Source organism: Lipophrys pholis (assembly GCF_963383615.2).
Source record: "Lipophrys pholis genome assembly, chromosome: 16".
Taxonomy (NCBI): domain Eukaryota; kingdom Metazoa; phylum Chordata; class Actinopteri; order Blenniiformes; family Blenniidae; genus Lipophrys; species Lipophrys pholis.
In genome coordinates, this window is record NC_137634.1 from 8,233,085 (window position 1) to 8,521,442 (window position 288,358).

At 41.9% G+C, this 288,358-nt stretch overlaps 7 protein-coding genes and 1 long non-coding RNA gene across 20 annotated transcripts in view; 5 read left to right on the top strand and 3 right to left on the bottom strand.

The window, feature by feature from the left end:
* Positions 1-42,185: 42,185 nt before the first annotated feature.
* Positions 42,186-108,092, bottom strand: LOC308121434 (unconventional myosin-XVIIIa-like; the record flags this gene model as incomplete). The annotated part of the gene is made up of 46 exons (XM_080482665.1): positions 42,186-42,320; positions 45,385-46,825; positions 47,407-47,529; positions 51,843-51,887; positions 52,563-52,702; positions 52,800-52,985; positions 53,895-54,032; positions 57,373-57,456; positions 57,866-57,982; positions 58,918-59,031; positions 59,739-59,885; positions 60,074-60,178; positions 60,808-60,918; positions 61,081-61,281; positions 61,414-61,537; positions 63,376-63,530; positions 63,681-63,808; positions 65,027-65,141; positions 65,506-65,625; positions 65,768-65,857; positions 66,051-66,194; positions 72,258-72,386; positions 73,833-73,898; positions 75,321-75,430; positions 75,616-75,841; positions 76,449-76,635; positions 76,758-76,917; positions 80,053-80,191; positions 84,007-84,093; positions 86,939-87,131; positions 87,604-87,694; positions 88,593-88,763; positions 91,425-91,569; positions 91,679-91,742; positions 91,874-91,974; positions 92,158-92,300; positions 92,547-92,757; positions 92,839-93,015; positions 93,105-93,211; positions 93,623-93,710; positions 94,529-94,588; positions 96,375-96,446; positions 99,220-99,489; positions 99,775-100,227; positions 101,159-101,182; positions 107,157-108,092. 45 exons carry the CDS (start codon positions 108,090-108,092, stop codon positions 45,400-45,402), a joined length of 8,223 nt encoding a protein of 2,740 aa, XP_080338791.1. The 3' UTR covers positions 42,186-42,320; positions 45,385-45,399.
* A 2,858-nt stretch (positions 108,093-110,950) lies between these two features.
* On the bottom strand, positions 110,951-112,066 carry LOC308122279 (gap junction delta-2 protein; the record flags this gene model as incomplete). Its single annotated transcript, XM_080484020.1, has 1 exon — positions 110,951-112,066. One exon carries the CDS (start codon positions 112,064-112,066, stop codon positions 110,951-110,953), a length of 1,116 nt encoding a protein of 371 aa, XP_080340146.1.
* Positions 112,067-114,436: 2,370 nt separating this feature from the next.
* LOC308122140 (vascular endothelial zinc finger 1-like) lies at positions 114,437-129,737 on the top strand. Of its 4 annotated transcripts, none has more exons than XM_080483803.1 (6): positions 114,487-114,551; positions 118,102-118,143; positions 120,658-121,409; positions 125,682-125,751; positions 125,868-126,030; positions 126,994-127,383. In XM_080483803.1, exons 1-6 carry the CDS (start codon positions 114,519-114,521, stop codon positions 127,146-127,148), a joined length of 1,215 nt encoding a protein of 404 aa, XP_080339929.1. In that variant the 5' UTR covers positions 114,487-114,518; the 3' UTR covers positions 127,149-127,383. The 4 variants fall into 4 exon arrangements, with proteins under 4 accessions (XP_080339928.1, XP_080339930.1, XP_080339929.1 ...); XM_080483801.1 differs by lacking the exon at positions 126,994-127,383 and adding an exon at positions 127,852-129,737 and having other exon boundaries at positions 114,497-114,551; XM_080483802.1 differs by lacking the exons at positions 118,102-118,143; positions 126,994-127,383 and adding an exon at positions 127,852-128,262 and having other exon boundaries at positions 114,437-114,551.
* A 7,791-nt stretch (positions 129,738-137,528) lies between these two features.
* LOC308122015 (kinase suppressor of Ras 1-like) lies at positions 137,529-165,525 on the top strand. The gene is made up of 21 exons (XM_080483603.1): positions 137,529-138,143; positions 148,730-148,870; positions 153,479-153,626; positions 153,730-154,219; positions 156,133-156,314; positions 156,632-156,701; positions 156,824-156,907; positions 156,983-157,044; positions 157,128-157,237; positions 158,787-158,955; positions 159,204-159,245; positions 159,550-159,598; positions 159,709-159,769; positions 160,129-160,425; positions 160,505-160,701; positions 160,798-160,894; positions 161,149-161,282; positions 161,667-161,798; positions 161,996-162,131; positions 162,924-163,057; positions 164,369-165,525. Exons 1-21 carry the CDS (start codon positions 137,934-137,936, stop codon positions 164,373-164,375), a joined length of 2,952 nt encoding a protein of 983 aa, XP_080339729.1. The 5' UTR covers positions 137,529-137,933; the 3' UTR covers positions 164,376-165,525.
* Positions 165,526-172,436: 6,911 nt separating this feature from the next.
* LOC308122319 (uncharacterized protein) lies at positions 172,437-176,809 on the top strand. Its single transcript, XM_080484076.1, has 2 exons — positions 172,437-173,021; positions 173,923-176,809. The coding sequence occupies exon 2, from the start codon at positions 173,932-173,934 to the stop codon at positions 174,739-174,741; it is 810 nt and encodes a 269-aa protein (XP_080340202.1). The 5' UTR covers positions 172,437-173,021; positions 173,923-173,931; the 3' UTR covers positions 174,742-176,809.
* Positions 176,810-178,587: 1,778 nt separating this feature from the next.
* LOC308121840 (oligodendrocyte-myelin glycoprotein-like) lies at positions 178,588-180,900 on the top strand (the record flags this gene model as incomplete). The annotated part of the gene is made up of 3 exons (XM_080483366.1): positions 178,588-178,676; positions 178,721-179,753; positions 180,895-180,900. 3 exons carry the CDS (start codon positions 178,588-178,590, stop codon positions 180,898-180,900), a joined length of 1,128 nt encoding a protein of 375 aa, XP_080339492.1.
* Positions 180,901-192,828: 11,928 nt separating this feature from the next.
* Positions 192,829-288,358, top strand: part of LOC308121614 (RNA-binding protein Musashi homolog 2) — a 266,100-nt gene continuing 170,570 nt past the window's right edge. For all 10 annotated transcript variants that reach the window (XM_080482944.1, XM_080482946.1, XM_080482949.1 and 7 more), the window contains exons 1-6: positions 192,829-193,050; positions 193,427-193,467; positions 193,942-194,023; positions 194,588-194,672; positions 204,901-204,942; positions 279,060-279,152. In XM_080482944.1, the coding sequence (XP_080339070.1) occupies positions 192,989-193,050; positions 193,427-193,467; positions 193,942-194,023; positions 194,588-194,672; positions 204,901-204,942; positions 279,060-279,152 (405 nt within the window). In that variant the 5' untranslated portion in view covers positions 192,829-192,988. The remainder of the gene's footprint in view (positions 193,051-193,426; positions 193,468-193,941; positions 194,024-194,587; positions 194,673-204,900; positions 204,943-279,059; positions 279,153-288,358) is intronic.
* LOC308121616 lies at positions 252,119-276,877 on the bottom strand. The gene is made up of 4 exons (XR_013936110.1): positions 276,728-276,877; positions 253,884-254,018; positions 253,128-253,196; positions 252,119-252,889 (listed from the first exon to the last, which is right to left on the bottom strand). It is a non-coding gene; the product is annotated as an uncharacterized lncRNA (long non-coding RNA).

Below are 288,358 nucleotides of genomic sequence, written 5' to 3' on the forward strand. Positions count from 1 at the left end.
GGTTTAAATACACAGGGGAAGGGAGGACACAGGTGAAACTCATAACAACACAGATAGGTGCACGCAGAGGGAGAAGACAATTAGATAATTGGGAAAGCGAGGTGGACTCACAGGGGCAGAGCAGACTGAGACCAGACAACAATACACTATACACATTAACATTGTTGTTATTGTCCATCTGCTTGCGTGAGTGCAGAAGTTTACTGCAGCCGTTGTGCACATGTGCAGTAGCCGCATCTCCAGCACCTGCATGGAGCCTGAGTCGGAGTGTTTTCAAAAGGTTCCACCTAGGAGTCATTTTGAAAACGTTGCATCCAGTGGTTCTGAGCGCCATTGCCACGTAAGCAGACACCCAAAAACGCAAAAAAAAAAAATTTGTTTTCACTTGAAAACATTGTGTTAAAGGCCTTAGTCTTTCCATAAGTATTGTGCCTTCTTCTAACAATAATATTTTTACAATTTTTACAATTTACCTTCGACATGTTCCAACGGCGTTCTTCCGTCTTCATCAGAAACGTCCAAACTTTATCGGAATAGTTCAATGAAGCTCATTATGACTTTAATTTGTTCACAGTAGTTTTCCTTCTGCTCTTCGGGCAGGCGGGTTTTTACAACATGCGTAACTCTCTCCACAACAACACAAACACAGGTTGGTTCACTGAAAAGGGGCATTTATTGCTCGACTCTGTCTTTCATCCTTAGACCAGCAATAAGCCTTTGTGTCCTACGGCGTGAGAACTGTTACAACGAAGTTCAGAAATGTACAAAAGCCAGCGGAAACAGAACAATACAAGATCACACTCGGCAATAGAGATGAACATAAAACATACTTAAACAACAGGTTCTTAAGTCCATACAGTCCAGACAGTCCTTTGTATGGAATATTGTGACTTAAATATATGTTTACTACCATATCACTCTTTCACACATTCTTCATATTGAGAGGAGTTCTAAACTCCTCTCAAGTATTTTTGGTAGCTGGTGCCGACATATACAAGGTTCACTGCGCTAATGGCGGAGATTTTGGCCGAAGATCTGTTGGAGCGTCAGCCTTCCTCTCAGTCAGCTGACTTGTGTTTGCAATCCTAAATCATGAACCCCAAATGGCTCCCAATGGATTGACAGCGCTCTGCATGGCAGCAGCCTCCATTGGGGCGTGAATGTGTGTGTGAATGGGTGAATGTCATTAATGATGTAAAGCGCTTTGGGGCCGCTCACGCAGTTGAAAAGCGCAATATTAGTGAAGTCCATTTACCATTTACCGTTTAAATCAAACCTCCTGTGCAGCGTCCAAACCCTGAGTCCTCATCTTTGGCTCTTTCTCACAATATTCCACAGCTGTCCTTATGATGATAGTTTAGCAGCAATAACTTAGTGTGGTGTGTCCCGCAAAATGACACAAACTCACATGATATACAAGTTCACATTTTTTTAAATCACACATGTCCACCACATTTAGTTTCCATCGATTACATCAAGTAGCATGTCTTACAGTTAAGTAAATTATTATAATGACTATTGAAATTGAATGTTTTGAACAGTGAGATATAAATTACAACATACATTTGATATGTTTCAACAGTGTTCTCCCGTCTTCATCAGGAGCGTCTAAATATTTAGGTATTTGTTCAGAGTTTGCATGTTCTCCTCTGCGTAGGTTTTCTTCAGGGTCCTCCAACAATCCAAAAACGTACATGTGAGGTTATTTGCTAACCCCAAATCTGTGTTTGCCTTGTTATTGGCTCCACCCTCCCCCATCGCTGAACTGGATGGATGGTTGTCTCTGAATTGTCTGAATGTGAAGATGTGTGTGTGTGTGTGTGTGTGTGTGTGTGTGTGTGTGTGCGTGCGTGCGTGCGTGCGTGCGTGCGTGCGTGCGTGCGTGCGTGCGTGCGTGCGTGCGTGCGTGCGTGCGTGCGTGCGTGCGTGTGTGTGTGTGTGTGTGTGTGTATCTCCGTGTGTTTGCCCTGTGATGGATGGGCGACATGTTTAGGGTGTAAACTAAGTGCTGTGGATCAGTTGGTTCTCTTCCAATTGCAATGTTGTGGATTCAATTCCCCCGTCTTACCCCGTCCATATGTCAGCCAACAAACATGGCCATTGTGTGTGTGTGAACGTGACTAACAGTTTCTGCTGAGTGAAGTCTGTTTACCTGCTCCTCAAGCCTACAGAAAATCTAGTCCTTTCGCTGCATTTTCATTTATAGCACTTCACATTTAACATCAACTGGCTCGCCTTTTGTTTGCTTTTACCAGACATTTCTTAAATTTACTTGTAAAATAAACATACTGGGGACTGCATGGTACAGTATTGTATTGTTCAGCACTCTCCACTCACAGTACGAATCCATAGTTAAGTGGATGCATTGATTTCTTCCAGATACTCTTGTTTCCTCTAATACTTCAAAAATGTGTTTTGATTAATTGGTGCCTCAAAATTACTCATAGGTGTGAATGTGCATGTTTCTGACTCTCTGTCTCTCTGTTTGCCCCATGGATAACTGGTGACATGAAAAGGCTGGTCGGCTGGTGCAGCCGGCTGGGATTGGCCCCAGTTCCCCATGACCTTAAGATGGATAATTGGCATAGAAGATGGATGGATAGACATAAAAGCATGGCTGCCCTCGCCCAAATGGTGGCATTAAGAAAAGGGGAATTATGAGGCCCAAACACAGCGCATCACCACACTTGCTGCCACTGTTGTAAAAGTTACACCTTGGTTACAGTTAGTAGTTGCTCCATCGAATAGTAGTCAAGTTATTTTAATTATTAAATTAACATACAAGATAACTAATAACAAGTCAAGTCTGGTGCTGGTGAGCAAAATGTATTTGACTGTATGTAGTGACAATAAGAATGACATATTGGTATACTGATATACGTATGTTGTAATTTGACTGTGTATGTTAATTGAAACCAGCTACCTACAAGACGCCGTTTTACTTGTACTGAACCAATTACATCAGCAATGGCTGTTACAACATAATATAACATATAATGTTATATTATTCCAAATCAATCCACCAAAAAACAACAAAATTATTGAAAAAGGCCTCTCCTTTGCCCCCCAGGATATGAAGATCCTGTCATGGAGTCGTACACATAGCTTTAATAAAGTAGCTGAAAGTGATCAGTTAGTTGGAAACCCCATGGTGGTTCACACTGCTAACATGTTGGATGTTTGAGTTCTACTCTGTTATTTTCAAAATGTACCAGTATAAAGGAGGATCCAATAGCAAGTATGTACTTGGCGGTACATTTACGGACTGATGCAGGTAATATCTGAAACTTCTGGCGCTTCAGGTGTTTATAGTTCCAGTTAAACGTTCACAACATGAACAAACATTTTCATTTTTACCATTTTTTATGTTTTGACAAGTTTTTCTCTTGCTTGCTCTGCACTCAACCACTTCTTTTGTCACCATTTCCCTACCTGGAGTGGTATCCATCCTGAATCCCGATTGGTCAGATGTTGTTCTGTCAGTCATCACTGCTGCGGGGCCTGTGGTTTATGAAAGGTCTCCTTCCTCAACTCAACGGTCTCTCTTGGTGCTTTCCTGTGTGAGGCCATGGCAGTCCCCGCTGCATGAGTGCCATATGCAATCGTTTGCACGACCAAAAACTCTCCTGCGCAGCGCATTCACAAACGGAGAGGTGATCCTGCAGAAACAAAAGATTTCTTGGGGGGGGAACTTCCCTGATTTCACTGAATTGACTTTTCTGATTGGTAAGGAAACATTCCTATGATTTATCTATTTAATCTTTAGCCATACTGTGTCTTCCTGCTCTCAGCTGCAGAGGAACGGCTCACTTTTTAATGCATGACACAATGATGGGTGAGAAATTTATCACCTGTGATAAAGTGCAGTGTGCTGTGATACAAAATCATAGGCTTTAGGGGTGAGTGAGACGCATGTAAATGTGCAATATTGCCATAAAAAATAAAAAACAGGACAGCAGATTGAAAAAAAAAAAAAATGTTGTTCAGTTCAGAAATCACATCTTAATCCTTGGTTTGCCGGTCATGTGTTGCCTGAGCCTTTTTTCTAAAGAGAGTCTGGTAACTAGTCTTGCACTTGTGTGCCATCATCCACACCACCATATTAAATTGCATTGCTTTTCATTTGGGAATCTAATTTTAGCACACACCTTTTCTGACTGGTTTTTGTGCCCACAGGAGTCAGGACTGCAGCTGAGTGGATTTTTTTATTTATTTTTTTTTTCAGTCCAATTCACAGTAAAGCTGAGACCCCGCTGTGCATGACAAGCCCTGAGGTGAGGCGTTCCTCGGGTCCTGGAAATAACCATGCCAAGCTATGAGTCTCTCAGGTCACTTTTTTGTCCCTTTTCCAGGTTTAGTTTATGTCTCAGAGCTGCACCTATTTGCCAGTGATGTATGTCTGCCCAGTGCTTGCAGGAAACTTCTCTTTTTTAATGAATGGAGCTGGGTTTCTATATTGGGGAGTCTGAGGGTAAAACCATAACCGGTAGAAAACAGAGAGCGGCCACTGTGGCTGCAGGAGGGGAAAGTTAGGATGTAGTGAGGGATTAAATAAGTCCTTCAGGATGATCTTGGTTTACTGTCATCTCGAGGTAGAAAGTTGCTAAACAGAGGCTAAACACCAAACTCAAAACAAGCACTCCGGGCTGCAGCTGTGTGGTTGGACCTGACCTCTGACCTCGTCGCGGAGCCTGAGCAAGACGAAAGATCAATAAAGCATTACATCATTGTTCTTGTTACGGCACTAAATCACAGTGAAATAAGCCCCATAGAATCTAATTCAGTGAAGTAATCGCCGCAAACTATGCTTTCATTTGTCATTAATCTCATCGCCCAGCCCAAGTATGACAAAAGTGATTATTCAGAAATGACTGATGAGATAAGCTTGTTGAAACACATTCTCCTCTTATGACACCTAGATATTCAAAAAGTATTTTGGAGATAGCATCTGCTACGCTTATCATTTTAGCCCCTTTGGTTATGTAGGTCATATTTGCCTGTTATATTGAAAGAGGCTTAATTTAGCTGGGAAAATAATTGCTCTGTGCCCACGTTCTGTTCATCTGTTCGTCAGTAACTTCTGAGTAAGTCGTGCGTGGCAAAACAGTGGATAAAAGTCAGAATTTGTGCGTATTCTACAGAGAAAAATAAGCAGCAAGGCTCATGTTTGTGCATTGCACTCCTTCACCTGAGCAGACGGAGAGACACCAGGTTGACGTGCAATCACAGGCTGTCTCTTGTGCAAGACAAAACAATACCAAAATAAAAACAATTACAAGAGAAGAATAGAGAAGGAGTTGGGAATGGGACCAGGGAATAAAGGCACAAGAAGAAAATCTGACTTCATCAGAGGCACTAAAATAGTATATGTAAGCAGATACTATTTCAAAACGAGACCAGGGCTTCCAAAAATAAACAGTGTCCAGTGGAAGCAGCAAAACCTGCACCTGCTCTTCGAGTTTTCCACGTGCAGTTTCTCGCCACAAGCTGTGCAGGAAGCGTTGTCGTCGGTTTATTCACTTTTTCCGTCACTCACTTGTGGGACTCAACTTGCCGGAATAAACAGAGCTTTTTTTTCCCCGACCTATCACGTTTGTCATTGTCGTCACACAACACAGTGAATAAAGGACAGTACAAAATGAGCCTGTCTCTTTTTTTATGCTGACTTTTCTTTCGGGTTTTTGTTTGACTTTGTCTCGCTTTGCCTCCCTCTGTCTCCTCTATCACTGCAGCAAGCATTCTTTTCTTTCTTTTTTTTTTTTGTCCATCTAAATTTATCTCTGCCCCCCCCCCCCCCCCCCCCCCAACTCCCCCGCCCCACCCATCCCCTTTGCATCCCTCAAGCATGGGGCGCTCTCCTTGCATCACTCTCATCCTCCCCATGGCCTAACTCAGAGAAAGCTCTAATAGTGCAACTTTCCCTTTAGTGAAGCTCGATGGAGCCATAAAGCAGCCCTGAGGTGTAGTTGGCAGCCAGATGGTTGCAGCCGAGCTTTCATTCTGCTAATGGGTAGGGGGCAGAGCAGTTAATGAAAATCAGACCCTTGAAATGAAATGACCAATGTCCCAAGGTAATGAGGCACACATCGGCGGCAGGCTTTTACAAGCATTAAGGTAATTTCAGATGGCAGGATTATGTAAAAACATCTTATGATGACTGTTCATTAGATGGCTAAGGACTGACTGATTATTATACTGTGTGTTCAGCTAACAAACACACTCCTATTGACTCAGAGCTCTGTCTGTGATATTTAGATTGACTGCCCTAGCTAAGTGCCTTATCCAAGCAACACTGTGTGCCAAATGCTATCAATGAGTGTCTTCCCACGCAGCCTCACATCCTGCAAATTACAGACCATGTTACAGTCACAAACAGCTACGATATCACAGTAACAGGACTCACAAATGCATGCAGGGCTAATCACCATGCATTACATTCACAGGTTCTGAACCATGACCCCTTTCAGCCGGCAATCACAATTAATCCTGTCCTGAAATTTGCTCGCTGTTCACTATGATTTCCTGCCATTTCTCTTGCATTAGGCCGCGTCAGTCAGGCTTCAGCTGCAGGAAATGTGAGCGATTTGAGAAGTAATATCAGTCTTTGCAGTGGGAAATAATATATACCTGAATCAGCACAGTTAAAAGTAGGGTGGCTCCTTTTTCCGAGGCAGCTGGGTCCTTGAAAGATTATTCCTGACTGTTGTTCTTTGTGGTTTTTCTTTTCTTTTCTGTTCTTTTCTCTTTTTTCTTTAAGCCTTCAGTGGGTTTTGGATTGCTTCCATTTTTAGGAGTTGCAGCAAAAATGTATCATTACCACTGAAGTGCTGCAAACAGTTAATTATTTCACAATGTAAAAAAAAAACATACAAAGAAGTCTGATCACAGAGAGCAGAACAGCTGGTGTTTTTATGCATGTTCCCTACTCAAGATAGGCAAGGACAGGAATCTCTTGTATAGTATTGATTTCCTCCAAGAGTTTTTTTTTTTTAATGATCGCCAGAATGCTTATTTTGTGTTGTTTGAATCATTTCTCAACAGCAAAGTGCCATTTAGAAAAATAGATTGAAAAATAGATAGACAGTTTTCACAAAAGTAAAATCTCTTTTTGTTGTAGTTTCACATATGTGCACGTACGCACACTCAGAGATGTCTGATTCTTTTTTTTTTTTCTTTTTTTTTCAGTGTCAATATAGTTTATTCACAGCAGTCAGTGTTTTCAAAGTCTGTTTCAGGGTTTTCACTCGATATGCGTGAGAGCACAACGACTTTATTCTACAGAAGAATGCAGAGAAACTCTTTTTCTCCGCCCATAAAATAAATGGGATGAAGCCCAGCTGAAAGTGCTGTGTCTGCTCTCTGCTGAACTCAATTCTTTAATCACGCTTGGAATGTATCTTCCATCCACTGTGCTGTAGACGGACGATGCCTAATGTAATCATTTATTAACATGAAAATAATATTGTCTGTAAAAAGCGCTATTTTGATTTTAATGGCACTCCTTGATCGCAGTTTTCAAAAGTTCACCTCACTGTGTCAACAGACAAAGCAGGATAAAGAGGCAGTTCGAAGCATAAAATCCATATCCCTGATGAGGGGAGGCAAAACTAACACAAGCCAAAACAGAATCGACTTACTAGAGGGCTTCTCTCTGAGACTCCTTACCTCGACTGGAACAATATTTCAAGATCATTTTTTGTGGGGGAAGATTTAACATATGATTTTGAAGAGAATTTACATGGTTTATGAGACAAACACCCATCAATCTTGGTAATGGAGAACTAAGTAATAGAAATGACATAATGACAACTAAATCCTTCACTCACTAGTATGTGTGTCAGTTGAAAATTATTTCAAAATTTTAAAAATCAGTAACTGCTGTAGAACACACATATTTCTCTATTTTAGATGCGAAATCATCCCAAAATGGGCTTTTAACTACAAAAATACCACGTCAATAAACATCTGTATTCTAGTATTTCCTTCAATTTACAGTTGTTAATTTAATGGACTTAATAAGTAATCTACCTTTGAAATCCGATATTGAGCATTCCCACACTTTGAATTAATATCTTAATGATATCTATAAAAAAAAGTATTTTTGACACAGGCAATGTGTGCTATGTGTACTTGTATGATTTCTAATGACACGTCAGCTAAAGAATGAATTCAAGTAGAAGAAGAATTAAATTATACGCCCAGCAACGCAATCATAAAATTAAAATAGGCATCATGCAAGTATAATAACTACAAATTACTACTGTGATCTGGTCACAGAATTGCTGTTAATGCTACACACTCAGTTTTGTTTTTTTGTTTTTTTAATAAATATAATGCCACTCTTGTTATTAAATTAGTGGTAATTCTTCCCGACTGGAAAAAAAAAAATGTTTATCACTTGTAACAGGCGGTATGTTGTTTATTGGAGGGAACCCACCCACCACTGTGAAAAAAAAAAGAAATGCATTTTGTGTGTGTTTGTGTTGAATTCATTGTTTTCCTTGAACTCCTTTCAATTCTCCATAGTAGGCGTTGCTTGTGCGCTGACCCAATTTCTCCACAAATACCAAGTTTCTTCTTAACTAGCCCATGCCTGTGTAGCATAAATAGTTCAGTGTAGTTTCTTGCATTTTACCATCTCCTTCCGTCTCCCCATCCCCCTTTGTTGTGCACTCACTCCTCCAGCAGAGCCCAGTTAATTGCACATTCCTCATTACCATGTATTGAAAAAGAACTCCCTCTGAGCAAGTAAGCTGTGCAGTAAGACAGTTTTTTCGCTCTCAGTGCACATCCATTTTTCTTTCTGCAGGAGAAAGTGAAAGGAGGTATAGCTGGCTGCACCTGACCTTTGACCTCAAATTATGAATTTCACAAAGTGCTTCATGGATTCGTAACTGTTGGGTACAAGAGCAGTCGGAGACAGCCTCTCGGAGGAAGCCTTTCCACTGTCTTATTTTTGTTGTTGTTGTTGTTGTTGTTGTTGTTGTTGTTGTTGTTGCTGTTGCTGTTCCTGCAACAAAAGCGGGAGTAAGCAGTGCTGAGCGGTTGCTCTGCTCACTCTGCTCGGTCCCAACGGTGGGAATAGAGTGGATGCGACCCCAAAGACTGAGCAGCATCTGTTAACCCCCCTGATCATTGCTTCTATCTGACGGCTAGGCTGGAGCAAGCGTCTGCCCAGTCATGCGGGGCCCTGCCAATAGATTCAGCAGACTATGGTAATGAGCCTGAAAGGATTCCCAAGCTCAGTGCTGTCACTTTGATGACTCCAAAATTAACACTGCGCGAGAAATTTCCCCACACCTGCTGTAATAACATTCAAGATAGAATGAATGTGTCTTCGGTAATACAGGTACAAGAAAATTAACGTAACCCCTCTTGTCAAATGTAATTAGTGGTGCAGATATGGTGCAGTTTTTCAAAGGATGCAGCAGGAAATTGTTTGCTGCAGGGAGACACGCTATATTGCACAGAGCACGGTTTGCTTTTCGAGGACACGTGTGCAGATGTAGTTGTCTTTAGAGGAGCGTTGGGCCTATATGCCGCCACACACTCGATCATTTGTTTGCAAGGCAAGACATACACAAAGGCTGCATAAATGCAATGCGCATATCCACCTCGTAAGACATCATATGAGTTTCCATGGCAGGAACGCACGGGCGCACACACAAAGCTGAGAAAAACATTAACATTTTGTCTCACGTGTGTGCAGACAGACATTTCACAGAGGATGTGACATGCAGTCCTACACGTTCACATCCACGTCTCTGTTCACCATTTCTCCTCTTCCCCCTGCTGTTACACCCCTCCCTCTCCTTGACCTTCTCTTTTCATTAGTCAGAGTGTGTCTCATGCCTCTGAGCATGCTGATAGTGCACTGCTCCAAGGCTGCATTTATCAAGATGATAAAGCACTCTCAGACAACAGCCAAGTATCTCAAGGCTAGTGGCCGCGGTACCTGACAAGTGACAACAAGTCACACAAACAACTCCACCTCAGTCCTCCCAGTAACCCCCCCAACCCCCCCACTTCTGTCGGCCATATACTATGCCGAGTTGGTCACAGGTTGTTGCCTTATGTCACACGAGGCCCTAATGAGAAGTTAAGTGCAGATGAAGGCGGGTGACTGCACATGACAACAAACCTGCCCCTCTCCCACGCTCTCCCCTCCGCACACAGGTCCAAAGCTCTGTGTGTGTCTGCGTTCAGCCACATCCTCTTAAACCATGCAGGCCCAGAGTCACAGAAATGCAAGTCTTGCCACTTTAGCTCCGGCTTTCATCTTTGCCCACTGTTCAACCTCACTCTCTTCAATTCAATGCTTTTTTTTTTTTTTTTTTTTTTATGTGTTTTTTTTCTTTCTTCACTCTCAGTCACAAAGGTGCTCTCTGCCTCCAGAGAGCCCCAGCCAGCAATCACTGTTCAGCTCTCAGGCTCAAACTGACAACCAAGATGACGGCGAAGTTACGCTATTCTCTTGTAAAGGTATTAGCAATTGCCGTAGTGGGGAAGCAGTGGGCGAGTTTAACTTTTTTCTTTTCTCCTTTTTTTTTAATTCTAGCTATTCTTTTGTAGTCACCATAAAATTTCCCTTGAATTTCATTATATTAAGACACATGTTCGGTTGCAGTTAAAAGTATATTGTCATTTTTAATGAAAAGGCTTTAAAGGGAATTTTACTTTATTGACATAGAGTTTGATTTCCTTTGTTCCTTCTGACTTGAATATGCTTCTGGCTCTGTCTTTCTCTCGCTCACAGACTCTCTTTCACTCTGTCACATTTATTCACACACACACACACACACACACACACACACACACACACACACACACACACACCCACACACACACACACACACACGCACACACTTACATTTATCACTGATTCTGCAGTCTGACTGAACCCTGACGATACGTAGAGGAGGTTTTTATACTTTAAGTTGCAGAGCTTATCGGCGCTGTTGAACTACACGCTGACATTTGTTGCTTATTGTGCTTTTATCTACATAATCATACTTCACATCTGTAGCACTGTGAACCAGCTGTGCCACTGCTGCTTGGCTGCAATAGTTATCTGTGTGTTGAGTTTTTTTGATGTAAGTGAAACACTGTGATGCATTGTGAGATGTAGCTGGGTGTTTTGTGCTCAAAAAGAATATTTTAAATTTCAAATTTTGCACGTTCAGGATGGATGCGGAGTGGTTTGTTTTGGAAGAGATCTGATTTGTATTAAATATGCTCTGAGACAGACATGGGCAAATGGTGGCTTGTGGGCCACATGCAGCCCTTCTGTGGGCCTTCTGTGATTCTGTGAGGCCGGTTTACCAGGAGTGCAGAATTGCACGCTCACACAAATAAATAGCTTTGTCAGTGTGTGTGCATTTTGAAGGAGTGCAACAAAGAATAACAACATAAGGAACAACTGTAGCACTGAAGTGAGGGGTTCAGAAGCATTAGCCCGAGCATAAAATTAAATGTGCGAACATGGATTTTGACCCGTAAATGCTGAGATGGTTCACACCTCTTTTTCAAACGAGGTTAAGAATAGACGCAATCATGAACAATGCAAGCCTTTTCTAACGTATTGAACCATATTGCACACTGTGCATTGATCCGTCAGTAAAACCTCCTTCACATGTTATGTGAGATGTGAGCACTGGAACGCACACACTGCTATAACACACTCGTGATGACACAGCATAGATGAGCTTCTACACTCGTTTGATTCCCGGCTGCACACTCCTCTGTAGACTGTACTTCTCTTGTGTTCTCCCTGTACATGGGTTGGTTTTCTCCGGGTACCTGTTGTCAGGTGGAATCTCATTCAGCCCCAAGACGACAACGAATTGTATAAAAGATGAGTGGATGGATCGTTTGACAGCGGTTAAAGGGCAGAGATAAATTCAATTAATCATTGGTTACTCTATATTTAGTGGACCTAAACATGAAGGTAAAAGTTAAAAAATACAAAACAATTAAATGTCACTTCAAGACATATAGTTGTGTTTGTTAAATTAGTAGCCATAATTGTTATATATACTCCTGGTATGCATGTTTGATCACAATTTGCCCTTCTGGTACTGAAAATGAAACTGTTATAGCCCTCACAAGGATCAAAGTGGCCCATTTCTGCTCTGAGACCCATTGTGAGATGCTACAAATTATCTATCCACAGTAATTGCTTGGAATGGCACTTGTTGACAAAATGGTGAACGTTTCCCTCTTGTATGTCTTCTTGTACTAACACAGTGCACACAGAAGAGGGGTGTTATGATGGCTGCACACTGGTAATAGAGGACCTTGAAGTGTTTCTAAAATAACAAATGTCAAGAACGATGGATGGTCATCCTATTACATTTTTTTTTTTCTATCTTCTGTTGGAGCTGCCAATTTAACAAAGCATTTGTAAGGAAGACCGGCTCTCGGCCCCCTTGAAACCCTTTTATGACGTAATTTTTCAGGGAGGACAATTCAAGTAACCAGAGGGGTTTGTACAGTAAAGGCCGTCTACAGTCGTCTCTGGGAGGATGATTGCACACTGACAATGGATTGTTTTTCAATTTCTCCATTCAAGCTCCATTCTTTTAATCTCTACCAGTCCACGCAAAAACAAAGTGGTCTCACAATAAGATTGATAACTGCAACTTTACCAAAAACTCTAGAATATTACCAAAAGCTTGCAAAGACCTGTAATGTTTCAATGTCACACACATTAACACGAGTGAACAACACAATGCTCATGTAATATACTAAAAACAACCACAAAGGACGACGCAGAAGATTTTATTTGATCAGAAACTTAAGTTCACACTTTGCTTGGTTTAGTAAGGAAGTTTGGCTTTGATGGATTATGCAAGCATTCAGCAAGGGGATTAGAGTTTAGGAGTACTGATCATTAGATTTTTGCGATATGCAACAATCTGATGGAAAATGAGCAGAAGTCTCTGCATTGCCTATTTGCAATCATGAAGCTTTCACGAAAGGTTTTTCTCCGTCCTTCATGTGATATTTAGATTTTTTTTTTTCATTGATTGCTTTCAGCTGTGCCTCATTGTCTCCTCACTCCCATTGTGTGTACACGTGCTATCCTCTTTTTTTTTTTTTTTTTTTTTCTTTTTTCTTTTTCGTGCTATCCTCAGTCAAGTCGGTTGTCAGAGCGTCTCACTCTGTCATGTGTCTGGTACCATGTGTGCCATCTTGAATTACTCCTCGTATGTACCCTTGTCCGCTGGACTGACGCACTGTCTACTGAACCCGGCTTGTCTTTGGATGTAAATGAACTATTGAAACCTCTATCGGTCTTCTGCATTTGTGTTTGGGTCCATTGTTAAGTCATAGATTTTGAGAAAAGTGGCCACAGAATTGAGGTTTCCTCAAAGGACTGCTCGACATTTCAAATCAATTCTCCAAAATGACAACAGCACACAGCTGTAACTACGATAAAATGCCAAATTATATAATTTCCTCTCAGAGTCCACAAATACCAGATTGAGTTTTCAGTATTTTTATAGCTAAGCTCATGTGAGCCACACGGTTTCTACTCTTCCTCCATTGTGCTTACACAATCCTGCCTTTTTTTAATACCCCCCCCCCCCCCCCCCCCCACACACACACACACACACACACATACACACGCAACATTGTTTCTGCAATTCAGATCATATCTCCCCAAAGATACATATTTAACTCTCACCTCTCTGTGCTTTGCCACATGTGAACTGTCCACAGAATCAAAGACTATAAAAACCTCTCAACAACCGGGTCCACGGCAGTAGCTTCGGGTGGGTGACTTCTGTGGCGCTTGCTTTATATTTCTCAGTTTCATCATAGCTAACTCTGTATACCTCGAAATCTGACCTTCTTGAAAATGTTCTTTGTGACATCTCAGCAGAAAATGTCTCACTCCGTATGGTGGAGTTGTGTACTTGGTATTGCCAGCTGCATTCATTTGTTTCATGCTTCACTGTTTCCTTTAATGTTCCTTCACTGTGTGAGTACTCGGGTTCTTAATGGGCTCCTCATGTTCGACTCAGTGTAACAGTCAACAGAGGCCTGATCTGGACCCTTTTCCCCATGCATTAGCATTTTCTTTATCTCTCCCCTTATTCGAGGCATAAAATATTGCTCAGCTGGCCTCCATGGCTGCAATGGGCTCCTTATTTGTACTGTAATCATAACTGTGACATGCACAACAGCACCAAGGGAGCATTATTCTTGCTCCAATGTTCAAACAAATTTGGAAGCCAGAAAGACACAAAACATAAATATCAGAACATTTTGGATCGTAAAATATGAAGACAAACTGAATGAATGTTTAGTCTTTTCAACCCTGCTGTGGGGGTGTAAGCAACATGAAATAGCAAAAGAGACACATGGCAGCATATAAATCAAATTTCACATCCACCAGCCAGCAATGAGCAGATCCTACTTAATTGGCTGTACCTGTTCTTTTTTAACACGTCCTTCCCCTTCAAATACAGAAAATAAACATGTTCTGCATCATTTATTTTAATCCCTCATAAACCACATACATACACTACATTACTGTATATGCAGCTTGTTACAGTAATTGATTTATCTTTATTTTCATAAAGTTCTTCAAGGTTTTATGTCTCATTTCTGGAGCTGTGGCATTACACAGATCATTTTTAAAGTGATTACTCTCAGAAAATGATGACAGCTGTGTACACATAATAAAAGACACTTTAATATAAGTTTCAATGCCTTCCTCAACTGGTTGATGCCCTTGAGCAAACAGCTTTACACCCAGCCCCTCTAGCAAAACGATGGAAAGCACGACTGTTGTGAGAAGCTCCCAAGTGTGATTGTGTACACAATACGGCAAGTCTCTGTAAATGTTCTCTGGAAGAAGTGAAACAAAAAACAGAGAGCGAGAGAGAGAATAACTTGCTATTTTATTCAGTGTTATGCCTGTATCAAACTGGCAGTGCCTGGGCGAGGACGTCAGATTAACTTTGACCTCGCTGAATAGCCTCAGGTGTGGAACGATGATGAGTGCTATCTGGCAAGGAAAAGCTGCTTATACAAGCAACTGTTCTCTTCCTACTCGGCTTCGCTTCTGCTGGAGGAGCAACGTGCCGCCCTGACCTCACAGGACTTTGGCAAGGCTTTTAGCACTGTTTGCCTTCACCCAATCTCAAAGAGGCCAAGAGGAGACAAGAATTCCCTGATTTTGTTATTATTTTTCAGATTCTAACTATTATTTTCCAGCAGTTTTGTTAGTTAATCTGGACCGAAACAGGTCGACATTATTTAGGGGCTGTATCCAGGCTTTGATTTGCGGCAGGGCTGGGTGTAGATCCACCTCTGGTCAATGCATCCACTCACTCTTCAGCTGAATTATTCTTATCGCAGGAGAGATAAAATCTATTTCTCCCTCCACAGTGATTAAAGCTACTTCACCAGCAGACCGGACAAAACACATTAAATGAATGTATTTTTTCAATGCAGCCAAAGCAAGGCATCCAACTTCTCAGTGAAAGTCACCCTATTAACTCTAAAATCAAACATAATGCAGACTTTGTCTCGCAGTAAGTAGTGTATTTTAGTTTACAAGGAAGTTCAAATCCGAAACATTTTGTTGTGGACAGCTGTTTGTGTTCATAGTCAATAAAAAAAAAAAAAAAAGCTTTATTGGTGCCATGCTAGTTCGAAGCCTTTTCTTTAAAAGAAGAACTCATGTGTGTTGTTACTCATTTACAGGCCAGCAGTCATACTCATGACATTTATGTAGCTTATTTTAATTTTCACTCATTATATTTACATTAAGCCCTCGGCTAGCTCAGTTGGTCGAGCGTGAGACTGACAATCTCAAGGTAGTGGGTTCATGTCCCATGCCAGGCACCACCTTCCCGTGGGCTCACCACCTGCAGGAAGGTTCTTAATCAGTGCAATGTGATCTGGGTGACAGTGCTCAGACTACGACCTGGAAACGGATAAGCGGGAGAAAACAGATGGATATTTACATTAAGTCCAAATTCCACATACTTTTTCTGACCATGGTAACTGTGAACTAGTTTACAAGAAATAAACTAAGTACAGAAAAGAAACATGTTAACGTCAATCTACTGAAAATGCCTCACATACGCCATATTGCAACCTGGGTATGTTTAAAGAATACTTCATTTTGCATGTCACATTTAAGGTTGCAGTGATTAATCTGGAGTAAATTGTTAAAGTCTCCCACTGCACTGTATAAAAGTGCATATAACTGTAGCTCTAAAACAAAATAATTGAAATTAAACAGTGTTGTTGTGGAACTGTTTCACACAGAGAAATGTTGTGATTTATTGAGTTTCTTATTCTCACACTGAGGTTGGGCAAAGTGCAGAATAAAACTCATCTGGGTGACTCCACAAACGGGATTACTTCATAATATTCAGTGAAATGATCTTGGCTTGTTTTTTTGTGTTTTGCTTGAGCTCTTGGGATTTACTGATAAACCCTTTGCACTGCTCCGTTGTCCGCCGGTTTATCTTATCGGCCTTATAGTCACATCACAGTGACTTAGCTGTAAAATAACACAGAAACAGAAAAGATTAATGCCCAAATGCTTTTTATGCATTGGCAATACATATTATCACCGGGAGGGGCACATTAAAGGTTTAAAATTTGATAAGTGTGGCAAACAAGAGAAAGCCATGAAACATAAATAAACAACAAACAAAGTATATATATAATATATACATAGAGCCCTGGGCTGTTCAATATTTTCCATAAGAAGCAGCTGGTTGAGGCTCAGGTGGTGGGGAAGGTTGTTCACTAATCACAGATGTACAGGAGCTGCTCCTCATGTCGGTATACCAAAGTGACCTTGGGCAAGGCATTAACACCCAGGTGTCTGCTGGCCATTTAACCTCGCACAGCAGTTCCACCCCGTTACTGCACGGGTGCGTGTACGTGCTTATGAATGAGGGAATAAGCTATGGAATTTGCAAAGATTATGAGTATCACATCAGATAATGAGATACATTTCTGTTAAACATACCACCAATATTATCTATCTATTCATCCATGCTCATCCCAGCTATGAGCGAAAGCTGCGGTATGCTATAAACAGATCTCCAGCCCTTCCCCCCCGAGCATCCAATTCAAAAATGAGCCTCCAGTTGACCAGATAAACAAAAAAAAATAATCTAAAGAACCTGAATTAAACCTGAAACTTCTTCCCGTGAGGCAACAGTGCACAGCGCTGCTGCATTGTATTTACTATTATTGTATTTTGTTCATACTGAAATCCCAGAGAAGTATGTGTGGTGAAACATCTTTGTCAAGGACACAAAATAGAGAAAAGCCGGCAGTGGGATTCAAACATATAGCAATGGCCCCACCACCAAGCAAAAACGAGACCAGTGTGAGGGCCGTGATTTTGACCAATGCTCCAATCTGACACTGCGGCTGCAAAGAGGCATACTATATGTAGGCAATCTAGTATGCGACTCTCCACTACAACGGGGCTCCTGCAGGTTAAAACTATCACAGAGAAATTGATTAAATACAAACATAGCAATTCACATCCTGAATTCCAAATAATCTCATTTTGACCCTCTCTGAAAGCACAATGAAGCAACAAAAAAAAAGAGAGAAAGAGAGGAAGAAAAAAAAAAAAACATCAATAAGGAATGGGACAGTGGCATTTGAAGCTGTGGCTGGGAGCTGGGTGGCTCTGTAAGGTGTAGCCAGAACCTGGGAGGTGAGTGGGATGCAGCAAAAGGCAGGTGGAATAAAGTGACCTGCGCTGAGAGCAGAAGGGGGTGATAATAAGGTATCCATGTGACTGACTCAGAGTGATGGGCTTACCTGGCTATGAATATTTCAGACAGCAGTGAGGTGTGTTATTACAGCTCAGTGGGAGCGCTCACAACATGGGGCAGGACATGTGCTGTCACAAGATAGGACCGAGCACAAAGACGCACACAAACAATGCTTTTTTCTTTTTTTTTCTGCCCCTCTGTATTCAAGAGAAGAAAAAAAAAAAAAAACATTTTTCAAATTGCTCATCCAGGTTCAATGTGTAGGAAAATGTTTTCATCAACTAAGAACAGCAGCTTTCACTGACATGCACCTTTAAATCAATACAGCAACTAATCAATAAGCCGTGGAAGATTTACACGCGATCGGAAGTCTGGCTCTGTGTGGAGAGAGTAAAATAAATCCATGTGCAGCATTTTAGTTGAGTTGGAACAGTCCCTCATGCCAAGCAGACGATTAAATAAATATTCTGTTTACATGGACTCGTTGCCCAGGGGTCTGCAAACTAGTCCAGCAAAGCAGCCTCACTCAGCTAGCTAACAATCCAAAGCCTCTGGCCATTCTCATATAGTCCCTCCATTATTTCAGCAGCCGCTGCCTCTCATGTCACCAGCGCTCCTACAAAACAGTGTCTGGAGATGAGACTGTCGTAGTGTGCTATGATCAGGAGGCATGTGCTGCTTTATAAACAGTGGAGCAGCGAAATGCACGCTAGATTTTTCTGTGATGGTGGGAGTAGCATTGTATGCGGACTAGGGTTGCCTATAGCATAAATACGGTACAGCGTAGTGGAATCCTATAGATAAGGATGGTTTACAGACTAAATTCTAGTCCAGGATTTTTTTCTTGCTCAATTGGAAATCCAGGCTACAACCTTAGAGACAGTTTCTCTCAACTTTAGTGCTGCTAAGAGCAACACACTAAAAAATATGAAAAAAGAAACATCAGAATTCCACTGACTAACCGTGAAAACATGCTCGGTTATATATTTCAGGTGAAAAACATTCCTTTCAAGCCAATATCGCGTATTCACAAACTATTCCTCCTGGTGGAGACTTCTAACACATTCCAGCACAGACCTGAGACAATGACAAAGCCCCAAACAGAGAACAGTCAGTCTTATGCATTAAACATTACCCCTTAGTTATTCATCAGAAAGGACGTGTATTAACCTGTGTGCAACCCAGAGAGCAGCATTAATATTCAGCAGATAGTGATGTTTGAACAGATCCAAAAATAAACGCTGTGTCTTGTAGAAGTGTGAGCGTGGTAATTAAGACGCGTGGTCCTGCAGACACGCGTGTTCATGAAAAAGCGCCTATAATAAATCCTCCCACTGCATCAGTAGCGAGGTTTGAAACCCGTCACCAAAATGACTTCAGTCTATCATCAGTTCAGTATTTGTTTTTACATAAACACAATCAATCAAAGTGCTTCAAAGGAAAATTGATATGGCGTCAACGAGACAAAACAAGGAAGGACAAGTAAAGACAGAAGACACTAGAGAAAAGAGGCAAAAAGGTCCACTAGGAAGTTAACAGAAGTGGAACAAAACAAGAAAAGATTAAAGATCAAATATCAAAATAATAACATTTTAAATAATCTAGATTAAACAGTATATAAAGCACATAATATTCTAATCTAAAATGATATGTTCACAAAAGGAAAGTTAAAACTGATAATAAAAAAGTAACCTTTCATATATAAAACATTTTCATAATATTAAACAAATACAAAATATTAATATGACAGAGGAAAGGTAAAGCCGACATTAAAAATCCAATTTAAATCAAAATTAAGACCAAAAAAGAACAACACAAAGTTAAATACACAAATTAAAGTATTGAGGAGGGAAAAACTAATACAGTTATGAAGAGATCCCATAAATAAAGTATTTAATAAAGACTGAACTGAAAAGGTGTGTTTTAAAACCTGAGGAATGACTAATGAAGAAGCTGACAACCGATCTGTTCATTTTGATTGAAAAGGTCAAGAAGACAAAGAATTAAGTGGAGTTTAAAACTGAGTCATTTATTAAAAGACATTTTTAGTGCCAATGTGATGATGACAATTTGAAATAATTGAATACTTAAATCCCTATTGGCGAATACAATGCATTTTCTATCAATGACCACATACAGTAACTTTATGCATTTATGTATGTGGACCATGAAAATAAGTTGTTTTTTATGTTTGGGCCATAACTGAATTACAGTCAACTACCTTCAAAGCACACATGTATTTTAAGAACTGAATATGCTAATTGTTTTCTGTAATCCACACACATGAATATGAAGTATCACTCCTCACAGGATTTGTCTTTTTAGTGCAATTTGGATGTCATGGGCCTCTGCAGCTGGTGTAATGGGGGGTTAAATGCTCTGCTCGTTCTCTCTATTTGTTGAAGGATGAAGGACGGGGAGAATGTTCCTCGTCAGTCCAGGGATTCAAATTAATTATCTTTTCTCTAAAACAGCTAGTCTGTGCCCACGTTTCTTTAGCATTTAAAGCACGCTGCTCTGTAATACGTACAAATAAAGCGATACTACAGAGATGATGCATCAGCAAATAAGAAAAGTGATGTTGCTGCAGCCGCTATTTGTGTTCTCACTGATGCTACAGAAATATTTATGTCTCTCTGGAAAAGTCCAAACTCAATATTTTACCCAGCCAATTTAATTATTCACTGCATTTCAGGGAAAGTGAAATGATTGGGAGAATCCTGCCAGTGCAATAGAACTGGGGGGAAAAGTTAATGAAGGTCTCCTGTCTGGTGGAAATACAATTCTGCGGCCGACTCAGTTAGCTTTTGAATTAACACGATGAGTTTTCTGCCGTGCTGGCAGGCACAGAAGCCTTTTGGTGTGAGACCAGGGAGAGACCCTCAGAGGAAGCCGGTGTCTTTGCGGGCATCAACGGCACCTGTAAAACAGCCAAGCAGGTGTACGATCAACCGGTGTGTGAGTGCTCTCACCCAGCAAATTTTTACACCTGCCAGAAAGTAATTTTGGTGGATCAGCAGGATACCTTCCACTTCGTACACAAATAACCGCGCGGGGGTGTGTGTGTGCGTGTGTGTGTGTGCGTGTGTGTGTGTGTGTGTGTGTGTGTGTGTGTGTGTGTGTGTGTGTGTGTGTGTGTGTGTGTGTGTGTGTGTGTGTAATAATGCTGTGGGGATCCTAAATCTCTTCACGCACTTGTCCTCCCCTTGCATTTGTAGGTGAAAACAAGTTTTAAGGTTGAACAACATTTCCTCCCCAGACCACCCCGAGCTTACCTCTAAAAAAGGTTGGACACCCCAGACCCTTTATCTGATCTCTGATTCGTCAAAAACGTGACGCAATCAGTTTTTATATTTGGTCAGTTCATGGTCTTGTTATTCATATAATTGTGTTTTATTTTTCAATGAAAATCCATCCATGTTTCATTTTTCATCGATTTTGGTAATTATAGGGCTGAGGTCTGTGTTGAAGTTCATGTTTGATTTCATCTTCACATCTTTGTCCAAGTACTCCTCCTCTCCTCACCTCTCCTCTCCTCACCTCTCCTCTCCTCACCTCTCCTCTCCTCTCCTCTCCTCTCAAGTGTCTTATTGTTCCGCCCTTCATGTGTCTCACCTGATTGTTACCCTTGATTGTTTCCACCAGCACCTCATTTACTCCCCACTCCGTGCTTGGATAATGTGCTGTCCTTAGGCTTGTTCAGGTCTCAATGTCATGTGTCCTTGCACTGTGCACCAGCTTCTATTCCAGTCCTCTTAGTGAATGTATGTCTTGTGTGCTGTCAGGTTTTGCCCCTCACCTATTTATGGACCCGTCACTTGGCTTTTGACTGCCCCACTGACTAAACACATAATAAACCCTGCTTTCCTAATTAACCCTGAGTCAACTGTCCAAACCTTCTTTTCTCATCTGAGTCTGAATTTGTGTAAACTGTCCACGCTTGCTACCACTCCCACCAACGTGTAAAAGCAGGATTCTTCAACATGAAAGCAACGTGCAGTTCCCCAGATCTCCAGAGTCTGAAAGTGTCTTATGTATCCCTTTGACCTACAGTATGCAAATATAAGTTTAACAACCACACAGCAAGCAATGCTTTAGGCCCCTTTGTGATCCCCGTCGCCCCCCAAGGGTGTCCTGGACCCATTAGTAACCATTGTGAACCGATGTATCCGCAGTTAGGTAAGAGGGAGAGTTTACGGTGAGTCAGCAGGAAATAGATGTGTGACTGACTATAAGGCAATTTAATATCACAGAAACATGCTTGTGTTCACGTTTAACCATCATTGTGAAGACCTAGATCTGTTGATTCACATCATGAGGACAAAAGGTAGACTTTGTCACCTTTCTCCACATGTCATTTAGTCCCCGTTTACAAGACACCATTTCGAGTGAAAATGCGTAATTTTTGTGCTTTTGTTTCAGAAAAGTCACTGGGTCACCAGTCAGTGCTGTTGTTCATTTTTGTAATGAAACCACTCATATATGCGGGCAGGCTTCGCTACGCTTTAAACATTGACAATAATAAGTACATTATTCGTATGGACAGGGGGTCAAGTTGGATTGCTATTATGGCAACTGTCATCTATAAAACTGCCAAGTCCCAGCAGAATATGGACTTGGAGTCCCGTCACTCTGGAGGTTCCCAACATTGTTATCATTTACTATAGCCGTGGTGCACATGCACCACGCCGTCATTTCTGCTGAGAGGGAGCCTGAGCATTTTCAAAAAGTTTCATTTTTCCACATTTATTTGGAAACAAAGGTGCACCATTTTCAAAAAGTTCCACCTTGGGAGCCGTTTTCTAAAAGTTGCATTTTCAGGAGCCCCAGGAAGACCACAGTGACTCCAACCACTGTTGTCTTGTTAAAGGGCCTTATATTTTCAGTTTCTGACTCTAGCTCACAGTAACCTAACTGTGCATAAATTTAAGTAAACAGAATAAATGTAATTTTATTTGGTGAAAGGATGGCAAAAGATGCTATTTTGATTTTTAAATTTTCTGGGGTCAGGTTAATGATGGACTGACAGTTAAGCAATTAGTTAACAGTGCATGCGTGCAAGAGTGGCATTTTTGTTCATTTGTTTGTTGCATTTTATTTCGAACATAATGAATAAAACAAAATAGTAAGTACAATGAACAGTGAAGTGGAAAACTTTACAGCATCGAAAAGGAATAAGAAGTTAGGAAGAAGCATAAGCTTATTAAATTCCAACCCCCTCTCCAGTCAGTCTATTTGTGTGTGTGTGTGTGTGTGTGTGTGTGTGTGTGTGTGTGTGTGTGTGTGTGTGTGTGTGTGTGTGTGTGTGTGTGTGTGTGTGTGTGTGTGTGTGTGTGTGTGTGTGTGTTACTCACAACCGCACAAAACCACAACACAGCATTTAGCTTGTGCCAGTTTGGCTTAAGAACACATAACATTTTTTTTTTTTTTTTACATTACAGACTTATGTACTGTATTATCAAAGCAAAGCCTGTTGTTGTCATTAGAGCTTTTGTTTTAAATGTACTAAGCACATTGTAATTGGGAAGAAGGACCAAACAAGCAAGAGTAGCCCCAGGAAGAGCATAGCAACAATTTTGGAAAACCATGCGAGCGCGTTGGATTTCACTCAGCTTGAGCATTTGCACTTATTTTAGAGATTAGAGAAGCAGAGTTGAGAGGAAGATGAGAGGCTAATAACCTCCAACCATTCTCAAATTCTTAATTTATTCTCAACAATTCTCATGTGCTCAACTCTGACACTGAACTTACACCGAGGGTTCCATGTGGTAAACTTAAAACAAAATATTTCAACGTTATTATCACTAAAAAATATTCTGCTTATACTTAGATTATCATGTTTGAAACCAGCCGTGTATTCTGACTGAGTAAAGATGCTGAAGGTCATCTCTGAGTCAGGTTCCCCTTGGATGAACAGAGACCTTTGGAGACACACACACACACACACACACACACACACACACACACGCACACACACACACACACACAGAGCGAGAGAGAGAGAGAGAGAGAAGAGAGGAAGCAGAGGATCGACGCATGTTTTAGAAATGAAAAAATAATGTTGACCAACAAGTAGAAAATATTAGATTCGCTAACCTTTTTGCTCCTTGCTGTGGAGCATTGCGGGCAGGTTTTTGAAGATGAAGAAGTACTTCTGTCAAGAAAGTTGACCTTTCAGTGTAAGAGGGTAGAGAGTCATTCGACATCTGACTAGTAGTCAAAGAGGAGGAAGAGCAGCTCAGGTTTGCTGTGTTACTTTGTCTTCTTCACTTCTCTACCTGGGTCGCGGCTATCAGTTGGTTCAAATCATGATCCTGCTATCAGTACCCACAGATGTGCCAGAGGACAGCCATCACAAAGGAATCCTGTTGTCCTTCAGTCTGGATCGATATTTCACACGAGTAAAGCAGGACAGGTTGGACAGGTACTACCCACATGTCAAATACACAGATTTTTTATTTTTTTTCCTCCTCTGCTGAGGCATCACAGGTGCTGCACAGCGTTAACTGACATCATGAGACGAGAAAGCTGACCTTTACATATGAAATTGGTGGCGAACGATTAAAGAGCTGAGCTGTAGTGAAAGTGGTTGTGATAAATATTAATAATGGTACTAACTAAACATAACTTTTTTGAATGTAGCACATGGATCTACAAACTATCGGATTCTGGTTGCTTCCTATTCAGGAGCTGACACAAGTGGAGCATGGTTTAAATCAGGGATGTCAATCATAAGGCACGTGGGCCAAAATCAGCCAAAAGAGGCTCCAATCTGGCCAAAGAAATTGTAATAATTTCAAAGGGAAATTTGACTGATTTCTTAAGAGTTTTGGCCACGACACAACGCTGAGACCTGAGCTGATGCCGCTATGAAAGTTAGCAAGCTAACATTAGCATCCCGCCATGTTAGATTTTTATCACAAACTCTGGCCACAACAAACAAAAACTTTAAAGTTTAAATTTAAAGGTTATCACTGGACTATTTCACTGGTTGCGGCCCACTCAAGATGAAATTAGACTGTATGTGGCCCCTCCGGTTAGAATGGATTGTTGATAGTCTCTGAATAACAAGTGTATTTAGATGGTGAGATAAATCAGACAGATGAAATCATAATGTTTTTAGGATCTAAGGAGGCCTAAAAAGATGCTGGAAAAGATATAGAGATAACAAGCGAGAAAAATCTGGGAAATTACAAGATGTTTTAGAGTAGGTCGCATGGTCATGGTCAGGTTAGGCGTAAGTTCAGACTGGATCAGGAACAATAAATTAAAAATGTATCAATAGCTTTTATATGAACCGATAAAAACTGCATAGATTTTCTGTTATATATTCATGTATTTATATCCCAAGAGTTCTTCTATGGTCTAACATTATCTGCTTCATCATCCTAAATTATTTGAGACTCTATGAGTGCATTCTGCACTCATACGTTCACCGATGCTTTGTATATGAGATGTTCTGCTGAAGGAAAGAGGATTTAATACTCATCTCATCTTCACAGTTCAAAATAGCACTCAGAACAGGTTTTGGGAATTGGGCTTCAACATTGGACAACTAAAGGGAACATATCAGTGAGGCAGTGTTGTGGTAAATTGGCTGAAATCTCCTCCAACAAAAGGCCAGAAAAGAAAATTCTGATGAAAATAGGAGCCCTTATACAAATGTAATCTGACATACTGATGGATGTACCCTTTCATATGATCTGAGGTATTAGCTGGTCTCTATAATATGATGTATGGCTCAATATTTCTGACATTTATCATGTAATATATATATATATATATATATATATATATATATATATATATATATATATATATATATATATATATATATATATATATATATATGCCCAAATAACAAATAATCTGTGACTGTTCAGCTCATCTGTCTCAGAAGACAAAAATATCTTGTGTCATTAGATCCTGACACATTCTGTCCTGCTGTTGCACCACATGCATGTGCAGAACTGCACCAGTTTTGACATCATGGTCCTGCTGTATCTATTTTGATAAACGTCTACAAAAAACACAACTGCAGCTGTTAATATTCTGGAAAGGCCTTCCTGTGGTAACATTTAGTCTGGGTGATGAGCAGTGATTGTCAGGTACATGTGTGTCCCTTCGCTTTAGACCAACAGGCCTATGTGGTTCCAAAGACATCTGCTGTTGGATACAAGCCGGTACTAAAACATACAAATGACTTTGTCAGTGTTCTTAAATGCGCACTCCTGTGCGGTTCCGGACCAGATGCGTGATAGTAATTAAAATACCAAGCTTTTCTTCATACACCTTTGTACAATTAAGAAAAGGCATCTCAAAGATTAAGAAATTTAATCCAGTACAAACAGAGAATAAATGATAATTTGTATCTAATGAAGCCTGTTTAGTCATGCAAACAATTTAATTTCAGCAGTCAGTGTCATTAATCCCTTTGGCTTTTACAGGAACAAGTGAAGGAGGCTAAAGTCGGAAGACAGCAAATGTCAGATGACAACACATCCCTTTGTGCTTTGTCTTGACAACAGTATGCCTAATAGAGGTTGTACGAATGAATCACGGCACTGATTGATGGCAGGTGTGCCGCACAGGAAGGGCCTATTGTTAAGGAAATGTGGAATTTAAATGGAATGACGACTTGCGGTTCCTGCACGTGTTGTTCAGAGAGCACCACCTCGGTGTTAAGAGCAGCGTGTGTTGAATGACTGGGTCCTTTTCTTCACTGTTGCCAAGGGAGCCGCAATGGACATACATGAATAATCTGGAAGAGTTGTGAGCAGAGGATTTCATCCTCCAGCAGTGCCATGAGCTCTGGGCAAAGTTGGTGGTGATGCTAATGCTGCTAAAATGTACTCTATCAGAAGGGAAAAAGGCACATGCAAATTTCAGCTTTAACACCTCCACTTGCCATTATTTCTTTTATTTTTTTAATTTTTTTTCATAACTTGGCATGAAGGATGTGATAAATCAGAGAGAAGTACACATCATTTTACAAAATGTGTCCCAGATGTTATTCTTCCAAGAAATTTGTACATTTACCGTGCCAATTCACAGCCTCTCTCAACTCGAAGTGAAAACATTGCAAGTCAGAGAGGAAATTGCAATGCTCCCCTTAAATGTTTTTTTTTTTTTTTTTCTTTATACAAGTGGGCAAGATTTTTTTCCCCACTTTCCATCCATTTCTTTGTTCAAGCTATTTATTGCCTTGAAAAGATCTGAAGAGGATAAAGGAAATGGTTCAATCTGTGAAACACTTCCCATCAGCATTTGAGGTGAAATGTTTATTTTTGAGCTGGAAAAAAAAAAACCAACAACAACAACAAAAAAAAACCTTGGAGTTGCAAAGTTGCAGATTCCCGGGGGGAGAGTTGAATGACCTGCCAAATCTAATTTCTCAGTGTGTGTATTTACCAGAGTGGCTATAGCGAGGGGAAAATGTATTGTGTCAGCGCCTGGCACTTCTCTCTGTTATGGAAGTTCAGTGACCCATTATGCAGCGGTGTGGTGTGAACCGTGTGCATAGCAGCAAAAGTAAGAATCATAAAAATTGCTTGATGGCATACTTTTCATATTTGATATCCACATGTGAGAGCTGGGCGGTATTACAAAAACATTGGTGCTCGGAATGACTTTCACGCTGAGAGTTTTTAAAAGGTGTGTTTTGCTACAGATGCATCCACATCTAAATGGCAACTTTTGACAAACAAGGAGGTTGGAGCAAACCATATACATATTTTGCCCTCTTATAATGCAATTATGCCATCCTCTAAAATATTGATCAAATCCTTCATATTTTCTTCTTGGAATGTATGCAGTGCAAAGATCCTTTCATTTGTTGAGCAAACAGAGAGACTCCCAGCTCCACGGAGGACTGTGCCTCAGTGCGAATTCTGCCAGAGCAGACCTTAAAGAATCTTATTTCTGTCCTTTGTACAATGAGTCCCATCAGTCAGCATCTGCCATGTAGCACCATGGATCATATTTACACCCAGACAGCAGATTGGGGCTCCAGGGACGGGCCAGGATGCACAGGAAGCGGAGGTCACTTGACCAAACACAACCCATGCAGGCCTGTGGGAAGAAAGCAGCAGCTATACATCATGCCAGAGGCCATCCATCACCCCAACTGCTCGATTTGCCGCAGCCACCAGCCCTTAAGGGACGAACTGATGACAGAGCCTCCGACGTATACACAGTATACTCCTCCTGGGTTGGATAGTCCATATGCGGGTCAGAAAAGTCAGGTGGTTGAAATGTCGTCACACCGACATTTAACTGAAATCATTCTTTGCGGATTGTTTTATTTCATGTGTACAACTGGGTGGAGACAAAAAAAAAAAGTGTGACTGTGAAATTGAATGCAAGCTGCAAGGCCATGAAACGGTGCCATTAATCTAACATAATACATTTTCATGCAGGAAAGTGGCATTTATTATCTCTCTGGCAGATGGGAAGATATTGGTGTTTTTGGCTGAGAGGGGAAGCCACATCTTAATAGCTTCTACAGCAGTGATCCAGTGGTGCTGTATACAGTCTGAGCCCAGCCAAGCAAATTGTCTTTTCATGGTGCAATCAAGAAAAAATCTGGCAGCGCTTACAGAAGTATAGCCTGGTTCTGCAATAAATCCCCCCCCCCCCCCCTCCCCCTCCATGTTCGCTTATAAATGTACAGTAATGGAACATACCAGATATTGATTAGGACTATTCTATGTACGCATGTAGTACAGATAACATCACAAACTGTAATTCATAAACAATTTAGAGTCATTGTAAAAACCTCAAATGTATGTTGTTGGACTGTGGGAGGCAAACTGACACAATGAGAACATGCAGACTACACACAGAAAAGCTCCCGAAGCCTGGAAAGTATGTTCTCACTATGAGGCAAAGGTAGTAACCACTCTGCACCACAGAGATGTTACTCCCACTTTATTTTCTGCCTTTATCTGTGTATTGTATCACATTGCATGGCTGAATGAAGGGGAGACCCTCTCATGACTGCAGTGAGGGGAGGTCACACTTCAATCATCAGCTTGGGCTTGATTTCCAGATACAGCACAGTGCTAATTCATATTCTCTCTGAAGCAACAATATTGGGAGTCAAACTGTTTCTTTGTCCACTGCAAGCAACCTTTTGCCAAAGCTATAAAATTGTAAACACTGGTTGAGCAGCAGTCGTTTCCCTGGCATGGCTTAAACAGGGTCTGTGGAAATCCAGTCGATGCCAAATGGTGCGAAATCCTGCCGGTTTTCTCAGTGATGGCTGTTTGTTTATGTTAATTATGTCAATGTTTCAAAATGTATGCAACCTTATAATGAATAGTCAAAGACCAAATGTGAACCAAAACAGTTTAAGGGGTTCAAAATCAAAGGCATAACTACTTTTTCTAGTGATCATCCTACTCACATGATAATAATTTGCTGCATTGGTAACACATAAAAAAAATAAAAAATAAAAAATACAGCAAACACTTCTTTTGCAAAAGCCATTACCTATAGTCAGGAAAGCAAAAGAAAACTCTGACCTCATGCTGAGTGCAGATTTCATTGCTGATTAAATGCTGTTTACGTTGTTGCGCAGCGTGCTCAGTTTTTGATTTATTTTAAGTTTGAAAGCCAAAGCCAGAGCATTTAAGTCATGAATATTTTCATTCGACAGAGATGAAGGGCAATCAAATGTTTTTGTTGCGCTAATGGCAACTCATAGTGATGCCAGCCCGCCTACATCAAATGCCCTGTCCTTTCACCTTCACCTGCAACTGCCTGAACACATTAAAGACTTCCCCTTCCAGACTGTGACCCTCGGAAAAAAAAAAAAAGCCCTTAAGCGGCATTTTTCAAAATGTCTGCATTCTGTTATTTTCCTGAAAAATGCCACAAGCTATTTCCCTTCAGTTCTACTTATAGAAACGGGCAGTAAGTGCTGCCTCACATCCAACACAATTCAATAGCTTGTCCTGAGGTAGACTCATGTGAAGAGTGTGAATTACAGTGTAAATCAGCATATACATCCAGTATCTGTAAAATTACATCAGCAGCCTTTTTTTTTTTTTTTTTTTAATCCTGTGAAAGCACTGCCAAATGCTTACTCCCTGGTAAAAAAAAAAAAGAGTGTCGTTCAGCAAGAAGAGAAACGAGAGAATGACTCTAAATGACATGTCTCCGTACATGAAGAAAAGAAATAAATGCCTCTGGCCTTCTACGGTATGAGGTCTGTTGCAGGCGTTCGGCTGGTGCAGATTAATTTGTGCCACTGGAATGGGAAGGGTCCGTGCATATACTTTGGTGTAGCTTGAGCAGCGGCCTGGAAACGAGACGAGAGCGTGGAAAACACAGGAGCACCTCCGCCTGCGTGCCCTTCGATGAGTACCCGCAAAGGATGAAGGTGAGGAAATATTACACATAAATGGATGCACCCGAACTTTCCGCGATGCAGCCCATTTCCACGCTCGCAAAGGTCTCGGCTAGAATATGAGCCTTCCATGCTGATATAACTTTTCTTAACTGCATCACCTCCAGTACTGATACTGAATAATTCAGTGCCTATTAGTCTGCCATTTGTCCGGACATAAAGTCTCCTAGCAACATTGCGCTGCTTTGTGAGTCGGTGTCACAGAGGACAGTGCTTTTATTGCCACATACAATCCAAGACTACCGCTTACAGATAAAGCACACACAACATATGGGTTGTTTTTCTTTAAAGCTCTGATCGCTTTATATGAAAAATAATGGGAAAGTTTCTTCATAATATTGAAGGTTTACACGTCGCGGATTGCATGTTATGTCTCTTCTTTCATAGCCGATAAGGTTTAATTCAAAATGCCTGAGGTACAAAGACCCGGTCAAACAACGACAACAGAATGAATAAAAAAAAAAAAAAAACCTTCAGTGGAGTTCGACACTTTTCCTTGCATTCATTTAATCTCCACCTCGCCAAAGGATAGTATTCTCCAGTGACCTTGGACTGAAAAGTTATCCAGCAAAACTGTGAAAGCCAACAAGAGACCAATTGAGAGAACTCACACTATCAGCAGAACATCATGAACATGCAATAAAATCTTTATGTGTAGTCAGAAATATATGTATTTGAAAAAATCACTAATGATAACTCGGACCATCCAAAGCGATCGCATTTCGATACGGGCAAGCTTGTCCACACTTTGAGGCCGAGAGATTGTAAATGTCAGTGGCTTGTCAGTCAGACTCAGTCCCACATGGGCAGAGAGATGGAGCCCGCTAAAAGGGAAGGCCAAATGACAGGACAGACATTAGTACCCTGTCTGACTCATTCGGCTTCGGGCTGTCAATCTCTTGGTGTATTTGAGGCACTACTTTACCACTTTATGCATTTTCAAATTTCTATTCAGCCCCATGATTGTCTCCATTAAATACCTCACTATTGCATGTTGATTGCTTCCCTACCATGAATAACTGGTAAAGACCTCCACTGGTTGTGGTTTCAAATTGCCTCCACTGATTTACGGGGGTGTTAGGAGGAAATTGAATGGAAAAAAGAAGAAAAAAAAAGGTCTTGGATTCAGTCAAAATCTATTCCTTCAAATCTAAAATATCGCATTTTAATCTATGAAAATCATTATGGCAGATTTCGAACTGCCTGAGATATAAAATGCTGTTAATCTCTGTACTTGTTCTTTACAGTGTCACAGTTCTTCAGGCTCTTTGATTTTATTGATATCAGCAACATGATTCGAGTAGTCGCTTTTTATTGCATTGAAAGATCATTTCTTTGAAGAGCCGAACATCTGAGGAGATATCTGAGTGAGTTACAACTGTGGTAATTGAACTTGGACACATTGAATCAAGTGAGCATTTATCCAGAATACTCATCAAAGTCAGAAATGAATTAAACTTACTGTCACAATATAGCCTTATATTATTATTATTATTATTAGTAGTAGTAGTAGTAGTAGTAGTAGTATATACTGCTAAATTATTGAAACAGTCCCGCATATTTGTATTCATTATATTCATGAAATATTGACAAGTCACTTTCAAGTCAAGTTTCATTTCAACATTTGAATACAAATGGCTTTACAAGTGGTTTATAAGTATTAGTAGATTCATTTTATAGTATATTGTTTTTGTGCTATATTTATGTATGATAATCCATATTTTAGCCATTTGTTGTCGGGCGTATGTACTGAATGACAGTAAAGCTATATCTATCTATATATCTATCTACTTCTACTACTCGCTCTACATATGGCATTATATAAATCTAGGGGTTTATTTCCCTGTGTTGTGTTCTTTCAGTATTTATTTTGGATTACATGTGATTCACATGATTTATTTGTTCTTGAAATATTACCAGGGTTAGGGTTTTGTAATTGTTTGTGTGTAATGTCCTTGTGGTGGCCTAAATGTTAGAGAAGCACGCTGGTGTTGTGAGGTTTGCAGGTTGGAAGTCCACTGCTGATGGGTTAACTATGAATAGGATGGATTAAATGCAGAGAGGTAATTTCCCCGAGTGGATTAATAAAATATGTCTTTTTGTCTCTTCACACTTCCTTTCTTCAGCATAGCGTGGACCCACTGTCAGTGTCTTGAAGAGTTTTGTTTGTGAATTTTGTCCTTTTTGTTTTTCAATTGTATTAAAACTTGTAGCAGCAATTTCTCTGTATTTTGACAGTTTTATAAAGTCGCACACACACACACACACACACACACACACACACACACACACACACACACACACACACACACACACAGAGCGAGAGCGAGAGAGAGAGAGAGAGAGAGAGAGAGAGAGAGAGAGAGAGAGAGAGAGAGAGCACAAGAAAATCTAAAAGGCCAAAATATGCATTTTTCCATTTCAAAATAATGGAATATGAATAAATTAAAATGGCACTTTTTTCCCTTCTGGACAGCTACAAGTGATTCCAGCCGATTTTACAGCAAACCAATCTTTTCTTTGTGCTGAATTATATTATAACAGAGTTATGTATCAATAATATATCAGAGATACTTAATCCAATATGACACAAACAGCATTATTGTATATATGTCTATACTTGCTACAGGAAGTCCAAGAGATGGTGCCATAACACACAGGCCAGAGTGGAGAATATAAGAACCACAATGTGAAATATGGCGGTGGCAGCATCATGCAGTGAGGATGCATTTCAAGAGTACAATATAAGTGCCAGCAATAGTCGGCATGAGATGTCCAATGAGGGGAAATATATATCTTTTAACATGACCCAAAGATTTTGGAGGAAGCTTTCCGGGATAGAAACAGCAATGTTCTGTAGTGGGTGTTTACATACTTGCAACCTGACTGATGGTTGAATAGAATTGGTTGAACAGATGCACTAGTCACGTTGAGGCCCATCCCAATCGATTCAGTGCTGTGAATGCAGATACACGGGTGGATAAATATTCCCACATGTCTTTGTGTTCATGGCTCCTGCTGACCAGCATAGACTGCACATCCATATTATATACCTATCCTCTCCTATATTAAAGCAGCTTCCATCTCCTTGAGATTAGATCAATTGAGTTGGATTGCTGTACTTATCAATGAGTTTATTGCTGGTCTTCCATAAATGTTAGTAATAATGCTCTCTCCCATATTCTTTATTCAGTTTCGGCCTTTGTAGCCACGGTGCATTATGTTCTTTGTACCCGTCTGTTACTTATGCTGATAATCTCATTTCAACCTCTGTTGTCACTTCATTGATTGTATTATGTCGAGACCTCCTTGAAACCAAGATGAACATTAAATGATGTGTTCTCACTCTTGTCACGGCCCCGGTGTTGTGTTTTGTAATCCTGTCTCATCTTATGTCTTAGTAATTTGTTTTTTTTTAATGTTTTGTTTCCTCATGATTCCCAGACTTTTACATCCTTCCGTGTTGTTGCGGTTGTTGTTATTCTTGCTTTTGTCAACGTTTCATGTCTGAAATATATACCAGATATGTGTTTTCATGGACGGGTCGTTTCTTTGGATTGTGTTTAAGTGACCTAGTTGTGGTCTGGTCAGGCAAGCTAATGGCTTGACATGTTTTTAGCCATTTCTGTCCATTCATGTCAAGTCACTTGTTCCTTATTTCAAGCTTGCTTCCATGCCTGATGTCCATGTACAGTTTCATTTGAGGAATCATGTAAGGGTTAATATCAGGGACTGCTGGTGTCTGCTTGTTATGGTTCATGATATGCTTGATGTTATGCTCAGGTTTCATGTTTAATTAATGCTTTTGATGTTTAAGTATATGTTTGGCTTTACGTTCAATTTCTGAGGCCCCATGTACACGTCGACATCTTCAAGTGAAAACAGAGAAATGTTGTTGCTTTTTGGTTGTTTACATGACAACAAATGTTTACAAAACAAAAAATAAGTAAATAACTTTTTAAACAACCCAAAATATCTATCGTGTCAAAATAATGCCCAAATAATTCGCAGTGTATTCTCCTGGGACCTTGTTAAGAGTCATCCATAATAGAATGTATTAAAATCAACCAACAGCACCCGCTAGAGGCACTACATGAAAACTACATCCTTCTCAGCATTCCTGCCACTCCTCTGTAAACAGATTTCATTTTCTAAACGTTGCCATTTAATGCGAAACCTTTCTAAAACTAAAATGCAAAAGAAATGTGTTTTTTAATGTTGTTGTGTAAACGAGGCCCCAGTTCATGTGAACTCTCTCTCCCCTTGTCTCTTTTGTCCTGCTGCTTCATCCCCATGTTTCTTACCATTGATAATACTCCTTGATTGATTCCAGCTGTGCCTCATTATCTCCTCAATCTCCATGTCTTGTTTGTCAGTTGCTCCATTTCAGAAGTTTCTTTTCAGTTTTGCTCAGTTTAGGTCATGTTTAGTTTGCTTTGTTTCTATTTTTTTTTTGGACTTCCTGCATCACCATTAAAAGGTCGCCTTTGTTAAAATATTCATGTTTGTTGCCTCTGGTATTGTTTCCCTGATGCATACTCCCTGAAAACTTTCCCTTTGAAGACTGTTTTGTAAATTCCCGTCCAAAAAAAACTAAAATATAACATGCATAATGGGTATCACACATTCAGAGATGTGGCTTCATTCTCTTTGCAAATGAACTATTGTAATTACATCGGTTATTGTGTATATCTCAATTGTGTGGAAACTCATTTTAAACAAACAAAATCTTTTTTGTATGTCTTTATCACCAAGCAACAGTGGCACACACATGGTGTACGACATGCGTTCAGATCTGGTATCCATTCCAGTAGAGCACTGTCGTTCTCACTCCACAAATGCTCAATGACACAACACCAGCTCAGAGCCAAATGGCCACTATGTCTATGTGTTGGTTTAAATAAATTTAACTTTGAAGAGGAACATGTTTCTCTGGATATGATGGAGTGCGGTATCCGGGGGATTGAACAGTGACTCCAAACACACCAATGACTTCCATCTGCTCAGTGAATTATGCTTATAAAGTCTGTAATTAGATGCATAGTTAATTCCTGCTATCTATCAGTTTATAGCTGTGGCGCGTGCAAGTATGCTGGTAAAGACCACCGCACTGTCAAATACTGGCACCAAGTAGAGAACATTTCATCTCACCACAATGACACATGCAATTGTGTCAATTTCTGGTCAAATCACGTGTGCATTTCTTCACATGTCACTCATTGTAACAATGACCTCAGCAATCAAAAGAAAATGCAATAAAAATATGTTTGGACAACAGTAGATCTCTAAGATAATTAGTAGCAGCCGCTTGAGGTATCTCTGGGACATTCACAAACTCCTGTGCAGAATGTGATGACCATGAAGTGGAACCGGACAGCTTGGCAGCAGTTTTCTGGAAACAGCTTCCTGGCTGGAAGTGAGCTTTGGAGTTTAGGGAACATTAGAAATTGACCTCAATATGAGGCGATGTAGCTTCAGAGAGAGAGAGAGAGAGAGAGAGAGAGAGAAAAAGCAAATTAGAATTTGGTTCTTGCTGTATTACTACTTCACTTTTTTCCCATTAAGACTCTTTAACTCTGGAGAGTTAGAAGACTATTTTGTAATCTATCACTGCATTGATCAGCAGCTAGAAGAAAGCGCTGCCTCCTACACAAGTTTCCATCACCACCCTCGCCCATGGCAGCACTCCCATCTGTTTCGTCACTAATTAAAATGGACCAAGAAATTGGATGAACTTGTGTTGAATTCAGGAGGTGCAAAATATGGGTCAATCCATCTGAAAAAAATTTTTTTAATTTTTTTTCGGTTTTGTACTGGGAAAATAAATTTCACACTTTGATTCTCTCTCTTGTGGCAGTGGTTTCCATCGCTGAGCAGGTGAAAGTACAAGTTCATCGAGAGGTGGGAGGATTTTGCTATTGCGATGGGTGGGAGGGTGTAAATCTGAACCTGACAAATCAGAATAGATTACAAGACATGGATTTCATGCCACTTGGCATATCATATGAAGATATATACATTCTGTAAATCCCTGAACACACAAGCCAAGGACAGGTTTGCCTTTAAAATAAAATATAACTAAAAATTGTTTTAAACATCCGAAAACAATTTAAAATATCACAGTTAAAGACAAACAAGTGTTACAGCCATGGTGTTATGTTATGGTATTATATCCCGTATAGTGTCTTCACACATTATTTTCCCGGTGTGCTTCCCTTATGTTTTATTCACTCATTCTTGAGCAGTTTCATGTCTTAGTAAATAGGGTTTGAGTAGTTATTGTGTTTCTGATCTGTTTGTCTTTCATGTTTCTTGTCAGGTCAGAGCTGACTGTTGTATGTTAATCTCTAGGGCGAGTCATGCCAGGTTTTAGTTTTATCCATCTTGTTTGGCCATCTTGTATTGTCAAGTGCAACATCTCTTCCATTTTCTTGTGACTCCGCCCTTCATGTGTCCTGGTCCAGCATTTGCCTTTATAGTTTCCACCTGCGTCTCATTGAGCCCCACCTCCTGGTGTGTGTATAAAGCTCTCAGTCTGTTCATGTGTCTTGGTTTGTCTGTTTAGATCTACATAGTGGTCTGTGTCTTCTGCCTTGCTCCATTTAGCTCAGTGTAGCATCCTGGTTTCCTGCCTGATTACCTTTCTCATGTCCATGTTTCTGTTCAGTCCCCCGATGCACCATCTGTTGGATCCCTCTGTTACTTTGGCTTTGGTTCCGTAATTTATTTTTTTCCTGGACTCCTAACGTCACCATTAAATGTCGACTTTTGTTAACGTTCACATATGGCCTCAGCTTTTGGGTCTGCTGTCCACACACTCTGAAACCCATGGGGACCTCGAAGGCGTCTCTGTATTCTGAGGAATTGAACCAATCATATTAGGATTTTCCATCTCAAGATGGACTGCTGTGTCCTTCCTCCAACATGACAGGATGAAATAGGTCCAAATACAAGCACTATGAATGGTGAATACACCAACTGTGGAAGCTCATTGCATTGACCAATATGAAGATCAGTGTAGCATCTAGTCTACCCATTGCAAAATGGCATTACATAAATCTTATTCCACCTTTGAAGGGTCCATGTAATGTTGAAGGCTGTATTCAAATCACACGCGTGAATTCCACTCATGGTATAATGATATACATCTTATTTGGAGGTCAGACTATGTGCTGCATATATGAGGAATAATTATGACAAAGGGGGATCATTGTTATTGGGTACAATGTCCTAACACTGGGTTTGAAGGACATGTTTGTATCTTTCATCTACATCTAAGCAGACTCCTGGTGTTGCAGGACTAAAAAACGACAACATGAAAGCAGGAGGAAGTGAAAAATAACACAAATGAAAATCACATCACAGCTCGGGGAGCAGGTGCTCAAGGCGTTGGTGAAACAGGTAAAATGTTCCAACACCTTCCCACTGAGGAAGGCCACGAGGAAGCACCATTTACAGCTTCAAATCCTTTAGATGTAGTGGACTGCTGTAGAGTACATCCTAAGTCTTCATTTTCCCCTCGCCCACACACATGCACACACCAGCGACAGGGGCAGCAGCTCTCTATTGGCAGGGACAGTAAGCACTGAACAGCACTGAGCACAGCAGGTGGCTCTGGCCACCTGCATAGTGTGGAGTGGAGATAGAGAGACAAATCCAACATTGAAATTGGTGAGAGATGTGGCAAAATTTCCTTTTTTTTCTTCCACACCAGGGATTTCAGCAATTTGTTTTTGAGGTTTGCACTGTGCTTAGGTATCAGAGTGGCACAAATCTAAATAAATCACAGAAGCCCTCATTGCCGTGGGTGATAAAGTGATGGTAGGTCCCACATAGGAAGAGGAAATGCTTTATTGTTCCCCGGGCCCAGGAAAGACCTATGCAAAATGTAAACAATGTTTGAGCTTACCTTTGAGCTTTGTTACAAGGGCCCACTACTGTGCAGTGTTCATTAGAGTGGAAATGATATGTGCAAACAAAGAGAGGCGCCCAAGCAGCACACTCTGCTGCTTCTTTTCATCTTGGAATTGCAAATGAATGCAGCCTCCTCACCTGGTCCCTGCAGGCAGTGTCCCAGTGCCTCCAATCAGTGCTTTATTGACAGCAGGCATCCAGCAGGAAACTGGGAGTGCTAATAGTCGAGGATGATGCCTGATAAACACGTCCTCCCCTCTTACCGCACCCCCACATATTTTATTGCCCGGCAGGGTGGCTTCCATCCAAGGTCACAATGTGGAGATGCTTGCTGAACACAGCTGCTTATGCAAAAAACTGGCAGTCTTATTTAAGAGTCAGTTGTGACTCAGTTTGGCGGTTCTCCATCTGCTTTGTAATTTTAAAAGATGCATATTTGTCCATACTGGCATTGGATCGTGATGGAGGAAACAAGCTTTTTCCTTAAATATGTTGATGGGGGGGTGGGGGAGCAGAAATTCCAGATAAAATAGGAAATAAACAACATAATCAGATGCCGGATTCGACAAACGAATGAACCGTATAGCAATGTTAAGACTACTTTCGGTCAGGGTTGTTATATAGGGCCACCCTGTCAGCAGAGGTGTAGCATTCGGCCTTCAGAGCTGCAAACGTCTGTGGCCAAATCATTCTGTTTAAATAACAGGGAGGGTGGCACCGTAAACACAGACTTGCTTGGCTTTGTCGAGCTAATGACTTCCTGCTCCAGTGGCTTGTGAAACAGTGTTAGAGCCAAAATAAGTAAAATCGGGAGCAGAATTTAATCTGTCACTCAATGGAAAGCCTTTAAGCAGAAACATGCAGCCATCCAGAGTGTGCACGCAAGTGAAGTAGAAATTACAGCAAAAGCTCCGCCTGCACCGAGTGGAGCAGCAGAACAGGTTGTGTATAGGAATGAGGATTACAGATTGGTTGGATAAATAGGGGATCCTTTAAAGCAAAACACACAGTGTGTGAATGTCAGCCAAGGTGGTAATCTAAAACCATCAATCCCTTTGAATCTGGGTAAGCTTCACCTATGTAGAATAGAGATTGATGTGGGGAGGAAGACTATGCTTGCACTCAGATTTTTGATCTTCCTGAATTTGCCCCGAGCTCAGTTTTGAACTGCATAGCTGTGCAGCAGTCATATTAACAACTCAAATGTTGCAAGGTGGTGTGCTCAGTCTGCTTTCCCATCTACTCAGAATTAATCATTTCCATGAATCGCTTGTTTCCTCTGTCGTCTCCTGGGAACACTGGTTGGGAAAGATGAGACACTTCTCTGGGGTGGATGAGCTAAAATTAATCAAACACATCAGTGAGTTGTTTTGCTAAAACTGTCCTGCCTAACCTCCTTTTCTACAGCAGATTCTTGATAAAGGGGAATTCAAAACAAAACTGCATCCAAATTAGACTTCTACACTTCAGTAGTTCAGTAAGCCAACAGTCAAATTTATTTACGAAATAACTCAGAACCACTCATAACAATATGTTCAAAAATGAAAATAAACAAACCTTTTAAAAACATATCATGAGGTGTACAAATGTCGGAAGCGTCATGTGGTAGGCAGTTAACTCCAAGTTGGAGGCAAAGAAACATACAAGTTAGTTTTTTTTCCCCCATTTAACAAGTCTATTCTGAATCACTGACATCAAAGTTTCCTGTGCTCTGCATTAATATTCATGTCTGAAGAAAAGAAAAAAATACTGACACGAAATAAGACATGAAATGCAGATTAGCCTTTTATGAGAAGATATGCAAATTGCAAGGCAGACAAATTAAGCTTTTCTTTGCACATGAGCAGAGGAGACATATATCCGGTTCCTTATTCAAATCTACCAACATTAAAATTGAAAGAGAGTTTCAAGTTCATTACACGATTGTCCTAGGATATCATTATCTTTCTCTAAGGCCACATACATCCTGTTTCACGTGTGTCTGAATGGCAATATGCCATTAAACGATGTTTCTCTTACCACTATGCGTGTGAAATATACCAATTTTAATCATTCCAGCAGAGTGGCTTCATTTCAAAAGTAGTTTTGTTGTATTTTTTAGAATCAACAGTATGTTAGTGGAGAGGCTAAATTAGAAAAAAAAGAAAGAAAATGCTGCCAGAACCTTGGCTTCACCCTTCAGTTACACTGCTCAAGTTTTAACATTTTGACATCAGTGCTTCTCTGTAAAGCTAAGTAATTAGAAATCCAATCTGCATTATGCTTCTCATTAAAAAGCCAATCACAGTCAACATCCAAATCCTCTTAGATCAAATTGTGGGAGGAGCCCAACAAAGCTTGAACCCCCCCCCCCCCCCCCCCTCCCCCACCAGACATGCTTCATCTCAGGCCAAGTTGTGAAATTTTGGTTGAACGCTGAACTTGTAGTATTTATTCACCTTATAGGACATTATTTTTAACAGCCGATTCAAATACAGTTACAAGCAAAACACTTCTCATGCTACTCAGATGTTTATAGTCTATAACTGGCATAATGGTTATACTTAATTTGTCGTAGAGTTTATTTGTTTCAAAGGATTTTAATCCAAAACCAAAAAAAAGTGCCTGAAGAAAAAAGAATTTGTCTCACAATACTTTATTATATAAGATTCAATTAATATCACATGTGCCTTAATCAAATAATAAATAGTGTTACCTCCACCAATTTCTTTTATCATGACCCCACCTGAACATATGCATCTCCTGGACCAGTCATAGATAATTGTACTACAAATTTATTGTTTGAGGGATGCTGCTTTCTGTTAGTATTTGGCACGTTGAACTATCATGACCATCCTGTACTGAGAATATGTAATAAGTTTACCGTGTGAACCAATATGGCCATAAATCCCTGAATTCAAAGATAATCTGCACTTTATATACTTTAATAAAACATCAAAATACACTTACTGTATATTCAAATCCAAAGCATATTGAGGTGATAATTCTGCCAGATAAAAGCATCTATAGGGACGGTAGTTTGTCAGCATTTGAAAGCCCTAACCGCACTATGGAAAGCTTGTTCTCAGCAGCAAACAAATGCATTCCCTTTGAACAATAAGAAATACCGTCGACGCTTCTAGCATGCACTTCACTTGAAGATAAAACAGCAATCTGACATAAACTTTATCTTGATGAAATGCTATGCTATGTTTAGAAAAATCTTAAAACTTAAATTACACGTAAAGCCTTAACGTCCACATTTTTATTAGTCAATACATATATATTCCTTTTAAAATCTTAATTCAGACTTTAAGCATATAAAGAGGATCTGACTGCTTGGATCAAACCGAAATGTATTTTCCACTATGATTTTACTTTCATGTCCACAATCGTGACCTAGAATCGCTCTGGTCGAATGACGGATATCTCCATTTGGAACAAAAGCTACATGTAAACTTACAGTGAGATAATTAATTAAAAATGGGTTAATTCCTCCCAGGGCGCTCGTCCATGTTAATGGGGAAGAGATAAGAATAATCTTAATAGTTCGTCAGACCTTCATGAAGACGTCCAGCCAGAGCAGGCTTATCTAAATCCTCTTGGCTGAGCTATCGGAGTCAGGAAGAGTGCAGAGGAGTGCTTAAATTTGCCTGAAAAGCAGCTCTTAGAAATAAAGTAGTGGCAGAAAGTTCTTTTGATAGCGTTCAGTGTCCCTGCTCTTTGAGGCTCACTTATTGCATATGTTGAGTCAACCCAAAACTTGAAAGCAGAATTTAATTTATGGAAGCAAACTCAGAACTTGGGATGTCGACGGCTGCGTCATAAGGAAGGTATGATGAAACGTCCCGGGCTCAACTTTCTGAAAACCGTCTCTTTTTTTGTCCACCAGCTCAATCCTGTCCTTGTTGGCTGGAAAGTTGTAATAAATTTCTGGAGAGAGAGAGGTGTGCGTGTGTGTGTGTGTGTGTGTGTGTGTGTGTGTGTGTGTGTGTGTGTGTGTGTGTGTGTGTGTGTGTGTGTGTGTGTGTGTGTGTGTGTGTGTGTGTGTGGTTGTGTGTGTCCCTCCTGTGTGATTGGTGCCACCACGAGAACAAGGTTGCCGGGCTGTGGGTTACGACGAGCTCTCTGTTAATAAAGCTTCGCTGTTGCTCTGCCTCAGCGGCTGCCGGCTGGAATCTCCGTCCACCTCCTCCTCTTCATCAGATCTGCCAAGACTCGGGTGTCTCCGCTGCACAGGAGGGCTGTAGCGGTCAACAAATACACACAAACACACCATTATATCATTACCGGGCCACTTATACAGACTTCTACAACAAAAGGTTAACGGTTACAGATGAATGTCTACGCCAAGTGTGCATCGCATACATGCATATTGTGGTTTCTTAAGCTTGGGTTTTAGTTTGTATGTGGTAGCAACCTGCAACCTTGAGGATCAAAATGTCGCCTTTTATCCTGCCCCACCAAATCAAATAAGACCACACACCATATTTACACTCAAACATAAACATTTCAGAAACATTTTCCTATACGAACTAAAATTGTAGTTGATGCAATATTTTTTTCATAAAAAAATACATTTTACAGAAAAAGACCTTGCAGCAGGTGGTGAGGGGAGGACGAGAACAGACTACTCCCTCCCCTCAGAGATACGAGTACAACACAAGGCCGGCTGTATTTTAAAACCGTGTCTCCCACCCTGAAAATCACTTCATCTCTCTGCTGCCCTCTGGAAGGAGAAAACACCTCAAACATTATAAACCTATATCTACCCACAAGCCTCCAAACTCCCGTTCTCTTATTAATGTGGAACAATTCTAACTAGCACCATTTTCATATAAATACAAAAAAAACTAATAAAACAAAACAAAACAATAAAACAATAGGATTTCAAAAGGGTCATCATCTGTTCATGTGTGTGTTGCTTGCTTCTCTAGGCCGGCTTGTTGCTGACCGCAGGTATATAAGAACAGGTTTAGGTAAATATCTTCCTGCATGTTGTTACTTGAACAAGACTCACCAGAATGAACCTGCTAAAAATGTTAAAGAAATTATGTCATTCTCATAATTGCACCGTTCGTGCACAGAGTAGCACCATGGTGACAGCAGCTAACAAATTGTAGACCATAATCAGCAGTTCATGCAGTTGGATGCAAAAGGGATTAATTCAGCACTGATGAACTCAGTAACTTTTCAGCACAGCTTAAAATACTGCGCCTTTTTTTCATACCATGTTTCTGTCAGACTTTTTAAAAGGTCATCTAAAACTGGAGCTTTCTTAGAATGTTGTCATGGTAACCCATAATCACTTTCTGCATTGCTTTAATGACAACTTAATTCACTGTACAGCTTTTGTTCTTAGAAACAACCTGGCCGTGTCACTCAGTTTCCCCACGTATGTGGGAGACTTGAGCAGTTTATACATCTTACACTAACTCACATCAATGATAAGTTAGCAATCGAATAAGAATGTTTTACCTGAACACTGTGATCAAGGAATATGATAAGGATCAGTATAAAACAAATAATACAAGAACGAGTAGCAAAAGCATGTACAAATACTTCATATATACATTAATATTGAGCAGAAAACTGGGGGAAGTGAAAACTAAGACTCTTGTGAAGGCACAGGTCACAGCTCAAACCCTGTGTCAGAATTACAAAACTCAATTGCACAAAAGGAGCTTCATCTGATTTTAAACTACATAAAATGTGGAACCTGAAACCTTTTGTAACCATTAAATATTCCATTCATGTCATCCATTCCTCCTGCCATTGTTCAGGTTAATTATTGACACTTAAAATCCACAAATTTCTATTAACTACATTTATCTGATTTCTTCTTATTTGACAGTTCTCAAAAAGTGTGTTTTAATAGAAATGTATATTTGCTTAAAATGAATGCATGAATGGTTTTTAGTCATAGTACATCAGCACATATAAAATACAAACATCAAAATACTGTTCAATTTAAATGATCCAGAAAAGGAATATGCTGAAAACAGTGGCTTATTTATGCCTAAAAACCCACTTATTCCTTGTTTATAATGATTTCTTGTCAGAAATGATGAAATGACTGCCCCTACACTCATCGCCATCTCCCATATTAAGCCCGGGAAACCTTAGCTCTCTGAGTCGCATCATGTCTTGAAAATATAATCAGTGCGATGAATATGATTTGAAACATCCTAATAATTTAAAAGCATGTTTATATATAATAAAAGGTGCATTTTCTTCGAACAAAGTGTTGTCATTTTTTGAGTCAGGATTTGGCGTTAGTACTGAAATTTTGAACACAGATCCAAAATTGATTTTTAAGATGGTTTAAGAAAAAAATAAATAAAAATCTGTTGTGTTGACAGGAGGACTTCTGATCTATATTCAGCCTGCTAACCCTGCCTTAATTCTGCGAGAGCCAGTGTTCAAATTGAAAGGCGCATTCATACTCAAGGACAATCGTCCTACCCACTGAGCCACTGCCGTGCATTTTTAAAATGACACGCGAATAGGAGGCACTCGGAAAACAAGTGGGATGACTCTTAAAAATAGACAGCTTTTGAAGCCTGGGGCTAATTTTAGCATCATAAAATACGATGCAAAGTGTTCACATCAAATATTATTCACAGACATGTCACACCTCGGCTCTTGAGAAAAATCAGTGTAATTTTTTTCTTTCTTGCCTCATTGCCAGCATCTGTTTGTTCTACAGGAACATTCGCAGCCAGACTCCTCTTCTCTTAGCACTTCTGACAGCATCACACACAACATTAGGAGACAGGCTCACATTTCCAGAGATGCAATCCATCTTTACGAAACAGAAATGGAGACGTCAGACTCCTTTATAACTAAATCCGGGCATCATTTGTGGTGGGGGAAATAAAAACCCACATAAGAGCAAAAAGAGAAAAGTCATCGCTGATGAATAGCCACAATGAATTACTCCACAGCTCCTGAGCAGGAACAGTACCTGCCGCTGTCTATATTGGCATTTGGAAATAAAAGTGAAGTGACTGAAATGTGCCTCTAATACCAAATAGACGTATCACTTCGGGGTGATGCAAATGACCGGTGATATTTTTAAATGAAGACAAATGTCGGTCCGAGCAAAGGTAATGACTGCGGCCTGCTCCAACTGATCAATGTGACTTTGTCAAATCTGAACAAATAATTAGCTGAGGCATGTCTAGTCTAGATTAGTGAGCCACACATATTAATCGGAGTCAGACTGAATACAAAACACGTACAGGCAGTAAACAATGTTAGTTTTGTTTAGTCCAGGCTTCGGGGTTAAATCACGCCGATCATCACCTTCATCTGCTGCTATCAGTCACTGTCAGGCCTGTAGAGGTACTTCATCACCACGTTGTCCACCTTTTTCTGCTTCTTTTTGGTTTTCTTATTGCCAGACTTCCCATGCTCCTTCTCATCACCAGACGGCTGCCTTGGGCCTTTTTTCACGCTACTGGAGCTGCGGTAGGAGATGGTGGAACCGGACGAGGAGGAGGAGGAAGAGGAGGAAGAGGAATCCTCTGACTCGCTCAGCTTTTTCTTAGACCTCTTCTTGGACTTCTTGGCCTTTTTCCCTCTTGAGCTCTTTCTGCTGCGGCGATCATCTGAGGATGAGGAAGAGGAGGAGGAGGAGGAGGAAGTGGAGGAGGAGGAGGATGAATCAGACGATGAGACTTTAGTCTTTTTATCTTTGCGGCTGCGAGAGCTGCTGGTACTCAGGGTGCTGGAAGGCCGATTCAGAGCGGAGCTCGATGAAGAGCGGAACAGGCTCGATGTGCTGCTGCAGCCCAGCCCTTCGTCTTCTCCCTTCTTCTTACTGTCCTCGCTCCCTTGCCCCTTCTTCTCATCCTCCTCCTCACCACTCGACTCGTCAAGCTTGCTGCGCTTGAACTTGATGGGTTTGAAGCTCAGGACCTCATTAATTGCAGCCTCCAAGTCCGGGTCCAGGTAGTTTCGGTGGGTGACCGTCTTAATGTCAGATAAGTCTGGCAGGGCGCTGTCCGAGGAGCGCGGCTGAGCCGGGGTGGAGAGGCTGCGACTGAGCGAGCGGGGGCTGTAAGATGAGAGCCCCCCTTCACTAAAAGCCACACTGCGGCCATCGTTATCATCCTCATCGTCATCCATTTGCAGGCCGAATTCACTAAGACCACAGCTGCGTGCCAGGGACAAGCGACTGCTGCTGCGCTTCTCGTCTTTCCAGGATGCACTGCGGTGCAGTGATCGGGGGCTGGTGCGGCTCACGCTGCTGATAGTCGACTTGTTGTCATCATCCATGTCCAGCAGGCCCTTTCGGGTGGACATCCTGCTGGGCGCCACAGAGGACACCATGGATTCTTTGTCAAATTCTGGGCTACTGCGGGAGGTCCAGCGGGACTCCAGGCCCTTCCTGGCTCTGCTGGTGGCTTCAGAATAGGCCAGGGAGATGACGGAGCCTTTGTCGTCCAAATCCTCCAGTGACCGACTCTTCTTCCTATCGTCGGGGTGCTCTCCAGACTTTGACTTGGCTTTGCGAATGGAGGCATGGTCTGGTGTGTCAGACTGCTCTTTCAGAGTGCTGAACAGGGAGCTCTCATCACCCGTGCCCCCTATCGAGTCCTTCAGGTTGGAGCGTTTGCGGTAGCTGAGTGAACTCATGACAGACACCGATCTGTTCTGGTCTACCTCTTTCGGCTCTTTACCGTTGTCACTCATCTTCTCCTTACCGTCTTTCACTTCCTTGGCATCTGCATTTGCCGCATATCTAAAAAGGGTACATCATAAAACGGACACCACAGACAGCCAACAGGATACAGGAATTAAAATATAGATTCGAGTTTTCAACTTCATAAAAACATTCATCGCTGATGCACAGTGACAGGCATTTGCAAACAGGTTCGTTGACACTTTGTGACATCAAATTGTTACAAGATAAATCTGTGTCTCATTTTGTCCTTGGGGCAAGTTGAGAGCCATTTACAGTACCTCTGGCTGTATAGCCGTTATGCACAGTATGTACACTGTTGAAAGTCGGGGCAATCAACCAGTGAGAAGATCTATCTAACTGTGGTAGAGACGTCATTTAGCAGGCATGCCAACTGGCCACGGGCCACCTCAATAAATTTGACAGCAGCCGCTTCACCATTCCGCCTCCTGTCATTAGACTGATTACCGGGGGAGAGAGATGACACCTAATCACATGAAATACCCATCCTTCTGTTGCAAACTGCCCCAGGTAGTTGTGAGCCTTTTTAAGTCTGGCAATGAGGGCAGTTTTTATCACCCCATCACCACAGGGATGTACGTGGTCATCTGACATGATGCAAAACAAATAAAAGCGTTTACCTGGTGCTCTTCAGACTTCCCTCGTCTGACAGGGTCTTGGTGGAGCCTTTGTTCTTCGAGAGCCACGACTTTACTCCATCCACGCGATCCTCGACCTCCGAGTCTGTTTCTGTGTCGTCCCCACTGTGAAGAAACGTCATTCATCTTAACAGTTTTCCTAAATCCTCACTCGCAGATGCTCACTATAAAAATAAACTGCTTGAATCTACTTTGTATGCCAATTCAGAACCAATTCAGGCAGATTTTCAGACAAGAAATTATACTAAATGACTTGTTATGAGAGTATTTTATGCAGTGTCACATTGCAGGAATTACCCAGTAAAATGATGGTTAGTGTTCACATATCAGAGGGTTATTGTTAGTTTTACAGTTGTTATAATTCTTTTTTAACAAAAGAGGTTGGTAAGACGCAAGGCAAATCAGACAGGCTGCAGCAACATTTGTACAACATTCATTTCAACTCATGTTGACTGCGAAGCCGACAAATGCACAGTGAATGCAAGTGAAAACACAATATGCAGATGAGGCTCTTGGAGGTGTAATTAACTTGTTTGGCTGGCTTGAAGTTGTGAGCATCTGTGTGGCATGTCACCTGCCCCTGGTGATTGTTATTGGAGTCGAGCCATGAGACAGCCCCTGTGGCCATACGCTTGACACAACAATCAATATACAGAGACCTGCAGAACCTGATGAAAAAGCACATCAGATCCCACTTGGATAAGGTCAGCCCTCATTCATTTGTTTCAAATATATAGAGAATATTCTGAATATGCAGCCTGTTGTCCTATAGAAGGTTATCGTGACAGAGATAGAAGAGTGGATTGGCACCCCCTTTAAGTCAATAATGTCATCATGGTCAAAATGCATTAGAGAAAAACTATCATCTTTCGCTGGAGGACACGCTGCCTCCGACCTCGGTGCCAGATATACAGCCCTCCTTGGCGGCTGGATGTGTAAAAATAAATTTTCACGTTGGATGCGGACAGTTTTGAAATTGAGCAGAGCCCCATATGTTCTGAAGGCCTAAACTATGTTTGACATATGTTGCTGTGGGAAGGTCTGTCAGTTAAAATTACATCCTCCATGACAGAGTTCTTGGTTTTGAAGACAACATATTGTATATTAAAAAACACAGATGACAGGGTGGATGTGGAGCAGCTGCAATTTCCAGCTCATCTTGATTAATGGTCGACTTTGATATAATTTATAGTTTGACTACAGTAACTTCCAGAGAGGCATGGGTCATCAATCCAGAGTAGTTGCCTTGTATATCACTGAATTGTCGACATATTTCACTCGGTGTCTACAGGCAGCTGACTATCATTAAAAATGAGAAACAGCGATGCTGCTAACAGATCTTTCTTTGTGGACAAGCTTATCTATTTGAGCCTGTGAACATGTTGTAAAATGCTTACAAGGTGCAAACGCAATATTCCAAGAGGTATTCGATGACAGCCAGACTGCCGAGCTCCATCATTCGTCCACATACCATATGTGCATTTATGCGAGTTTCCCACTGAACAGTGGCGCTCTCTCCTCTGTCACCAAGCGACATGTGTCTCACGGTCAGTCTTTTTTATCCCCCCAGAGAACAAAGTGTTTTCACTCCTCACTTTGTTTTGTTTTTGTTGTTGTTTTAGGGTGGGGCGGTTTATCTAAAAGCTACAAGAAGGCAAGAAATATTACATTTGTGACCATTATTAAATTAGTTTATATTTTTTGTATGTAGAATTGTTTAAAGATTTGCAGGAGAGAGTACTTCTGCTCCTTTTTCTAAGTTCACCTCATTCAATATCACCATTTCTGAAAGTGCTGAGAGGCTAATGTCACAAGTGTGTGGCCACCATCATTATTAGTATATGAACACAAACCTCTATTCCTATGTTTTCTGGAAAAGTCTGGAAAAACTTTTAGATATCATAAACAGTCTAGGAGTTATGGTAATGTGAGCACTTGTGTAAAGTCATGTCAGCTGCTATAGGATATGAATATTAGGGTTGGCTTAGGGTTTATAAAAATTAACATTCTTGTTAAATTTGGACTTTGCGAGATTCTTCATGAAGCAACAAGCAAAAATTGTGAGCCCAACTATATATGAGGATATATATATATATATATATATATATATATGAGTCATCTTTTTATTTTTGCCACTCGTTCTCTCTCCTCCCCTCCGCATGCTAAACGCAGCAGACGAAAGCCCACCAACCTCCAAAAAAGAGAAGATAATAGGTTCATTATCACCAGCAAGTGATTACATGTGTTGCCCATTTGTCAGCTCTGTGATTCTCTGACTTTTTAACATGATAAATTACACAACAAAATACTGAAACCGGCCCACAGCAAAATCATTTCCCTCTACCCCAATCTCTCTAACACACACAAGGGCGCGAAATAAAAGGTGGCTTGCAATTGAGTGCTGTGCAAATGGTGTCACAAACGATTTGTCCTTGGCCCCACGCTACTAGCTAACCAGTCCTGAGGCTCGTAGATACAAACAAGCCCCAGGACTTTAGAAGTGAACATTAATCGGTTCTGACAATTGGCCTGCACTGGTTGTAAATCTTTGTCACAAATGCTTACACTCAGCATCAAATCTCGTATGGCTTCGTTCTATCAGTTTAGCACAATTGTAATCGAACTATAGCACTATATCTGTACGATATCTACTTAACATGGGCTAATTATGTAAAACAGTGTGCACTACACGGTCTCTGAAGTAATTAACCTAATACTCAATGATAATTATCACCTTGTGCTGGGGGTGATAAAATGTACCTTTTCTATTTAGTCAGTCAAGCAATTACATATGTTAGGAGGTATTGTGTGAGGTGAACCCAGGTCGAAAAACATTAATTCAACTTACACCACCTCCACATACGATCATAATAATCCTGCTGTGGTAACTTCTGTTTTGGAGCACTGACTATTGAACTTATTGAATAGTGATGTGAATCCTCTGGAAATTTCACTTCATAATTAGAAGAAGAATCACCTCCTCCATTACTGTTCATCCATGCTGCTAATGCAGCGATGTCAAAGGAGGGAAAATGCAATTAAGAAAACATAGCAAATCGTTGCTCTTTTCCTGGAGATGCACAAAAAGAAAGGGAGAGCGCTGACACACACGCGTTGTCTGATGAAAACCTGATCATACAAAGCAGCATGATAAGCAGCATGATGGCACGTCTTTTTGTAAAAGCAATCAAAGGTTAAAGCGGAATACTATGGACGGGTGTATTTGCTCCAGACCGAAGACTTAGTTTCTTTCATACGCTCTGATGAAGGTTTAAATTATTTAATGTGTCACAAAAAAAATCCCTTCATTGTATGAAAACCGAAAGAGAATGGGATCCAGCCAGTCGAAAGCACACACTTAACATTCACAAATGATGGCTGCACATTTTAAAAGCAGGACAAGGTGAACTTTCATACTTTGAGTGAAATGTTTCACGGCACTATGAAATGAGAATGGATTAACTGAGCGATTGCATGCTTAGAAATCGAGTGCTGCGCTGTGAGTCAAGACATTTGGGGCAGTGCACTGTGCAGGCTGCAGCCACGGGCATGCAGTGACAGTGAACTCGCCATTACACATACACAAGCATCACTTCCATATAGCTGCTGCAGTAAGTTACTCCCATCCTGTTGCTACACAACTGATCGTACTATCCAATTGCATAAGGCAAATATTTACTGTATATGCAAATTGTGTTAAATTCTTTGCCAAACTCCATCATCGGCTTTCACTCGTTTTAAACTGCTCAGAGACAATTGATGTATTTCCAGTATACTGACTCCGTGAGACTTGTATGTGTTTTGGCTGCAGAAAAAAAAACAACAACACTAAAAACAATTCAGTGCAGCAGCTTAATCCCTTGATCCAAACAAACAAATGTACATGATGATGCTTCAAATGTAGCTTGTTTTTTGAATGACAAAATGTAAGGACAATAATGCAGTATTTACCATGTTTGTTATATTTTGCAGTTTTTCTGTGACACTCCCAATTATGGTCTGTTTTTCACTGTAGCTTATCTCACATCTAACACTCTTGCAAAATTTCCCACGTGGCATCGTTTTTCAAAAAAAAAAAAAAAAAAAAACAACAACTTGTGTTCCTCTAAAGGAAGCAAAACAAGCCCCGAAATCTCCAATGAGGCCGACTGTGTACAGACACTTCCAGGGACTTGGCACGAAATAAAATGAAACAAAATGAAACACTGGGGCCATCCTTAAAGCACAGCTTTTATCAGAGATGTATAACACAGACACTGCTTTCCTTTCTATTTAAAATTGTTTCTCCTCAGTGTTTTTGTGAACACAAACAGGAGAGGGATAAAGAATACTGCATTATTCTCTCGTGTGGTTGAGATGGGTGAAGAAAAAAAACAATAATGACAGAAACAAAGGATGCATTTTTTTTCCATTCTCACGTTTTGTTCTTTCTTTTCTGATATTTTGTCACCATGTCTTGCAAACTGCGAGAAGTGTGGAAGACACCAAAAAGGGGGGGAACAGGGAAAAAAGGAGAAACAGAGAAGGTGAGATACACAAATAACAGTGCAAAAAGAGGCCAGGGTGACATAATAGCAAATAACCATTTCACACTTGAATATAAAACAACCATTCATTGTGCTATAAAGAAGAGACTGCAAATCAATTCCTCAAACAGAGCGAGTCGTGTGTAATTCCTTCCTTTAAACGGTCTCTATTAGAGGAGTCATTGTTTACCTCCGTGGGCTCAGTGCTAGCATAACCCTCAACCCCAATCCAAAGAGGAAAGGAGTAACCAAACAGAGAACATCACCAGAGAAGCACAAAGATCAGAAGCATCGAGCCAAATTAAACCGTTTGAGGAGTATTTGGGGAACAGACGGCATGAAGTGACACTCACGAAGTACAAAAGAAGAAAGACTGAAATTGATGTAGGAAGATGTGTGGGGCGAAAAAAAAAAAAAATCCAGGTTGTGATTGACAGGTAGCTAAAAAAAAAAGTGTCACTTTTCGTTGGGTAACTTTCTTGCTACTTACAAAAAGAACACGTTGTGATAATCAAGGCCTGTAGCTACAATGCTGTACCGAGAACACATTAAAGATGTACTAAAGCGCAGGCTATTGGATCTTCCAGAAGAGATATTAAAGCTGTGCTGTACCTGTTGACTAAGTCATCATTGTCGTCACTCTCCATCTCGTCCTCGATGGCAGCCTGCAGGTCGCCTATCCTCTTGAAGGCCAGCTTGAGGTCCACTTGTAAGCTCTGATTTGCCGCCTCTAAGCTCTCGATGTCCATTTCCTGGTGAATAATTTTGAGCACATAAGTAGCGGCGTGAGTTCCTCTGCTGTGAACGCCAGTGAATCCTATCAGGTCACCCAGCACCTAAAGGCCTTACCAGCTCATGCTTCTTGCGGCTTGCCTCAGACTCCTTTTTGGACAGCTCTGCCGTTTCTTCTTTCATGTCTCTTATCTGTCTCTGCATGCGTTTGTTCTGGTCCTTCTCCCTGTTTTCTGCAGCACCGCGTTGGTTTCTCTCCTCTGTCATCTTTTCAAGATTCTCCTTGAGGCGGCCCACCAGGCTCTGAGAAGCAGACCATGTGAATGAGTGCACATGTTCATACTGAGGTCATAATTTTCAGGCAAAATAACCTCTTTCATTCATTTCATTTATCATTAGTCTGACTGAAAATTTGGGGTGTTTACACAGCTTCTGTTTAAGGTCGTTTTAAGTTTTGGTGGAGCAGGGTGGATATGAATACAAACACCACAACGATACATATCTTAAGTGGCAATCTCAGTGGGTCTTCTGTCACATGTGGTGTGAAGCAACAGCGAAAGGAGTTTGACTTAAAACAGCTCCCACGGCCACTGAGTGGGGGTTGTTGCAGGAGCTTATCACATATAGTCAAACGCTGAATAAAATGGCATCAACTGCCGCCAAAACTGTTGAGATCACTCAGTGACATTCAGTCTAATAACTTCATGAACAATAATCTACTATGCTACCATTCATTAGAACAGAAATATATATGCTTTGGTCCGAAAACACCTCACTTAAAGGGGATTCAATCGCTCTTGGGAAGAGCGCAATATCAAAGTAAAACATTAAGTGTGCATTGCACTGCATAAGATTGAAAGCAATTGTAAAGAAAGCGTTCCCATTGTTTAATCATATGCACAAATTGCTTGGGGCACCACCGGCCGATGCTCCATGCTCAAGTCGTCATACAAAAATGACACTTGGCCAGTTCGTGTAATGTTTGGATGGGGGCAGCAAAAATAGCTGTGAATGTGAACCATTACGAACTCCAGCATCAAATTGCTGGACCCTGACAAGCTTTAAAAGGTGGGGAAAGAGCCTTATCAATAATGTTTAATCTTTTAAAACAGAAAAAAATGATTGATGTAAAAGATGCTATACCATTGCTTTATGTTATTTCTCTTCCTTCATAAAAGGAAAATGTCAGGTCTAGTAGCCAAATCATCCCACCTCCATGCGCTTGATCTGCGTCCGCTCGTACTCCAGCTTGGTCTCCAGCTCGCGGATCTTGGCCTCCTGACGGCTCACAAGAGACTTCTCCACCATGGACTGCTCCTGGAACTCCAGTTGGCTCTGCAGGGAATGCAGCTAGAAGGAGGGAGCAGACACGTACATGGCCGTAAACACACATATATAATCACTCCCCCAGGAGCAATGCTTGATGCACACCTTCCGCTTGACCTCTGCTTTCTGCTCCCTCTCTAAAGCGAGGCACATAAACTTCCACTGAAGTGCTGAGGTTGTGTGTATGCATTAAAACTCAATTAATGTACACTTTTTCACCTGATTTGAGTAAATTTAATCCATCTTGGTAAATATAAATATTGTGCATCCAGTCTGAATAATGAGCTCCTGATAAGACCTCCAATCTACCACAAATGGTCAAAAGAAGAGCTTGTGGTTCAGGCTGAGTAACAACGAGTCACAGTAATTTCACAGGCTTTGAGAAAAGGCTCCACTTCATGCAAAGCACGTTTGTTCCATCTGAATCGTTTTCTCATGACTGATAAAAGGAAGAAAGGCACGTCACAACAAAACTGGCCCAAAAGGCAGCGTGGCACCTAATGAGGGACTTTGCATCTGAGACAAGGAGGATTTGGAGTTCTCCTTTGATATTACTAAAGAAGCCAGATTTCCCTCCGACTGGGAATGAGATAACCACTTCAAGGTCAGACGCTTTAGATAGCTATCACTGCCTACTCTGGCAGATTTTAACAATGCCTCAGAGCCTGCTGCGTGTCTCTAGTGTAGCCAAAAATATTCTGATGGGTGGGCCTTGTGTGGCCCAAAGCTTTGGCACACGTATATCTTAATATAATAGAAAGAAGGGTTACCATGAGGGGAAAAGAGCATTTTTTTGGTGCTGTTACAACACACTGTAAATCCATAAAAATACAAGTTCAATCACTCTGACCTGGAGATTGTTTGATGCAAATGGAAAACCTGGCCAATATGATTTTACAAAAACAATTTGCATCAGAAAATGATATGCATTGTTTACCTTCATGGATTAATATGTGACACACATGATAGGTCTTCAACTGAGTCAACACCGTTGCATTAGAAAAAAGCACAATTATCAGTATGGTCCTATATCTGATGCATTAACCTTTTTACCACAGGAATCTTCAACCACAGTGATCAGCTGACATCTCGAGCACAGTACAGTAATTAAACCAGTCAGCTCACAACAGACTGAATCAGACAAGGACACTGTAGCTCCAGGTTTGTGACAGTTGCATAATGCGAATACAAAAGCTGTTAGTGAGCTGTGAGCCATTTGTGCAATGTGCAGTACGAAAACAAGAATGACAGTCTGCAGCCACACTAGAGGCGGCCCTATGATGTTTGTGTTTGGACACAGCCGAGTGCTTTGAGCTATATGCTAAAGTCAGCGCGTTTCTATACTCACAATGACAATAGATTGCAAATTTAATGCAGTTTGAACGCAAACAAATATAATACAATGTGAAAAATGTGTGTAAAAATGGTTGAAGTACTTGGAAAAATAAAATCAGGGGGTCACTGAATGCAGCATGCTGCATTTTGTTGAGGAAACAGTAATTTCTAACCTGGATGTTTACAGAATTAAACACCAAACATAAAAAAAAGAGCACGCCCGAATTCAGATGACTAATTATTTAATAATTGCAAGTAGTATATTAGGCTGGTGTTGTATCTTGGTCAGATTGCAAAGAGTTTGTCGCACATTGTTAGCTTTATGAATGCAGAAACAATTAACTAAAACAGTCAGCCATTGCCTTATTTGCATGCATAACTTCAGTCATTAGTTGTTTATAAAAGTTATTATTAGTCACATCTAACGTGTAAAAACACAGTATAAATTTGATAAATTGAGCTCAAAGTAATTTCATACAGCAGCCTATAAGAGCTAAGAATTAAGGGCAAATTAATACTATAAACTGCATGATGAAGTTAAAAAAAAAATCCTAAATCTAAACTTTGTATTTAAGATATTATGGAAAAACTGAAGTCACAGGTCTGGTGGCTGCAGACTGTAAGTAAAGACAAGTCTTTCAATGAAAAAGTCTCAAACTGACGGAAGAACTGGAACTTATTTCCCCTAAGACATTAGAAAGTTTGTATTTAATCAAAAAATGTCTACTTGATGTGAGAAAAAGCATTGGCACCGTGAGAGGGCTGGCTTGGAGTTTCACTGTAGATATATTGATGTTTACAGTCCTGCTTCATTTATATTTCAGAACACATTTATTTTATGTGTTTTGTCTGCTGGTGAAGTAGTTTTGTTCACTGTGGGGCAGTGGTAGATTCTGTCACCCCCTGCGATAAAAATTATTTAGATGTAGGAAGGATGCATATATGAGAGGAAGGGAAAATCTCCCCAAGCAATTTGCACCGTGCCTGTGACTAATAACTCTGGTGGGTTTTTTTTGCTCGTGTGTTATAAGTTCATTATCATTTGGAGCCAATATTGCATGATAATGAAACATCAGATTAACTGTAAGAGCAAGACAGAACAAGATCTGAATCGGTGTAAGTTTTCACTGTACACTGAACATGATCTGGGATATCTCTACTTTAATTTCACGTTTACTTGCACTTACAGGTTTTGAATGTGTGCTCAATTCCTTTTTGATTTTTTTTTTTTTTTCAGGTTGAATATATAATGAATCCATAATGTAAGTCCAAATATGCTTCAGTTTGTCATGCAGATCTATGTGGGTGCTGTGGATGTCACACATAGGGCTCAACCACATGGCACATGGGCACTGGTTTCTACAACATAGTACTTTGACATTTCAAACATGCCTCAATGACGAGCTTCTACAGTGAGGACCTTTTCATGTGTGAGAGGAAGATGAAACCTTCAGGGTTTTTTTAGCTGAACGGAATAATTATATGAATCACGCATAATATGGGGCACACATGCAAGGTTTCTGTTTTTATGTCCGGTTTTCCAATGTGATCGCATCCGATGGGGAGTCAATTAATAAACAAAGGGAGCACATTATCTGACTTATTTATAAACCTTAGAGATTTATCATTTTGAAATTGAAAAAATTGTGACCAAAAATTACTGAAATCAAATGGACTGGTCATGTTGAGCAATATTACTTTATAAAACTACAATGTTTTATGAATAAATCCAGGTCAGTGAGTTGTAGTGCTGAGTTTATGTACATCACCCTTCTGTTAAAATGAGTTCTCAGAGGCAGAACTATTCCTCTCCCTGACTCAAATATCTGCTGATTCTGACTATTTACATGTAAATTGCGTTGCAATTTTAGAGAAGAAAACCTGCTACCAAAGCGAAGGGTTTTTTTTTTTTTTTGCTCACAATAATCAGAGTCTCTATGAAAAGCTGAGGCCTAATCAGGGAGAAGTGTTGAAGCAGCGGGCAGGTTTCTGGCAGGCACCGGAACCAGCCTTTAATGCTTCCTTGTACCTTTTCTTGGATCTCCTGCTTCTCCTTTGTGGCCTCTTCCAGCTGCGCCTGCAGGTCACTGATCTGGCTCAAATCTCTGGCAGACTAGTGCACACATTAACACACAATATCGTTGCAGAATTAGGATATTTCTTTATCAGAGACAGAAGAAAATACAGGCGTCTTTATAAGTTAAGCATCTGTGCATATCATAGCTTTCAATGTATATGGTTGCTATGCAGAGCAAATCCAAGTCAAATAATTTGTCATGTGGTTTACTGACTAACAGATTGAGCCATGTGGTTCTTAAAGCACACGCAGTGTTTATTAAAGCCACTGTGCTGCTGAAAAATGCTAAATGTAGATGCTTTAAATTATTTAAGACTGAAAAATAAATGGATTACGTCCGTTTGTGGGACACTATCTTTCATAGCAGCTCATTCAAATTCTCAATCTTATAGAAAATGTCTAATCAAGTACATCGTTTTTAATTCATTCAGATAGGTAAAGCAACCTGGGCAACTGCAGCCTTGTGTTTCTTCATCAGCTCGTTCATGTCCTCCTGGTCCTCCTCCATGCGGGACTGCAGGTCATTCTTCTCCCTCTGCAGACGGCTGAGCTGCTCCTCCAACTGGGGGGCAAACATAGAAGAAATCCCACACTTTAGTGGCGAATGACAGGATTTATTCATGAGCTATTGAATATGATAAATGGTCATTAGCCGGCCAAGCCGTGGCAGTCCTGGAATCTCATCTAATGGCAATGAAGCCCAATCTGGACAAGGTTCTGGCTGGAGGATGAGACCAATTGGAGATAATCAATTGGCTCATTTAGGCATGGAAAAGTGCAGCCAGTGCAGCATACTGGTGATGTCCTATTTAGAGTTCATCTTCTATGTGTAGTGGGGGACTCGAGCCCTCAATATGCAATCTCTAATCTCAGACATTTACAAGACCTTCCTTTGCCATAAATGCAGCAATTAACAAGCGAAACGCAGGCACACGGCACTCTGTGTGGCGTCCCCAGAGACACAAACATCCTCAGTCCATGAGTCTAAAATGCAGGCGGTACTCTCATGAGGCAGCCATTAATGAGCAGATGGAGGGGAAAAAAAATTTCAACAAAGCTTATTTATCCATTAGAGCACAATGTTGAAATCAGACATATGCCAAAGGGCATTTATATTTTAATGTCTTTCCATGGCTTGATGATGTGTGCATCATAATGCTAAAGCCCTGATGCGTTTTGAGGAGGGAAAATTTGATAGGCACAGGCCCACAATTAATTATAATTGTTTGTTATTCCTGATTTTATTCCCCTCTCAAAAGGGAGAATATAGAAACATTTATGCAAATGACTCCTCACTTATCGGAACGGTGAACTGAGAGAGGGTGGGTACATTTCAATTTTTATAAAAGTGTTATGATGTATTGATTAAGTTAAAAATACAGAGCAGCGTACAAAAACAGTGTGAAACATGCAGAGCTGATTGACGTTGAAGGTTACCCATGTGAGTAATTGAAACGCAATTCATGCATGCGTTGATAAAGAGAAGTCAACACTCACCGAAATCTTCGTTTTGACCACGTCCTCCATCTGAATGTGCAAGTCCTCGATTTCAATCTCCATGCTCTTTCGGGCTTTCACAGCTGCTGCGCAGGTAAACTCTGACTCCTCCAGCTGTGAGAGGCAGAAGGAAGGACGAGCAGAAGGAAGGATGTCAGGGACAAAGATTAGTGGACTAAAATGAAGGATGTTTGCAATGTATGCCTAATAATGTGTCCCTTATTATGTATGCATATTCAATGTACACATTTCCATTGTTGTACACAGATGAGCCATAGCATTATGAAAACCTGTATTATTTTGTAGACAAGTCTGTAGATGGAAAAAGAAAAATATGAACTGTATATTCCAAAACCTTTTATTAGACGTCTGCAGCAATGTGATCTAAAGCAGCGTGTCCGTTGGATCGGACCACAAGGGCCAGGATTTGTTGTCCACATGCATCATTGAGTCTTTGCTCCCCGTGACTCTGTTGCTGGTTCACTGCTTTTAATTCCTCGGGCCATTTTTGATATATACTGACCACTGCAGACGAAACACCCCACCTGAGCTGCTGTTGTGGAGATGCTCGGACCCATTCATCTCACCATCGAAATTTTGCCTTTTTTGAACTCGGTAAAGTCCTTTCATTTAACTGTATTCCAGATTATAACATATCAACATTCAGGATTTCATTTTTTTTTTTAATATACATGCTGCTTTCCCACCAACTAGCAGGTGCCATGATAAAGAGATGACCACGGATCATCACCACAAGTGTGGGTATTATATTATGGCTAATAGGTTGCATCTCAATGCATGTGTGAGGCACAGCAACATACTTGATTTTTGAGCTGGGCGAGCTCCCTCCTGCTGGGGGCGTTGCTCTTCAGATGGTCCAGCATAATCTGAGCATCAGCCAGAAGGACTTTTGTTCTCTTTAAGTCTTTCTTCAACCTCTTCTCCGTCTCCACATCCCTCTGGCTCACCTGAGTGAGAAAAAAAACACTCCTTTATATCCAATGTTATTACACATAGCTTTGTATCATACTTCAGAGATCCGTAGCACCACTCGAGACTCGAAAGCATTTTCTTTCCAATCAGAGGAAGAGACCCTCACTAAATCACACACACTTAAGCGCAGTGACAGTGACCGCAGCCGGAGGCATGGGAGTACCTGGTCCTGGGCATTCAGCAGTTTGGACTCCAGCTCTCTTCTCTCACGCAACACTTTCTGCTTGTCTTCATACTCCTCCTCCAGCTGTACCTCCATCTGCTTCAGCTACAGGACACACAAGCAGAGCGTCAAGATGCACAAACAGATGATCAGTGATAAACAAAGTCAGACACAACACACCATCGACCATTCTGTCAGACATGGCCGCTCTCACACATCACAAGACAAATGGATCCCCCCCCCACCGCCCGCCCGAGCAGGTCCACTGATCTGTACAGTAATGAAAATAGAACGTTTGTCAGCAGGTTTCGAGCTTGCCGTTTCTAACACTTGATAATATGCAAGAGACCACTTCTGCAAGATGTAACCCAATGAAGAAAATCCTAATCATTTTCATTTTTAAGTGACTTTGGGGGGATTATTCATCCACATTTGACCCATCTTATTCATAGTTAACCTTAATTATACATGCTAGTGCAGTGCTGTGCTCAGGGAGCAGTCGAGGGTTTAAAAGCCTTGCTCAAAGGCCTACAGCGGTGGTGATGAAAGGGCAGACGAGGTATGCTTTCAAGCTTTAGATTCAAGGATTCAAACCAGCTTTCATACAGTCAATTCTATTCAAATTTAGGTGTGTGTTTCTCAGTGCTGCAGTGACCACGACTGAATAGCTGTTCATCTGGGAAAGAGAGGCTATGAGCCAGAGAAATGACTGAGTGAGAATGAGCAACACCTACCTTCTTACCGCAGGACCGCCTAATCTCATCTACTTCCTCGTCTTTACTCTCAATCTCTTTGGAGTGGGTCTGCCGCTGCCTCTCCATCTCCATCTCGAGCCGCAGCTTGGCCTGAGTATGCAACAAAAGTCCACAACGATGACGGTGCATAACAAAAAATGCAGAACCACGAAAATGTGTTAGTAACTTCTGTGCCGTTTAAAAGTTCAAAAATCTATGCAGCAGCAGGTAAGCAATTATTAGCTACAAAAATAAAATCATATACGTCTGTACCTGCTCAAGCATCTGGATGGATCCAGCCTGTTCGTCCAGCTCCTCTTCCTGGTCCTTGACCTTGGCCTCGAGTTCACGCAGCTGCTTCTTGACCTTGGCCAGCGAGGCCTCATCTTTGGACTCCTGGGAGGACAGATCCTGGAGCTCGGCCTCCAGCTGCTGCACCTTCGCATTCATGGCGCACAACTCGCTGTCCTTGTCCTGCAAGAGGGAGAGACTTGGTTAAATGCACGTGTGGACTGGCTGGGTTATGTTGTATGAGCGTGCAGACATATCGTCCCTCGGAGGGAACATGAAAGTACATTTGAGAGAATGCAATGGAAAGTGGCTTACCTGCAGCTGCTGGCGGAGGTTAAACATCTCGCCAGTCATTATGTCTTTCTCTCGAGCCAGCTTCTCCCTTTGGCTCTTTTCTCTCTGTACCTCTGCCTGAGCCTGGTTCTGCTCCAGGTCAAATCTGGACCGCACACATGGATAGACACAGTTTAGGAATATGGGGATTTTGCAAAAACTACTGACACAGAGAGGTGGAAGTAATCAATTATAAATACAACTTTTTCTGTGATTATGTATTAAATATTTTGGGGTACTTTTACTTATGAGAGTATTTTTTTCCCCCCAATTATGTGATTTTACTCATACTTAAGTGCAAATTACACTAGGCAATGCTCAAATCAGTCAATACTGAGAGAATAGAAAGTTGTACATATTATGCAAACCTTTTGATCTGCATGCAGGCCTTGTATCTATCTATTGAACACTCATTTTAATTTTAAATTAAAATTATACAGTATTTTGTTTGACTGAGAAAGGTGTCTTCAACCAAGATTTTTTACAGATACATTTAATTGATTGCAAAAAATAAAGAACAGTTTGCACTTTTAATTATATTAGAGTACAAATCTGATGCTCTTTCCACCTCTAGTATGGACTGAATATAAAACTAATGCATTCGTTTTATATAGCGCTTTTCTTGGCACTCAAAGACGCTTTACATTGTGTTATTCATTCACTCCATACTCGATGGTGGTAAACTACGTTGGTCGCCACAGCTGCCCTGCGGCAGACTGACAGAAGCGAGGATGCCATTTTGCGCCATCAGCACCTCCGACCACAATCAACCACTCTCTCACTCACTCTCACACTGTTTTGCCCAAGGAAACTTTGGCATGTGGGCAGGCAGAGATTAACCTGCAACCTTCCGATTGGGAGACAATCGCTCTACCAACCTTTGAATACTACAAAATCAAAGTAAATTTGACAATTCATAGTCACACAATTCCTTAACTAAGTTGCACTGCAATGGTGTGATACAGAATAAGGTGGCCACACCGCTACCGAGCAAATGTACATTTCATTTTAAACAATTAGAATAGCGACTTTCAATAAGATCATATCAAACAGAGGCAGGAAAAGTATTTTCATCCTTTAGTTTAGTCGAAGTACAGATAGCTGTAAAAAAAAAAAAAAAAAGAATAACTGTGTATACGTTTAAAAGTAAATGTTTAGAATGTACTCAAGTACAAAAATATGGATTGTAATTAAATATTGCACATACACGTGTTTGCAACTAGGTAACTCCAAAAAATCTCGCTAGTTTTTGGTCTTATAAGAAAATTACAACTCAGATGTGTTTGTTCAAGTGTAGGGAATGAAAGTTGGAGTAGATAAACAGAAGACTAACACTGTATTACTTCCCACTTCTGCTTAGAAAGTTATGTCCAAAAGGCTCGCTATAATGTTTGCTTTTGTGTCATATACGTTGTATTATCATATGATGTAGATGTTGAAGGTTATGATGAAACAGGCAGCAGCATCAGTTAAGTGCTAACTCTATTTTAGCCTCCATTTTTATCCCCCTCTATTAGCCATCAATTTACCACTGGGTTGTAATAATGTGCAAAATGTTTTCTTCAATTGTCTCGGGCAGAAACACTTATGGGGAGTGAACTTAACAGCTAAGTGTTTCATGCTGTCAGCTCGTTGTAATTCCCTGTTTTTCTCTCTGAAGCGCAGCTGAAAATAATTTCACCCACAGAGCATCTTCAATTAGCCACAGGGGAGAGATCACATTCTGCCACAGTGATAGCTTCTCAAGTGCTTAAAGTCTGAGTCATTTTCTCAGCTAATGCAATTCTGCAGATTACGGAACATCTCAGTCACTATTCAAATTAAAGAAAACTTTTGCGCTGCACAAGTGGCCCTATGCTGGGCAGTCCGAAGGCGAACGCAGCTACGAAAGAGAGAAGGAGGGACAGACGCGGAAGCACTGTGAGAAAGTAAGTTGAAACTGACTTCCTCTGTTTCTTCTCCAGGTCGTGGTTGCGGCTGTGGAGGCCCTCCAGGTGAAGCTTGGTGTCCTGCAGCTCCGCGGTGAGTTTCTGACACTTCTTCTTCAGCTGCTGCACGGAGCGCTGCAGATCCTCGTTATCCGTCTGCAAATCAGCCAGCTGCAGCGTGCAAACACATATTACTGTAATGCTTTAACTACAGGTCAGTGCGGTATTTATTACTTATTTTAACAGGGTTGCAACTTGGTGGCAGTCGTATATTAAAACAGCTCGGAGGTATTTCGGCTCTTATTAGAAAACCCTGCTTGCCTTTCTCTCAGTGTGTCTTTTGCTCTGCTGCTCTGTCTCCAGCTTGTCGTCAAACTCCTGCTGCAGTTTCTTTTTAGTGAAGTCCATTTCACGAATGGCTCGGTTGTACTTTATCCGCCACTCGCCTCCTGGAGGGAAGACATGCAATTCAGAAAATGTCTGGGTGACATTTCGGTGTCTCCTGCCTTTACTGCAGACCTTGTCGGGTATACAAAGGAAGAGGCTCAAAAGCTCAGAAATGATGGATGCTCCGGATTATGGATCGCACTGTACTAGCCGCGATGGTTATCACGTTCAAGGACCAAAATAATATAATCTTTCAGGAAATAAAACTTCTTTCATCAAATCCCGACCTCATGGGGTCAAAAACTTTTGGGGGGAAAAATAGAAAGCCGCCTCTGGGTTTCAACTCGAATCTTGAATAAACCTGAGGTAGGAATTCAGAGCACACCACAATAGTAGTTAGAGAAGGACATGTCTAAGTGGCACTTTCCACAGTTCTTAGCCGACCCTAATTCTGGAGCTGTCAGAGGCTATCAGAACTATAACAGCGGCCAGGCAGACATTCAGGTTCAGGTTCATTTCCAAGCCTTATCATTTTAGAGGCTGTCCATTTCTCCTTCACATACCAACACCGGCTCCTCCATCAGTGCTGCTCATTAGCATATATATAGCATAATGACAACTTGCAGGGCCACCAGCTTTGATCCCAACGATTATTTTCTCATTCATCTAAGAATTCTGATATGCTCTGTAATGGCTTGTCTGCCGAGGTGGGTTGAAGGGGGTGGGAACAGGAGAGGGGAAAAAAAAAAAAAAAAAAAAGCCTCATGGACAATATGCTCTCAGCAGGCGCCCTCTTTCTCAGCAGGGGGAGACCAATCGGCTCCAGGCATTAGCTGTATGCCTGGGAGCGAACATCTTAATCCCCTGGCGGTAAATCCCAAACTTGGAAAATATACTTAACAGCATTATACAAGATGTGACCAAGTCTGACTGCCATGTCTCCTGCTGAAACAGTCGAACAAAGCCACTCAATCCTGCAGCTGCAATTAGCATAGGGGAGATTTTTCAAACTGTGCACATAATGCTGCTATGAGCCGGTCGGTAAATTACGCATTTGACCTCGGATGACAAGCCCATTAGACAGGCTTAAGTAGGCTGCTGAAAGTGTATAAAGGTACAATTAGGATTTTTAAAACAAATGTTTGAACATAGTAATGACAAAGACCATGACATGAAATTATCAAATCACTCGTGAATGTGACGCGGTCATCGAGTACATGAGCGTATGGGACTGCTGAGTGTTTCTGGTGTGACCACTGGGTGTTTCGTCCTCCACTTACCACTATCGTCATCATCATCCATCTCCCCGTTGAGCTCGGATGTTTTCATGAGCCGTGCTTCCATCACCTCCATCTCCTGTGATTCTAGCTGCTTCTTCATGGCATCAAACTTCACCTGAGCCACACAAATTCAACTAGTGAGGATTTTTTCTTATTTTTTTTTCTAATAGTTTCTATGGAGTTACGTTTACATGTATAACCAGCAAAACATTAAGGTAAAAACATGATGCAATAGTTTGCCATTCTCATAAACTATACATTATTCATTATTATTCATTTAAATCATATGGTACAATGTCAAAAAGAGTCAAATCTTTGACGATCTACTACTAAAATATTATTGTATATATATAAAAAAAAGCCCCTATCAAACTTCATATAGAGTAATATTTTTATGTGAATATAATTAGGCTTTATGAGATTTGCAAATCACTGTATTTTTTTAATATACATTTCATATAATATATAATTATATGTGCCTGTAGATCTTTCATGTCCTTCTCCAGGCGGAGTCTCTCTGAAGTCTCCGTCTCCAGCAACTGAGATGCCGACTCGCTGGTGCTTCTCTCATCAGCGAGCTCCACCTGCAGATCTGCAATCTGAACGCAAACACAAGCAGCAGACGCACACTGGGTGTTATGCAAAACCACAAAGTATTCGCCAAAGATCCCGTGTAAGCATGTGGTCAAATCTTTAACGAAAATACTCCCCGGATGCATTGCCAAAGGCAAAGAGACTCACCCTGCTCTCCAATCGATCCGTGTTCAGCCTCAGCTCATTTCGTTCTTTCTCAACCTTCTCCAGCTTCAGCTTCTGCTGCTGTATCTCCTCCTGGAGCCCAGAGAACACAGATACGGGTTATATGTTATGTTACAAGCAAATATGTGAAACGTCGAGTGATATAGGAAATATCAAAGATTCATGACGGGAAGTGCGATAAGTGACGCGCTTTGAAAGAGCTTTAAAGGCTGACGAAATGAGAGGAATCCACATTGGGTGTTATCACACAGAAAGGTGCGCTCACGTCTTTGCTTCGCATCTGTTCCTCAGTGAGCTGGACCTTTATGAGGGGCTGGACTGTGGTGAAGAGTCTCCACCATGGCCAGTCCTTCACACCACGGTTCTTTTTGATGTTTTTCTGGAGGCACCGGATGGCGAGATCCTGAATCTAAACACACACACAGAAGAAGTCAGCATAGAGAAATATAAATCCACATGTTCTAGTAGGTATTTGTTGAGTTGACCGAGAAAACATGTAGATTATTTGGAATTGCATTGAATTGGCACCTCTCATAGCCAAGTTTGACAAATGTTTCGAAAATGTCACCGAGCAGAATTTGCCTTGGGTTCACATACAAGACATTCAACAGACTTTTGCCAGGTAAAATTGAGAGTTTTTGCCACTTGCAACAGACTTATTGTGCCACAGACATCGAGGGAAATGGAGCCGCCACCTCTGAGCGTTTTCTTCCTTTTTTGAAGTGAGTTTTTTTTCCTCTTTCCACTGTCATCCATGCTTGCTCAAGTGGAATAGTTGGGATTTTCCTCCGTAAAAGTGCCTTGAGGTGACTCTGTCATTTTTGGCACTATATAAATGAAACTGAATTGAATTGACAAAGTACCAAAGCTGCTGGATGAAGGCTGACTTCTCCTTTCTTTGGTAAAAAACAAAACAAAGTTGTTTAGATTTTTTTATTTTTAAAAAGAAATATGTTCAGTATTAAAGTGGCGCATTTGTGAGTGAGTCGTGACTCACAAGAGCAAATTGCAAACCCCTGCGAATGTTTTAAGATACTTTGGACACATTTTGTCCCAGTCCAGTGAAATAGAGACTGTCAAAAAAGAATACAGAATATAACACAAAGCTAACGTATGGAGACAAAGCCCAGAGGTTTGCTGAGCAACACCCAAAAAAAACAACAACAAAAAAACAAGCAAAATCTTAATTACTGACTGGAATTGATATTTGTTTAGAAAGCTATTCTACCGGTAACATATCACATACACTGCATTCTTCATTCTTTTGCTGGAGTGGCGATGTATGGGCAATCAGACATCCTAGGACTTGCCAGCCTCCTCCAGAGAGTTTGTGCAGAGTGTGTTCCAAGGCTGGAAGCTCATTTTTGATTAATTAAATCAAACATGTTGGCAGCTAATTCCAAGTATTACACGATTTCCATGCCGCTTATGCATGAGGCTCTCTAGCAGCAGCAGATTACGGGCAAACCCAATTAGAGCAACACAATTCTCAGCATCAGGTACATTTTGCCCTGAAGGTACTCTCTATGACCAATTAGGATTTGTCACACAGCAAAAGCCTTAACGTGGAGAAAAATGAAGCAAATCTCTGACAGAAGATTTAAACAGGTCTCACTTGTCATATTTAGTCGGAAATGAATGGGGAAACAAACAAAAGATTACGCAAAATGAGCACCGTGGATAAACATTTCTGCATTCATGTCACATTAAGAGGGGGTGACAACTGTAAGACAGTGTGATGTGAATTACAATTGTGAGCCAAGATTAGGCAACAAAAGGCACGTTTTCCTTTTCCTTCCCCAATATTTTACATAGCGTGCTGCATTTGCACTGCGTGCATAGGTATGCAGGCATCTCCGCACACATGAGCGGTGCTGGATGGGATGGTTGCATCTTCTGATATCACTTTGATCCCAGTTCTGAAGCGAAGCCTTTTATCCAACAAGAAATAATGTATTTTACAGGATGGTAGGTCGGACTACATTGCCGCATCCATCATAGGCATGATTTGTTGTGATTGGCTATTTTCTTTTCTTTTTTTTTTAAACGTCAAATGATGTTTGAATCCTGAATTTATCTGTTTCAAAGAGATTGCATTAGCATAGGGTTAGAACATGGGAACAGTATACATTTGATATATATAAAAAAATGTAAAAAATATCTTATACCAAGCACAGTTTATATACGCCTTTACAACAGCATAGTTGTGCTTCTTTGATTCAGAACCTTGGGATTGCACAGTTCAAATGAATGAGATTTCTCATTGAATCCCTTGCCTGATAAAAGGTATTTCTTTCAGCGAGCAGCTGAGGTTGAAGCTAGCGTGTGGGTGCTGCTGCGTACTGATTTAATGCAAACTTCTTCTTCTTTTTTTTAAAAATGCGTTTGTAGGGTACCTGAAGGACATAACTCCCAATATGGTAAGTGCCTGCTGAGGCAAAATAACAGACTTCCAAAATGTCAGGTTGTCCCCTTCAGGAGATAGTTGAAAGAGGAGAAGAGGGGGAAAAAGACAAGAAAAATTGTAGTTTCGCCATTTAATGTCACACGGGCTTGGCACAGCTTCACAAGGTTAACATGCCAGGGAATATCAATCAAGGGAACTTGTGACTTCCTGTCACGTTCATATACATCAACCAGCGAGTGTCTGAGAGGCTTCACTGGAAGTCATGCGCACTTCTCCAGAGGCAAATTACCAGCTCCTCCACCTGCTAATACTGGATACTTCAAACGGCGCGCGAAGCAGCGAAGCCCCATCAGTTTTCACAGAGGGGTATCAGGCTAACAGCAAGGGTGCAAGTGGATGTTATTATACAATGATTATTCTAAGATTCAGCAGCAACACTCTGTAAATCTTCTCAGTGGAAAGATGAAAATCACTTGGTAATCCACCACAGCCTCGCATCTGCTCCCATACTCTACTGTTGGCTAATTCAATCGGGCATAATAGGAACAAAAGGTATAACAATGGGGACAGAAAATTCCCTTTAGTTCATTGTTGCAAGGAGTGTATTTACCACTGAAGAAAATAACTGGATTGTATTTGACGTACTGGAATTGCTCTAGGACAATACAGCACAATGAAAAGGCAGCGAACAATAGAGAAAAGCTCCCTTTTGAACTGAAACCGGCCTCTGATTTTAATCAAGTGCACTTTTTTGACATCTCAATCACGCACTTCACTGCACACACAGAGCTAATCATATTAAAAGCTTCTCTTTTAGTATTTTATGATCGTAGAATTTTTGAAGCCAAATCCAAAAACTACAAGAATAAGACTTCCAGTTAAATTAATCCTTCAAGTGACAGTGGCATTAGAGAAGGTTGCAGAGGCATTAATTCATTGCTTGTACACGTAAAATACGTATTGGAAGCTTTTCGAAGCTCCAAATATTTATTCACTTTTATTTTTCTTTTTTCAGGAAACCACATCGATCTAGCTTCTATATCAGTTTCATTCGACTGAGAGTCAAGGGAAGATGGAGCCAATTCCAGCCAGCATTCCATGGAATTAATTAGTAGATTAAATATTTGTATTGTTCAACGTTCTCTTAACTTGTTTTGCCCTGTATATTTTCTCAATGGTCTCTCGCTCTCTCTCTCGCCCATTACCTTTTCAGTGCTAGATTCATTCCCAGTTTTGGTTGTGCTTCATACATCATCAGTCTGTTGCAGCCTTTGATTTGGATACCATTACTTGTTTGGTGTTTGGTTTACTGGACTTAACAGAATTAAATGAATATCACCTTCAGTTGATCCATCTTTGGGCCCTCCATTAATGGTCTTTCAGACTCAGTATGATTGCATTGCCCATGTCTGGGGAGTCCTGAATGTTTCAATAAATCCATGAAACGGTTCATTTCCATCATTTTAAAAGGGACTGTTAAAACTGTTTTTCCCAACTGGGCCATTTCACTGACTACTATTATACTTTCTTGTGTGTAACGTACGTTGGGGCAGCATTGCTTCTAATGTGTTGCTTTTCAGAGGAGATCATTCAAATAAAAAATCCCATTTACCACACCAGTCAGGACAGATAGGAGGCAGAGGGCAAACTGGCTCTTATGTTTTATGTTTGATGAAAGATACCGGACACATCAGAGGTAAACCATAAAAGAAAACTAAAGATTGATGTATATGGCTTTTAAGTTTGTTGAGGTAGTATCTTTGTGACGTTAGTGTTTTATTTTTAACATTATTACATTCGGGAATATATTTTAAATATTCTATTAAAGCTGGATATTTGAAAATATTTTTAAGTTTTGATGGCTCCATCCAGTAACACATAAAAAGAAAACTCTTATTTTGTTGTTGTATTAACTCCTAGTAATATTTTAAGCATCAGCCCAAGTGTTCTCTTTTTTTTTTGGGAAATCAAAATGTGGTCACCCCCATATATAAGCATAAGGCCACTGTAAGTTGCAAACACAGTTAAACACTGTAGCCTGGCCTGGTCAGTGGAGGGTTATGTGTCAGAGTATTTCTTGGTAGCCATTAAGGAGATTTTGTTACTAATGGAAAGTGGCACCTCGGCTGTTTTCCTGTTTCTAGTTTAAAGTCCTAAGATGAGATTCCGGCTGTCAGCCCCGCCATCACATTTGGAGCAAACACTTTAGCAGAAAGCCAATCACTGTACCAAATTAATGGATGGATTTTTGAGAGAAAAAAAAGTGTATGAATGTAAAATAATTTCAACACAGTTTACACAACGAGATGCAAAAGTGCAACCATGCCAAACTAATTGAGGATTTAATATTATATATGTTTATTATAATAATATATTTTCATGAGGGAAGGGGAGGAAGGGAGGGAGAAATTGTTTACTTCTTAATCAGCTTTGTAATTGAACAGTCGCACAAAGATTTTTAATGGCCACGTGCAGTGCAAGTCTACCTTATAGTGGGAATCGAACTTGACAAAGAAAGTGCGTCTAGTTTTCTATTTGAAACCAGCATTTCATGGCTCAAACAGTGATGGCAAGGGGGGAAAAAAACTAAAAGGCCTGGAAGTCTGCTAATATAAAAGGTCATATTGATTTACCTTGGAGCAAAGATGACAATTTAATAGTTTTACTGGCATTAGTACAAGTTAACAAGATATCTTCTGCCTAACAGCATGTCAGTGTGAATAGGAAGCAGTAACTTTGATTCTGTTTCTGTTGGTTCATTACAAGTCAGCTGAAGCAGCACATTCGCTTAAATAGTAATCACAGAGAGGGAGAAGCACTACAGGGCTCCATACATCACAAGAGGACATGTGTGAGGCGGAGAGAGATGGACCCGTATGCGCTGGCAGCAAAACGGAAGACGGGTGGGGCAGAAGGGGATGTGAGAGTCAGCAGCATGTTTGATAAGACCACATTTAAATGAAGTGGACTGATATAAAGTAATAGAAATGGATGTGTCTCTATCAAATGTCCCCTTGGGAAAGCTGATTGGACGGATCACGGTGGGAGGGTGGGGTTAAGGGCAATAGGTTTAAAGAACTTATTTGTAATTAGGTGAAGATTTACAGCAGAGCTGGCTCGGTCCACCTCAACAGCAGAGCAAGCAGGCACTAATATTAGCTCTAAACTCTGCTTGCATTCCTCACCTACTTGACCTACTTCACCTTATCCCACTGTGCAACAAAATGGACCTTAATAGTTATGCAAATATCACATTTATTTATTTATCTGTTTATCTATCATTAGTAACTGCGTTGAGTTTTCCCATTTTAAATGGTCATTCAATTCAAGATTTAGGAAGCACTGACGATGGATGGATGAATGAAATATGAGAGAGGTAGAATTCATTCAGTGAAACCAGATGTGCCAAAATGGATGTTAAAACCAGTAAACATTTTATGTAAACAGAAACACACAATTATAGAACTGAAGACAAAATGTAATTATAAAATAAGCTCATTCTGGATATTTCAATTGAAAACGGTTGTCGCCTATGGATCCAGACAACCATTAGAAGGTCCTTTATTTGACCAAAAATGACAACTATGCAGCATGAGAGTTTAAGGGGAATGTGAGAGGTGGCTCATCCTCGCAAACTTTGAATTATATGATGGAAATAAATATTAGTGTTGAGAACGGCACATGGTGACGAGGTGTTATTGCACTTGGGGAGGTATTGTAATAATAAATAATAAGCAGCAGGAGTGTGTATGTGAAAGCAGCAGTAATTTTGTGAGCTCTGTAATTGAAACGGTGGCTTACGTGGCTTTATAGTATTGCGATTGTTGATTATTGCTTGTGAGGTGTTTCTAAAGCCAAGGGAAATCAACAGCTTTTTTTGTGTACGAAGGCTTTTATTGACCTGTGACGCCTGCCTGAGGGCAGCAGGTCAGACAAGTGCTGACATGGATGGGACTGGTCTTTGAGGACGGCTCGGGTCCTTCAGACGGACCAGAGCAGGAAATAAACACAACTCTTCTGATTTAAATTTTGTGTGTTTTCAGGTGTACCTGACGTCTTGCCTACCTTTCTCTTCTTGAAGGCCTGTCGTGCCAGGAACCCTCTACAGGCCGCCTGGAACAGGGTCAGATTGCGCTTGGTCTGCTCATCCCTCTGCTCCTCCAGCTTCGGCAAGGTGCCAGCTCTGAAGAACAACTAGAGGATGAAACAATAACACACACCCTTATTAACCAAGGGTGAAAAATATTGACTGAGGAAATTAGATCCGGAGGTTCTCTCCTGTTAGTGTGAGGCAAAACGACAAAATTAAAACAGAAGTGAGTTAAACAGTAAATAAACGCACTGAAACAATAAATCAATAAGAAACTGTGTAATCCATGGACAAGCGAGTCTTATCTAAGTGAGAAAAACTGTGATTAAGTTATTATCTCGGACAATCAGCCTTGTCTGTTTCTAATCTGGGCCAAAGGTAAAACACAGGTAAACAGCCAATAGAAAGCGGATCACATCACAGTCCATCAACGCCTCGGAGGGCTCCGCTACTGCAAATATATTCCAGATATGATTGCGGCAGGCTATTAAACTAGATGGATGATGACAGCGAAAATGTCTCCACCCAAGGTCTTTCCTCAAGTCCCAGTGCTTTATAAATTACCAAATCCATATGTGATCTGTTAACAAAGCAGAACGTGGAAATGATCAAGCAGCTTTCGTCGAGGAAATCAGCCAGGCAGTAGGGACAAGTGATGCATTCAATGACATCACTGAGCATTACTTTTTAAAATTGCTAAGTGGGGCTTGAACAGCGCCGGTTTATCTTTTTATCATCATCAAATGCATGCAGCCCTTGAATACATGAAATGCATGCAGCCATGCTGTTTTCAGACATGTGGCTCTCCCCAACGGTGGCAGATTTTATCCTGTCAAAAGCTTTGAATCCACTACTGTAAGGTTATTTGGGGTTGGTGTAATTGGCATGCAAGTGAGACAGGTTGCTAAGATGCTACTGGAATGCTTTGTGAATGGCCAACTGTGCTCGTCTACTTCTGAGCCTATTTCACACTCCAAAGTGCGGCTCCATGTGAAGCTGCCTCCAAACCATTCTTGTGCGGTGTGCTCTGTAACGGCCCTGTACGCTGCACATATCTGCGAGCACAACTTCCACTATTTTGTAGATTATTGTTTCCTTTGATTTCCTTCTTGGCTGATGGCCACTTTCCAGCTGATAGGATTAGATCTCCGTCTCCAAGCGGTGAATTACACACAATGGCGACAGTGGAACAACAAAGAGGGCCATCAGTTTAGAGAATTTGTTTTAATGACTTGAAAAGGAGGACAGCTTTAAGGTCACACGGGCAGGCAGGGTGGAGACATGCCTCCTGGACAGCCACTGGCTAAAAGACTAGAGCAAAGGGACATGGCTGGGCAACTTTCCAGAATAGGATGGCGAACAAACATCAAAGAGGAACAGGTGTAATGAAAGAAGCACTTCCCCAGACAGCAAGTGTCATTCAAAATGAAAATGAAAAAAACAAAAGAAGGGTGGGGATAAAAAGGATAAAAGAGCTGTGTGCTGCAGCTCTGCTGTTGGAGTTTAATACGGACTGTTTATTCGTTTCAGACATGGCGGGTTTAACTCACCCGACTCAGACCCATGTGGTAACTGCTCTTCTCCAAATCCAGGGACTCCAGTAGCTCCTCCACAGCCTGGGTAAACACACACGTACGCAAACATACGCACACACTCACTTAGTCTTTCAACAACTGGATCCAGTGGGAACATCTACTGACGCCACAACGGTTCTGCAGTCCACAATTCCCCCAAGTTGTCACGTTAAATTAATGGTATAGTGCGCTTTTCCCTCGACTCTCACATCCATTCCCAACTGGATTTAGTTTTGAAACTAAGCTGGTAATCACAGGAAAAGTTTGGCTCCTCGAGACCTCCACAAACCAATTACAACTTGTCCCGCAGAATCCACCTGCTCCTGGGCTTTTTCGTTATGACCCCCTGGAGTTCTTGGACGCACTGCAGCTTCGAGCACACACATCCTATGTAGAAATACACCATCAGCCAGCCTGGAGCCTCTCCTCTCCCCGTTCATCTACCGGCCTGTGCATACTGTAGGTGTATTGTTGTCTCTGCCTCTTCTGTCTACTTGAGCCTCCAGCCTGAAAGACCACATCTAGATTACACCAGGAGAGGTTTGCTGCGAACACTGAAGGGCTTTTGTTTGCCTGTGTTTCCACAGAAACTCAGCCCCAATGCAACGGCACAGGGGAAAAAACTTCACCCTGCCTTAACCCTATTCTTTCACTCTCTCTCGCTCTCTCTCTCTCATTTCTCTCAAGAAACAAACTGGGGTTTTTTTTTTTTTTTTTCTTGAATTCAGCCAGGACTTCCCTTGCTGAGGACCAATGCCCACAACCCAGAGGCTCATAGTTGTTAAAGATCCCGTGAAATAAAAAGTACATCCCACTCAGTTTTTATGTTGGGTGAATGGCCTAACTGTGTTCATTGAACTCTGGATCTGTGTCGAATAATCTATTAAAAGAAAAAACATTTCCACACCATAAACACTCTTCTTTTTTTTTTCCAGTGACAAATGTCGTGCCTTTACAAATCAAGGTTCACTGGGCGTCTCTTGTGCACCAACAGCAGGTACATGGCTGCGGCAAGTCACTTTAAAGTAGAACACGCCTCATCTACTTCAAATGTCAGAAACACACACGCATGGACTGAATTATCCCTTTACGAGATCATTGAGAATACAACTTGCTTTCTATTAGTGTGTATTGAAAGGTACGTGCACAGTCATAGTAACTGTGGAAGCTCATCAGCCAGAGCAACAAATGATAAATACATCTCTCTGAATGGGGTTTTGTTGCTTTTGACTGTGCATGCACTTTTTTCAAGCTACTCTACAGATCTGCTTCTTTCACGGACATGATAGTGGCGAGGTTAAGTTGACTAGGTCATTACTGAAGCTCTGATGAAGGTTTATGTCTCTGTCAGCCGGCTGCTGACAAATCAGGGGCAGCTGTAATGAAGCTGCCTCTTCACAACATTAATCTTCACTGTGCATGGCCCACTGTATATTTTACTCCCTCTCCCACTAATTGACTTACTCTCTTCTCGTCCTTCACTATGTAATTCCTTCCGTGCTTCTTGGTGAGGTGCGGTGCCAGCACGTCGAAACGCCGCCGAAACTCAGAGAACACCATGTGATCGGGGTAACCTGTCAGAGTCAGCGTGGGACGACAAATATTTGTAGAGATGCAATCGTTATTCTGAGGTGAACACAGAAATGCATTTTTTTTTATCTGCTTTTGTTTGTTTTCTTTTCTCTTCGGATACAGATCTTCAAAGGAGGTCCGCGTTTCAACACCCATCCTGAGCGTGTGATTTAAACTGATGCCTCACCTTGCCGGTAGATCCGGAGAGCGTCGAGCAGCTTGGATCCGCGCATCTGTGCACGGAGCAGGGCTACATCCAGCTGCATTAAACCCGGATCTCCACTCTCCCCCTGAGCCTCACTCTCCCCGACTTTGAACAGGGATCCACTCAGAGCCTTGAGGGCATCCGCCTTGGGCAATATGCAGTGAACAAATTGAATCCTGGACCTCCGCACCATGTCAAGGAGGGCATCCTTGAGGAGACAGAGCGGGGTTAGGAAGTGTAGTTGGAGCAAGTCAGCATCATTACATACAAAACACACACACACACACACACACACACACACACACACACACACACACACACACACACACACACAAATCAAAATTCACCCATGCACCTTCCTTCCGACAACTCATTTTGCTCCTATAATTAATTCATAGTTAAAAACTTTCATACAAGTGTGCTTTAGTGTATGCACCTTCTTATTATTATGTGAACATTTCAGTTTTTCAACTGTGTTGAACTGAATCAAAAAAAATAATGACATATATTTGACAGTGAGCAAAAACTGGGGATCGATGTGTTTTTCAAGTATAAGAGTTGGAAGTAAAAGCAGCTGCTGAGCTGCCTTAATATGATTTTCTCTGGCTGCAGCCCAACCTCAGTCCTTCATCTCATCACGTTTCTTTTAAGCTGCGTTTTAAACACTTTCTGAAGACTTTCAGGCCCAAAGCAGATTCCAAAGCAAATTTTCAGCTTTTCATATCAACGTCCCCAAATACACCTTAACCTCACTGCTGTTGTTTTCCAACTTAACTGAGGAGTAGCATTCAAAGTTTTTTTTTTTTCTGTCTCACCACTTGAAGCTTTATCTGGATGCAAGATGACTTTTTCTTCATAGCAGCCACCCCTGTGGTGAAAGTCTTCCTCATGCTCGAAGCCCGGCGCAGAGACAGCTGGGAAACACCCTCAAGGCCTGCGATTGATCCAGACAGTACCGTGGCTCCTCCTGCTCGGCTCATGAACAATGAGCTGATGACCTTTCTGCAATATTTCAAAAACGCCTCAACATGGTGATTTCATGGTAACTCAAACACCATGTCGAACAGGTAATAATTTCAAGTGTACATCATCAATCTTCGTCTGCTCCTCTGTGTGCCGCTTACTTTTGGGAATCTTGCAAAAGGCTGGCAGCATTGGTCGAAGCGGGATTCTGCTTGGCGTGGTTGAGCCACCCCCGCACGTCGTACTCCACCCAGTCGGTGCCGTGACTGTGGCCCAGCAGGAAGTGGCTTTCTTTTTCACTCTTTAAGAGGAAAGTGTGACCTGATGTAAAAGTGTGATTTTGTGTTAGAATCACGAGCTGAGTACATATGCAGAGAGATGGAAAAATAAACCGTCTTCTTCGGGAGTTTAGCACGATGTTTATACAGTCTGCGGGAAGACTTTATCAGAACGAGCAGATTCAACATGTCCTGCTTACTCTGGTGCGTACCATCTGTCAAAAGCCTACAAACACTTTATTGATACAGAGAGACAGGCTGTTCCTGGTCGAACTGGTTGTTCATGGACTATATTAGCCTGCCTGTGCAGTTTAAGTGTGAAATCAGAAGATTTACCCATTCTTATACCGTCATAAATATTGTACCGGTCTGCCTCCAGCACAAGGTGGTAGGCTATCAAACGGATATGGCTGACAAAGTAAATAGAAACGCTCAAATCTTACTCATAAAAGAAGTGTGAATGAGATGCCTCCAGCCACTAAGAAGATACTTCACCCTCTAATTCTTATATATTTCGAATTTGTTTTTTTTTCCTAAACTTCACCAAGTCCAATTGGGGAACTTTAAAAAGTTGTAACCTTGGTGAGTGTTATCAGTGTAGCCAACAATATACAGACAAAGGATTGTAATGACTCATCTAATGTATAATACAAGTCAACCTGGCAGATAGGGGGGGTTTGTGCGCCATCTGTTAAACGGCTCCTATGAACTCATTCACAAGGACAAAATACAACGTGCAATGATACAACGGAATGAGAAGTAGAGGTGAAGTCAGTGCTGAAATGAATGTATTCAAGTACAACCCGTGTTACAATGCTTGTAGAAGAAAAAAATACGGTTTCAAAGTTCTGATTTTAACCTACTGAAATACTTCATAATGTTTCAGCATTCACAAGGACAAAATAGTGCGCAATATAACTAAATGGTGAAAATCAAATGCTCAACTACGACTGAAAACTATTGTTACGTTGCTTTAATTGTGCCCAATAATAGTACTCAAGTAAACTACTCAAAGTATTAGCTACAGAAGGTCCAGTTTTATTGTAGAGTCAATAATGGACATTCAAAATCCAAAAAACATATTTATATAATAGATTTTATTTTAATTTCACACAAATGTAGAGATGTAGAAAAGGGAATTTCTCCTTTAAATCAATATACTCAATAGAGGCCCGTATCTTATAACTAGCTGAATAGAATACGTAGTGTAATAAATATAACCTCGTTAAAAAAAAAATTATATGAAAACACTATATACAGTGGGGCAAAAAAGTATTTAGTCAGCCACCGATTGTGCAAGTTCTCCCACTTAAAATGATGACAGAGGTCTGTAATTTTCATCATAGGTACACTTCAACTGTGAGAAACAGAATGTGAAAAAAAAATCCAGGAATTCACATTGTAGGATTTTTAAGGAATTTATTCGTAAATTATGGTGGAAAATAAGTATTTGGTCAATAACAAAAATTCAACTCAATACTTTGTAATATAACCTTTGTTGGCAATAACAGAGGTCAAACGATTACTATAGGTCTTTACCAGGTTTGCACACACAGTAGCTGGTATTTTGGCCCATTCCTCCATGCAGATCTCCTCTAGAGCAGTGATGTTTTGGGGCTGTCGCCGAGCAACACGGACTTTCAACTCCCTCCACAGATTTTCTATGGGGTTGAGGTCTGGAGACTGGCTAGGCCACTCCAGGACTTTCAAATGCTTCTTACGGAGCCACTCCTTCGTTGCCCGGGCGGTGTGTTTGGGATCATTGTCATGCTGGAAGACCCAGCCACGTTTCATCTTCAAAGCTCTCACTGATGGAAGGAGGTTTTGGCTCAAAATCTCACGATACATGGCCCCTTTCATTCTTTCCTTAACACGGATCAGTCGTCCTGTCCCCTTAGCAGAAAAACAGCCCCAAAGCATGATGTTTCCACCGCCATGCTTCACAGTAGGTATGGTGTTCTTGGGATGCAACTCAGTATTCTTCTTCCTCCAAACACGACGAGTTGTGTTTATACCAAAAAGTTCTATTTTGGTTTCATCTGACCACATGACATTCTCCCAATCCTCTGCTGTATCATCCATGTGCTCTCTGGCAAACTTCAGACGGGCCTGGACATGCACTGGCTTAAGCAGGGGGACACGTCTGGCACTGCAGGATTTGATTCCCTGTCGGCGTAGTGTGTTACTGATGGTAACCTTTGTTACTTTGGTCCCAGCTCTCTGCAGGTCATTCACCAGGTCCCCCCGTGTGGTTCTGGGATTTTTGCTCACCGTTCTCATGATCATTTTGACCCCACGGGATGAGATCTTGCGTGGAGCCCCAGATCGAGGGAGATTACCAGTGGTCTTGTATGTCTTCCATTTTCTGATAATTGCTCCCACAGTTGATTTTTTCACACCAAGCTGCTTGCCTATTGTAGATTCACTCTTCCCAGTCTGGTGCAGGTCTACAATCCTTTTCCTGGTGTCCTTCGACAGCTCTTTGGTCTTGGCCATAGTGGAGTTTGGAGTCTGACTGTTTGAGGTTGTGGACAGGTGTCTTTTATACAGATAACGAGTTCAAAGAGGTGCCATTAATACAGGTAACGAGTGGAGGACAGAAGAGCTTCTTAAAGAAGAAGTTACAGGTCTGTGAGAGCCAGAGATCTTTCTTGTTTGAAGTGACCAAATACTTATTTTCCACCATAATTTACAAATAAATTCTTTAAAATTCCTACAATGTGAATTCCTGGATTTTTTTTTCACATTCTGTCTCTCACAGTTGAAGTGTACCTATGATGAAAATTACAGACCTCTGTCATCATTTTAAGTGGGAGAACTTGCACAATCGGTGGCTGACTAAATACTTTTTTGCCCCACTGTAATTATAGCAATGCAAATATCACCACTGATGAAAAAACAAAATTTTACACTCAACAGTGGACATTTTGGCATGCAAGGTCAAATATATTGTGGATGTATCAGCAAAATATTACATTTTTCACACAAATAATAAAAATTGGACACAAATCTCCCAGCCAAATTATTAATAACATATTAATTCTTGCATTAAATATTCATCTCACATAATGAGGTATTCTTTCCTTTATTTTTCTGGGAGATCATGAGTCCATGAACCAGAACTACTTTTGGGGGTGATCCCTCTGAATGTGCACATGTGTTTTTGTCCTGTGCTCACCTTTACTCTCGCCCTCAGCGGGTCCATAGTAGCTGAATAAACGCCCTATCAGAGTTTCCTCCGATCCCCCGGGGTGCAGGGCCTCCTCCTCCATTAGCCACAACAGGCCCCGCGCCTCATCGGTTCGAACCGTCCGGACCTGCCAAATAAATATGCATGTGTCCTCATTAAGTCAATTTCAGTGTTAGTTTCCAGTTTAATACTCTCACTTTGTTTACTACAAGAGTCTGCTTCAAAACCGATTCGGATTTTACGTGCAGTGCTCCTTACATGGGAAACAGACCACCTTGCCACAAGGACATTTTGCTCATTTATGCCATTTAATAGGAACACTCTGAACACTGATCAGATTATATTTATAATGCCTTTATTATTTATCTGCCTTCTGGGTAACAAAAAGAATACTTTTTATGAAAGCTTCTGGAAATTATCCTTCAAATGCTGGATTCTGGCCTCTGCCATCTATATTCGATTAAATAATAGCACTTCTGAGCAGAGGGAGAAGTAAATCCTTGAATTTACTTGGTAAAAGAAACAAAAGGCGAAAGGAAGAAATTGCAAATATGCAGAAATGTGTATGAATACCAAAGTGCTCAATCTTTCTGACATGATCAGAAACTACATACTAGTGTGTGAGTGGCATGTTTTTATTGTGCCTCATTTACATTATACACACTATTGATATGCCAGTTTAATCCAGCAGGTCAGCCTCTGCCAAAGGGCCACACAGTAAATCTGAGTACAAGAGATGATTAATGGGAGAGGAAATAAGAAAAACGTTTTTTTACATTTTTGCTCTGTTTGCAGTTTCTGAAACTTTTTATCGGATCTGTGTGTTTCGATAAGATATTGGATCATTTGAATAATAAAATAGAAAAGTCAGAAAAGTTTAGAGAAGAGAAATTCTTTGCTGGATCCGTTATAAACTGATATAGTGGTTTTCAAGGTGTGGCGCCGGCCTCACCTGGGGTCAAGGGGACACCTTTTTCAAGAAATATTTTTTTCTGAAGAGATCGGGATGAAATAAAATTATAATAATATAATAATTATTTCAATTATTAATTATCATAATAAATTATGTTGGTCTTTTACTAATCCACACCAACATTACCCTTATAAGAATGGAAATAATACCACGTTATCTTGATTATTGTTACTGTTATTGTTTTTCATACTTTTGCTACTTTTTTATTTATTTAAATGTCCACATTGTGGGACAAATAAAGCAATATCTTATCAGAATGTAAGATCAGTGTATTAAATACTAATTGAAATATAAACAATTAGTCTGTGTGATTATTTGTTTGTACATCAAATTTTAAATTAAAGGATGTTAAAATATAACAATGAAGAGCCGCATTAATTACATTTTGTGTAGGATAATGCATGTATTTTTCCCAGAGGTGTAAAGGGGGGGGGGGGCTCAGTGTGGTCCAGTTAGTGGTGGGGGCTCGTCATTTGAAACCCATTGTACTAAAAGACCAATGAAATGTGAATCTGACAAATAATTGCTTTTGTAATATGTCTTCAAAATAGCTTGAAACCACTTCCTGACTGACACTATGTTGTAAAAGGTGTTTTACAATCCTATGATGAAAACATCTTCAAATATATGAACTGAAAGAGAAAGTACAGTCTCATTTTCTCAAAGAGAAACACTCAATATCAGGTAGTACATCAGTACTGTACTTAATTACACTAAGTGCACAAAGTCACTTTTCCCTGAGGAATACTTTTGTTAATTTCAACAAAAGTGGTTTGTTGTACATTTTCCCAATCTGAGCCAGTTGTGGCAGACCTATTGTAACTATTATTAGCACTGGAAATTAAAGTTCCAAAAGCAGCTGTTCTCCCTACGACCTTCAGCGACTGCTGAATAAAAGCATCACCAATTTAGCTTTCTCTTATAATAAAAATGGAAACAAAAAAGACTTCATGAGTACAAAGAGTAGAAAGGGAGTGGGGATTTAAAAGTAATGCAATCAGAAATGCAATTAGTGAGAACACAGAGAGGAAAATATAAGTCACTCCAGCCCTTAACAATCATGGAGTACGAGCCAGACAAAGGCTTTTTTTGTTGTTTTCTTGTACGATACCATCCGAGCACATTGATTTTATTAGCCAACCTGGAGGAATGGAGAAATGTCATCAATATATCATTTTTGACAATTCACAGTCAAGAATAGAGCAAATCTTAAAATAAAAATACATACAACCTGAACATAATATATTCAAAATAACTCGTCCTTTTTCTCTCATTATAATAGTTTCACTTTGTTCTAACCCTTTTCAGGCATGTTAATATGTATGTATGTATGTATGTATGCATGTATAGATTATTTGTTTTGATTAAATATATTCCTGTAAAATATAAAGTTCATTATTTATATAGATTGGCTAGAAGGGGTTTCAATATGGAAATGTGTAGGTATCTGAGTATATGTATATCTGTGTTTCTGTGTGCATATGTGCTTGCACAGATGTTTTTGACATGTCTGAAATATGAAAAAAATTTATCATATATTAGAGTCGTGAGCACCGGTTAGGACTCTGAAGGTTTTCTTTTTATTGTAAGGAAACCTTCAGTCGGTTATTTCTGATTCAAACCCGTAACGAGAAGTTTGTGTGTCTTCCCTATGTATGTGCGTATTTTTCTAAATCGCCTATGATTTTGATGGATTTTCCGATTCATGGGCGAGAGAACAGTCGTCATTGAAACTGAACTCTTGTGGCTCTGTCAGTCTACTGTGCTGGTGAGTGAATGAATGAAAAACTGTTGGTATTTTTTATGTTCCCAACTGCAGTATTTCTGAGAAGTACGGAGGAGCAGAACTTTTAAGAGCCCAGTATAATGCTACCACCTCCTTCATAGACTGTTCAAGCAGTGGTTCTCTGAGAGCTAGACTTTTTCTGAGGAGGTACACGCTGTAATAAAGTTTGGTGTAATATAAATGTACAGGCTGTTCATTTTTGTAATTTCCACATTAAACTGTACTATGTGGTCTAAATGTTTTTGCACAAGTAAAAGGTCAGCGTGGCATGTCAAAAATATGGAACGTAAGCCCTCTATTGTGAGAGCGCCATCTCCAGTTATTGGTTGTCATCTTGTTGCCGATGTGCAAGTCCGACGTGTGTACTTTAACGAAACCCACGAAACCATAAAACAGCTTTTGCAGCTATCAGGACAGATGAGCTGGAGACATCCTTATCAGCCTTGCACACAACACTAACTGCAAATACAGCACACAAAATCAGTTTGGTGGAGCCATATGACAACTATGAGGGCTGTTTGTGATAATGGACATCAAAGCTACAACAGGAGGGAAAACATATCTGTGAATGAAACATCTTTTATCGAATTATCCTTTCAGCACAAGCAGCAGAGCTTTAGTGTTGACTTTCAAAATTACTTTGAAGAATCTGTGTTCTTTTCCTTTGGTTTTTAGTGTGATGTACTGCAGTTCATTGCTTCTGAGGACATTCCCATTAGAGCGGGGACCCTTCAAAAAGTAAAGCACTCAAACCAAACACACTGGAATTATAGCAAAATGATCTATGACTCCCTAAACTCTGCCATTTCTGTTTCCATGGTGCAGATCATAGGCTGCAAAGGCCAAACATTGATTTTCCTTCTTGAAGTCAATTCCCTAACCTTTCTTTTCTTGTACCTGCCATTTTTTTTTCTTGTCTTTGCCAAACAAAACCAGCATGAACAAAACTCTTGATATTTAAAAGCAATATTCGCAGCTGAATTAAACAAAAGCTACCCAGAGATTATGAGGTAAAAGTAAACCATGAGAGGCAGGAAATCTCCCCCCTGGTGTTGCAACAAGCACACAGAGGCCATGTATTAAAGACATACGGGATTAATGAAGAACAATGAGTGTCTTTGTGAGTCAGAAATGTAACCTCCAGACGATGATAATGTAGATAGTTAAAGAAAACCGAACTTACTAGTGCCTGGCTTGAGGCTTGATCAACCACTGCCACAGACAAGGATGTGCTGGGCTCTGTGTCATCTAAGGAAAGCTCGATGTTCTCCTGGAGCAAGAGAAAAGAGATAATAAAAAAAAAAGAAAATGACAGACTCTTTGATGACATGATGTGATGATGCTAAAAAGACCATTTTCTTCAGGAGATATGAGCAGGGCTGGCTCGCAAAGAGTGAAAATAAAAGAGAATGAAAAAAATAAATGCACATTTTTGAGTTTCAAAAGTAATTCTGGGTCTGAAATACATTTTGAAATGCCGGGCAGTTTACAGACCTGGGTTAATATTTTCTCGTGGCCACGTATTATAGTTACTAATTTTATATTTCTAGTATGTATGAAAAGGCACTGTTCTGCTGGAAGGGCAGCTGTGTGGAAGAAGAGATGTATAACCGTTTCTTTGAGGAGCCAGCTTCGTCTTTGAGAGGATCTGGTTCATGTATACGTCACGTTAATGGTCTAAAAAAAGAATACCAAGGTTATGAGGATACAGTTTCAGGAAAGAAGGAGCTTCCATCATTGAACAATGCTGACTGACACAAAACCCAACACCAATCTGATCCCGCACAGCCATGAGCTCTCAGTCACAACCTGAAACGTTACTCTCGCCCCTGGAAAGTGAATGTGAACTTTGCAATCTGGAAAACCAGAGACTAAGAGCTGAAAAAACTAATCAGATTAACGGAAACTCATTTTATGGGAGATTGTGAAGCGAAAATGCGACACATTTAGGAATCGAAATTTCCGATTTTTCTTTCTATATATACACAACAGCCTCAGTTAATGACCAATGACAAATAACAGAATAAATTGCATGACTTTTCTTTTTTAAATGTTAAAACTTTATAGCTCCTGAACAACAAAGTTTTTGGCTTGTTTGTTTTAAGTCATTATTAAAAAATTAAAAAAAGTAATAAAAGAAGTTTGAAGCTTTAATTTGAAATTCTGTTTCATAAATACAAATTCAGAGTTATCAAAAAATATCCATACAGTTCAGTTCTAAGCATACATACACATGCCTGCCAAACTGACATCCACATTCAAAAAATAACTCTTAACACAATTCCAGCGACACTTTTATTTGGTATGGATCCCAGTAACAAAATGTTTTAAACAGGGTTCATTAAAAAGGTGCCAAATAGATTACTATGTGCTGTCTTGATCTTTAACCAATTGTACCAAATCAGTGTCACAGTCCAATGAAATGCATTTGAAGTTAATTGGTAGCTCTAAAATTGCCTGCAGGTGTGAATGTGGGTGGTTTTCCATCTCTGGGTTTGTGTGCTGCGATGAACTGGAAGCCTGCCTTCGCCCATAGTCAGCTGGAATTGGCTGCAGCCGTTGGATAAAGCAGTATTGAAGATAGACGATATACGTAAAGAGCTTTCAAAAAAAAAAAAAAAAACTAATGTTAATTTAAACGATTCAGTACTATTTCTTAGACAGTAGTCACAAAGTCTTTACAGCTGAAGCACCATGTAAAAGTGCTCAGAAGAAATATAATTGGAAATATTGTCACGGGTTAAAAAAAACCATATCATATTACAAGCGACGAAAAGCCTGAACAAATCTATTAAAATACAAAGATGTATTTATTATGACTATACTATGTTTTTTTTTCCGATAGGAAGTGCTTCCAGATTTAATTACTGTCACAGGCGACATTTCTGGAGTAAAGTGAAAATTAATTCACTGAATTACCTTTTGCCACAGCAAAACATGCATGCAGCAGCTCACAGTGACAAAGTGCAGGCTGCAGTGGCGATGGCTGAGAATGCTGGCTGCGTTAATAGTCTGGCCATGACAGATGCCAGAGTTCGAGCTAACTCTGTGTGTGTGTGTGTGTGTGTGTGTGTGTGTGTGTGTGTGTGTGTGTGTGTGTGTGTGTGTGTGTGTGTGTGTGTGTGTGTGTGTGTGTGTGTGTGTGTGTGGGTGTGTGTGTGTGGGTGTGTGGGTGTGTGTGTGTGTGTGTGTGTGTGTGTGTGTGTTAAATGATTTTTGTTCTCTGCTGTGGAGACTCAATGTGCGGAAGAAACACAAATACAATCCAAACAGCTCCAGCACTCAACTGCATTTAATTCAAAGATAGAAAGATAGAAGCCTGTTGTGCCTGTGTCACAGTTTAACCTGCCTGTCACTGTCATTGTTAGCACCGTGTGCTGCTTTAAATGAGTTTGACCCAGTTTACAATGACAGTTTCGCAGCTTCTTTTATTTTTTCGAGACGTACTGACAAGAGAGAATTACACCACACACATTTAAGCAATGCTTCATTTCGCTCCAATTCCCTTTCTCCCAGGCAGAGGACGTGGGCGGGAAAGTGGGTGGGAAATCCCAGGATCCTTGTTCACAGTATTAAAAGTAATGTGATCGGGACTTCTGGTTAACTTTAGTATGCTGGGTTTTTATTAAACGCCGCATCTCCGGGATTAGAGTTGGGAATCGAGCGCGAAAGACGAACCTCTGCTATTTGTGGTTAAATGTCTTGAAACCTGGGCGATGACTATGTCCTATTATTATGGTCCGGCGTTGCTTGAAAGAGCTCAGAGGGCCGGAGAAGAATGGCTCCTTCATCAGGGAGCAACGCGCTGCTGTGCGGCTGGGCGTGTCTCCCAACGGCAGCTGTGAGTGACTTTACTTTGATCTCAGCAGAAGAGGTGAAGACTGGCATCACTAATGAGAAGGTCTAACACACAAACTGCGTTGGCTTGTCACAGCTTGTGACAGGTGGGACGGATAGTGTATCTGATGTGTGAACACATGCGCTATTGGAGTTGATGTATCAGAGAAAAGCGGCAGACGGGGGGAGGGAGAGGTGGAGGAACGGCAACAGGAGGACGGAGACAATGAGGATGGCGCATATGTACGCACGGCACAGAATCCCTCACACGTCCGTACCTCTTTGTATCTCTCCAACTCCTGAACAAAGGTGCGCTGGTAGAAGAGGGTCTGCAGACGTTCCTGAGTGTAGTTGTGGCACAAGTCTTCAAAGGTTGCGCCGCACTCGCGCTTCGCCAGCCTGGGGTTTTGGAAGCCCGGCGTGTCCACAATGAGCAGAGAGCAGAGGGAGTGCTGGCTGGACTTCAAGGCCCTTAAGCACACAAAGCAAACGTACACGCACGCACATGTAAACATTAGCATTACCATAATATAGACAAGTTTTAAGTGATTATATTCACACACTGGATAACCCTTAACTTTGACTTTATTCCCATTCCCCCTGCTACCTTAGCCATAACCTCACTCAGGCCAATTATTTTCTATATTTCCAAACTATAAAAAGGTAAAGTGCCCTTTTATACCCCTAAACTACCCATTAAACCCCTTTAAAACCAACAGTGAGGAGGCCTGTTTACGCACTGATAAATTGCAGTAACATAAAATTTCTCGCAAGATGCCAAGACTTAAAAAGATGTCCGAAATGTCACGATGCACTGAAAGGGAAGGCGTTAAAAGTATGCGTAAAGAAACTATATGTCAACATTATGTAATGATGTTGGCAAAACCATGACACTTTCAACTCAAAGTGTGCAAAAGCATCAATAAATTGCAGGAATACCCACCGGTTTATGAAAGAAATGAGGATAGTGAAGAGTTCTGAATATAGCCCAGATGCCATGGCCTCTAAACACTCCATGGCTGTAGATTTGGATACTGATATGAGAAGCAGGAAGACAGAAACAATTCAGCCATTTTAAAACATCTCTATCATTAAAAACAAACAAACATGTAAAAGGGAAAAAAAAGAAAAAAAAAAAGTATCAGTGTATTTGAGTTTGAAAGTAAGGCAATGGTCACAGCATTTGCTTCTATGCAAAAGCTAATGAACATCACGCTTGAGCATATTACACCCTGAAGCATTTCGGAATCCAAACTAGGCCGGAAATGTTCATTGTGAAGCAGTGTCATTCAGGACTCAGGTGTTTTGGAACTGGTCAGATCAAACAGCGCACTCTCATGTCTGTGCCCGGCGGCTATGGCCACCTGTTAAGCTCCTCTAATTCATTCCGCCACCTCACAAAACAGTGAGTTTACGTTGCTTGGGGGATATTCTCATGTCTCTCAACACTCATCTGTGTCTGTACGTTTATGCGTGATGGGCGGTATGGGAAAGGTGAAGCAACGGTCATTTCTGTCCGTCGCCTCGGTGACAGACTTTTAACTGTATCTTCACGCCCTTCAGAATGAGTTGCAGCCTTGATGGAAGTCAGAGACGCTGCACATGTGAAAAATCAATGTGAGGCAATTATGATTTCAAGGACAACGAATGAAGAGTGGATCCAAAATTGCTTGTCCCGACGTAGTGTGTGTACTTATCTGTCAATAGCCATTGTAAAGCTGTGGTATTCATTACCAAGATAAGCTTTACTTTCTCCTGTGCATGCAATTTCCCCCAGGTGATGAGCAGAGGCATATGCATACACATGTGTGAAAACAGAGTGAGAGGGACAAAGGGAGAAAATGTGTGGGTGGGTGGGTGGGTGGGGGGTGCGGTTGGATTATAGAGAAAGAAGAAGAAATGGTATGTTGGTAAATGTGGAGTGTAGAGTACCTGCATCTGCTGTGCCGTTTTCGTCAGAAGCCTGGCGGATGGTGCTGGTTCTGGGCAGGGTGCCCTTGGCCTGGTGCTTGAAGATGGAGGAGGAGAGCTCCTCTAGGGTGCAACCCAGCAGGTAGGCTGCCTTTTGGGCCCACTCATGACGTGCAAATTGTTTCCTGCCAGCTGAGACACATGCATGAAAACCTCCATTAGCCCTTCTGCCAACTATTCCAGGCACTCGGTCGCTTTGTGACAACACTGTCTGTGGCAGGGTAGGATTATGTCTGTGGTCAAGCCGACACTGACACAGCTGACGACAGCGCGCACTTAAAGCATCTTCAATACATTGGGAGTTTGAGTATTCTTGGCTTTTGTTAGGAAACAGACTCTGCCACTTTCTTTTTCAAGGATAAGCCTCTATTGTTTCAAACTGAAAACATGTCTATTAAGTTGAAGTGATAATTGCTTCTTTTATCTCCTCCTGAATGAAAGCAAAACTTATCATTATGCGACACAATTAATTTATTTACAAAAAAGACCTCCATTGGGAAACACAAGTTTCCCTTTAATCTTGTGGCAGAGTGATAGAAGCATGCAGATATGAGTGCAAACTTCAGTTTTAATCCACCATGAAGTGGTATCTTTTAAGACTTAAGAGAGAAACTGGGGGATTGTGCAGAGAGAATGGCGCTCTCAATCTGTTTCATCAGGGCTGCAGAAGCCTTGCACACTTCTCATGAAGATAAAGACGGTTGTAATGACAAGCAAAGGCATTCACATATTTTGCTTTGATATTCAGCAAAACAATTATTCAAATTACACTCAAACATCTAAACTTGAAGACTCAACTTGCCAAAATAACTTAATACGACTAAATGAAACAAGTCTTGAAGATTAAAAACTGCGTGCACAGTGCGTTTCACTGATAAATGCCCTAACTCAGGATGTGGTAAGCTTTTTTTCTGTCTATGCTTGTTAGATATAAGTGTTGACAGTACAGTAAACAGACAACAGCTATTTCATTTTATGTGGTGGCCTTTGATGAGTTGTGGGAGATCATTGCTGCCCTCTAGTGTTAGATGACAACGCTGCACAGTCAATGTACATCTTTTATGTACTGTTTAATACTGCATGTGATAGCCAATACACAGACTTGGCTCTGAACACAAATGTATTTTTGTATGTCGAGTATTCTCATAAATAACTCTATAATATTCCATCAGACTTGGAGACTGACACTGAACACTTCTTCCATGAGGCATTGCTCCTTCTTTGATTCGTAAATGTAGGGTGAATTGAAATCAAAATGTGTTGTCTTCACATTAAATAAACAGACGGAAATTCTTCAGCCACAATACAGACATGTATTCATTGCAGCTTTTTTTTTTCAAGCTTTTCCTGGATGGTGTTATACCACCATGGAAAAACTATTGGTAGCCATCTGGAGAGGATCACTGAAAATAATTTGGCAAGATAATACGCACAAGTGTCTGGCAATTACACTGCAGCCAGGGAGAGAAGAGTGAATAAACATATTACAAACACAAAGTGTAGGGCAACTATGATTGCTGCTGTGTTCGCGATTTGTTCCTTGATTATTATTGTGATGTGAAGTTAATTGATTTGCAGTGCAGAGACAATCAGATAAAAATATTTTTGAAAAGCGATGTTTCCCGATCAAAAGTGATGTTGATGTGTATCATCATACAAATATGGCCTTGCGAGATAATAGTAAAAATATAATAATATACTAGGATTTTCAAATGGTCCAAATAGCACAAAAGAAGTCACTATCACATGTAAATAAAGTCAAATGAAAAAAATTTGGGAAAAAGAAAAACAACTTTAGACCTCTTTTTGAAAAGAACTTTAAAACCATTAATCACTCCAGCCTTGAAAAGCCTAAGGGGTCCTTCACACTCGAGAATAGAATATGAGTAATGCTTACCTCACCAATAATAAAGAATCCCTGTGACAACTTCAACCCTTACAAAAGGTGGATATCTAATTATAATATTAAAGTCAAACACTGCTGAGAAAGAGTTGTTACTTTGAAAGGAAAAGAAAATTTTGAGTTTTGTTTCATCACACAAATGACTTGTAAATAAATAAATCCTTGTGTTTGTGAAAACTGCTGCTCTCATTATCCCCGTGAAGCATTATTATGAAGAAAAATGTTTGTCAAGTTTCCAGTTAAAATCCGATTTCTCCACACTTGAGTTGCAAATATGTATGTAGACAATTCTGCTAACTGGTGGTTTTCGGACGGTCTAACAAAAACAGTACTTTTTAAAATGTAATTTGTTCAGTCAGTTAGGAATTTACAAGGTAAACCTCGGCAAAATGCATGTCCAATACAAAAACCACTTCACCTCCAGCCTTGAACTGCAAAGGCAGGATAAATCTGTGGTGTCAAGAGATTTCAATTGGTTTATGTCAGTGTTACCACCTGAACCTTTCCGTAATAGCCTCTTTTTCCTTCTTCTTCTTCTTCATTCTGAGCTGAGGATCAGTGTGTCTCAGCCCCACAGCTTGTGCACTGAGCAACATCTTTTAAGTGCAGATGTATCACCGAGTTATGAGGATTACATCTGTCTTGCATCACACAGAAAAAAGTAACCAACTGTAAGATAATGAAAGCTTGGTATCTGTCAGATTACATGAAGTATTATTAAAACATCTTTTGGATAACAAGGGTAAGTTTTATCATTGTTCGGCAGAGTGAGGGATGATTTTTTTGCATTTTTGTTACTGGTAGGTGCTCTCTTATAAATACCAATATCAGAGCCAATCAATGCCGCTGCCAAAGAAAAGCAAACCATTCAGTGTGTTCAGCAATCTCACCCTTGGTTGCTCCTGCAGCCCCAAGATGGTAGATGGCCCCGAGAACGAGCCAGAAGGCTCTCTGCTCATCAGCACTGATCCCCAAAACCTTCATGGCTGCTTGCAGCTTGGAAAACTGCTGAGAGGCCCGCTGCTTATCCTCCGCCTGGCAGATTTAAAGGGCAGCACTTTAGCTTGGTAATCACTAAACGCAATATTATCTTTTTATTTAAACAAAATAACAGAGAAGCCGCTCATTAAAAAGTAGAATTTACCTTATTTTGTGGCATGATGGCAAATGCATTGTTTTCGGCAAAGTGGTTGAGGTGCAGCTCGGTTCTGACGGAGAATCAAAAACAACACAAAACACACTTAAGTCTACACAATTTCAAGGAAAGAGAGGAACTTGGCAACATTCTTGAACTGAGGGAAATTGTCATTTTAATTGGCATGAGGGCATTAGTCCTGACCTCAGAGAGCTGTCCACTCCAGCCATCAGGTAGTAAAAGACATTAAACGTGGACTCGCCCTCTGGTCTTCTTGTAACCCTCGTTTTCTCCAGAAGCATGGTCTGCAAAAGTTCATCAAAACAGGATATTTAAATGAGAAAACCAACATCATTATTGGCAACACAAGCAAGCATGAAAACCAAGCCTGTTTGGATCCAGTTTCTGACTGATGTCTGAGATGAATCCAGGTACAGATGAGGGAGAGACTAAGCAGGTTTTAGACACATGAATGTGGTTTAGCGTACCTGGATAGAAGCTGACGTCACCAGGCCGGCCTGGTCGAAGTCCAAGGAAACAATATGGGAGAAACGACTAGCGTTGCCATTCATACAGGTGGACGCATTTCCAAAAGCCTCCAAAACCGAATAGACAGCCTGCCATTTTTCCACTATAAAGAAATGGTATTTAAGCATATTCAAATTAAGCTTTTATATATCAATCAAGTACAATCAAGTATAATATGAAACAAATCAATCAATCAAAGAAAGTGCTATTCGTACAGTGTTAATTTGAGGGGATGTGCTCATCTGGAGTGGCATCAAGGGGAAACAATGCTGGCTCGGGGCCACAACCTTTAATCATATCAGTGGCAAAGAGTACTACGTTGATCTAAAGTGTGTTGCTTTCAACCTACTGGAGAAGGACTTGTTGGTGCTCCCAGCTATGGTAACAAGATACTGGATGATGTGTTGACAGTTGGTAGTCTTGCCACTCCCACTCTTGCCCAGCAAGACAATGGACTGATCCTGGCGAGTGGTGAGGAGGCTCCTGTAGGCAGCTTGTGCCATGCTGTAAATATGAGGGGCCGTGTCCTCCCTCCTGCAGCCCTTGAACATTTGCATCACCTGGAGAGACGACAATAAATGACTATTGTTTCACATCATCCACTCATGTATGAAAGTCCACAAACATAGGCTGCAGTCTACCTTCTCCGAATACATCGACGGGGCACTGATGGGGTTGAGGACCACCATGTTGGGCCCAGCATGGGTGTGCACTAGGTTGCTGCCATAGCGCTGCCGAAGCGAGTGCATCACGCTCGACTCGTTCAGGTACTGCAGAGAGGCCAGGTCCTCCACTCGGTCAAACACTGGAGGGTTTGCCTAGAGTTCAAAGTCAGAAGCGGACACACATTCTCGCCCGGTGTCATCTGGAATTGATGAGGTTCAGAGTTGATGTGATGATTAAATACCTTCTCTACATCATCTTCATCCACATCCAATAAAGATCCATCACTCTCCAGGCGGATTTTCACCTTCCCCTCTGGCAGACTGCCTGTCTCTGTCTTCAGGAGAGTTGCTGCATCACCGCAAAAGTGTGGAGTTAATTTATTGTGACACAAGATCTCGACCTGAGTGCAAAAGCTCCATCTTATCTTGCATACCTGATAAGGTGTGGCGCTTTTAATTTTGGGAGCAACTTATTAAAATTGTCACATATTGAAACACATAGGTTAGTCTAATTTTATACAGGCTGAACCAGGGACATCTACCGAGATGTGCTCTTTTGAAATTGGCAAAGAAGTTTTCTAACCTTTAAAGACCCATTTCTATCATTGTATGGATAAATGTCACCCAGAAACAAATATATCAGCACTGGCAGAGGAGGGACTTGAGAACGTGTTTTGATATACTGCATAACAGATGGTGTAATTTTCTATCAGTCTGTCATTTTGCGTGCAGCATTTTTAAAAAAAGGTGTTTCACTCACCCAAGGAAAAGCCATCCTTGTGGACAAGCCATACTTTTTCGGTGTTATACCAGACTCTTTCTGCTGCTATCTGCTCATCAGTCTTTCCCTGTGAGGAGAAATTAAAAGTCAGAATAAGGAAATGTTGGATTCTCACGTTACAAAATTTAAATGACTGCAGACAAAAACAAGCGGATCTCAATTCAGTGGATCTCGGGCTTCTGCAGGTGTGGAAACATGTATGATTTGGTAAGAGCTGGCATGTTTTCATATTCCACTACCTGCATTTACGTCCATTACATCAGCAGCACTTCACAGGACAACCGGAGTTCCCATGACTCCCCTTTTAATGCACTTTTCAGAGCTTGTAGAGTATTCATTGAACTCACTGAGAGTGCATGTAATATGTTCACTATAAAGGTATCACAGATGGGAGGTGAGGCGGGGGTCCCTCATCACAACCAGTTCCATCACAAAAATACACAAAGAATAAATGACTTTCATGTAGTGCAGTGGAAAAAGTACTTTGAAAGTATGGCATATGGTGAAATCAGCAGATGTAGGTCCCTAAGCGGGGAACGCGGTGCTACATACGGTTTAAGCCACATGAGACATACATTGAAGTTAACATACCAAGTGTTCAATCACTGCACCAAATTGGCAGTTTTTGTTTGTTCTCTTTTGTGATGTGAGGTCAACCCACAGTTAAGTGATAAGTGGTGATTGTGAGAGAAGTTTCTCCTGTCTTACCCAGGGAAACTTCAAGAGAAACGACTACGGCTGAATCCTGGACTGGGTAGTGATTGTCTCACAATTTAACAGAGTCATTCTAACACACTCCGACACTCGGTTGCTGCACACATCACTCTAAAACCGGGAGAGAGGGGGTGTAATCAGAATTACAAGCAGTCAGTGTGATACTCAGACCTTAGACGCAGCCGAGTGTGCAGCCTGAAGGATGGCCACAGGGTCCTCGATGAGCTTGGACTGTAGAAAGGGAGCAGCAGAAGGGGAAAAAAAATGTGGTTGTTAAATTTGACACATAAATTCAAAAGCTGAAGTTTCAATTTCAAAATTGAGCTATTGTAATACAAGGCATTGTGAAAAAAGAGTTCAAGCTGTTATGATTCAAAAGTATATTATACAAAATACAGCAAAAAAACCAAGTCCAGTCCAACCAAACAATAAAAAGACAGTCAACAAGAAAATCGACAGATTTCTATAATTCATCACAAATCAGTATGAATATCAGTGCATTGATGAGGTCATTAATGAGTTGCAAAAACACATATGTCAAAGGTATATTTACAATTCAAGTTGAACACGGCAATATAAATTCAGACAACCACAAAGTGTCTGCAACAGCATTGGGGGGGTGCTAATAGCGATAAATATAGTATTCCACAAACACAAAAGTGCAAATAGTAAATGTAAATATTGTCACTGCATGCAAAGTCAGTTGTCCATATGACCGATGCTCCTCCAGATAAGTGCAAGGCATTTTAGAGGTTGTTAACCAATACATTATCTACAGTATTTAACCCAAGGATGTACATGTGTCCCAAAAGTACTATTATCATTGTACAACTGGGGGGTGCATTAAGTCCACTGCAGATAAGATATGTGGTATAATTCACATTGTTAAGATCTCCTGAAAGACAGATAATATAGCAGGTAGTATAATAATACAAAGCTGCATATCAATAAATAACATGAAAGACAAAACATTAAAAGTAATATGTGGATATTAACTAAGCTGGTGAATAAAGGCTAATAACTTAACTAGAAGAGTCTCAAGTTGGGAAAATAGCATCCCATAACAGTAATCCACATCCAGGCACCATAAATCACCATAATATTTCATCCAAAATCTAATATGATATGAGGCTCTGGGACATAATATCAGCATAAAATCCATATAGACTCATCCTTATTCCTGACCTCAGCGTGAACCCAGTAAAAGTGTGGGAACAAAGACAGGCAGACAGGCAAAGACAAAATAGGGCATAGAGGGGTCAGTAGAAGAAAACAGGCTTAGATTCCAGCACTCTACAACCAAGGGAGTTCAGCGAGCGAACGGTCGAGCGGGCTGTACCTGAGAGGATTTGCGGCCTCTGGCACGCTAGTCATGCAAACAGCAAAGACGACAGTGGCAAGTCGGGATCCAGTGACCCACAGAAAAGCAGAGACAGATACACGGGACGTGAATTGAAACAACAGGAGATCAGAGTCGGGAGAAAAAGTGTGCTAGACCTTGAGGAAAATCAGTTACAATTCAGAGCCATACTATCCAACATTAGCAATATAATCACACGGTGTCACAGCCTACCGTCAGACAGTATGTACTTCTCTGGATATAATCCAATGGATGCTATTGAATGACTGCAACGAAAGTGCTGCCTTGACACTAAGCATATGCAGTTTAATGGTAAACAAGTCGTCTGCAAGAGGAAAATGATTCATGCCGTTTCTCATTCAAAAACAAACATTTGCAACCAACTTATCAATTCACTGGCCTTCAGTGTTTACTCAAATCTGGCTCTTATCGCCTGAAAGCTTTTATGTTCTAATGCAATTCTTAAGGATGTCCATAACCTATGACTCCAAACATTTCTCATATTTTTATCATTTTCTGATTTCTTCTTTTTGAAGATTTTTTTATTTTTTTTCCTTCCACTGGAGAAACTAAAAGTCAAGCTTGTCACAGGATAGGCCATCAGAAAGAATGGCAGATGCAACAAATAAGCAAGCTGATGCAGAAAATAAAAGTTACATCATTGTCATTGACAGTGAAGATCCTCTTCACACGCTTGTAGTCTTCCTCAGAGGGAGTCAGCTCTGGGATCTACAGTTGGATATCAGGGCCAGCAACAGCAATTTGGTGGCCACAAAGTAAAAAAGTCCTGTGATTGTCCACTTTAGGAAAATAAAGCATTTAATGGAAGTTAAAAGAAAAAAAAAAAAAAAGATGTCATATGATTGTGAATGTGAGTAAACAGACGAAGATGAACACACACCTGTTGACTGGGTGAAGACTGGGAATGGAGCAGAGCAACAGGAGACAGTTTGTCATAGGAAACCACAGTGGGACCACCCATCTCCTTTACCTTTGTACAGCATGTGAAGGCATTCACAGACACACGCACACGCACACACAGAGATGAAATTAGCATGGCAAGATGATGATGATAATGAAGATGGCAATCATTTTAGCTCCAACTTGGTCAATTTTCTTTTAACTCCAGATTTAATTTTACACATCCAACCAACCCACTTTATAGGATGTTTGCCTCTACTTCTCTTCTAATTTAATTTTCCAGTTTATTCAATCAGGAAATGGGTGATGGAAATTACTTTTGTAGAAAATTGGATCATTAGGAGTTGCAGCGAATGAATCAAGGCGTTTGTCAGTAATTTCTTCAAGGTAATGAAATGAAGATGCGCTCATGAGTAAGCTCAAAAATTCCCACTGGTGGGAACAAACAATACACCTGAACAATGTCAAATAAGGAACTCCCTGAAAGAGAACTCAGCTAAATTATATTTCTTACTGATGCACGTTATGGCTTTCGAGCAGGTAAAACCAAAACAGTCTCTCTCCTTAGTCAAGCATAAATAGTTACCAAAAAACCAAAAAAAAAAACATCTTTAATGCAGAATACATAGAAGAAAAGTCTGTATAATATTGACCAATGAGGACATATTTTGTCCATGTGTTGATTTATGTGGCTCGTGACAATGTTGTTTGTCCATTTATGGCGGTAACAAGAACATTCCCAACTCAGAAGTGGCAACAGTCTATCTGGGATCCCAGTTTTATGAAGGCACTATTATTTAGCACCATCTTGACAAAACGACTCTGAAAGTAGCATCTTAAAATAGATCATTAGAGCTTTCGTAGCAAAGCCTGAATCAATTCAGTTCTGTCCCATATCTGCTGCTGTTGGTATCAAAGTTATGTTGGACTCCGGTGCTTCCAAACTCCTTTTCAATCAATAATAGATGCTCACATTGATTGCCTTTTTCCTAATAAAATACATGTTTTGGGTTTGTTTTTTTTGTAACTCTTGGCTTGTTTCGTTGTGTTCGGTCTCATTGGTACCTGCTCGCTGGGGATCGCAACATAATTTGGGGGCTCGCCTTAAGAAGTTGAAACGGTATGGCTTTTTATTGTGTTTTTGTGATATCTAGTGTTGGTGGCGCAGTGGCAGTCGGCCTCTGCATTTCTAGATGTTTTGTTAGTTTTGCTTGTGGCCTTCTGTGTGTTATCGTTTGTGTGTTAGTTAACTTCGTGGACAGTGTTTTACAACTTTCTTTACGAAATGGTCAAAATTTGAATTCACTCCACTTTGATTCACATCATAAAGACAAAAAAATAAATAAAAAAAATTGTACATGCATTCATTTCTTTTTCCTGAGACAATTCCAGCGGAGCTTTGGTTTGGCTAAGGTCTGGTTTGGCTAAGGCAGTTTGAGCCTCATGATGCCAAATTGTCTTTGTGGCACAATTCTATCTCCTGTGAGGACAAGAAAGCAAATCCACAACACAAAGCTCCAGAGATGCACAGTCTGAATAACATTTCTGAGCCAAGCTGACATATTGTTCCTGTCCTCAATATTCAAAAACTAAATATCTCCCTTGAGCAGTGAAAACCATGACATCCTTCAGTTAAAATACCAGGTGAGTATCTCCAAAATCAAATTCTGTGCTGCGCAGCCAAAAGAGCCAATGGTTTGCCAGACTTCATGGACATCTGCTGATGCATTTTTCAGAGAGCCTTCTGACAGACTGAATGTCGAAGAAACTAAATTGCAGGAGCTACAAACTGTATGGACCAAAGTAACTACACAAGTATTCCATACCCAACCACCTAATATAACTACCCTATTTAACCTAGGGCCACATAGGAGTGCACTGTGTAAAGTGCTAAACAATTAAACATTAAGTGAAAATACAATCATCAAATTAATTCATTAAAAGTGAAACGAGTAATGAGTGTTGTGCCTGAGGCATCTTGCCTCACTGTTTGCGTCTTGTAAAAGAATGGATGTTAAATCGATATCTTTGCTTTCAAAAAATATCATACGGACACTCGAAACTCTTCCTGTTCCTTTGAAAAACACCCTAAAAAGATCCTTAAAGCTCCTGCCTCAGTGGTCCAAAGCGGACAGAACACAACTTCACAACCCTCTGCCTCCAGAAAGTGACAGTAATGAGTCACAGCTCAGCGCTCAGACAACTTCAGCTGACCACACTCCCTGGAGGCAGACCATGAGCACAGCCTTTATTGCCCACTGATGAAGTCTGATCATGAGCTCGAGCATGCACCCTGCTTTTCACTTATTAGATGGAGCTCTGGTATTTGAAGTTTCTGTCAGGGCTTAAGAGCAACTTTGACGTCAGACAAAATGACCAGAGGTTGTTCAGAGGATTGTTAATGTAAAAAAAAAAAGAAGGGATGTAGTTGAAATCCAATGTCAGTAGTGAAATTTCACAATCCATATTCAAAATCAATAGGAAAACTTGGGTGGGAGTTGTTAATCGTAATGTCTGTGTTATTACAAGCCACGCTGCACCCACTGTTAGGTTACAAACATGCACTTTTTACACTCAGTACCTCGAGTTTCTTTGAAGCTGACTGCCGCGGCTTTGGGATGAACCCTGCAGGGGGACCTAGGGGATCTGCCTTAGGGGCAGGGATGAACCCTGGAGGCCTTGCAAGAGGATTCTGCTTTGGGGGGACAGGACTAGGTTTTCTGGCAGGGATAAAACCAGGTGGCGGCGACAACAGGTTCTGTTTGGGAGCTGGGATGAAACCGGAAGGTGGAGCCAGTGGGTCGGGTTTTGGAGCTGGGATAAAACCAGATGGTGGGGCCAGTGGGTCGGGCTTTCGAGCTGGGATGAAACCAGATGGTGGGGCCAGTGGGTCGGGTTTTGGAGCTGGGATAAAACCGGCAGGTCGGGCCAAGGGGTTTTGTTTGGGAGCAGGGATGAAACCAGCAGGTGGGGCTAAGGGGTCAGGCTTTGGAGCAGGGATGAACCCAGCAGGCCGGGTCAAAGGGTTGGGGTTTGATGCAGGTATGAACCCGGCTGGAGGGGTGAGAGGGTTCGACTGTTGTGGCGCAGGCTTTGTAGAACTGGACAGAGATGAGCCCTCCCCTTGTTTATCCACGGTGGATTTCTCCTCCTCTTCCTCTGCGCTTCCCTTCTCCTCCTCCAGCTTCACTTCTTCCATCATGTCGTCTTTGCGGTCCTGGGTGCGAGTGCGAGGCCGGTGTTCTTTGGTTCGACTTCGACCCATCAGACTGGTCAGGCCCACGGATATATCATCCTTCTCCTCTCCAGGGGCTTTGGTTTTCTTGAGCACAGAGTCCGCAGCAGATGTCGACGCAGCGGTTTGGTTCTGTTCCTCCGTCCCAGCAGGAATCACACGTCTCACAACTCTTCTGATCACCCTCACCACCTTTTTACCACTAGAGCCCTGCTGCTGTCCAGGATCGTCGGGTCCACCCATGGTAACGTTACAACTGGGATCCTCAGCCGGTGATGCTGTTGACTTTGGACCACTGTCTGCGTCTAGTCCAGGTTTAGTCACTGTCTGGGGCTGACTACTGTCTACATCAGACTGTACACAAACAGAGCAAGGTAGAACATGGTGTTGATTATTTTTCACAGATCTTAAACCCACCAGTCAAGTTAGTTTATGAAATAAGGCCATTTAATTCAACATTTTAATTTGAAACTTATTGGCGTGAGTTGGGGGAAAAAAAAAAGTCTGACCAGCTCCTATGTAATATCTGATAAGATGAAAAAAGGAAAAGTCTATCAGGCAATGTTTTGTTTGTATGATGAGCGTGCAGAAGGCTGCACACGCGCTAGTTTGTTCCACACAATATAAAACAGTTGGTGGCAGTAAATGCCAACAAACGCAGCTGCTGATGAAGGCGGGGAGGAATAACACTAAGAAATGATGAAGATGAGTCATAATTTAGGGCAATGATTATCAATGTGTAGGGTATACCTCTCCTGTGTGGTGCCAAAAAACGTTAGGGAAGAAATAGACAAGAAAATATCATAAGCTACATCCACATATGGTGAATTTTAATTTTATTGGACTGGCTTAGTTATTCCATTCGCACAGTAATATTTTCCAATATTTGTTTTTTCTTTTTTTTGGCGGGAGGAGATACAAAATGAATGTATGTAGTACTTTTTATAGAAGAAAAAGTCAGTAGATTTTTCTTTGTATCATTTTGAAATTGATAACATTTTACAATTATTTGTGGAGTTGGACTTAAATTCTGTGATCACAAGACATTTAACTGAGATAAAGATGCTCTATATCAAGCACATGCTGTAATAGTGCAGTTGTCCTAAGATAACCACCAGCTCAAGCACCATCAGCTGACACAGTCATCGCCTATTCCAACATTCACTACCTAATGTCAGAGGACCATTTAGCTGATGACCCATGGTGATAATCATTAGCCTGCACAACAAAACTGTTTGCACCATTTCAACAACTGTCCAGACACATGCATCTGAAGGGAACTTACATCTGCCTTGTTCTCAACTTTAACCTGCGCAAGAGGGAGCAAAACAAACACAATAAAACCAAATGCCAATGCCAGGCGCGTTCTTCATTGAAATGAATACACATTGGAAAAATTCAACACGCAAACAAGATGCAAATGGACAGAAACACCAAAACGAGACTTCCCTTTTGCTCCCAGAAAGAAAAACGGGATTTGTACGCCATGATGACAGGCCAGAAGTCATGGATTAAGCTGGACGACGCGGAGGATAAATGTATGGAATGGTGAGAGAGAAATAAAGATAGAGAGAGAAAGAGCCAAAGAAAGGAGGATGTATGGTGCCGAGCGATGAGGAATGGCAATTTAGAGGTGACACTGTGAACTTGTTTTCTGCACACAACAGGTCAAACACCAACAGGGCAGTGGGGCCATGCAGCACTGAGGATAAAACATATGGACAACACAATGAAATGAAACAGTTTGCTTTCATCACATGGCAGCAGACAAAACATGAACACTGCAAACACTGGCGAACCATCCTCATCCGCAGTAGTCTTCTAATTTTCTGTTAAACATTCGCTCGATATTAAAATCTTTACTTTAGCTTTGACGCTACATTGATTTGTTTGTTTTTTCGCAGTGATGCCACAAAATCAATCAGGTAACAAATGACTTTCACCTATAAAGAAATGGCCAAACTGACTACAAACAAGCACAACAGAAATATACCACCTGTGAAATCATAGAGCACTAATGATCAACTGTTCATCAAGTATTTCAACTATTTCACCGACTTTAACTCACTGAGAAGACCCTGTGAGTGGCGCCACAGCATGTTTCACCATCTCTAGCTCTGCTTTCATCAGAGTCCACTCCTATAAATAGTTTCAGCAGCAAAGGAGGCCATTCTGAGAACGCCATCAGAGCCCTAATGGAAGTGCTAAGCAGAGCATGTACACCCTGAGCCGACCACTCTTCTCACCCCCCACACACACACACAGTCCACCAGAGGCCCGAGCCCATTACCTTCTCTGTGGGCCTGGTTAACCTTCCAATCTTCACTCTGTCACTGGAACAGTGCAGTCAAGGCCGAGGCAGGGTAAGACCTAGGGTCTGCTAGAAGTGCACACACGCACCAGCCATGAGAGAGAGACACGGAGAGAGGGAGGGAGGGAGGGAGGGCAACCTCGAGGGGGAGGCGGGTTTACAGCCAGTCCAGCACAGAAAAGTTGTGATCTGAGAAGAGGAAGGGGGGGGGGGGGGGGGGGGGGGTAATGTGAGAGGGGCTGTGCATAGAGATAGAAGAGGGACAGCTGCTGAAAATCAGAGGGGGGGTATAAATAGAATTTGCAATGCCACATCAATTGCCAGTGCCACTTCTTCCTGCAACTCTCCTCTCCTGGTGACAGGAAATGAAAAAGGAGTCTTCCTCATTAGATATAATTTAGATTTGTCCGACCAGCCATTTAATGAGAAGTTATAAATGGAAGAAACACAAAACTATAACAAAGCAAATAAGATTGGTCGTTGACATGAACATGTAAGCAACTGATGTACTTATCAGGATAGTTAAGCATATGCATAAAAGTATATGACTACAACAAATTTGTTTACATGAAGCTGCAAACATCTTGAATGTTTAAGATCAGCACCATGCCCTTTGCACCACAAGAGGGAGCTATACAGCAATGAGTTGACTCCTGTAGTTCACTGAAGATTCAGTTTTGGCACACCATACTGACCTACATTCAAGGCGTTGCATTGTTCAGTGGCAACCCCAAATAAGAGTGCAACACTGGGCAGTTGTTGCAGACAAATCACAAATAATACACGTTTCATGTTGATGTTTATCAAAGTGAACATCAAGGCCTATAAGCATTTCAAAATTAGGCAGAGGCTTGTGATATATCAAGTTAATGAGCAGACTATTGTACAATTCAAAGTAAGACACTTTTGACATTTAAAATTAAACATTTGTCTAAGGCAAACTGTGGTGAAACCAACTGAGTTCAAATATAGTCTTGGAAGGGTGTGTTGCCTTGGAGGAGGCATTTAGTTTACTTATGTCATGGATTGTTGTCACGCAAGGAAAACACGAGAGTCTGGCAACAGGCTTGACTAGGCAACGTTGGGCAAATCAAAACAACCATTCTTTTGTGCATAGTTACAGTGAGAGCGTCTCTTTTTGGGCTACCACATATAAAAGCATCCAGCAGAATATTGTCATGCAAAATCAAAGCGTTTACTGCTTTACAAAACAGAGAAACAACTATAAAGCATCTTCTCCGTGCGCTAAGCTCAGATGTTTTGCAGGGCAAGATCTATTCAAACACATAGCCTGGCTGGTCTATGTAGCACAGACTGCTAATCCCAGAGTCTGGTGCTGGGACACAGCAACGTGTCAACTGTTTGTCTACAAATGGTTAGTGCACACCAAAGATTAAGAGCTGTGTGCGCTGTAGACATGGCTGATTCTGACCCACATAACTCCTCCATACTATCAAATCTGCTTAAATCACATTATGAATTGTTGTGTACCAGATATTAAGTGTTAAATACATTCATTTACATATGATCTACACAAGTCTTTTTGGCTTTTGAGAAATGTTAGTGTTGTGTTTACTGTTAAAACTGATGATAATGGGTTATTTGATTAGTTTAATGCCTGTGTTTGAGTTTTGTTTTTTTAATGCAGAGAGAGAGAAATGGAGATTTGACAGATTTGGCAGCTCAGAGCACAGAGGAATCATGGGACATCACATTCTGACTTCCTCTCACAATTCCAGAGATGTGACCCAGATTTTAATTGACATTGTAAATAGGCCAAAAAGCTTGCTCTCTGAAAGCAGGTCATGTGAGCATTTGTGAGAGGCAAAGTCAAACACAGGTCTGATAAAACCTGCTGTTTTTAAAAGGGAGCAAACAAGGGGGGAAATTATCCCACTGAACAGTCCAAAATGATTTTCAGATAAAAGCAACAGCTCATGGCAAATGAGCATTCTAACAGATTTCCTTATTTACATTCATAATCTCATTTTATTTTCCATAAATAAAACAAAAAGTAAGAATCAGAGCAGCTCTTGTTTACGAATGACAAATGATGTCTGAAAGAATACCCATCTTAATGTAAAAAACTGCAGTCAAACTAGTCATGTCACTGTTTGTGCCCAGACAAAAATCTCATTGGACATTTGGAAATCATGTACAGTTAGATAAATCATATTCAAACCAATCAAATGACATGTTAGTTGTAGCCCCTATCATGTACCAAACAGCTTGATCCCTGAGAAGCTCCACCTCTTTTTAATCCACACTTGGACTAAAACTCTTTGATACTGTAACATCGATCGACTGGGAATGAGGATGATGTAATTTGAATGGGCAGCTGAGGGAGAAGATTAAACCATTTGATCATTTCTAGACGAGAACAGCAAATTTGGACAGCAGAAACACAAGAAATGAGAAGGGAAATAAGTAGATAAGTGTATGGATGTGAACACATTTGGCATTGTGTTAACTGAAATGTCTGCATGGGCCACATTTAGAGTATTACTTTATATTTCCTCAAGATACAAAAAATTCCCACTGAAGATACATAACTGACGCAACGCTTTTGAAGAAATGAGGATTGTCAATTTATTCTGTGGAGAGAAGGCTTGGGCATTTCTATAGAAATCTGCAGTTCAATGTGGGAAAGGAGCTGAAGTTCGTAGAGCTTATCACGACACCAACGCTCCGGCCAAACATCATGTCACAACTCAAGCTTAAAAAGCATCCCCTCCATGTTGGTGTTCACGGGGCCCAAAACACCCAATGACCCTGAACACATCACTGGCCATGCGTCCCGGCACACCCTGGAGATCTTAACATAATCAAAAGCCTTTTATTCTGCCAAAATGCACAATAGTACGCGGGTACGTGAGCTTCGGGAGGAATTGATACAGTTTAATGAACATTAACGCCTGTTTGAAATGCAAGAGTGTTCTTGAGCAGCACACCTGCCTTTTAGGAGCGCCTTTTTGGGACACTCAATCAATCTTGCTCATAATAATCCCACTTAAATGTTTTACATTGTTTTGATCCCCTTTTTTAATTCCTCATATCTTTCTTCTGACAGACACATCAGAAATTGCTGCAATCTCCATTCCGAGAGCAGATATGAATCTCTAAATAATGCCCTTTATGTAATAATTGAAGGCATTAAGAGGTTTTGAAATTTTAAATAAGACCGCCACTGTCATAATAAGCTTTTCGTGGCTATGGAAAAAACACTGAACGCTTTAATCATCAAACAGAAGAGGCAAAACAATTTGTTTAGTGCTGGGACACATTAGAGTTTTTTTCTACTTTTAATGACAGATGTTTGTGTCAAGGGTGTAAGAAAATATCATGCGACCTAAAGCAAACCGTCTGATGGGGCTGTAATTAGAAACCCTGAAAGAAAAAAAAGAAAAAGAAAAGAAACAGACAGCGGGGGAGCAGGTGCTGCGCTGATACCAATCCTGAGCAGGTTTTGTTCTGTAACAGGCTTATTATTATTATTGTATTCCCACTGTGCGCACAACAATCCTCACTGGTTGCCTGGCAACATCAGGATGATGACAAACTCCACAAAGTCACTGCTCCTAGCCAAAAGAAAATAGTCCCTATAATAACAAAATGTCCTTTTTAAAGCTTAGTGACACAGATATGTGTTCATTCATGATATGATCCTCGTGCTGAGGGGTTTTAGTTTATTTTATTTATTTTTTTAACCTTTCAATAAAATAAAGATGATTTTGCTATTAATACTGAGCTAATATCACCGAGTTATAAATTCCCATATAACCATTAAGTCAGTGCTATTTACCTTCAAACACCATACAAAATATAGTATCGTCAAGCATCATGGAAGATAACTGTGTTGCAGAGCTCTAGATCTAGAATCAAGATCTTATTTTAACCACCTATAAATAGAGCTGTTGGTTCTAGGTCAGCTTTTTTTTTTTTGCTTTTTTCTAAAAGGCCTGTGTTGTAATGATCATCAAGATTGGTTTGGATGTGGGACAAAGCATATCTGAGAGACACACACGCTTCCTTAAAGGGACGCAAATGGATGAATGGACGTTCCGAGAACACATTCAGACCCACAAGCTGCATCTGTTGCATTACGAAAGAATGTAAACAGTCGTCCTCATGTCAGTCAGCCTGTGAGCACTTCATTAGCCCTGTAGAATGTGAATTGGGCCACATCTAAACTTGACAACTACCCTGACATGGTGAGGTTAACAGTAATGATTTTACTGACTGAAACATTAATATTATGCGTTTGATTTAATTATAAGTATAATGATCATACATCGAATAAGGACAACCATTAATTGAATATTTGTTTATATATCAAAGACCAAAGCCTCTGTGAAGAAAAGTTAAAAGTCAACTAAAGGTTTGAATTCAGGTGTTTGTTGTGTCAGCTAATAAAGAGTTTAACTTGATGCTGCTATACTTGTTGCACATAATTATCCAAGCAGAACGAACTGAATGGGCGGCCAGCCAAGTCTTACGAGACCATATGGCCATTGGCTGTGGCGGCGTTTGGGCCGTTGTTGTCTTCAGCGTCCCATTGTTTGCCGTCAAAAGACTGAGGGGGGTGGTAGGGGGATTATATATACACCCGAACACATTCTCTCTTTCAAAACACACACAAGGACACTCCCCCATACATACAAGCACAAAATCACATTACCAGTGTCATTAAAGTCCCGCCTATGTTCAAGGCATCATTTAATCCACTACGTTTGGATGCAGATTTGGAAATAAATTACAAATAATAATAGTTTTGTACTGAGACTGTAGTACATGGCTGTAACTGTAAGAACACAGACTGTGATGTGACTACAGAGCTTGGAACTGTCAAGGAAATGGCATCTAAAGAATAGATTTATGTTGTTGGGTGAGTTCTATAGATGCGATGCTGATGTGCACATTCATGTAGAACACTCACACAGTGGATCGTGCATGATTCTACAGTGCTACTTACATCAAATATTTCTCCATGCAGGCCTGTAGGGTTCCTCAGCCAGCAGCGGCTCAACTCGCTCAGCTCCAAAATGGGCTGCACCCTCAGCCGGACCGATTCTCCAGACTGACGGATCATCTCAACAATTTCATCCCGGCTTTTGTTCTCCACATTGATCCCATTGATTTCCACCAGCCTGTCTCCTGGCACCAGGCCCAGAGCCCGGTCCTTGGTTCCTGCCCCTGGCTCGGCAAAGTGCACCACGCGCCGGCACACGGCTCCATCGGGCTGCCTGTCTAGCATGGTGGTCCTTCGCAAAGAGAAGCCAAAATCCCCAGTGTTGCGTCTCTGTAGTTCGAGCTCTCTCGAGTCTGGTATTGGAGGAGCATCGAGAGGAGGCAACTGCAGGTTCACCCCAGGAAAGGTCTTCTCCACCAACTCAGGGATGGGAACCACAAGGTCTCCTTTTGGATTGGGGTAGGACTTGGAATTCGGCACATTCCAATTCTGCTCGCGAATATTTGATGTTTTCTGGAAATTGACTGCTTGCCTCTGGCCCACCACTGAATTCAACCTGGCCAGCTCTCCGAACTTGGCCGCCCTCTCCTTTACAGAGCTGTGATGACGCGCCAGTACAGGTTCCTTCACCTCTTCGCCGGAAATACTTGCACTCGCATGTCCCATGTCCTGCTCCGCTTTGTTTTGAAGCCTTTCGGCCTCCAGGTCTGTCAGGCAGAGCTCACTGCTGCTGGCCACCTTAATTGGGATCGGGCTCGAGATCTCCAGTTTGCACCGGGGGTCCTTCTTAGAGCTCCCTCGGTTAAGGTGGAAGAAGCCTCTACGAATGCTCATCTCTTCCAGGCTCTTTAGCTCCGCCTGGGACATACGTTCTTTCTTCTCCTTCTTTTCCTTTTTGCCCAAGTCCTTCTCCTTGTCTTTCTTAATTAGATGAAACATGCTTGATGGTTTCAGCAGTTATCTAATACTTGAATGTGTTGACAACAAGAAACTATCAGTTTCATATAAATTATTAAGTCAGTGTCGTGAATGTGCTCCCTGTTGGGATGAGACACTCGTAAAGTCATCTGTAAGGAAGAAGTAAAAGGGGAAAATTATGAAAAGTGTTGACAAAAGTATATTACAACAGCTGACTATACAAAAACAGACTGAATAACTTACTGGGAGTACAACCATTGGCCATTACTGTCTATTCTCCGGCATCCGCGATGAAAGAAAAAGCAGTTTGACTAAAATATCAGACTGTTTCTCTGTTTTGACCCTCTGACGGAGTTGCAGAATGTTATTTCTAACTGCAATAGATAGTAGACAGAACAACTCCACAGTGGTTAGCACTGTTGCCTCACACCCAAATGTTCCTGGTTTGACGCTGGTCTTTTTGAATGGCGTTTGTATGTTCTCCTTCTGCCTGCCCGTTTGATGCCACAATTTAAAGGCATACAGCTTAGATTGAGGTTAAGTTACAATAGCATAGATGAGATCAAGTGGTCATTTTAAATAACCAGAGTGCCTTTTGCCTTGTTATGGCTGGAATAGATCTAATTCCTGCCGCTGGTATCCATTGTTTTAATGAAGTGGGCATAGATGATGGATTAATATAATAGGGTCTTCAAAGTCCACAACACAGCTCAAGTTCTTATTTTCTCAATCCAATTTTGTGTATATAGGTTTTCCGTCACACCTTTGGAATATAAACCATAAACTCACCTTGTAAAATACTGCTACCACGCCATGACACTTCTCTTTATCTTACCAATATAATTCTTGATTTTCTATGTAAACATTCGGAACAAAGCACAAAACTATGAATATGAGTTTATTGCATTTTTTACCAGCGTACATCTGAAGCTGCCCCACATCCAGACCATATTAGGAGGAGTTTTAATTTAGACAGCTAACCTGGTTTCAAATACTCACCATTCAGTGATGGTGAATATTTGATCAGATTCTCTCAATAACCAGCAGCCCTGCTACGTATTTTGGACCCATCAACAGTATATTAATCCAAACTTAAAACACATCTCATGAGGACAGAAGTCAATAACAACAACTTGACACCCCTTTTACCATTAGGTCAATATAGTCAACTCCCCATAAAAAACAGAATGTTTACCTTTACTGAACTGACAGCACGCTCTGTGTAGTTGGCTTGTCGCTATCATAAGTCCTCAGCTTGGACATAATGCTCTCTCTCCCTTTAAGCTGCTTTGCCCTCATTCTCTGGTACCGATGGCCTCAGGGAGCACTTTCAGCAGTGGAAATATGTCATTCGTCAGAAATAACAGAGAATAACTGCTGCCATGAGGTAGAATAATTACCTACCTGCAAACGATCAAAACGATAAAAAGCGTAATTGTCTGAAAATAAGTTTTCTGCATTTTCTTCGCAGGAATTGACAGCAGGTGCGAGAAATGTACTACTGATGCCTTCATGAACAGAAGGTAAAATCCGTCTCCGGAGAACTCTGCTCGGTTGCGAATGAACTCGAAACTCATATATTTTATTCTCAGTGGGAAAAAAAAACAAATACTTTAATTTTCTAAATCATTTATATGATCCAGATTTAATAAAAAAAAACACGATAATTTTATAACAGCCGATTAAATGTATGGCAAGTATGCTTGAGGCTGAAATAGCGGGAACAAACCGTTAAATCCCGAGATAGTAAATGAAAAATATTTATACATATGGTTGTGCACATGTTCTGAAGGAAACATGTCATACAAACTTTGTATTTTAGTTTATAATGTTTAAACTTTATAAAGTCTAATAGTTCCAACTGTCAATGAAGGCATCAGCAGCAGTGTAGACTAGACAGCAGTGACCCCTTCTGGCATGTTTTATTTACTAAATCCAAAACAGTTTGAAGACAAAGTTATACGCTCCTGTTTTCCTTGTCAGGACTCAAACATTTCCTAAATTACACATTTGAGACACTATTGAAGATTGTCAGACGTGCTTTTTGTTTTTAACTGTTCATCACCTGAATTGAAGGTTTTATATTTCATTATCTTCAATGTAATGTTCATATGGACTCGATGTTTATTTTATTGTATTTCTATCTTTGCATAAAGCTCCTTAAAATGCCTCATATCTGAATTTTGCTATGTACATTAAACTACCCTGCCTGATTATTTGACTGATTTAAAATCATTTCTGTGAAATGAGAGCCTGAGTTTGAACATCCCATGTAATTAAACCTTCAAAATCTTGTATGGATTAAAAAAAAAAGAAAGAAAAAAAAAGAATTAATAATTCAGTCTGAGAGATCATTTTCATCTTGGAGGTTAATTTAGAACACATGAGTACACAAGAGAAGTTCATGCTGGTTTGCTTTGGAACTGATAATAGTACTCTCTGTATTTTAAAGCCAGTCAGAAAAAAATGCAAAACATAACATTCAAAATTGATGTTTACAGCTGTGTGTGCCAATTTTCAAGGGATTCTTCGTTGTCCTTGAAACTACAGCAAAGCTTGTGTAATGGGGGTATAAGTGTAAACAAATAGGGAGATCAACACATTGATTTGCCAGTATTTACATGCCTGTAATGTTGCACCATATTACATCATCACCACGGTATATATAATAGTGGAAGCTTCACCAAATGGTTCCACATTTTTATGAACATCAAAACAAATACACTGACTGATTCTACCTGAGAGTTGAATGAATTGTCACTAAACTTTTAATCATAAACAACTTTTGGGTTAGTAAAACACTTCCATACTGAAAAAAAAATGGGATACACCAATGCAGTCAAATGCAAGGAAAGAACAAACATGAGACAAAATAGAGGTTAAAGCCAAGACTTTTTGCCTCGTCCTATTTTAGCCATGTTGTGCAATCTGGTTTTGGTGCGTTCCTTTTCATCCAGATTTCTCTTCGAAGTGCACTCCAGTGTTGAGTCTGTTTCAAAGGAGATGGTTGGGGCCTGGTTGGGTATACCACTGCTCCGGTCCCTGGATACAGCAGAGGTGGTCTGCAGGACAACCGTTCCACTTAAAGAGTGTTTGAGCTCAAGCAGCAGTGGGTTGCTGTCTGAATATAACTCCACTTGCTGCATGGGGTCTCTGTCTGAATCACAACATGTGCAGCACGCAGAGAACAGCACTCTAAATATGTAAATCCAGCCAAGATAATGCAGCTCCACAATGTTCAGGATGAAGCACCCCAGGCTGACGCTGAACATGAAGTTGAGAAAGATGGTCTTCTCCGTCGCTCGAGACACAAAGCAGTCAGTTCTGTTTGGACAGGGGTAGGTATCGCATCGAAACAAGTGTGGAACTTCAAATCCAAACAGATAATACTGTCCAATCAGGAAGATGATCTCCATGATGGAGCGCAGCAGGACATGTATGATGTAAATGAGCAGCACTTGACTTGAAAGTTGGGTCGGGTCCTTCCCTACTTCTCTCATCTCCTCTTCCATTTGGGTTTTTTCTTCACTCTCACCTTCTTGTGAGCTCCAGTCCAAATTGTTGTACACTGTGTCACGACTGACAGCTTCCAGAGCTCTCTCTTTATCCACTCCTATATGTTTGTCCCTCTCAAACAAAGGTGGTGACCTCGGTACGGCGTCAACCTTTCTGTCCTCTAACTTCTCGTTTTTTGTAATTTTTTGCAGGACATAGACGATGTAGAATATTGAGGGAGTAGAGACGAGCACAATCTGAAAAACCCAGAAGCGGAGATGGGACACAGGGGCAAATGTGTCATAGCAGACATTATTACAGCCAGGCTGGAGGGTGTTACAGGTAAACTTGGACTGCTCATCGCTGTAGACAGCATCTCCCACCAAGGCCACGAGCAAGATGCGGAAGATGAGCAGCATTGTCAGCCATATTTTGCCGATGACCGTGGAATGGTTCTGGACCTCAGTCAGGAAGCGGCCGAGAATGGACCAGTCCCCCATTTCTACAGAGAAGCAATAGTTCCAACGCTATGTACAGCAACCAGGTGGGATCATTTTATCCTGCACTCCTATGGAGGAAAAAAATATTGACTTAATATTCTCACAAAGGAAGTATGTCCCTGAAACCAGATGTATTAATCTCATGCTCAAATTGTATCCGTATTTTCACGTTGACTCAGTTATAAAGAATCAATTCCCATGGTTAGACTTTTCTTTCTGTGAAAGCCTTAACTGTTACATACCAGCAATGAGTGAAATATTCAACACTCTATTTTCCAAGTGTTAATGTTTTAAGTTATAATGACACGGCCACCCATTTCTAAAAATACAACTCATTACCAGTTTCTCATTAAAACAGGATATAATGTTTCATTCTGGTAGAAATCTTTAACATTTATGGATGTTAAAACATGTTAAAAGCTCAATCAAATACCACCTAAGCTTCTCAAGTAACACTGAACATCTCATTGTCAATTGTCTAAAAGAAGACAACAAATGTAATCAACTTCTTGTGTGTTTGTAAGCCCTTACCTTTGAAGAATCTGTATCTTCCTCATTAAACGCAGAAAAAATATCAGCGAAAGCAATCTGCATAACTGTAGTTTCAAGTGAAGGTCGGTGCTGGACGTTATCGTGTGTTTTGAGCTGGATATGGGAAGAATGGGCTGACCACACATAATCGCCACCTCGAACTGAAACGTTCATTGCACTGTATGTGAATAAAGGCTTTCAATGTACAGTGGGACAAAGATTGAAATGTACAATGGGGGCACCTTCACTGAACGGCCATTCACTGACGAGCAGAGAGTTCAAAGAACATACTGGAAAGAGAATGAACAATACTGTTTCATGCAGGGATCTGAAGCTGCTATCATTTTAGAGCTTTACCTTTGAAACACAGTTCAAATCTTTGCCGATATTAAAAGTAGTTGTAATGACAAGGAACCTCCTCGACACACAAGAAAACGTTCCATAACAGATTTGATCAGGGTTTAGAGAATTAGTAACATATGTTTAAGAATTTTGTTGGATTTAACAAAAAGAAAAAAAGAAACCTCCCCTCAATATGTATTGTAGTTAACTGAGCCTGGATGGGAGATTTATTGGTTCTAATGATGGTTATTTTTGCATCACCTGTTGTACTCAAAACTTCACAAGCTCACTATTTCTTGCTTGGCTGTTTGCAAGGTTTTTTAGTATTATTTGATCACAGAGAGAACTCTTTTACTCTTGGCAAGCCTGCATTCTCTAAGGCTGACTACGCAACACTAACATCCAGCTATAATCAGTTATCTAAAGATTCATGTTCAGAAATGTGTTATTCTACGTAAATGCCTTAACTACAGATGAATGTTTAACTTATTTATGTTGAAAATTACTTATATCCTTTGTCACTGTGAAGTTTGCACTTCACAAGAGGGTTATGTCCGCTACAAAGTCCATCTTTCAGTGGTAGGCTTGAAGTATTTTGATGAGGAATGATATGAATACTGTATTTGAACTGAATAAACATCAACAACTACTTTAAGTTGGGTGGGATAAACAGAAAGCTTATTATCCCTGTGCATAACAATGTAAACATGTGAATTCTGTTGATATGGTGTTGTCTAACAGTGCACACTCTTAATAATCCAACAAGCAACTTTAGAAATAGCATTTCATTATCACCCACTAAGGGCGAGGCTGGTCGTTAAAGCAAAAGGTTAGCAGAGGTACACACAAATCCTTAATTTCTACATGAAATTAACCTTTAAGACAATACTTCCATGGTAATAACCCCGTCAACTTCATCTGTTTTCACCTGCTTTGGACTAAACTACATGCATTTGTGAGATATGTGTGCATTGGAGGCCATTTGTGTAAATGAAGGGTTTTCATTCATGAAATTAACCTGCCTCGCACGACAATACCCTCTCGATTACTTAATCTGAAATGTGAGTCACATAATAGTCAGAATCAGACCACTACTTTTTCTTCTAAAAGATGTATCGCCGATAAATCATTTAGAAGATAGATTTAGTTTTTTCATGTTAAAAAAAATACGAAGGAAATGTTAATGAATCTCAGTCAGACGCAGCACCACATGCGACAATCTAATATAACAAATGCCCCTCACAGCCTCAGGGAAAAACCATTCAGAGGGGTGTTCAGAAATTTAGCTACGCCTTACTACTCCTGCAGTGGGATTCGGGTGATTTAAGGCCGTCCTGGTGAATAAATCTCAACAAACATTTCAAGACGTAATCCTTTATTGACTTTTGATTGTTTTACGAGTCATAATTAGAATAATACAATTTCCTTTTCTTGAAGGCATAGTAAATGTAACACCCCCCGCCAAATGCGCTGGGAGATGGTTGCGGCCTGGAGGTTACCGGAAGTTGTTTCAGCTGCCATGTTTGGTTGCTTTGTTGTAGGCTTCCACCAGCTTTCCTTCACAATTTAAAGTGTGCAAATGGAGCCGAGCTGGAGTACGTTTCTTTTCCAAGTAAGTTGTCTCTTCGGGAGGGAAACCGGAACACCGCGCGAAACAACCGATTAGTGCCTCAGCGCCGCTTAGCGAAGCGATAAATCCAGTTTTTAGGCAAAGTAACAGCAAGAACAAGTAACCAAGCAAAACAATGGTATATGAATCCAGGCGTCCAGCTGTGAGGCTTTGGGAATGACGCTAGAACAAAAAATCTAATCTCCTCAACCACCGTTTGGGGGGAAAATTAGCCTCGTTTTCTCTTGATATTTAGCTCGCGGACGCAGATTACTTCGACGCCGTTTGTTATTTTTAAGTTTGTTTGGCAGGCCGAAGCCAGAAAAAACATGCGGGATCACTTGGAAGTAAAAAAAAAAAAAAAAAAAACGCCACTGCACCGTTACAATTGAGACAGACCTGTTTTTTCCCCCCCTTTGACTGAAGGCTTTGATCGGGACGCCGATGTAACGATGGCTAAAAAAAAAAAAAATATTCCGTTGATAATTCCCGTTTTTTTTTTTTCGGATTGGATCGAGTTAGCCAGCGGATGAGTGTGCACTCACGTAATCAAAAGACTGAGATTTTTTTTTTTTTTTTTTTTTTTTACTAACGGCTATCCCCAAGTCCGCGGTGAACTTTCCGCTCGCTCCAGCCGGTTCGCCAGTTCACTAGCCGAGCATGCTAACGATGTTTAAGGGGCTTTGCTCGCGCTCCACATCGTCGGGCTAATTTAGCTTCATGTGGGCGAGGCTGCAGTAAGGGGAAACTTAACATTAAAAGACTTGTAAAAAGCGGCGCTCTCTGCCCATTAAGCAGCTATTTATTCCGGTGACCGTGCTCGTGAGGAATCCAAACTATGCTCACAACATTAGCTAACACTAGCCACCGAGATTTGAAATTAGCAGCGGCATTACGCAATTTAGAAACGCGTTTTTCACCCAGAAAGTGAAGGCTGGAGATCACACTGATGTCTGCCACGCTTTGGTGGATTTCACCGTGTCGTAAGATGGGAGGCTATTGTTCACTCAAATTAATGATTTCTTTTATTCTTCCTGGCCTTACTTAGCCCAAAAAGAAATGCGCCCACGTGAACGTGAAAACGAATTATTTTTTTTTAACCCAGCCTCAATAGTTTTAATTCGATTGTTTCTTTTTCACTGCTGCATTTTTAGCCACCAATCAAAACGTGTATGTTTTTCACGACACCGCGTTTTTACCGCGATCGTGTTTTTTTTTTTCTTCTTCTTCTGTGTATTATTGTCGTCGTTGTGCCCCGATATGTTTCAGTGGGTGTGACGAACTCCTCATGGGGGAACTTCCTCAATGAACTCTGTTGCAGTTTAAAAATCATTCATGAAAAAAAAAAATAAAATACTTGATGCTGCATAACAGGCCCACTTCATACAGTCAGGTGCACAACAGGAATTCTTGCATTACTAATTACCAGTGCACGCCAGGATAGTTAGTTATTTTCCAATAAACATGGTGAATTTAGGTTATGCTGATCGGTGTTGAAGGACTGAAATGTTTCTGATTACTTTAATAAAAGAAGTGAATGAAAAGTTGACATTAATAGGCCATTACCCTTCCTTTCCTTAGAGAATATGAGTAGTGCCTTGTGGGTTGCTTGGATCAAATCCGCAGCAAAGTGAAGTTGCATGTCGCAGGATTTCGCAGACGTGACGTTTTCTGTGGTGTTTGTAAGGTTTTGTTCTGCTGTCAGAGAATGATCGCTTACTCACATCTCCAAGCACAGTTTCTTTGCTATGAAAAAGGCAGATGGACATTGTCAGACGTTGTGCAGCACTTGGCATCCAGCCAGAAGCCCTGTGTGTATTATGTACCTCACACTGTTACTATATCAGTCTCATATAAATCAGTGCACAGCTATCATTCAGGCACTTTATATAATAAGAGATGAGCCATTTGTTGTGTGGATATATGTATGTATATATAGTGCTTTGTAAATTCAATGAATAGTTAACACTTTGTTCAATGTTTAAAATGATCAGTACTGGTGTTAAAAACAGCTTGAATATTGCCATAAGTGCAACTGTTTCTCCTTTTTTATGGACTATGCAAGCCATCAAAGATCTGTTAACCATCAGTGATGATGAATCATGTTGTTTGGAGCAGTTTGTCTCTGAAGGCGCAATGATGCACTGGTAACTCTGTAAAGTAGCTGTAATAAATGGTATGGTGTCCCAAAGTGGGGGGGAAAAGCCTCACTGCAATGTTTGTGTGCCTGAACGTCCTCTCAGGCCTGATCTGGATGCTGCACCAGCGTCACTCAAGAGAAAATTGTATGCTGTAGAGTAATAAGTGTAAACGCTATAAAAGGTGCTTTGCATCCATTTATCTTCTGCTTAATTTACCAAAGCGTTCATTTGGCAAACTCCCAAATGTCTAGAAGAAGATAATGTTCAACAGGCGAGCACACCACACTGAAAATGTTTAATAATAGTACCTCGAGATGCATCATCTCAAAGTACAAGTGATATCATTACAAGACAGAGATGTGGATTAACTAGTTCATTGACCAGGAACAAAGCTCTCTTGTTTTAGACTAAACATGTTTTCAATAGATGTTGCATCATTATGAATGAAGTCCCATTTATAGTTACAGAGTTAAGCATTGCTAATCAAACTTTTGGGGTTTTAATCCTACGGTACAATCTTTGACCTTTTTTGCAGTGATTATTGCTATTCCAGTCATCACATTTATGCTTCCGTTCTGTAGACTTGTAAAGTAAGAAGGTTTTTAATTTGTTTTAATATATGATCACTATATGTTTGCTAAAGGCTCCAAAAAGCTAATTATCTATCATTTATAAAATATCTACTTTAACATGGGCCATTTCTGCACTGTAGTAATTATTACAAAATGAGATTATTAATGCATGACATGGCTTGAAATTATTGGGGCTTTTGGGCATCAGTGTTTTGACTCTGCTGTTACAAAGTCCAGTTACCAGGTGCTGTGATCACTCTGTGTGCTTGTGACTAAAGCGGCTCCGCTGCCAAGAGGTAAATGTAACTTAACAGTTGTTTGCTCACGTTTTTGTTTCCTTTTACAAGTTTGTGCATCCTGTTTAGGCCCTGGATTTGAAATATTTATCAATAAGATCATCATTCAAATTGTTCCTAGTGTGATCCAGAAGTTTCTCTCTCTCGTGCTCTCTAGATTGAATGTCTGCTTTTCAGTTTGCCAGTTGTCTCAGTTTACTAAGGCATGTCATTCTTGTATGAGCTGAGCAATCTCAACATAGCTACCGTGCCAAGAAAAAAAAACATATTCTCCAGGAATAGACTTGCATATCAGCTGGATTTCATTTAAAGTGACACTTTGTTCACGTTTGGTGGACTCTGTACTTCTTTATTTGCATTTATTTTTAGGTTTTATAGTGTCCCTGAATCAAATGAGCTCCTTGTGCTCCGAGAAAACATGTCATAGCTTGCAAAACACACCTGTTTGTCACCATCACTTGTTTCTGACAGCACTTTTTGTCATTTTGTGAATAGAACCTAATTGATTTTGTGTGTGTGTGTGTTTTCTTCTTTTTCTCAAAAGGAGAGCTTGGCAATCTACTTAGATGATGCAGTCTACACCAAGGTGAAAAAGCGAATTCATCAAATCATCCTTTAAAACATTTACTCAGTCTCAAAGGAACTAAAATCCCTCTTTTCGCAGCCTACACAATCAACGGGAGAGGCACTCCGTCTCTGCAGTATCTGTATACATTTATAGGCTATAAAGGAAATGGTGTTTTCACCAATATAACAGAAGTAATTCCTACAAGAACCTTTGTCCACTCAGCAGACTGAGCAGAGGACACATTTTCCGAAACAACTGATAACCTTGTAAACTTTCAAAATTATGTAATATTCAAAGTTTTGTTGTCTTTTCTATCTCCTATTCATATTTCTAAATATCAGTTATAGTTTTTGCTTGTTTTGTTAAAAAGAAGGGGAAAAGGGAGGGGGGGGAGGGTTTCAGCTAGCAGCTGTAGAGTGTGGCACAAAAGAATGAAGGGGAAAAAAAAAAAAAAGACAGTGCATAATCTAACTTAGACCGTGAGCTCAATTCAAGTCTACAGTGGCCCGTGGAGCCATCAGGACACTCCCTCCATTTTGATGTTATTTATGAGGGAGCAGCCCCAGTTGTCAGAGCGCATTTGTGTCAAAATGGTCAGAGCTGCATGAAGGCACAGCAGCTTACAGGCCCTGCACCTCTGTATAGAGGCCAGGCCGTCTGCAGTGGCTACGTCTGCTGTTCACAAGCTTCACAAAGAGGCTTCCCGGCTGGTACCCCCCCACCCCCTCCAAACCCAAACATAAAGCCTCCACCCCTCGCTTGCCCCCGGTGTGCCAGCGGCGGGCTCGCGTTGGCATGATGGTGACTAATCCTGGAAGGTGGCAAGTGTAAGCAGGTGCTCAGACAAACAGATGGGTGGGCTCGGTGGCATTTCTCCACGAGTTCCCAGGTTCCACCGTATATGAGGGAATGATGGCGAGTTTAGCGGAGTAGTGTGTGGATAAACAATGTCCCTGTCTCATGAATAGATGAGCCAAATCAATGAAGATGAGCATACAAAGATCCCCTGCTGAGGCCCGAGTGCATCACTGCTCAGATTTGTGTCTTTCACAATAGGCTAGATGACATAAGGAGGACATTGTGTGGTTCATTTTTCTTTTCCAATCCCTGCCTCCTCTTTTGCAACCTCTTTCTTGGCTGGCCTTCGATGGATGATTGAACCTCAAAGGGAAAGGTCAAGTATTTCACCTTGCCCCTTTCTTACTGCTGGCTGACAACACAGTTTTCTTGACTGTGTCCGTTTACCGGAAGAACTGTTAACTCAAATACCATTTCTGAAGAAATGTGGAAAATTGACGTCTTTAGCAGACAAATGACAGCTGAGTTAAGTGAAGAAACTTTAACAGAGGTAGTGAGACCATTGAGCCATGGTGTGATTTAAAACGACTGCGCTCAATTAATAGCGAATGGTTCCTGGGGCTGGTGTATTTACGTCGTTATTTTCAGTGGATTAGGCAGGGTCAGCATTGGGTCAACAAGGATATATTGATGTAAACAGAAATTTTAAACTATCTTCTAGCCTTTTTTTTGAACGTGATTGACCAAAGTTGACGAACTTTAGTCATTACATTTTTTTTCCTATTCTTTGCATCTATATAACAAATGGACAATATTGGAGAACTTCAGTTTGAATTAGTTGAAGCTACAGGAAGAACAATATCTGCCCTGAATAAGTGCTGACCACATGGTAGTCAGAAGTATATTAACACTCTTCATTGTGTTATGAGTTCAGTTTAGTAGAGTTGATGATTTTATGATAGCATTTTGTTAATTCTCTGGATTTTCTTGTACGACCCTGATCTTGTGGCTCAAGATGCACATTGTCCCTGACCACCTCAGTCTGAAAATATGTCTAATTATCTCTAAAACTTATTTTAGCAAGTGGGTGTTGCTGCTGTTGATTCCATGTTGCAATTTTATCCTATTTGTGTTGTAGCATGAGCTGGCAGTGGTGTGCCGGACACCTGTAAAATTATATAGTAGGCCATAAACCCAAAAGGAATCAGTCTGTGTTGTTTGGCGACCTGTATTTTCTCTGTATATGTCTTTGACTCCTTTGGCGAACCACACTTCTTACTCTGCATGTCTCTTAACTCGGCTCTATAGCTGGGCTTGAAGGCCCGCTCTCCCAAGAGCCGTGCTGGCAGTAAACTCGACTCTGCTGTGCCTCTAATTTGGTATGCCTGCTTTGCGGTCACATGATGAATCAGCACCGTCATGATGGGATCATTTTTCATCCAGTATATTTGGATTTATTTGAATTAGCCGCATGCTGCATCAGCGTCATTAATGACAAACCTGTTTTGTATTGCAAGATTCCCTTAATCCTTTTCTTTTTTCCCATGATGTAAAAATATTCCCTACTCCTTTCAGTGATACTACAGCTGTCAGAAACATTGATGGTGTCCTGTAACAGTTTTATCTCATTGAACTTTTTATAAACCTTTTTTTTTTTTTTTTTTTTAATAACCACAAACTGTTTGGGACTAATCTGGGCTGACCAAAAATGTATGTGTTTGTTTGATTTCTCAGCAGGCCAATGAAGCCCTCCACCACCAGCACCAGGTGGCCCAGAATAGCCTGCTACCACTCCTCAATGCAGGAAATGAACAAGTCGACCAGAAGCCTGTCTTGCCCATCCAAATAGACCAGAAGCCACCTCCCGGCGTTGCCGATCACCTCAAAGACAATGTGGGAGGTGGAGGAGGTCAGCGGCCACCAGTGCCTGTGATTAAGAAGGAGCACAAAGGCAAAACACCTTTTGTATGCGGCTACTGCAACAAGGCCTTCCGCGACAGCTACCACCTGCGCCGTCATGAGTCCAGCCACACCGGTATCAAGATGGTGTCGCGTCCGAAGAAGACGGCCCAAACCGCCCCCACCATGGTACCTATGATCTCCACTATGCCGAGAGAGAACAACGGCAACCCTTCCTACATCTCCACGGTAGCGAACATGCTCTCCACAGCCACCACCTCCGTTTCCTCCGGCACGAGTATCATGACGTCCTCCGCGATGGGTAACGTGCCGCAGCAAAACGTGCCCAAGAAGCCTGCCAAGCCCGTCAAGAAGAACCACGGGTGCGAGATGTGCGGCAAAGCCTTTCGTGACGTCTACCACCTGAATCGCCACAAGCTCTCCCACTCAGACGAGAAGCCCTTCGAGTGCCCCATCTGCCAGCAACGCTTTAAGAGAAAGGACCGAATGACCTACCACGTTCGCTCTCATGACGGGGGAGTACACAAGCCCTATGTATGCTCTGTATGTGGGAAAGGCTTTTCAAGGTAAGTGTGAAGTTGTTTTTTTGAAGTTTTCCGATTAGGACATGAAACTATCCATCCTTTACCGTGCTTATATAACTGATCACTGCGAAAGGCTGGGACAAATCCTGGCCAAGTCGCCAGTTCATAATAAGGCAGAAACACAGAGACGGACAACCACACACACTCAGGAATACAGTCATTTTGGAGGCACAGATTCAGCTAAAGTGTGTGTCTTTAGATTGTGGGAGGAAAACTAGTGCCCAAAAAGAACACACAGGAAGAACAAGTTGACTGCTCAGAAAGCACCTCATAGCCGGGAATGTTCTCCCAGTGAGTCTAAATTACTAATCACTACACCAAAAGTGCGTCCAGTAATGGCTTGTGCCTTTTTCCTTTCTTTTTTTTTAATCGGAATGGCACCAGAACAAATTTTTTACATCACCCTGACCCTTTATACAGTCTTCCCTTAACCATTTCTCATATATAACACATTCAATTTTAGCATGTGTGTCTTTCAAACCTCTCTTTGTTGCGTTACACATCCCCTTCCAACAGTTCTGAGCGTCCCTCCATGTGGCCTTGTAATTTGACGCCGGCCTTATCATCTCGCTGGCTCTGCCTGTGCTGTGATTGGAGTGAATAACAAGACGAAGAACTTGTCGCCAAGTTCTCACAAGTGTGTTCAAACTGAGTATGCGCAGTCCCGAAGCTTGAACAACAAACATCATGGTTTCATACAGTATTTGGGGAAAAGCAAAGCTTTCTGTCAAACCACATTATATCTGATCCACAAGTGAAAAACCATGTAGCACTTTGCAAAGGAAAACACAGTCAAAAGCCTTTGGTTGGTTGGACAACAAGCACAGATGTTCAGGTGTCTGTGGGTGAGAAAAGTTCCAACCATTTGAAGTTTATAATAATGTAGTCAGACAGCGATGTCTGGGGTAAAAAAAAGAAAAAGAGGTGGTGTTATGGAGAGAAAATTCCTCTGACAAATGTTTTTTTCACTTGTTGCAGCTGTTAAATACAGAACAGCTCGCAAACGAGGAGCATCAAAGTATGTCTTCCACATTTTTACTCATTGCTGTTATCCAATTAAGTTGATAAACGTGCCTCTGGAGACGGGCCCAGTGCTGCCCACTGACACAACTACAAGTGCCCACCAGACGGGGGCTGGGCGGGCATCTCGTGCTGACCGCTGTACGTCCACTGGTTTGTTTGGTATGTGTCTTAAGCACAGATACCGAAGCTTGTGAACCCTTAAAGGGGGGCATATACTCTGTATCATACACTGGGTGCTGTTATAGCTTCAAAACGCCCCCCCCCCTCCACGCTTTGTGCATCTCCGTCTTCTCTACTGCATCTGGCTTTTCCCTTCATCCTCAAGTGTTACCAGTAGGATCAGGTGTTAAAATGTCCGATTTCTAGAATTGTGGTCAGGCGGAACAGCCAAACAGTATATTTACACAATCAGTCCGACGTGTGTGCAGGTCCTATAATAAGTGGCTTCTGTGTGTGTCTGGGGGAGGCGTTGGGTAGACAATGGGCTCATCAGCAACAGAGGCAACACACAGTGACTAGCAGCAAATCACGGAATTTGTGAGAAAACAGCCACAGGCGAAAACTGTTTTTACAACTGTTGCAGTTTATTTGCACACTCTCAAATCAACAAGTAACAACAAGTAACGAGGCTATTGTAAACAGGAAGTATGCGTCTGAGATTTAATTTATTCTTCTGGGAGGGGAGACAGAAAGTAATTTCACCCTCTGGTGGCTGCATTCCAGGGTCACAGTGAAAAGTCCTGACTTGTCTGCTTGCACATTTAAAAATAACACAATGACAAACAATTTTTAACAAGCAGGCTTTTTAGGATTGTCTACTCAGCAGGGGGGAAAAAAATACTTTTACTGTGTTTCAAGTGTTAAAAAAAGATCCTCACTCAACTATAAATATGATCTAAATGTTTGCAGTTGGTGTGTCTTTGATGGTGAATACAAAGAGGGTTACAGAAACAAGCACAGAGCGCCGCTACTTGTAAAGAAACCACCTGTATGCAAATGATTCAGTCCGAGATGTTTAAGTTTCCAACACATCCTCCTGCCTTCTGTGTAGCTTCCTGGTGGCTGGATTTCTATTTTATATTGTGGTATGCAGTCTAGATTCGTACTTGTAATGACCCCTTCGCCATTTCAACCACATGTTTAAACAGTCGCACATGGGAGAGCAGCATCGGAGCACCCAGGGAGGGGGAGGCGTCACTTGTCACTTTGCACTTCCCGCCAGCATGTCACAGTCCCTTTTACCCTGGGAGTTCACTGAGCCATGCTGTAATGTTTAGGTCAACACGTTTAATAAGGAATAAATAAGTGTTTTCTTTAAGAAAGTAACGGTGGCTCCACGTTTCAACCCTCATTAACAAGCCCAGAGTGTTTGTTACACTTTGCTTGAGAACCAGCCCGCGTTCATCTGAGAATATTGATCAGAGCGTAGGAGGCCTGCGTTGCCACACAGGTTCAGCAGAAACATCGGCGGTGCACGCTGGCCAAGCTGTAACATTAGTACCGCGCTGTGTAGGGCAGTTTCAGGCATGCCTCCAACACAGTGACGTGGGGTCGGGATTCATCAGCATACTGGAAAGTGAGAATGGGGACTGAATAACAGGGCACTGAGTCACTGCCACTCAGCCAGATCTGTAGGCAGGCTCTGTCTGGAGTCTGCCATCCTCGTCACCGGGACAGAAAAGAACAGAGAGGAGGGGGTAAAAAAGACTTAATTCCGGTTCATGGCACCACTGAGAAGATTCTACTTGACTCTTCTCATTTGTAATATCAAAAAAAGGAAAAATCCCACAGCATGAAACTTTCCGGTTGCGGTGCAGCTCCCGGAGCCAGAGAACTTACTCACTCCATTCCAGCCCTGGAACATGATTCAGCTCACAGCTTCAGTCGAACGAACACGCTGACAGAGGAGGATCAGTGCCAGCAAGAATTTGTGAATGCTGGAGTCTCGCTGCAAAGGTCAAGAGGCAAAGAGCTGTTTTGCAGTGAACTCTGTGAATTGCATTTTACCCAAAGAAAGAGGGTGTCTTTTCATCCATGTTTTGTTTTGTTACTTCACTTTTTTCCTTGAGCAATCTATAATTCATAGAAGTTTGTTGTGTGGACTTTTGATTTAGAACCAGTTCCGTTTTGTTCTCAGTAAATTTATCCTGTGAAGCCATAATTATCTATCTTACTTACTATATCGTTTTGTCCCGTTCCGGGTCACAGGTTGCTGGAGCTCCAGCGAACAATGAATGAACTCCCGAGTACACTGGCCAGGTCGCCGGTCCATCAGACATCATTATCACAGTTCCAAATTAAAGGGAAAACAGTTTTGAGTGTATGAAAATTTAGAATAATGAACATGAAGTTTCTAAGCAGCTATTGTATAAAGGCTGAAATTGTCATCTGAGGTTTTATAGTTTCCGCATTAATTTTAATGTATTTTAGGTGCATGTGTTGTAACAAGTTATCAAGCTTTCTGTCGAATGTGAAGTTCTGTTAAGGGAATTTCTTTTTCTTTTCTTTTTTTTTAAAACCACAGTTAAATAGCTTCACTCACAGCTGTGTTGTGTCATGACAAGTCTGATAATTCAGTATTGACACTGATTTATAGGTTTTAAGTTGACACTCGCAGACTCCACAGCTAATCCTCAGAGACAAATGTGCAATTTTAGTGAGGGATTTTTCCGAACTCCAGGGAATTCTCGTCACCATCTTGAGATTTCTGTGCTTCGTGACGACGCTCCCGAGGAACAAACAGGCCCGTAATAATAAGCAAATTGTCAGTTTATTTGAGTGTCAAGTGGAAAATCTCAAACGAAAACGCCTCGGTTTTCATTGTGGTGCGTGTTTGGAAGTAGGTCAAACTAATTCACGCACGGTCGATCGTGGAGAATTAACTGCCATTGACTGAAATTTTAGGGATTTTTGGGCCCATCCCCTCATTATCAAAGCAAACAGAGCACGTCCGTTCAACTTGTGTACTCGTGCATGATTCTACTTTAGGTGTCGGTCAATTTTGACAAACATTCACAAGTTTCTCGACAACTTTTTAAGCAGGGTGATTATCTGTAACGAGTCAAAGCCATATTTATATTCCAGCGATGATTAATGCCATGGGATTATTTTTGAATTACCTCATGTCTATCGGTTCTCACGAAGAAAAGGAAGACTCTGTAATGTGCTGTGTGACCCATGGGACATCACCATCCTAAGATTAAATCTTTTGTTTTGTTCTTTCTTTTCTAGGCCAGACCACTTGAGCTGCCATGTTAAGCATGTGCATTCCTCAGAAAGGCCCTTTAAATGTCAAGTAACGGTAAGTTTCGTCACTTATCGGCTCCCCGATTTTCCTCGTTACTCCTCGTCTAATCATCTGGAATACTCTTTTGGTGCTCTGCTGACCTTTGACCCCTCTCCGCCGTGCGCCCACAGGCCTGTACCTCTGCTTTCGCCACCAAAGACAGACTCCGTTCCCACATGATCCGACACGAAGGCAAAGTCACCTGTAGCATCTGTGGGAAGATGCTGAGCGCCGCCTACATCACCAGTCACCTGAAGACTCACGGACAGACCAACTTTAACTCCTGTAACAAAGGTCCGTAACGTTTCCAGGAAGCGGGAAGAATATAGTCACACTGAAACCGAAGTCATTCCACGATAATATGCTGCTGTCCTGCGTCGATTAAAGTTGCCAGCGGTCTCTCACATACAGGAGCCGCGTGCGTCTGGATTTTAGTTTTGAGCAGTTAAGAACAAGCAGAAGGCGGCGCGCAAGAGATTTTCCACTCGCCGAAGATTCATGGTCACATTGACAAGAGTGCAGAGAAAATGGAGATAATTTTAAAGAGGAAAAGCTTCTAAACCAAATAATCAAGTTTTCCTGGGTCTGTTACTTTTCTGAGCAGTAGCACCGTTGGTTTTTTTTTTTTTTGTAATTTCTTGATTTCATCGTCACCATCTAATCTGCAGCCTCCTCTGAACACAAGTTCAGAAACTTGTTTTCTACCTGGAGTGTTTTAAACACCGTTGGTAAACATCGTCCCTGCTCATGGAGGTTGAGCGTCGTTTACAGCTAACACTACAAAGCAACCACGGCAGGTTTCTTATTTCGCGTTGATCGGCGCTGCGTAGCTCGCTTGCTTTGCGTTGGTTTGGTGGACGGTGAGCCGACGGATGAAACGGCTCGGCTACGACGCTCTGGTGGAGAAGTCGGATTCAGGTAGGCAACCTTGTTGATGTTGCTGTTGGTTTGTTAACTTATCAATACATTTGTAAAGATACTTAATGGGTTTAACTCAATGCAATGAATTTGTAAGATTCCCATTGTGATTGGACACTTTTGTAATTATGAGAGATTAAGACATGAGCTTTAACTTCAGTGTTCTAATAGCTCACATTATCCCTGCTAGATGCTAAGCAGCTATAAGTGGTAATACATCAGTCTTACACATGTTAAATGGTTATCCTATATTACATTAAATTCTCATGATGACTGACCTTAAAAAAACAGCCCCTTGACTTGGTCCCAGTGTGAAAATGTTTACGTTGTTTTCAACAGGTGCATCAGTGAATGCCAGCAGTGCTGCAGAGGAGGATGAGGATGACCACGATCACCTGCCTACACGCCGCAGCGAAGAGTATCTATGGTCTCTGACCAGAGATATTTTTCAAAGGAAGCGTGTTGCACTTTTGTCCACATATTTTACTGTGTAAACATTTCCCATGGGTGTACATAACTCCAGACGGTGGCCATATACAGTACTTTGTCTTTGCGAGGTCTTTTTCAGCACATGGTCACCCACTGATCTGGTGCTGTGCTTTGCCCCTGGGCTGGACTTTGGACATGTTTGTATTACCTGTTTGTTAATATGACCAGATGTTACATATTTTTTTATAAACAACACAATGTGATATGGTTTAACTTTTGAAGAATAAACTGGATCTGATGAAATTTGATCTGGATTTTTATTTTATTTTTTCCTAGATATGTCAAAAATATGCAAAATGAATGCATGAAAACACTTAACACCTTATACAACAAGAAAGAATTGTAGGTTTTAATCATGACTGTTTAAACTTACTCTGTGTGTGTAGTTAGTTTACAACAAATACCTCAACAATGCAGATAATCACAAGAGATGTTCTCAAAATTACTGCTATATAACATTTGTGTCCATTTTTCATCGTTTTATCCTGGTGATAGTCGTTATCATCGGCTTAATCACATTTTATGCATCTTTCCTGGTTTAACTATTTACAGGTTTTGTAGTCCTACTGCAAGTTAAAGTGTAATGCAAGTGATTTTAGAAGTGTGTTACCTGCTTCACTCACGTAGTTTGTGTTTCCTAGTAATTTTTTTGTCGCGTCTGAAACCACAATTTTAAAAAAACCAAAACCCTCTCCTTTCTCCCTGAAGGTAATGAAGTGCACAACTCTGCCTCAGCCACCCCAGTGACCATTTCTGCTCCCATCACCTCGGGGATGAACCGGGTCAACCCCAACAACAACCCCGTCACCATAGCCGCACAGATGAACATTAGCACCAACACGGTGAACATCACGTCTCCGGTCAGCCTCCAGCACCCGGTCACCATCACCGGGCCCATCAACATCGCCTCCGTCAACATCCCCGCCACGGCGCCCATGAATATCGCCCACCCGGTGGCAATAACGACCCCCATGCCCATGAATATTGCCGGTCCGCTCAACATCGCCATGAGGCCCGTGGACAGCATGCCTTTTCTGTCCCAAGTCTTGCCTTCTTCCCCACCCTGGTAAAAAGCAAAGAGGAGACAAACAAAAGGAGAGGCAGGGTTGAACTGGCCAGAAAGAAAGGGAAAATGAAGTGAAGCAAGAGACTCCTGTCTTTATATTTGCACCTCAAGCCTGGCTCTTCCTCATCCTCCTCTCTCCCTCCCTCCCCCCCCCCCTCCCCCTCCCTCTTCACTTCACCAGGCCCTGGAGTGAGTATTTACACGAGCAGCGTGGCCAGTAGGAGTTTCCCCAAGTCGGAAGTTGCGTCCCAGCTAGCGGTGAAGTGACTGACGTGACGCAGAGCGGCCGAGTAGACTTTGAGTAGGATTTACCTTGAGGCCAGGACAGTGGTAAGACGTAGTGTAGTCGGTTAGAATGATGAAACTGTGATTTGTATCATGTCAAAGGAGAGGGGACGATTCCTCCATAGGAGAAACACACCTGTGCTTTTGTAAAAGGGAGATGTGAAATGGACTGACGCAATAACTCAAATTGCTGTTTCTGATGTTTTACAAGTTCTCTCCCAAAGCCTCTGGGTGTTACTTTGTTTTTTTGTTTTTTTTTTTGTTTGTTTTTTTGTTTGTTTTTTTACTATAGCCTGCTAATCACTATTTAATGTTATAGGAAATGAGTCTAGTAAAAGGGACAGCAGCTTCCACTTGCATGGAAGAATATTTTTTCACAATGCTATAGCGTTTCTTTGTTTTTGTTTTTCCTCTCAGATAGTAGGTATGCTCTTGAGGTACAGTGACTAACTTGTACAGTTGACATAGTAATGTATTTTCTCATCAGCATTTTTCTTTTTCTTTTTGCCTTTTGTCATTCAAGTGGATCATGGCGACCCTGTCCTCTTGACTATGAATATTTGTACTTTTTCTATTTGTGTGGAGACGTTCTGTTTTCATTTGCCTGTTCTGTAGTTTTTTCCGAAAGTCAGATTGGAACGAGTCTTGCACTGATTGCATATCCTACATGCAGGCAAACAGCAGTATTATCAAAGATCAAATTGGAAGTGTTTTTTTTTTTTTTTTTTTTAATAGTAGGCGGGCTAACGCTTGGAGGCCACCTAGTGGCTGAAGTTGAAAGCTCGGCCTTGGGTTTCTTTTTTTTTTGTTTGTTCGTTTTTGTTTTTGTTTTTTTTTTCCTTCCCCTAGGCTGTTACTGTCGTCATACCGGTGGCTAAAATAGGTTTGGCTGACTCTTCTGTACACTGTGTTGGTTTTATTTTTTTTTTTAAATCATTTACCTGTTGAAGCCCCAAGATGATATTAAGGACCCTTCACTCAGGAAACACTGAAAAGCGCATTAGTCATGAACTTGGTTCTTTTTAAATTGATATTTAGTATAAGAAAGAAAAAGAAAACACCACCACCCGGAGTCCCGACTCCCTGATGTTTCTTCTTGGACTCTCTGTTGATACGGGCGTCCCAACACGTGAGGACTCGAGTGGACATGCAGGAGCTGAAGGTCCGAGGGCATATTGATTCTAAATAGCCGTCCATTTTAAAGTGATCTTTTACTGTATAATGAAATAAATGCTGTACTTTTTTTTTTTCTTTTTTTTTTTTTTTTAAATACTCCTTTTGAAGTCCAGTCCTGTTGGTCGCAGTCTGTGTACGTGCGTGGCTGACCTCCTGGATGAGTTTGAATTTAAAAATGCAAGCTTGTTGTCCATCGATTTGAGAAAAAAAGAAAGAAGAAAAATGGGACAAGATTGACGTTGCATGACCCCGAACACTGTAGCTGTTGAACATTAACTATTTTTTAATGAATGCCATGTTATCTCAGCAGTGTTGCAGCTCTTTTTGAGTTGATTCAGTTTTAATACTGAAAAAATGCAATATGCATGTTTGTCTTTTATTTTCCTCTTGAGTTTCATTTTAAACAGAATACTAGTGTAGATTTTATTTTTTTGTTTTTATGCATTTAAGTAGATACACTATAATAGCCTGATTGCCAAATTTGAAACAATAATGTGATGAACTGAATCTTTCTTGTGGAATTGAACATCTCTTTATTTTTAAGGAAAACTGTTTAATTGGAAATTCCAGATCCCTTGTGAGAGCAGTTGAATGTATATCTTTGTACAAAACTATTTTAGTTCCAAGGATATGGTAGTCACGATAGATGTGAAAGATAAGATAACCTTTTTTATAAATCTTTTGTATTAGAACATTAACATTGATAATTTTGTATATATGAGAGGCTAGGCTTTCTGATTAGCAGAAAGGTCAAAACATTCCTACATTTTTTTTAAATGTACGTTTGTCAAATTATTACATAAACATGCGCAATGTTATGTGCCTTTTATTTGGGTTGTCTAAATAAAAGAAAACTATCAAATGTGGTTATGTATGAAGTATTGTTCAGTGTCGGGACGACGGCCGTCAAAACCTGCATGCACGACTTCAAGGCAGATCTGCAACTTGAGCTCAGTTTTGTTCACGTCTGAGTTGAGGGAGGTTTGCAGGAGTAACTGACTTGACACGACGCAGCACTCATTTGCGAAAATGCGAGCGAGCGTTAAGCCTCGAGGACGCCCTCTCGGGGCGAGTTTGTAAAAACATGCCCGATGCAACAGCAGAGAAGTGTTTTTTGGGGTTTTTTCGACGTTTAAACTGGCTTTATGTTCAGATTGTCGTCATTTTAGTTTTTTTGTCATATAGATATTTTCATCACCTATACTCTGCGCCACAGCAAAGAATAAAAGCTTTAAAGTTTAAATTTAAAGGTTATTCTAGCACTACTTTACAGGGCCTGACCCACTCAAATTAAAAGTGGGCTGTGTTTTGGCCCAACGACTTAACTGTGTTTGACACGTCCGGTTTAGACTGTGGGACGAGGGAAAGAACATGCAGACTATCCAGACGGGCATCAAACTGCAGTCTTCTTACTCGCCACTACACGCAGCCGTGCAGCCCTTACCAGTTTGTAGGTTTATGTATAGCTATATTTAAAGCTATGCAACTGCAAACTCGAGTAGGTGGATTTCTTTAAACGCGTTATTTCTTCATACTTACAGGAGTAAGAAATATAATAGTGAAGCACATTCGTGTTCAATTACATTTTATAGCCAATAGGAGCAAAAAAAAACAAAAAAACATGGACGCGCCAAAGGGTTCACATACTTTCCTGTACCAAGAAAAAAACCATTTAATCTTTGAAACTTTGCCAATATCTCATATTTATATAGTTATTTCAATTACTGAGTTAATCCCTCTTAACCAGTGAGAATCTGTGTCCTTCAGTCTGTCATTCAAACACATTTGAACTAATGTAATTGTATTTTTGGTCAAGAATATTGCAGTAGATATCACTTTATAGAATATTTAGCTGTTGGTCGGTGACAGTGGGTATATTCACCGGACGTTTCTTAGCAAATCAAGGCTCAGATAAACGTCTACAGCCTTTCTTCTTCCTCGTAGAGGCAGAAAGCCCGTAGTCTATACCGTTACGAAAAATAGAAATTAAAAAAAAAAAAAAGACCAAAGACAAAGTGTGTTCTTTGAAATGATCTATGCGTCTCTGGATCCAGAGCAGCTGTCGTCTCGTGCTCACTGTGAATAGGTCCACTCAGTCCTCTGTGATCTCACTCACTGGTGATGTGCCCTCACCCTTCACTCCTGCCCTGCACTGTTAATCAAGCTACTGAGCCCCGAGGGCAGCTGCTGCTGTTCCTGCAGTTGTGATCATGAGCATCGTCTGTACGGGTCGACCCCCCCCCCCCCCCCCCCCCCGGACATCGTGCTTCTGGAGAACATTGCTGAACCGTAAGCATTGTGACTTCTCATAAAAAGACTTGAGCTCAACATATGTTCATCTGTCGCTACACAACTTATTTTAGGTTATTGAGCAAGGAATGAGCTTTAAATGGGTTTTGCTCTCACCTCTCCATACTAGGATTGCACTGAAGGTTGAACGAGACGTGATGGTGCCTGCACTTGTCCAGCAGATGGTGTTCTCTCCGCATATTTGATTGTTACAGCTCACCACTGGTTTGCTTCTTGTCTCCTGTTTCCTCAGTTCCCTGAAAGTTTTATATGGATTTACCTTCTCCTGCTTGGTCCAATTTTATATATGTATTTTTGGGGGTACATTTCTCATATTCATTATTTTAAAAAGCCCAAAAAGGAGAAGCAGAGAAATATGTGTCTCCTGCACAGGTTTTAAAAGATCATGTCTTCTTAAAAACACACAGTGACTTTAATGATAAAGAAATGACACAAATGACGCAGAAGTAGCAACAAAACAGCTGATATGAGTGACGTCGGTGCAGAAAGCCCTTCTGAAGGGATGCTGCTGTTTATTTAGGAACAGGAATTCCTCATGAGGGCTGCAGATGTCCGTGTTATGTACAGTTGTGTCTCTTTCTTCTCGCTGTCAGGTGAGCTGAGTCGGTTCAAGATCGACGCTCTGCTCCTCCTTCAGTAAACAGGCGCTTTAGTGAAACAGTCATCGTTAAGACAACGGTTTTGGCTGAAGGCAAGGCAAACAGTGAACGGCGCAGCGATGTCACTGGGTGGTAAATGTTACTTATGTCTTACTGCCAGAGACGCAGGTTTTTACCTCTGAATGAGGCTGTGAAGACTGGTCAGGACCAAGATGCTCATATCTACTTGAGTTAATGGTGCGTTCCTTACAAACCGTCAAACACCCAGTTTCCTATTGAATTGCTCCAGACTGGGTGGTGTTGTCACTCTGTTCTGAATGTTGACCTTACTCAACTCACCTCGATGACTTGCTGATTTTATAGGTGGGGCATTTCCTGAATCACATATTGTTCATTTATCTCCCTTTTGTTTTTACTGCATATTACTCCAAAAAGATTTTTTTTTTTCTTATTTAATTTGCAGCTTTACTGATTGCTTTAAAAGGAAATCAATTCTCTCTGCATCATTTCACGAATTTTTCTACAATTGCAATTACATTTTCACACTCGGCATCATTACTGATGAGATGTGATAGATTTCAGATATTTACAACATGCACCTCATCGCAATATCACATAGACCTTTTACCAAGGACATAGTGGGACTCCCCATTTATGAGAAAAGTCAAATGCATCAATAAAAAAGGAAGTTTAAAAAATAAAAAGATCATTTTCAGAGGAGATCTTTTATCACAATTCAAAGAGAAAGACACACACATTGACAACAGAGCATGTGTTTGACCTGTGGACGCGACTGACACCGGATTATTGAAGGAAAGGTCCTGGTATTAGTATATGCGTACGCTATTTATTCCTCATGCATGTTTATTGTGTTTATCTGAAAAATACAAAAAAAGGTCCAGACGGGAATCAAGAGCGTTTATCTACAGAGAGCAGGGATCATCTGCCCCGCAGCTCCAATACTCAAACCGGAAGCAGCCAAAGGCCGCAGGAGTGTCAGACGTCCCCGTCGAGGCTCGACCTCCCGAGACCTGAAGCGATGCCTCCTGGCAATCCTGGCCAGCAAAGAAGATGGAATCAGATTGTCCGCCTTCTAATTTAATCTGGAGCCGTGAGCTCCACGCTGTGTAGTGTCTTGGCTGTCCAATTGTACAACAGTTTAAACGGCTTAAGTGACCATGAGGCCGGGGAGGGATCACGCTGTCCTGAGCTATGCGAGACGTGTCCGTGAGCCGTTTACAACCTGATCTTTTCTTATTGCTCCACTTTTTTCTTTCTCTTTTAATTTCTTTTTTTTTTTTTTTTTGATGCATCAAAGTGTTTGGGATTTGTTGCATAATGTGCAGTGTTTTCAGCAGAGGTCAGGCTTTTTTTTTTTTTTCTTTCTTCTTTTAAATATCACTTAGGAGGAAAATGAAGTCTTGGAAAGAACTGCAGCACAAAGAGAGAACACAGGGGGGGGGGGGGGGGGGGGGGACAAATGGTGAGGCCCTGAAATGTTTTCATTAGATATGCAGAAGTGTTTGTCCAAAGACACTGTAACTTGTGTTAATATGCAGTGATATTCACTCGCCTAGATCAGCCATTGTGCTACATGTATAAAAGTTTTAAAAAAAAAACATTATATCAACACACCATCACATTTTCTAACATTTCCTCAGTTTTACGTTTGATAACTACTTTCGACTGTGCATTTTTTTCCCCCTAAACGACGAGCAAGTCTCGGTGAAAGTCTCCCTCGACAGTGGTCTCTCTCTGTTGCAGCTTGAGGACTTGATTTTGAAGGCAAAGAGGCGCTGAAAGCAGCGCGGTGTCGTGCTGGCACGTCACCGTCAAATCTGTGCTGTTAATATCAGCAGAGCTGAATCCACAAAGCGGCTACGACAATAGTCCAGGAAACTCCAGTGCTGGTCTCGTCCCATCGCCGCAAAGCAGTTGACTGCACTTTCCAAGTAGAATCCCACAAGCGGGGGGTCACGTTTTTTTGCCACAGGTTCAGGTGACTTGGTCGTGCACCCGAGTGGGGATCCTCGTCCCATTTTTCACACCGACTGAATGAAACTGTGCCGGGGGGGGGGTTTTGCTGTTTGTATTGGCGTCTTTTCCAGGCCCTTGTGAGACGCAGCGCAGTTTCGCCCGCGATCAGAGGAGCTGGCTAGACAGATGGAGAGGAGGAACACGGGGCTCCATGAAAAGTGACTCACGTTCCATTGTATAATCAGGATATATTAAAGGAAGGAACATCGCACCCTCATTGCAGCAGAAGCAATGTGCTCCGATCGCAGTTTGGTGGTTGTTGAACATTCAGGTTCTTGCCAGCCCTCCCTTTGCTTGTTATAAACCTGCAGGGAAAACAGATCACTCACTGCGGCCTTGAAATGCTCGTTAAAGCTCAAAGTCGGCTTTTAGAACGCGCAAACACCAGAAACAGGAACGTTAGAATCACATTTCTGGGTCAGTCAGTCAGTCGCTAGAACGAACTGAAAAGCCTTTTACTCGGTCACAAGTATTTCCCTAAATGTGCTCATTGTACTTGTTCTGGTGATATCTACAGAACAAACACAAACATTCAAATCTCTAATCTCGCTGCCCTCTGAGGGAAAAAAAAAAGAAAAAGAAAACACTCCTAAAAGCAGCTCAGATCAACACTAGGACCATTACACCAAGTACTCTTCTAAAAGACTACTCAAAGTATCTTACTTTTTAACTGCAGTTACTTGCATTTGTATTTGATTAAATTTAGCTGTATAATATATCTATATAAACTTCAGTTTATCATAATGTAATTTTTTTACACTTTACTGTTAAAGTATAAAATACAATATTATTATGAATCAAAGTGTATAGTACTTTCTCGCTGAAAATAATAAATGTATTGGCTATAAAAAAGGATCAAAAAGTACCCATTCTACTAGTATGGTATTGTGGGGGCTCGCAGGACGTGACCCTTTTTAACAGCCTCCGTATTTCAGAAGCCTCACGATGCAGGTTACAGCGGAATCTTCAGGTTTCCATGCAAATAGTTTTGTGTGTGTATGATATAAAGCAAATCCAAGATATTTTTTCTAAAACTCTTCAATCAATATGTCTTGGGTCTTTGCACTACAGAAGACCCAGACTCTCGTGTGAGCCTGACTGTGTTCGAAGTGGAAGTGCCGGCGCTGGAATGGTGCTTCTACACAAGAACACATTATTGGATAAATATTAAATGTCAGCTATTTCGAATGCCGCACTGCATTTCTTTGTATCCGCCCCGGCATTAACTACCTGTAGTCTGTTAATTATAGTGCTGAACATTTGTACCCTCGTTGACCTCGCGGCGCATCGGTTTTGCGCGGCGCGCAGAGTAATGACAGTGCACGGTGCTGCAAGCGAGGTGAAAGGTGGTGATTACTCTCGGGTTCGCTCGCCCCGCCTCCCCACCGTGCCGCTGTGCCTTACCAGGCAAGGCAACCGTTAGCAAATCTTTGGAGGAATTTCTCACATTGTGTGTATTTCACTTCTTATTCTGCTTTGTTGTGACGCGATACGCTCTTTTATTCTCAGTTGCTGTCTCATATTTGCAAAATACAACAACAGAGAACTACTACATTGCATGGCGGTCCTGTTGAAGGAAGCCCAGTGTCCCTGCAGGAGACGACACTTTGACATGTCGATATGCTTTTTCACTCCTAACGCCCACTGAACACCTTCATATCACGTTGCTCAAACCGTGGCCAACCTGCTCTGCATGCTGCTGCAGAACACCTCAAAATGACTTGTTTGAGTCAATCTGAGGGAACTTTAAAAGCACCAGGATGTGGAGAAGAGATTAAATAAAATGAGAGAATATTACAAAACCACAACAGCTATGACAGGTGCAGACAATGATGACTTAACAAATATTTCTAGCAGAAGATGAGCTACACTTTGTTCTCCTTTTTTAAAAGCTTTCCGGCGTGTCATGGTGGGGGTGGTATACTGTAGTTTGCATTGGTTTTCAGGGTGCTGTTAAACCTGTTTGAGTACTAGTTTACTTGGTTGCAATGTGATGAAATTGATCTATACTAATTAGAACACAGTGGGCAGCAAATATAGTCTAATAATGTCTAATAAAACTTTATTAAGACATTGAAACTACAAAGTGATTTAATATTTATATTGTTTTAATTAGATTTTTGATCCTAAAGGGGTGTTATTAGTACCACATTTAGGCATAATTTCCACCTTTCCCTACACTCTGACACAATGAGAAGATCACAGAAACAAACTAGAATCCAATTGTAAAGGATGTGCTAAAAATATGGTGCAATCTAAAAGAATATTAGAAGAACCAAAATCATTATCTCAACTCATACTGTGTTTGTACTTTGGAACGCAAAAGGGCTGAAAACAATTGAGGATCTAAATTTGCAGGATTCAAATGCTATGATTTGTGAAGAACTGAGGACTTAACCTTAATCGGACACATTTCTTTTAATATCCACAACTTCCAAGCTTTATTAATGCAAATCAAAATAATCCAGACCCTCTTTCCAAACCTACCCTCTCATTATTAGAAAAAATATGTAAGACTTTTACCACTTTCTGATATATTATTAACCAAGAAAGGAAGAGTTATGCTATTTGATGACTATGGAGCCCATAAAGCAGGGTTGTTGTTGTTGTTTTTTTTAACATTTGACTGTATTTTGCACCAGAATGTATCATTAAAATTGATTTTATGTTGAGATTATCATTCTCAGTTGTAAATGTTTTGTGAAAATATAGACATTTAGATGTTTGTTTATTTGCAATTGTTGTCGCATGCAGGTGGATGGAGTCGGTGGATGGAGCATGCACGGGGGGGGGTCGGTAGATAGAGCATGAAGAGTGGGGGGGGGGCAGTAGATGGAGGATGCACAGTGGAGTCGTTGGGATGGAGCATGGCTCGTCGGTGAGCGCTCGCACTCCATTTCCCAGCGTGCACCGCGGCCCGTGATGTTCCCAGCAGCTGACAGACGGTGAGCCTCCGCCGGAGCTGTCGGTGGAAGCTCCAGTATCCGCTCCTCTGTAGCCTGCTGCACGGACCCGAAATACAACTCCAGCATTATTGGACTCTGGACTCTTCACAACCAATTTCACCGTCTCCTCCTTTTTTGTATTTATTTATTTATTTTTGGCTGGGGACAAACCCCCACGAACTAATATCGACTTTGCACTCAGACTTTCTTTTCTTTTTTCTTTTTTTAATCCTGATTGGGAGCTGCTGGGGACAATTGCTTGTCAGCTAACTTCCACAATAGGTCGCTGCGTCGCTCGGACCGCCGCATATGTTCAATTCCCCACTAACAGTTCGACTCCAGCCCTTCCACAGCCGTGCCCAATGCTGAGGAATGGATAGTGTGTCTGCTAACGGTGGAAAGATGGTCGAGAGTGATGAGCAGCCGGGGAGGGATAGCGGCGGTGGCGCAGCGATGGCCGCACTACATCAATGCGAACTCATCCAGAATATGATTGATATCTCCATCTCCAGTTTACAGGGGCTACGGACCAAATGCGCCGCGTCCAACGACCTCACGCAGCAGGAAATACGCACTCTGGAGGTAAAAAAAAAAAAGAAAAAAGAGCGAGCCGCTTTAACATGTGCCAAAGCTGTGGCGTCCTGCGACGGGAAGCGGCTCTGTAGTCAAATTGCGGAGTCATGAAGCCGCTTATGTCCGCCGCCACACAGGCTGCGAGCGAGCGAGCGAGGCGCGCGCTCCCAAGCGAGCACATTCTGTCGCTCACCGAGGTGGACATGACTCAAAAAAAAAAAAACCCCAAACAAAACAAAAAAAAAAAAAAAAGATTTCCAATGTATGTGTTATTTGTAAACGTTGGCGGCATCAGTGGGCGCTGCACGCCGGAGCCCATGCTATTTGCGTGACCTCTTTATTCTATTTGCCAGGAGCCCCTCTCGGCTCGTCCCCAGCAAACCGTGCGGCTCAATCCAGCCTGGCCTAATGGCACACATTCAATAATCTGATGCTGCTATTATTTATGTCCCTGTAGCTCTGGATCTTGTTGTCTGTGCGGCCGAGGGAGGGATGGGGGGGGGGGGGGGGCTGCTGCGAGACAAAAATATGAGCTGAAATGTAGGGTACGACGCGCTTTCCCCCTGGCCGTGCGCAAAAGGCTGATGTGCAGGCTGCTCTCCTGCATCTGGATGCAGATCCGCTCCTGTCGTTTTGGGCATGACTTGACATTGCTTTTTTTTTTCTTTCTTTTTTTTCCCCCTTTTTGCGCAAGAGCCTTTGCTTTTGTGAGGCAGCAGCATCTCCCACTATAGCAGGCAGTGTGATTAGAGAAATCATGACTTGCAGCGTGCAGAAGGGTGCACACTGTATTCTTCATACTTTGCGTTTAAAAAAAAAAAAAAAAAAAATGTGGTCCTGCAATTCAGGTTAAAACAGGAAACGGATGCCTTCTTATGTCGTTTTAGAAATGGGTGCAAGGATTTGTTATTATGCCATTGTATTTATAGCTTCCTGGTTTATATAAATATGCACAGTATGTTGATGTAGGCCTTCTTTTTTTTTTTTTTTTTCATAAGGGTTCAGGGTTAGCCCAGATGAGAGTGTTTACAGTATCATGTTGTCTTTTGTAAAAATTGAAGCAGTGACATGACTGAAGGTATCATGTCATGGAAAGTACAGCTTGGTGTTGTTAGTAACAATGCCACAAGGAGACAGCAGGCCGGCCTCAGCTGAGCATGCTGATAGGACGAGGGGGTAGGTGTGGGGACAGAAATGGCTGATACAGTACATTTTGATGAGACGGAGACGTGGAAGGCAGCACGGCATTTAGAGTTTACTGCCCACAAATGTGCTCTTTCAAACGTTGGATAATCGTAGCGTTGTGTAGGCTCGAGACCACGCTGACATCCCAGAGACATGATAGCTGATAAATGGGTTTTCTGGTTCATGGTTTATTTAGGCCTCATACCTTGAGCTAAAAAGAGCATTCAGTCGTGATTGGCTTCGGGCTATCAATTATCCATGTCTGTTTTATTTCTATATAACTGAACACCCTGTGAACAATCGCGCTGTTGCCCCCAAAAACCGATGTTCCAGAGAGTGCAGAGCATTTGGTTTCAGCCACGCAGACGCACAATGAAGTGGTTTTCAAGTGACCTTCGAAATGGCAGGAGAATCTCGGTCAATGAAGAAAGCGATATTGTTAAATCGCAAAGTTACACTGCGTGTGCAGTCTCTTTACTTGCCTCTTTGTTTTGCCTCGCCAGTGCAGGCGGCTACACAATATCACCTGCTTTAAAAGATCTGTTTGTGTTTGTGGTGATGGCATCAGAAGGCCTTAAAACAAGGAGAAATGACAAAGCCGTCCTGTGGCGCCGAGACGCATCTTTTTTTTGTTTTTTTTGGGTCGGTTTGAGAATGTGAGCGTCTTCAAAATAATCTGGTTGCTTCCTTGCTTGCTGGCAGGCATCGGGTGCGAGTTGGCAAGCCACCGTGTGGGAACAAATTGTCACCAGCTCGAGAAAAGGAGCTTGGTATTAAATTGAATAAAAAGAAGAAGAAAAAAATTGGATCATTTACTGAAATGGAAACCAGAACACAGTGAATTTGTGCGTTTTGAAGGGATCCATACGAGTCTAGTCCAAACTGGCTTCGGTGCAAACGTAGTTAAACTTTTGGAGGTCGTCACAGTTTAGAATCTCTGAAGAAAAATGAAAATGCCCCGATTGAAATAGTTCAAACTAACTTTGTTTCGATTGTTTGTGCACACGACTGTGAAGTCGCTGCTTCTGCTCCTCTTCATCCGCCGTCATGCGTACCTTGTCAGTGGAACAGGATGTGATCTGGCAGAGTACTTCCTGAGGTGTGTTTGTCTTGTGGATACATTTTTGTACCAGCATTGTTCCACATGACAATGGACATGCCGAGTCCCTCTCACATGTGTCTTGAGGACTATGAACACTGCTCCGAGGTCACTTTCCGGTGCCTATGAGGCCGCCATTAGTGGATATCTCTGAAAGCCAGGAGTGCAGATAAAGTGGAAGGGGGTTACTTCTAGACCTCTTGTCACATCTTCCTGGTTTGTGGCCTTTCTTTGTTTTGAATAAGAGCACCCGACTGCTTTCAAACTCTTAATTCTAACTCGTCTTGTTTAAATACTCCCTATATGAAGTATCTGTTGTCACATCTAAATGTCGATAGAACTGCGAATGTGATGCTGGTCTCACTTCTTCTGAATATTTTGGGAAAGATTCCTGTTGGTGTTTTGTCATCGCTGCTCTAATGCAGGCTGAAAGAAGGTTTTTAAGCATTGTGGTACCCAAACCTGGGGTCCAAGACCTTTCGTTGGTTGGGGTTCCAGAGATGACAGGGGGGAGTCCGAATCAGATCCGCACACGCTAAAGAAAACCATATTATGATAGTTTGGTGAATTTAAAAAACGTAAAAACTGCTTGGCGCTTTTATTTTCAAGGCTTGTACGGCTGTATGTTTGTGAGAATTGGGGGGGGGGGAGCAGAACATTTTGACATAGCATTTACTGTGTAGTGCTCTTCTTTCACATGAGAGCTGTATTTACAGAATGGGTAGGACATGATACAATCTTTTATTTATTTTTTATTTTTATGAGTGGTTGCTACTGTCTGGCATCTATAAATTCCTTCATTGCTTTCATATCGGTTGTTTTTGTATTTCCTCGTATTTTTTGTGAAGGCGTACATCATAACTCATTTCACTTATCAAGCACTTGATCTATATCGAAATATTACAATCCCCTTAAGTACTTCCTCCGGTTTGCCTTGATGTCGTTTGAGTTCGATCAGTCGCTGCTTAACCTCAGAGATGTTGATCATCATTAAAAGCATGGCCAGCGCGCCTTTCAACAGTCTCTCAAGTGAAGCTGCCTGGAAAGGGTATGGGCTGGGCTAAGCTGTGTCGATCAGCAGTCTTACTTCCTATGTCTTTACTGGCACACTGTTTTGAAACCTCATCTTGCCATAAATGTGCACTTTCACTTCTCACTTTTGGGCCTGCCTGAGCTTTCTCTTGCCACATGCCTCACATATTAAAAGTCAGCACAATGAAGAGTTAGTCATAGATTTTAGATTACGCTTTACCTTCTGTTACTGCTAATAATCTGGATTTGAAACGTTTTGTCAGGCATTGCACAAAGCATGCATGATCCATTGATATTAAAGCTCTAGAAAGTCTTCAGACTGTGACAAGCAGAGATACCCACCGCAACTTTAAATCCTTTCGCTGAATTTGAGCGATCCGCGTGAGGTCAGAGCAGTTGTCGCACTCATGGCGCAAAGGGTTATCGCTTCCATATTGCTCTGGAGTGCAATCAACAGCGGCTTGAACTCACTTTATTCTCTCATTGGGAGAGCTTTATTATTCCACTTGAAGTGTGTGTGTGTGTGTGTGTGTGTGTGTGTGTGTGTGTGTGTGTGTGTGTGTGTGTGTGTGTGTGTGTGTGTGTGTGTGTGTGTGTGTGTGTGTGTGTGTGTGTGTGTGTGTGTGTGTGTGTGTGTGTGTGTGTGTGTGTGTGTGTGTGTGTGTGTGTGTGTGTGTGTGTGTGTGTGTGTGTGTGTGTGTGTGTGTGTGTGTGTGTGTGTGTGTGTGTGTGTGTGTGTGTGTGTGTGTTTTTTCTGCCTTGCCAGTGAGAGGATAATGATACCGGCCTCTCAAATGGAGTGCTAACTGGTACTTCACTTTTCACATGTTAATCCCACTCAGCCCGGTCTGTGTCTGTCTGCCTCTCATTGCCGCCTCTGTGTTACTTTTACCGTAGCCCTTCATAAAGTCCAGACTTTTACTTTGTCACACTGACTTTTTATGCCGGAGAGGCGTTCATCCTTAAACTAAAGTCAATTTATGCCGGTGGTGTTCAAACTGTGGGGCAGGGGCAGTCGGTTTCAACTATCAAGAAGAAGTCATGATAAAGAAATCATAGATTTATGTTAACTTTTGTGCAAAATAGTAAATGGAACAAATCCGACAGTTGCAGACTAGGTATAAAGACGTACCAGACATTTCAAACTAATTGCATCCACCTGGCATAAGATGCGTTTTATTGCTCACGCTGCCAACAAAGAAGTCCAGGACATACAATTTGGGTCAAGCTCTGTGAGGGAGGGGCTCATTTTTCCACACCTTGAAAACCAAGACACTTCAATTTAAAAGCACCCTCATACTTGTGCTTTTTTTTTTTTTTCTTTTTTCTTAACAGTCCAAAAGAGATGTTTCTTCGTCGCTTCAAATCCTTCCATGAAAAGCAATTTGCAGCCTTTATCTTTTAAAGTGCTGCTCTCTGCAATGATCAGCAAACAAGCAGAGCGTCACTCCCGTTCCGTCTCACGGTGTTGGGAGAGAGTTTGCTGCGCGCTCGTGGCGCGAGCTGTTGTGGCTGCGTCTATATTTAGACGTCTTTCTTCCTACGCATTTTCAGGGTTGGTTGTTAAATAAGAAAATCAAATGACGCGCAAAGAGCCTGTGCGAGGAGGGAGGAAAGGGGAGGGGAGAATCAAAGCCAATCCGACGGGCTGCTTCCTATGACATGACAACCGCTCTGCGCGGATGCGTATGTGTGTGTCCGTGACTCTGTGTGTCTGGAAGTAGACGGCGGAGAACGCTGCTCACATGAGAGGACAGAGGATACACAACTGTAGTGGCTGTACGAACGCTAACCCTGACTCAGTTTGTTGTTTTTTTTTCTTCTCTTCACGCTTTAAGAGTGGACTGAATTATGTCCAAATGATCTGTTCTTAAACTGAGTCGGGATGAGCAATATTATATCCTGTATTTTTGAAGTCTGCTGCACTACTGAAAGAGGGGATTTGCTCTGACTTTTTAAAGTTAAAGAATCCAGCATATTTGTTCGGATTTAAAATTGTCTATGTGGGTTAAAACAATGTCCAGGGATTGGATGATTTAAACTTTTCTGGTTTTCAAGAAAAAAACCCCACTTAAAATGCTTAAACAAGTGTAATAGTTGCAGACTAGAAATATAGATTTATTGTTCATCTGTAAGAAAATGAGTCCAAACTGGCACAGGAAGAGTTGTGCTTTGGCAAAAAAAAAAAAAAAGACTACTTGCATGAGAGTTGAGGGGCGCGATACGATTCGAGGTCGAGCTCATCCTCCCACACTCTGAAAACCCTGGTGTACTCTGTTATTATGATGTATGTAATAATGTTGATGTGGATGTATCTCACTTAGACTGCATCTACTACTTACAGGCAAACCTTGTATTTTGCAGTGGATTACCAGCAGTCACGCAGTTTTATTTATTTATTTTTATAAAAGGGCAGGCTGGCCACATGCTTTTTGTTTTGTTTCACAGTCATAAGGCAAAACAAGGCCAATTCGCTCTCCGTCTGTGTAGGAAGACCAGCCTCAGACAAACCCACGCCTACATTAGCGCCGACCGTTGGAGACACCTCTTTCACCTCCTCGGCCCCCAAGCACAATGTTTACTTGCTCTGGCCGTAACAATGAAGGAGGAAGAGCGGCATGCTTTTGTCTGTCAATCATGTACCCTCCAAAGCTCCCGCCCTGTGACCCGGCTCCTGCACAACTCCGTCTGCTACAGTTGTTTTGTTTTTCTTCTTCTTCTCCGTTCTGTGTGAGTGTGAAGACAAAGCATCAGCCTGCGGAAAAGTCACCAGCATGTTTTTGTGGGTAAAAAGTTTGAGGTTGTGCTACTTGTACTTGGTTGTGTGAGTGCAGCTAATATTAAGAGCGTTGCGCAAGTGTCTGTTAAACCTGTTTCAGGAATTCTTAATTTAGTTGTCACTTGTGTGCAGGACTCACGACTGAGCAGTTCCTCGTGTCTTTCTGGGGCCAGCGAGGACGTCATAAGGACTGCTGTTATCCAGCGATGCTGTATGTGTGTGCGTTCCCGCCCAGGACTAATGCTCTGACCTTCCCTTTGCGAATATCATTTTCTGGGATAAGGCGATGTTGCTCGGTTCTCAGATCGGCCGTGCTATCCTTGGCAGGTGCACCAAAGTGGCTGTGTCAGCAAGTGCCTTGAGAAAACAATCGAAGCAGTGGGATCTGCTCCCCGACTCTGCTGTGTCAGGCCGGCCTGTGCCGGGTGTCCTCCCTCCCTCTCCCTCCCTCTCTCTCCCTCTGCTGGCTGTCACTCATCTCTTCACAGCATTAGGCCGTTGCCATGGCGTTGTTTAGCTCCACTGACAGGTGGGCTCTGACGCCATTCCCCTCAAACCCCCCCTCCTCCCACCTCCAGGCCGCACGTCAAACGCTGCTTTCTCCACTCTGCACCAAAAATAATATGTGAGGGGGCCTGTCATTCTCTATCCACGTTTGTCTGTGCTCCCGACACGAACACACACACACACACACACACACACACACACACACACACACACACACACACACACACACACACACACACACACACACACACACACACACACACACACACACACACACACACACACACACACACACACACACACACACACACACGTTGCTGATATCAGTGAGGGATTTGGAGACGTGCGTACTTGTGTAATCCTATCCAGCCTATTTATTTAGGATGATAACAGGTGAGGTGAATTTCTCCCCTTATGATTGGAGATGAAAGAAAAGTTGGCCCCGCCGCATGTCGTCCTGTGGAGAGCCGCTGGTGACATTTCTATGTTGAAACGTATTGTGTCTGAGCCCTGCGTTTCACATGATGGGGAAAATCCCATTGAATTGTTGCTGACGCCTCAGAAGAGGGTTGCTAGGTAACCTGACGTCACCGAGCTGCGATAGTGTGTTGGGAGGTAAAGGAGGAGTCTAGCTCATTAGGCACTTTGAGTCAAAGACCACCTCCTGTTGACCTGACGGTCCACATCGCAAGAGGGATTAAATTGAGATTCCCAATGAGAGCCCAGTGAATAATCTGGGAGATTATGTTGCTCTGGGGGCTTCTGTTTTGGCTGGAACTGAAAGTACAGTTCATCTCTTTATGTTGTCCAAGCGTTTAACTTGTTTCACCTCCTTGGTATACACGCTCACCGTGGCACCGGTTTCATATTGAGATTGGCGACGACATCAACATTTTCTTTCTCCTGGTAGTTTTGAACTTTATAAGAAACACAACTGATACTTGGGGGGGAAGCAGTAATAAAGACCCTGTTTTGTTTCCATGTTCTATCCAGGATGTATGCCAGGTGTTGTTTTTTTGCTTTTGAAAGGTTTTTGCGCACAGCTTGAATCGCTCTGTGTCTATGCATGCTCATCTGTCAGAAAGTTTGCATACATGCATGTCTTTTTTCGGTGTTTCGGGTTCCATGGCCAAAGAAGCAGCCTGCCTCTCCCATAAAAGGAGCTGCTGCTCTTACTAACCGTCCACTAAGGTCAATAGCAAGCAACTAAATGCTGCTTTTAACCACTGGAAGGAGTGGAGTCTCTATTTTTATTTCATGTTTTCATACCAAAAATTGTTCGTTGGCATTGATACATAACTTCTAAAACTTTTGCATGTATGTTGTTGTTTTTCTTTTTTTTAGCATTTAATCTCTAGATCATTTGGCTTTATGGCCTAATCATTGCCTGCCTGATGAAAACTACTCATCAGTACACCTTCAGCTCTATTATTTGATAATATTCTCAGTGGCGCTGATAATTAATGTGTGGCTTTGGAGCTGAAAAGCTTCAGTCAGGGTCGACAAGGAGAGCATTTTATCTCCTATTTTCTTCTCTTCTTTCATCTCTCTGGCCTCCGCTGGAAGTGGGTTTTTTCTTTTTTTTTTTTTTTGTTAGCAGCCTTTTTACCATCCCAAGGCCACACTTTCTCAGAGTAGCACGGCGCCGTGAGAGTTTTTTTTTTTCTTCCCCCGTCTCTCGTGCAGTCGGCGAGTGGATGTGTCACGGCGCGAGCTGAATGAGCGGAGAAAGACGCGCACTCGTCTTTGTTGCACAGGCACTCGAAAGGTGCGCGGCGGGTCGAGAGCTGGCTGGTGTTGCGCGGCTCATCTGAAGGTGATGCCTGCTGTAATGGACTCTTACCGATAGACTGAGCGATAAGGACACTCTATACAGTCACGGTGAGCTGCACAATGCGGGCCGCTGCAAACCAATACCGCGCCACTCATTGTAATACTTACTCACAGGACCACTGCACTTGACATTGGTTTTTGTGGAAAAGATCAAATTAAAGTCTCTTCATGTCGAGACGTATGAAGACGCGCGCGTGTCTCCGGTGTCATCGTCCACATGGAAAAAGTGATATCGTTTGAACGCGGCCAGTGTTTGGGATGTTGTAGTGATGTTTAACTGATGTGTCGGGCGTCATCAGACACTACAGCAAAGGTTACACGGCGGCTTCAGTCACTAATGTGCTGATGAGCAGATGCAGCATTAAGGAGATGACCGGAGTGTGTCTGTGTGTGGTTTGTTCAACCGGAGCCATCGCAAAGTAGACACATTGTCCATGCTGTCTGGAGAGGATGTGGAAACGCACGTAGAAACCCGATGCCTCATTGTAGCTATTGTAGGGACATATTTTCAGTACTTTGTACTCGTTATAACATGAGAGTAAAGCTCCAAATTCATTTATTCTCCTTCAGAATGGCCATCACGATATTTGGGTGACCGTACCGTTTCCATCAGGGCCCATCAAATGTCGTAACAATACAGAAATAGAACTGGCTCGAATCTGTCCTTTCTTTCAAAATGCTCCTTAAAAATATCTTTAACAGACTTGTTTTTAAGGTGAACGTGTTTTCAAATATCTGCTTTCAACTGCCCCGCTACAATTCCCGATGATCTCTTTTATAAATGGGATTTTGTTTTTTGACTTTTGTCAAAGTCCTTTGTAAAAGAGGTGCTCTGTAAATAAATGTGATGATGACACTCTACAGATAGATTGATAGAAAACTTTAGATTTATCCGTATAGCAACCGGGAGTGCTCCCATTGCTAAATGTATTAACTGAGAAAACCATGTTGGATTACTGGAAAACTGTAAATACTGTCCAGCTTCAACTGAAGTTCGCCTGGCTATGATATGCAACATCTTGCAATCTTTTATATCTTCATAAATGATGCTGAAGACATTTTATTTATGTCATTTCTAAAGACTACATTGTGGTTGTTTTGGTATTTTTTTTTATATTTAAAATAGTGCTATGGAAGCCCTTTTAATGGCAAAAAGAGCAACATGGCATTGCTTCCTGTATCAAGAAAACTAGAATTAAATGTCTGTGTTTGCTTTGTCAGTTTTAAATATACATTATTACATATTTTTTTCTCTGTAACTGTTGAAAAGATCTGAGGGAATATTCTAGTGTATTTTTCATTAATTATTAATTTAAATTACAAAGATAAAACTAAAAAAGGTGTAAATATTGCAATTCATGTGTAAGAAATTGAAAATATATGGGAATATATAAGAACCTTTCCAGTTTCTTCAGACGCTTAATCCTGACAAATGACCTTGAAACTCCTCAAAATCATACTGATAGATACAAAACAAAAAGAAAAATTTCAATTACAAACTATTTATTTGTCATAAAGCTGAGATATAGAAGTAGGAATTGCTAGGACCACAATTAATTTTAGTAGTATTACACTGCCGATGATGACTATTTTCCATATTGGCGATTGTTCCTTTGTATCTGACTCCAAAATGTACAGGTCATTTGACACTTGAGTGCCACGGAGAAGTTTAATGTCACCAAGCTGCTTTGTTCCGAACGCGCCGCTGTGTTGTGCCAGCGCCACAGATGCTCTCATTAGATGACCGACTCATTGTTCCTCGGTATAATAATAGCAGTTTATATCTAATTAGCTGCTGTGTGTGTGTGCTGCGGCGGACGGAAAATAAACATCTGGAGTCACTGCTTGCAGGTGCATTGAGTTCAGAGTGGAAAAAGCAGCGAGTGAATGTGGGGTAATTTATGCATCTGGCTTTATTGCGTTGCAGGAGCATCTGTTGATGGAAAGTATTAGTGAGGTCAGTGTGTCATGTCAGCTATGTTGATGCAACAGTAATGTTCCTCCTCCGGTATGGCTGGAATGAGAACAGCCACGCTTTCCACACTGTGAATTTAAAACGTTTACTCCCTTCACAGGTGTAACGAAGGCCCCCCCTCGCAGTGCATGCATCGTCTAACCCGCCCCTCCAACCTGTGCCCCGTTCTCTCTTGCTCTCTGCAGGTGAAGCTGATGAAATACATCTGTAAACAGCTGCAGTGCAAGCACAAAGTGCCAGAGACGGAGCGACCCGAGGCCCTGGACAGCTACCCGCACTTACGAGACTGGCTACGCACCATCAACCTGCGGCCGGAGCTCATCGAGGTGGGTCATGTTGTTTTGTTTCGAGTTCTAGATCAGTCTGACCCCGAGGGACTTTGTTTGTGTCACATTCATGTGTAATCAGTATGTGTATTCAGCCCCCCCACCCCACCCCCACCCATTCACATATACATAAGGAATCCTCCACCAGTGGCCATGGAAAAACCTTTCTAAAGCAGGCCCGACTTCATTATGACGGTCACGATAGTGAAGCCGACGTGGAGGAAGAACTTCTTGTGATTGTTTAGACCAACTCATTTCAGACGACTCAAAGTCCAGTTCCCAGCCTGCTGCGGTGTTTGATTTAAGGCCACGACTTTGGGAGTGGAGAGCCGTTTTGTGCAAGTGCATGAGGAATTTAACAAAACAAAGCGAGCGGGTACGTGTTTGACAAGGTTCTCTTGTGGATGCTACCGGAGATGCATCAGATTTATTTCATTCGTAATATTTAGCTCGTCTTCTAAAGGGCAGTAATTATTTCCCCCACGAGAACCAAACTGCGCGCTTGTTCAGAAGAAGTGAACGGCTTGTCTGAGCAATCATTAAAAGGATATTAATGTAGTAAAAGAAAAGTGTTTATGCTGTTACATCTTCAATTGATACTGCCCAATAATGCACCTCATACAAGGATATACAACCGTATGGCAGCATTAAACTACTCAGCAACATCGATCTATTATCAGCAGCTGGATCAGATGGATTGCAGTTGAAGCAACGACTTTTGAAAGAGTTCAGTGGAACCTATAATAAGTTCTCAGTGGAGTTTTGGTTGTTGTCTTGTACTATTCAGATTGCAGCATGATACATTATTCGATTAGTTATCAAGACGGTTTCATGATAATTCCATCAGTCAGTGTAGTTAGAATAACATTAATTTACTCATTGGCTTCCTCTGAAGCCGTCCCATGTGATGTGAAGTAGATATCCATTAGTGTACAGTCCAGATCCTGACCCACAGTTAGCAAGCAGACCAGCTCCAGGAACTAATTATGTGTTTTTGGGTCGGGGGCGGAGTCGAGAACCGGGCTCATACCACTTGCAACCACCTCCCCTTGTTTAACTGTGAATGTGAAACAAACATAGATCTTACTTCTCTTAAATGTTTTGTACATCAATGATTCAGGCTAATACGAACGGTTGAACATCCACGTCGTTTGTTCTTAAACTCCCATAACAGTCAAAACGTGATTCTGTTCTTCATGCTACTATTTGCTATAACCTTACCAGGATCCCTCTGGGCGACTTCTCAGATAAGCTGCTTGTTTCCTTTTATACGCGTACTGACTTGGAAAATCTTTGTCTCAACCAGTGGAACGCAGGATGTGAAACTTGCAGCAGAGAAACTCTTCCCACTAGTTTGTCCTCGTCTAGATTTTTATAGGTGATCGTGATCTCTCGGCTGGTAAAAATACCACCAGTGCATTTGCTCGGTACACTCCAACAGACCTGGGAGCTCAAGTGGCAAAAAGTATATTTCAGTATAACTTAGTTTATCTTAACAGCTTCAGAACCGGGGCGTCGAACACGTTTCAGTTCCGGAGCCACATAAAGTCCAATTTCATCTTGGGTGCGCCGGACCGATGACACGCTGCCACGATAACCTTTAAGTTCAAACACTTTAAAGTTTTTCTTTGTTGTGTAATACATAAGGACAATGTCAATTTAAAAAAAACAAAAAAACAATTACAACCAAAATTTACTGCAATATTAACAGAAAACCAAAACTTAGAGTGAAATGCCAAGAAAACTCCTCCTATTATGGGTATTTTTACAAACTCACCATGAATCTTACTTTGAAATGTTTACAACACGCTTGGTCGTTTTGCGGGTCAGATTGGAGCCTGTTGCAGGCCAGTTTTGGCTCACGGTTTTTAAGAGCGTCATAGCTGAATAATACCGGTCCTGGTGGCCGGGGTTTCCCCGTGGCAGCCCTGCAGGAGGTGACCTTCACATTGAGGCCCCGGGTTGAGGAAGATGTTTGACGTGTGTCTGCTTCAGACTCCTGGATTTAAAACGTCTTCATCAATATCTTTTCTTGCCGCTTCTGCTCATCGTTGTTTTCTTTTTGGTGTGTCGCTTGGCCTTCAGGGTTGCCGTTTGGATTTTATTGCAGAAAATCTTCGGCACTTTTGAACGTTGCACTTTGTTAGTAATTCTGTTTGATTTCTTTCTTTTCTCACTGGTTCTCCTTCCTGTGTGGCTGGAAACCGTCTAATCCCTGTCAGCCACAGTATGTTTTCACAGTTCTTTGTACATTCGTCTTTGTTTCGCGACCCAACTGTACCCTCCTTATTTTCCAATCCTTCCTCGCTTGTTGTTCTTTAATATGTCCCGAGCTCGGACGTGCTTTTTGTTTTGCCTCATGGCCTCGTTCCATATCTGATTATTTGTCTTGTGTTTACAGTTTATCCTCCCCGCTCTTTGCTCTTGTTTGCCTTTCGCTATAAAAGCAAACTTCCCCTCAGATAATTCAGCTTCGTCAGAGAAAATGAGAGTCATTTCGGGAGCGCAGTGAGCGCGCATTTCTATGACTTGTACACCTTAAAGGGATATCCTGGAAGATGGAGAGCTGTCGTGGCACGCTGATGACCCATTTAGATCATATATTATTAGAACGGTATGTCTACTGTGCATCTCCCACTCTATATACAACAAGAGCTACGTTATGTAATGGATAGTCCGAAAATGGTTGTAGTTATATATATATATATATATATATATATATATATATATATATAAATATATATATTTTTTTACCTCTGTTTGTCTCTGCTCTCTTACTTCCACTCCCTGTGAGCTGTTGCGTAATGTTATACAAGCATGTGGCTCTCATGCTTCCCGGACTCTTTTCTCGAGTAATTAAGTTTATCTGCGTTTCCTTCGGTTAGATTTATCATGATCCATTTTGCTCAAGGCCAACGTGTGAGGAGGAGAAACCTCTTTTCATTGTTTCCCTCACTGAAGTAGGACGGAATTGTAGCACGACTTCTTGGTTTGTATTGAGACTTTCCAGCATATTTAAACGGCTCACACCTGGAAAAGAATGCCCTGCGTTTAACATACAGCTTTAAAGAATTAGTTGGTGTTAATTGCTGTGTTTACATGAATAAGTAATACTAGTTAATAGTGTGTCAAGGGGGGAGCTGGTGTCGCCGTCATGCGAGCACGCCGAGCGATTTATGACATGTCGTTATGCATAAGAAAGCGGGAGAGGAGCGGAGGACCCACAGCATGTGTGTTTTCTGTGTCTGTGCGTGTGTGTGTGTGTGTGTGTACACTACAAGCAACGAAACCGACCAACACACATACACACACGCGCACGCACACGTGTGGGAGGTTGCCCTAGTTTTGTGATCAGTGTTTGCCCTCTCAGAGCGAGGCTTTAACCTGACTGATAAGTGATTGCGTACTTCCCCCGTTTAAAAGAAAGAAAGAAAAAAAACAAAAAAAAAACATCCTGAGCTTGTTGGGCTCGCTCTGGTTTCCTTCTGTGATCCACGGCGTCGATATTTTGGGCATTTCTTTTTATCTTTGGCGCATACTGTGGCAAGGTTTTTCTCAATCGATGATCGGATCTCGGAGTAGGTGGATTTTTTTTTATTCTTTGTATTTTTACTGGATGACTTGCTGCAACACTGCATTTAATTTTAAGTAGTTATGATGAAACTGATACGATTTTGATGCTTCATTGCTATCTTAAATGAAATATATAGATGACCAGTGTAAATAACAATCCAATTAATCGATTTAGTCTCTGTCTTCGTTCAGAAAGAAATATTTTAGGTTTTTCGAGAAACTTATTTCAGGAGGCCAAAAACCTCTTAAATCTATAATATTAAGATTTAAATGTTTGCTTTCAGTCCTCTGTGATAATAAACTGAGTCTTAGGATTCCTCTCAGCGGTTGTTTCAACAATGTCGGACAGCTTATTGATTAGACAATTAGTTGATTATTATTAGTTGATAATTACTGGATAATAAAATAGTCATTAGATTGCTTAGTGAGAGTGGAGGTGTTTATTTCCTAACAAAAGCAAGTCGTAGAAATGTTTGTTTATACTTAATTTTGTATTTATAAATTTGATTCACCAAAAATTATGTAAGCATTTTCCTTCATTTCAGTACAGTGAGAAAATATATCAATTATTACTGTAGATTCCAGTTTGGGTCTGATCTGGATTCGTTCCTGTTTAGACTGGGAATTGAGCCGCACTCATTTGTGTTTAGTCTCAAGATGGTAAATTGATCTGAGCTGGAAGCAGAATTTTGGCACATTTCTTTACATCATTACAACAACAAAATATTTGAACGCGCTCTCACAAACGGGCTCAACACTCATTTCCAAGTGAAGTCCGAGGTTAAATGACCAGTGTGGTACTTTAACATTCGGCCCTTTTCATGCAGAGTTTAATGCCGAGCCTCATTGTAAACTGATGAAGCTGCTGCAGCGTCTGAAGACCTCCAACTGAACTATCCATTTGCCATATGTAGACAACTTTAAGCTGTCTTTTATGATGCAAATGCCCCAGCGATGCATTGTGTGCAGACGTTGCTCTCGTTTGTCCTCATTCAACAAAATAATCTCTTTTGATGTTGTGTTGGTTGTGTGCAGGCAGTGGAGGCGAAGTTGTCTGTGGACGCCTTGCTGCAGATGACCGGGGCTCAGGTGAGAGACACAATGCGAAGGCTGGGGTCCAGTTCAGATGAGTGCTCCAGACTCAGTGCTGCCCTCTCCTGTCTTAAGAGTGCCACTGAACCAGGTATGTGTTTGCCGAGGGGAGGCTTCATCAGTGTGGTGTTCTTCTGTTCTCTGCATTTTCTGAGAAAGATTTGATCCCCCCCCCCCCCCCCCCCCCCCCGCAGGAGGGGAACTGAGGGAAGATGGCGGCCCCTGGCTGTCTGAGCCCACCAGGAGGGACAGCGGCTCTCTACTCACTGCAGACCAACTCTCCAACCTGGGGACCCCACTCCGCACTCACAGCCCCTCGCCGCTGGCCCGTCCATCCACCATCCACTCCACCCCCTCCACCCCCAGCGCCACATTCCCCCATCCTCGCTCGGGCTCCATGTCGGCCGCACCCACACCGGAGGCGCTCGTGTCACATCTCCATGGCGACAGCCCCCTCTCGGATCCGTTCCCCATGTACTTAACTCGCACGGCCCGCCTCCACGGACACACCTCCACCCCGCCCATAACGCCGCCTTCAAAGAGGCGTCATCGATTGAAGCCCCCCTGCACCCCGCCACCTCCATCCCGCAAGGTGCTCCACCTCCTCCCCAACATCACCCTGACACGTAGCAAAAGCCACGAGTCCCAGCTGGGCAACCGCATCGAGGATCCCCCCACCAACAAGTAGGTGTCCGGCTGAAGCCCACCTCCGCTTCACGTTCTCAGAAGTCCTCAGATGGCTTCAACAAGTTTTGACAGATTGCCTCAGTTTGTTGTTAGAACACGTTCGTACATTTAAAGAGTGTGAAAGATGTCACGGGAGAGGAGAGATGCAGGTTGACAAACGAGTGTTTGCAACGTCTTCACAGTTTTCATCACATTTAGAATCATGCAGCACACATTGGTCAGTTAATATTACACCCAGTCTGCAGCTGTTACTTCATTTTTTAGGATTTTTATTTAAAAGTACAAAAGGGAAGGATGGCAACGGTCATGAGTCACTCTCGTGTCTAAACCTCTCTCAGTCCACCTCACTGCTCCATCAGTTTGTTAGTTCGTGGAGGTCACCAAATAGTTGAGACATTTTCAGATTTATTGTTTTATCTTTGAGGCTGTTTAAGCACAATCCACTGCCTCAATTACCCAAACTTACTCGCGCCTGAACAATCTCCATTATGAATAGGAGCAGTCTACCTGAGGTACTGTACTAACCGGGAATCATGGAGGGATGATTTTCTCAACCTCAACAAGAAATGAGTACATTGGTGTCACCTACTGGTGTGGAATGTGAAGGAACGCCCCAAGCAGCTGAAAAATCAAATCAAATCGGACTTCTCTGTAAAATATGTAGATAAATGTTAATGTTCGGGTTGTAGTGGATAAATCAAATGTCAGCGTGCGGCCGGACCGGTCTTTGTGCATTGAGATCCACATACTGGTGGGCACTTATCGGACCGATGGGTTGACGGGCAGAGCTTTAATCTATGTGTATTAAAGCACAGTTGATGGTAGTTCAGGCTCATGTTGATGTCACACTCGTGATATTTGTATTGTGCAGCCCGTACCTCGATGTGAACAGTTGTTCAGAGTGAAATATCAACTCCTCTTCTGAGACGTCGCCAAATGTGCTTTGAAAATGAGCCGATTCTCCCATTTCAGATCGTCGTCACTTGAAAGAGCTCTTTTATTATTTGACATTTTGATAGAATGACTTCACACACACATCAGCCCACGTGCTTCGTTTTCATTGCAGCCTTTCATGTCGGGACAGAAGGAAAGCTTTCCTTTGATATGTTCACATGGGCTCTCTCTCTCACACACACACACACACACACACACACACACACACACACACACACACACACACACACACACACACACATCCTGCCTGTTGCTCCTTTCCTCTCGCGGTACGTCTGCTGTGGGCTAATCCCCACACAGATTCCCAGAGATTATGAGTCATGTCAAAACAGGAAGTATTTCCTAGGTCTAAAGCGCAGAGGTGGCAATACACACACACACACATATACACAGTCTCTCGTCATCTCTCCCTCCTTCCACTTCCTTGTCTTTGCGTCCTCCGTTGTGATTGGATGCACTCCCTCATACACACCACGTGTTTATTCATAATATCCTGCCTGTTTTGGGAAAGCATTATTTAAAAAAAAAAAAAAAGAAAAAAGAAAATGGGTAAAGAGTGAGGTAAATACAGCTGACACAGATCCAAAACATCCAACGCGCACCCGGATGATCCCGGTAGTTTATCCTGGCTTTGTACATAATGTGCGCTATGCTACAACAGCAGTCTGAAACAAGGTCGCCGGTCTGATTTAGCCGAGCTGTGCTTCCTCACGTGTGTCTGTGCATGTGTGCACAGTTCAGAGGACTGGCACAGCGTGGCGCTTCGCTCCCTGTGGCTCCAGTCTGGGTGTTAAGGATGTCACCCTGGCGATCCCGTGCCAGTACTACTTAAGCGCTCCCAACGTGCTGCTCTTCAGTCGTTATGTAACCTTTATGCAGTCAGCCAGACCCGCCACGTCCATCTCCTCCTTTCAACCAGTATGATGGAGCTGCTGCTGATGTGTTCTCCTCTCCAGGTGTGTTAAAAAGAACAAGTTGTTCCTGAATATGCAAGTAAATGGAAATGGTTGTGAGGACACGCCTTCCCGCTATCCTGCCATGTCTGCACGGACCCCCGGAGTCACTCCAGCTGCCCCCACAGCACCCTACACCTTACCTGGAACGCCCACCCTGCTGGAGGAGCACAGCACAATCAAGAGTGAGGTTTTTTTTTTTTAACACCTTAAGACATTTTTTTTTTTACTTGAAAAGTGCTGAAAAAAGCCAATGACCTCTTAATCAATGTAAACAAAATCTCCAATGAAATTCTCCCTTCTCCTCAAATCTCGTGTGTGTGTGTGTGTGTGTGTGTGTGTGTGTGTGTGTGTGTGTGTGTGTGTGTGTGTGTGTGTGTGTGTGTGTGTGTGTGTGTGTGTGTGTGTGTGTGTGTGTGTGTGTGTGTGTGTGTGTGTGTGTGTGTGTGTGTGTGTGTGTGTGTGTGTGTGTGTGTGTGTGTGTGTGTGTGCGTGCGCACAGATAATGTAGCAGTGCATCGCGGTTCCCCACAAGCGGTGAGGCGGGACATCGGCCTCGCGGTCACGCACAGGTTATCTTTTTATTATTACTTACTCCAAGTGTCACAGTGAAGCTAACAAGTTATCAAGTAACACATGTACGGTGCTGTAGCCCCGTCACAGTGTTTGTCTAATTGAAGCTCTTGCTGTGCAGGTTTTCTACCAAGTCTTGGTTATCTCAGACATGTCAAGTGTGCCAGAAGAACATGATGTTTGGCGTCAAGTGCAAACACTGTCGGTGAGTTAAGTCCTGTCTGTCGCCTGGACACTTTCTCCGATTTCTGTCTTTTTCATGCCTGTATGTTCCGCACAGATTAAAGTGCCACAACAAATGTACAAAGGAAGCGCCTTCCTGCAGAATCTCTTTTATACCAAGTAAGTTTGAGTTCATCCCTCGGCTGCGTTAGACTGGAATCATAATCCTTACATGTGTGGTTAATAACCGTTCTGTCCTGCAGTCGCCAAAATTCGGAGGACTGAGTCGGTTCCCTCGGATATAAACAACCCGGTGGATCGGCCGGCGGAAGCGCCGCAGTTCGGCACACTACCAAAGGCTATTACAAAAAAGGTAGAGTGTCAAGGTTTCATCATTGCACTACACACTTTGTAGAGTTTGGCGGTGATAAATGAAAAGAAGATGCAATAAACTGCAGTTTATTATTATAGGTGTTAATATCAGATGTTAGAGTTTGGGAGAATATTAACTGCTAATCTTGATTGTATTTTCTTTTTATTCATTGTGAACTGTTTGGAGTTCTGCTTGACTTTAAGTTATTTAAGATATTCATTCGGGTCCACAAAAGGAAGACTGTCGCCGTCACTGTTGGTCTGCGTTGATTTCTGTAACCTGCATTTTTATTTTTTAAACCATACGCACCTGCATAACCTTCCAAAGAGAAGACACGTCGTCCTAATTCATGAACATCAGACCTTTGCATCTGATCGTCAAGGTTTACATAATACTTGCGCCTGACTGCAACAATATAAATAAAAGCTTTCAATGCAATATGAATTACTTATACTGCATGTTTTTATAAGATCGGTATTCATTTAAAATTTTAGCTGACACCTAAGAAATCGATAACACTTTTTTATTTATTTATTAATTTTTGTGGCCTAAAACCTGGTGTCTTATGTAATACAGTGTGAGTGTGAGTGGATATTCTGAGATCATCTTCTGCCGATGCCAAAATTGCAAGACCACCATCTCACTACACCACACCAGTGCGACTGCTGCTATGAGTCGCGGCTCCCCAATAGATTCAAAGCAGAAAGAGACGATCAAAGCGAAGGAGGTAAACGCTGGACCAGGTTGACATTTGTTGTATTTCAAGCATTTAAGTCCTTCTACATAATTGCTACTAGAACAACAGCTTAATTCCCGGTTCCATCCGTCAATTTCCGGGTCACAGGGGTCTGAATGTGATCCCAGCTCACTGTAGGCAAATACAGCGTTCGCCCCGCTAAGGTCACCAGTCCATCGCTGGACAAATAGAGAGAAAGACAACCACTCCAGGGCATGTTTTCAGACTTAACAGGGAAACTGGGAATCGAAACATGCAAACCCCCACGTGGAAAGGCTCAGCCCAGGTTTGAACCCATGGCCTCACCATAAGGTGTAAACGCTAACCACCGCTCCACCGTGCTGCCAACCTCTTAGTTAGCTTAGGTCATTAATCTCCTGCATGTTTTTGGACTGTTCGTGGAAACCGGAGTAACCGGGGGCGGGGGGGGGGGGACAAAACCCTGCACACATGCAGTGAGAACATGCAAATTCCACACGGGAAGGTGGACAGCTGTGAATTCTCTAGCATGCAGCCACATTCATCCATTCCCAGTGGCAGGGATAGAAAACACACAGTATAACTGTTATTCTTGCGTATTGACAGGCTTTGCAGTGACTCCCCACTTACGATTCTTTGGAGGGTGATGTGGTGCAGAAGTCATATTCACACATTCGTTTACACTCGCCAATGGTGGCAGCTGCAGGGCCAAGTGCTCGTGCGCCACGTTTACACACGGACCGGTGAAAATAAGGATTAAGATTACAAATTGACCAGCTTCACCGCTTGAACCACAACTACCACCGCTCATTAGCATTGTTTGCGCCCCGCCAGGATCATCCTCCGGTATTGAACCAGCTGGACTCCAGCAGCAATCCGTCCTCCACCACCTCGTCCACACCGTCCTCCCCGGCACCCTTCCAGCAGAGCAACCCGCCCAGCGCCACGCCGCCACCCAACCCTTCCCCGAAAGGCCACAGGGACAGCCGATTCAACTTCCCAGGTAAGCTGTTGGGGGAGGGGGGCAATTACACATTTAATTCTACAATTATAGACAATGTACATAGTGAAATTTGCATGCCGGCATCGTACCCTTGATTTCTCATGATACAGATATTATACTCACACACTTCTCTTTTCACGTTATGATGTTAACACTGAAGTTTGTCTTCATAGGATCTCTGAAGCTTTTCTAACCAAAATTGTCTCCCTGCCGTCTGTTTTTCCTCTTCTTTTATTTTTGGGAAAAAGCTGCCTGTTACTTTCAGCATAGACAGCAGTTTATCTTTCCCGGTGAGTTGACTGTATGAGAGTGCCTCGCTACGTCGTTTCTGCCCCTTCATTCCGCGCTGCAAACCTCCGATCGCCTGTAGCTCTTCTCTCTGCTGCATATCTGCTGTTCACCGGCTCTCCCTGTCTTGACTCTTCACAGTGTTTTGACACCACCTGCTGGTGGTGGTTGGAAATTGCATGAGCGGTCATGTTCTGCATGCAAATGCCATTTGAGTTTCCTAAATGTGACAAGGAAGGGGAATGAAGAAGTTTGGTGATTTAATTCGATTTATTTTTTTTTTTTACCGTTTTCCTCTATTTACAGACGTTTCCAGTCCTGCTCATTTGCACTCCGAAGTCCTCCAAGACACTGTGTAAGACATTCATTCTATAATAATCGACTACTCGACTCCACATGATGGCACGATGGTTGGCTTTTCCCAGATTCCACGCCTCAGTTTTCCATTTTCATGTTTCACAACAGTGAAATCGACCATGCAGCGGATGACATACACACCGAGCTGGCAGAGGACGAGGACGAGGAGGTAATGTTGAATATCAAGTCTGGAAATGTACGAGTTATTACTTTTGCAGACTTTCTGTGATCCTCACAGGTTTTCTTCACAACTGTTTGTCTAAAATGTGTCGGGCCAGAATAAATGAACAGAGATTAAAAATAAATCATTGCTGAAACAGTTCTTAATGAAAGTAGATTGAGAATAGTTTTAAGTGTAAATCCCTGTAAATAGGTTTTTCAGTGCAGTGTATATATTCATATTTAATAATACACACTGTTCTTTTGACATTTTAAGTCAAATTAGTATAAATGTAATAAGGACAAGGAAGATAACTCTTGGTTATTAATCTACTGTCGACCAGAAAAGTCATTGCTGCTCTCTTGCAGGAAGGAGAGGAGGAAATCGAGGTTGAAGATGAAGAACCCGAGGAGGAGAACGAGGAAGACGACGAGGACAATGAGGACGAAGAGGAAGACGAGGACGACGACGAGGACGACGACAGGGAGGAGATCAGGATGAACATGGGCTCGGACGGCGAGTGCGACGAGCTGGACGACTTGCCCAACTCTCGCGGGAACCAGTGGAAGGGTCCCATCTCCCGCAAGGCCAGTCAGACCAGCGTGTACCTGCAGGAGTGGGACATCCCGTTCGAGCAGCTGGACCTCGGAGAGCTCATCGGGAAGGTGAGCGGGTTCCGCCACGCCACCGTGGGAGGCGTTCCTCTCCGGCGGTCCCACTGAGTCTCGCCTGTTGTCCGTCCAGGGCCGTTGGGGGAAAGTACACAAAGGCCGGTGGCACGGCGAGGTGGCCATCCGACTCCTGGAGATCGACGGGAACAACCAGGACCACCTGAAGCTCTTTAAAAAGGAAGTGATGAACTACAGGCAGACCAGGCACGAGAACGTCGTCCTCTTCATGGGGGCCTGCATGGCGCCGCCTCACCTGGCCATCATCACCAGGTGAGAACGGGCGCATTGACAGACCAGACTTACAAACCGGCTTTAACCTGCATGCATTGCCTTTGAAATAATTCGCTCCGTCTGTGTTCTCCGCAGTTTTTGCAAAGGAAGGACGTTGTATTCAGTTGTTCGAGACACCAAAAACACTTTGGACATTAATAAGACGAGACAAATCGCTCAAGAGATTGTAAAGGTATTTTCCTTTTGGTTTCTTCCATGCTTGTGTTTGGACTGTGTAAGGAAACTAGAGGACCCAGAGAAATCAGCATAGGGACAAATTGCAATTACGTTTACATTGAAATGCAGACTTACAGCTTTAATCTGAGGAGATTTACATCCAAATCTGGGAATTGCCACACATAGTCTTCTCGTTGGCTAAAAAACTAAATACACATGAACGTGTCTTACGTGCATGCCTCGGTACATACTGCTTTCCTTCTCCGACAGGGAATGGGCTATCTGCACGCCAAAGGCATCGTTCACAAAGACCTGAAGTCCAAGAACGTTTTTCATGACACCAATAAAGTCGTGATCACAGACTTCGGGCTGTTCGGGATCTCCGGAGTGGTTCAGGAGGGAAGGTAAGACCAAGAAGAAGGAAAAAGCACAACCTCAGCTCAAGTGCAGCTCACTGGTTTTCACCTGAGGAGCTCCAGTGATTAATCACAAGTCCTGAGGTGCATGGTGGTTGTCCAGTGCTTTCTAGGTCAGCGGACATACAAAACCCTGGATTGTAAGAAAAAGTAATTTTCCTGCTCATTCTTGTTTTTTCAAATCCAGTTTGAACACGCCGCTTGCTAAGTTTAAACTTCCTTTATCTTCATAAACAGCTTGTTTTATACACAGGATAAGGACTGCATTCACTTAGTGCATTTTCCACTCTAGTTAATGCATCTTTCCACTCAGATTTTCTACTCCATTTCATCTATTACCATTTTTTTTTTTTTTTTTTTTCCCCTTCTCAGGCGTGAGAATAAACTTAAACTTCCACACGGCTGGATTTGTTATCTCGCACCAGAGATCGTACGCCGGATGAGTCCAGGTAACAACGAGGACCGCCTGCCTTTCTCCACTGCGGCAGATGTGTACGCCTTTGGGTGAGTTCCACACACACACACACACACACACACACACACACACACACACACACACACACACACACACACACACACACACACACACACACACACCATTCATTTGTGTAGTTTCACTTTACAGAACCTTCTAATATTACCTGATCAGGAAGTTGATGGTTCAGCAGCATAAACGTGTCGCTCTCTGTCCCTCTTTCAAGTACGATTTGGTACGAGCTCCAAGCGAGGGACTGGCCGATCACCAACCAGCACGTGGAAGCGACCATCTGGCAGGTGGGCAGCGGCGAGGGCATCAAGAAGGTTCTGGCGGAGATCAGCCTGGGCAAAGAGGTCACGGTAAGGGCAAACACAAGGAAGTCAAGTTAGGAAGGCCTGCAGCCGACTTACCTTCTGAGGGTTTTACGCCACGGATTGTTTCATTATTCAAATTTTTCTTTGCGTTCAGTTTTAAAAATGTGTGATTGAGGCCCCGTTTCCACGACAACGAATACGAGTGAATCCACAAAACTTTCGGGGGGGGGGGTCCATTTCCATGACACCGCTGTGCAGATCCACTGTGTCCATGAAGTTTTCATACCGGCTCCCACAGGTGGAAAGATCGCTATTCCCTCCTGCACAGACTGCCGCAGGCTATGGAGCGCTGGTACTACGCATGCGCATCTCTCTCCCTCCCTCCCCTTTTCTTCTCTCAATCCACTTGTAAACAAACATGGCGGACCGTAGTGGTACGACCCGCCGTCCATATTCCAGTTTTATCGTCCAGATCAGAAGTTTAATCGTTGAGACTCTCCCCCTGATAGCATCCGATGCGTCATCAGTCCATACAGATGTTAGGTTCTCTCCATTTTCTTCTCGTTTATAGCGTATTGTTGTCTGCACACATGTCTGTGTGGTTTTATTACAAAATCAAGCAACAGCGCCCTCCCGTGGCCCGGCATACTAACTACATCATTGTCAGTGTGTCGGCTCCTTTTTTTGGTTTTTTAACGGATTAGGTGAAATGTTGTCGTGTAAACGGGGCCTGATTGACCAGAAAGTTTGTATTCTTTCCACCTTTCTTTTTTTTCCCCTTGGATTGGCGTGTACATGTACTTATGCAATGAAGCGCGGTGTTTCTTCTTCCTTCAGGAGATCCTCTCCGCCTGCTGGTCGTACGACCTGAGAGAGAGGCCGACCTTCACCCAGCTGGCCGACATGCTGGAGAAGCTGCCCAAGCTCAACCGCAGGCTGTCCCACCCCGGACACTTCTGGAAGTCTGCAGAGTAGGTATCCCACAGCTGGAGGAGGACATTGAGGACGCTGGACGTGGGAACGTGTTGGTTGCCGTGTATCTTCTGGTTCCAATGTGATGCAGCTCCCGACTGTAAACCAGTTGAGCTCTTCTCAGCTCGGTTATAAGACAAACTGTGACAAATCATTTCCACAGCAATTTTTTATTTATTTTTTTCAAAACAAGAGACAGTCCCTCCAGAAAACATCCTGGTTATACTAATGTCAAATCAACAAAACTGCATTATCAGTGGGTTAGATTGATACCGTTCCCATTTTAAATGCTTAAACACGAAGGTCACTGTATATGCATCAAATCGGTTGAATTATTAAAGCATCACACCAGCTGGAGGATTCGCCACAGAAGAGCTTCCTGATGTTTTGCATCAAAGTAAAAGAGAAACTATTTAGCAGTCTGTGCTACATTGAGCTGGAGCCCCCATTTTGAGCACCAGAAACTTAGACAGGAATAAATAACCAAACCTGAACTTTATGTTCACAAGGAAGTTAGATTGAATGTCTGTTGTGCAGTCCTAATGCCCAGTTTGAAATCTATTGTCTGGACATTTTTATATGCGACAAGCTTTAATTTTAGGAGACTAGTTTTGAAATATAAGAAATAAAAATTCTTATTGTTTGCAAATTTATATATTTAAAAAAAAAAACACACACACACAATTTGCACTTGTTCTGGAGGGACTGTCAAAGATGTAGAAGCACAAAACAAAAAAAAATGAACCATCTTATAACAAATCTTGATGAAATGACGAAAACCAACCATATTCTGTGACTCTAATCTGATGCACACACCTGAATGGATTCCATCCTTCTTCTTTTTCTTTTTTTTTTTTAAATTCACCTCAGCTTTTTCATATCAAGTAACCACCTTCCTCTCATTATTTCCCCAATTTCATTACAGCTTCACTTCTGCATCATTTTCCTCTGTTTCCTGCCTCTCGTCCACACTTTGCTCTCTCATCCTCCTTTATCACATTGGCTCCACGACGCCTGCCAGTAGCTGTGGGCTTCGCTATTGATCCCCCGTATGGTTACTTGCCAGTTCTGCACTGCTGGGTGGAATTATGAGGGGAGGGATGCTCGCTTGATTGCAAAAAATAAAAAATAAAAAAAAAGACTAAACTTTAGAAGAAAATCTCAAATCTGATTGGAACTGACTTTTTTTTTTTTATCCACTAATCTACGTGTGTGCGACGTCCTGCTTATTTCAGTGTTCGCCTGTGACACTTTCACTAACCGTTTGTGTTTTCCTTTGCTCTTTTCTTTCCTTCTCTTCTCTAATCTAGGTTGTAGCAGTCGCTCTGAAACATAAGCAATGCAAAACAAAGCCTGGGTCTGCCTTGCATGCTCCTGAATCCTTAACTCTTACAGGATTGATCAAAAAGCATTGCCTCTGCCTGAAACGGGCACAGCTTCCACTAATCCGCGCTCTGATCTTCCATGTCTTTGCGTTTTTCTTGTTGAGGGCGGGGGGGGGAGAGGATCGGTGGACTTGAGGTGTGGCATGAAGTAGGTGGGGGGAGACGATTGGGGAGGGGGCAGCGGCCGTCGCCCTCCGTTCGTCTGATATCTCTTTGCCCTCCTTTGGCTTGCGTCCCGTGACATCAGTGGGGACTGTGAGGCGTGTGACTGTGCTGTGGTCTGTGTCCTGCTGATGGCTGCCCTCGCCCTCGCCCTCGCCCTCGGCCCCGCTCGCCTCCTCTGTGCTGCTGTGATGTGGTCGTTCTCTCCGGGGTCCTGACCACATGGCTCTTTCTTCCCTCCCTTTTCGACAACGCACACACAGACACACACTCACACACACACACACACACACTGCTGGATATAAAGAAGAAAAACAAAACAAAACACAAAAAAAACAAAACCCCGACCCCACCACCAACCGGACCGCTTCATTTATCTGCGTCTCCCTCCCCCGCCCCCGAGGGGGTTTGACATGCGTTTGACAGGCTGCTTGAGCGATGATCTCAAACCTACTGCCTCTCTGTTCCTCCTCAGTTTTTCTTTTTTTTTTTCTCTTTTTTTTTTTTCAGGGTTGTGTGACGGCATGTGCTGATGCAATACGCACTTTGTCAACGGGACAAAAAAAAACAACAAAAAAAACATGAACTCTTATGTTTTCCTTCTGTTGTCATTGCGATTTTTCTTTTCAAATCGTCACAGATTTGCAGTGTTTCTATAATCCTTCGCTCCTCAGGAGAGTCTCAGAGGCTCGGACAGTCTGACACTCGTATGTTGTCACTTTGGAGTAAAAATTCACTGTTCATTGGAGAAGAAGCAAAGAAACAGGAAGTGAATGCTGTTCACGATCGAAGGTATTTTCACTAGTAATAATAATGACAATGTCCCATCCGTTGGAAGTGTAAAGTGCTCCTTAAAAAGATTTAAGAGTTGCTGACAAAGATCCTCTTCTCAAGAAGCCGAGTGAGTTCATTCTCTGCGCAAAAAAAAAAAAAATGAAGAAAAAAAAAAAAAGAGAAATCAGGAACCCGGCGCAAAAGTGTCCTATCTCTTCCTAAAACAGTACCTCTTGTGCGCGCTTGTGTAAACTGTTTGTGATTGTGACGGCTTCGGTTGGCGTGCTTGTATTTATGTGTTTTCGTGTGCGTGCGCGTGCACGTGCGGCTGGACGAGTGTACTTTGTGTGAATATGTTTGGTGTGTGCGTGTTTTTGTGAAAGATTGCAGTAAGTGTAATGTGTTGCAAATCCAATGGTATGTAATGTACATACTTTATTTAATGTACAGCAAATGAAACACGATTCTTCTAATATTTGTACAAACATTTTGTATGTAAAAATACACTGCGGAGATTTTGGAATAGGTACTGCTATGGCTATTACAGATGTGTAAATATATATTTATATTTTTTTTCCATGTATTAAATACTGTATAAATGCAAAATGTACAATTTTTTTTAGAATGGGCCAATACATGTTTTTTATGTTACTGTACAAATTCATATTTTTGTATTGCATGTGACGAACCATTCTGTACACGCAGTTTTTGTTTTCATCCATGAGACAATAAAATGAAGCTTGTTCATGTAACGGCACCGTTTATATAGCAATTAGTCTCACCAATAACCAGAGGGAGAATCAAACGCGTGATTTCCTGCAAAGCTTTAAAGATTAAAGCTTTTGGTTTGGTTCAAGGTTGCCGCTTTAAAAAGATGTTGAGTCACTTAACTCCTTGTTGAAAATTAAAGTTATCTAGGATTAGTGCGGCTTAATATGCAAGTATTAATGCAGTGTCACATTAGCTGAGCTGTCGGCACTTAATGACTGATTCAGTCTCAGGTCAGCCCCAGTTCTGACGATTTCACAAAGCTGGTATTTTGAAGATGTACCAACTAATCAAAAATGAGTAATACTAATGTCGCGGGGGAGATAAACTTACTAACATCAGACAGACCTCAGTGAGATCGTCTGATGTATATTTAGGAAAGTGAATTATAGCCACTGTGGACACACATTAATGTTAATGACAGTGACAAGATCTCAGCCCATCTCTGTTTGGTTTCAGTTCATGTTTACTGCTTCATCTTGTGCCTGAATAAATTGCTAAAGGGACTCAGTGCTGCCACCACGTGGAATAAAATGGTAATAGCGGCAGTGAGGGGGTGCCATGACTGTTTTATCTCCTTGACTAAAGTAAATATACTCTAAAATTATTATTAGTTCATGTCTTAGCTTCTGAATCTAAATGGCTTTGGTTAGGATGATTTAATAAAGTAAAGTTGAGATAAAATATTTTTTTAAAGAAAGACTGTTAGAAACACTCATTCAAAACCATTTTTTTACTGAAATCCACACAAAGAACCATGCAGGAGTTCTGTGGGCGTCTACAAGAAAACAGTCTGTTTTCATCTATTTCCGTTATGTGTATGTGTGATGGGAGCAAAAAAAGAAGAAGAGAGCCTCCTGGGTTCTCGTATTGAATGATCGAAAAGAGAAAAGGATGTCCTGAACTGTCAAAAATGTAGAAAAAAAAAAAAAGAGAGACCTGAAAGCTCAAAGTAACAGCAGTGAGGATCGTTAATGTTCAGAAGAAAGAAAATTTGTAGCGGCAGAAAATAATCTCTCCACATTCTCATTTCTGAATTACATACCAACTGCAACATGGTGAAAGTCCTCTTCTTCCTCTAGGTGGCATAAAGACCTGGAGTAATCACCCAGCATCATCCGCACCCCCCACTGAATGCTGCTGCTGCTCTTCATCACGCCTTGTGCACCTTTTACATTCGCTGTGGTCAGGTCTGGGGCAACTTGACGGCCGAGTGCTGAGACCACAAACCACAGGGGTAAACTAACCCCCCCCCCGAGCAGCCCGCAACCCCTCAAATCATGCTGCTGCCCTCCCTTTGCCCTACATTTCCTCTGAGTCTCCAGTGTGGATGTGCTTCAGAGGCAAAATGCTCGAAAATAACCTCACGCAAATGGAAACAAGACAGATAGAAGGATAGATTCATATTGATCCTGAAGGAAATTGGAATTGTGGGCTGCATTTTGCAACAATCAAAATAATAGAAAATAAGTGAATTAACTAAAAATCCTATGGAAGAATAATTTACAATATGTCACAAAAAAAATCTTAAATTATACAAAATGATTAGATACATTACCAACATTGAATATACTGAAACACTGCATACTGCATATTATAATATTAAAAATGATAGTTATATGAGGAATTACACTTCCTCTTCAGTGTGTATTGTTTTTTTTATTATTATTATTAATTCATTCCAGAATCAAGAAAAGAAAAATCAATTTCCATTAATTCTAGTTTAAATCTAGTTTAGAAGAAGTAAAATCCTAACACTTCTCCAATATTCAATCATCACAGTTTATAATAATGTTAGAATTGTAATAATTTGTGATGAACAGTCAGATGAACATGAAACATTTATCAGCGGAAATAATTAGATAATATAATGTGAACAGAAGAGACTGTATGGTATGGGATATTTATAAATTAAAAGTTATAAATCAGAAATTAAATGAAATAAAAAAAGATAAAAAAAAAAAAAAAAAAGATTTCTCAAGACACATAAAGCAAATGATTGAAAAGTTTTGAAAGAATTTTAAGCGATCCAAGCTTGTTTTTGAATCGTTGGAATGTTTATGATACGGGGCCTTGGCTGCCGTCGCCGAGATGAGAAATGCTGCTCGCACTCGGTCCTTGAAGAGGTGTTATCACTGAGTGTGTCTCCTCCTGACAGAGAATGACGGATTGATCTGTGCACGCTGGTATCAATCCGGCTGAAAAGACAGGACCTTGTTTTCCGGAGAGCCGCTAAAAAGCCCTTTTGACTCCAACTGGTACTGGATCACATGGGCCGGCCGCTCGGTGAGGGGAAGCAGTTTTTCCGTCAGCCCGGGGGGGGGGGGGGGGGGGGGGGGGGGTTGGTCGCAGAATGACAATCAGACCATTTGTTCTATTTTCTGACTCGCCGTTAACACATTTCTCACCGGATGACTTCAGAGGGCGACGTGCGGAAGAGACGGGTTAGAGCACGCACGAGGCTGCGAGGTGTCGATAGTAACACGTCTAAGAATTCACACAGACGCCGGCACAAATTCATCAACGCAATTCTCATGTGAAATGCAGGTGAGGGAGAGAGAGAGAGAGCGAGAGAGAGAGAGAGAGAGAGAGAGAGAGAGAGAGAGAGAGAGAGAGAGAGAGAGAGAGAGAGAGAGAGAGAGAGAGAGAGAGAGAGAGCTTTCTGGAGGCCATTTTGACACTTGCTGAGCCCACCGCTACAACTGTCAGCCTCTATTGATGACCTTGGGATTGTCCTTAATGAAGCTGTCCACCACCGCAGCCTGCAAGTCAGCTATTTATAGACATGAAGGTACCAGTTCAACCAAACAAAAAGGAGTACACGCACACGCACACGCTGAGAGCGTATTACTGACAAGTGGAACTTTCCATTACTCAGAGGACGATGTGGGGTTTTTGAGATGTAGTCATCTGCTCTCCTTCTGTTTTCACTTCCTTTCGCACATAAATAGCTCCACGATGCCTCACTCCGCCACATTAAACCCGCGTCAAGGACAGATGCAGGGCTCCAGCATCTCGACTGGTTGTTTTTTTTTTTTGTTTGTTTTTTTAATGTGTATTTATCATAGAATATTATAGAAATCTGCTCCTCAGCTGATTTCATTCGAGTTTAGTGGCGTGTGATGAGTGTCTGTGGCGCCAGCTAATGTGATATTGTAAAACAAAGAGGAAGAAATGCTCCAATGTTAATAGAAATGTAAAATCTTCCATTATTTATTTCTGGGATGACGCACAAATCTTTATCCCACATATTGTTTTCCCAAGTAGTCGATTCCAAACTTCAAAACAGTGTCGTCTTTCACCGACTCATATCTATGAGTCTAAATGAAAAATGTTTTCGTCCTGCGCTAACCCATTTAGTCATGCAATACACGTTTGTGCCACAAGATGGTGTATTGAGTGTGGTTCGTCTACATGTGAAGCAGCGACATGGCGTTTACCCACTGGACCCTTTACAGGTGCAGACCAGGAAAAAGAGCCAAAACGTTGGTGGACAGACTGGCACTGGAAGTGACTCGACACTGCCACCTGATGTGTGACAAAAGCGTCATTCACATTTTACAGTCTCACCTCGAGGGCTTACGAAGCGCTCAAGTGCAGTATTAGCCTCTAAATAAGGAATAACAAGAAAACGTTCCATGTCGGAGCCAGTTGTCTTCATTGGCACGTGATAGTTTTTCTTTAGATCAGTCTTGATGTTTCCTCTTGGCATCACATCAATGTAGATTTGTGAAGTTTATTTAAAGAGATGTACAGAAAATGCAGTCGGGTTTATTTTGGATGAAAAAAAGGAAGGAATGTTTATTGAATGTGGCTGGAATGTTTTGCGATGTTTAACAACACGAGTCTTGTTAAAGGGGACATATCATGCTAAATCCACTTTTTTAGCCCTTAAATGCATTTTGTTGTATATTTAGAGTGTTTAGAAGTACAGAAAAGTTCAAAGTAGTCTCTTCAGGTGCTCCGTTGATATCTTTATATTCTGTTTTGGTCATATTTTACGATCCGTTTCGATTTTTCTATTCTCTACTACGTTTTTTGAACTATTACGTCACAGTATTCCCGGCGGAACTGCCAAATTAGGACATCGACACTTCGAGCAATCCGCCATTTTTGTTTCTCGCTGCGATTTTGTAGTCCAACCTAAGGGTGCCGAAGTTACGAGAGGATAAGTCGAAATGTTCGGTTGTTGGATGTAGTAACCCACAAGCTTCGTTACACCGTCTCCCAGCATCAGAACCTTTTCGAAGTGCCTGGTTGAGTTTTATTTTTCACAGAAATGTACCCACATCTGTGGGTAAGGTCATTTTTGTGTGCGCGAATCACTTTAAGGACGACTGCTTCAGCAACCTCCGCCAGTATAAAGAAGGATTTGCCGAAAGACTTGGTCTGATTGAGCGGTCAGTTCCTTCTATCTATGGAGACGACGAACAGAGCACTTCGGTAAGCTGTATATAACGCTAAAAAGTGTGATGATAAGACGTCCCTGTCATTGTTTTGTTAGCATTAGCAGTTGCACCGTCTTCATATGTTAGCGCTGTGTGCTCGTTTTAGATTATAATGTAACTTCTGTGTTAAATAGTCGTTGTAATACAGGCAGTATTGTAGTAGTGGGCATGGATGGAGAAGTTAGTGTAAATATAGTAACACACCATTGCGTTACATCCATATGAAGACGTTGTTCTGTAGGTGCATCATCGTCATTTTCATCTCGCTCCGCCGGGTCCGACTCTGGCTCCAACATGTATGGCTGGATGGACAAATCTTCCGTTGTTGACATTTTGTAAATAATGTGTGAATATAAAGTTTCTGCGCCGCTAGATAATTGTATCTGTTCTATCAAACTACAAAGATGGCCGAACAGGGTGGCGTTGAACCGAGTGTCACCTCTGCAACCTGGAGAGGAGGCGGGGTATGAAGTGTCTCATTTGCATTTGAAGAGACCGCCCCAAAACGAGTTGCTCTCAGAAGCACATCAGAAAAGGGGTAGAAAAGGGGCCTGTGGAGCTCTAATAATGAGGAATTCAGACCCAAGCATTGCAGTTCCGCTTTATATAGACCACAACTGTATGATTTATATGTAAAAAGGAAGGATTTAAAAGCATGATATGTCTCCTTTAAGATTTTAGCTACAGAATTTCGAAACTTCCCCCCCCCCAAAAAAAGTACTGAACAATACGTTTGTAGTTTGTTGAGAAAAAAAAAACAACCTGCATTTTGTAATTACAGCTGTCAGATGTCGCAAAGCGATGGAGATGATAGAGATTGTTACAGATTAATTAAAGTAATTTGTGTGATTTTTGCCAACAGCATTCCAAATTGATTCTACATACCGTCATCGGTCATGTACTTCTGTCACCTTGCTTTCACCTTTCTGCCTGGATAAAGATAAATAAATAACAGGAAGCGATCCAACCCACTGAGCTGTGATTTTTTGTGAGAAAACAGCTGTTTATGTCATTTTTATAATCAGCTCTTTTTGTCTCCCCCCCCCCCCCCACTGTCTGCTCGTTGTTGTTGTTTTGATGGCCGTGATGATGAAATTGTCTACGGCACAGCAGGCTGAACAGCAGGGAGTCGGAGCTGCAGACTCCGGGGTCTTTGCCGCCGTACCTGCAGAACAGATGCTCGTGCGGGATGAGGGCGTGTTGATTCACCAAAACGCCCGAGTTCGACGGCTCCTCCGTCGCGTCGCTGCCTCGCCTCTGCCGTGTGCGCGCACAGAGCCAGATTAAGCACATCCTCCTCCTGAGCGCGGTGAGCGCAGGCGCCAAGAACGGGCCGGCGTCAAGCATACAGTCAGGGACGAAACCGAAAAGAGGAAGCTCTTAAAAAGAAAAGGAAGACGCATAATCCTTTCGGTCCGTCACGCAAATTAGTGCACTGATCTCACACGCGATGTCTTCCCATAGACGTCTCAACTTAAAGTGCAGGTGGTCTGCTTCCATGTGTGGTTATGCTCTACGTGGGATTAACCAGTGCTAGGGATGTTATTACTTTTATTGACGACATCCAGGTTTCTGTGAGCTCATCACTCATTACTATTTCTCCTGTATCTTTGGGTAATTCCTTTCGTCCATTATGATAGAGTCTGCATATCTTCTGTGTCTCCTTTCTGGGCTCGTGTTCAGTAAAAAAAAAAAAAAAAAAAAAAAAGTGAAGAACGATTTTCAGACGAGTGTCACCCGGGCGTTTGTTTTGGACACGCGACGTCAAAGTGGGGCTCTAATGAAAGTGGTCTTGGAAATGCTGTGGTTTGAACCGAAATACCAAGATGACGATGAAAGATGACAGATTAATGCATGTTTATTTAATATGTCAAGTGAAAGTGGCCGGAAGAGAGGAAACGAGGCTCATCAGTGTGTCAGCATCGGTAACCTTTGACAGCCGGCCAAAGGCAAGATCGATGACCAAGTTTGTCCCGGATTGTACGAAATGATGCAAATTGCAGTTGGAATGACCCCCTAACGTTTTTTCTGACTGTCTGTTTGACCGAGGCTGTTGTGAACATTTACAGGAAGCGCACATTCCGTTCACTCACGGCTTGAGATACAGAATACAGTTCACCGAAAACGTGTGAGCGAGGTGAACAGCGATCACTCACTCAGGTTTTTAATAGTTACCGGTACCTCACAGATGTCTGTTTGACCAGCAGCAGCAGCAGCAGCCTTGCGGATAGAAAACCACTTCCTCGTCTTTATATAGCCCCGAATGCAGAAGCGAGAACAAGACAGTAGTAAGTGGAGCATGCAACTGATTTAGGCCGGCGCCGTCATCGACAGACTTTCCATACAAACCGAAGCAAATCGCGTTTTTGTATTCATTCAGGCAAAGTACCAGTCTTCCTTGGAGGTTTACCGAGATCGCCAACAATGTGAGTGAAACATCTTATTTGTAACGCAATCTTTGATTCTGTCAAATCGCTCCGATTTTTACTTTTGGATACAACTGACGATAACTTTTAGAGGTTGGCAAATTCCCTTTGAGCAGTTTTAACGGTCGAGACCGCAGTATATGTATGTACGCTAAATGTGATGTTTTTAAAATAAGTTTAACATCCTGTTTGAGAGACACTTTCTGGAGTTATACGTTCACAAGTATGTCCTCACACAACACAAGAACAAGAAAAGTGCTTTAAGTATGTATAATATGAAATGTAAGGAGGCCAACCTATTGGAAAACCAATGAAAACTCTTAACAATTTCTAAATGAGTTGACTTTTTGGGACTGGATGCACTTTTAAATTAGTCTCAAATCATAATAGTTTTCACTTTTTGAAAGGCAGCTATTTTATTTCCAGTGATCATGCTGTACTGAGAGGAACTTGGTTCAGTTGCTTGTATGAACTCAACAAGTCGTAATTTTTATTTGACTGCCAAACTTTCTACTGTTGTTTTTTTTTTTTTTTTTCCATTATAATATTTTGTTAAAAAACTGTTTGAATCTGAAAAACCAATCGATGCTTTTTTTAAATGTCTTAATCAGCAGATCTTTTTTAGATTGTTCTTTTTTTCTGTGCATGACTGAGTTCAAGAAATAATGTTATATTGCTGTGGGAATCATAGTTTTAGTTACCGACTTTGGCTTAGTTATAATGTATTGCATTGATACATGACTGGTTTTTAAAACATAAGTGTTAATTAAGAATGATAATGTCAAATGTGATGGCAAGTAGACCCAATTACAGTTGATCTGCCTTATGAAGGCTGTTCATATCTGCACGGTTGCGGGTAAATCCATCAGGTTGACTTAAAACGCCACACTTGTTTTCTCAGATAACCGTCATGAAGCGACTCCAACACCCGCTGTCCTGTGGACGAGTCCTGGGTGTGTTACTTTTCCTCTCGGTGTGTGTTAGCGTTGACGCGGCAGGAGTAGAGAACGCCACCGCCTCGACCTCCAAATTACATCTCACCAGTGCTGGCAGCAGCGTGTCAGAGGCCACAAGCCAGATGGATGCAACAACAGTCTCCCAAGTCTACAGTAGTGACCACACCTCATCCCTCCCTGACCCAATGACCACCAGCGTGCCCAGTACTACCAGGACCAGTCCTGAAGCCACCACCACCACCACCGCCACTGCACCCGGTGGAATATTTGCCAACAAAGTATGTGCCACAGCGTTAGTGGCGACTGGCGGTGTGATCTTAGTCTGCTTTGTTTCGCTGACGTCCACGTTGCTGCTGGCCTTGAAGGTGTGCCAGCTGAACAGACGGATAAAGATGCTGAGCAACAACGGCGACCTGGTCAGCAACTCCGAGTACTGGATGGGAACTGCCAGGAGGGACAAAAGCAAGTCGGAGACGGAGGCCAAAGAAACCACCGTGTTGATGGCTGACCTACAGCAAACACAGGAGGAGAAGAAGAATGGTGCCGTCAGGGAAGATGGGGAGAAGGTAAACGAGGACGGACAAAAGGAAGAAGGGAAGAAGGCGGGGGACGCTGACCCCAGTGAGGAGGCGTCAGCGGCCAGAGTAACCGAGGCTGAAAACTCCTCCTCAAAGCCACAGAAGGAGGCGGCCGACTCCAAGTCCCCCGGTGCTGAAGCGGCATCCCCCTCTGAAGCCGCAGAGCCAGCAAAGGATGGAAAGTAGACTTTTTGTTGAAGCCAAGAAGTTTCCAGAGCAACTTCCTTTTAGCTCGCCATAGCTTCACGACTTCTTAACTGTCAAATAAAAGAATTGTGCAGAATTTACCCTCAGATAAAGATCTAACATGGAAGGACTCTTTCTTGTAAACTTAGAAATATCAAAAAAAAATAATAGGGTTTTATCAAATTTAAAAAGCTTGAAATGGGTTATTGTGCTAGTAAAGTTAGCGAGCTAACCTAATGGGCTCCATCCAATCCAATCTGCTGAAGGAGAGAACTCTGTACCACAGTTGGTGTTTTTCACTTTATTATGGCTCTTGAGCCACGCGAATCTTGATGTGTCAGCTCAAATCCTTTGCTGAATTTTGCTCCTTTGTTTGTACTTGTTTGCAAAATATTGTAGCAGCTTCCTGTAGCGTCCAGTCTGTCCTCAGTCGAATAGGAGCGAAAGGAGCCACACTGGTGGATGGGTGAGTAAAGACAACGGTGGCTGAAGGACATTATCGGCGGATTGATCCCCGCTTCCATCAAGGTGTCCTTGATAAATAAATAAATCTGAGCTGTTTACGAGTTTGTGAAAAAAACCTGGCTTCAAATTAAACTATTGAAACTCTGAAAGCTGGACTGAGGACAGCCTAGGAACTACAGCGGCTCCAACAAGTCATGATGTGCAGATAGATACCAAAATATCACATTTTTGATCGACTCTCATGCTAAAATATCAATATTTACAATGTAGTCACTATTGTTTTAGATAAATGTGTTTTTTCCATTAAAGTTACAACTGATCATGGTATTTAGGTCCTGTTTTGTGCGGGTCAACATTTTCCTCCTGTGTGTGATGATTAGTGACGCTGATGCGGCTGTATTAATGCCCCACACAGGCTGGAGCACAAGGACGGCATGTCGGAGGCCGACATGTGTTGATGATGGTGTTGTTTGGAGCTGACTTAACGTATGAAAAGAGTAGCGTCTGTCCTTGTGCCTTTCAAGTAGCTTTCTTTTTAAAGAAGAAACTTTTAAATACTTTATCGTACCACGTAACCATAGGGTTACCCTCACGCATCGTATTGATCAGCGATCAGAGCAGAACATAGATCAGAGGTATGGACAAATCTGACATACTGTGCCTTTAAACAGTGTTTCTAACCTGCCGCTGAGCATTTCTGACCAACAGCATATAATTAGGAATGTACAGCTCTGATATGTGTGTAATGAACATGAACACGATAACTCATTTTGTGCATATAATATTTCATAGCATGTCAAAAGTCGGAGTGTTTAACAGTCAGTTATACGGCAAGAACTGCACCCTTTGCCGTGGTTTTCAAATCAGATGTATAACCTCTGCTTATTTGTCCGTGCTTGCAACAGAGAAAGGAAGAGAGAGAGAGAGAGAGAGAGAGAGAGAGAGAGGCAGAGAAAGAGAGGTCTGCTTGATTAGCAAGCAGAGAATGCGCCTCTTCCAGGCAGTGCCACACAACTGAGAAAGAACGCTCTCTTTCACCTCAACCGGAGCCGACAAAGCCACACAACGAAACCTTTTCAATAGAACCAATATGGGGCCGTTTCCGTCGCCGTGTGCAGATATTTGTTCGAGTACTTAGCCGTGACGTCATGATGGATGTGCACCTTTCATCAGGAAGCCTAAATAGTGTGTGCACTGCAGAGTAACCTCTGCTGCTTTGCCTGTGGCAATGGTAGGAAGGACGGAAGCACCTCGATGGCTGTGGGAGACGTGCACGTTTAAAGATAAGATGCAGTTTAAACCAGCCTCAGTAGGTCAATGCAAAGTAGTCCTCAAGCAGAGACTTATATTGCAGAGCGAATACTCAAGGGAAACGTGGGAAATGTGGACAATCTTTCCACTGCTGGCTCAGTATTTGGAAACACTGCTCAAACTGACAGCCGACATGAAGTGAAGTGACTGACAGTGGAGGTGAGGGTTTGACTTTGAGGCTCGTTAGATGGCAAAGTGACAGGATACACGAGTTTCAATCTCAGAGCAGGTATGGACAGACGAGAAAGAAAATGCCCTGGGATGGGGGAAGAGGCAGAAAGCAGCACATAGCAAAAAAAAAAAAAAAGAAGAAGTGCTTTCTTTAACTTAAATAACCACTAAAGCAATAACTGGTACTGATTAAAGAAGAACGAGTCTCTTGTCTGCTGCAGTTATATGAATTCAGAAAGTGATCCACACTCATGCACCATGATTTTTGTTGAGTTTTCCCACATTTTATAGCTCTGATTAACCATCCCCCAGGACCCGGGGTAATTGTGTGGCAGAGGTGCAGCAATGCAGTGCAGAATGGAGAGTTGCCTGTATTGCTGATGACAGCTCGGAAGCTGCAGTGGAGGAGAGCCCTCTGCAATAAATCTTCCGGCTTTTTCGTGGCAGCCTCACAATCTGCATAGGGAAAAGCACAACCAATTACAGCACCTCATTACTTAGTGAGAGGGGGATACTTGAGAGAGGGATAACAGATCGAGGTGATAACAGCCAGTCTTATTTTGAAAACAAACCGATCTGAAATCAGCCAGCTGATCTGAACACGGCAAGAGCTGTCACTTTAAATGCAGAGGTAAATCCTGAAAGCTTGCACATCTAAAAGGGGTCTGAGAAGTTTCGCTTTATGCGGAGACCTCTCCATTATGCGCTCCATTCCTCCCAACCCCCCCGTCCCCCAGCATCAACACCCCACCCCTCCCAGGCTCACTTCCACTGCACAGTGTAAATCCAGAGCCTGCAGTGCCTGAACACGCCAACCCAAAGATCCATAAGAGGCTATAGTAATCTACCGGCTTTTCAAAGAGGACAATAGGACCAAACTGCAAGGCAGCTAGGGGTCGTCTAAAAAAAAAAAAGGGAAAAAACTGCACTGGACAAGTGAGAAGGGGTCAAATTGTATGAAGAGGGACAATCACAGAAAAAAAAAAAAATCACCTTTACCAGAGCACCAGCTGGTCCTGAGCCTGAGAGCAGGGGAGCAGAGAGGAGAGGCGCCGGACAACAAAAAAGGAGCAGAGAAAAAAGTGACTGGAATGATAAGATGAGAAGGTGAGTTTTGGACACATTTACAGCCTCTTTTCCTTTTTACACACATGCATTCGGCCACACCCAGACTCACAAATGCTGCAGTTTGAAAAGTGCAGAGCTTCCCGACTGTGTCTTTGCCTGCCTTTGGACCAGCTGATGCATGAGTCCTCAGTGGAGTCATTAATAAGAAAAAAAACCTCTTGTATTGAGCTAGTTCTCCTGCTCTGAGAGTATGGGACTGGGTTCATTGACAACCACTGATGACTGAACACGCAAACTGATGCCAAGGAAAATGACTGCAGGGATTTCTCATCTTTTGTGATGAATGATATTCTTCAGCAGTTTAGAATTGTTCTCTCAGAGAGCAGGTCAGTTGTGTATCAGGTTTGGAAAGGGGGGAAAAAAATCTGTTCTCCGTGCTTGACTAATTGTGCATATAACCGATGATGCAAAAAAGAATTAGAAATAAAGAAAACTCTCTAAAGGCATGACTGGATGATTAGATGAGCAGATTGCCATGCACTGCCGGTGTGTGTGTGTGTGTGTGTGTGTGTGTGTGTGTGTGTGTGTGTGTGTGTGTGTGGGTGTGTGTGTGTGTGTGTGTGTGTGTACCTGCAAGCAATGAGGAAATGTGTATGCATTGAGCTGCCGTTTAGTGTGTGTGTGTGTGTGTGTGTGTGTGTGTGTGTGTGTGTGTGTGTGTGTGTGTGTGGGTGGGAGTGGGAGGGTCTGGGCTAAGGAATGACACTTTCTTGCAAAAGTATTTAGAAAGAACGAAACCAATGTGGCACAACTTCCTAGAGCTTACAGTAAATGTGTCTGCCCTGCTTGCTATCCCAGCACACCACGGGCTTCACTTCTACTTTCACAGTGCGCCTCCAGGTTCCCAAAGACGATGCTGTGTACAGCAAATACTAATCTTCCTGTCTCCCTGTGTCTCTCATAGAAGGCATGTGCTGCTGAAGCTTGCTCTCAATGAGGCCCTTCTGGAGCTGGCGCTTGTGTTGTGGCTGGGGTCGCGCGTCGTCGCCGTGTGTCCCGCCGGGTGCTCCTGCAGCCCCAGCCACAGGGAGGTGGACTGCTCCTGGAGAGGTTTGAGGCAGCTGCCCGACGGCTTGCAGCACAACGTGCGCGCCCTCAACCTGTCCCACAACCGCTTCCACGACCTGGATGGCCGGCTCACCACGTACACCCACCTCCGCATCCTCGACCTCTCTCACAACCGTCTCATCCGGCTGCCGGCAGACTTGCCCCGATCCCTCTGGCAGGTCCACGCCACTTCCAACCGCATTCGGCTGCTGGACAAGAATGACACGGTGTACCAGTGGAACCTGCGAGCGCTTGACCTCTCGCACAACAAGATGGAGAGGGCCATTTTCATCAACAATACACTGAGCAATCTGTGCACACTCAACCTCAGCCACAATCACTTCTGGACTCTGCCCACCAACTTGCCTGCACACCTAGAGGTCATTGACCTCTCTCACAATTTGCTCGTGAAGGTGCTGCCGGGTTCTTTAGACAGGCTCTCCAGGCTGGCTCACTTCTACCTGCACGCTAATCGCTTCTCCACACTGCCCCCTGGAGTGCTGGACAAGCTGACATCACTTAAAGTCATCACTTTAGGTGACAACCCCTGGGATTGTCACCTCTACAATGACATCGCCTACTTACTGTCATGGTGTCAACGCACCCCTACACGGATCCTGGGCTGCCCCTGCCACACCCAGCCTGTATGTGGAGGGGTGCGCCCCAGCAGAACAGGGGGATGGCACTTTGGCTCCTACAACTTACCCCCTCTGGCAGCCAGCGCCCAGGAGGTGAGCTCCACATCACCTGGGGCCTCCGTAACAGGGTGGTGGTACATGTCAGTTTCTGCTCTGCTCAGTACTCCACACCCCCCCGGGGAGACGGCGAACACGCCGCACCACACCTTCACGGCCCGTCCTATTAGCGTTTCCACTGTGACACCCAGAACTGTAGGCACCCACCTAACTGTTAATCACCATTCTGCACCTGCTAGCACCGCTGACAAAGAGCACATGGGACGCGTCGATTTCCATCTCACCTCTGGCACAAAGGAAACCTCACCCACTGACTCTCCCCACACCACTGACACGTCCCCTTTTTCTGACATGAGCCTCATTAGTGGAACAACCCACTGGGATGACATGACACTGGCCGGAGATTGGTTCTTTACCACAGAGAGCCCCTTTATCCAAACAAAAAAGACGACCACTCTCCGCACCAGGAGTGTGAGAAGACAGAATCAGTCGTTTCCTGGCGGCGTCAGCAGCAGCAACCCAACTCTCTCTGTCTGCTTCTCACTCTTTTTTCTCCAAAACCTGGGACTTCTGTCTCTGACTGTCACCGAAGTTCTCTGAACAAACATATGAGAGACAATAACACTTTGGATTTTACAGTGAAAACGTCTGCTTTCCTCCGCACAAAGGTCAATGACATTGCAAGAGTAACGATGCTAAGCTTAATCATTTCTGCTATGTATGCGTAGGGTTACGTCAAAACAACAACAATGCTGTAACTTTTCTAATCATTTGTACAAGCCTATCCTTCAATGTCACTGAATCAATGAGAAATTGTAATGAGTATAGCGAAGCACATGAGGGCACTATACATTCAGGTTTGTTATATAACTGGATGCGTTTAAATTTTTTCTACCACATTGCACCCTGCCTCTCAGCAAGCTGCAGTTTCTATTTGAATTTCTAGTGTTTTTCACATTATAATTTAGTATTCCTAAAGACTAATAAAAACCGGACCTCTTCTCCTTCTACTTTAGATGCGATTAAATCAAAACACCTTGTGAGTCTTTATTATAAAGTCAAAACCGTTACTAATGGTTTTGCACTAAATCTGATTAGATCTTTTTTGTCTCACGATCCAGACCTGAAAATTGTGAATTTCACTCTTAATTTGACCCCTTTTACATTGTTTTACCCTCAACTGATTTCATTATTAGTACTATTAATATGGGATATTCCCAGCTCGACTCTGGAGGGCTTTTCTTCCTGGAGTTTGCACGTTACCCCTGTGCATGCGATGGCCTTCTCCTAAAAATCATATCTCTCAATGCTAATTGATCCCCTAACCTGCTTGTAGGTGTGAATGTGAGCGTGTGTTTCCCTGCAATATGTTCACGGTTTGCCTTCGTAGTCTGCTGGGATTGGCTCCTCCATGACCCTGAATTGGACAAAGCAGGATAGACGATTGATGTATTATATCTGGATGTAATATTTCAAAATATGATTTTTTTTTTATTATATACAAGCAGAAATTTAAACATGTCTTTGTCAATGTCCCTTTTATGTAGTTAACAAACTTGGTCATGTACAAAAGAGACAAACTTTTCTTTGGAAACTGGTTCTGATGTGTACGTATAGCAGGGGACCACAGAGACCGTGTGGAGCAGAGGGCAAACAAGCGTCCAATGTTGCGTCATTGTATTTAACAAACTCTGAGTGCCGAGCAGTGCCTCTGTATTTTGATCACATCTCAGACTTAAGTGTCCTTCATGATTCAGTGACGCTGGTGAAAATTATCTGCATGGTGCCTGAACGTTCCAGGAATGCTAACCTACCGGAGGATTGCCGCAGAGCATTAAAGCACAGACATTTTCAGCTTATTTATATGAAATGTTAAGATATTCAGATCTTGACTTGCATCGAGTACGAGCGACGTACCGGCCCACAGACTTATACAGTTTTGTGAAACATTTGCATTCGGTACCAAAGATGGGAGAGAAAAAAAAAAAAAAAAAAGCATTACAGCAGACTGCATTTGATAAACTAAAAGTGAAATAACACCGGGGAGATAGTTTATAGTTTAATACTTCTGTGAAAAAAAGATTTCTGCACTGCTAAATAAAATGTGAAATATTTACATTTTGGGGAGATTGCCTGGATTTATGTCGATTGCTTTCTATTTCTTCTATTTTGTGTGTTTTGTCTTTCTTTCAGTCTGCAATAAACAGGAGAATAACGTTTCAGAAGAGAGGCCGGAAACACTACAAATCTGAGCTTGAGATGACTTCAATCTGTACACCCAGGGTTAAATGAGAAAAACAAACGAGTATTTATTTATCACTCCGTTCAGATTTTCTTCACATTTTAGAAATTACATCACATGTATGATACTACTAGACATAAAGCGATAAAGAGTAATGTTTGACCCAGAATCGTGTCTTTAGTTAGCCAAAAGTCAAATAATTAACAGATAAAGAAAAAGCCACCATAAATCATCATTAAATGAACAATATCAAATGATAAGTGGTGTTAAATGAAAATATATAGATCGCATGATAGTGTGGGTGTGACTGGCTATCAGGATGTTTTATCCAGATATAACACAAACATCATTAGTTAGGGGAATATAATTAGTGCGAAAAGGTTAGGGAGGACTGTCATAATGCTAATCTCCTACCTGCACTCACAGGTTTTCTATTATCCAATCACATTGCTCTGTCAGATCCACCCTGAGTGTTTCTCCCATGTAAGCTGAAATGCCATCAAACTGGCAGTGGTGCACTTCTGCATGCAATTACCTCCTCCGTGTCTGTATGTTTCACATTCACAGTCGACGGTGCCGCGCTCTGTTGTTTGGCCAAAGTGAATTAAGTCAGACTGGCTGTCACTATTGGTTTGTGCCGTTAGCAGGGTTTGCCTCTTCTGCTAATGACTTAGTGTGTGAAAGGAGGCACGGGACTGACCTCCGTGAACCAAAGCACCAGACCAGTGTGACGTGAACCCAAGGTAAGAACTGCGAACAAACAATACGCACTTCTGTATGTAAATCCATTGTTTAGCATGATATTTCAAAGCAGGACATTCATCACAGAGAAGGAAAGACTGGAAGAGTCGTCCAAATTGGAAGGGAGAGGAGCGCGACAGGACTATTGCTGACGGAAGGAATCAGATATCATAAAAGATTTATATGATCCTGGGTTGATGTCTAAAATATGATTCTTTGTAATGTTGGTATGCAGCCTGCCATTACATAATATGTTCAGACGTTACATACCACAGATTTACAATCAACAGAGTAAATTCAAACAGTTTCCAGATTGTTAGTTGTTCTGGCTGACTGTATGCACTAAGGAATTCATCTTCCTGTGCAGTATTGTAATGGACAGAGAATTTACCTTGATAGTCATTACATAGATGTTTAATGAATAATGATAAAATGCAAAAACAAAAAAAATTTTGAAGATGATAAACCTTTTATGGTTGTATTGTACAACTGTTGTGAAATTTCTGGTACGTGCAGGGTTATCATTTAAGTCTAAGCGACTCAATTTAACTTTAACAAATTAATTTAGATTTTTTTGAAGGTGATGTTTCTCAAAGTTTTCATTTCACAAATAACTTATTGTATAAAGAAATGTTGTTGCTTTTTAAGAAGGCACCTCAACCTACACCGAAAAGCTTCATTTGGACATCAAAAACATCTGGTCATGTTAAAGTCATCAGATTGATTGTTTTTTTGGAGAAAAAAAATAAAATAAGAATGTTTCTTCATACTTTTGAAAAACAATCGAACTGACTTTTTGTGTTATTGTAGTGAGAAATACGATCGGCTCCCTGTGTTTTTCTTTTTAACTTTAGTTTTGATAGACCATTACATCATATTTGATTTAACACTGAGCTCTAGCATAGCAAGCATGTTATAAATTTAGAATTCAAGCTGTTAAATTTGACAGCGTTAATAATAGAGGCAACGTTTTCCAGCATTTGTAGGTAGACCTTGACCTTCGTTTAAACATGTTAAATGATCTCGAGAGAGAGGTCGGTGACCACAGTTCTGCAGTTGGCTGGCCTGAAATCAAAAGCTGTGTGGTGTTTTTTCACACTCGGTCCAACCATATATTAAGTTGTGACCTAGTCCTGTTTCAGAAAATGCTCGGTCAGCACAAAGACACTTTGCCAGACCTTGCCTTGCACTCAATCACACCTGGAAGCAGCCCAGAACAAACATGGTCTTATCTGTTGGCCGTTGAGCAATCGTACGTCTTCGTTCATTTATTGAAAGTAAAACCTGATTTAAAAAAAAGAGTCATATCTGCCCACTGAGGATGTGAGACTGGCCCAGAGGTGCCTGTTCTTTATTCGACCTTTATTAGTGCTGTGAAGAGAAGTGAGAAAATCTCACATGTAGGAACATCTGCGATGAAGGAACCGCACTCCTTCCTGCCAGTGAGCGCAACAGAAAGGCGCCAGCCCGATGAACAGGTGACCTTGCAGTTCGGCCCAGAGGAACAATGCAGGGTTACAGCCACCGCCCACCACGAAGGAAACATATCTGATTTAAAAAAAAAAGGCAGGCTGAGAATCCTCCGTGTGCAGCTCAGATTACAATTGCATCAATATTCACCGGATATTCTAACATGAAGGAGTGTTTCTCTGCTCACCTGTTTGATTTGGCCGTGGGATTCCGACCAGAGAGATTACTTTCCTATACTCTGGGCCATCACTGATTCCAAAAGTCACAATATTATAGCTTGCAATTTGATATTTACGCAGACGTAGTGACCTTTTAAGCATGCCACGTTTGCACAGTGTTGGAATTATGTCGGTAAATCTAACGCGGTGATCAGTTTCAACAGGTTGAGAGAAGGTGGTGCCACGTTTATTTTTTTTTACAGTAATGTCTGGTCATGAGGGCAGACACTATTATTGGTGTTTCTCCATGTTTAACTTGTATGAGCATTTAAAGAGGTTATATTTTAACCCAATCTGTTATTTTTCTTGATAAGTTCTTCATAAACTAGACGAGTCAATAACTTTCCCTGCGCTGTTGTTTTACCCCTCCAGCCAAAGATGCGCTTTGTAGTTTCTTCTGTATTTAGATAAAAGGTTGAACTAAAATGTGACTTTTGTTTGAAGAACGATCTAAATTGTGTTCTATTTCATCATCTCTATCACCTTTGCTTTTTCCTTTATCTTCTTCCTCTTCTTCCACTTATTATTCTTATTTTCATCATTCAGCCCAAAATGTTCCCATTTTTATAATAACTTATGAAATGAAAAGTGAAAATGAAGCACAATAGTATGATTTATATTTGAGGTTTTTTTTATATATATTTACAAGTGTCTTTATCTTTTTGTTTTTTGTAATTAAAGTAGGAATGAGTTAGTGTTTTAGTTCTTACCTCATTATTATTTTTTTTAAATTAAACTGACTTTATTGCTTTGAATTAATGACAATTGTGTCCATTCAGTTGCGGCATTGACAATATTTCTACCAGTGTGCAGAAGCCAAAGTCGTCCGGATGCCTTTCTACTGTGAACTCTGCTTATGAGACATAAAAAGATAATGTGAGGATATTGCAGGAGAGTTCTATATAGATATGTATTCACTTTTCTGCCTCCCTTTAGCCGTGTAACTTTACAACATCTCTTCCAAGTGGAAAAGGCGCCAGTGTGCCCGGGCCTGCTCGCCAATTATTTTCTCTGTACACAACACAAAGTAATGTCAGATTTCTCCTCTGGCTTCTAATAACTGACAAGGTGTAGACGGCGAGCATCATTTACTGCTGCCATGCCTCCTCTCTTCATCTCTCCACCCGAGCTCGTGTCGAGTGAGCTTCCCCTCATCCTTTCAGCCTCACTCCGCCAGCCTCAACCCCGGAGTCCTTCTCCTTTGTACTGCCCTCTTGTGTTGCCGTACATTTAATTTCCCATCAGCTTTACAAATCGCAGCACTGTGCAGAGAGGCATTAAGAGCACAAGCGTGTTGAAATATTAAAGCAGGCAATTGTGAGTATGAAAGTTTTTTTTCTTTTTTTGTCATTTAGTTTATACATCATACATTTTTTGTTGGTGGAAGAAGTCAATTTTCTTTCCACTTATTTTATTTTATTTTATTTTTTTTAAAAGGCCGGCTCATCACCCAACCCAATCAGGAGTTAACCTTTTCTGAGAGTTTCTGCAGTTTAAAAACAGCAGCAGAGCACTTCAGCTGTCTCCATTGATCTCTGAAGCATTCATACAGTCCTGCCTTTGATTGAGAGAACTCACAGAGCCACTGTGTGCAGGAAAGGACTGTTGCTTGTTTGATTCGGGCACATTTTTAATTTAAAAGACGACAGAGCAGACTTGAACTTTGAGTAATCCCATTGAATTTATATGTAGTCAAAAACACATGAACACAAATGTCATTCCTCCTTCTGATTGCATGTGCTCTAAGTGCCCTCTTGTGGCGAAGAGACTGAAATTAATGTTTATCCCATAACAGAGAAGTCGGGGGCAGCAGGTCTGACAGTGTTTGTACGGGACACCGTGACTGTTCTCAAGGAGTCCTTGAAAGGAAACTTCCTTTTTGAAGACTGCCCAAGGCTCGAGAGTGTGTTTCTTCTTCCCAGCCTCCTTACAGAGCAAAGTCCTTGAATTCCCTTCAATGACAGGACTTGATAATGGGGAATTTACATGCAAACAAGAGTTTGATTCAGTGCAAACATTATAGATGGAGATTTGTGGGCCGTCTGTGTTCAGATTTTCAGTCCTGGATTGTCTGAGGGGTTTTCCTTCGCCCCGGGATGTCAAAGTGAAACATCGAATGTGGAAGAAGAAAGAGTCAGATTAAAAAAAAAAAGAAGAAGTGACATAAGAAGATTAAGTGAAACCATTTTCCTGTTGATAATCAGCAACCAACAGGCCTAAATTTCTCTGAAGGTCTCGTTATTCTGAACCGTCATGTTGATGCGTTGAGCAAGCTACCTTGAAATCTGCAGCCCGCTTATAGCTAAAACAATGGCTGCCAATTTCGATCTCCTTAGAGCCTGGGTCGCAATATCAGTTGTAGCCCAGAATTAGGCTGGTTCCCCACCAAAGGACGCTCACATGCTGCAGATAAAGTTTATCTGATAAACCTAATCTCTATTGACAGCTTGGGTCCATATGCCAAGGCCCGGGATCTCTTTGAGCCAAGAGCAATGTTTCCAGTCTGGGTACCGATCAGTTGAAAAGAGAAATGTGTAGGAATCTGGAAGAAATAACAAGGCGTACTCCAGCAGCCGGAAGACTGATGAGACAGGCAAAATTCAAGCCTGCAGCGTGGTGGGGGGAAGCTGAGGATGTGGTATCTCTCGCTCTCATCTCAATGGCACAGACAAGGCAAGGTCAGTGTTAAGGTCAGTGGTTGCAGAATAGGAAGTGGTTGGCAACTGAGAGAATATATGGTGGCAGCCTGTTAGGGTGGGGTGGGGGGGAGGAAAGTAGAAGGGGAAACAAGAGAGAGAAAGGCTGGTTTAAAAATAAAGAGCAAGCCGGAAGACAGAAAGCACCACTTACCCAGTTGTCCAGAGAGGCTTGCTCACCATTCTTAGCCTCTGGGAGATTAAAGGGGGAAAAAAAAAAAAAAAAAAAAATCTCAGACATAGATATGCATCCATGAAGAAAAAGAAAATGAATACAACTTGGTATTAGTATGCTTCAGGTGAATAATTTGCAGCTTCATTTTAAGAAATGATTACGATACAATTCAACATGAGTGATCAAAATGGGAACCAGGTTTAAAATGATCATTAAACAAATGATTTTCATAAATATGAAACACAATTTTACCTGTTCTTTTTTTTTTTTTTTTCTGCATGGGGGGAGGGTTCTAGCATTTTCTCAGTCTTGACAAAGCTCTCCAAAAGGCCAACAGGCAGATCTTTTCTTCCCCGCTGCCAGCTGTACAGGTGATAGGAAGGCTCCTTGCAGTGCTTTAATGCCATTCGTCATCATCTGTAACACACAGCTCTCTCTGGAGTCATACAAACAGCAGCCAGAACATTCCTAGGAGCAGCGGGGGCACGAGCTTATCTCCCAGCCCAGTGGAGCAGGTAAATGATGTCGTCATCATCCACTTGTGTTGGAGCCTGATTGGTCTAAAAGAGCCCCACTTGCTTGTGCGGGCCATTGAGGTCGGAAATGCAGATTATCTTGCAAGAACCGCGCCGTTAAAAACGGTTAATTCCGCCAATCCTCTGTCGGATCTTCTGTTCACGCAGACTTTGCAATGCTTTGAGGGTTTGCATTACTCTGAGGAACAGTCCGTGGTCATTTGGAGTACTAGCAGCGATTTCTTGTGGTACCTTGAGGTGCCTTCCGGGCAACTTGGTACAAGTTGAATACTCTATTTCAGGGGAAGTGCAATTAGCAAGCATTACCGTGCCGTATGCGCTGATATTTCAAACCCAATATTACGCCTTCGTTTTTCATTTGTAATGTGTAATAATGTAGATGTCTGCATATCACAGTGGGCCATCTACCTGAAATGCTCGCGCGTAGCCTCTGGCACAGCTTAATTAACTCATCTGTGTGGTTACAGAAGGCATTATGGGGGAGAAAAATCACTCATCAGAACATCCTTCCCACTGATCTGACTTCAAACAGTTTCGCTGTGTGCGAACAAAAGACGCACAATCCCAGGATTCCACGCCAATCACAATCAGTTGACAAGGTTGTTGTTGTTGGTTTTTTGTTTTTTTTTTCCCCTACACAACCGCCGCAAATCAATGAGGAGGATATAGACGTTATTTATTAAAATAATCCGGATCCCTTTCGTTATCCCCGGTTGACCAAAATAGGCTTTTTTATGAAATGCTAAATTATTCCAGGCAAGATGAAAGGGCAGGTAGTCTGCAGTTTGGTGGGTGGCTAATTCCTGAAATAGGACTGTCAATTATGCATGTCTCAGTCTGGCCCTCTCCCCTCCCTCGCTGCAGCCTGAGATGTGGTTCTAGCTCTGCACAGAAGGAGCACGGAGGAGAGGGACACTAGAGGGAGACAATTTGTTCACATCTGCAGTTTCCTGCACAGTTCTACCCGGGGATGTTGAGTTTCACTGTAATAGGCCCTCCCGAGAATAGCCTAGATCACTCAATCCTTCGTGATCAATATGAAATCATTGGCAACATCCAAAAGGATAACATTAACAACATCTCCAGAGGGTCTGAATATTATCCATAACAAATTCGAGTAAGTGTTGGGGGGGGGGGGGGGGTTTCCTGGGCTCTATTTTCAGGAGTGGATTCCTTCACACAGGATTGCGTGCTGAAAACATGTGGTGAGCTTGATCCTCGGTTATATTTATGCAAATTTATAAAAAAAAAAGGAAATCCCTGCACACTTAAAGTTTCACCCGAAAGCACCAGTCGGTATTAAAAGTCCTCTAACATGACTGGTGTTTATGTCTTCAAATATTTCAAAAGCAACCTGATGTCGTACAGACAGGGTTGTGTATGGCGGAGGGGGTTATGCTTGATCCAGGAACAATTTCTCCAAGGTCAAGAGAAGATTCTGAGGGCGTAAAGTGATTACAGCAACAGGAAACAGGACGCCTCTTCTGAAAACAGCGTCTCATAGCACTGTCAGTAAGTCTGTTGCTTCTCTCACTTTCTTTTTCCCCTCAGCTCTTTCACACACTATCAAGTTTACTTCATTCTCAATCCCCCAAATCCTCCAATTTTTATGCAAAAAGCTCAGTTAGTTACAAGACTTTTTTATTTTTTTATTTTTTTTTGCATGCTGAATTTCCTGTCTTTTGAAAAAGGGTTCATCTTTCAGAACTGAATACAGGCTATAGTTCCACTAATACAACCGTAGGATTTACACAAATTGTGGCTTTTTTTCGTGGAATTTTAAGTGACGGATGATGAGTTCAAAAGCGTACAAGGATGCACACACACAAAAAAAAAGTCTCGATTCCTTTTGAATTTTATTATTTCTTTGCTGTCGTTCGTTGATCAACACGTCTTCAGCTGCTGTCACCTTTTATAACGGCATCCAGGTCACGATGATGCAACTGTGTGCTCGGCATCCCGATAAAATGAAATTAGTTCATACATACTTTACGCCCCGTGCTAAACAAGCCAGTGCTACAAAACGCATAGCTGTCACAGTGCATTTGCTTAAATAGGCATAAACATTTTCGACACTTTCATCAGGCAGTGCTGGCTGCTCACATTACAGAGGGAACACTGCTCAATCTAGGAATCTATGCATGTTTCTGGGCACCGAAACCATCATAGGACGATATGAACAATTTCAGCTGAAGCATTACATGCTGGTGGTTCCAATCTTGAGGATTGTGTTTAGACTAGGGCACCTCCGCTTTGGCATTTTGTAGTTTTCTCCCCTCCAAATCTGGTTCACAACCCCTGATGAGATATTGTAAGACGTCACACCTACTGTACCTCGTCTGCCGCGTTTAACTTGGCTCCCTTCATGGTGTAACAACAGTGAATAGAAAGGCAATAATACCAGTGCTCACAAAACAGAATAATTCACAATCACACTGTGAAACCCTGGCCTCTAGTGTTTTTATTTGAGCATAAAACAGAAGTTGCTCTTCATGTGTTAAATCCACTGTGATTTTTGCACACCTTGTGATGGGCTTTACAGCCCGATGTTCCTCAGAGCTCATATTCCACATCAATTTATAACCACACACACACACACACACACTTCTTTCTCTCGGTGCCGCTGCATGAGGGGATGTGATTTTCCTGCATTCACATTTTAAGGCATATATTGGGGCACGCTGCCATGCATTTGACAACAGTAAATAATCATAAATGTATCAGCAAATGGCATGGGACAGACGAATTGTGCAAAGAAGGTGTAATAAGTAATAGTCTTTCCCACAAGGTGTCATATTTCCATTTTGCCTGACACTCCTGTGCTGCATGGGATTACCACCATTTGCTTCTCTACCTTTGTTTCAGAGATACAGACAGCCGCAACGTGGAGAGTCCCCGAACTAATGACAGACTTTTACAGTAGCCGTTCAACTGACAAAAGTGTTGTTATTTCGGTTTTATCTCAGTCATTGTTTCAAAAACATGCTGCCTGGCCAGATAAGAAATTCCCTCTAGTAGAGCCCTGAACAGCCAACACAGACAGGCCTATTCAAAAAAAAAAAAAAAACACACACACACACACACACACACACACACAAAAAAAAACCTTCACTCATTGTGAATAATGGAGGAGGATCACCAGTCACGTTTCAGACAGAGCCTCTCGTGCTAAGATTAATGAAAACTGCATTTATATAATATTTGTTGTCTGACTTCTGAGAGCAGTCATCCGACAGGGATACAAAGAAATGCATAATTTAAAACAAAAATTTGCCCATGTATTTTTTTTTTTAATTTTTTGGTGTGTCTTCCATTGATAGTGTACTGTGCAATTAATGTATATCAGGAAACATTTTCTCTCACTGCAGATGTCACACAGTCTAATTTATTGGTAATTTATGAGCCTGCATTTTCTTCTTCAAGGTCACAAGGGGGCAAAGCCAGCTTATCTCCACATACGCTGTGCATAGGGCAGGGCAGGCCGCTCATTATGGGTCATTTACATGGAAAGGTCTATAATTACAGCCCTGTATGTATGGATACCGTGCGTTATTGATCCCCATGGAATTATCCTTTGTTGGCTTTCATAATGAATATCGCAGCCGAAGATGAGACATTGGAGTCAGTTACTGGGTTTCAGTGTTTAATATATTTCTCTGGGTAGTTTCTAGACCCAATATTAATCAACCTTACAAACACCATTTGCGTATTTTGAGACGCATCTGGTAATCTTTACGATTTTTTTCAGATTCAGCAATCAATAACAACAATACTAATAGACACAAGCTTGCAATGTGCCAAGTTTTATGGATTGTGTTTAAAGCTGCAGGTCTCTTTATGTGTTTATTTCTATACACCAACCTAGTACTTTCCAAAGTGAGGGTTAGACCTCCCCTGGGTGGTGCCAGAGAGCTTCAGGAGGGGGGGTGCAGCAGCAGCAGCAGGACAAATGTGAGGATCAGGAGGATGCCTTTTCCCAGCATGGATTTTACATTTCTTTTAACCTTTCAAAATAAATCACAACCATATAAAAGGGAAAGTTAAAACTATTAATTATTCTATTAAAACAAACTTTGTGGTATTGTATGCATAATCGAGATTTAAAAGGATGTTTTAGCCTATAGCTTATCTTAAATGTATTTGTAATGACCGCTGCAAGGCATATTGGAATAAATAGATAATTAAAAATAAAATTACATGTGAAGAGGTTTTTTTTTTTGTAGTTTATTTTATTTTTTTTAGCACATATGGATCCATTCTTTCATCTTCTATACTGCTTTATCCTGTGCAGGGGTGTGCGGGGCTAACTGTGGGTGAGGGCAGAACACACCCTGGTCCATCAGGGGTCAGGCAACCACACACACCCACATTCACACCTAGAGGCAATTTAGGGTCTCCAGTTACCCTCGCGTGCATGTTTTTGGACCGTGGGATGAAACCGGAATAACCGGAGAAAACCTACGTGTGTATGGGGAGAACATGCAAACTCCACCTCGAAAGACCCAGACTATAATTCAACCAGAAATGACCCCCATCAGCTCCCCGCTGGGCCATAATGTGGTCACCCACCGTATCCTAGAAATAGGATGGGATACATGCAGAAAAAGGGAATAATAAAGTCTGATTCGTTTATGAGATATGATTAGCTACCAGTTAAAAGTATAAATTGTTTGGAATTACCTGGTGGCACTCAATTATTGTTCAATTAAAAACAAGATGCGCGCGGAATACCTGTTTCACACTGGATGCCGTTTCATCTCAAATTAGCTGATTCTTTCTCACCAAACACATAACAAAGGGGGTAATTTATTTATAAACACCAAACTAAGCATTGCCCCACTTATTGTTGCTAAAGGACTATATTCCATGGCGGAGGAATAAGGAGTCACTTTAATTAATAAGGGACACATTAAATGTAGCACCGTGGCTTTTAAAGGGGGGGGGGGGGGTCACTTTGCCGTTGGATTACAAGTAGTAAACAGCAATAAAAATGAAGAATAACATTTGTGATTTAGAGGAGCAATAAGCCACTTTCACCTCTGGTGGCTTATTGCTTAATTAAATGACAAATCGGAGGATTGGTTTGCAGATTGCCTGAATTGACGTCAATTGGATTGGTTAGGTGACAGAGGCAGGCTCCGCCCCCTCCCCCCCCCCCCCCCCCCTCCGCGCGCGCGCGCGGAGGGGGGGGTAGAGGGGGCGGGGGGAGCAGGGGGCTGAGCTGATCCCACGTGTGACGCTTTCATTCCCGGCTCAGTAATATTCTCATAGCGGGGCTTTGCATATCTCCTGCCCTATCTGTGTGTGTCTGTCACTGTTACTGTAGTCCCAGCCCATAGTTTTGGAATAGATATGGAAGGAGACGGGAGTCAAGCCACATCCGGAAGCCTAAATGATTCACAACATGACCCGGGGTAAGAATCTTTCTAAATATAATCCTAAGGTACGGCTGTTTTTTTTTTTTTTTTTTTCTTTTTCTTTTTTTTTTTCTTCTTCTCTCTCCCAATGTTACAACATCTTGGAGAGGACTTCGCCTGCCGTGCCGGATTCGTCCCCACAGCACGCACTTGAAAGCGGAGGCGCAGTTTTCACTAAAGACCCCCCCGGCTCGTGCAAGCCGGAGTGGCCTCCCCCTTTTATGTAGATACAGTGTAATTACAAAAGCGCCAACGTGTTTCCCCCTCCGCACTGTCTTCCTTTTATCCTTTAAGGTCGCTTTTAGAAGTAGTTAGTCGTCAAAATGGCCGAACTGACATCTGGACTCACTTCTGTTGTGTTTTCCTCTTCCAGTAAAATGTTTATCGGTGGCCTCAGCTGGCAGACCTCACCAGGTGAGACTGTTATTGTCTTTTAACGCCGTGTCCGGGATTTCTGCTTGTTTTGTGGCTGAGTGCTCGGCGGAGCCGCTGCCGCTGCTGGCGGTGTGTGTGTGTGTGTATGTGTGTGTGTGAGAGAGAGCGAGCGTGTGTGTGTGTGTGTGTGTGTGTGTGTACTGTATGGGATATCTGCCTGGTGTGTGTGCGCACGATGTTATTTTTGATCTCCGTCCATCTGAAGTCCTCTATTCGACCCCTATGCGCATCGCGGGGTGTTTCTTTTTTTTATTTTTTTTTTTCCCACCTTTCTTTTTTTATTACGTGTGTGTGTGTGTGTGTGTGTGTGTGTGTGTGTGTGTGTGTGTGTGTGTGTGTGTGTGTGTGTGTGTGTGTGTAATACAGTGACAAGAGCATGCCCGATGTGTTTCTGTCAAATGACCCGACATATTCTGTCTCTCTCTCTCTCTCTCTCTTTCTCTCTATCCACAGACAGCCTTAGAGACTATTTTAGTAAATTCGGAGAAATAAGAGAATGTATGGTGATGAGAGACCCCACGACAAAACGCTCAAGGTAAATAACGGGGCTTTCCTACTTTTTCGCCCCCCCTTCCTACTGCACGTCGCGATATCGCTTACTTTGCCCGTGTTTAGCGTTAATCCACCGTGTGTGTGTGTGTGTGCGCGCGCGCGCGCCTCGCGCCTCGCGCCTGCGTGTGGTTTCACAGCGAGCCAGATAAGCTTAAATGCTCACTGCTGTAAAGCTGCGGCCGAATGCAATTTGACATTGACTTTGTGACTGCACCGCAATGTTGGTGTGCTGTCGTCTCACATTGGAACACCGCAAATAACGATCAGCCCGCGTCCTCAGTTTCGCTTTGTAATCTGCCACAGGACGTCCATAATCTGGATTGCACATAGAATTCATATGGAATAATAAGAATTAAAAAAAAACAAAAAAAAAACAATTGCGATAAGGTCATTGGGATATTATGTCTATTCCTGTTGCGAGTCAGTGTTTTTTTTTGTTGTATTTACAAGAGAGAGAGAAAAAAAAAAACATCTTTTGTTGTTTGTTTGTATGTATTTTTAACACTGTTGTTTGTTTTTTTTGTTTTTTTGTCTCTTTGTCTTGCAGAGGATTTGGGTTTGTTACGTTTACAGATGCTGCCAGTGTAGATAAAGTCTTAGCTCAACAACACCACGAATTAGACTCAAAGACGGTGAGTTGATTTCGTCTTCGTCTCGGGAGTTTTGTGTTGTTGTTGTTGTTGTTGCGTTGTTTTGTGTTTGCACTGTTTTGCCAACTGTGACCGCCTCAAGGCCTTGCGGGGGAAACACCTCTTAAGGTTAACAGGCTGTGCCCATCAAGGTCATGTCGAGAGAGCTGAATGCACGATGCCCCCCCCCCCCCCCCACCTCCAAACACAAGCCGTGGCAATAAAACACAACTCCAGGGCAAATATTATATGTGTTCACTTTTACTTCTCCGGCTGAATGGGGCCGACACGCCCCCTCCTTTACTGCAGCCACATGTGCTGCGTGCGTGCACATATCTCATGTGGACACAGAAGGGCGTGCTGGCTCTCCACTGTTGCCCCGCTGCCGTTTGACCCCGCAGATATTGTATCGCGACTGTTCCGCTGATACAGTAATTCTATAAAGAGGAAAAAAAGTTTGAAGCATTTCCCCCTTCCAAAGTGTTGCTTTACGGTCAAAAGGTACAACCAAACTCATATCAAAGATAATACCAGTAAAACTTAAATATAAGATTGTTAGAATATGATAATGTCTGTAGTGATCAGTAAAGAACCTTCACACACACACAGAAATAACAACTAAAATAGTCAGCTTACATTTTGAAATGTGTCAGTAACTTAATAAATAAAGGCGCAAATGATTTTTTAAGGATTATTGAAGTGACGGATTAAATCGGCTTCAAATTAAATTCTATTTGTCCTTGCTAGTATCCAATGCACTAGTATCCAAGAAGCTTGTATTTGCTACTTTAGCTCCGTACGGAGAATTTTTTTTTATGTTTTATGGCTTTTGCCAGGTAGATAGATTTGACCTCAGGAGACAAACAGTGAAATCTCCTGGTCCGTGTGAAATATAGCAACAGTAATGCAAATGTTATACTCAATGTAATATTACTGAGCTGAAGCCTGATTGGCAGAGAGCCGAGGAACTTGCTCGACTTTGTATTTGTTCCTATTCTTTCAACTTTGAGGTCTGTATTAATGTGTCTCTTTTTAAAAAAATTCAATTTTTACTTTATTTTCTTGAGGAGCTATGAGCCTTCAGTTTTCTGAGAAAAGCTCAGCGATGGAAGATTTACTTCTGCGGTGTGGTGGGTGGGTTTAGTCTAAAAATTGCATTATCTTACTTTATATATTAAAAAAAAAAAAAAAAAAAAGACACATACCTGTGCCATAATTGATGAGACCACTTTAAAATGCATAGTAAGACAAAGAGCGAGTGCTGTGCTTTTAGTATTCCTTCCTGTAGACGGAGTAAACGACGTCTTCAGCTCTAATTATAGCAACAATAATAATCCTACACTGGCTTTAACATCTGCTGTGATTGAGGAGATTTGAAGCAGTGAAATGACCAATCAGTGCAGCCGGTGGCATCGCCCAAAACATCTGTAGAGGGAGAATCCACACAAGCACTTTTCAGGGGGGGGGGGGGGGGTGTGCTTGAAAGGGAGTAACGATACAAACATACTTTGATGCAGAATCTAGAGCAGTTTGATAACTTCAAGTTTGACATTTGGAATGAACAGCTTTGTGACAGCTTGACAGCATATATATTTACAGCAAAGGTCGTGGGGGAGGCGGTGGGGGGGGGGGGGGGATACGTGTGAGGGAGGGCTGCACATATAATATACTTACACCTGAGAGTTGGCCTGTATAGCTGCTTTTTTTTTTTTTATTTATTTATTTATTTTTAAGGAGTATGCGTTGCTTCATTACCTTGCTCAAAGGCACTTTGAGAGCTGCAGCAGCACTTTAATCCTCTGGTGTTTTTGAGTTATTCTACGATAGTCATTTCACTAGTCACCTGCTGATACTTTCATCTACACTAATGCTGCTTCTATGTTCCAACTAAGTTATTGATCTCAAACTAGTCATATTGGAATTAAAAAAATTTTTTTTACGCACGTAAACAACATGGTAAGCCCCCTTGGAGGTTCCATAAAATGGAGAGTTGCCTCGGAAATAACCAAACATGTTCACCAAATGTTACTAAAACAACAACATGCATGAATGGAATAGACATATTTGGAAACCCGTTCCAGTTTAACACCTTTGCATGCGACGCAAACATTTAATTGATTGGCAGCTCATCACTTTCATACTGAACTACACGCCAGTATTTACAGTACTTTGGTACATTAATACCATTTGAGTTCAGATGATTTATGTCACAAACCTACAAGCAATATTTGTCACCAATTACAAAAAGTTGATTAAAGATTTGTAAATTTGAATTACAGTCCCCAAGTGAAATTGTAATAGTACTGTGTGATCCATGTAGTAAATCTATTATGACTGAATTCACTAAATCGGGCGTCAAACGTAAGGTCCGTGGGCCAAAACTGGTCCGCAAGAGGCTCCGCCAACCCTCCAAGCAGATAAAAAGAAATTCAAATAAAAACAGTGAGTTTTTCCAGTGTTTTAACCCGAAAGCTTGCAAACTATCATTAGCCTCACAGCTAACTCGCTGTCAGGGTGAGTCTGTATAAACATAAATAATGCAACATTACAGCTAAAATCACTTCCACGATCACTGATTGTCAAAAGTACCATTTTTCTGCCCGTGGGGAAACTACTTGGTATCAGTTGTTTGTTTTTAGTGAGAGATTTATTGTCGGCTCCAATTCACATTTGGCTTGTTCCACCTGCTCCATACATCGCGGCTCTTGACAGCTCCTTGAAAAGTGAACGGTGACATTTTCAGGCCTGACGTCGAACCGTCATCGCCTCTGAATTGTGGCTCGAGTCGCAGCGAAGTTCTGGATACTTGTTGCACATCTGTCCAAAGCTGACTTGCCAAATCACTGCAGGCTTGTTGAGAAATGTTTTTCTTTTTTTTTTTTTCTTCTTCTCTCCGTAAATATCAATACTTTTGAAAGCAGATTTGTATCCAGATATTTTTTTTTTTTTCTTTTTTGAGGGGGGATGTTTTCCACTTTATTAGAGAGTACACTGTAGAGAGCTGACAGGAAATGAGCAGGCAGACCCGGTCAGAGTCGATCAAGCACTGTTGTGATTACATGGTCAGTGTCTTAAACCCTTAAGCCACCAGGCTGTCTGGAATAAATTGTGTTTAATGACTTTGAGATTACCATGTTGGTCGACGACTTTCACGCAGCCTGTATAGTTAAAAAAGATGTTAAACTTAGGTTTCCGTCAGTTTTTGAGGAAATAATACATTTCCCTATGGAAAACTTTCATAATTCCAGCATTTCTGTCACCGACACAGCAAACATCCGTTTTGCCTCAAACACGAGTTGAAATGGAGACTTCCTAGTTCTTAATGTTGCCATTGTTTTATCAGTCAGCGTGTAAGAAAAGATTCCAAACGTAAGGCAGCTGTCTGCGTCGTCTTCCTCACCATTAGTCCCCGGGCTGTATCTTTACATTCACACGATCAAGATCACATTGCATTAGGATCCATCATACATCTTACAAAGTTGCTCAGCAGCGGCGGTTTAAAAAGGAACGATCCAGCAAGTACGGCTGAATTTCGATGCGTTTGCAGATGCTGGTTCGATACGAAGTGTCCCTGTTTTTTTTTTTTTGCGTTGCTTGAATGAATCCTCACCAGTTTTGCCTGTCCCTTATAACCTTGAGAGGAGAGTGTTGGCTGGAGGGGCTCGGACCGAGAACGTGTCGAGTCATATTAGTCAAACGACGAGAGTGTGAGGTTGAGATTATGTATCATTAATTTATTTTTTATTTTTTTCCTCGATTGGATATTATTATTTTATTTTTAACCTCACTTTATACACACACGCTCACTGAATGTGTGTAATACTGGCTGCATAGAAAACACTAAAACTCCTTTCTTGTGTTACTCAGATAGGAGTATGGATCATCATTGCAGTGTTACGTGTGAAAGAACTATAGAATCAATGTTACCCGGACCAAGATAGATGACAGACACACCATCACAATGTTTCTCCTACTCTTTATTTGTCTTTTTTTTTTTTTTTTTAAACTGTGTGCTCTGTTTTCTGTCCGGTTATGAAAACACTCAGACTAAGATGAATATGAATGAGACATATGGGGAAGCGCAGCCCGGGGGGCTTCAAAACACACATGCTGGTAATTCAGAACATATTTACCATTTTTCATGATGCTTTGTTCGGTTCAAAAAAAAAAAAAAAAAAAAAAAAATCTGCAACTCATAGCATCTGTTTCCCGAAAGACGATTCAACGCAGGCCAGTTTGAACAGAGGAGATCACAGCACATGATTGTGCATTTTAGAAGTAACATCGGTGAAGGTTACGAGGCGGCAGGTTGATTCGCGGGGGGCTTTTTTTTTTGAAGTCGATGGGTTTTTCTCTGTGTTTTTCTAATGTAAATCTGTGTTGTTTGAGGGCTGACGGCAGGTTATACCTCGGACAGGTTGCCAGTCCATTAGAGGACAAACGGGACATTCACACACACACACACGAGAGTTCTCTGAAATGATTATTTAAATTTAGATGAAACATTCTGTACATAACTGTACGTTTAAATGAAAAATATGACGGATGCCATCCATCATATTTGAAGCAGCGTAAATGCTTCTGATCTCAGTTCTTTGTAACCTCCTCAAACTGAGATTCTCTCTGGTTTCTTGTGAGATAAACAGATTTCTTTTTTTTTTTTTTTTTTTCTTCTTTCTCCATCCTGGGTAATTCCAGCCTTTATTGAACGACCCCATGTCAGTCTGCCCTCGCAGTTCTGATGTTCTGGGTGAGGCAGGAAGCGGCTCGGGAGGAAAAGCAAGGAGAAAGGGCAAGGATGAGCAGCTGTTCTGGACCAACGTGAACCCCCTCTTCATCAGATAGGATTTGGAGGCAAAGTCAAATCGGCGAGCTGAACCGCCTTGTTTAAGAATAGCAGGTGCTTCGTCTTGTGCAGTTAATTACAGCTGAAGGCGTTATTAGTTCATGGTGTACGTCTCCTGACACTACATACACATCATCAGATGTTTGGCAAGGCAGTAACATAATATCTTAAGTAACAGCACCGAGACTGGATTACATTCATAATGGTGTGGCATATTTTATTTATTTATTTATTTATTTATTTCGGAGAAGAAGAAGCGAGTTAGCTGGTTGAAGGGTTGAGGGTCGTAACAAACTGCCTTTTGGAGGTGTCGTTCCACAGCAATAAAAAAAAAAAAAAGAAAAGAAAAAGAAAACCTGTACAGATGGACAGCACAGATATGAAACATTCATGTTGTAATTTCTGGTCTATTCTGTTGCTATCGCTCGCTCATACACACACGTATACACACACCTGTGGGCCTGCTCGCACACTTATATTGGGAGAGGCTGCAAGCTTTGATAAGGCCCCCCCACCCCCACCCCCACCCCCCTTAGCTTAAACACCACATCATCATGCTACTGTAGATATGTCTTAAGAGAGGCAGGGAGTTTACCCAGGAGCTGCATTAATATATGAAATCCTTTTGTAAGATGTGAACTTCAGATATATGCTGTTTCTCTGCCCTGATCTCCCTTAGTCGCATGCAAAAGCGGCCCTCGGAGACCCCGTAGTAGAGGGCTGTGGAAGATAAAAAAGATGACTGGGCGGGGTTGGGGAGATTCCTCTTGGTCCGCTCTCATTTATTACGTTGACATATCTGGTTGTATGATGTCTTGAGGAAAATCCACTTTTTGCTCCTTGTGAGGTCGCGTTGCATCACGTGACAAAGGCGAAGGAAAACTTAATTGCTGAAAGTCTGGTTAGGGCGATGTATAGCCTGTGTGATGTGGGAATGCTTTAAAATGTCTCACAGGGGAGGCCAGTTTTAACTTAGACCCCAGCTGTGGAACATCTACCCCCGATCTTTTTTATTTATTTTTTTATTTTAAGTTCATGTCACGAGCTGAACGGTGTAGACAGGTTAGATGGGTGAGATTTATCCGAGATGCTCACATCGCAGAAGGCACACATATTGTAATTGCGGGGCCTTTTGAAAATGACATCACATTAGTGGTTGACAGTCAATTGTACATAACAGGTACTGCTGCTATGAGATTGCTACAGTAATTGAATCAATGGTGGTGGGGGGGGGGGGCACCTTGTATATTCTCCATATAGTTGTAGGTAACAGATGCCGGTGATAATAACGCTATAATCTAAGCACATGATGGTACATTTTACCCTCTAAAAATAGAATGGCATTTGTCATGTATGTAAATTAGGCCTGGCTGGTGCTTTTCAATGATGCATTTTGATTACAGTTTACATTCGAACACATTGCACCTTCAGGTACAATCATACTCCAAATGACACAACACAATATGATAGTTTGGTGAGACCTTCCAGCAGTGTGTGTGTGTGTGTGTGTGTGTGTGTGTGTGTGTGTGTGTGTGTGTGTGTGTGTGTGTGGTTCGGCCATATTAATCATTCAGCTCCAAGTCACATTTCTAAACATCTATGTGCTGTTTGGGATGTGTTTCCATGGTAAATGCTGTCCTGATGGGGATTAATAAGGTATTTTTACCACAGTTACATGATGACCACACAGTTACATTTGAGCCAGACGTCCAGATTTACGCATGCAGTTGTATGTCTTCAATTTGCGGTGTCTAATTAGCTTCAAAGTGTTTTTTTTTTTTTTTTTAATGGCACTTCGCCTTTTTCCACTACTCTCTAAGCTCATGAATTGTCCACAGAATCCATTTCCAGAAGCCACCGATTAACACTCCACTGATTCAGCTGATGTAGGTGGGGAATGCTAAAATTAAAGTGAAAGAGGAATGTTTTGCCCAACCTATTAGAGAGAAAAAAAAAAAAAAAGTACTGTCTTAAACAACAAAGACCACAAATATCTTTTAAAAAGTTAGTGTTGGATGAAGCCATTTTCAAGGAGAAAATACAAGTGTACTGCCAAGGTCCAGTCAACTGATCCCAAACCTGATGGTGTGTGTTACATAACAAACAAAGGAAATATCAGGTGAAACTGAGTCAACATAATCTCTGGTTCACTGGTATGGTTATCCGGTGCAAAGGGTAGCGCATGTTTTAGCCCTTGGCCACAAGTATACAGGCTTTTTCTTTCTTTTTTCCTACATTAAAGCCCTACTTTGCTTAATATGTAAAGCAAAGGGAAACAATTGCTACATCTCCCCTCCTCATAATTTCACATTTCTCAAAGGAGCTATTCATCATTCGTTGTGACCTAAAAAGGTGCTGCTACAGCATTTCTCAGAAGGATTGGTTAGTAAGTCCTCCTTGCCTAATTTGGTTGCGCGGCTGCGAGTGGGATTTTAAACAATCTGCAGAATCATTTCAGCACAAAATCTGTGCGTGTAATTGTTCCTGTTTATTGACAGTGATATTCTAAAGCAGGAGACAGCCGTGTGACATTTGTGCTGCAGTAGTGAAGAGACTGACATCATCGGAGTGAGTGGAAATTCTCAGCAGGACAGACAAAACAATTAGTGTGACGAAAGGAGGTTTGATATGTATTGTATAAGCTTAAAAAGTGAGATACATTACCAAGTGTAGGGCTTTGGTATTCAGAGTATAATGTGTTGTCTTTGCTCAAATAGGGTGCACAAAATAATTGAGTTTGAATTGGTTATGCCTGGGGGCTAAGTGCTAAAACAAATCTTTAAATGAAATTCATTACAAGCAGGGCTACCGTGCCCAGGTGTTATTGAATTCATTTCTCATTTTGACCTGATTTAGAACGATAACGGCAATAAGTGAGACAGACAGAAAAGATGACAGTGACATTGCACATCATGCTCTCCCTTCAAACAGATTAAAACCGAGTCAGCCTCAATGGCTTAATTGATCCGTGCAGATGGCGTCTTTTCTCGGGTTTTCCTTCCATTATTTTCCTCGGCGTGATGCGAGATCATTTTCTTAAGTAAATCCATCTGTGCCGACGGAGGTGACTTGCAACGAACGCATAGCCTCGATAAAGCAACTGTAAATAATTCCTCGCAACACATATGGAAACAAGCCGCAAAAGGTTCTCTGCCGAGCTTCTTTAACGTGTTTCCTCCCTCATCCGTCCGTATCCAGGCAGAGGACAATTTAGGATGACATTGTTGTTTGTGACGGTTCCTCTTCTCTGTAAGTGCAAGGTTGATGAGACCCCCCGCCACATACCTTCATACCAGTGAAATTAATGAGGAAAATGAAGCTAATGAGATAACAAGCACAAGATGGAGAAACAGGCTGATCTGACGCATCCTCCCGGTTATTTGGCAATATCTGGAGGCGTCACCGGCCTCAGACTCTCATTTTCTCCCTGTCATATTCAATCAGCGATTCCTGCCTAAAATAAAAGCGAGCCTCGGCTGCGACCATGACCGGCAGAACATTGGCGTGGCCGGCCTCCACGCTACATGCAGCTTTCCTTCTCCTGAAGATCTTTTTCCTTTTCAAACGTCAAATTCAGAAGGCAGACAGTCACCGGCAGTAATTACACTAAAGTGCATTTCCCAATGCAAGTAGCATTGTGCCGAGATTGTGTCATTGAGCTTCATCACTTGTGGATCATTTGCAACAGGGAGCAACGAGGTCACCGATGTTGGTCATTGCTTTTCAAATGCATCGCTGTGCTCAGTCACTGGAAATCAAAACCACATATCGGGGCAAATCTGTGCACCTGTGTAATTTACAAGGGACCAGGTTAGGCAATAGGCCAACGACAAATTCAAAGGAAAAGCCATTTTGCAGCAGGGACTAATGTAGTGAATAATAAGGTTGTTTTACTGCACGCTTAGTGAATTAAATAGCGTTTTGAAAATGAACTGGTCAATAAGAACAGACACAGAATTGGCCATTGATTTAATATTTTATAAAATTATAGACTACGACGTTGAAGTGCTGCTTTCCATTTGTTTAGCTGACATGTTGATGTTGGCTGCAGAAAGCTGCCCGCAACCTCGACGCGACCTCCTCCTCTATTGTGTATAAGCAGAGAAAGATGTCAGATTTGATAGAACAATGCAGTACCGCCATTGTCAAGTCCAAGAAGTGGTTTTTGTACGATTTTATTACAGATTCTGTTGGTTCACTCACATGCAGTTAGTTTCAAACTTCAGTACCTCTGAATTAGTAGTTTTGAAAGATGCTCAAACGAATGTATCCTTGCAAGATGATTATTTTTCTCTTTAGATGAGTTTGTAAACATATTTAGTCTTTACATAAGTAGACATGTGGACACTTGTGTTGACTAATCTTTTGGTAAAACTGAATATTTAACTTGAATGACGCACCTTTGAAGCTTTTTTTTTGGTAGTGGCGGGGTCACATGCACAGACATAACCACATATTCTAACCCATTGGTGTCCAACATAAGGTCCGTGGGCAAAAAACCAGCCTGCAAGAGGCTCAAAACTGGTCTGCCAAACCACCAAAGAAATTGTAAACGTTTCAAAGAATACGGATTTATTCGCACAAATTTCTCAAGCGTTTTGGACACAACCCCCGGGCTGAGATTTCGGTGATGTTGCCATGTAAGATAGTTATGTCGTTGCTGTCAAACTCGCCTCAAAGCCACGTGGTCAGAGTGAAAAGTCCAAAAGAAATGTTACAAACTCCCCCTATCTTGCACTGGAAGGTATCATTAGAATTGGCTTCAAGTTGAGATTGTCGTCATTTTCAGAAGCAGTTGTTTGGGTTTTCGTCACGTATACTAGGAAAAACTTTAAGATTTAAACATAAAGGGTTATTATGGCAGTATTTTACCTGTCCGACCCACTCAAGATGAAATTGGACTGTATGTTGTTTCTGAACTTAGATGAGTTTCTAACCATTTTCATTGTAATTCTTTGTTTCATTCAAATTCTATCATAACTTTGAGCCTGTATTTAAATTGTTTATTTTATAAAAGACAGAAAAAAACCTAGCAAGAACTAAAAAGGCTATGAAGTTGATTTTAAAACTTAATTTTGAAGAAACATAAATAGAAACGCTCATCGATATAACTTGGCCACTCTTGAATTCGTCAACTTTTTCAGTGGAGAAATACTACTGCTTTGAAAGAACAAATGGTGTATTGATCGTCACCTATGCTTAATTGCACATCTAACTTCTCACTACTTGAAAGTCAAATGTCTAAGTTGAATTACAAATATACACCACAGTTATAAAAATGCTTAATTCCTGAACATCTTATTCTTTTACTCTTATTCACCCATCATATATACTGTATTACCCTTTCCTGTACCAACAGCTCTGTCCCTCTTTCCTGTTTTCCAGATTGATCCTAAGGTTGCCTTTCCCCGTCGCGCCCAGCCTAAGGTAAGAATAAATTGGTCACTAACCTCACTCAAAGAAAATGATTATGTCTCATGTCACTGGCTCACCCAATTTTGTGCGCTCAAGCGGCAGATACAAAGAGACATAAACACCCAGGCTCCATCCATTGTTCTCACCTTGTCTGCACTGTTTCACCAAACCAATTAAAGTTGAAAATATTACATTTAAAGATACATTTTCAGCATGATTGAGGTTATTTTTTTTCCCATGTAACCTTATTGTGTTATGCCTACATCACTTTTTTTTTCTTTTCCCTCCCCCTCCAGCGCTTTTCTCAAGTTGTGCTTTTTTTTTTTTTTTTTTTTTTCTCCATTGCTCATCATTGGCTGTTTTCACCGGCGAATGTTTGGAGAGGAACTCTCACGTCTTAATATTACAATGTAGTCCCATCGTAGCAGAGGGTTCCCATTTCAGGACGTAGGGGTAATAAATCTGGGTTATTGTTTCGTTGATGGAGCGGAGTGTAAGTGGTGAACCCATCTTGCTTTTGGAGTCTCGCCTATTGACTTGATGGGAGTTGTGAGTGACGGGAGGCGGGTTGTCATGCGCCCGAAAAAGATGCTTGTGATTGTGCAGAAGAGTTTCATTCTGGGTGGAAAGGTGGAAATGTGAACGGAGCCCCTTCTGAACCGCGTTCTTGTTTTCCTGAATGCATACATGAATGTAAAAGAGTGCGTTGTGTTATTAAGTGAAGAGGCTCACATGAAGCCGGCTGATTTTTTTTTTTTTTTTTTTTTTTTTTTCCGCGAGAAGTGATTGGTGACTTGTGGCTGACAGTGATGAATCACAGTCACTGGCTGAATTAGAAGTCTGTTGAGTTGTTTTCGGTCGCGTTTGGAGATGAATGGGACTGAATGACAAAAGTGATTTAGAAACATCTTTATTGTGTTGCATGCATGTAGAAATTGTGACAATTAGCAGTGAAACAATGAGCGATTCTAAAAAATTAAGCCCAACTCCAATCATGTAGGAAGTGTCGCGCAAGCTCTTCATGATGCGTATCATCTTTTCTTTTCTTGATTGCTGGTCTCGAGCAGTTCTATTGACAATTAAATATTCAGCATGTGCAGATGGTGCTGTGGCATAGTCAAGGGCTTTGTTGACATGCCCTCTCACACCATCCCCCAGCATTCACTGTGTCGGCTTCAGCATCACTATCGGGGCTTTTTTCCACCCAAACCAGGTGGAAATCGATAATAGATTTTCTCCTTTCCACTGGATCGGAGGGAGGCATTGTTAAAGAGTTGTTCAGGTTTCGAATGAGGAATTGGCAGGGCAGGCTTTCAAAGCCAGAGCACATGGTGACTTAAGGGTATCGGCATATGCTTCAGCAACTTGTGTTTCTCTCTCTCTTCTTCTTCTTTTTTTTTTTTTTTACATGGCAAGTATATCACTATAACTTCTTTGCTTTTCAGTCTTGCTCATAAAAGTCAAAGAAGCAATAAAACAGCTCAGATGTTTGATGATGCCTCCAATTTCTAAGTGAACAAGAAGCTCCTCTTGGTTTCGTGGTTATTGCTTATCTTTTTTTAAACTGCATTATGCTCCCCCCTTTTCTTTTTTGCAATGACTCAGAAGGAAATACAATATTTTGAGCAGTTCTACAGGTCTAAAACATATTTGTCACTCTATTCTGTGTGATTCATAACTCAGGAATAATGACACCATAACCGAATTGGTGGCACGGCACAGGCCTTGTACCAATGATTTATAAAATGGCTATAGGGCGAGCTTGTTAGAAAAGAAAAATGGCCGTATTGAATGTGGATTATAAAGGATCTTAAAGCAATGGGATTAAGCCAGATAGATTAACATTGCATGGGTTTGTACTTTATGTTCAATTGATTTAAGACCTTTAAAAAAAAAAAAAAAAAGTCCTATTCTGAACTTCCAATTTAGAAAGTCCTCCCTGTTTTGCATGTGCTTTCCTTTGTCCCTCGTCCCCCTCCGCCGTCTGCCTGCCTGGCTGCTCGTGCAGCTGTTGAATAGGTTTTTCTTTTTTCTCCTTTTTTTTTTCTTTCCGTTTTTGTTTCAAGGAGCTCAGCTTGGCAGGTGCCTCGGTGGCACGAGCTTTCGGAGAGCGAGTCGTGACGAGACCAATCAGCGCTAATTTTCTCACGACTAACAATGACCTACCCGGGTAACCCTGCCGGTGACCTCTGGCTGCCGAGCGCTTGCAGCGGGGGCAGAACCATACAGTATGTACATCACGTAGAGTAATGCTGAAAACAGACAGGAGGTGAAGGTGAACACGGAGGACATTTCACTGTAAACAACTGAAGGTGTTTGCACTGGGATGGCAGGATCACAGGAAAAACAACTTGTATCAGCAGACACACCTGACACTGCCCCAAAACACGGACACCTCCAGCGTGGAGAGGCGCTTAGAAACACACCAAAAGGAGTTTGGCAACATATTGATTAGGGCATGTTAAAGTGGACTCACCTCCCAGTTTGATTCAAATCTGATGTAACAAGTATGCCAAAGTCAAGTCGGAGGAAAGCGAGACGCGTGGGTTATTTTTAGTTGCCTGCAATGTGTGTTAATGTCATGAAAAGGCACATTGTTGCTATACTGGTGTGTATATTCCTGCAGATATGGAACAAATAAATCACAGTGCCTCCTTTTGCCTTTGAGTCCCTGCTCGGGGTTTGAGAATCATATATATGTATGATTCGAGTAATCTTATGTGTTTTTTTGGGTTTTTTTTTCCTCTTTGTGACCATCTGCACCAGGATATTGGTAAAGGGCACAAAGGGGAGATAACCACAGGCCTCCGTCAATCAAAGGAAGCAGACTAAAGAAATGCAAACTGGCACCCACATTACAAATGAATAATGTCACCCATCTAAAACCTTATCTTGGGACTTAAAAAAAGAACATTTTGTGTAATAAATGGAAGCTGTGCTTACAAGTCATGTCAAAGGTATCAATATAGACTGGCCCACAAATATTCAGGGATTAGGTTGCATCTGAGGATGACTGACAGACGAGAATGAAAGGATTAAACAATGATGATGTGATGCAAAGTGCTTTATGCACATTCATTTATGCCTCGCCTCCTCCGAACCTGGCTGGGGATGGCTTTGTTAGATAGGCAGCTAAAAGTAGCTTCAGAATGCCAGCATGTCTGTGGAAAGGTTTCAGTATATCAACATTCAGTCGCACCACAGAGCATTATTCCCCGCTACCTCCTCAGAATCACTTTATTTAACGCCCCTTACTCGCAGTAGATAGTGATGATATTATAGGAGATTGTTTTTGAATTGTGGCTGTTAATAGAGCTAGGACGACCGAAATAATTCAGCAGCTCAAATTATTTTGTTTTCCGCAGCATTGTTTAAAAGCATATCCAGGATTTCAACCTGGAAATTGGTTAGCCGTTGTGTCGAGTGCCTGGCAAGTGTGAAAACACAGGCTTTTCTTTTTGCTCCCCAGAGATTGTAACATGCCGCTCTGATTAATAACTGTGAAGCAAACGTGAGATGCTATTGATCAATCACCAATCCAGCTGAATCAGACAGATCCCGACGCGTATCATCTAATTATCTATGCAGATTCTGGGTGACTTTGTTTTTTTTCTTTTTCTTTTCTTTAGAGAAGCTGTTGGATATATGGGCTTTGCTGTGAGATGTAGCTTTGCCACTGAGATACAACAAGCCTCATTTCATATTTAATTCAAAAAAATCCTTAAAGGATGTCAGGATGACATGGGCATAGGCTTTCTTTTCAGGTGAGGAGGGCCAATCAATATTAAAGTGCGGTGAGAAAAACCCCTGAGGTCAGAAAGTTTTCAGGAATTAAATGTCTGAGAGGCAGATTCCATATAGTTTTGTACAGTCTGATTATTGCACATGAGTTTTTTTTCTCCCAAATTTAAGCCTTGTAGAGATGCTCACTGACAAATCTTTAAATAAATCAACAACCCGCCCACCTTTTGAGTGTTGTGACTGTGTTGCGAAGGTGCTAAAGAAGACGCAGATCAGATGAGGCTGTTTCTTGCCGTCTCCTTGTTTTGATATTTCTCACTGAGGCTCAAACTGAAACATGTAAACGAGGCCCGCTCTGAGTTTCCCCGAGAAATCAAAGAGACGGGGTCTGCCGACACTGCTCGAGATTTACCACTCAACCGCTGGCGTCATTACCGCTGCTGCCGCTACTTTTGTTTCCCACAGTGGAGTCACACACAGCCATGGCATGTCCCAGCATGATTTTAATTGCCAGTGGGACTGTGGCCACTTCAGTGGGAGATGAGTTCTGATGGCTTGTTATGGAAATGAAAGGAAGGAGCAGCATCCATTTACGGAGCAGTGGGCGTAACCCTTTTCCCTGCACCTCATGAAGGGATTTGCCTTGTAAGCCATCTCGAACAGGTCGTCGCCGTGTCTCCGGCAGGCTTTGGGATGCAGGAAGGAAGAACACTGTATCCGCTAACAAATAGACGCTCCACACAAGCAGCTGTGACAACACTTCTAGCAATTCTGTTTATTTTCTTTGCACTGACATTTTTCTGTCCTCTTACTTCTGCTATTAAACTGCCTGCTTTAATGTCAGCAAGCAGGAAGGATCGCCATGCTTGTGCATTGGTTGGTAATTCGGGGCTATCAGTCAGAAATACCATCAAAGCACTGTCCCAAATTTTACTCTGGCATGTGACAGCTGTAGCTGTGGCTCCCGTGTTCGTGGCCCGCCGTTAGTGCTGGCCTGTCTCTGGCAGCTGGAGCCCCCCCACCCCCCCCAACTGCCTTCCTTCTCATCGACTCGCTCTGTCTTTACATGTCATGCTCTCTTTTTCCCCGTTCTCTTTTTCTGCAAATGGCACATTGACCAGTGCCCCCACCTCCTCCACTTGTCTGCGTACCACACATCCCTCACAGAGACTGTGTGTGTGTGTGTGTGTGTGTGTGTGTGTGTGTGTGTGTGTGTGTGTGTGTGTGTGTGTGTGTGTGTGTGTCTGTGTGTGTGTACTCGCTTTAAAAAAAACACACACACACACAGGTGTCATGCAATAAAACTGTATATATACACATATCTTTCATTCTAGTTTTGCACAACTTTCAAACTGTAATACATGTGGTCTTCTTTGACTTTTCTTCACCTCTTGCTCTTTCCCTCTCCTTGCTCTTTGCCGCATCTCTCCACCCAGTCTTTCAGGATTACAAGGTCTTGTAAATCCAGTTTTACACCTTGCTCGGTTATTTGATCTAGATTTAGCATTATGATATTCCCCCTTCTCAAAAGGATCTTGATTTCAAATGACACAGCTCACTGCTGGGAAAAAAGAAACCTCCGTAGCTGCCAGCCCATTTGAATGTCCCCGTGAGTTTATTAAAAGCACCAGCTTCCCCCACGTTCCAAGTCCGATCTGCACAGCTGCACGCGCACCAAAGAATATTCAAGGACAAGAGTCCGTAATCGAATGCACGCAACCGAATGCTGTGTCATTATCTGTGTTGAGCGTCACACTTTATGACAACGAGCCCTCCCAAAATATTCCCCATGTGAAAGGAGATGACTTCTCGTTAGTGTTTTGAGGCATTTTTGCCTCACAGAAAGTACACAGGGAAACATACAGAAATGTTGTGTGTGCGGGCTATTATCCAAACCTGACATTACATATCAAGCCTCTTGGAACAGGACTTATCCCCGTGAGTGACCGAGATGTCCAGTGAAAAACACATTTTCTCAGAATAAATGCACTTATAAAAGTTTATTTATTTATTTTTAACAATTGACTCTAAACGCACCGACGTTTCAACGAGACCGTCTGACGGTGAGCAGAGAAAACTTTGACCAAGACGACGGAAAATTGACAAGCAAGTTGATGGGAATTCTTCACTGTCATTCTCCTCTCACCCCTGCAAAGGAAAAAAAAGAAAAGAAAGAAGCAGATGTGCAGCCAACATAAATAAAGCCTGCCTGCGATGGCGGATGACACGAGGAGTTGTTTTTCCCCCGGTGGTAATGGCTGCTGTGCTGGAGCTGGAGATGGGTTTAAATCCCTGACCCGTCGGCTCCTTTGCTTTCGGCGGCCTCAGTGGAACTGCTCCAGATGAAAATGGGGCCAGAGCAGAGACATATGAATGACTGTTTGTTTGGTGGTCAGACACAATCACCAACTGAGTGACCCAGTTAACGGGTAGTCAAAGCGATGCTCAGCTTGATTCCTGCTTGTTTTTTTTGTTTTTTTTTACACTTTCTAAATGGATCTTGTGTTCTTTTTTTTTTTTTTTTTTTTTTTTTATGCTTTCCGCCAATATTTATACTTCAATGGAAAGATAAATGATTTGTAAATGTGAATGCTAGTGTAATTATTTTTTATTTTTTTTTGCGGCAGATATAATATGAGCACACATTTCTTTTGTTTGAATAATTGCCAGAGCGCTTATAAACGGGAGGATATGTGTGTGTGATTCTTCTTGTCCTCCGCTTCCCTCTTTTTCTGCTCCGGTCTCCTTGGTTGCGGGTGGAGAGTAATTAGGTTTTCCAGCGGATTGAGGGGCTCTTACAATGCTTACCAATGGCAGCAGTCAGGCAGGCTAGTGCTGGCAGGGCAGAGAGGACAGAGGGCTGTGCAGGAGTCTGGCACTGCTAAACCTGATGCTGACTGACAGTAATGAGGACAGCCTGCTAGCCAGGATAGAGAGGAGAGGAGAGCAGGAGAGAGGAGGGCAGGGTCCTCCACTATACCTCTCAAGACTTCTTATCAAAGGCTCGGCGCGCACGCAGACCCGTGTACACACAGAAATACAAACAGCACACGGGCAAGTTTAATGTGTACGAGGTCGGAGTGGGGCGAGTGCATCACAGGGCTGCGTCCACCACCACTACCCCCACCCCCCCACCCCCCGCCCCCCCCCACCCACCGCTCCCCTTCGCCTTACTCATGGTCCTCGTTTCAAAAGGAATTCAGAAATAAAATCAATTGTGATTCATGCCAAAGCAACAACAAACCAAAAAAAATAAATAAAAAAAATACAATCCGCAACAACCGGGGAGACTTTCAGTTCAGTTGACGGACTTCAGGTATTTAAGTACTGAGAGAAGGTGAATAAAGGGGAGGGGGCCGATCCCAGCACGACTTCAGTTTTCAAGGACAAATCTTAAGTGGAGGGTGAAACCATCAATTATTTAGTTTAAACACACATTTGTATAACACAGTTTATTGGGTGTAATGGAGACTAATTGAAACGAGAAAACGAGCATCCAACTGGCATGGGAAGGGTTACACTTTTTAACGCTCATAGATCCAATCAGCGGCTGTTATTAATATAATTTAACGGGACATTTTGATGTCCCGCATTCAACTTAGAATTACTACTTGGTCTGAGAATAACAATTGTGAAATTGTAAAAATAACAACGTCCTACTTATCTATTTTGAATTATGGCTAATAATGTGTTGTTTTTGTGTTGATACAGCGACACACACACACACAAACCCAAAAAAAACGAGACTCCCTTGCTCGGTTGTATTTGGTTTTCTCGTGGTCTCATCACAACAATGTCGCCGGCGATCTAAGTGGCCTTGGTCAGCACAAACCAGCAGTGACAATGACCTTGGGCCCTCTTCAGCTGGAGCACTCCTCTGCATTAGCGCGCTGCAATAATGTGACAGGTGGATTGGCCCGTCTGGTTAATTTTGTCATGATAACAACATCTTTTTTCAATCTTCTCGAGTCTCCGCCCGTCCAGTGTTGGAAGCCCAGATTGTGTCTGAAGCAGAGGAGCACTTAACATTGAAAGTCATCACTTCAGGGAGAGACTCCTTTCTGCTTTTATTTATTTATTTTAACAGTGACCTTTTCTTGAGTGTGTGTGTGTGTGTGTGTGTGTGTGTGTGAATGCTAAGGATAATTAAAAAAGTGGACGTCCAGCTCAATTAGTGGGATGACGTCCACCGTGTCGTGGGACACGTCGCCTCTCCGTCCAGCTTTGAAGTCTCGGTTCCTCTCAGATGCGTTACGTCTGGGTTTTTGCCGGCCAACATGCAGCCTGGGATCGCTACAGCGAAGACTGAACGGTGCCAATCACAGCCAGAGGGGCTCAGGTGTGTCCAGATGTATGAAATTATTACCAACAGACATACAGCTCTATAGACAATTCTTACAATTCCTGTAGACGGAAGAAGACAAGAAGTAGTTTGTTGTCATGGATTACACACGGCGTCGTGGTCACACCGTGTGTTTTGAAATATTTCGAATCATTTCGGCATTCCTTTAAATTAAATTTCGTGTAATAGTGAAACCTTTTCTGTCCATTGGCTGCTTTTGTTATTGTCTGTATTTCCTTTTGTTAAGCATTTTTTGACATTGTGAAGAAAAGTTCAATATGATTAAAGGATTCTGTTTATTAGTATATCTCCTTTTTTTTTTTTGCAGTGTTTGTTGACCTTGATGTGATACAAATGTGTAAAGTTGCAATGCAAGAAAGCAGCCTAATATATTTGAAAAAGATTTCATAATTTTCTAATTGCACGGTAACACAGGAAATTCTAAAGAAAACACACAAATGCACTATGTCTACTTAAACGTCTTTTTTTTTTTTTTTTTTTTAACACATCGATGTGCAGCAAAATGGGTTAAACATGTTCCGTTTCTACAAATCAGCCTAAATACAGGTTGCCTTTCCTCACGGCGAGGTTTTGTACACCCAGTGGACACGGTGCACCTCTGGTTTGTGTAATTGTAAAAGAAAAGCCTAAGTGCGATCATTTTGTGCTGGAAGTGTCTGTCTGATTGGAAGATTGCCTGACCAACTCGCTGAAGTGTTCTGCCGTGATTGGATCCAGTTGTCATTGTAGAGTAAGATATTGGAATCTCGCCTGCCAGATTGGTCTTTCTCACTTTGACGTCGTGTGACAGTTCATACTTTTTTCTGTGCTGTCCCGATTCCTTTTTTTTCTTCTTCTCTCTCTCTCTCTCTCTCTCTCTCTCTCTTCTGGGACACTGGCACCTCAGATTAAGAATGATATTCTTTCACCTCGACAAGCCCGTCAGGTTTATTAGCTGTGCCATTGTTGGCGCTGTGATTAATCGTGATGCTTGCTGCATTTTTCGCTGCCCTTTTCAGGTTCAAGTGCTAGTTTACAACACATTACTGAACCCGCGGTGAAGATGTTGCATAAAATAAAACATTTTCCCAGTGACGGGAGGGTATTTTGTATTTGTGGCGCTGTTGTGCCTTTAACCCTACTTAAGACCCTGAATCCCTCCAAAAACCACTGTAATGATGGGTTTTGCCACTATTCTCACACAGTCAATGAAGAAACTATCTAATAATAACCGAACATGAGGAGAAATAATAAGCAAGAAACGGAAACATATTCCATGCTGTAATTACACATTGTGGATACTTGCTCTGTTATTTCACTTGTCAGTCTCATCAGCTGTGCGATGCTGATCCTTTTGTGTTGCACCCCAAAATATCTTAAGAAGAAGGTGACTGTGGTGCATCTGTTGTCACTGTGATGTATAAATATTATGTAATTAGGCGAACACATTAAGAACACGGGCTCTCTGTTGTTTAATGAAAATATGCCAAAAACCCAAGTGAGTCACTGTCTCTCGACAACAGATGAGGCCCGATAAAAGATTAAAAATAAAAAAAAAATAAAAAAAAAAGTTTGACAGGATATAAGTGTTGCGGGATTATTAGCATAATACATCGGAGCAGATGCAAACTTCTGAAGCAGTTCAGATGCAGGAGACCAAATTGCCTGCGATAAGAATCACACACCAGCGGTGGAGCCCAGTATTTCTGGGATTTCCACCTGATGTTAAGGGGGTGGGTACTGAAAGGCTACTGTACTGCTCGTGCTTTGCCAAGGCGCTGTTTAATAGCTCCCAAATGGCCCCGGTGGCAGAAAAATCTGCATGGTATTGTTGCAGGTTGCAGGAAGTAGACAGATTGCGAGGGTTGAGATATAACAAAGCGAGGCAGGGAGAATACGCAGGGGCAGGGGTTGTCAGGCATGCTGCTGCACATTGATGTCGGGGATCCTCACCTACTTTCTCGGCGCAGTCACATGCAGGGTGGGCTGTCATTCACTTCCACAACATTGTGCTATCTTTCCGCTTAAATGGCAAAAAAAAACCTGACTTTCTCATCTGCGCTGATGTTTATTCACATATAAATCCCTCCTGAAACTGACCAAAAATCATTTTTTCACCAGAGCGATGTTTTTCTTACAACACATTATTTGATTCATTTGACTTTTTCTAATGTGAGAAAAATGAATATGGCTATTAGTTTAAGAAGGTGGCAATATGATGATGGATATCTGCTGCAATGTTTCACTGCGAAATGAAAAATAAAAACAATACATGCTGGTCACCCAAGTCCTCAATGCTGAATTACTGCATCTAAGTCAGGGTGCTAAAGAGCTTAGCTGTTCCTCTACATAATGCCTCGGTCCTCAGCTGTGACCTTTCTCTTCCGCACATCATTCACGATTATACCGCTGACATGTTGGCTCATGCCAATAATTTTTCATTGGAGGCAGTGTCAGCCACATCATATTTTATCATCTGGATAAATTTGTGTTGTGTTTTTCATGTGGGCCCGCCATAATTTGTATTTGTCTGTTTATGTGCCTGTCCTGGAGATTAGATTTTGCATTAAAATCAAGCCGGAGAAGAATTCAGACACGTATGCAATCCTGCACCGGTGGTGGCAAAATAAAATTAGTATCTACATGCAATTTGTATTTAGAAATACGTGTGTGTGTGTGTGTGTGTGTGTGTGTGTGTGTGTCTGTGTGTGATTGAACTGTGGACTTGCACAAACTGATGTCGCCATTGTACAGCGTGCCACACTGACACAGAGCGTGATTACTGCACAACAACTGCAAAATAAAGGAGAAGAAGGGGCGGTAAGGTAAACAATAATTTTACGTATGATTATCTGAACCATTTTGACTCCCAATTAGAGACCGCTGTATATGGATGAACGGTGCTCAAATTCAGATTTTTACAGTTGTATATCAGAGTCAGAATTAATGCCTTTCATGCTTAATGAAACCATCTCCAGAGTGATGTTGTTTCAGAGTGCACCTTATACACTTGTGGCTCCCAGCTCAGAAGTCACAAATACGACTATATTATATTTGAGTGCTTTGGCTGCAAATAACAAAATGGACCTTGTAACAAAAGCAGCCTTTTTTTTTTTTTTTTTTTTTCCCCCTCTGTCTGTTTTTTTTATTTTATCTAGGAAAAAATTAAACGGCATTAAGCTACTTTGTGCTGCAGTGGCAAAATCAACAGGCGTAAGTGCACAACCGGCCTGTAATTGATGTTTAATTAATGTAATGCCAGTGGTTATTACAGACAAACAACAGGTCTTTATGTATTTTCTCCACCAACAATGGAAATAAACCTTTAGCTCGATACTGTTTGCGCTATATTTGTGACACTGTTAATTATCTCTGCAGAACGGCAAACAATGACATAACAATGCGTCACTGCTACACACAAATCAGTCGTTGGGAGTCTTCTAGGGACGGTGACCTTGTCATTGTACTCCGTTTCCCTTCCACCCACTCTGCTGTCTGCTGATCTTTAATGCTGGCCACCGTTGTTTTCACAAAAGGATTTGTTAAACCACTGTTTTAGGTAAAACTCCACTGTCCCCGAGTTAATTGAAGGCATCAAATAACCGAAGTAATTACAGCACATTATCCGTTCTCAGAAGATATTCAGAGGTAATGTCAGAGTCACGCTCGGCTGTTCGCAGATTTGATTTATTGTGCCAATTGTGAGATTTCAGTTATTTCCTGTAAAATTAATTCAAGTTTAAATTGGATATCACATGTCTTGGAAGCACTTTTTCAATTTCTTTCTTACATTCACAGCTCTGCACCTCACACTGGCTGTTTTCCTCTCTTAAGCTTTTTTTTTCCCCTTCAATTCTTGACTGCAGCCAATGCGGACTTCCATTTATAGTAAAACCGCCACATGGTGGGGAGCTTGTTGCTTTTAAAGGGAATGAGAGGACCTAATTTAATTGTTTGTGATTGACACCGGCTCCTACCACATCAACGGGTAATTTATTCCTTCAGATCCGGCCTCTTTTGCGACGGCGCTGCAGGTGTGCGGCTGCTGTGCAAGCATCATCGCTCGCAAACAAAAATTACCCAAAATGTGTTCTCGCACCTACATGCTCTACATGTGGTGCCATGAATTTGGACCACTGCCTGTGCTTTCACCTTGATTCATTAAAAGAAGATCCCCTGTGACACTTTGTTGGAAAAATGCAGGGGAAAAAAAACCCCAACCCCAAATGAAAGCGCTCCTTCTACCCCTCTGTCGCTGGTTCAGAATGTGGAATAATCAGAGGTAATGCACACTCGGGTCAAGTCTGGCTTGTAACAGTTATTTTGTGACTTAATTTTCTCCCGCGTTATCATACAATAATGAAAAGTGTTGACAGATTCATTTCCTCGCTGCTACCGCCTAAGACCATTTTGTGATTTCTAATTGATAGCTACATGCGGCAATTTTATAGCGCTGGCCAATTTTATAGCACTTTTAATTAGGCCAACTTTGACCTTCTGTTCGCTTTGCATTTATATTGCTCCAAATTATTTTCACCTTCTTTCCTCATTAACTTTTATCAAATGAACACAGTCATTTACAACAGATTAATCCATACTTGGGCTGTATGAAATGTGGTGAGACTCAAATAAATTGATAAGAGTCGCCGCCGTTAATTGTTCGATTGATTACACACTATTAAATAATCCGTGGGACGGCATTCTCCTTAAACCCGGATTTTTAAAGTGAGGGACGTGCGGCGTCGAAAACTCCAAAATAGAAATACCTCCGTGGAATAAGTGTGTAACAACCACTTAGTTGACTAATTGAGTAAGAGGGGAAGCCCTTACATACGTCATTAGGGAATACAGGTGCGTGATGACTCTCCACTCAGATAAATCCTTCATATGGAACTAGTTAATCTCCCATGTAATGCTGAGCAGATGTGTATATTGGTAAATGAATAAACACCAGCATCAGTTGAATCTCAATTGACAAGGTGTTTTGTATTCATTTGGACTTCATCCACTGAGTGAGCGCCGAGCGACTGTGAACAGGAGTGCCAGCAGGCGCCACGTGCAGCGATTGTCAGCCAAAGAATCCTTTTGAAACGTTAAGATCAAGCCATTATACGGTGACACTCGGCGAGGCGAGGCGGCGCAGCTTTTACTGGGCGAGGCAACAGGAAGTCACGGCGCTTACGCTGCTGCTTCAGAGCCGCCTCGGCCTTTTCAACAATTTGCATCCCATGTAAATCTTGCATCTTAAAAAGGACTATCTCAGCGCGATCGATGGGAGAGGAGGCGAGGCGCGCGAATTGACTCGTCTTGTAAAGCGGAACGCCAAACGACAAGAATCCGTTTATTGCAAATGGCAGGCAGCAGGGAAGAGCTGGGAACGAAGACTAACCAGCGCGGTTCAAAGTAGTCGGTAAACTCCCAACATGGCACCTCGTCCACAAACTTTCTCCCCCTTCTTGACCTTCACGCCCCACTGGAAAAAAAACACAAAAAAAACTGCCCGATGCTAATTCACCCAAGTAATGACTAATACTGTGGCTGAATTTTGAATCATCTTAAAAACTGAGCTGACTTGTTTTCCAGCTTCCTCATGGGAATACAGATATTCGAAAAAGTGGCGAGTCATGTTGTCTGAAGCCCTTCATTTGCATAAAGTGGACAAGACCTCCACCAGAAAACACCAGCAGAATGTCTTAAGAGTAAATAGTGGCAAGGAATTCATTAACATCATTAGTAATTATACGAGGTGCCACCTAATGAGGCCCCAGGTTTTGCATCCCAGGGTGGACAGTTTGTGGACAGGAAGTGGAAGTTTGGGAAACATTTGACCTCTTTTGACCTTGATTGTGTTATCTGTCCGTGTGTGTGTGTGTGTGTGTGTGTGTGTGTGTGTGTGTGTGTGTGTGTGTGTGTTTGGGTGTGTGTGTGTGTGTGTGTGTGTGTGAGAGAGAGAGAGTCTTTCGGTCTCATCCATCCACCCCCTTTGCAGTATCAAAGTCTTTATCTGCTTGGTTGACTTTATAACTGTAACACTAGTTTAATTTCCTTCCCTGCTTAATTGAAATTCACATCTCTGTCTCATGTGTCTTTCTGCAGTGTGCACGTATATATAAATATCTATATATGGATATATGCATGTGTGTGTGTGTGGAGTTGGGGGGGGGGGGGGTATTAGTGAAGATGTATTTTCATTCTGAAAGTGGCAAGTGATGGACAGGATCTCACAGACAATGCCCCCCCCCCCCCCCTCCCCGCTCCCCTCAATCTTTTTGTCTGCTGCACCTGTCTTTTAGATACCTTTCAACCTTGTCTCTTTCTTCTGCTCTCTCTATTCCCAAGTCCCCCCCCCCCCCCTCTGGATTGCCTGGGCTTGATAAATCTGGTGCTAAATTTAGAGACTTATTTCTCAAAGTCACCGGGACTAGAAAGGGGAGAGTACCACAGACAGAATGGCCCCTCTAATCCGTGTTTATCATCTTTTATTTATCTCTTTGACAAACGTGAAGTTGTCACAGAAATTCCCCTCACCCTTTTGTCTCCTCTCTGTTGCTGCCATCACCTTTTTTTTTTTTTTTCTTCCTGTCCTCCAATTAAATGTCAGTGGCCGCGCTTCTCGTCTCAGAAGGCCACATTCAAGCAGACAGCTTCTTCAAATGACATCACTCGGCTCAGTGCGGTCGGGCTTGATGAAATTAAGGCTTGTTGAGATTCTAATAGAAGATCTTTGCCATTGAAATTACAGCTGCAAACGTGCTGCCATTGAGTACGGCCTTCATTACTCTCCCCTTATTTCCTCAAATTCTTTTCTTCGACCTAACATTGTTTGATTACAATGCGGCACCCACGGGACCCAAATTATGGGTGTTCACCCTGGAGTGGTTTCAGCTGCACCTTACAAGCTTCACTCATCTCATTTCGCTGAAGAGACTTATTAGCCACGAGCTAACACATTAGCAAATAAAGCATAGCCTTGGACATGGAGGAAAGGCTGCGATTTGAAGCACCATTATGCACAATTATATATTTTTCGCTGCGGCTTTAAAGAAGACTTTGAGCCCTGCAGATGGTGCTGGATTTTGTGACTCAACGGCACCAGAACCAGTGAAAAGGAGGTCCGTGATCAAGAGATACAACAGCAAAAGGATGGCGCATTCAGCATGCCGGCTGTACAACTAAAGATACAAGTCAGACTGTTACACCGCATTCATGAGGAAAGAATTTGGATGAGTATAATTTTAAATTCTGATTCAGATTAACACCTTTTAGATCTCTATAACATTCCAAGTTGTCAAATGTGAGAATGTAAAATGAAATGACACATGATTTGTGTTATTTTAATCATTTAGATTGATAAAAGAAAAAAAAGAATAGCACATTTTCGATTTGTATTTTAAAATTGTTGGTTTTTCGAGGGGAACTTCATAGTTCTGCTTGTACTTTTGTATTTATTGAAATGCTTTGGGGTCCTGGACTGCATGGTGTCGTGGTGGATGGTGACGTCTTCTCCCACAGTCCAGAAACATGCCTTTGAGGTGAATTGGTGACTCTGAATTGCCCACAGATATGAATGTGAGCGAGTGTCTGTGTTTCTCTCGTGATGGAGCGGCTCCTGCGCACCCTTCCTTTCGTGCCTAGCCAGGTGGGATGTGCTCCAGCCCCAGCGACCCTGGATTGAATAAATCAGTAGAGGAGATGGATGGATGCGAGGAAGTGTTTGGTGGTGGGATGCCAAGTTCGAGGCAGTGCTCCAACGCCTACAATGGAAAAGTGATGGACATCTATGAGCCTGCTAATAGTCTGTGAAAGATCTCGGAATGACTGCATGCTGGCGCAAGTCTCCATAAACAACCACATTTTAGTCACAGGAAGACACGATTCACTCGCATGGGAGATGAGCTACTGTAAGCCTGGGCTCTTCAAATCATCAATTCTCAGTGTGTTTCAGCCCTCATTTACATATGTAGTTTTGCACATATATGAAGTATGTCATATGGTAAAACACAAGATCCAAATGATTCAGGCAGTGTTCACACTTGTGGTGTGCTTTCTTGCTTGAAACCAAAGATGGGAAAATAGAAGTTTTCAAAGGGCTTCGGTTCTCTTCGTGTTCATACTGGCAATATTACTAGAGATGTATACACAAGACATGCTACTATGACATATAGCAACGCTGTGCGCTCGATTGCATGTTGGATGATTGTGTGGGATATTTTTGCCAGCTTAGAACTCTCAAACAGCCTTTTAATGTTATAAAGGAGTTGGAGCAGCTGCAGGAATTCCTCCATTATGCACATCAATCACCCTAAACTGCGAGGATGCAGTGCATCCAAAGTCCTCGCTTCTTGTGTTTGAACACAGCACGGATTAAAGACCTGTAAAACGGACCAGACTTCAATCCAACTTGAAATGAAGCGCTCCAGAGTACGTTTGCGAGCGTACAGAGACCTACTTTTCAGACAGACTTGGCCTGCCTGTGTGGTGTGCAGCCTGCAGGGGATGGCAGTTTTCTCCCTCCCATAAATGGCCCACACAGATGCAATAACCCCACCAGGGTTCATTTTAACCAGACCCAACATGACCAGTGAGCATGCACATCGAGTCACCTGGATCTGTTCCTTTGATTTTGCTTGTTGAGATTGTCTGCAAATTTTCAAATTCATATCAAGCCCTATTAAGAGCAGATTTACTTCACTGGCATCAAATCACATTTGGAAATTCGTCGATGTTTACCATGCTACTTGTGAAATCCAGACACGCCAGTGTCCTGAACCCGAATCAGACATGGGATTGCATATTTAGTAGAGGATCTCAACGCATTAAACAGTGGAGCTGAACTACTTATGAGAAACTAAATTATCAGAGGAAAGCGGGGAACACTGTACTGCTATTGTGTGGTAATCTCAGAGATTTCCCTAAACCTTCCCGAATCGTTTACCGCTCATGGGGTAAACGCTGCAAGGCGCTCGCAAACGGAAGATCATCAGCATTCATCAGTCGCAAACTGCGTCTTTTTATTGGTGAATTGGTGTTTTGTTAAGCGAAAGGCAAAATAGGCAGCAATTAGAGCGCGGTTTCTCAGTTTTGCTCTTTACTGTATACAGATGGATCGATCCCATGAACAGTGCCCGCGTACCTCAGTGTAGCGTCTGAAGAAGCAAGGTAATGGCTTGGACAGAAGACTACCTCCTCTGTCTCATCCTCTTTTCCCCTCCGTGTTTCCTCACTCTTTCCCAAAGCTTTTATAACTTTCTTATCTGCCTTTTGTCAGGAAAAAAAACCCCGCTCTCCTTTATCCTCTCTCCTCTGTAGGCTGCCTTTGCCTCTTGTTTATATTGAATATGAAGGTTGGACTATCTCTCCGCCGTGCAGGTAAAGTGTTGTCCTGCTGCGGTCCGTCTCAACGCCGCGCTGTACGGTTTGTCAGAAGGAACTCGAGTAATTACGTTGCCATTTGGATTCACTGCGCAATTACCTTCCAGATTATGAAACGTTTTAGTTGCCTTTAGGTAAACAGTGTCAGTCCCCGTGAAAGTAAAGAGTCAGGTAGATATTTAACAGGCAAGCACATTAGCCACACACTGAAAGGTATTTTGCGTGATTGCAGTGTCGTTTAGTTCAATATGTGTATGAATCATATGCCTCGAACCTCGCATGTTAGTCCGCGATTCAACATTGTATTGTCAGCTTCAAATTGCACATTTTGTTTCATGGTAAATGTTCATTTTGCTCTTGGTTTGTGCTGGGTAAACAATATTTCCTGAATAGTTTCACATCAGATTTACCCCTCATCTCATGAGACGTACGATGACTCATCCGGAAACGTCCTTATTCTTCATCCAGTCGAAATTTGGTTGAATTTCTATTCCCCCAGCATTGTTATGCATGGAAGCTTTGCAGGGTATTTATCCCAGCCTTGGATATCGGCTCAAACTGTGGGGGATTGGACGAAGCACATATGGCGTGATTGGCTTCTTGAAAAGTCAATTAAATCTGGAACATGAAAAAATGGAGAATCCAAACACCCGCCTCCGTCCATTTCCTGCGACAACCTTTTGGTTAGTTCTTCCAATCAGATGAGCGAATCTGAGGAACTGATCCAACCTAAATATAGTTCCTTAGTTTCTTCTGGTGCTTGGCTGAAGCTTAAAGATACACCCATATTTCAGAGTTTGACAGGATTCAGTGCAGAAGTTCCCATCCAAGCCGTAATCTCACAATTTCATAAACGAGACATGTTTTGTTTTTTGTCTTAAGAGCGTCAACTTGGAACTCTGTTGGTGTTTAAAGTCTAATTTAGACACAAATTAGAAAGAACTTAGTGGGGGAAAAAAATAGCAAATAACATGGCTCCTTGTTAAAAATGTGTTCTATTTGATTCATTATGTTTTTTGCCGAGAGTATCACATAAAGACATAAAGTTGCATGTTCGTAAGAAAACTGCACAAAAGTGCAATAAAAGCAAACGATGGTAAATAATGAAAATCGAGCTGTAAATGGAGGAACTTGCTAGAAACAACTTGTCGACGTATATAAACATGCAATATCTTGTTAAAAGGTGTTGTGATCATTAAACGTGTGGGAAAAAAAAAAATAGGTCGTGCACGCGTGCAATCAGCAATTCTTCTCGCTGATTGTTTTCGGCTGGACTTTTTTTTTTATATACAGGAAACAAAGAGCACATTCTTCTTCATTGCAGCTGCCTGTGAGGTAAAGCTTCGACAGCCGTGAGGGTTGCATAAAAACTCTGCCTTGTACTTGCCGTCTGACATTTCCCAGTGTTTGATCGATGAGCTTGCCACTAGCTCCTTCACTCTGGGCAAGTCCTTCCCTCGCTGTCACTGAGCGCTCCACAAGATGGTTGAGGTTAGCACCTCCTTTAGCACCATCATGAGTACAACAGAGCATACTGTGCCACATTGTGCAGTGGAGGAAGCGAGCCTCATCAGTGGATTACTGTACATCCCCGCACTGCACTGCTGCAACAGGTGTGTCAACGCCGGCTCTGATGCATCGTCATTGATTACATTGAATATGCAGATTCAGAATGGATGCATGATTGTTGTGCAGCAAACCCGCGATGGGCTTTAATGGAATCAAGATGTTGTTGTGTTCCATTTGCATTCTCGCCATCCTGTGCTGCACTAATTAAACATAGATAATCATGCCGCACAAGTCTTGTGTTTCCTTACTTAATAATCCTGCAGTTCATTGATATTGACACACTCCAGTTGGAATTCTACTTAAATTAATACAGCCCCCCCCCCCCCCAAAAAAAAAACCCCCAGAACTGCTGGTACATGTTTGTGATTGTTTTTGCGATTTAAACCTGTTGTTTTAGTTCCTCAAAGTGAATGATCGTGATTCTCTTTCATTTCGTGGTAACTTGGTTTTGAACCTCTGAGTTCTGCCGGGATTTGTTATGTAGGAACGGAGGCCGATTTTGCAGAGTAATTACGCGGGTTTGCACCATTATGGAGCAGCGGTGGTCTTTGTGTCAAGCGCAGCTTCTTGTGGCATTATGAAGATCTAATGAGCTTTACAGAATCATTAGAATTCACATACATAGTCCATTTATTTCATTATTCGGAAAGTGTCCCGCGACACACTTACATAATCCACAGTCTCGTTAATCTGAGCGGTGATCTCTTGATGAATTGAACTCCGTCGGACAGCAGATCTCAGGCTCACGTTGGGGTTTCGCGTGCATGCAAGTCTTTAACAGTTTTTTTTTTTGTTTTTTTTTTTAAAGAAGCAACGCAGCCACACCAAATTAAACCGCTGACAACAGAATGCACTCAAGTTATAAATTATGCATGACACTGAAAATATTTACAGTCAGTATATTACTTTTATCCAATTAATCCCAAAAGCACTAAAAATGAGAAAGCATTTGTTGTTCAGTACTCCCGCTCTGTGTTTGTTGCCCTTACCTGAGTTTTAGGTTGTTTTTTTTATTTTATTTATGAAGCCAAATCTTAATAAAATGTAAAAAAAAAAAAAAAAAAAAAAAAGTTAGTCGTTGGTCCATCCTCTCCATCTAACCCAACGTAATGTTTTACAACTGTGGGACCAAAAACATAAATAAAAGGCCCAAAGGAATCTAATTGAGGGTCCTAACCAGTCCACCAGGTGGGATATGTACCAAATATTTTGGTTTCCTGTTGCAGCCTGAGCTTTTTCAAATTTTTCAGTTTGTTTTTTTTTTCACACAATTTTTTTGGGAGTTTTATTACTGTATGTGGGCTTGACTGAAAAAGGTTTAAAAGCCAACAGCGTTCACCACAGCGTCGTGAAATTTGTTTATGCGCTTGAACAACGGTAAAAAGTCTCGACTAAAAGACTCGTCAGATTGGTTTATATCCATCTTTAATTTGGGTCAAAAATATTCTTTATGGATTACTCTGTAGGTTAAAAAGAAGAAAAGTATTTTTAGTGGGTGCTCGTTGGAGGAAATGTGAAGATAGACGGCACAGGTGCAAAAGCATCATGTACCAATTTGATTTCCTGGAAACCAGATAAAAATCACAACATAATTGAACAAGGTATTCCGGCTTATCCACTTGTGTAACTATAATTTCTGACATCTTTAGCCAGAATGTGACCTATTTAGGAGCTTGCAGGAAACCTTGCCCACATACTGTGAAGCAACAAGCAGCTGGTCGAAGACCGACTCTGACACACTCTGCCCTGCTTTGCCTGTTTGTGAAAATAAGGTCTTATGGAAATTCACAGAGAAGCAAACCTTCTCCACGACCTAAATCTCCGACGACATGCCGAGACATATAGTCTATTTTCACTTCTCTTTTTGTAACGAAAGGGAAAAAAAGAAAAAAAAAAGAACAAGAGTTGGCAACATTTTTTTTTTGCCCGTGTAGAGCCAAATTAATCCAGACGAAACGCAAGGTTTGACTTCCCTCCTCCATCAAAAAGAGTCCGCGTGTATAGAAGCCAGCATCGCGCAGTGGAGGAGAGGAGAGTGCAATAAACGGCACATTTGACCTGCACAACACTTAAAAGGACGGGAAGTTCCGCTTTTCTCTTGTTTGTGGAATATTGTTTTCTTAACTGAGGAAGAAGGAGGCAGCTGAAAAAGCAAGGACAGTGGAATTCTTTTCAGGCTCTTGGGTGGGGCTCGGGGCCTTGAGGATGAAACAGAGGGGGCGTATAGGGGGAAGTAAATGCCAGCACCCCGCTGAGGAACAGGCATGAAGGCCTTTTGACTCGGTTGCCATGCCACTGACCCTTTGGTTGCAGGTATCCCTCTCCCTCAGGCTCACAGATGGATATGAGAGAGGAGAAAAGCCAAAGCAGAGGAAGAGAGGCAAAGTTCTTTCTTCTCGGCACCGGAGGCTGAGGTGTAGACGGGGGTTGGGGGGTTTGGGGAGACAGGGGTCTCGTCTGTGGATGGCAGGTGGTGGTCAGAGTCAGGGTCACATACCTGTCTCTCCATCGTGCGCCTGAAGTGATAACAAGATTGGAACAATCGAAACCACGTACAACAGTCTCCCCAGAGTGGCTTTTTCTGCCCGAAGGCACGCGGTGTTGTGGGTGGGGGTGGGGGTGGGGTTGTGGGGGGGGGGGGGGGGTGGTGAACTGAAGCCACCTGTGTCATATTTATATTGCTGCATTTACTGATGGAGATAGGGACTGCTATTCTAATGGACCTTTCGAAAAATTCTCTCTTTTTTTTCCTAATCAACTTAAAGTAACCTTTGATAATGGAGCTTAGTGCCTGAGTCACATCTGGAAGTCATAGGAGAGCTGCTCGCGAGGAAAGAGGAGGATGGAGAGTGGCGGAAGACACCTGGGAAGAGCTTTCCGCTGATTTTTCATCACAATAAAAGTCCACAAACCAAAACTGATACCTGGCTTGATTAATAAAAGAAAATTCCAACATTAAAGTTAAGTTGCTCCACCCTTTTTTTTTTCCAGCCGTGAGACGGATCTCATAATGTGCAGTTTTAATGTGTCGCCGTGCACAGCCGCGAAAGGTCAAGCGGCATGGGAACAGTTGCATGTTAAAAATGTTTGAGCTGCAAATGTTATTTACACTGGTGTTGACGACCGGTATAAGAGCAAATGTTGTAGCTGAATATTAATGTGAACCGAGCAAATATGTTTGCCATCGGCCGCCCATCCTTCAGAAATATGGATGTATTCACATGCAAACACTGGCTGAAAACAAATCAGTGTTTAGCCTCCAGTTAAGTGAAGGTTTCTGTTGAGAGTCGGGTCACCACCACTCTGATCCAGCAAAAGACACGTCTGTCACTCGAGACCGATAGAGAAATATTTGAAGCCACAGAGCCGCCGCACATTTAACTTTAAATCGAACTTTTTGCCAAGTCGACACAGAGCTGAGGGAGACACATATCAACAGAAACACATACAGAATAACAGAGGCGAGAAAAAAAGATTATAACAGGAATATTTACAATGCTTATTTATTACAGTTTTTAATCTCGATTTTACCTTATATGCTTTATCTTATATCTGGTTTGACTGGTTGTACAGTGTCCTTAAGTGCCGAGAATGCCGCCTTTAAAATAAAATATATTATTGATATTATTATCTTGCTCTATGACTTGTATATGTGGGCTACTTACATGACATGTTTCTTTGTCCCATGCTTTAATATGCTTTCTTGACAGATTGATTATTTATTTATGTTGTGACTGACTGTATACATGAATGTACACTTGGAAATGAATTGCTCCGTGTGGAATCAATAAAGTTGCCTGAACTGAACTGAACTGAATGGGGGGGGGATTATATCCTCACAACATAAGCACGAATGGTAAATGACTCATCAAGTACTGCAATAGAAAAGATATTTTTATCTGAACGTGTCATACATTGCAACCAATTGGCCAATCAGCTGGATTTCTGGCCTCATGAGGTCCCGCCCACTCCAGTGACTCCATCGAAACAGCGGCGACTGTGATAGCAAATGTGGAAAGACGTCGATTGGTGGTCTTGCTAACTCTCCATTTCGTACTCATGGCATGCAGTGTCATGGAGCCTGTGCTACTTTCATAAAGCATTAGTTTCAAATATTACTGCAATTAATCCCTTTGTTGATATAGACCTGTTTAGCATGTATCCCAGCCTACAGAAGCAGCACTTTGCTTTTTTTCCCCGTCTCCAGAGACTGTGACCTGCCACTGTTTTTGCTTTAAGGTCTGTCAAGTGGTCGATGGCTGGTTCAGTTCATTTCTGGAGCCAAAACAAGCAGTGATATTAATTGGAAAGTGTATTTAAATCCCCAACCTTTAACCCCCACCCCCCCCCCCCCACCCTTTTTTTTTTAAACTCAGCCAGGAGAAAAATATAAAAAAAAAGAAACCCAGGCCTTTGCCCTGTGGATGTTCGTGTGCTGTGACTTTGATGGTGTGTGTTTGCACGCGTGTGTGTGTGTGTGAGGGAGAATTTTGCTTATGCAAGATCCATCTGAGAGAGAATTACATGCACAGCAGAGGTTACGGAGTGATTCTTCGCAGGTCTATTTGAGAGAATAATGTTGACTGCTGATAGCAGGGCTTTGATCCGTAACCTATTGTGAGTGTAAAATCAGAAGTGCTTGGCATTTTCTTTGATAATGCGGTGGTAAATAAATTCCACATCTCAGTTGCTGATCACATTGTATGTAGGTATGGACGTGAAGGTGCTGGCTAAGACAGGAGTTGTTTTTTTTTTTTTATGTGCATTGTTTTTAGAGATTCCAGACTGATTTTGTTTTTCCTGCTCACGATGGTTCGTCGTCATTATTGGGTTGATAAGTTGAAGTTAAATGAGCCGGAGTGTTCTTACCCCACATTATCCATGGGACTAAGCTGAAGTGCTCTGGGAGTATTTAGCAGTGTGCCGTGCTTGTAGGAATTATTACAGAGGCTCAGTGTTGTGTATTTCCCCTGTTAGGAGAACGAGAGGGAGAACACGACGGAGCGAGGCGAGCGAGACTGAAGAAAAGGGTGAGAGGTAGAGGGAGTCCTGTGTTGTTGGCAACCACGGGCTATACCCGGGCAGTCTACAGAGACAGGCACGCTTTGTCTCCAGCGTCATTTGCAGCTTAAACAAACAGGTGTGATGCAAGAGCCTCTCAAACAAACACACCGCCGCTCTTCAAAGTGGAGACAGGAAGAGACGCAGAGCGAGGGAGAGTGAAGAAATAATGGGGGAGGCATGGGCAGTCAAGGGGAGAAAGGAGAGCACGTTGGATGGCAGCAGAGTTTAAAAAGAAAATGGAAAAAAAAAAAAAAATGGGATTTTTATGCTGAATTTATGTTAAAAACCCAGGTTTTCTCCAAACTTTTCATCATATTTGCAGCTGTTAGTTGTATGTTTTCTCAATTTTAGCTTTCACAGTTTGAAAAATAAATTGGTCCTTGTTTTCTCTCTCTCTCTCTCTCTCTCTCTCTCTCTCTCTCTCTCTCTCTCTCTCTCTCTCTCTCTCTCTCTCTCCTCTTCTCTTCTCACCTCAACTAAAAATGTCTGTTTTCTCTCTCTTTCACTCTAGTGCTGACAGCCTCTTACCTTCTCCACTGCTTCATCACACTTCTCTCTCTCTCTTTGTGGCATTGTCACTTGAATCAGAAGTTGAGTGCTGGCTAAGTGAAGGGGTACACAGTATGTCTGCTCCAGACAGGCCTGAGTAGGCTGCCTTGCTGCCTTGCTGCCTTGCTGCCTTGCTGCCTTGCTGCCTTTCCCCACAGAGCCTTGATTCAGCCCCCACTGATAGGAGACCCGGGACTTTGGCTGGCTTCCTCCCTGCTGGCCCGAGGTGTTAACCCCTGAAGCTTCAGAACATATTGTCTAGTCCTGTTATATCTTAAAGGTACCATTTAAGATGCTTTATTAAAAGAAAACGGCAGTCACGACAGGATTCTATGGATGTCAATGTGCTGAGATACTGGAGTTAGCAAAGCTAACCAGTTAGCGCCAGTATTTTTAGTCTTTGTGTCTCCACGATCTAGTCTGCTCCCAAACACAACAGAGGCTGGAGCGCTTGGTAAATACTAACTGAAAATACAAAGTCCCATAACTTGGATATGAATTCATAAAAGTTGAAGTAAAACTGGTGTCTACGCCGACTCACTACTGCCACCTAATGCAGCAAATGGGCGTCGTTCAACATGTAAATACTGCACCTTTAATGGCTTCAGTCTTATTTTGAGATTGCTTAGGCTGTCTTTGATAGCAATCTCATGCTATTCATGTCTGGCACCGTATGAAAATAACATGCCACAAATGTCACATATGTTAACATCATTAACATATCGACTGTAAAAAAATATAAAAAAATCTCTTTTGATTTGTGAATCAAATTGTTATTCAGTCAGTTCATCAGAAAAACAGACAAAATCAAAACTGGGTCAAATTTGTTTGGATTTCAATTTAACAACACTAATTTGTTAGTGAAAAGTAATATTGTCTCAAGAACTTCTTCATGGGACGAAATGACTGAGAATGGATTGCAACACTGCCACCTACAGCTGAAGACGAGGTACATTTATTTTCATCCTGGACGGTCGATGATTTTGGCAGCTTGAAAAATTCTGACTGGATAGTTATGTTTTCATACTTTCACCTATATATTCACAATATAGGGTTTGACTTGTAACTGATATCTATAATAATAAATATTTCAAACCTTAATCATTCTCCACTATGACGTACAGATGTTATCATGCATCCCCAGATAGCAGTGATTGTGGCGGAGTTCCCCTGGGTGTGTGAGGATCAGAGAGAGGCCGGTGTCAGATGTATATGTAAGAATGGGGTGGGGAGGGATTGTGGAGTCATTGAATTTCAATTCAATTAGCGATTGCTTCTTCAGTTAAGCAGCGGAGACAATGTGGAGGTTGATGCGAGGCCCGGTGTCAGCTCGGCTCCTCAATTATCCTCGTTATTACAGCATTTCCTCATTTTGCAAATCCTCTCACCTGCAGTGATATATATAAATATATATATAACACTGGCACAAGATTAGACTTGTTATGAGGAGATGGTGCGTTATACAACCCCTAAACACATTACTCATCCCAAACCAAAAGACAGAGACAAAATAGTAGGCAGTAAAACATCAAGCATAGATCACAGGCCTAATTGAAGCTCTAATGCAAAGCATCATTCGAGCAGACAGAGAGAAGGTGCGAGTTCTCCCTTTCACACATCCTAAGCTCTTAGGCTCAGTAGAGGTTATTTTAGTGGAGGTATATGAGATATAATGATACGTCAGTGAGATCTGCTGGGACAAGAGGAGCAGGTAGTGCAGTAGAGCAGAGGGCTGATTTATGGGCAGGATAAATGATGCGGTGGGTGTCTGCCTCTGTAATAGCACTGTGCTCTGCACACCGTACTTTCACTCAGCTGTAGTTTATAGTGTGATCTGTGATGGGGATAAATGTCAGCTTGGCTTATCTAAGAAGATCTGATATGACTTTAAACTGGCTCCTCTCAAACACTTTGACATGTGTTCAAAGCAAAAAAAAACAAAAAAAACCCCCCCAACAACCCCTAAAACAAAACACAAAATGGAATTGAAGATTTTGAAACTTGGTCCATATTCTTGATATCAAGCACATTATCGTGCAAGACTTCATCATGGGCCACTTTTAACTTACAGAGAAATCTTTTCTTAGTTTTTGGTACCCAACAAATTGTCAAAAACAAGATATTTTCTTGCAACACGATAATAATGAGTTGGCACGTAAAATGAAACCAGCCACTATTCGCTTTTACTACCGGAGCGGACCGAACATAATACATTCAAAATATATTTTTTATAGAAATTAATGGCCACCATGGGGCCAAGGAAAACTTATATAAACTATATAAACAATAGAGGTGAAGAAAAAGATTGTATAGATGCATGAAAATAGCGCCTCAGACGCACTTAGCTCTGCAGCGTCATCTCTTTCCTTCCACCTGCTCTTCATCAAGACTCATCAAGTAAGGAAAGAATACCTCCTATTAATAATATACAAAATGGTAAAACGTTGCCATTTGAGGGCACTTGTATGCGTCGAGTACAACAAAAAAGGCTAAAATAATTCCCTTTATCATATTTAATTTTTTGGGTGGGAAATTTTGTTTTGTTTTGGTGGTTTTGCTTTCAGAACAAATCAAATTAGTTGTAAAACAACTTTACAGAGCAAATTTTGCTTAGAATACAGGGTTTTGGAGTCCATTTTTATATAAATGTTGTCCAAATTCCAATCACATCATATTCAATTCTCGAAACATATGGGTTAAAAATACTATATGTTAACTCCACTTATTACTAAGTGTGGAGGGGCCTTTAGTCTTTATAACACTTCTGTAGTGGGACACATGGCTGGATATTAACAGTATCATAAATATAATCAGTTGTAAATGAAATTACAGTCTTATGAGCGGTGGGACTCTCTAAGTTTGGTTGATCAGTTGGACATATGTTCCTACTACAAAATAAAAATGTTACGAGACAGATTAGAAGGAATGATTGCAGCTTATGTGCTTCAGGGACGTAATGCAGTTAAAACAAGACAAATGGGGAAGAAGTGTAAGTAAAGTATTCCCCAGGACCTTGTTGTTGCGTAACACTTTGACAAGCAGGTTAATAACTAAAATGTTTCATAATATAAGCAAAATGTTTGTACATTATATTGGAAAATTACAAAAAAAAAATAGATTCAAGCTTGGTCGATCGATGCCGGGTTTGCATGTTATCCCTGTGTGTGGGTTCTCTCCAGTTCAAAAACACACACTTGAAGTACATTTTTGACTCTAAATTGTGTGTTCGTTTTTCTCTGTGTTTGTCCTTTGATGGACACGTTTAATAAAGCAGTATAAAAGATTGATGAATGGAAATCCATAGCAAAAAAGAAAATAAATCCATCAAAAGGAGAGAATACCTTCAGATACTATCGTCATTTTTAATGGAACAAAGAAGTAATTATTGCAATATTACAACAATTCATCACAGCTTGAGGTTTCATAGACCCACAGAAAAAAAATACTAACCCCCCCAAAAAAACCCTCATAACTTATCTTAGTTAGTCTTAAAAATATGATAAGTTTGTATATCATCAGAATATATTGAAACAAAGTGCATATGAACTTTAGACTGTTTCTCAGTCTTAATGGAAAAAGGTTCATAATATAAAAAGTTTCATTCAAGTTTCTTTTTTTTCCAGTATGGTATCAATATACTTGGGATATAATTCATTTTTTATGCCTTTTTGATAGATTTAATTACCTGCATAATGTCTTTACCTCTTCACCACACTGAATCTGCCCTCAGTCGTATAATCTGTCAAAATGACGGACAACTTTGGGATTGTCTGTAATTGTTAAAAAAGATAATAACAAAGAATTAACGAATGGCCCAGAAATGTTGCGTCAATTCAAGTTGTGTTTTTTTTTTTAGTCGGTGTGAAAAGGTTTGTGGGTTTCCTGCTTTGGGTGTGTGTGATTGAGGTGTGGAGATGGGGATCGCCGTTTTCTCCTCCGATGCCACGCAGCGCATTCAGCCAGCTGTCAAACCGCAGCCTTTACCTTTTCTAACACCACTCACCCTGACCAGAGTGAGGAATCACTCTCAGAGGTAAGACGTCCTGTCACCAAGGCACACACACACACACACACACACACACACACACACACACACACACACACACACACACACACACACACACACACACACACACACACACACACACCACACCACTATCTGTGGCTATAGTGGGCAGGCTGGAGTGTGTGTTTATTGTATAATCCACTCCTTTTCTCCTTGTTTGTACGGTAATATTGAAATTAAAATCAGTGGCTGCCAAACACTGCGGATGACCTGCTTGGTTTGCTCTCCTTGCAGTTTTGCTCGCTAATTTCTATGCCTTGGCCTCCCTCACGCATCCTGGTAATGAGAAAATGTGCTGTTGTCTTTGTTTACTGAGCCAGTCTGTCTGGCTGCAGCTCTTCACATTGTTTGAATATAAACAGGAGTGAAATTATTAGCTCACTTGGAGTGTTTCTTCTAAGTTGCATGAGCACACAGCGTGTAGGGCAAACCCAGGATCCCGTGCGCTCTATACATGTGGCCGAGGCATACATCGTGGTGGAGTGGCGGATTGCTGGAAACGATGTACAAATATGCAAACGTTAACTGCTCTAATGAAACAGGCCAATTGCAAAATGATCTGAGAGTGCATCGGGATAATGTTGGACTAATGTTTGCTCCGTTTCTTACTGCGATGATAGGATCCGCTCATAAAAGCCATTCGTGAGGCACCCGGAGCCTTCTTGATGTCTATAGTTAAGAAAGAGAAATATATTTGAGGTTTGGATCAAGTGATGGCAATTTCCAGTCAAACTTGCATTATGGGTTTCTTCTCCTTATTGATTTTTTTTTTTTCCCTTTTTACACACATAGGAACTGCAAATTGAAAGGTATCTGCCGCCGAAATGACTCCACTGTCAAGCTGAGGCCTTTTCCCACTCAACAGATGACTCTGGCTCTGAAATACTTAATTTTGCAACTTATTTTTTTGCATGGAGATGCCTCAGTTTGAATGTGGCTGACTTATTGGAGAGGAAATTTGCCTGTCAAGATTATATCAGTTTTCTTTTAATATATATCCACAGCTGTTTCTCCAGGAAATTGCAGTTTTATTTATTTATTATTTATTTATTGGGTTATTAGATTTAATAGACTTCGAAAATGAAAAGCCTTTCTTTTCCATGTGACAGACCTTAGAGGAGTTTCTTTTTTTTCTCTCTCTCTCCATTGTATACAAATTAGAGATGAGCTCTAGATAACGCTGAAAATTACATTCGCAGACTTTCGGAGGCCGTGACTGGTCTGCAAGAGGACTGAAAAGATAAGAAATGCCTACTTTTGGCAGTGAACTCCCCCCCACATCTGATGAACCAGCAAATCCTAAATCTAAGCTGGAAATTTAATCAGTATGGCACAACAAGGCTTACAATCCTGGCTTAAGTTTAGTTTCAGAAGCTGGTGCACTTTACACAGTTTAGTTTTTTTTCTTTATCTTCAATGGACTCTATTAGAAATCTATTACAAGTATTATAGTTTTCTACGACTTGATCATTTACGTCAGAGACGATGCTACGGTTGCATATCTTCCTGGAGAGATGATACCGGCTATATCTTTTGTACCCATGAAGACCCAGACCTCACAGTCACAGTCCTGCATGATGGCCTTTATTGTGTGTGTGTATATATATATATATATATATATATACCAATAACAATAATAAACATTTGTTCAAAAACTGCTATTTCTAACCTAGTAAAATGTGAATTATTGAAAAATATCTGCATAACTGACAGATCATATCTCAACGACCTATTTAAGTGGCCCATACAACCATGACTCCTGCATTTAAGTGGCATAAGAGCCAAATCAATACACTTTAATGTTGTGTTATTTCAAACACCATTTGTGTTTGTATTTTAGCGCTGGGCATTAGTTCATGGTTAAATGCTTTCCATTTCAGTTGTTTATTAGCGAGGTGCGCTGTGGTTCTGGCTTGATTTCCTGTTGCTGACTTCTTTTTTTTTTTTGGAAGAAATGGCCGAGGATGAATTACAACAATGACAGCTGGATGGAAAATAGGAGGCAATTTCATTTATTTTTCGATAAAAGTAGCTAGTTTTCCCTTGCCTGAATTACTTATATTGCGGCACTTTTGAAGCTTCGACACGGGCGTTTGAAGCAGATTTGACTACTGTAGTCACATAAGAAAAAGCATCTAGTGGTATTGAATTCTCTAAAAATTAACTTAATGTGAATAAATAACAGAGTGTGGTGTTCCAAAACAAGTATCATGATATATTTGATACGTTCCACCAGATTCCCTCTTCATAGAAGGTTGTCGTGACTGAATGTTGCTTGCGATGTCTGAACTCTGACAGAGACTCATGATTTTGCATGGATGTGCCAAGTATGCGGCACGTTGCGCAGGTGCCGATCCTTCCCCGGTGTCGTTTGGAGAGGTCAGACGTTGTGGCTCATTCATTAGCGCTGCATCTGTTTCTTCAAGTCTCACGATCAGAAGAAGAACAAACATGCAGCCGATCGGTTTCAGGCGGCAACATTTCAGGTGGTCCCACGTCATTTTGATAGCTGCCGTAATGCTGTTAAGAGGAGTTGGACGGGTTTTCTAACTTGCGCAGTATTGACTTTCGATTGCTGATGATAAGAAATACTGAGAACGTTATTAAATTGCAGTTTCACAGGGCCATCCGACTTAGAATCATTAGACACTGAAGTGACATTGCGCAGGGGTGCCTTCGCCTTTTGTTGCGTCTTTTTTTCATTCCTGTGCATATGAAAGTGAAAAGATATTATCAAGGCCTTCAGGAGAGCACCTTCCAAAGCAATTTTGTGAATACTGGGACTCACAGATATGTGAATATCCAAATTCTGGGTTATGAATTTGGCAATATTTCAATATCAGTTTTTGTTGTTGCCTGTCAGATTTATTTTCCCTCCACAGTCTGATTTTAATTTTTTATTTTTTTTTTCCAATGCGAGCTTCATCTCAGCCCTCCAATCATCCATCTAATAAGTGCCACAAGGAGAAGTCGTGAGGCAGTGATGCTTAAAGCCAAAACAGTGTTAGGCTCAAAGTGAAAGAATCCATTTGCAGCCCTCTTAGTCTAATAAAAAACAATATTGATACCTGTCCTAAGTCCATCAACATTAGGCAAGAGGAAATATTGTAATATAATACCATATTGATTTTTTCGCCCAAGCATGCTTAACACCATAATTTGGACGAGGAATGAGGATGTAATTGAACGGCAATGCACTACTTAAAAAGCCATTTTACTGATTTTCAATCTGACATTAAAAAAAAAAAAAAAAAAAGTCAAACTAAGGGAGAATCTGACCCATTGCCTCTGGCATGATGATTGGACTTGATTCACCATCTACAGTTGGATCATTTGCAGAGGAGAATCAGCAGAGGAGAGCAGTGACAGCAATAATACTTCTTTAATCTATACAGGGTTTTTTTTTTTTTTTTTTTTTTTTAAGATATCTGTACTTTCCTTGGGCAGTCATTTCGCAGATAACTTTGTACTTTTGATCCATACATTTGAACACAAATATTTGACTGTATGTTTTTAAAATCTGGCAACCCAATGGTGTTCGTTTACACGACAATGGTGCCCGGAGCCACTGAAGACGCAACTGACATCGTTTTCAAAACGTTGCTGTGTAAAGGCAGAACGTCTCTCAAACAAAAACACCAAAAAAAGATGCGTTTTCACTTGAGATGTTGTGTAGACAGGGTCTAAAGCATTTACCATGTATATACATTTTACTCAATTCCAGATATACAGTTCTAAATCTGTAGGTTTTATTAGAAATTGTATTTTTCTTATTTTTGTCATCAACCAAAAAATTACTACAGTATGGCAATGGAGGTATCTCTCTAATTTAAAAAAGAAACAATTTTCTTACTTAGGCACATTTTTATACTAATGCTTTCTTCTCTTTACTTAACTAAACGAGTTCAATCAATTCTGTACAAGTCTCAGTCTTTTCTAAACTCGATACCATTAAACAAGCGAGTGTAAGTACGTTCACTACCTCCCGTTATCATCTATTCACTTGACTTTTTTTTTTTTTAAGCTGTACCAGCCTTAATAAGCCCTCTATCTCTTCTCTGCTTGTTTGTTGACATTGAAAATCAGTTTTTTTTTAATGTGATAAGCCTCCTGTAATAAGACTTTCTGATTTTTATATATTTTTTTAAACAAATACATAACAATGTGCAGATCTACTTGCACTCATGTCAAAATATGTGCTCAGGGCACTCAGTGATGAGTGTTTGGGTGACACTTGAGTATGAATGAGGGTGAATATAAATTGCTTTTTTATTATATTACCTGCAGTGTCCTGTTTTTAACACACATTGTGGGCAGATTTTCCTCTGAAGGGATAATAAAATAGCCTCACACTCGCAAAGAAGTTCCCTCTCTCTATTAATTGCAGTGATGGATGGTAACAGTTCACCCTGATTTCTTTGTTTGTGTGGTTGTGTTGTTCCTGGTCGCTCTGCTCACTTTCTTTTAAACTCACCCCCCCCCCCCCAAAAAGAAAAAAACAATTAGCCATTTTAGTGCCATTAGCAATGAACTCTAGAAATTAGAAACAGGCCCTCTCTCGCTCATGAACCATCAGCGAAATTATCCAAGGACTATAATTATCAACCTTTTTTTTTTTTTTTTTTTTTGGTGAGCGTCTATTGTTGAACACCTGTTTCTCCCAATTGTCCAAAGAGATAAAAACCTGAGCGTCTAACTTGAATCAGACGATGATCTGATATCCATTAATACCACAGTGAGAGCAGATTTTATGGCTGAGTTCTTGCTTCACCGCACAGGGCTTATTTTTTATTGACACAGACAACATCAGCCCGGCAATAATAATTTTGTGACCTCTTCATGTAGATGTCTTTTGATATTTCAGACTGGCTCCCTACGTTTAAACTCATCTCCTCTGTAATAGGAAAAAAAAAAAGAAAAAAAGAAAAAGGTTATAACCTGACATCTCAATCGGGCCTTCTCTGTGCTCCAGCCTCATTCTGTTTCATTAGTTGATTCATTTACATGACAGATGTCCTCGTGCACGCTGTGCGGAGCTTCGGGGTGCGCCGCGGCTGAACGCCACCTGCGGTGTGAGTTTGTTATTTGAACCCGGGGTCTAGAGTTCCTTTTCTGGCCTTCTCATGAGCACTCGCTGCTGACCCTGGCCGGTGTTGTCCTCACGCCGGGGCTAAATGGTACAGTTACATTTGAGGACCCACTCCAATCCCCGCACACAACTCCCTCGTTGAAGTGTGTGTCTCTGCGTGATCGTCCGTGTGTGTATGTGTGTGTGTGTCTGTGTGATAACCATCGCCTGGCCACTGAATCAGAGTCCCTGGGTTGTTTTCAGATGTTAAACATAGTCCAAAAAGACTGCAAAGTTACAACACTTCACTACTGATTGGGGTTAAGAAAAGCCAGCAATCATTTTCATGCCTCTCTTCCTTGATGGTAGGTGGGATATAAATAAGATTGATGCTGGCTTCTTGTACTGCAAACATATAATCTGTATGCATGATCATTTGGAGAAGGTTTTTGACTGCAGTGAATGCAGAAATTCGTATTACGTAGCAAATGGAGGGCTTGGATGGCTTTAATGAGTGGTTAAGGATTACTCCGAGCACCTGTGATTGTACATTTCTTGACTCTTGGAGGCAGTTTACACAGTTCTGGTTCCTCTAGTAGTTTGCATGGTGGTTATTATGGGTGGTCAGTAGTCATTTGTGATTCAAAAAGCCTCCACAGGTTGATATGACACTGAAACCTCGTGCGGACGTGCAGTAAAAATAACCAATCCAGCAGCAACTATAAAAAGCATCAAAGAGACTGAGGGACAGTATGTATGGTATGATGGGCATATACTTTAACCTTGCTTCTGTGATCAAAGATTTCTAAGCTGTAAACAAAGCTTGTTTACTAATTATTGAAGCTCCTCCAGCTTTGGTCCATGTAGGCTTGGAGACACGGAGCTGTGGTACATACAGCGGGAGCGAAACAGGTTGATTCCACTTACTAAAAGCAAGGAAGTAGGGAATGACCTTTTACTCTGCTCCTCCGGAGCCGACCACGTTTTGTCCCCGTTGCTACGAAAGAATAGACGAGTGGCTTCACCTCTTCACCTTTTAATACCACTACAACTGGAGACGTGAGCGTACTGATTGATTAAGCATGCAAACACAATTGTACACTGCACAAACAGCCTGTGTTTGTGGCTTCCATGATGGATCTACTTCCTAATGATCTCTTAATTGTTGCTGCACGCAAACCAAGATACAGTCCCTTCGCCTTCTGGTTTTGGCACCGAGGTGTGTTTGTTTCATCAACCCTTTAACTAATAATCTGATCATGCGATGATGTTGACTCGTTCTTTTGAACGTCGGCGTAAGTAAACGATCACTGAGCAGTTTGAGATTTAAGTGCGTGTCCTTTGAAGCCTGCTTAATTACACCTTAAAAAAAGAATGAATAAAGGCCGCACACATGCGAGTTGCTTGATTCTATCTGATGATATAGCTTGGCCGGCGAGGAGCCAGTGATTTTCACGATGACAAATGGCAGACGAATGGAGGGTATTGACTCGGGACTGGGATGAACTTGCACTGCAACAAAGACACTGGCCTGTCCCTCTGCCCGCTAGGTGAGCTGTGTTAATGTAATGGCTGCATCCCCCCAGGGGGTTGATGAAGCCGTGCCCTACATGTATTTCCACAAGAGTGAGTACCAGAGCCGGTAGCACAGTTTGTGCTACACTGGCGCCGGAGCACACAGCCTCCGCCGGTTTGCTCCATCAGCTACCGCTCTGTAATCTCAGAGCTTCAAAGCTCCTTATTGTCCTTCCCCCAAATAAATTCAAAGTCACTTATTTTCATGAGTCATCCCACCCTGCCTCTTGATAGAATTCCTGCTGTATGTTATCTTTTCCCTCTTCCTCCGCTATTCACTGTTTATTTACACACAACCAAGGCTGCTGTTTTCTGAAGTGTTCCCAATGATAATGACTGCTGCGAGATAAGGGTTATTTTTAGGACAATGCGTTTGCATTTCACAGACTGCTGGGGCTACATTTTTGTCATAGATTCATTACACTTAATGCACCACTATTCAATCCCGACACGGTGCTTAATGACACATTAAGCAGGCACTGTTTTATTGGACAGCGCGGGACTTTCAGATGGTTTTCTGATCACCATAAATATTGACTTAAAGCTTGTAAGTTGGCAATTGAAGTGGAGGAAACTACACCAAAAAAAAAAAAAAGATCTAGCCTGCTCTTTCTTCCTCACTTTCAAACACATATTTGTCCAAACGCTGCTCCCTTAATCTTCCAGCTTCAGTCTTTCTGTTCACTTTCATTTGGAAAAACAGATGTGTTTAGACGGTCTCGTCCTAGAACAAAAAAAAAAGAAAGAGGCAGACAGTAATTACACCTTGTTTAGACCTTCGGAAAGACACACATTTGATAGGTGATCCCTGAAGCTGTTAAATCTTTTCTTTAAAGCTACTGACAAACAGAGTGAGTGCTGTGGGAATAGCAGCAGGGCCCACCACGATGCAGTCATCACCAACACAGCTTAATCGTGCCAATTCAGCCCGGCTATTCTGGGACACAATGGAGGGGAAAGTGCAAAAATGGCTTGTGTTAATTGAGTGTGTAGGCTGTATGATTTATTTATTTATTTATTTGTTTTAATGGCCTTGTTAATTATTCTTAAAGGATTGGAGCTCTTGAATATAGCTGCTTGTGCTACCCGGGGCTCGGCTGGCAGCGGACATTAAGGAGGGCCCGATGTCGCCAGCGAGGGTCCGGATTTAGTTACACTCCCTGATCGATCGGTCATTTCCACCAGTGTTTATTTCTACGGCAAAAGTGGACACAGTCTTTCGACTCAAGTAGTTTACTTTTCTTCAAACAAGAATAGTTCATGTTTCGTAATTTAGTCAATGGAATTGATCAATTTTAAGATATTTTTTAGTAGATATAGTATCGTAAAGGTATTAGTGGAATGAATTTGTAGTTGATTCAGTCAACTTAGGCCTTGTTTACAGGGCAGGGTTTTGAAAACGATCCTCAAAACGCAACGGACGTTTTCAGTTTTCTCTTGAAGGCGCTTTAGTGTAAACAAGGCCTCAGTATTGTGAAGTTTGTGAATTCAATACATTTCGCAATTGATGTAGTTGCCTTGATATACATATATAGTCTAGCGAAATCCAAATACATTTTGTCAAAGTATTATAAGGATTAAAGTATACTAAATGTGTAGTCGATTTTGCAATCTCATCTTGTCATCTTAGTTTAGTTCAAATACTTTAGTTGACACATTTTCATAGATTTAGTTTATTCAAGTAGCGTAAAGATTTGTGTCTGATACATTTGTATGAAATTTAGTTTAGTAAAAGATGTAAAACTGTATTTATAGTAGGTTAAGTTCATTTTGTTTGTCCGTTATGTCAAATTTTGTTGTAGATTTAGTTGACTAAACAATATACAATTTTAGTCACAATTATGGTCAATTCTGTCAAAAAAGTATTGTAAAGATTTTAGTCAACTAAATTTTCGAGTAAATTCAGTAGATTTTTGGAAATTTGTCCAAACGTCTGATTTTCTTTCTTCCAGACGATGACGTTTTGCCTCTTGCTATTCCTAGTCTCTGCCTTACAAAAAACTAATTAGTTTTAATTGGCTTTTGCTGGAATTTGAAGTTTTTTTTATACTGATGTTATCCTCATGCATTCCACCCGATCATAAATATAATCCATGACAAAGATCTGAATGAAACAAAGACAAGTTCCCACCACGGAGGATGCCCACTGCTAAATGTATTTCAGTCTGTGGCTACACAAACGCTTTTCCTCCATCGATAACATCCAAACGCAGCTGTGGCTAAGCCAGCGTGCTTTAAGAGACTCAAGTTTTCACTTTTTAATCAACTTAGGGATGCATCATTAGTCGTGTTTATCACAAACAGCAACACTGTGTATTGTGTTGTTGCTTTAAATTGCAGTCAGGGCTAATCAGTGCTTTGACTTGGACCCTGCAAATGGTTTCTGTTGTAAGATATGTACATGGCGAGAAAATAGTCTCCGTGTAGCCAACCGTCTCAATAAAGGTGAATTTGAGTTCCACCCAGGAAGCTTTTGTTTATTATTACTTTTGCAGATTTTTATTCTGTTGTTTTCAAGGCGTAACACTGTGCATCAACCAGTAGGAGTTATAATATAATTATAAATAATTGCCTCTATGCATGCCTGGCAGAAAGCGAGGAAAAAGAGGCATCTCATCACCATTTTACACCGTGCAAAGACACTTGCACGGATTTCCCTGCTACCTACAGACTTGCGTTGATATACTTGTCAGATGCTTGGAAAGAAATGATCCCAATAGGACTCTCATTTTGTTCTGTTATTGCAGAAAATTTAAGTGTGCTGTTGTTTGTTATTTAGACTTATGAACTTGAGTGTCTGTATTATCCAGATCTGTGTGGTTGTAATTCTATTCTGCCTCCTGGTGGGCAAATATCACTCTGTGTACATTTAAATGAGATGAGCTTCCATTAGTTTTCCTGGAAGTGTAACACTTTGGAGATATATACCCCCTTTTGCAGGGCTACATGACGCTGGGGCTCGAAACAAAGGGGCTGCTGCGCTTTTCTTTTTCACGTCCGGTATTACAGATTTCCTCTGACTCTAGTCATGTGGCCAATGAAGTATATAAAGTCTTGATAACAGTATTAGTTTTTATGAAAGAGGGTGTTGACTGTAATGTTTCCTTAGCTCGAGCTAACAATGTTATTGTAGACATCTCCCCAGGCAAGTGCCCTTGTGAACTCTGCTCCACAAATGGCCTAGCCATGGAAAAAGAGTTATATATAGAAAGTGTGGGTGATGCTGGTAGCTCTGGTGCCAGCAAGAGTTGCATTTGTGTCTTAAAGCCACCCCGCTACCTATGAATGATTAACTCCCACAGACCCAGTGCAGCGACTAAGGAAAATACAGAGACATGCTTGTAAACAACGATAACACAGCTACACCGCTCTATTTATTTCCAAGCTAAGCACTGCTAGCACATTGGGGAAGGTTCTCCTTTTTTTTTTTTTTCTTTTCTTGCTTTAAAGGGCTTAAACACAACTCTTGTGAGACTCTGCGTGTCAGGAGGCCTAATTACACCTACCAAGACTCATCATCTTAGATTAATGAATCTTTCTGGCCACTGCAGCCCGCCTATGCTCTGTATGTTGCCAGGGAGTTCACCGTTTTCCCTGACCCTTTCTCTGTAGTTACAGGCTAATGGAGCTATAAGCTATCATTGCTAAAGTACGCCGGCTACGACATCATTCATCACAGACCAATGGACAGAATCCTTAACGGCCCTCTAACTCTAGTAGACCCTGCGGGATTCATCGTACTTTAGGAACCCCATTGTTGGGCACTTAATACGGTCTCATTGTCTGCTTTGCAACATTACAAGGTCCTGTGAACAAGTGCGCCCGGCCACGAAGTCCGTCTGTTTTGTTGCGGTCCGAAGTCGACTGCAAGTTCGGGTTTACATGACCCGTTATCGTCTTTCCTCTTCCTACTTTGGACAATGAATATCCGTTGTGGAACCTCTCCGTCTATAAATAACTTGGGTATAGTCGAGAGGGCTTAACCGATGTGTTTCTCCATGAATGAGAAAAGCTCTATATAAGGTTAGAATAAGGAAGAGGAGAGCCTGGAGGGAGCGAGCTGAGTGCTTGTGCAGGTGAGGATGAGGCTGTCTCGGCCATTTCAGCGACACGTCATTATTTAAAGGCCTTGTGTAGTCCTTTCTGATGTCACTGGATCTCATCCACACTAAGTGCTGATTGATTTTGTTGCTTTTTCCCCCCCCTCTCAAGGCCATTGCAATGACATCTCGGGGCAACCGTTTCCTAGAAAGGCACCTCAACCTTTGACTTCTTTCCGCTAAATGACAACAGAATTTTTATTTTTTTTTACATACCACTCCATCTGGTGTCGTCTTTGCAAGTGTGTGTGTATTTGGTTGTTTAAAAAAAAACAGACAGGGAAAAAAGAGAGGTAGAAAGTGGTGGTCAGATAAAAGAGATAGGCTCTCTAGGCTCAGTGTGAGATGGTCAGATAAAACATGACACTGCTCTTTGAGGTGGAGTGTGAAAAAGGAAAGTTAAAAAAAAGCAGGAAACATGAATGCCAGGGCCAAAGCTTTGTTAAAACAATGATAACACTTGAAATGTGCTACTGTGCCCAGTGACTGTTTCATCATCAAAAAGACAGAAAAGGGGGTGGGGAGGAAGGTGGAGGAGGAAGGAGGAAGGAGACGAGACAAAATAAGCAATGGTGCCCTCCTCGGTAGAGAATTCTGGAGGATAATTCCGGTTGCTTTTATCAACTGTTAGTGATTGTGTGGAAATCGCTGCGCTAAAGAGCTGGATGTATTGCTTCCAGTTTGTTTAGAGTGCCGCACGCCGAAAAGGCCAAAACACGCAGCAACACCTGGGGCCTTTGGATACACTTGAAAACACACACTATTGCCACATTTACTGAGGCAGAAGAATAATTTCAGGCAGAAATTAACAACAGCGAATGTGACACGGTTAACGGGAGCAGGAGTTGAGGGCCACTGCTGCGATTTTTTTTTCTTTCACTTTTTTTTCCTCCGGCCTCTTGAGGTCAAAAATCTCACGCTTAGAAGAAATTAAAGCGCATTTGAACTGTACTGATATGACAGTGACACTATAAGAGAAGCATCCTGTTTGGTATGCACAAATCAAATATAAAAAGCTAAAATTAGCCGGCACCGAGATAAATGTGTTCGCTATTCACTTGGACTGAGATTGTCCTGTTTACATTATTTTCACGCTCTTCCAACCATCCACTGATTATCTTTGCTTGGAGAGGAGGGGTGTTGCCATCCTGAAATAGCCCGCGCTAACCGGGCTGATAATGCCCCACAACAGGACACTCAGCAGCACTTTTTTTTTTCCTTTTTCTTTTTTTTTTTAAAATTCATCACGGCACGCCATGCCCTCAAAATAGATGACTGTACCTAAAAAAAAAAAAAAAAAAAAGTCCCGGGAAAAATTGCATCTTGCATCCTTGAAGAGTCACGAGAAACCCATGTTCCAAAATATTTTGAATCCCTTAATGCTAAGCGAGGCAAAAATGCAAAACAAGTAAGGATAAAAGTGCAGAGTGAAGGGGGAAAAATAGGTTGGAGCTGCAGGGGAGGCCATGCAGCTGAAAGCTCTCTGACATGATGATGCTATTTATTAAGAGTTATTTATGCAGGACTGAAGAGGTGATGGATAACAAGAGCATTGCCAAGGCTCTCCTTTGTTTTCAGGGTTAGTAAGTGTTCCATTGAAGCCGTATTGAATGGTCAGCCCTCGCACACTTCAAGAGGAGAGAGAACGAGCGCGCGCGTGTAAACACACACGGTCGGGCTCCTGAAAACCAGCGCCGACACACGTGCCGCGCTCCATTTGTGCACATATGTCCGCGCTCTCCTTTGAGGTATACAGCATTTGCGAGGCAGTGTGTGTGTGCCCTTTAGTACATGTGTTTGTTTGTTTGCATGTTTTCACTAAGGAACACTGAAGACTGACGGGGTCTCAAGGGAAGGCCTGAAATCTTTGACCTGAATACATATTTTCACATATTAGTGATGAGTGAGGGAGCCCCAGTGAAACGTGACAAGGCTTGTTTTCCCGCTTGTTTACAGGTAATAAATACTCTCCACCGTGAAGTTAGAAATCCAGGCCAGGAGATCGTATAATGCGGTCCAGGTGGAAAAGGAGGAATACTCATTGACATTCAGCATAATTAACTTTACGGCTTCTGTGTGTGTGTGTGTGTGTGTGTGTGTGTGTGTGTGTGTGTGTGTGTGTGTGTGTGTGTGTGTGTGTGTGTGTGTGTGTGTGTGTGTGTGTGTGTGTGTGTGTGTGTGTGTTTGTGTGTGTGTGTGTGTGTGTGTGTGTGTGTGTGTGTGTGTGTGTGTGTGCGTGAGTGATGTCATATTGAAGGGAGTTACTAAACAGCCACTAGTTTCATGTATGTTTTAAAAAAAAAAAATTCACATTACTTTATACATGTTTTTATTATTTGTCAGCATACTTATTTTAAATTTTTGTTTAATATGTTAAGCATTTATTGTTTGTTTTTGATACTTCCTTGGCAGATTTGTATTGCATTCAATTGCAATAAAATGCCATGCGAGTAAAGAAATAGTAAAGTCCAGAGAGCCATCATAGAAGATCCCCACAAAAAAAAATAAAAAATAAAAAATAAGGCAAACTAATGTGCAGCACATTACTTTATATTTCACAAATAGCTCTGCCGGGAATTACAGCAATAAAAAGTACAATATTGGGGGAGTTTATTTTTCCTTTCCAAATGAATACAGAAGACTGGTCTTTCCAATTTCCAATTGTGAGGTTAAAAGTCTATTTATGTGTTTTTTCTTAACAGCAGCGGCTCACAATGGCTGACTTTTTGTGAAATTTTGAAAATGTTAAAAAAAATAAAAAATAAAAGAAGAAACAAACTGAAAAGAAGGCCCTTCAATGTTTTGATAAATAGAAATATCTGCTGACAAAAAAAGGCGGATTCAGCTGTTGCACACAGCATTGCTTTCTGTGTCACTGTAGTTTTGATAATGCCTTTTTTGGATTTGTGTCATGTAAAGTCTTATCTGAGAGGACAAAATTACAGCCCGAGTCTCTGCCTCGCTCTCGCATCTATCTTTCTCTTTGTCTGGGGGGGAGGGGGGGGGGGGGGGATAAGGGGGGGCATTGTCTTGTTTTTCCCATCTTCTTGCTGCTGGAGCTGCAGGTGTGTTCGGTTGTGATCGTCAGGAATTGGATATGAAGGGGACTGCCAGCTCCAAGTATGACCTCATTAATTACATCTGTCAGTGATTCCCTGCAGATCTGTCTCCTGCTCTTCACATGCTGCCACTCAGCCGGCCGACCAGTCAACCAGTCAGTCAGGAAATTTTCTGCTGTGGGTTAGACAACCTGCCGGGCTTCTGCTCATAACACTGGCAGGTGGGATTGGAGAGGGGAAGGTGGGGGGGGGGGGGGGGGGGGGGGGGGGGTAGTGAGAGGAGGAAGCATTAGGGATCGGTGGGGGTAAAGAGAAGGGAGGGTGGGGGAGACAGTGAGTGAAACAGATGAACACATTCATGCAGACTCACTTCCGTTTGATTGCATAAAAATGCAGACGCACACACACACACACACACACATACACAGTCAGACACCTCTTCGCCGTGCAGCCGGAAGAATTTGATCTTTATTTAAATCCTTAAATTATAGCTGATTAAAAATTCATGGAGAGCCGTTTATATGAAAGCTGGGTGCTGTGCCGCCTGCCCTGTGATGTCTAATTGGTCTGAAGGTTGCCAACCCTTTGAACAAGTCGGGACGGAGAGTTGTGGCTGCCTGTGTGCTCAGAATGAGGATGTGAGTGTTTACCACCCACCTACCCTTCATCTCTCTCTCTCTCTCTCTCTCTCTCTCTCTCTCTCTCTCTCTCTCTCTCTCTCTCCCCCTCTGTTTTTCGCTGTCCTGCTTTTACTGTACTGTACAGTGACTGTTAGCAGCAACAGACGACAAGAGCCTCGTGTAGAACAGACAAACGACGCGTCTTCGGTGTACTCTTGATGTTTTCAAAAACACTCAATTTAAAAGGAGACCTACTTTTTGTTTTGGTTTATGATGCTGTGTGGTTTCTGGTGACAGTAGTTGCGGCGGATTTTCATTCGGAGTAGCTCTCAACCTCAGAGCTGTTTTTCTTTCCTGGATGTTAGAGAGGGGATCTTACTGTCTTACGGCAAAGTCTGGCCCAAGTATTTTTTTTTTATTTGTATTTTTTTAAGAGGGGAAATTTTTTGGTGTGGGACATGCATATCTGCTGGAGGTCCTCTCCATCCTCGCCACACACATCCCCATTCCCCCCCCCTTTTTCACTCACCCTTTTGCACGTGCATATGCAAACGCACACATTACCAACGTGCACAGACATCCTGCTCAATGGCAGGGCCCTCCTGCTGCCCCAAAGCATGGAATACCACATTTGTTTGTTTACGCCTCGTTTTCTTTCCCTGAACTCTATTAACATTTATATTGCAGCTGAAGGTGTTGGAAGTCCCTCCTGCAGTGGGGGGGGGGAACTCAGCTTAGATGAGAATGAGCTTCAGTCGAGCCTTCCTAGGCACAGACTTGTGTGTTTATACCTACATTATCCAGCTATTCCCCAACTGCCTCTTTTCTGTCTTGGTAGCTTTTTTTTTTTTTTTTTTTTTCCCCTCTTTTTTTTTTTTTTCAGTTCATATCACCATTTGCTCCAGCTCGCCTCTTATGTGACTCTTTAAGCTTTTATCTCTCTCCAAGGTAAATTGATTGCTGGAGAAAAAAAAAAAAAAGAGAGAGAGAGAGAAAGTGGTTGGAAATGCTTCCGGATTGGGCAGCCTGATTGAACATTAGCATATGAATAGAGGAGAGACAGCTCACCATGTCAGAGGAGGAGGAAGTGTTATGGGAAACATCCGCTAGACATCTGTGTTTCAGATGTTTCTTGCCAATTTTAACACATTTCATCGCTGATCTGTGGGGGTATTCCAAGCAGACATTTCTAATTCACACTGCAGGGTCTTTTTTTCCCATTTTTTCCCATCTCTTTTTGGTACCGCACAATCTGTACTGTCATTTGGACTAACTCCGCCTTCCATCGGGCTCCACAAACAGGGAGAGTAGAAAAAGAAGAAGAAGAAGAAAAAAAAAAATCTGACTCCACAACAATTTCATACGCCGTTAAACAAAGAAATGACAAAAAGGAGTATAAATGAGCTGTGCATGACGCACATTTTGTCGACATCACTTTTCGGTGTAACTCCTCCTAGCCTGAAGACCCAGACAAACCGATAAAGCTTGTCACACGTGGCTGACGCCTGTCATGTCGATCTTCCCTGCATTGCTCGACCTGCATCAATTAGGCCCCCAATACTGCAGGTTATAGATCTGTATCTTTTCCTGTATCTGTCCCCGCGACCCCGGAGGGCCGGCCGGCAGCGGGGACACACCGCTCCGTTTGATGGCCCGGCAAAGCGGGGACAGAGGCATCAACCCTATGATTGTGCAACCTTTTATTTATCTATCTGGACTTGTATGTCTGCTGGCTACTGCGTGAAGGGTGTCTGCCTTATGTGCGCAAACCCAGATGTGCACGGATTGTCTGTGAAGAGCTCTCTGGTATGATGGCATTTTATTGTGTTAGCAAGTGGCAGAGAAGCTCTGCGATCGTGATTTTTTTTCTTCTTTTTCCTGAGAAGGACTTTTAACGAGTACATTTTGCTCTTACACACACAAAAAAAATTTTTTTTTAAATTTCTCCAGCTAATGGGGGAAAATCTCATGAATGTCATATGTTCTCAGTGCAAAAGCACATTGTTTAAGGGGAATAGCTTTCCCATACAAATGGTATTTAGTGGTTTAAATAGAAAAATGACATCGATTATGATGGATTATGACATTAAGAATGCAAATTCCTGCTCAGTATCTACAACAGGGGGAAACCTCTGAAAGTCATTGCTTTGCACGGTATATTTTTAGCAGCCTTATGTGGTAAGATGGAAGCTGAATAACAAGTTAATGTCACCGGTCTTGTGTGCTTTATAATACCATTAACAATAGAGAGCCTGGAGGAATGTGCGACTGGGATTGCATCTATTAATGCAAAATGTAACGCACATATATTGCTGCCTGGCCTGTGCACTTAGAGCATCTATGCTTGGATACTCAGAGTCACAGAAATACGCCTGCAGCCGCATTGAATCCCACATTCTATATTATCTGAAAAGGATGTATCAACATATTGTTTTGCAAGAAAAGGGAACGTAGATTTCTCGAAGGAGGCGTCGCTTATTTGTGTCCTCTTAAAGCTTCCACACTGGCATGAATAACATGTTTTTTTATTTTATTTTTTTTGCAGATTTCCAACTCTCAATTAAAGTAGTGCACTCTTAGCTTCCCTTATGCTGCTTTCCATGTCTGTTTTTTTTTTTTCTCTCTCTCCTCCACCAGCTGCCCCTGCATCCTCAAAGTTCACGTTGGGTAGGGTCTTGCGCTGTCAGGCAACTTCTGGTTTGTTCTGCTCTTTTAGTTCCCTGGGCTGGGACAAACTCGCACGGGGAAGTACACACATGTGCCCTTGCACACATGCACTCCCAAGAAAAAGCCAAGCCAGAGTCTCTTTTGTGCTTTTCTCGACTCCACCGTGCACTTGCCGCAACATTTTCCTGATGACTTCCCACAGCCACCAGCAAAGTGTCACTTTCCTTCGATTTGCTAATTTGCATTGGTTCCTTTTCCCAGCATGATTCTGTATATCCATGCCCACAAGCTGAATGTCAGTGTCTCTTCTCAGAATACAAATATGTCCCTGATATAGCATGTCATGTGTACTCCTGGACATCTCTAACATTTGCTAATACCCTTGATATTTCACATCAGAGATTCATGTAGCTTTTATTTATTTATTTTCCCTAAACCAAATACCATTAGGGCTTCTTCATAAAGCCCTTTCTTTTTTCCCCTCAAACAAAATAATGCCATCTACAAAATACAAACCATTCATCAGACATCTGCTAATTTCTCACATAAAGAAAAGGTATTTAGGCGTGCGTTTATGTGAATTCAAAGCAGATTAAATTGCTGTGAATGCATAGAAATGACAAGTCTTGAAAACCTTCTATTCTTGTAGATTTGGAGGCAGGACTAGACCGAGCAGTATAGGTGATCTGCCATGGCCTCATCTAATCTGATTTGCATGCCAGAGAGAATTATGTAATTGGCATTTATGCAGAACAAAGAAGGATCAGCTCATGGAAAAGAAGGGTTTTCATGTAGAACTGTGTGTCTAAGCCTGTTTTCTGCAGCTCTGTGCTGCCTACGGTTGGCTACTGCGTCGACAGACAAGAAATGACTGTTGTGTGGGACTGTTCTGTTTCCACCCTGCACTTGCATGATGTGTTGTATTAGTGCATGATGAGCTGGCACGTGGCGGTTCAACTGGGGGGATATGTTGGAAGCTTACCAGATCTTCCACATATGCTACCTCAAATTTGTAAAGCTTTTAACTCTCCTGCAATTATGATGTACCAGTCTCAAGACTCAGCACTGTGAATAGAAATGGCTCGAGCTCAACTACATTTAAAATAGGTCTGAACTGCCTGTTTTTTTTTTTTTTTTTGTTCACAAGACATGCTGTTGTAGCGCACTGAGAATCTCTGGCCGTTTTCATATTACGCAAAAGAGAGCCAAGGGCATAGCAAAATGCAGACCCAAGAATAACCTCGGTATTATTTTGGCTTCTTCTCACATCGAGAAAATGAAGCCTGGGGCTAACTTTAACTCTATCAATCAGAGGTGATGAGAATTATAGTTGGCTGCAAGCCCACAATCTAATTTAACAACAAATTTAGAGCAGAAATGAGAGTGGAAAATGGATATGTTCATAATAAATACGAATTGTTCAGCTCTTTATTGACATAACAGGTATTGTTCACTCTGACTTATGAGCCATTGTTATGTTGCAATGAAACCAGAGCAAAAAAAAACAAACAAACCTACAATAAAAACCCACAGATTTTCATTTTGAAACGAACGGGTTAAGAACAGCATATATCTCCTGCCAGCGTTAGTTGACAGTAATGTTATAATCTGTAATGAATTTTTTATCACATTTCTTATGCACAAGGAAATTAAATTCATTAAACAGACCCCTTTGGAAATGAAATGCCGTAAAAGAGCCAGTTTAAGTTTAGAAAGAGACCCAGGGTTTCTTTTAAAGATATTAACTAATGTGCTCTATAACTTTGTCTCTTTTCAGGAACAAAATGCCCAAACTCGCATTAATGTTTCCTAAATGCAAACAGCAAGGACATTAAACTACTCATTTGTTATTGTTAGCAATAGAATTTGGTAGGGCTTACAGAACGAATAATCTGGAAACATATAAGATAAAATGAAGATTGATACGTTTTTGACGGTTTTGCTCAATAACATGACAGCAGACATGATGAAAATGTCATCATATGTTCACGTTCGTCTTTGAGCAGTTGCTCCATCGCTGGTGTTTGGCGTTAACATCTGAAACTTGCTCACAAAAAAGTCCCGTTGTTCTGGTTCATTTATTTAAAAAGTGGACTAAACCGGTGTCCTGGATTCAGAAGAGTCCCATGTTGACTGGTGACCGTCCTTCAATGACGTTGGTTGAAAACTGTTAAAACATTCAAAGTAGTCTTTATAGATGATGTCACCTTGTTAGCGGCTGATTAGTTAATCAATCCGATAGTTTGTGGAGTCCAGTCTGAGAGAAGTGATATTTTTTATACTCTTTACATGTTTTGTTTTTTTTAATTTCCAAGAAATGATTAAACCCCTCTGATTTGCGCTCAAAACCTCAGCTTCTCAACCAGACCAGTCTCAACAGTTGTAGACTTTATATGAAGACTTACCAGATACAATAGAGCTGGCAGGTAGCATGAGACAGTTCAGCTTTGTATTGTCTAAAGATCCCAATAGCCCTGAAAAATAATGTTAGAAAATATCACAGAAAGAAGAGGAAGTTTGACATTTAACCACAACTTACTGCTTCGTGTGAGACAAAGTATTAGTTTAGGGCTATATTGTGTTTGGGGTTTTATCAGGGGGGCTTACAGTCCCAATCCGGTGTCCTTAAGCTGTAAGCAGGATGGTCTTCAAACTGTTGACATTCATCAGTTAGTTAAAATACATCAAGTTCACCGGAGAAGTTTTAAAAAGCCGTCTACTGTCTGAGCTGCGGAGAGCCCGAGTGAGTTTGTTCAGCCGACAGCCTCCACGTTATACTTTACAAGCCCGTATCCATTTTTACCCCGTGTGCAGCATTGCTTATGCTCGGGTATTCGTTAACCCCGGTTGTATTTGAATTTGCTTTGCTCGCGGTGAGGCGAGCGGGAGCAGAGGCCTGAGTCATGAAGAGGGATTGATAAGCTGGATAACTGTGCTGAGTAACACCTGGAACCCCCCCCAAATCTGAAACGTGGCCCCGGGCCAAATCTCCCGCAGTGAGCGCGAGACTCATGGAATTGGGCTCTAATCTGACACACTCTTCTCGCACCTCCTATTTCTCACGCTTTGAATTGTTGACGTTGGTGTTGCTGTTTTTTATTTATTTTTTTCTGTGGGTTACAAGCCGGGAGAGACACTTTAGACTGCAGCTGGAGTTTCACCTGATGGAGCGCGAGCTGTCACATCCGGGCTGGGCTGTGATTAGTCCGCCTCGGGTCCCTCTGCTCGCTGTGGTTTCGTCCAGTCACGTGCGTTTATGTAAATGGCGTCGCGGTGCACAGCTGAGAGAGCACACACTGAGGGGAGAAAGGGAGGAGGGGGGGGTATGTGAAAAAGAAACAGTGTTCTCAGAAATATGAATAGTCTGAATCTTTTGGAAGTATTACAGTTGTGCCGGCTCCCATTTGAGAAGGTCAAAATATTTGCACGACAAAAAGGCTCTTTTTTTTTTTCCCTCTCTCTCTCTCTCTGCATCGCAGGAGTAAAGGAACGGAGAGTGAAAGATCAGGGGGATCATTTGCTAATGCTTTAATAAGCTTCTATGACCCTGTAAAATTGGGGCTTTATCCTCATTTGTTTAAATATTACTGGATCTGAGCTCTGGAAGGAGGAAAAAAAAAATGCGGTGTACCTGCTGATCATTGGAATGGCTGAAAGAGAGAATTTGTTCTATTGCTGCACAGAAAGCACACCGTGAGCCCTTTGTTATTATTCCTGGTTTCAGCCAGTGTATTTTCTAAAGAAACCAACAAAAAAACAAAAACAAATGAATTGCCTCATTAATACAGTCTGATGGGGGATTTTTTTTCAAAGCAAAGTTACTTGTACACCTGTTCGACTTATCCATCGTTTTAATGTGCAGTTTTTAGATAATTAGTTTTTTCCTGTTATGGCAAAAAGGCTGTTGACATTTATGAATGTTTATTGATAATTCAAAGGGGTCCCAACACAAATCAAGGCACCTAAAGGTAAATATTCAAATAAAAACATATGGATCGGTTATATCATTAGTATCCATGAAAACAAATGCATGATTTCTATAAAAGTGATATGAAGTAAGTTTTAAGGAAATATAAAGAGGTAATTTGATCTTATATGTGTGTATTGAGAAATTGTTCCAGTCTGATTGAGATTTAGATTCAGCCTAATAATTTCTTTTGTGATTCAGGAGAAGGAAAGAAAATGTATGAGAAAGTACAATGGTCTGTCTTTAAGTAAGATGGATCATTGAAATGAACACATTTGAAAATACATTGAAGCCAATGATATGGCAGTTAAATGGTGACCAATTCCATGACTTATGCAAGGAACAATGATGGATTCTGTAAAGACGCCTTAATAAAATCTACATCTCTGTTTCAAAAGTGTTCTGATCGACAACATTGGCATAATCAGAGTGAGGTATTTTAAGAGACTTTAAGGATTGACACAGTGTGCTGAGGTTACGGTCAACCAGCTCCTGTGTGGCCATGGGCAAGTGTCATGTGTGAAAAGGGTTTAAAAGTTTGAAGATAGCCAGCCAGGGACAGACGCTGTAGGACTTATATGGCAGCAAATATTGGGATTATGCAGTTTTGTCATTGGCTACAGGCAACCTCATAGTTTCGGTGAAATATTGGTTGTAAAAGATATCAGCTACCCTCGGCACAAGAAGTAAATATTGTATCTGCTGAAAATGCCCAATCATCACATGTTTGTCTTTTGTTAGGGCTCGTCAGAATTTGGACTGATTTGCTCATCTCCTCGGTGCGTGCTGCCTCTGTAGTGCATGCCGAGCCTGGAAGCAGCGCTCTGCAGACCTGTGCTGATCCGTTACCGCTCTTTTAAAACCCTGCGCTGTCAGCAGGAGCCAGGTGAGGCAGTTTGTTCTGCTCACCACTCAATGGACATGTTTCATTGGCACCTCGCTGGAGGTCAGCAGAAGCCGACGGCCCGAGCTGTGGGGGTCAGGCCCACTCCCCAGCTTTATCTGCAGAGTGAATTACACTGTGGGTGGGGCAGGTGGGCCGAGCCGAGGCTTCGGGGGCTGAGATTGCGGCCCCGGGCAGCTTTCCGAGGCTGCATGTGTGTGTGCGTGTGTTTGTGGGCTGCGTGCAGAAATCCATTTGACCGTCGTGTCACAGAGCTCCCATTTATACGCCTCGCGTGTAAGTGTGGCTTGAAAAACCTGGCAATTCCTTTCATTTTTCCTCCAGAGATTGTTCAACCAATAACTATTCTGTGGGGCACCTCACTCGAGTGATGCTGTTGGAAGATGTATCATTGAAGGATTAGGACCAGAGCTCATCAAAGAAAATAGCCCGGCCAGTGTGACGTGCCACTCTAAAGTAGCTGAATATTTTAAGAGAGCCCTCTTCCTCAGAGGAAATGAAATACAGACAAAAGAGTGGCGAGCAGGAGGTTTTTGTTTGCTTCAGCCACCGCTCAGGGGCAGAGATGGAAGATTTGGCGATGTGGAGTAGATTGTTAGGGAGCGAGGCAGTTGGGGCCTATTTTCGCCGCAGCTGAGGCCTCCACTAGCCACAAGCAGTTTATATAATTCCAAAGATGAGAACAAAATATCTTCCACCACACAAAGTAAGATTTTACTCCCTCCTCCTCCTCCTCCTCCTCCTCCTCCTCCCTGCTCGCTCTCCCTCCTGCTTTCCTCCAGTCACCTCCAGACAGCACTACCTGGGTGCATCAAGGACAGTACAAGGGATTGCAGCATAGCCACACAGAGACAGGCACAGTGCGACAGAGTGTAAAAAGTCCCTCTTTACATGACATCTAGTCAGGATCATTGTGCTTGCTCTGCCATGCATCACCTGCTACTAAATGATTGTGTATTGTGAGGCTGAGAGGATGCGTGTCCACGTAACTTTTGACACCGACCGGTCAGGATTGCCTCGGAGCCATGCCGCGGCGCGGGGAGCGACTCGGCCGCCGCCGCCGCCGCCGCCGCCGCCGCCGCCGCCGCCGAGCTCCTTCTGAGCATGCTTAAGAGCTGAGAATTATTCCACTCATTTCGAGGTTCCTGTGAAGCATGACAAAAAACTCGAGTGCTTCATGCTCTCGTCCAATTCCCATTCCTGAGAGGAGCGGAGAGGCTGGGGGGGGGCGGGGGGGTTAGAAGTCGTTCAGCAAACACTCACCATGATGAACATTAATTACATCAATTAAGTGGACCACAACTATTGTCTAGGGTGACTATAATACTGTGTCAAAAATGCACTGACAGAGCATAACACAGAGATAAACCGGTGCAAATGCCCCTGTTAGCTTGAGGATGTAAAAAAAAAGGGAAGGACACCTCTTGTTGTTGATCCTTCACTCTTAAACAGCTCTTTGTGTAACAGTTGACTCTAAGAGGCAGATTAATATCAGAATTGCTGCAGATACGAAGGCCGAGCTTGAAAAAAAAAAACCTGAATATCGTTGCAAAGTTAATTGTTTGGTCAGTAATTTCTCACCTTGAATAAACTGGAAATTTTTATGAATTTTTACGACAAAGGATGACATTGGAACGTTCCACTGTAGTCATAATAGAACTACGATTTGTTGGAAAAGCATATATATTTTCAAAGATGCATCAGGCATATATTACAGGTGGACCTGTTGATGCTCAATCGAAGAGGAATTGTTGAAACATTTCTTTGTTGCATTTCCATTGATTTTGACACGTGTGTCTGTTTTCTTTTGGCAAATGCAGTAAGTCTGCATCTGTGACAAGTTCATGTTCACGCATATTATCAGTCTGAGAATCAAATATTGATTCAAATTTGACCCTTGAGACTTGTCACTTATGCAAGTCGTCGAAAACATGGATTTATGTAAATTTGTTGTCACATTATTTATTTATGAAATAATGTGCCATTTAGTAAATACTGAAAAATTTTATACAGTTTTACTGTACTGTAGGCAAACATTGATCATATGCTTTTATGAGCACGGGCAGTAATTTTATGCCTTTATGACCAGGTTGTTGTATCATATTGTTTTTTTTTTTTTTTTTTTTTTATGTGTAACACACCTTGTCAGTGTGTTATAAACTGTTCTACTCTCTTCATGTCTTCGTGAGTCTCTGTGTCATTTAAATGTGAACTCTGTCAACATTTGCAAAAAGAAGTCGCGTTCAGTTTGCATAGATGGAGGTAAACAAATGGGGCAAATATCTAATAAAAGTGAAATAGTAAGTGGAAAGAAAGCAATAAAATGTGACAGATTAAAATGACCTCAGCAGCCGCTCGCTGGTCTGACACAAAGAGCAGAACACGCCGCGCCACGCTGACTTTTTAATAGGGAAAGAGAGTCCTGGCGGGCTTCCTCCCATGGGGAAACTGACACTCTTGTCCTGGAGGTGAACAGTAAAAGGCATAAATGTGAAACATCCAAGATGGTGCTACCAGCGAGTTGAATTCAAATGACTGAAGATGCTGAATGCTTGATGACCTTGGTCGCCGTGCCAAACGATGCACACTTCCCGTTTATTTTTGGACCGCACTGACCCAGATAGTTTACTCGGTGGCACAATGACTTGTGTTTCCATGATCTCGGCTGTTAGCTTGTGAATGATTAACATGTGGTTAGTCATATGGGAGTGCATTTTCATTTATACGAAGCTGCTTCCGCTGCCAGTGTTGGGTAAAAAGTTCCTTAAATCATCCAGGTTGTTATATAATTAATTAAAGCCCGCTAACTAACAATTATTTTCATAATTGATTTCTCTGCAAATTATTTTTTAACTAATTGATGAATTGTTTGTCTGAAAAAATATTTTTTTTTTAAATACCCCTCGCGGTTTGCCAGAGGCAAAGGTGACTGATTGCTTGTTTTGTCTGACCAACGGATAATCAGGATGGAGAAAAAAAAAGAGAAACCCAAAGAAGCAGAAAATGTTCTACAAATGACTGACTTATCACAATAATCTGCTCTGATATTTAATTAAATGTACCTCGTATTCCCATACTCGCAGCTCAACAAGTGTTGTGTTTGCTCAGTCGTTGCCGAGAGGAGCGGGGTTCCTCTTAACGTGTCCCCTGGACCTGAGCGCAGGTCTCCCTGATGATTCGTTCCAGGATGCACTGTTGCATGGCTTTTAGTTTTGCACAATGCTCGCGTTACAGCTATCATAGCATTTGGAATGTTCACTGTTCCAAGAGTCGGCGTGTCTGAAAGAGGCCTGGAAAGAACCCTGCATTGTTGCATTGAATCAATTAACCGTGTTTGTGCCGTCTGATTTGCCTCGAGATTTAAGGTAAGGATAACAAGGTGGGGGGGGGGGGGGGGGATAAAGGAATATACTCAGTTAGACCACTGAGATATTGCATCAGGGTCGGCCACGGCTGCATGGAAGTGATACAGGAGACGCTGCAGAAATGTAGCGGGGAAATGGGAGGATATTCCTTGGTTTATGTGGCCGTACCTTCGCCTGTTTATCTCCTCCTCCTTCTGTTTTCACATCACTCACACGACCACATTTCCAGAGATGAGGGTTCCACAATGATTAGCTACATTGTCTTCTTACAATGTGTGCTTGCATGTGTTTGTGTATGCGAGAGAGAGATAGAGGGAGGCCGGGCCTGGATGGACTGGGAGGGGAGGGGGAAGGGGTGTCGGTAAGGTGCGTCGAGGGCCTGTCACAAAAAGCCATTATTGTAATTGGAAGTTAAAATCCCATTTGTTTTCCCCTCTAGTGCTTACTGTCAGAACTAAGACAGGGGTCTTGTTTCAAAAATTAACATTTGGTATCAATGTCAAGGGTCATTGCAAGAGAACATCAACTTATTGAAATGGCTGCCACTCAGCGCAGCTCGAGCAGGAGTCATTATTTACTTGTTTCTGTTGCAGAGTCGCAGCCACTTGCTGCGCCGTTAGTAATGTTTCCTGGGACCCTCTGCGGTGCACAGTCAAACACTGCGAGGTGATCACGAGAGCTTATTTCGCCTGTTTAAGAAGGAAACGTTAAATGTTTTATCATTTTCCATAATGCCAAAAGAGGTTACGGGCTACAAGTTAGCCTCCAGGGGGCTTTGTAGTTTGTTTTGTCAATTACAGACCTGGTCATTGTAGACCCTGCAGGCCACACGCAGCCCTTTTGGCTGGTACTGACCTGCTCTGTAAATTATGAATGGCATGAAATTGAACGTACAATGCATGCAGTACAAATGTTTATCAGACAAAACATAGAATGTGTTTTTTTATGTGCGCTACTCATGCCTGTTCAGATTAAGAAAAGACACACATTTGTAACTATAGTAGCTTTCCAATTTGGATAATCAAGATTATAAAGTAATACGATCACCAAACAGACTTTACGTCACATGATCTCTTGGAGACAAACGCAGTTGGCATCATTCACACCTTCGGAGAAAAATACAAACACCCTGGAGGGAGCAAGAGGAGGACAACACAGGGAACAACGACAGGAAGGACATAGGTTCAGAGAAATACGATCGAGAAATAAAACACACTTCCTCCTTTCAGTTTTACAATATTTGGAGAATCGTTGCTATTGTCTTGGAGGTGAGGTCGGGTCAGGTCAGCCCAGTGAACTCCAGTGACAACAGTGTGTGTGTGTGACACTGCTCCGTGCCAGTGAAACAAGTCCATGGTGGGGAGCGAAGCGTCGAAGCTGGAGGTCCCTGAACCTGGTGCATGTGCAGAGGCAGGGAGGGGGCAGCAGAGACCCAAAGTAGATTTGGAGGCACCGTCGTGTAAATAACAGAGCCCGGTCCCAAATGTAGCTGTTAAACGCAGCTGCAGGGTCCTGACTCGGCCTCGTCTGTGTGCGCTGCCGGACACAGTGGAGGATCAAACTGTGTTAGTGAGTCAGCCATTGCTGGAGAACTGCTTAGCCTCTCCACAGAGGGTTTAAAAGGTCAGCAGGATTAGTTCATTGAGGTCCACTTTTTTTCCCTCGTGTCCAGTCCACATAATTACACAACTGGTGAAAAGGTTATATAGCAAAAACACAGCCTGCAAATATATTTATAGGAATGTTACCGACTATGATTAGGTAATATATAACATTTTACAAACACATACTGTCTGTTGTGTCTCCGTAATCCTGAAAAGTTAGCACTTGTTCACCTCTTGTTCAATCTCAAAACAAACTTTCAGCTTCCACCTTTTTATTTGGCTTTGCAGCCACTGTACTCTTCTTCTTACTCTTCTGATTGAAACAGGGTTGTTTGGATTGCATGAAAAAGGGATTCAGCACTGGGGATGCTTTTTAGTGAAAGGATGTGTCCTTGGGAGTCCATTTTGCCCCCCCCTAAAGGCTTGGTTAGCCCTACTCTAGCCTTTTCATCATATTCTTTGTTTCATTAAACTTTGCAAGGGAGCATCAAACATAAACGTATCCTTGTAAAGATGCAGGTTCAGTTGACTTGCAAATCTCAAATGAGACCTGTTGAGTTTAGATTTGGGTCAACATAATGCCCACTGAGTGAAGTGATGACAAAAACTCATTTTAACACTGCAGGGGTTTTAATGGAAAACGATCATCGTGTATGTATCCCACACAGCATTTTGCCATGCAAATTGATTGGCATTGGGGGGATTCGGTGTCTTGGCCAAGGACACTTGACACATGGACAGGGTAAGGTGAAGCGCTGAACCACCGTCCATGGGATTGTAAGACAACCCACTTTACCTGCTGATCCACAACTACCTCTAAACCTATAATATAGTGTGTGAAATACCATTGACGTGTATATTTCCTTCATGTCATCCCGACACAGATATTTGGATTATCTTTGGTGACTGTACTGTTGATGTGACATTTGTCAACCAGTCAACTAGAGTTAATGATTTCAAATATTCCAAATTTGAGAATGTTTTCCTCAAAGTGAAACCTGAGATGTTTTATAGTTTTTGCAAAGATTCAAGACAAGAATAAATGAAAGTTCAGTTTTATTGATCAGAATTTATAGAATAACTTTTTTCCTTCACCTAATGTCCCATAGTCTAATAGTTACAACTAAAGTAGTTGCCCTGCATCTGTGGTCTGGAATCAATATATTTTAAATGGGAGTTATTGAACAATTACAGCGAGTGTGAGTTTCGAAGACATCGGGATGAACCCGAAACCTCCTTGAAATTCCCTTGAAAGGAGGACGTTGCATTTAGGGAGGATCCTTGAGCTTGGAATAGTCCCCGGGCCAGAAATAATGACTTAGTATCCTCTGAATGCATCCTAGGATGCATCCTTGTCATTAAGAAACACTCTTGTGTGTGTGTGTGGGTGTGGGTGAGTGTGTGTCCTTGTGTTCATGATCAGTACAAACCAAGCGGGTACTCGGAGGTAAACACGTTGCTCCACAGCAATGCAGGCGGTGGAAAAAAACTCAGCAAGGTGCCTTTAAGTAACACTGGAATTAGAAAAAAATAAAAAATGTTTATGAAGCCACTGAGCTGCAAAAGTTATTCAGACTAAGACAGCTGTTACCCTCCTCCGTCACATTTGTGTGACATAAAAAAAATAAAAAATTACAGCCAGTTTGTTTGCCCTACAACTGTCCTCGTCCATACAAGACCACCCTACTCACATTCCCCACTTTAGTTTGACACAAGCCCCGAATGTGTTTCCTCTCTTTGGTAAAGGAGTGGAACACATTTTCTTCTCTCCAGTATTTTTGTTTTGTGTTTCAAAGCACGGGTGGTTCATGCTAAAGCGATATTAATTTGAGTGTTCCGCATGCTAAATAGACCACTGCCGCAACAGAAAGACACGCCGCGCCTCATAACCCTGGAGTGAGTTTTAGATATCCAGTCATGTTCACAATATATTGTCTTGGAAATTTGTTAAATGTTCATAACGTGCTCGCTCAAATGTCCCAGATTTGGCCACAAGCATGCATCTAATTAGCATAATATTCATATTTCCAAAAAGCTCTTAAGAGCACTTCTGGCATTGTCCATTTCTCCTATTTGCGTCTTATTGCTTTAACGTTTGCTTAATGCCAGGCCTGCGCCGAGTGATCGCATGCTGTGCTCATTGTGAATGCAGTGTGAATGTGCTGTTTGGGTATGGGCCCATGCATCTCCAGGGTCCTATAATCAGCTCTAAGCTGCTTCTATCAATCTTCATAACTGTAGTGGGTTGAGGAGGGAAGCGCGGCTAATCAGCTCTAACCGGCCCCCATGTTCAGCTTGACTGTCGCTGTTAAAGCGAGGCCATATGCAAACATTGTCCCTCGCATGCGTGTCCCTTATTCGCGCCGCGGCCGTCTCGCGAGGCCTTCCACAGATGGCCCGCCTCGACAGAAGTCAGCTTTTTGGAAAAAAAAGGGGGGGGGCCTGTGACTTTCACTGAATAGCTGTTAGTGTAGGTTAATGTAGGAGTGGCGGCCCAGCAGCGGTGGCAATCACAGCTCTGATCAGACTTGGGCTTCAAAGACGTTTGTGCAAGTTGAAGCCAGAGTTGTCATTAGCTTCTGCCCTGTGCTTGACAGCCTCTCTCCACCTCCCCCAACTCCTTCTCCCTGTCTCCCTTTCCTCCCTCTTTGTCTCCCCCTTATCGCTCCCATTTTCTGCCCCTGTGCAAATGGCTACTGTAATCCCGGGTCTCGGTGCTTGGGCCTGTCACTCCACATTTGCACTAAGCATCTTTCCTTCCCTCATCTCCTTTGCCCTAATTGTATTGTAATAAGCAATTACAGATCTATTTATGCACACTAGAGCTGAGATTGGACCACTTTTTAAAAGAGGGCGTGTAGGGGAGGGGACCTGGACCGAGCGGTGCCCCCTCACCCTCAACTCGTCATCAGACAGAGACGACACCGCTGCTAATCTCTCTGCTTTCTCTCTTTCTCCCACTGATGATCTAATCCTGCTTTACTATCTCGCGCTCTCCTTCTGTTTTCCATCCTGTGCAGAATGCCCTCTAAAGCAAAAGTGATTGTGCCGTTGTTTGTTGTTTATTGGCTGTGTTTTCTCTTTGTGAGTCAGGTCTAGTGATGCAAATGAGCAGAGGCAGTGTTTACCTGGACTGGCCATGTTTTCCCGTTACGCGTGCGCGTGTGTGTGTGCGTGTGTGTGTGTGTCGTGCCTGCACAACGTCTAGGCCTTTGATCATACTACATTGCATTGACAGATGCTCTCTGGTGCTTTTCTGGTTGCTTATGAACGAGGCCACAGTCAGGATCTGAATTCCAGTAATTATATCCCCTCGCTAGAATGATAACAATTGCGGCTTATACAACAAAGTGCGATGGCTTTTTCCACCCCCTATCTGTCCCATTATTTTTAGGTATGAGAAATGACATCGAAATCCCCCGTCTGCTTCCTCCCTGTCTGGGGCTCTGTGTTTACAGCTGTTTCCGAGCCTGGATGTCTGAGAGGTGAGGGCCACGGTAAAGGCTTACACCTTGTAATCATAGCTGGACGTGTGATCTCAGGAACCTTTTGGAGAACCGAGTCACAGATCGGCGGGCATCCTTTGTGTGCGTCGGTTAAGGGTGGGCGGGCAACGAGCAGTCAGTTAATCAACAGGGTGAAAGAAGTGAAACATTCAGAGTTACAGCAGAGAAAGGAGGTAGGACTTTTTTTGGGGGGGGGGGGGGGGGGGGGGGGGGTTCATTACATGTTATTTTCAGTGCAGCTCAATATTTTGATTTCTTTATAAATTCCCACTAAGCTGCTTTTTGATATTCTGACAAACACAGTCACAGTTTTATATAGAATATTAGTTTGATTCTGTTAACAGAGAGACTTTCTTGTCAGTTGAATTATAGTTTCACTTGCAAAATGTAATTAAAAGGGTAGTGGAGTAGTTATGAAATGCTTTCACGCTGAGTTTGCATGTTCTTCCTGTTCCTGCATAGTTCTCCACCGGGTTCTCCGGCAACCTCCCACATTAAAGATCATGTGAACTATGTCAAGCCTTTTCAGCATCAAGCCTTTTGTAGACAGGGATATGTTCCAGATGATGGATGGATTAGTGTAAAATTATTATGTAAAGTTTCCTAATATAGTCTGATACTATTCTGTCAATATACTTGCATATTACTCTCAATGTAGTAAGCAATAATATAATAAAAGCCACAAATGTGAGAACTGTTAATAACAGAATTTCTGGAATTCTGGATGTACTTAAGCCAATAATATACTAACTTGGTAATACTGTAATAGTAAGGGATTTTTTTTCAAAGAACATTGAAAAAGTATTATGTATCCTGCATGAATGAATATGACAACAGCACTACCCACTCTGTCTATTTTTGATAAGTAAACTGCACAAAACCTACAAGAAAAGATTCATTTCCAAGAAATCTCATCTTGTTTATGTATTATTATATAATTGGCTACATTTATTTCATTTTCAAAGGTTTTACTTTATAATGCTACTTCAATAATGTTACTAGATTAAAGGAAGATTGTTATTACGATAATGGTTGAAATATTCTATCACGTCATTGGCCATTTTTATTCCATTATTGTTTTATAAGGTCCATATTTCACGTTTTACTTCCCAACTGGATATCCACTTTATCTTTTCAGAAGTTCTCTGTGAGAGGCTGCAGATCTCTTTACCAAATCATTGCAGTGAAGCCAAGTCCTGGGGTCATTCTCACAAAAAGAAAAACAATTCTAGTCTAAATTCTGGAGAAAAAAAATACTCAATCCAGTTTTTTTTGTTGTTGTTGTTAGAAACCACTGATGTGAGGAACTGTAGGGAACGCGGACAAAATGTCCTCAGTGATCTTATCTGTTACAATGATGCACAATTACACGTGTTTTGTCTGTCGTCGTTAAAAGAAGTTGGCCAGTTGCAGGAAGTATTTGGTTACCGGGACCTTTGCCCCTGTGGGATTACCTTGTCGTAGATCAGATGTATGTTGCTGCTTTGAAAAGATGTTCCGAAATGTGGTTCAACAGGGAAAAACCGCGAGGAAAATAGTCAATATGCACAGTGTCACAGTGAAAGGACGCCATGATTTCCAGATATGCCCATGCCACTAAAACAGATGGATAAAAGTGCATGTATGTATCCCACCTGCTGCTAGGTGTGGCATGCATAAAACGGAATAAAAAGCAGCACATTTGTTCTCGTGTAGTGTGAGTGTTTTAAGGAGCTCCTGTTCAAAGGAGCAACATATGTGCGGACAGAATGGAAATTTATGCAAATCGCCGCTGCCCCTGCTTCATCACTGCAGACTGACCACGGCGGCAGAGGAAATTGCATCTTGATATTTTACGTCGAGGGGGTGGGCAAAAAAAAAAAAGGAAGGAAAGAAAGAAAGAAAAAAAGAAAGCAAAGTGTAAAATCTGCGGCGGTGTTTTTATCGCACACACGGGGAAGGGAGAGACCGCGCTCAGGTGGAGACACACACGCGGAGACGCGCGCATTAAAAGCTGCATTAAGAAGTTACTTTAGTGAAGCCCTCTGTGCAACACAAGAAGGGCAGAAATGCCACAAGCTGTTATTTTTCACAGGGTTTTTACTGGTGCCTTCCCTCTGTGGCCTCCTATTCAAATATGTTTTTCTTGACTTTAATGGCTCATCGCAGCTCCAGTCCAGTGTGATATCATTGAGGCGGGCCATAAAAGACTTCTAATTTAGTCCGTTGTTACATTCTTTTTTTTCTTTTTTAAAACGGAAGCTTTCAAGAGTTTTTCAGTTTTTACACATTTGGCCATAAACATGCCAACTCTTCGAGCAACAGTAGTTGTGATTGCCGTTTTGCGGCATGCATCCACACAGCCTGACATCAGACCTCCATGCAGATCAGTGAGGTGCAGCTGGGCTCATCTGCAGTCTGTAAATACCCTGAAAAATAGAAAAATTATAGGGATGCAGCATTTCCCACTGACGATGATTTGCTCCGGGCTTCATAAATATCCCCCCGAATATTGAAATATTTGGCAGGCCGCAGGATATCTCTGAGATCAGTGGCCTTTCAACTGTGGGGGAGACCTCCACTGGGGGCGCCAGTGAGCTATATGGGTCAGGGGGATGCCTTTTAGAACTGAATATATGTACAACATATATACAAAACATATTAAGTAAAATTAACTTAATCAAATCTGTGAAAACAACAATAAAAACTCACGTTAGCATCGTTACACGAATATATCTAATATAGAATTCTAGTATTGAAGACACTGACTTTTCTTTTTCTTCCGGAAAATTAATAATTCAAATCATGTGAGCCAATCTTTTTAAATTCATCCACACATTCGAGATTTCAAAACACCAAAAACGACAATACCCATAAGCCATCAGCGTTCCCAAGCACCACAGATGTTAAAAAAATGAAGATATAAAAAGGCAAAATTAAGCCCACTTTACCTGGTTTTTATTTTTCATGTGAAATGTTGCTTATAGTGTATAATGTAATATAGAATGAGATTTGGTGCAGAACAATAAGTGTAAGAGATAAAACTGATGCACTCTGAAAACCCCTGTACAAGATGTATGTATTTATATTCTTTTGAGTTAGAATGACTGCTTTGAAGATTAGAAAAAAAATAAAAATACAACAACAACCCAGCTTTGGTTGTGAGGCGAGGTTAAATCTTTCACCCGTGGGGGGGGGGGGGGGGGGGGGGGGGGGGTGCTTCTGGTTTGATGTTTAAAAAAAGTGGCGTCGAGAAAGGTGAAGACATTGATCTGTAATCCAAGAATAAACATTTTCTTCCTCCCCTCCTCTCGCCAGAAATGGTATCAGCTTACAACTTTTCCCGTAAAACTATTACCTTCCTTTGTCACCATCTGTCATCTCCAGGCCTTTCTGAATGGAATTTAAAAGACAACATACTAAGAGCATCAGAGCTGCAGTGTCAAGATTTGCATAAATTTGTTGCTTTTTTTTTTTTCTTCCTTTCTTTCACCCCCTTCCCCTCTGCTTGCTGCTTTCCTACTTTTATATTGTTTTGCACTTTATTGATCTCCCCTCATATCCTACTTGGGGAGTTAATAACATTCACGCTTTGCCTTTTGCCTTCTTTTTGTTGGAAATGCTAATGGCTTCTTGTAGGTGCAACACTGAGGCTCTTTGAAATTTTGTTAGCTGCCACAGGTAGAAGTCTTAAATCTACCCCAAACAACACTAATATTTTATGCCGCGATATTGGCTACGGGCTTATCTTTTTCCTTCCCCACCCCCCACCCCCCACCCCCCAGCCCTCACAGCAGCCCCCGACTTTTATAGCACATACTTAAACCAGCGGCGTGCTATTATAGAGGATTTGCAATGAGACGCATTGTTTACACTTAGTGAGGAAAGGAGGAAAGTCATTATACATGCCATCAAAGTGAAATCGGCCGGTCTGCAGTGACTGTGTCTGGAATGGGGTAAAGGGAAAAAAAAAGATAAATCCCATGTTGTTCTGTTGCTTTGGTTTAACGCCTTTTGGTGTTGTGCGCAGCATTAACGTGCGTTTACCTTTGTGATGCTGTAAATCGTTGTCTGTTGCCGAATTTCGCATGTTTTCAAAAGGTGGTGACAGGCGATTATGAGGGGCTGTTGGTATTGTCAGATTTGGCCTTTAAAATGAATTAGTGGTTGTTAGCTGAAAGGAGGGGGCCGCACGGTGGTGGAGCAGCCGAGCCGTCTCACGGTGAGCGGTGAGAAGCTCCATTCCCAGTCCACTGCGCAGGGTTTTGCATGTTCCCCATTGGGGATCCGATTCAAGTGGTGGATTTTATGTCAGCACTCGACACAGCTACCATATGTTAGTGCTGAAGCCCGTGTGTAACTGAACTAGTATGGCAAGGTTGAGCACCTGGCTGTGCTCAGATTCGCCTTTCAGGGTGAGAAAAACCGCTACTGGAGGGTAATCATCCTCTCCAGCTGAGCCACAGCTGCCAATCCGTATTTATGGAAATCCTTTGTGCCGTTTTCTTATTGAATAACATTTTTATGTATTGCATAAAAGCTATGATATACAATGTCAGGATATAATTGTTGCTATGTTGCTGAGTTACACATAACTATGACGCATTTTCAAAAGGTATCTCTGTGATCATCTCTAAGAGATTGAAATTCATTTTTTTCCAGACATTTAACAATAAAAGAATTGGAATCGAACTTGCCATGCATTTCTACACAGCATTTTCAATAAGTCGCCTATGTTAATATAACGGCCCCTATTGAACTATTTTGCATCACCAAAACCTATATTTTTCCTAAATATCTGCCTTCAGAAGTGATAAAGATCGATTAAAAGAAAATCCACATCATCCCTTAAGACTGAATGAATGGCCTTAATCTTAATAGTGGTATTATTATGGCTTTGAAACCAGTTACCCTCCATTCGGAATTGATCACTTATGTTTTATACCTCGTAATATATCAGCATTATATATGACTCTAAATTGATTAATTCTTTGAATAACTAAAGGATGTGTGAAGTTATTATTAGCATGTATGAGGCACATCTAAGTTAATTTGCTTCTGGCCCGAGTCAAAGTATTTTCCTATCAACTGGAGCTCCGCTGCGTCTGATTCCTCGGGCCCGATAGCTCTGAGGGGGATTAGCTTAGCTCTGCAAATTACAAATAGCTGTTGGGCCAACAACAGGACAACACACTCATCGACAACAGTTTCCAGCTTACATCTTGTTTAATGCTTGAGCGCCGTCAGAACGAAGCGCCGTCGCCAGCCTCTTGAAAACTCCGTGCATGGCCCCGGTGATCAGACGCTCTGCGAACCGTCTTGTTTTTAGCACCTTTCATGAACACGGCGCCGCCGCGTCGCTGTCATCGGGACTCGCTCGCATCGCCTCGCCTTTTCATGTCGCGGAGTATCCCTTGCAAATGCAAAGTAGCTCCCGCTGTTCTTTTTCTTTTTTTTTTTGTCAACCAGGCGCGGACACTCGGCGCTCGCCATCTTTAATGAACTAATGCCAACTTAAATTCACAGTGAGTTAAGTGACAATAAGGCGGCACGGCGAGGAAATTAAGCAAAGCCGCGGCGACGCGTGGGCCGAACAGCAGGTGTGTCTGTCGTGTTCAAACTGTTCCAGGTATGGAGAATCAGCGTCTCGGGTTTTTCCAAGTTCTTTTTTAGAAAAACTCTTAGCTCCCCTGCAGACCACACCAAAAAATGATTAGACAGATTGCTTCAAGACAGAATTCATCATCAAAATCCTGAATATTCAACAGGATAATTAGACCAAGGCATCAGGCTGCTCATTCCTCAAGCCCAACATCTTAAGAGGCTGCCTGGTGTCAGGTACAGTTTCCTGCGCTGCCATGTCCCAAGTCTCTGCCACATCTGCAGGGTGAAAAACTGGCCCGCATAAATCTCAGCCTTCGTCCGACGGATGTTGTTTTCATATTTTATAACTTTATCACCAAAGTATACCACAATTAGAAGTTCTGCTTCCACTCCCAACTTTTTTCAGCCCAAAAGTCATCCCGTGATTGGGTTAGGTGTTAATTGCCCTCAACGTGGAAATCACTGTTGTTCAGGAGCCAGATGCAGCATTATTGCAACTTTGCATTGTACTTTTGAAAACAAATAAAAAAATAATTTTACTGCATACTGCTGCTACTGGGCATGCGTGCCACGGCAGTAGTAAACAATTCTTCTGCACATGCAAGTAGATGGACAACAACATCTGTATATATGAATGTCCATGAAGTCGAAGAGATTTGTTTTCTTTACAAAAACAAACAACAGCGCCCACAAGTGGCTCCACCCTACTAACTGCATTGCTTTCAAAAATGTTGCTTTGTAAACTCGAAGCTTTCGGTGAAACAAAAACGCAAAAGTGATGCGTTGGAACTTTGCCTCTGATCTTTCAGTATCGGTGACCTGGAGTCACACGACAATACAATACAGTGAAATTTGATTTTCGGTGTTGCCTGAAGTGGAGTTGAATAAACTCAGTCTTAGCAGAGCTCCACAGCTGTTTTACTGTCTTACAATCATGCTGACTCGACACTTAAGCAGCCTTGTGGTTATTGATAAAAAAGAAATAGGGAGCAAAAGAAGAAGAGCATGGAAAGCTCAGATAGCCGATACGCTATTTTCCTGTAGAAGGGAATGGGTTTTGAGAATTAGGATGGCGTCTTGCCACCTGAACTGTTATTTTTCAGAGTGGACTGACAATCATGTTTGTTCTTCATATGACATTGAAGCACCAGCAGCAGCAAATCTGCAATTTGGACTCTGTAAGTAGTGATTTGGCGGTAAAGAAATCCTATTTTTGGCTCGAGTGCTCAATTTGCTTACCAAACGTTATGTGCTACACTCATGTGACAATCCGAATCCTGAGTGAAAGTTAAAAAAAAAAATATTAGAAAGAAAGGCACCATCATTGACAGTTTATGGCTTTTTAAAAAGTCACCAAATTGGTATTTCTCTAACTTGTGAAGCTGATAAAATGGCTTCTGAGCTAAGTTCTAATTACTGAAGCGATGATAGATAGCTGGCGCAAATTCCTCTAAATGACCTCAAAAAGAAAAAGAAAAGGGTTGTGCTATTCTTAGAGGTTTATGGTTGCTCATTTTGTTCAGTCTGTCATTGTTAAAAAAACTGCTAACAGGTGTTGATAAGAGTGCACCAGAAGCTTTTTACTTTTTTTTTTCTCTTTTTTTTTGTCTCCCAATCCGCACCTTCTATTAGCATGATAAATGTACCAGGGCGGTAATTGTCGCAGCCATTCGCGCGCACGACCCCGCGCACTTGAGAAATTAGAGAGTCATTCATGTGAAGGCACGCACCAACTTTCCCATGCGCGCTGACAACTCTCCTTGCTGTCTCCGAGGGGGTTGTGCAAAAATAACTGGATCTTTGAAAAATTGGGTTAAAGGGAAAAACTGGGTTGAAGACTGGTCCATTTTTAAATCTGTCAGCATGAATTGAAATGTTGTTGGAAAGACTTTAAAGATGGGGAGCAGCCGGACCCGAACGAGCTAACGCGGCTGTAAATGCAGCATTAGGGAATATTTTCCCCCCGCTCCGGAGCGGGCCTTTACTCACTACGCAGTGCGTGAGTTTGGTTAAGAGGGAAACACAATTTGTTGAGTCATGTCTGCCAATCTGTTGGTTGCGATTCGAGTTTCCGCGACGCGCCTTTCTTTACTTGTTGGAGGCTAATCGAAGCGTCGCAAACAAAATTGAACGTCAGACAATCATAGACAGCCTCTGATTCTTTGATCTCAATCAAACCTAATAAAATAAAAGTAAACGAAAACCCTTTGGCCATTAAAGCTACAGTATTTGAACTATACATGCAATATGCGATGATAGTGGTTCAGTGCTCATTTTTAAGTTTTCTTTTTCCTTTTTTCCAGACAAGTAGGCTTGTTTCAACATACCTCTTTTACATGTTTCGACGGTGCTCTCCCGTCTTTGTCAGAAATGTTGAAAAAGGCCGGCTTTTTTCAAAAGAAAAGAGAATACTCACTTATGCAACGATAGCGTTTTACTGTTGTGATAACAATTTGATTCACTGTGAATCCAAACACGGCTGACGTTATGGTCACTGTGCCTTGAGATTTGTACTTCAAAATAACTGCGCTTTCCGTCAATCAAAATAATTCTTTTCATAAAATTATTGCAAAATGATTGCGATTAAATAGACTTTTATATCATACTGAAAATTATGTTTGTTAAATTTGTAGAGCATGGATGTCCAGTGCAATCAACCATTATTTAAGCAAAGTTTTATCAGTGTTTTGCAATTTATAGATGTTGCAAATGTTAGTATCGTGATAATTAGAAATGGCCTAGTCATACCTCCTTTTTGGTGGGTGTCGAGGATAATGTGGAGCTAAGACTTCATGTGTTGCTGATCTGATCTCCATAAAGTTTAACACGAAGGCTGTAAAGATAGGCAGCCTACTCTCACACATAATGATAATGTTTACGATCCTCGTCAGTTGCTGGGATATGGGCAAGTACAATTAAAGGTGTGATATCTGATCCTGTATCTGGTTATTCAGTAACACTGCAAAAGCGATGGTTTATTGACGGTTCATTTAACTAAGGGTTATTACGTTTTCCAATTTTTTACATTTTCTTATTTAATTCAACTTCAATCATGTTATGAGCAGCCAATTAGATATGAAACTATCAACTTATTGGCAAAATGTTATTTTAATATTGGCTCAAATAGCTTATTTATTCTCTTAAAATGTCCCAAATTATTACATTATGGATTGCTACCTTTGGAACACCATGTTTACGTGGCTACTGACCGGATGAACGAAGGCGAGCTTTTAGTGTGTTGGGTCACTATGTTTTATATTTTTTAGTGTTTCACACACCGCAGCAGCTTTGGTTTGAACGCTGAACGCTCGCATCGGCGCAAATTACAATGAAAGGCAGACGAATGTTCAAAGAGGAAGTCTTAATCAGATATAAATACTAACAAAGTTATTTCAGTGGCCCTGCATAGATCTTAGGACTAAGGGAGCCTTTTTTTTTTTTTTAGGTCAACCTTAGAGTATATGTGGGGCAATCAGTGTTTTCGCACCACCCGAGCACTGCCCCGGAGTGTGTCTGGTGGTGCACAGAGACCACCTCATGAGAGGCGCGTTCACACGGCCTCTCCGCACATCTGAAGGCGCCCTTTAATAAAAGCAGCTGCTAATGAGTCAGGTAGGAGGTTGAAGAGGCCGGGTGGAAATGTTTTGGCCCCACCCCTCTATTACCGCGGTGATTCTTCCTCTGAGTTATATCACCATTTTTGCATGATGGATACTTCAGTTTTTGCGCGGTAATAAAAAGTATATCGCCGTTGTCAATCTTTATATCCAGCCTGTGATTCAAGATAAATTTCTGGGCCATTTTCTCCTCACAGATGTGCATGAGTTGAGTCGTATTCTGGGATGTCTTTGTGAGCGCTGTCTCGAGGTCATCCCCCCCCCCCCCCCCCCCCCCTCACTATCTCTATTGGGCCGAGGTCTGAGTTCTGTGTTTGCTGTCATTCTCTCACTGATTGACTTTGACATTTAGGAATCATTGTCCCGCTCCATCACCTAGTTTCCACTGAGCTTAAACTGGCAGCCTCTGACATTGTCCTGTGAAATACCTTGATGGACCTGCAAAGTAACTGATTTGGACATCACAGCCTCAAATCATGATGGTGTCTGCACCCCCACTTCACTTTTATGATGATGTTTTGATGTTGCCATGCAGTGCAGTTCACACGACATGTGTGTCGGGCTGCATGTTCTACATTTCATCAACGTAAAGGGGGGAAATCTTAACATGGTTGCAACAGAATAATCCGCCCAACACCTGGACCGAGCCACTTTTTAAAAACCGTTTCATACATCGAAGCAGACAATTCCAAAGGGTTCACTTAGTCTTCTCTGCTGCTCTGATGCTACGAGGCTTTAATGTCTGTTGTCACCATGGAGGGAGAAATAAAGAAAGTAATTGTGTTGTACCAGAACTCGAGCAATCTCATCAGCTGCCGGGCACACGTGTCAAAATATAAAGACAAAGCTAGAAACTTGAGTGGTTGCAGCCCTATGGAACAAGGTTGAAATATGACCGGGGAATGGGTGGCCCAGAAGGGAAGCAGAACAAACAGCTGATGTGAAGAGGCCAGCAGAGATCAACATTGACTTAGGTTTTTTTTTTTTTTTTTTTCTTCCCATCCCTCTTTTTCTATTTTTTATTTTTACCTAGATTGGCAATGATAAAAGTGAGTGATGTTGATAAATACTCGCACAGCCAGTTTATCAGCAGCTGTCTGGCTTGGGGTTGCCGGCGGCAGCATCCAAGGCTGATAACCCCTGAGGCCTGAGGCATGATGTTGGGAGGAGGAGGAGGAGGAAGAGGAGGAGGTGCAGAGGATGATGCAGCTGCCTCGTCTTGGCCTGGCTATAACCCTAATTTAGTCGGCTGATATTTTACATTCCCGCCAGTAGTTGTTAAATAAAATGAAGGAGTATTAATGCCTGTACTGCTGCTCACAGAGCAGAAACTGAGGGATCGATGCAGAGATGGAACCAAGCGGGTTATTCCACGGCTTCAAGCATAGAAGAAAAAAAAAATATCAAAAGATCAGAACACAGAGTTTTATTTTTCTTTACACCGATCTGATGACATTGTGCGGCTTTGTAATGTCAGAGTTGACTCATCTTTCATCATTCTAAGCCGCACTAAGGTGCGCTTTGAGATTATATTTGCCGCTGTATGCAAGTCCTGTACACTCAACATATTTTCCCCTCCCATGTGTACTTATTAATCCTCAACTTATCAACAACCAATATATAATATTCATAATAAAAAAAATGTTCAGCCTTCTTTATAGACACTCCCCTAAATGTCTTGAAGACAATAAATGCAAAGAAACGATGTCTTCATATTTAACACTTTTTGTGAACATGTTAGATTTTAGTGTTATAACATTGTTTTCGAAGAACACTATGACTTTGTATTTATATTAGCTAACGCTGCAACAGGACAGTCTTCATTTACAACTTTGTTTTCTATTCTGTTCTATTCTATTCTATTCTATTCTATTCTATTCATTTACAGTTTCCGTGACAATTTAAATATACAAAAATTTGATTTAGCTTGAATCAGTATAACTTGACCCAATGAGTTAAAACAACAGCCGTGACTCAGACTATGTTATGTACCTTCCAATGTCAGCACGTTATCCAACTCACTCCAGCCTGCCGTGTCTCGCAATACATGCGTCTTCCACAAGGGGGTGTATTGAGTCAATTGAAGGAGCAGAGATACTGTTTAACCTCAAAAAAGTGCTAGTTCCCACGTTGGACCTTTGTTTTTAGATGACTGCAATTACATTGAAACGTCAGTCCAGGGACGCAGGTTTGAGCTCCAAACCTCTAAAAGCCAAAGTAGCTGTGAAATTACTCATCACTGCCACCCAAAGTACAACAGTGGGCATGACTTACATTTTACACCTTGCAACATTGTGCAGCAGCACACAACAGCAAATAATCATTGCAGTTGTTTTGCTGTTTTTGTCTGTTTATACTAACTATTGCACCCGTATTGATTGCCTGAGAGGGTCAAGCCTATTTAGACAGGTACATACCTGTGGAAATGACTACATGAGCTGTGTTTACAGATTGAGCCTTTGGCCCATTGCACATTCTCATGAAGTTGATGAAGCGCTTCATCAAACGCTTTGCTCTTATCAGCACAACAAACACAGTTGGTTATATTTAATAGTTATGTGTGCGGCGTCTACCACAAACTCCCGTGGTTACTTTCTCCAGCTTATGTGTTATTCTTGCAGCTGCCAACTCAAGCCTGTGATCAATAGCTTTTTTTTTTTCTTCTTCTTCTTCTTCTTCTTCTTGCTTTCATTTTTATTTAAAAAGACACTTTCCGATAAAAAAACCAAAACAAAAACGTTTGTTTTCTTTCTTTTGAACAAAATGTGATCTAATTGAGTGATTTAAAAAAAATGTAATACAACTAAAAGAAACTACACACACGAGCAATATGTATCAAGGAAGAAAGCCCATCTGTAAGAGCGGACCCATGCGTGGGAGGCTGTGTGCATATGTGCAGGCTATGTGCCTGTGAGACTGTGTGCACCTGGAAAGCACTTGACAGATGGTTGCTTCAGCTCGGGCTGAACGTTGCTTCTTTTTTCTTTCTTTCTTTCTTTTTTTTTTTTCTTCTTCTTTTTCTTCTCGGCGTTAAGCCTCTTTCATAGATCGAAAGTGTTTCGGTCAGCGTTTCGATCAAGGTAAACTCTTTCAGCCTTCTCAATTGTTTGCTGGGCATCTCCGGAGTATGTTTATCCTGCTCCCCCATCATTTGTTTTTGTTTGATTCAGGCAAGCTGAGCGTGATGAGAGTTCTGGCTCTCTCTGTTGCTTTTCCTATATTGTAGCTGGTACAATTGCTGAGTAATATGTTTAAAAATCATCACATCAGTAAATTGGCATGGATTAAGTCATTTATCACATGAAGTGAAGAGATTTCATTTGGGAAAATGTGTGTACGGTTATATATACACACACACACACACACACACCCAGCGGGAGGTGTCATCTGGAAGCCCCGCACAGAGAACAAAATGTACCTGGTTTAAATTTGGCCATCATTCCCTCTTTCAGTCGTCACCTTGTGCAGCGTTCCTCCGCTCCCAGCAGAACTGTCCCGCTTGGAACGCTGGAAGTTCTCGAAGCGTGTCAAGCACCATCTGTGACGTTCATTGGATCTCCTCCGCTGTGTCAGAACGGCACCCTTCAGCTTGAACTTCATCTCGGGGAAGATGAGGGAGTCACAGGGAGCCGAACCCAGCCAACAAGGCTGTTTGGGGAGGGGCGATTGTGTCGGTACGGCTGGAAAAACCTGCACAATTTTACCACACTCAAGTCTGCCAGCTCTGCACGGTTAAGGTCTTTTCGCACCACATTTTCTTCCCCGGATGAGAGTCTGACTGCAGAGGGCAAATTCAAGGTGCACACCTCCGTGAATGGCAGTGAAAACAATCAGCAAGCTCTTTCTACTGCAATAACTGTTGTTTGGCCTCGGGGTCCTTCGCTGTGGAGTCGAATCTTGTCACCGGTGACGATCCCTATCGCCAAGTTTGGGGATCACCCCCAGATGCAGTTCCACCTCTGTAGTAAACTGACTAATGTACGCGTGCAAAAACAGATTAGCACGGATCTTTGGCGCTCAGTGTGCAATGTCGAAAAGAAGTCACCGCTATTGCGGTAGTGTGGAGCAATGGACATGATCGCTACGAGAAGGCCACATTGTGAAAGACTGCATGCATTTCTAAGAGATATGAGAATTAGAAGAATTCTGATGAAATGTTGTATGTTCTTGTGGGAAAAGTAGAATTTTCAACCAAATCTCATCGGCTGAATGGGATTTGTTTTGCAGTTTGCAGAATCGTGAACAAACGCCACAGCACTCTATTCCCGAAATTTTCCACATGATTTGATGTGCTCTTTGTGTAAATGCTTCCAGTCCCGTGCCGGACATTTTGTGAAAAAAAAAAAAAAAAGATTAAAATTAAACCGGCACCTAGGGTAGTAATCTAAGTGCTTTACCTCTTAAAGAGGCAGCAGCACATATATGCAACTAAACACAAAAGTTAATGCACAGAAATGTTTGATCGTGCTTCACAATCTGCCTCAAATTTCGAGGAAAAGAAGGTGACTTTTCTTTTGTGTGGTTTCTTTAGTCAGTGGCTCTCCCATATCATTAGTCCTAATTATGTCAGTCGTGTGGAGGGAAGTGGGTCAGCCACTAACTGTTAATATTGACTCAAGCTCGGAAGCATTCAGTCCACATCTGACATGCAGGATCGCTGGCGGTGCCGTCACCTCTGTATGTCTATTACCAGAAGCCAGACGGGGGGGGGTCTAAGTCCCCGGTCCCACCGTGTTGTGGCGGCCTCCACCGCAGTCACCTCGGGCCAGTGCGACAGCCACGGGAACGCCATAAAAGCCGCAGAAGCATGAAGTGCACCGTCAGTGTTTATGCTCGCACTTAAAACTCTTAACACCCTTAACTCTGTTTAATTTGCCTCAAATCAGTCGCCGTGGCAATAAAGTCCGATTTACACGTTGGATGTTAAGTGTCGTCAGTAAAAATCCACACTGGTGCCGGCCAGATGTTTTGGAGCTCGGGACTTTAGGATGGCGTTGGGTCCGTTTTAACATGCCTGTGTATAAATAGTTTCATTAGGTCACTGCTTAATTGGTGCGACCTTGTGTGTAAAAAAAATGAAGGAATAAATAGCCGCTGACAGATTTTTCACCGGCAGGGTGTTGACTTGTTACTGTATTTCCCTGTGAAATGGTCCTCCTAAATTTAGCATGTACTCAGCAGCAGATGTTTGTGCCCTTTTTGATGCTGTGGGTAATAATCCTTAATATTCTTGCTGTTTGAAACTAAATGAGGCTTTAATGCACTCTGATTCCATCTCCTAGCACTTGTTAATTGTTTTTTGAAAGTCCATAAATTATTTCTGCGGCTTCTTTTTTTTTTTTCCCTTTTTTTTTTTTTTTTTTGCCAAGTTTCTCGAAGATAAACAGAAACTTTCAAGGATGAAATGGAAGTGTTTTAATACTGTGACAGTCTTTTTTGATTAGAGCTTCCATTTGAAATGTCACTGTAAGAGAGGGGGGGGGGGGGGGGGGGGGGGGGGGGGGAGTGATACTCACAGAACTGCTTGTCTTAGCTGAGATAGCTTTTTCTTGCCAAAACCTTCAGACTTTTCTGACCTTGCCTGGCAGTAACAGTGTAAAACAAAAGTGTTTTTTAAAACTTTATTGTGTGAATCCGAGCATTCCTGCGTCCTCGCTTCTTTATGTCCTCCATCACAGTCGCCGTTGGCTTCGCTCGGTACATCGGGAGCCTCATTAAAGATGTTGTGTGACGCATTAGAAGTCCGGTCACTAATCCTCTCCTCTTGCTCTTTTTCTTTTTTTCTTTCCAGATGGTCACAAGAACAAAGAAAATATTTGTGGGTGGCCTGTCCGCCAATACAGTAGTGGAAGATGTGAAGCAGTATTTTGAACAGTTTGGAAAGGTAAGAACACTTTTGCTTTCTTGTTTACGGCCACGGCTACGTGTTCTGTCCAGTTGTTCGAGGCCTTATCATCTTTAGAATAACATGTAATTTGATTTGATAATTGGAAATTCGCTCACGCTTCAGTCCAACAGTCACTGTGCTGAAGCCGCTCTCAATCCACACGGTTTCACTGGGGTTTAGACCACATGGCCAACATCTCAAGCTTTATAGCTGTTTGAGCCTTAAAAGAAGCCAGCAGCTCCAGTTTGGCGCCTCTCCTGACAGCAAGACAAATAAATATCTATTGTGACAAGCAAACAGCTGAAGATATGGCAGGAGCTACACACACACACACACACACACACACACACACACACACACACACACACACACACACACACACGCGCATTGTGCTTACAGAGCAAACAACCAATGACAACCAGCTGCCCCCGCCCCCCCCCCCCCCCCCCCAAAAAAATAAAAATTTTAATATCTTTTTCTTCTCCCTTATACATAATTAGAAAACACTCAAATAAAATACATCTTACTATTTGAATCGAAGTTATAGTTCTGACACTGTTCCTTTATTTCAGTGTGGACTGAAACAGTGAGCTGGTTGTTTCAGTTTGCCGCTGCAGTTTCTCATGGCCAATACCCCCAGCTGATCAAGTCATATCTGCACACACCCCTTCATACAAGGACATGCATACAGCACACACGCACACCAGTCATCAAGCATATGTGCTCTCACGCACGCACGCACGCACACAAACAGGCTTTGATACAGTGGCAGCATTTCACAGATAATTTCCCCACACTGAGAGCAGATCCATTTCCCTCATGTCATATTCCACATCAGTCAAGGTCACCTTCAGCTGATACAGTCCCTGTAACATCAGCACTTGACCTTGAGCTTAAACAATTTTCCCAAGGATGGATTTTTCACGGGCACATAATGTACCATGTCCTGAAGGAGACAAAGAGTGGTTATAAATTAATAAAAAAAAAAAAAAATTCCCGTTTATGTTTTTCGTGCAAAGACAATTTGCAACTACCCCCCCCCCCCCCCCCCCCCCTCCCCCAAACCCCCTTTCTAAACCTCGCGTTATTTTCTGGACTGAGATCGAGCAAGGTGAAGGACTTTGTTTTCCCTCGTTCTCTGTCAGAGTGGCATCGTCGACCTGACCGTGGTCTGGTCCGCCGTTCCAAATTGAGACGCCTTATTTGCACAATAGAATGCAGCCAGCAAATATACAGCACGACTTTGCAATCAATGGATGTGAGAAAGGGCTCGAAATGATTTTCGACTTGATTGAATGACATAATTGACTTGATTATACAAAGTTTTTTCCTCCTTGAGGAATCCTCAACTGCTTAGGAGGAAACAAACAAATCAGACTGATTGAGCAAGATCTTGTGCATGTTTCTGTGTGTGCTTTTATAGCCTACTTGTGCATGCTTGGATGTGTTTGCAGTACTGCTCTTGCCATGCGTGAGTGTGTCAGCGATTAAGTGTATTTATGTGGGTGCATGATTAGGGGTACACGTGTGTGTGCGCGCGCCCGTGTGTGTGTGTGTGTGCGTGCGCGAACAGATTTAGGTGTCTTCGGCAAAAATACAATCAGAGGTGATATTGTGGGCTATTGCAAGACAAGATACAGAGCAAAAAAAAAAAAAAAAAAAAGAATGAACAGGTTTTGTGTGTGTCTTTTCTTTATTTCTTTCTGCCTTACTCATTCCAGGATTTATTAAATAACCTGCCTGTCAGTGCAACCTACCATTATCGCCACATACACACCACTCTGAAGACTTATCCACAGAAGGAAAAACCAATTAATTCAGTTTCCCCTTCATAGAATCTTGGTGGCAGTGTGTGTGTCTGTCAGTCAGTCATCAGTCTGTCTGTCTGTCCGTCTGTCTGTCAGCCTATGTGCATGTCAAGGGGGACATTAGCCCGTACGGTGGCAGGGCAGCTCGTCATTTATATTTCTGGGAAGTCTGTTTTGAAGCACTTATCAATCATCACACAACTACTGCTTGAGGCACCTGCAAATGTTCCTCCTCACTGGGAACAAGTCATTTCAGTGATATTATTTAGCAACTACTGTGCGTGTGTGTGTGTGTGTGTGTGTGTGTGTGTGTGTGTGTGTGTGTGTGTGTGTGTTTGCACTCGGTAGCACAGGCCAATTAGCAGGATGTGGTCTACTGAGATGGCGGTGTTTGGGAGGCAGTGGAGGGGAAACAGCTGGTGTGGCCACAATTGGGTCACAGGTTCTGTCTGTAACCTCCACACCTCCCCTCCCTCCCCTCCCTTCCACCTCAGTCCCTCCCTTCTGTCTCTATTCTGTCAGGGAGAGATGTGGCATTTGTTATGGGGAGGGGGTGACAGCTCTCATGCACATCAGTCTCACTGCCACTCTCCCAGCCGTCACCATTAGGAAAGAGCACATGCCCGAGCCTGGCACAACTTCAGAGGAGCCCGGCTCCACAGCCACAGCCACCTTTTTTTTTTACATTTTTTTTTTTTGTCACCTACAGTACACGGCTGAAGGTGTGCAGTGGGAGCGATTGTGACAGTCATTTGAACGGAACTGAAGTGTGGTTGTGTTTGACTGATTCTAATGCATCTCAGATGGATCCCATTACCTGCTTAATAGTAGCCACATCCTGCCTCCCATTTTTTTATTCTCAGGCAGCACGCTGCACTTTAGCCCGGCAAGCCAGATGAGACAATCTTATCAGCACCGCCTGCTCTCCCTTTATTTTCAAGGACTCTTAACTGGAGGCTGCAGCTATTTCTGTCTCGCAATAAAGTCAAATTAATCAGTGGACTGTTTGTGCTATTATGTGTTATTGTGCAGACTTATAAATTGTAAGAAAAGACAATGTTAGCCTTTAAGTAGAACATTTTCTCCTCTCTCTGTGTGTCAGCCTTGCCAGCTGAAGTTTTGTTGCCATTTTTAAGATAATGATGTTGTGTTTGCAATATGCACTGTCATTTTGAAGCATTTTTAATGCTCTTTGCCTTGGGTAGTGCAGTGCTGTTATGGCTTGCATGGTAAGCACAGCTGCCCTGTGTGGACACACGGTTTATCGGTATTTTCCTATTGTTCTTTGTGTTTTATGTCCTATACAATATCATATTGTAATATTAGCCATGGCCTGTGGAAGATTTAGATACAGGAAACAGGGCAACGTCAGTGGTTTCATTATAAAACATCACATGGAGCACAAACCAGTGTAAATGGTAAAACATGCAGGAAGACTCTTGCAGCGCTGCACATGCTTTATCACATGCAAAAGAGAAAAGTTAGTTTTTTTTTTTTTTTTACATTATAAGTTATTATTGCTGGTTGTTAAGATCCATACACAGGAAAAAAACAGATTTTCATGTGTTATTGAGATGTTTTTAACTTCAAAACACTAAATATTTATCTGTAGTCTGCAGCAGTCATATCTAAGTAACAGATATGACATGTGTTTTGCACTAAAAATTATTTTATTATTCAAATCTCTCTCTTATCACAATTGTAATTAATTCATTTATGGCATCTGTGATTTATCCAAATAAGAAATAGAATTGTTTACCCTCTACTTGTTGACTCAAAAAGCAAATGATCATGATTGGAAAAGACATCCCCCTGACCCACAGTCCTTGAACTTCACAGATTTAGAGGAATGTTATCACACATATGTGAAAGAAAATGTGTTATTATTGTCAGGTCATATCAGCCTCTCTTTACCTGTCAAAGTATAATTACTGTAACTGTAATTTCATCAATCTTTGATTGCCTTACCACTTCAGTTGTTAGATGCTATGTTAATATGTATTCTTCCCTTCCTGTGATGAGATAGAAATTAGTGCGATAATTGGAATTGATATAATCCTCAGCCCACCATGAGTGTGCGGCACCATCTGTCAATCCGCTGTAATCTCCAGCTTCACAGAGGTCTTGAATCCGAGCCTTAAAAGAAAGCAGCAGCACCGGGAGGAGTTTGGCTCCACGGCAGTAAAACAAATAAATATCTATTGTGACAAGCAAACAGACGAGGATATAGCAGCAGAATCACACAGCCCACCATTCCTCTTTAACAACATGTTAAAAAACAGAGAAAGGGGAAATAAATCAATCAAATCAAAACCCAGAAAATGTGTTCATCCTCACTGATGACAGTATGATGCTACAAAGAAATATAACTCACTATTGGAAGAAAAGTCATAGTTATGATGGTTTGCATAACAAGCGGAGGCACACCCAAATGTCAGCAGGCAGAGGTGACAGCAAGGAGAGGATTTTATATTATTGGGCATAACAACTGTATATACTTTGACTTGTTCAGAGCCAAAGCTCGCCCCGGGGGTCAAAAGTTCACAGGCGGATAAAGGGAGAGCAGATGTGCTTGTAGCGTCAGTGTCTTGACAAGCTATACTTCAATGCAAGTTTAAGCTCGCACACTCACAAAAATACTTTTAAGTATTGCAGTTTTTACATCAGATAGAAGTTGCGACTCGTGAAGTTGACAATGTGATTCTTGGAAAGTCTCACTTTGCTTCTGGATATTGTTCCCTGGTGTGTATTCTTCTTCTTCTTCTGTGTGCTAACAGAAGTACCGACCACTCCTTTATAAATGTGGATATGACGTTCCAGCAGAGCCCTGCCCGGGCTTGTAACGAGCCCTCCCTACAGTTAAAAGCACAATTAGCTGTGGTGGCTAATGCTTTCCTCATTGGTTTATTGTAATCGGCTTTGAGTGCGTCTCATAGTGCCTTTATTTGGCTGCTGTGCCGAGACAACTCCAGTTCACTGGCTCACTTTCCACCCTCCTGTCCGTCGGCGGGGCTTTGCAGTAGCCGGCCCGGAGCCGACTTTTAGTTTCATCAGAGCTCGTTGCTTCCATGTCAGTGGGCTGCCACAATCGTCCCTTTATGTCCAGGCAGTCCTGGTTCTCATGCTCCGCTGGTCCAGAGCCAAAGCCTGGAGGTGGCGCTCAATGGGAGGAGAAGAAGGAGGAGGAGGAGGTGGTGGTGGTGGAGGAGCTTAACCAGTTCATTGCCACTGGGCTCAGGAGAAATAAAGGTAGACACAGAGGTCATTACCAAGTAATAAAATGAGACAGTGGTCTAATAATATAAGGGCTGACAAAAGTCAGTAAAGGGATACAGCAGAAAGAGTGATGACATCTGTCACAGGACCCGCAAAGGAAGGGGGAGCTGATGGGGCGAAATCATGCATTGTTCCACATTGGTCGAGGAAAGGAGATGCTGACTTCTCTTATACTTTTGCTGAAGGGTAGCAGAAGAAAGAAGGGATTGAAATTAAAGAAGCATTGGGAAAAGATTCCTCGGCTAGTGCATGAAATTTGTTCTGGGGCTCTGGTAATCGAATACCATGGCTGACATTTTGCATGCCCTTAGATTTTGTAAATGGCAGAAAAATAACTTCAGTGTGACCGTCTAGTAAAGACCATTTGAATTAATTTTGCCTCCCTGCCTTGGGCGTTTAAAAACCCTAAAGGTATCAGGCGTTCTGAAATTTGAGAAAAATCCAACCCTGATGACAATTAAGACGAGCTGAATAGATTGTTGTGTGCTGTCCTCACAGAGTGCAGTCGAATCACTGTTGAGAGATTATAAATCATCAATAATCATCGATCTCATCCTTCCTGTCTCATCTGATTGATTACAGAATTGAATTTTACCTTGGGTGGCGTAGCTGTTAAGCTCTCACCACAGCCCATACACCGGGGCTTAAAATGGACTCGGTGAAGGTGCACATTAATTGCGCTTTGAACTTGCTCCCTTGTCCGACATGTTCATTGACTGAAATAGCAAAACATGAATGATTAATGCAGAAAAATACACATTTTATGAAGGGGGGGGAAAAAAGAAGCTAATCAAAAGGCCACAGTCCTTCATTCCACTTCCTCGGCTGGTGCAGGTGCACATTTGCATGCCATTTACATGGTAGCTCGCAGTGACCACTACCACTCCAGCGTCTGGGTGTCCATCATCTGCTGACATTCTGTGATTGTTTCCTCTCCGCTGCGACTCGCCCAATCAGTTGAGGATATAGTGTGGTTCCAGTGATTACAAGGAGTGATCAGAGCAGCAATGATGGAGCATGTGCCTTGCAGTGGCGATTTAGCCAGAGGCTTCAATCTCATTGCAGTCACTTGTAGTTAGTGACTGAGACCAGCAGCGAGAAGGGCAGTGCAATATAAATGAATTGGCTATGAATGTGGATATAGATGCGGTGCTGCAGGGACACACAGGGGGAAAGGGCCGGTTAGACAAACTATTTCATATCCCCCTTGACCTTTATTTGCCCACTGGCCCGGCAACATTTCCAATAGAGTAGCTTTTAAATGGCCGCTGAAGAATTGAGATCTATTTCAGATTTGAGGCCATTTTTATGTGTGTGTCTTTGCATGACACCACAAAATATGTGTGTGCCTGTGTGTTAATTGAAGCAGAAGTTCAACAATCTGCAATAGAAAATCGCACCATTAACAAGAGAATACATCGATTTCATAGACTGTCCTTGATCCGGGAGAAACGCCTCGATGTGGTCCTCTTCAACAGCCTGAGCAGGCTACGCAGTATCTGCGGCTCACAAAGAGAGCTGTGGATCAAGGGAGATTGACACCTTTCTGTAGGTCTGTAGTCTCATCTCCCAGCTGTCCCTCCTGAAATGGCTCCCCAGGGATAAGCTGGGATTGGCTTGATTGTGTTATCGGCGACTGATCGGGTCATTGAATGATGGAATTTTGAGCCCCTGTTCTGCTTAAAGAATGAAATGTTTAAAGAAGATTGACTGTGATTGGATCGGATCCAGCACCTGCTCAAAGGGGTCAATCAGGTGAAGGCAGGAGGCAGCAATCTCTGCTGCGCTATTGTGACACAAGTGTGTGTGTGTGTGTGGGAGTGATGATTTTTTTTGGGGTGGGGGGTGTTAATGTGTGTGTTGGGGTCGAGTGTTGACGTTGTTGGTGAAGAGATGACGGGGTGGGGTCGTAGAAGGAGGAGGGGGGTGTCATTCAGCGGGGAAGCAGTTTTAAAAATGTCATCAGAGGAAGTGTCATGAGTAATTTGCAGCAGTCTCACTATCAGGCTGGTGTGGAGGTGGACACCTCGGCTCTGCAAACGGCAGTCTAGTCCTCAGGGAGTCTTATGTGGGAGAGCACTTCAGAGATTCAAAGAAAAGTGGATTTCCTCAGCTGGATAAGAAATGAGTTTTGATGTAGCTGCATGTGTGTCCTATAGAACGGCATAGACAGATGTATGGATGGTTAGATAGATAGTGTGAACTGTGTTTTAGCATTAGTTAGCGCGACCTGCAGCATGCGCACCATCTGAGAGGCATTCAAGGACCGTTTTGAGCATTGGTAGTGTGCAGTTTAGAAAAGCTGACAGCTCAGGAGGCAGTGATTCGAGTTATTCTTGCAAAATGGAGGAAAAATAATGCCACTCGCAAAGAATTAGACCCAGGTTGTTGCTTGAACCTCTGGAAAAAAAAAAAAAGAATTAACCATGAATGAGTTAACTCAGAACAGATCAACAAAATACAATCCCAAAACCTTCTGGATATTTTAATTTGATTTTTATGGTGTTACATTTGTAAGAATCGAAAGAAATCCTCACAACACTTGCTGGATTTCTTTCAAATGCTGTGATTAGATTTGTCCCATTTTCATGCAATCTCCAACCCAGATGGAGGGGTGATAGGTTGGTATATGAGTAGATACATGGGGTGGGTGCTTAGTAAGATAGCCGGATAGATTCAGAGGTGGACAGGCGTGTTTGTGGTCCACCGTCCGAGTGACAGTACACAGTCACATCCAAATGAGAAACAAAACGAGGGTGTCAAATTTCACCGTTCGTCGGATCGGCTTTTAAAGACGATACAAAACTGCTTCTCAGCCTCTCACTTTCCCCATCTACGTTTAAAAGAAAAACAAAAAAACAATAAAAAAAAAAATAAAAAAAGCCTTCTTATCCTTATCTGACACTTTTTTGAACAGCCTGTGCCCCCACATGCCCCCTCCAGTGGAAACCAGTGAGCGTGAACCATGACTCAGCACCACCTGGAGAACAGGCAGAGGCAGAGGAAGGCTCCAGTGATGACAGTGCACAGGCGCCCGCCCAATATCTCAGCTTTTATACATCCTTGGACATCCCTTAAAGGCAATTTTTGCACATTCTTCTGGGTGGATTTATCACGAATGCCTGAACAGCAAGGGGACGATAATAGAGGTGCTTGAGTTTAAACTGCAACCCTGAGGCCTTGTGTATATTTCAGAGGTATACAGTATACCAGAATGAAAAAAATATGTTAATGTGCAGGTCGATGGGAGTTTTGTCACAACCCTGGACTTCTTCAGCGGCGCAACTTGGAAAGCAGTGAAAAATTAAGCGCTTCTGGTACACAACACAGTTAGAAATGCACAACGAATATATCAAATAAAGCAGAAATCTGAAAAAAAATTCCTTTTTGCAAACAGGCAGAGAGACAGCAGAAGATGGTAAGCATATTCAGTCATGACTGACATCCCACAGCGCCGGTGGTATACATTTATCTATTTTTTATTTTTTTTTCCTAAATAGCTCTCTGTGATTTCAGTTTAAGTGTTGACTTCGAGTGGCCCCTTTGCCTGCGCTTCTTCAGCCACCTACTGCAGTGTGACCAGGTCCACCGGCAGCTCCAGCTCATGCTATGAGTGCCTCCCACGCATCGCCTCCTCGAAATCACCGGGTAAATGTTCCTACATGGAAATGTACACAATGTGCCGGTGGTTTTGATGTGAAAGGCTAATGAAGTCTCTGAGGTTTCACTTATGTGGAACACTTAGTGTTCGTTCCCCGCGCGTCTCGGCTCTGTGTGTCCCCGCGTTCTGTGGCTCTGGTGAGAGTGGGAGATTATCTCGATCTGAGGCCTAAAGTCGCACACTATCTTAAATACAGTTATTAGAAATTGCTTGTTAGGTTTCATTTTGATACAAGTGTAAAATCCAACATCAGTCGTGACACACTCATTACATCCAGTAATATTTAGCTGGAGTAAGTAGGCCAAACAAAATGGGGTAATTGCAATGAAAAATGTAGTTTCAGCAGAAGAAGTGAATGCAGCGGCTCTACTTGACGTTCTATTCAAGTCTAGTATCTTATATATCATCATGCACTTCTTGACAACTTTGATCACTGAGGTTTGCTTTTTTTTTTTTCT

Coding starts and splice junctions, on each gene's coding strand:
- LOC308122140 (XM_080483801.1), top strand. CDS start 114,519: ATGGAGCCGAGCTGGAGTACGTTTCTTTTCCAA. Junction 121,410..125,681: donor TGTGGGAAAGGCTTTTCAAG/GTAAGTGTGAAG, acceptor TTTCTTTTCTAG/GCCAGACCACTTGAGCTGCC. Junction 126,031..127,851: donor CTTTAACTCCTGTAACAAAG/GTCCGTAACGTT, acceptor TTCTCCCTGAAG/GTAATGAAGTGCACAACTCT.
- LOC308122015 (XM_080483603.1), top strand. CDS start 137,934: ATGGATAGTGTGTCTGCTAACGGTGGAAAGATGGTCGAGAGTGATGAG. Junction 138,144..148,729: donor AGGAAATACGCACTCTGGAG/GTAAAAAAAAAA, acceptor TGCTCTCTGCAG/GTGAAGCTGATGAAATACAT. Junction 153,627..153,729: donor TAAGAGTGCCACTGAACCAG/GTATGTGTTTGC, acceptor CCCCCCCCGCAG/GAGGGGAACTGAGGGAAGAT.
- LOC308122319 (XM_080484076.1), top strand. CDS start 173,932: ATGAAGCGACTCCAACACCCGCTGTCCTGTGGACGAGTCCTGGGTGTG.